At 39.7% G+C, this 236,055-nt stretch overlaps 1 protein-coding gene and 2 long non-coding RNA genes across 9 annotated transcripts; 1 reads left to right on the top strand and 2 right to left on the bottom strand.

Moving 5' to 3' along the window:
- Positions 1-54,396: 54,396 nt before the first annotated feature.
- LOC136882037 (uncharacterized) lies at positions 54,397-97,378 on the bottom strand. The gene is made up of 9 exons (XM_067154538.2): positions 97,299-97,378; positions 92,021-92,221; positions 87,248-87,360; positions 81,352-81,607; positions 78,838-79,063; positions 75,454-75,764; positions 68,002-68,829; positions 63,322-63,522; positions 54,397-58,162 (listed from the first exon to the last, which is right to left on the bottom strand). The coding sequence occupies exons 1-9, from the start codon at positions 97,302-97,304 to the stop codon at positions 58,055-58,057; spliced, it is 2,250 nt and encodes a 749-aa protein (XP_067010639.2). The 5' UTR covers positions 97,305-97,378; the 3' UTR covers positions 54,397-58,054.
- Positions 97,379-97,559: 181 nt separating this feature from the next.
- On the top strand, positions 97,560-140,303 carry LOC136882306 (uncharacterized). Of its 5 annotated transcripts, none has more exons than XR_010861136.2 (4): positions 97,560-97,706; positions 114,924-115,040; positions 115,202-115,317; positions 139,527-140,303. It is a non-coding gene; the product is annotated as an uncharacterized lncRNA (long non-coding RNA). The 5 variants fall into 5 exon arrangements; XR_010861140.2 differs by lacking the exon at positions 97,560-97,706 and adding an exon at positions 101,497-101,869; XR_010861138.1 differs by lacking the exon at positions 97,560-97,706 and adding an exon at positions 101,905-102,161.
- Positions 140,304-140,407: 104 nt separating this feature from the next.
- LOC136882079 (uncharacterized) lies at positions 140,408-181,260 on the bottom strand. 3 transcript variants are annotated; one of them, XR_010861083.2, is made up of 5 exons: positions 181,234-181,260; positions 178,794-178,882; positions 163,939-164,027; positions 148,570-148,655; positions 140,408-140,690 (listed from the first exon to the last, which is right to left on the bottom strand). It is a non-coding gene; the product is annotated as an uncharacterized lncRNA (long non-coding RNA). The 3 variants fall into 3 exon arrangements; XR_011018765.1 differs by having other exon boundaries at positions 180,992-181,248; XR_010861084.2 differs by lacking the exon at positions 181,234-181,260 and adding an exon at positions 179,326-179,535.
- Positions 181,261-236,055: the final 54,795 nt, after the last annotated feature.

Here is a 236,055-nt window from a genome sequence, read left to right as displayed (position 1 = left end):
TGCTCCTGGTATGAAGGGGTTTCCTGCCCCTTTGGACAAATGTGTGTCTTGGTAAAGTTGGGCTAGTAGCTCAGGGATTGTGGTATTGGGGCTCGAAGCCCAGAACTTGTTAAGACCCCGAAACTTGTGTTTTCGTTCATTAAATTATACCGTGTACCTGATTATTGGATAGTTGTTGACTTGTTGTACTTGTTAAGTTTTCATATTCTATTTAAAAAAATTGTTAACTCTGGCTATGTTCGAAAATATAACCTTTATTAAAATTTTAATTCATCTTTTGGCCTTGTAGTTAGATCCATTCCAGCCCGCACCTTCTTTCACCTCTGCCGTCCACGGGTATCTCCGTAACAATTATTATTATTATTATTATTATTATTATTATTATTATTATTATTATTATTATTAGTATTATTTATTTATTTATTTATTTATTTATTTATTTATTTATTTATTTATTTATTTATTTATTTATTTATTTTTCGTTTCAGCCACCTATGGGCTGCGATTACGCAGCTTCCATTGCTTTCTCAAGTTCTTTCTCCTTCCTCTTTCGCCAGTATTCCTTCATCCATTGGCTTGCTCGTGCCCGTTCTTCTGCCGAGAATACTCTATTCTTCCTTGTTTTCTCATCAGCTAAGTCCTTCACCTTCGCAAATATCTGCCTGAGGAATTTTCTGTTTGTTATATCTTCTGCCGTGATCCCACAGTTTTCTAAATCTCGGTGGACTTCTTTTACCCATGGGACTTGCGTCTTCCTGTTCCCCTGGAAGGTGAGGATCCTGTTGGCGAGTCTCTCCGATCCAATCCTTTTGATATGTCCGTAGAACGTCAATCTCCTCTTTTTCATTGTGGTGGTGATGTTTTCAAATTGTTGGTATAGCTCTCGATTTGGTCTCATGCGAAACGTAAACTTGTCTGATGATTTTCTGGATCCAAGAATCTTTCTAAGGAACCTCCTTTCTTTCTTTTCCAAATCCAAGAGTCCCTTCGTGGCTATTGTCTCAGCTGCGTATAAACATTCAGATTTGACTATCGTGCTGTAGTGTTTTGAATTTGGCCTGGTAGGAGAGTGACTTAGATTTGTAGGTATTCTGACATAATCTAAACGCAGTTTCCATCTTTCTAGCACGTTCTTGAATTGCTGCTGTCTCATTCATGTTTGGGGTCAAAATCTCTCCTAGGTGCTTGAATTTTGTAGCACTTTTGATATCACCGTACGTTGTCCTCATTGTCCAGGTTGGGTCAGTGGTATTTATGTTCATGTACTCCGTCTTCTCAAAAGATATTTGCAATCCTGTTTGGTCTGCTCTTTCTTTGAGGACTTCAGCCTGCTTAATTGCAATTTGTAAATTCTCTGCAAAAAAGACTATATCATCTGCAAATGCGAGGCATTCAAATTTAAGCCCAGTTCTCTTGTGACCTAATCTAATTCCATTTGGAAAGTTGAATTTGCTCATTTCTTTTCGCCATTCCCTGATAACTTTCTCTAAAACACAGTTGAACAAAATTGGAGATAGGCTATCTCCTTGTCTCAAACATGTTTTGATTTCAAAGGGCTCTGACAGTTCTCCTAAACAATTTACCTGCGATCGTGTGATTTTTAGTGTTTGATGAATCAAGGTTGTTGTCTTACTGTCTATTCCATATTCCTTAAGCACTTCCATTAGTGTGCCCCGGTCTATGGAGTCGTATGCTTTTTTGAAATCCACGAATGTCTTTATCACTTTCTTATCTGCTGCTAATGTCTTAGTTTTGATTAAGGTCGTAATGGTAAAAATCTGTTCTGCACAAGACCGCCCCTTTCGAAAGCCAGCTTGATATTCTCCTATTTGTTTATCTATATGTCCTTCTATCCTGTGCTTGAGTGCTATAGAAAGTATCTTGTAGGCTACTGGTAAAAGTGATGTGTGTCTATAGTTATTGACATTCGTTCTGTCTCCTTTCTTGTGCAGGGGGTGGATGATAGCCTCCCTCCATTCTTCTGGGATCTCTCCTATGGACCAGATCTGTTGAAAGAGTGTTTCAAGTTGTTCCAGGAAGTTATCCCCTGCATATTTCAGAAGTTCAACAACAATTGAGTCCTTGCCAGATTCTTTGTTATTTTTTCAAGCTCTTGATGATCTCCTTTATTTCGTTCTTATCTGGCGGGGTTGATTCATGCAGTGTGCTGTATGGTTTCTGGAACGTCAGTTTTTCTTGAGGTGGATCACAGTTGAGCAGTTCTTTGAAATTATTATTATTATTATTATTATTATTATTATTATTATTATTATTATTATTTACATTATTTCTTTTTTTCGAGTACACTAAAGATTTTGTCAGACAGGTGCATCCTTTACCCATACCGTATTAAGGCCTCTCCCGTTTCATTCACGGCGAGTGTATAGTTCGCATAGAGCTGGCACATACTGACAGATAAACGAACATACGTTTTCTCTCCCATAAATATGGCATGCAGCTTAGTTGATTTACATTTAGCTTGACTTCCCTTATCGCTTTGACTGCTTATTTAGATAACTGAGGCACTTCCCTAAAACTAAATTTTCAGCGTCTCTTTCCTATTAAACCAGAGTATTCTTTGTAGGACGGTCGACCTTCCACTGGAGATTTGGTTTTCCCTTGCAGTTTAAATTCTGCGCGAGCCGTGTACGTAGAAACGCCGGTCATTTTTAACATCTCTTCCGCCGTTCACTCCGGATTCTCATCGCACAAGCTACTGCACACTTTCCAAACGTTCGTATTTAATTTATCCAGTGGCGTGCGGTGCTATTTGTGAACGGGAAACAGGTCATTCGTTATAAGCGCAATAAGACGGTTTTTTTTTCCTAGACGGGGTCGCTGTCTCACCGTTAGATAGCTCCTCAATCGTAAAGATGTAGTCTGAGTGGAGCTCAAACCAACCTAAGGTACAGGTAAAAATCCCTTATCTGGCCAGAAATCGAATCTGGGACCTCCGGCTAAGAGGCAGGCCTGTTACCCCTACACCACGAAGCGGGCTCAAACTTCCTTTCACAGAGCGAAAAAAGTAGGCCTATAATGATTGTTTGACTTGCATCACTAATAGAAATAAATAACCATCCAGTAGTACCGTGGTCGACGAGCCGGCGCCATGGGTCGCAAGTTCGAAATGCTTCTTTAACGCGGTAAAAGTGGAATCATCTGGCAAGCCGTTGGAATTATAAACAAAATGCAAATGGACATTTTTATGCCAAATCAAATATTCTAAATCATGTTTGTATGTGTGTTCCATTTTGATAGGACTAACAGTTGAGTCGTTATTTTAGTTATTGGATAAAACGTACGCCAAAACAGGGAACAACGTTCTTTCTTGGTAAATTGCTAGGAAGGAAATGTATATGGACTTTTACGTAGATTATTAAATTGTACGAGGGTTGGGGCGAATGTCATGGCAACTATTTTTCCCCCCTCACATTTGCACGGTGCTATCATACAATGGCCAATTATACTGTGTGGCCAAAATTCACGGGAAGGAGTGTCCCATTAGAAAATGTGCCGTGTATGACCCTGAGCGTGGCGGCTAGCTGCGGTGTAGCTGAACAGTCTGTCACAGACACCAGTGTCGTGAAGATGCCAGCCAACACATTGCAAGTTAACCGACTTTCAACGTGGGATGATCATCGGCACACGGCGCATGGGTCATAGCATTGAGAAGATTACACGCGAATTCGTGTTTCCGAGGTCAACAGTGTTGAGGATGGATCTTCAATATCGCAGAGAGAATGTTACCACCTGCGTACGGGAAAACCACAGGTGTTTAACGAACGGACATCACGTCGTATCCGCAAAACCATACTGGGGAGCTCGACGGGCTACTGTGAGTGAGACCACCACCCAATTGAATGTTTGGAGTCAGGAACCTATTTATATGAGGACTGTAAAGGGGCAACTGCACCGCATAGGCTTCACCAGCCGACGACCAACTCGTGTACCTTTGCTGACACCTCGACACCGAGGTCAGCGACGTGCATGGGCACGCGAACATCGGCAATGCACCATGGAACAGTGGCGGCGTGTGGAGTAGTCCGATGAATCCCGGTTCCAGATGTATCGAGCTGATGGGTGCGTGAGAGTGTGACATATGTCCCATTAAGCTATGGATCCTGAGTGTTAACAAAGTTGTGTCTAGGCGGGAGGTGGTTCAGTTCTGGTCTGGGCCAGGTTCTCATGGTCGCAATTAGGCCCCATTGTCCGGCTGCAGGGAGCGCTGACAGGTGCACGTTATGTGGACATTCTTTCAGACCATCTGCATCCCCTTCTGGCCCTAGAGTACCGTGATGAAGATGCCATGTTTCAACAGGAAAATGCGCCATGTCACCACTCAGTGGTAGCACAGAGGTTGTTGGAGGAGCACTCCAGTGAAGTTACGACCATGGATTGGCCCTCCAAATCCCCCGGTCTAAATCCAATCGAGAATTCATGAGATGCTGTCGATGCTGGTGTACACTCCATGAACGCCACACCAAATACACAAGACCTACAGTATTGTGGGTAGCAGTGCAAGATGCCTGGGTCCTGATCTCTCCAGAACGATTCCAACATCCTGTAGAATCTATGCCTCGCCGTATTGCTGCCGTTTTGAGGGTTCGTGAAGGAGCAACTCGTTATTAACATCACATTCAGTGTCTTCCCATGACTTTTGGCCACTCAGGGTATACAGGCAATTGAATTAAATCTAGCTGCTATAGTGGGAAACTGTTCTGTGCTCGGCTCGGCGAATGTTATAGGAGGGCGTGGCATGTAACAGCGAGGATGACATACCTCGTGCGGGCTGTATGGGTAACAGTTGACTACAGAATGGGTAAGACAGGAGACATCAGCGCATTTGATCGGGGCCAGTTAGCCGGCGCCGGACGTATGAACCACTCCACCTCTAAGCAGGCAATGGATATTCCAAGGGCCACTGTATCAAGAATGTACCCTACCATGAGCATGTGGACTCGTGAAAATCGCCGCCGAATTTTTACAGGCGTAGTGTACGACGCGTTGATGACAGGGGTCACCATAGGCTAGCTAGGGTAGTAAGAGCCGATAGACGGTCCACAGTGCAGCAGATGACTTGTCAATTAAATTCTGGACAACGACATGTTGTAAGTAGCCATACCATCCTGAACAATCTCGTCGCCATGGGGGTACAGAAGCAAGCGTTTCACGCCCTCAACACCCGTCACAAGGCACAACGACTGACATGGGCAAAGAACACCGCCATTGGACGCTCGAAGGCATGGAAAAAGGTCGTCTGGAAAGATGAATCGAGGTAGCCACTTGGTACATGCCGATGACCGGGTACGAGTGCGTTGTCAACCACAATCCGGTGGTGGTGGATGTGGTGACGGTATCCTCGTATGGAGACTGTTCTGACAACGTTCCTCACCAGCGACCTTTACAGGAACCTGCTGATAGATCATGCTCACCCTCTTTGTTCGCCTCCAGCATCCCGCAAGCGACGTGTACGTACAGCCCATCGCTCCCGAGCTGAGGCTTACTGGTTCCATGAACACTCCCGACTGTTAAGTTGCTTGCCCGGCGCCTGAGGAGTCCCTGTCTCAATCCCATTGAACACATCTGTGATGCTGTCGAGAGGAATCCTGCTCCGACCAATCTTCGTGGATTATGGGAGGCTGTACAGCGATCAGAAATCAGTACGGCTCCCCAAATGTCTTGTGGAGTTCATGCCACGCCGCATTGCCACCGTCAAGGCGAAAGAGGTGCTACACGCTATTAAAATTAGGTATCTCTAATTCAATAGCTCTTGAGTGTGTTCTTAAACTTGAAGTTTGTAGAAAGGCCTTTTTTTTTTTTTTTTTTTTAAGCTACTGTAAATGAGTTTGAACAAGACTATACGTTGTTTTGCACGACACAGAAGAATAATAGTTCGAATTGAGGGGGTTGCGTGTCCGGTGTTGTCGAAGTACTATCCGCGAAACTTTCAGTGACACTTCGTTTTATGGGGGGTGAGGAACCAGGAGGGAACTCAACTCTTCCAGTAGAACTGCCAACTCAATGGAATTGAAATCTGAATGGTATCGATAGTGTGGTCGATATGAGTTTTCCTAACCTGTATTATCTAAAGACCACATTTGTGTCCCACGCGCATACATGTATATAGTCTTGTTGGGACGTTTTTCTTGATTATCCATACAATATCAATCATAATGAAATAGCTAGTGGCCTACCTCTTTTTACTAGGGGTGCGTGGATAGGCAGGAAATGTTTAAATTCTCTTAATTTTAGAAACAGATTTTCCCGTATATGCGGCAGATCGTTCAATCGACTTACTGTGGGCGAAGAACAACTATTTCTTTAATTTTTCCTGATTCACAGCAGTCTTCTACGTCCGCTATTATTTTTCTGTCCTCCCTGTGTATAGACCGTGATGTTCTTTTCCAAGTAGGAGTTCTTTTTTTTTTTTTTTTGCTTTACGTCGCACCGACACAGATAGGTCTTATGGCGACGATGGGACAGGAAAGGCCTAGGAATGGGAAGGAAGCGGCCGTGGCCTTAATTAAGGTACATCCCCAGCATTTGCCTGGTGTGAAAATGGGAAACAACGGAAAACCATCTTCAGGGCTACCGACACTGGGGTTCGAACCTACTATCTCCCGGGTTCGAGCTCACAGCTGCGCACTCCTAACCGCACGGCCAACTCGCCCAGTAGGAGTTCTAAGATACTCATGTGCTGTACTTGGATTTTCCTCATCCATTGCAATAGGTTTCAAAAGTTCATTTTTCATCTATATTTCTTTGCCTTGTTGTAAAAAGAGCAATAGTATTTGAAGTTTTGCGATTACACCACCAGATGTCTTAACGGCGATGCATAATCGATTCACTTTTGGTGTCATAGGTTGCTAATCCGTATCTCAAAGATAACCGAGGTCTACCGTCCGACTCGTTGGCTGAATGGTCAGCGTACTGGCCTTCGGTTCAGAGGGTCCCGGGTTCGATTCCCGGCCGGGTCGGGGATTTTAACCTTCATTGGTTAATTCCAATGGCTCGTGGGCTGGGTGTTTGTGATGTCCCCAACATACCTGCAACTCACACACCACACATAACACTATCCTCCACTACAATAACATGCAGTTACCTACACATGGCAGATGCCGCCCACCCTCATCGGAGGGTCTGCCTTACAAGGGCTGCACTCGGCTAGAAACAGTCATACGATATTATTATTATTATTATTATTATTATTATTATTATTATTATTATTATTATTATTATTATTATTATTATTATTATTATTACCGAGGTCTACCGATTAACACTGGGGAGCCGAAGTGTCACCAAAAGTTTCTCGGATAGTACATATACATATACTGTACACCCCTAATCTGATACGGGACATTTAAATGTTTGTCGGTCGCTGGCCCGTCGCTCGAGTGTTAGGCTACATCGATTAGTGCAGCAGCACGCGTAGGTTTGTTTTGCTAAACTCCATAGTTACTAAAGTCTGGTCTTCTCTACTCTGTCAAGATTGATTTCCGCGAATTATAATTCCCTCACCTCTTTACTGTGCTCATTACAATTTTTTTTTTTTTTTTTTTTTTTTAGAATCCTGAACGTACATAACAGAACTCTCTCTCCTAAACGGACCCAGCCCGTAAATATTGAGGCCCTAGCCTAAGAAATTACCTTCGGGAGATAGTGGGTTCGAACCCCACTGTCGGCAGCCTTGAAGATGGTTTTCCGTGGTTTCCCATTTTCACACCATGCAAATGCTGGGGCTGTACCTTAATTCAGGCCACGGCCGCTTCCTTCCCACTCCTAGCCCTTTCCTGTCCCATCATCGTGATAAGACCTATCTTTGTCGGTGCGACATAAAGCCAATAGCAAAAAAAAAAAAAAAAAAAAAATTACCATAGTAACAATGTATGCCATTTCACTACCTGTATTACCTCTAGAATTTCAATATGTGTGACCAACCCTTGTCCCGTCAATCTACGACGTTGGATGTGAAGTGAGATGAGTCCACAGCGGGTTTTTACGACCGGATGTCCTTCCTGACGTCAACCTCATAAAAAGAGGTAATGAGACGAAATGAACGATGTGATATATGATAGTAAGAAGTGAGAGGGTGAATCCCGGTGCTGCCACATAGCCTACTCCTGTCAAAGGCCTTAACGTCTCCATCCAATGGACTAATCACCATCAGCGTCCGGCTCCATGGCTAAATGGTTAGCGTGCTGGCCTTGGGTCACAGGGGTCCTGGGTTCGATTCCCGGCAGGGTCGGGAATTTTAATCATAATTGGTTAATTTTCACTGGCACGGGGGCTGGGTGTAAGTGTCTTCTTCATCATCATCATTTCATCCTCATCACAACGCGCAGGTCGCCTACGGTCGTCAAATCAAAAGACCTGCACCTGCCGAGCTGAACATGTCCTCGGACACTCCCGGTAGTAAAAACCATACGCCATTTCATTTCATCACCATCAGCAACATCATATGCCCTCAATCTATACGAACACTGCGGACAGGTTTTGGCACACACAATCTTTCCCTGCCAGGCAATATTCTGAAGAACATGTGTTCCACTAATGGGACTCGAATCAGCTTACCGCGGTGTTAGACCAAATAGACCTTACGCCTTAACGATCATGGCCGAGGGTTCGATTCCTGGACGGGTCAGTACCAAGATTGATCTATCCCTATTTATTCCCATTACGGGTTTTTCTGGATGTTTTTGCATTGGTTGAAATGGGTTAAGTAAAATAATAATAATAATAATAATAATAATAATAATAATAATAATAATAATAATAATAATAATAATAATAATAACCTATAAATATTTACAAAGGTAATGAACAATCTTGGAAGGAAAACTTTTATCATCGTTATCTCTTGCATCTTTCGCCGGAACTGAACAACTGTGTTATCAGTTTCCACATATTCATTCTCTGCAAACTAGTTTTCACTATCGTCTCGTCATATAAGCCCTGCATAACATCATTCCCGACGATGTCTAAAATATTATCTTCCATCTTGTCCGACTCCTTGGCTGAATGGTTAACGTTGAGGGCATCGGTTCAGAGGGTCATGAGTTCGATTCCCGGCTGGGACGAGGATTTTAATCGTATCTGATTAATTCTTCTGGCTCGAGGACTGAGTTCTGTCTTTGTCTCAACACTTTCCTCTTCATATTCAGACAGCACACTACCAAACACCATAGAAACACGGGATTGGGACTACATCCCTCCACATAGGGTTGGCGTCAAGAAGGGCATTCGGCCATAAAACAGGGTGAAATTCACATTTGCTCTACATTTCGTACCCGCGACCCTTCAGGTGTGGGGAACAAGCTGTAGAAGAAGAAGAAGAAAAAGAAGAAGAAGAAGAAAATTATCCTTGCCGAGCTGAGTGGCTCAGACAGTTGAGGCGATGGTCTTCTGACCCCAACTTGGCAGATTGGGTTCGACCCCTGGCTCAGTCCGGTGGTATTTGAAGGTGCTCAAATACGTCAGCCTCGTGTTGGTAGATTTACTAGCACTTAAAAGAAATCCTGCGTGACAAAATTCCGGCACCTCGCCGTCTCCGAAAACAGAAAAAGTAGTTGTTGGGACGTAAAGCCAATGACATTATTATTATTAAAAAGAGTATCCTCCATCATGCTTTCATTACTCTTGGATAGAAACATTTAGGAAGACAGAAGTCAGCTGCCAACGTTGAACACAAGGCATAGAGTTACGATACGAATATTGTAAAGTGGTGAATCTATTATTATTATTATTATTATTATTATTATTATTATTATTATTATTATTATTATTATTATTAGCCTATTATTATTCACAGGGTACCGTCAGACGATAGCACTTCGTGCTGAACAACGGAACTGCAGCGTTCTCATCCTCCGCTCCTTGCTTCTCGTAGCCCGCCCTAGTCCAGAAATTGAACATCTTGGAGAGAACCGAGTGTTGATTTCAAAATTGTCGCTACGTGAGTGAGTATACAGGCTCTTGATAAACCAGTTTACTAAGACTTATGCATTTCTAGGGGGTTCAATTAACATACAGAACGCGCCGCGCATGGCAGGCTTACAACTAGTGTTTTCCGTCCGGAATATTTAAAAATCATATTGACCTTAAAAATAAAATTCCGGTGTTCATATTTTAAGGGATTCCGTGAACCCATGTATACATAGGAGACCTGGCGTCTGCTTTTAATCTGTCAGCACCTCAGAGGAGTTGGGGGAGAACCACACTTGATCACCATATTGACTTGACCTCTGTAGATGAGTGACCGGGCGAGTTAGCCGTGCGGTTAGGGGCGCGCAGCTGTGAGATCGCATCCGGGAGATAGTGAGTTCGAACCCCACTGTCGGCAGCCCTGAAGATGGTTTTCCGTGGTTTCCCATTTTCACACCAGGAAAATGCTGGTATCCGTGGTTTCCCATTTTCACACCAGGAAAATGCTGGGGCTGTACCTTAATTAAGGCCACGGCCGCTTCCTTCCCATTCCTTGGCTTTTCCTGTCCCATCGTCGCCATAAGACCTACACCGACGTAATAGCAATATATATTGTCTGTGTGTGTGTGTGTGTGTGTGTGTGTGTGTGTGTGTAGATAAGTGAACGAGATTCTAAATTACTGTACTCACCAAGATCTGCTGGAGCCATCAGCATTGTGACGCGTTAAGTGTCTGAAAACAAAATTGCATTTCACATTAGGTACTAATTTACTAGCAACAACCCACAGCAGTAATAGATCGGCATCTCCAATTCCCCTCAAAGTACATCGGTTACTACACAAATATTTTGTAAGGAAGAAAGCCGTGTTTTTCAGTATCGACACAGTAATGAAATGAAATGGCGTATGGCTTTTAGTGCCGGGAGTGTCCGAGGACATGTTCGGCTCGCCAGGTGCAGGTATTTTGATTCGACTCCCGTAGGCGACCTGCGCGTCACGATGAGGATGAAATGATGATGAAGACGACACATACTGTACACCCAGCCCCCATGCGGGCGTAATTAACCAATTAAGGTTAAAATTCCCGACCCTGCCGGGAATCGAACCCGGGACCCCTGTGACCCAAGGCCAGCACGCTAACCATTTAGCCATGGAGCCGGACATCGACACAGTAAGTCTGTCGAAACACGAAATGCAATACTTAGAACCAGTGGCGCCGTATATGGAGGGGTGGGGGCAAGACGTTTTCTGCCCCCACCAAAAAATGGTGATCTTAGGGGGACAGAGTGCCATCCCCCCCCCCCCCCCCCATCCGGCCCCGCCCAAAAAAATTCTCCTTCTAGATGTTAAGACCCCTTAAAACATGGAGTTTGATAGTCTTCGGAGGCTGCTAAGCCGTTAAACCTGGAGAAGGTGGTAGATGGTGTTATATCAAGAAATGAGATTAGAAAGCGTGTATTCCTTCAGAGAACTACATTTCCCATTTCTGGTGGTAGAGCTTTTCACATTTCGTATCATGAAATGCATAATATGCAGTAATAAGCCATTTATTAAGAAAATGTATTTGTGCAGCAAGTTTTTTGTTTGTGATTATGTTTTATAGCTTCGTACATAAAACATTCCTTCAAAACATTTATTTACGAAAAGTTCCATTTTTCTGTTTACTTGTGAATATGATTGAAAACTCCGTTCATAAGATTCGTTCAAAAATGTATTTGAGAAACAAGCTCTATTATTGTTCTGTTTTTTTCTGTTTGTTCGTGAATATCTATATATATAAAATAAGAGTTTTGTCTGTACATTGCTCAGAATTTGAAAATAACGGTATTTCTGTATCGGTCATGTCCATAGTAACAAGAAAATGCACTTTTTACTTTTCCGTAATTTCTGTCTGTCTGTCTGTCTGTCTGTCTGTCTGTCTGTCTGTCTGTCTGTCTGTCTGTCTGTCTGTCTGTATGTATGTACACGCATCACGAGAAAACGGTTGAAGAGAATTTAATGAAAATCGGTATGTGAAGTCAGGGTATGAGCCTCTACAATCTAGGCTATAAATCATTTTACTCGCGCTGAGTGAAATGGTAGTTTAGGGGAAGGCCTAAAATTGAATTCTCAACTATTTATGCTATTAGTGGTCTAATGAAAATCGGTATGTGAAGTCGGGAGACGAGCCTCTACAATCTAGGCTATAAAACATTTTACTCACGCTGACTGAAATGGTAGTTTAGGGGAAGGCCTACAATTGAATTCTCAACTATTTATGCTATTAGTGGTCATATTTTAAAGAAAATGGGTATGCGAAGTTGGGGACTAAATTGCTACAATCTAGGCTGTCAATGATTGTATTCATGCTTAGAAAAATGGTAGTTTAGGGGAAGGCCTAAAATTTAATTCTCAATTATTGTTGTTATTAGTAGTCATATCGTGACGAAAATCGGTATGCAAAGTCAGGAAATAAGTCGCTATAGTCTAGGCTGTAAATTATTTTATTCACGCTGAGTGTAATGGTAGTTTAGGGGAAGGCCTAAAATGTAATTCTCAAATATTTCTTATTAGAGGTGTAATCGATGAATGCTACATAACTAAGGTTATACAGTATTAAATTTCCTATTATTCATGTCTCATACATTGTTACCGTGCTGGCTATGATCACAAAGATATTCATGAATTTGGAGTTTTGTTACTACAGTAAGTCCATATCAGCGTCGAGTAACGAGAAAATGGGTAAACCGTATTTAATGAAAATCGGTATGTAAAGTCGGAGAATAAGAAACTACAGTTTACGGTATAAAATATTTTACAAATCACAGAGTCGAAAGAAAACTAAATGTGTAGGCCTACAATATAGAAAGCTCATAACATTGATCAACAATAACATTACATTGATCATTGTTTGTCGTGATGTGCTTTGTGTCTTCTGTTGCCCCTCATCTCCGGTAGATAGGATTACTGCTGCGTACAGAGTATCTTTTATTTGATTTACGTCGCACCGACATAGATGGTTTTATGGCGACGATGGGATAGGAAAGGACTAGGAGTGCCTTAGGCCTTAATTAAGGTATAGGCCCAGCATTTGACTGGTGTGAAAGTGGGAAACCACTGAATACCATCTTCAGCGCTGCCGACAATGGGGTTCGAATGCACTATCTCTCGGATGCAAACTCACAGCTGCGCACCGCTAACCACACGGTCAACTCGCCCAGTCATACAGAGTGTAACAGCCTGCCTGAATATTGATGGAAAGTAACTGGGGAGTTAGATAACGTTCTTCTTTAGCATGCCATTCCCCTGGTTTATAAATTTTCTGATACTACTGGTACGTAACACACTGGATCATCATAGCATTTGGGCTATTCAATCCCTACTCTGAGGCACTGATTGGAATGAACAGTGTGCATATTTAGCGGAATAATGGCAGATAAGTGTTCATGGCAATCTGCGACCTGGTCATCCCAGCTCTGGAAATTTGGACTATTAGATTGGCACCGCAATCTAACCACAGCACTGTTCGTTAAAAGTGATAAAACGTGCGGCTTTCCATTTGATCGAGTATTTTATATGATAGCATTGCTTTTAATCGCTACATTCACACTTACGTTTTTGTAATGACCTATGTTGATTTCAGTTAGGAAAACCACAAAGTCAGTCTTTCTGAGAATCCCGTAGCGAAGCACGGGTACATCAGCTAGTTGTTATTATATAAGAATGTCTGCATTAATAGTTGTTCCCCATTTCACATGCCTGTGTTCATGTTAATCATGTCTCCCCCCCCACCAATAATTATCCGATGTCGGCGCGCCTACTTAGAACACCATAGCATAGGCCTAATTGTAATTATAATTGTCCATTTTTAAACATTTCTTCGACAGGTATGTTATAGATAGTGTATTAAGTACTGCAGTTTGTGTTTCGACAGTGGAAAGCTTATGAGTTCTACTACATAAATACACGCTGTCCCAGTGGCAAAGCATCGAGTATTATTTTTTAATCCACAAGTGACACACTCCGGTTTCGCACGGAGATCGTTTTGTGTTTATGCTGATAAGCACTTTATGAGATTTATATTTTTCTTAATATGCAATTTTTCTTTTTAAAGTCGCTCCGACACAGGTAGGTCTAATGGCGACGATATGACAGGAAAAGGTTAGGAGTGGAAAGGAAGCGACCGTGGCCTTATTTAAGGTAAAGCCCCAATATTTGCCTGGCGTGAAGATGGAAAACGACGGAAAACCATCTTCAGGGCTGCCGACAGTGGGGTTCGAACCCCAAGTAATTTAGTAAAAGTAATCGAATTACTGGTCACGATTAATTTTTCAGTAATTTTCACTTGTATAATCGTTATTTTTCACAAAATGTAATTTTTACTCGTAATTTACTCCTTGAAATAAAATAATTGTAATCGTTACATTCTAGTAATCGATACAGATAGCATCGGGAATTTGGCGACTTTGCACACACACAAAGCGTCGCGTCAAGAGTATACGACGCGGACTTGTTAATTTATTCGCATATTGTTAAGCTTACTGTTTGCAACTTTGTTCAATCGCGATCACAAGAATTGCGGGTGGAAAAGGAAGCAGGTAACATTTGGGCGAAGATTTTGGCCAACCCTGAGGGCGAAGGAGAAGTAACCAAGACAACGTCACATGTGTTCGTCTTCCAGGAGATGTGGCTTGCGACGTTGCGCACTCAGAGGCCACTCCCAACTCCATTTTTTCGGGAATTGATTAAGATGTTTCTATGGTTAAACATTCTGGCTATACTAGCTTTTCCTAATCAAGGAAAACAATTAATTAACTGTAATTGAATTGCGATGATGTGTGCACGATGTAATTCCACCCCAATATATGGCATTTAATTACTTGATCAGCGCTGAAAATAACTTCTTGAGAACGGTTTTCCAAACGCCCTTGCGTCTCTGATAATCATAATTATTTAATGCCAGGTTATTTTTACTTTTGTTTTTTTTGAGGATAAATATAATATTAATTAATAATAATTATTAGTAGTTCGTCGCCATAAGACCTATCTGTGTCGGTGCGACGTAAAGCCCCTAGCAAAAAAAAATTATTAGTAATAGTAGTAGTAGTATTTAATAGGGCCTATATTGACGAAAATAAGGGCCATGCTTTCTTACAGTGGTTGAGCGCGATGCCATTTGATAATTAAGTCATAGTCGAGACCGCTAACATTTCAGCCAGACCTCGCACACAAGAATTACAAAGAAACTGGAGAATTTGACCCTCAATGAATTGACATACACATTACGTCTTTTGCCTTGAAGGAGCCGTGTGGTTCCTCCCTTCATTGTCGAGCCAGTGGGACGTGTGGGCAGGCGGTGAAGCAAGTACCTTCCTCTCCGCGTGCGTTTCGTTCATGCTAGATATCCTCGTACTTCATTTTCTCCACCTCCCCTCACTCTTAAGATCTGTTAGCGCATCTAATGGTTGTGACCAATGAGAGAGAGAGTGTGTAAGATGTACTGGGTGGTTCTGAGGGCTGTACTGATTTCTTGCCTGAAATGAATGTTTCTGGCCACGAGATACCAAAGATTTCGAGTATACTTCCTCTATAGTGTATTTGGTACTACCTGGTCAAGAATGCAACCGGAATTAACATGTGATGGCGAAGCGGTTCCATTCCCCTATTTGAATAAAAATGAAAATAATTAAAACAAGAATGTGACCAAACTTTGCTTGGGAACAATCACTTTGAAAGATTTAGTCTCCCTTGGTGAATGTAGCCACTTAATGCCTCTTTGCTAAACAAGATACAAAATAGAGTTATGTATTTTCCTTGCAAGCAAACTTCGGTGATCATTGTAGCCCAATGTAAAAAAAAAAAGTTTGATTTCCTAACGACTGTCATTCTGTGAAGTAATTGTAATTATAGTCCGGCTCCATGGCTAAATGGTTAGCGTGCTGGCCTTTGGTCACATAGGTCTCGGGTTCGATTCCCGGCAGGGCCAGGAATTTTAACCATCTTTGGTTAATTTCGCTGGCACGGGGGCTCGATGTATGTGTCGTCTTCATTATAATTTCATCCTCATCACGACGTGCAGGTCGCCTACGGGAGTCAAATCGAAAGACCTGCATCTGGCGAGCCGAACATGTCCTCGGACACTCCCGGCATTAAAAGTCATACGCCATTTCATTTCATTGTAATTATAATTTTACTGATTACTTGTTGAAAAAGTAATTATTAGTAATTTTAACTGAGTGTAATATTTCTCGTGCCGCCTCTGTGGTGTAGTGGTTAGCGTGATTAGCCGCCACCCCCGGAGGTCCGGGTTCGATTCCCGGCTCTGCCACGAAATTTGAAAAGTGGTACGAGGGCTGGAACGGGGGTCCACTCAGCCTCGGGAGGTCAACTGAGTAGAGGTGGGTTCGTTTCCCACCTCAGCCATCCTCGAAGTGGTTTTCCGTGGTTTCCCACTTCACCTCCAGGCGAATGCCGGGATGGTACCTAACTTAAGGCCACGGCCGCTTCCTTCCCTCATACTTACCTATCCCTTCCAATCTTCCCATCCCCCTACAAGGCCCCTGTTCACCATAGCAGGTGAGGCCGCCTGGGCGAGGTACTGGTCATACTGCCCAGTTGTATCCCCCGACCAAGAGTCTGAAGCTCCAGGACACTGCCCTTGTGGCGGTAGAGGTGGGATCCCTCGCTGAGTTCGAGGGAAAAGCCGAACCTGGAGGGTAAACAGATGATGATGATGATAATATTTCTCAGGTAACTGTATGTCAGCAATAACTTTTATTCTGTACTTTTCCCATCACTGATTATTCGGAAGTTTATGTGATGCAAATCTTACCTGGAAATGCTTTCAAAGGAGAGATGCGTTCATGAGACAGCCAGGGACCCACCGACCCGCCCCCAGAGTACTTTCACTTTTATAACGCGCCACTGTCCATTAGTCCATATCACTATCATTAGCCATTAGCTGACATATAATGGGAAATAACGCCATTCCCAGTAGTCAACACACACAGATCCCGTTAATAAGCCACGCAGAATAAAAACACAAGTAAATAAAAGCTGTAAAGGAAACAATGTTGAATAAAGAAGTACGATATTTTCCTTTGAAACTTACCTTATTGCAGTAGACCAATGGCCTTGTTACTATTCCTGTGTTGTCACTACAAGATCAATGACTTTATCACTATCTGCCTTATGTTATTAATTCGCTTTTCCGACACTCTCAAACATAGAATGCGCTGCTGTCGCCCTAGGGAATGCTAGTGGCCCTAACCCGGTGGAGAAAAAAGCTTTTGCACTAATCGGACCTATACCCGTAATATTAAAATAAACTTTTTGACAGAGATGGCTGGAGGGAATAGCATCTGTAGTGCCATTGCATAATGTTGCCACATTCCTGCATTTCTTTCTCCTTCCCCTCACTTTCGACTTACTTGCTCGTTTGTTCAGACCGCTGTGTTCTGTTGTATATTACGCAGAAATGAGAGGTTTGGCAACTCCAAGCAACGATAGCCGGCATTAAGTTTATCTCCATGACAACCGTACGCCGTACTCCCTTCTCCCCCACTCAGGCAGGCAGTAAACTGACCTCCTTCTAAGAGCTGTCAGAACGTATCTTTCTATATTACGACCATATTGTAGAGCACGTACACTACGGCGTTGTTGTCCGAGAGAAACAAAAGACAGTCATACCGTGTGCCTAGATGCCGGTGCTGCAAAAAATGACTGCAGGCGGTAATGATGGGCACCGCATAGTAAACTTTTGCCATAATGTTGTTGGTTTTCCATCCTACTCACTTCTTTTAAGGTATTCGGAGATGCCAAGGTGCCGGAATTTCGTCACGCAGGAAATATTTCACGTGCCCGTAAATCCAGTGGCGGCTATAAAGACTTCGCAGATCCCACGGGGCGGCTGGGCCCATGGCTTGTGAGGGTCCATGACTGTTCCTTAATTCGGTAGCCGGGCCCTGTTTCATAAAACTAACATAATATTAGGTAATAATATTAGAACTCATAAACATAATTATTAGTTAACCAAATTCTGTTTCATAAAGATTTACACATGACTAATAAAATATCTTCACTAATAATATTAGTTCATTAGTCAGCTGATAAAAATGGAGGTTAGAATCAGTCTGTTGCATATGTTCTTGGTTTGGGTTTGTTCCTAGCAGTAGGCTAATTCTTGACTACAGCCGACTATTAATCCACATGTTCAAAAGGCTCACTTGATATTGTCGTTCTTGTGACTTCAATACATATGAAAATGGATAAACGAAGTGAAAATAATGTGAGAAGAAAATTTCTTTGCGGAAAGTGATTGAGTTAAAGAGTCAACTATTCGCAGCCTTTTGCACACTATAACTCTCCTTGTTCCTTTTACTTTTTTATATCATGTGCTCTTAAAAATCTCTGTTGAGATGGACTAGCAAAATCTTTGTATACTACACCTAGCAGACTACCAGACACCGAAACTGCAGCAGTCACTTGATTGAAAAACAGGCGGGTAAGCAGGTTTAGGCTGAGAGTATTCGAAGGGTTCTAAAAAGTGAGGGGCATATTGGGAGAGTTCTGAAGATATATCAGTGCGGTGAATAGAAAGGATTACAGTAAGAATGATGAAGAACAGTGTAGCTCAGTACGTTGTAGCACGGTAAGTTATGGTTTCTACTTGCTAGCTGTCCTACTTGGGAGACGGAAATCCACTTCGAGGGTGGCTGAGGAGGGAATCGAACCCACCTCTACTCAGTTGTTGACCGAGTAGGCTGACTGGAACCCGTTCCATCCCTCGTACCACTCTTCAAATTTCGTTGCAGAGCCGGGAATCGAACCCGGGCCTCCCGGGGTGGCAGCTAATCACGCTAAATACTACACCACAAAGGCGGACAGTGTTTTATATACAGTAGATTGTCTGGTGAAACAGTAGGCGTACACAGTAATGAGAATTAGGGTGTGAAGTCAAATAACTACTGAGTACTGGTACTACATTTTCTATTAATATTTTGTTCAATTTTTCTGGAATACTGATTATGAAACTTAACAATTCATTTAATATTCTAGTATACCGGTATATTGATCATTAATTGATGCAAGAAGCAGGTAGCTCCAATTGATTAAACCAGTACTTTATTTCACGTACCAGTGTTCTTAGTGTAGGCCTACTCTGTCCATCAAGTCCGCCTCAGTACCTAGGGGAATCATGTAAATAAAACCATATAAAACCAAAACAAATAGTAATATTATCTGCAATACTAAAAACGCTGCACGAGTTTTAAGACATAGAAATATAACACGAAGTTTTAAAACGTCTTTCTCGTTTCCGGTAAAATTTGTAAAAGTAGAGCTACCTGGTTATTGCATCGAAGACTTCTATTAACTCAATAACTACGGCGTTAAGCAAGGTCAATGTACTCACACACTTGAAGCTGACGGTCACATGCAACCGGGCTGATAAGCGGCGAGCGGAACTTTTAACCTGGTCATGGCAAGCAGCTGAATAAATGGCTAACATTATTGTTATTTTCCGAGCACTGGTGGCACCTTCATTCATAATCGATAAGAACATAGCAACAAATCCATATACGAGACATGACGCAAACAACACCTCGCGGAATTACTGTATCTGCCACGGAATATTTCATTTTACGTACCGTATATCGAGCGTAATGTCCATCTCAACCACTGCATTCAGGACAGCGTCATATGACTTACAACAAGTAAAGCAAAGCCCCCACTCCCTGCCATTCTCAAAAACATGCATTAAAATGCAAAACCAATCTTTGCTCTAAGGCAGTGGTTGTCAAACTGTGGTGCGCGTACCCCTAGGGATACGCCTGAGACTTTTGGTCGGGTACTACGCGAGCAGCCTTCAGGGGATGGGGGGGGGGGGGGGAGAAGAAACATTGAAATATGGAAATAAATAAAGAAGAAAGTTTCACCTCGACGACGACACAAATCACAAAACTCTGGCACACCATGCAGGCATACCAATTCCATTGAAATGTTGATAGTTCCCAATGTCTGAATTCCTGAATTAAGATACGAAATTTTTCATCCTTATTTATTCATTTGATATTGAAGCTAAAATCTAGCGTTTTGTGAAACTTTCATACTAACAGGGTATCATGTGTTACTTTATGATCATTGTATTATATTTAATAGACACAAACAGTGCCGGCGATAAGGACCCCGCAGACCCCATGGGGCGCGGGGATGGCTTCTGAGGGGCCCATGACTTTCTTCACAGTAGTATTTGTATTACAGAGGGTAAATCCAAACTTAGGCCGTCGTAGTGCAGAGCTCCTTTCATCAATAGGAGGTAAAGGTAAGGGTTATTCTGCCCGAAGGCAGGTCCGAACCTCCGCAGAGGTGTTCCTGAGCCAGAGTTTACGTGCGGTAGGGTGGCCATTTCCTTTCCGCTCCTCCATTCCCTTACCCCCCACCAACAGCGCGTGGCAACCCATCCAACTCCTGACCACGCCCAGTGTTGCTTAACTTCGGAGATCTCACGGGATCCGGTGTTTCGAAAACGGCTACGGCCGTTGGCCATCAATAGGAGTACGGTAATTATTTCTGAAAGAATGGGGTTTCCCAACTTGTTCCAATAATAACCATCCCTTGCTACCACTCACAACAATAAACAAGGCTTTTGAAAAATTAGCCAGTTCTGAAAACCCAGCACTCAGCGAAGATGCGATAACAAAGACATCCTCTTTATCTAAATTCTAAATACTGAAGTTTCGACCTTGTTTATAACTCTCGGCAGTCCGTGTAGCTAAGTAGGCTTACGATGGACGGTTGAGTTGTAAATAGTAGTACATTATTTCGCCCTAGGAACGAGATTATTTCTTAATATTGTGATGGCCAGCGTGTTTTGGTTACTGGAATATGCATTTGTGTGTGTGTGTGTGTGTGCGTACCATATAAGTGTATATTTTAATTCCTTCATATTTGAAATTTAAATTATGTAATTATTATTATTATCGTTGCGTCGTTGTTGTTCATTGTAATAATATACAACCCTGCACTACGAAATACATTTGTAACTTTCCTTATCAGGAAACGAGGGGCCCATTTTCAATTATTGCGGGGGGTGGGACCGAGCTTCTTAGCTCCGCTACAGGACACAAAATCTTAAATTTCGTGTGATGTGTTATAAAAATGTATTTAATTTCACATTTCATATTTAAAACAATGGTTTATAGTCAATTAAAATGCCTTAATAAATAGCCAGGTACTCATATTTTTTAAACCTATCATTTAGGGTTTTTTTCCTGTGGGTACATTGACCATTTAGCCATGAGTGAGGGGTACAATGTCATAATAGTTTCAGAACCTCTGCTCTCAGGCGTTCCTCGGACTTCACTAACCAAATCAGCGCTTGAGACAATGATTCCTTGCAGAATGGATCATACACGACTAACACTTGGACTGTCATACAGTGGCTCAAAAAAGTATTCGTCCTTCTACAGACTTCAAGTTTAACGATATGTACCTGAGAGAAAAGAGAAGAATAGGCGAGTACATTAACACTCAATTGTTCATTCGTACATAGAATCAAAACGTTGCGGGGTTACCATCCAATGTGTCGTGTAGAAAAGCGACCACGGTTGACATAAATATGTTTTATGCGTGGAGGGCATCTGGAAATTTGTGTCATGAAATTAGCGATACAAAATTTGTGACGCGATGTTACCTAGAAACCGTGCAGGCTGTGATGTGAAGTATTGGTGGATGGCCACGACTGAAAGACATTTTATCAAAGAGTACAGATAGTCGATGTGATCTTGCAGGCTGTGATGTGAAGTATTGCTGGATGGCCATGACTGAGAGACTTATAAAAGGCTCTTCTATCAAAAAAGCCTTATCTCCTCATACTCTAGAGCAGGGTTGGCAAACCTTTTCCAACAAGTGTGTCATTTTAAGTCTGGTTTATTATTCTCAACTGTTGACTGTGCCACTTGCTGTTTTCCAATATGGAATGTCTACAACCTACAACAACACCCCCTGTCCCCCTCCAGCGACTTCCTTTCTAAATTTCCGATTGTGTTTCATAACATGTTATTTTTTAATTCATTTATTTATTAGATATATCTCTTGTAAACGCATTTGATTGCATGTTCCGTTGTCGTATTTTGCAAATACTGCAAAAAATTACATTTTTATGTACCGGTAGCCTATGTAAGTTTCGAGAATACCTAATATTATGTGTAAAAAATAATAAGCTCCCATTGTAACACACTTCGTCATTAAATATTATCACCGGGCCAGTTGGCTGTGCGGTCAGGTGCACGCGGCTGTGAGTTTGCATCCGGAAGATAGTGGGTTCCAGCCCCACTGTCGGCAGCCCTGAAGATGGTTTTCCGTGGTTTCCCATTTTCACATCAGGTAAATGCTGAGGCTATACCTCAATTAAGGCCACGGCAGTTTCCTTCCCACTCGTAAGCCTTTCCTATCCCATCGTCGGTGCGACGTAAAACAAATTATTTAAAAAATGAGATATATATTATGTTCATGTGGCGTGCCACCGAAATCGTGTTCGCGTGTCACAGGTGACACGCGTGGCATAGGTTCGCCATCGCTGCTCTAGAGAAATGATTATTTCATTCGTGGTAATTTCATAGACCCCGAGTCCCCGATGCTCTGAATCCTATAGTTGTCGACTCCAAATTCCATACAGAGATCTCGCGAAAACGAGTCGTTAGATAAAAATAAATTAATTGTTTTCAAATTAAAATTTGACTCCCGGTCTTAACGACCATTTAGCCAGCTACAATTTTGTATGAATTTGATTATTAATTATGAATTGATAATTTATTGTATGTTTCTGATTATTAATTATGAATCGACCTTGATGAATTGAACCTATACGTTTAAGACGAACACAAACACCCAGCCCCGAGCCGGAGAAATTAACCAGACGAAGTTAAAATCCCCGACCCGACCGGGAATCGAACCCGGGACCCCAGTGACCACAGGCCAGCACGCTAACCATTTAGCCACGGTGCCGGGTTGTTTCTTTATTTTCGTGTTTTCGCCATCATATTTTCGCACCTGCGTGCACTGTCGCTTGGCACAGGCAGAGCAAAATACTATAGGTTCCACCTTAGTCCCAGTCTCATTTAATGGTTATGCCAGTATGGAAGCTTCCTGTGGAGGCGGTAGAATAACATCCACAGTATCCCCTGCCTATCGTAAGAGACCACTAAAAGGGGCCCCAGGTGTTCTTAACTTGGGAGCGTGGGTTGGCGACCGCAGGGCCATTAGCTGGGTCCTGGCATTGCTTCCGTTTAATTCCAGGCTCACTTTCATCTAGGGAGACCAGATGCAAATATATATATACAGTATATATATAAAGAGAACAAAACTATTCAAAAGGGAGGATAATGCCGGGAAAAAGAGGACACAAAATCCTCCATTGAGAGTCTGAATTTAGACGTATATACTGTAATTTTCGCATAAACAAAATTTACCCGTTTCCATATTATACCGTAAAATTTTACAAAATGTAAGCAATGAATTTACACGCCTTGCTGGTACTTTTCTAAAGATTCTGTTGCCGACAGGAGTTTTGGCGTGTCTAACATAATGGTGTAAAGCAAAGCAAAGCAAAGCAAAGTCACCTCCGTACAAGCCATAAAGGCCCTACTACTGTTAACCTCGGCACGTGATGGGGTAGAGTGGTTAGCTCTACGCCCGGCCGCGTTTACCCCCAGGAATTAACCTGGTACTCATTTTGGTGTAGGCTGAGTGAACCTCAGGGCCATATGCACCTCCGGAAGTGGAAATCTCGTTTCTTAAATTTTACGACTTCCTGGCGGGGATTCGAACCCACATTCCGGGCGAACCAAGCACGCCTTTACCGCCTCGGCCAGGCAGCCCCCAACATAATGGTGTACAATATAAAAAGATACACATGCGAATTCCTTTAGGTTATATTGAACCATTAAGAGGATTTTCACAGATTCTACATTTGCATTGTGCCCCAGTATAGAAAAAAATATTCTGCAAGTTTTAATAACTCTGAACTACAATCAACTGGCTTACGCGAATTGTCATTTTGTACATTTCTGACAACAAGGTAACTTGTTAAATTCAGGGTCATTAGTGCTCTCATTCAGGAATTGTTTAGATTTGCAGAACTGAACAAAAATTTGACATCATCAATTTGAAAGCATTTAGATTCGCGAACTTGCATATACAGAATACATTTTTCAACATCACAATAATCAGTACAACTTTTCAACGCCATCCATTTAAAACAGGCTTCCTTCAAATCCCGGTTATATCCTGTCGCTTGTCACGTTATCAGCTGTCACACATTAACATAGCAGTGTTCTGATGTGGTATTGCTGAGAGAGAAGCGTGCTGTATACAGAGTTGTAAATAGCGTCTGTTGTCACAACACAAGGCCTGCATAGAATAATCCATAATATCCATAATCACATTTCTATATATCGATTCGATATCGATGATGCCATGGCGTAATGAAGTACGAACGAAGTAGTAAAACAGATTACCCCAATTTAAGCAGATTCACTAAAAAAGGGAGGACATTTCAGTTTTTTTAAATAATTTACCCGGACCCCGGACAGTGGTCTAAAAAGGAGGACATGTCCGGATAAAAGAGAACGTCTGGTCACCATATTTTCATCTATCCTATCCGACCTACCTTGATCAACTCTTGCTTGTTTCTGATCCCGACGGAATTACGTGTCAAGGCCTAGGGAGTCTTTAATTTGCATGCCCTTCGTGCCCCCTTGCCTTTCTATAGTTGATACCTTCATTTTTGAGTTTTCCTGTTAACTGCATAACCATGATGGTCCAACGAGCCTTCAGGCTGATGATCAGACAGGCATGCACTTGTTTTTATATAACTGCATCATATATACTGTATATAAAGTGTTCTACATTATCCCAAGATATCTCCGACTGGGCAAAAATTAAAGGAGGCCCAGAAAACCTTTCACGAAAAAGAACAGTGCACTGAATCATCTTCAGTAATACATTTGACCAAAGACCGCATATTCAGCATCCGACATTTGGGAGACAGCGGACCAAGGAGTTTAAATTAAAAAAAAAACAAAAAAAACACAGTATATTTGATTTGTTTTATATTGATGCACTTTTATTACGATTACTTATTTAATTTTGTAGTTGTTTGCTAAATCAGAAGTGATCTATATTCTTTTGGATGAGGTGAAGAGCAGAATTGCAATGGCCAAGGAAGCATACACGAAACAAAGGGTACTGATTGAGTGGGCCACTGAATATGGACCTTATGAAGAGGTTACCCTAGCGAAGTGCTTTGTATAGAGCGTCGCTCTTTATGCGTCTGTGACTTGGACTTTGAGAAGGGAGGAAGAAAGAAGATTGAAATATTTGAAATGTGGGTATGGAGAAAAATGGAGAAGATCAACTGACAAGACAAATTAAGGAATGAACTAGTATTGGAAAGAGTAGGTGAAGAAAGGACGACAATACTGGAAACCATTCAAAAGAGAAATAAGAATTGGTTAGATCACTGTTTACGAAGGAAATGTTTATTAACATAGGCAATGGAAGAAAAATTGCAGAGTGAAGGTTGAGAGGAAGAAAGATATATCAGATGATGGACAGTGTGAAAATTAATGGAAGAGGCTGGAAGACTAAAACGATGGCAGAATAAAATGGAAAATGCATACGAAAACCTGATGATAGGCAGAAGACCGATGATGATGCTAAATAGTCAAAGTAAATATAACTCGAGCACCGGATTTTCTCTAGATTCAGTACATTCTGGAGTTCTTGTTACATTACTGCAGATAAATCGTACAACTATACTGATGCTGCCTGGCCGAGGCGGTAAAAGCGTGCTCGGTTCGCCCGGACAAGCGCCGAGGTTACGGGTAGTGGAAGCCTTTACCTTCCACCTCACCAAGGGCCTTTATGGCGTGGACTTTGCTTTTTTACTATAGGCCCTACTGATGGGAGTATGTTTAATATTGCCGCTATATCTTTTAAGGATTTCCCCTTTCGGAAACTCCTTACTAAAATTGACTTCTGGTTCACTTGTTTCCCTTTTTGGAGTATGTTTAATATTGCCGCTATATCTTTTAAGGATTTCCCCTTTCGGAAACTCCTTACTAAAATTGACTTCTGGTTCACTTGTTTCCCTTTTTCTTTTCGTCTTGGTTTTGTCTAAGTCCACCATGAAATGTTTTATTGATGAAAACATACCGACTGGTTCCCTCGTACTCCATACGAAAGGCATACGCGATGTCTACAGTGAGTAATTGTGCTGGCTGACGAAGACGAATACTTCTTTGACGTCTAAATCGACATACTGCTTGTAAACACCGGAACATATTAGCATACGTTAATGTCATTTTGACGACGGTTTATAAATAATTATGAACAGCATCAGAGTTGGGAAGAAATTCAGCAAAAGTAATCGAATTATTTGTAACGAATACTTTAATTTAGTGATTGTTACTTATGATCGTTAGATATTTTTACAAACTGTAATTTTTAAATGTAATTTTTACTTACTTGTAATTCTTGATTTTCTTTTTTTCAATTTGCTTTACGTCGCACCGACAAAGATATATCTTACGGCGATGATGGGGTAGGAAAGGTCTAGGGGTAAAGCGTTCGTGGCCTTAATTAAGGTACAGCTCCAGCATTTGCCTGGTGTGAAAATTAGAAACCACGGAAAACCATCCTCAGGGCTGCCGACAGTGGGGGGTTCAAACCCACTATCTCCCGAATGCAAGCTCACAGCTGCGCCCCTAACAGCACGGCCAACTAGCTCGGTACTTCTTGAAAAAATTGTAATCGTTAGATTCCAGTAATCGACATACATGGCATGGAAGCAGAAACGGGAAGCTGATTTACTTTTTTCAGTTCTACTACAGCTAAACCAGTATCTTTATGAGTGCTAGACGAGGAACATCCTTACCCCTCTAGTAAAATAAATTCCAAACACATCAAACTTACCCTACTGCTGGTGATGTTCTTAAAATTAAACAAAGGTATTTCTTCATGTGCTCCTGTAGAGCATCTTTTCAGCAAATAATAGTATTGTTGTTGGTTTTTAAGTCGAACTGCTTTTACGGTTTTCGGAGACGCCGAGATGCCGGAATTTAGTCCCACAGGCGTTCTTTTACGTGCCAGGAAAATCTACCTACACGAGGCTGACGTATTTGAACACCTTCAAATACCACCAGACTGAGCCAGGATCGAACCTGCCAAGTTGCGGTCAGAAGGCCAGCGCCTCAATCGTCTGAGCCACTCAGCGTACAGGCTTAACAATGGGAATTTTAAGAAGGAATTATTTTGCAAACAAATTATTTGAAGCGCGATTTAAGTCAAACATAAAGAAAAAAAAATGTTTTGAAAGTTGCAAGGTAGGTATCATGATAGCCATTTAATATCTTTATGGGGAAAAAACAAAACAAAAATGAAGTAGGCCTAATACCCTTCCCAAGCGAAAAATACTAATGATTTTCTTAGGACTGATGTTCTGTGAATTAAGTGGAATTTTACTGATTCTTCTTCTTCTAAGTGTTTATCCTACAGGTATAGCGTCCCCTTGGTGGATAAAGGAACGCAGTTTCCCGTGATCAGTCTTATGTCGGCGTAAATGGCATCCTGCCATTGTTGTTTTGGCCTTCCAATTAGTCGAGTTCCGCTGACTTTAAAATGGTAAGCAATATTGGCGGCTGTGTGAGGTGCTACACGCATCATGTGGCCATACCATTGGAGACGTCTCTGATGCATTTTCTCATTTACTGGGGCGATGCCAATTTTCCTCTGAAGAGAGTCGTTTGTAATGTGGTCAAAGTGCGAGATTCCCATCGACCAATGCAACATACGCATCTCCGTAACATGAAGTTGGTGCTCTACTCCTCTAGTAACTGGCCAGCACTCGTCTCATAGCAGGGGGGTGACACTTCATAGGGAGCGTCCGAAGCAGTTCTGAGATGGGCCAATCGATCTCCGCCAACTAATGAAAACTAAAATTCTCTTTTAGAGGGTTAATTTAGAAGGCAGAGGTTGGCATTACACATTCAGTTGCGTGGTACAGCAAATTCAAAACACAACACCGTTATCGAACAGTCACGCAGTGACAGTGGTACGGTACACTACTCTACTTGTGCGAGTTAGAGGTGCGCGGTAGTGGTAACCACTTGTGTTTTCGTTCGCGTGTGGTGCGGGAGTGCCAAGCAATGGAGACCGACAGTGGAGGAACGTCGGCGGTAACTGGGAATTCCTTACGAGTGGAGCGTGAAATCGTAGTACCTATGGAAGAAGAACCCATAACCAATTCATCCAGTAATTCGACACGACAGCAAGATTCTCAGTCCACTGAGTCTGACGTACAGAGAAGTAATACCGAAGTGGTAGACCGTTCTAATTCTGAACAATCTAACAATCAATCCGAGACGCCCCAAGTGGCTCCTACACCGGAATATTATAATCGATTTCATCATGGACCTTTCTTTGTCTTTGTTGAATCCCTAAACGAGCAAAACATCGGCAATTTGCATCCTATGGCACTTGGTCACCGTTTTTATGAAACCAAACTCAATGTCAAGTCGATTCAACGTAAAGGACGTAATCGACTACAAGTTACCTTTCATACGGCTTCTCAAGCAAACGCATTTCTGAGTAATCCCATGCTTGAAACCCTCAAAATTAAAGCGTACATCCCATCCTCACAAGTGTTAAGAGTTGGCATTATTCGCGGAGTTGAAAAGGGTTTATCGAATGATGACATATTACAGTACCTGGAATCCGAGGCACCAGTGAAAAGTGTGCAACGACTTAATCGCCGTGCCGTCCAAGATGGGGAAACCCAATACCTGCCTACGGGTTCAGTAAAAATTGTTTTCAGATCACAAACATTACCCTCCCATGTCGCCTTATATAAGGTGTACATGGAAGTGGAACCCTACATCTTTTCACCTATTCGCTGCCGCAAATGCCAGCGATATGGCCACACCATTCGACAATGTCAAGCGAAAAATGCTCGTTATGGGAAATGTGCTCAACAACATGAAACCCAAGCATGTACGGAGCAATTTACGCAATGTGCGTACTGTAAAAAAAACCATGTCACAGGTTCATCAATTTGTCCAGAACATAAATATCAGGTCACCATTAAAAAATTAATGAGTACTGAACACATATCTTTTCCCGAAGCCAAAGCCCGAATCGCCCTCCCCATTTATCATTCCGAGCAACAAGACCTTCAGTTCCCTCCTCTATCGTCAAATCCCCCATCCCCTTCGACTCCCAATCCGCGTAAGCGCAAGTTCATTCAAGTAATCATGCAATCTCCCCCTCCCACACCCGAACCCGGTTTCGATCGTCAAGGATACATGGCCATTCTGCGAAACGAACCGTCAGTTCCAGTACATTCGATTCCATCAACGAGTGCCATGCAACAACCTCTGTCAATAGCATATCCCTCAAGTGCGCCCACATCTGCTAGGCAGCCACCCTCTACAACCCCTCAAGATATACATTATCCTCCTTCCAAGGAACGCCTACAACAAGAAATCCAGCAATTGCTGGTAATGTTAATTCAAAGTATGGGTCACGAGCCTCAACTTCACCATGTCTTATATAAGCTACGAGACTCTATCATGAACATACTAGCATGATTACTTTACTTCAATGGAATTGTCGAAGTGCCGCCTCTAAAAGACATGAGTTACAAATTTTGCTGAATGAAACACGAGCTCATTTTATCTGTTTACAAGAAACGTGGTTTCAACCGCATATCATTTTTCGTTTACGAGGTTATCAAGTATTCCGACATGATGGTAACGGCTTTGATGGAGTTGCCACATGTGTACATACTTCCTTATCAGTTACACATTTCTCTTTACAATACATCATCCCGCACACTTATGCTGTAGGAATAGTGCACCATAACACCTGTTTCATCAACATCTATTGCCCTCCCCACATTTTCATTACTCAGAACCAATTTGACACATTTCCACATCTTTTTCTTCTCGGGGATTTTAATTGCCACCACACTGAATGGGGATGTATGGTAGATACAATCAAAGGTTCCAACTTACTTACTATTTCAACTCATCAGAATTTGTTTCTTTTAAATGACGGCTCCCCGACCCGTTTAACTCCGCCTGGATCTCCACCCAGCGCAGTAGATCTTACTTTCTGCCGCACCACTATAGCCCCTGTCACCACCTGGCATACATTATCTGATACGCACACTAGTGACCATTTCCCCATTCTCATCACATATGGTATTCACCCACCACATTCCCAGTTTCAGGCACCCTCCTGTATAAGTAACGTCCGATCTCATAAAAACTTCAATGCTTCTAATTACCAATCCTACCTCAATTATATCTTGCAGCAGAAACATAAGTCCCCTCTTTCCTTTTCCCTTTTACTCCCTTATTTAACCCAATATTTAAACATGTTTCATCCGTGCCGACCATTAAAAGTGACGACCCATCCACAGCAATACGAACTAAAATGGTGGGACAAAGAATGTCACGATCTTATTCATAAACGCAAACAATTATTCAAACAATATCGCCAATCGATGACGCAGCAGCATTATTTTCAATTGCGAAACCATATCGCGAAAACAAAACTCGTCTTTAATGCAAAAAAGCGAAAAGCTTGGCAATCTTTTCTTTCTCAATTAACTCCACAACTTCCAGCAACGAAATTTTGGAACGCGATCCGCATGAACACGAGAACTTTCCAATACCAAACTTCCTCTGCTTATCCGCGACAAGTTCTAGAAGATTTTTTATACACCCTTGCCCCTGTTACCGTAAATCCACTCTTTCTACCCAACTCACGGAATAACTCTTGTTCTTTTATTTCCCTTTTGAATCCAATTACATATAATGAATTACACTCTGTATTATGTACCGTCAATAGCTCATCACCAGGACCTGATGCAATTACTTATCAAATGCTCAAGGCCTTACCCCCCCATGTCCAAATTTATTTACTCAAATATTATAATAGTATTTTCGAGACATTACATGTACCAGCATCATGGAACGAGTTTTTCATCACACCCATCCTGAAACCAATAAAACGGCCTACTGAACCTGACAATTTCCGAGGCATAGTTCTGGGATCGTGTATACGCAAAGTTTTTTGTAAAATCCTTATGAAACGAATGGCGTGGGTATTGGAACATCACTCGTTATTACCCAAGTATCAGTTTGCCTTTCGACGGGGTAATAGTACACACGACCCTATCATTATTTTCTTACTCGACATCTTATTAGCAAAATGGCGGAAACAATCTACCGTAGCAGTGTTTTTGGATATTAAAGGTGCCTATGATGCTGTATTATTGCATATCCTCTGGGAGAAATTATTTAGTGCTGGAATCCCCTTCTAATTCATTTCTATTTTAAATCAACTATTTACTAACCGCCGGTTAACTATTAAATCTCCTCAACACACAATTGATAGCCGTCACACATCACAAGGTTTACCACAGGGATCGATACTCAGTGGAATTTTGTTTGCCCTTTACATGAAAGAGCTCGAATCTCTTGTGTTACCACACGCCTGTATTCTAGCTTACGCGGATGATTATGTTATTTATTGTGCTGAATCCCACATTGACCTTTGTAGAGACAAAATATCTCAGGTTTTAAGTTTAGTCTTTCAGTGGCTAACGGCCCATGGACTTTCCCTTTCTATACCTAAATGTGCAGCAATGATCTTTACACATAAACGAACCTTTGATAAAAGCCCTATTACCTTTGACACCTATAGCATTCCCTTGGTTTCACAACACTTATATTTAGGAATATATATCGATCAAAAACTCACATGGCAAACTCATATACGACACCTTATTAGGAAATCTGATCGTTATATCACCATTTTACGAACGGTAACGAAACGTGCATGGGGTGCTGACCCTTTGTCAGCACTACAGCTATATCATGCAACCATTCGGTCCATACTTGATTATAGCGCCCATATTATTGATTTAACCTCTAAACATAGTTTATTAGCGTTGGATCGTCTCCAATTTTCAGCACTACGAATCAGTGTGGGTGCCCTCCGCACAACACCAACTAACGCTTTATTAGTAGAAACTACGGAAGAACCACTATACATCCGCAGGATAAAACTTTCCAAAAAATTCCTACTTAAACATATTAGTAGAACGAACTCCCTTATTGTCCCTAAATTACAATTATTATATGAATATTATCAACAACGTCCTCCTCCCAATCATCGGTATCCCGCCATATACATGGCTTATGCTGAAATCCACCATCTTACTGAGACTATATTTCGTACACCACGTATTAATACGTATTCATACCACTATGATATTCAAACATTCCGTCCTTCTATTATCATTGCCCCTTCCGGTGCATCAATCCAATCAATGTCTGCACCTTATCCCACATTATACGCTCATAAGAAATTTAAAAGTTCCATAACTACCCCAGATTACCACCTATTTACCGATGGGTCAAAATCAAATACTGGAGTCGGAGCAGCATTTTACGATCCACAACTACTTATTAGCTTTAAATATCCGTTACCTAATAATTTAACTATTTTTACAGCAGAACTATATGCCATATACCAAGCCCTTGTATATGCTCAACAGTTGCAATCCAAAAAAATAAATATATTCAGCGATTCCCAAAGTGTTTTACAAGCTCTGCATTCACTCGCCCCTCATACAAATACATATGTCTACGAAGTCAAGTCTCTTCTATTTCGACTTGGAACATCCGGTTTTGTTATAACGCTAATATGGATTAAAGGGCATAATCGGCACGTAAGCAACGATATGGCCGATATAGCAGCGAAAGACGCCAGTGCAGATACCGCGAATATATTACAAATCAAAATTCCGATTCCCGACTTCTTTCCACAAATCAAAACTGCAGCTCAACACACATGGTGCACACAATGGCGATTATCTGCTCGTACGAAAGGTCAATATTACTATCAACTTCAACCGAGTATTCCCACACTGCCGTGGTTTGCAAATGGTACGTATACACGATGTCACATTACTAATATCATCCGACTACGGTTTAATCATGCCTTAACCCCAGTATATTTAACTCGATTTCACATGACAGCTTGTTCCTGTGGAGAATCTGAGGGCGATGGTGACCACCAGTTTTTTCATTGCCCCCAATATGCACATCACCAGACCATTTTAATGCAGAAATTACCCAAAGTTCAAGTATCCTTCCCTACACGACTTTCAGTTTTGTTGCACCAACCTTCGCCTACGATCATTACTATTTTAAACGAGTACCTTGATAACACTCACATCAAATTGTAATTATGATTTAGTTTTGCAGTTGTTTTTTGTTCCGACATGTTTGTGAGGTGGCACTTCTAAATGTCCCTGGTGAGTAGATATTGTCTCAAGGTTCTTATTACTTTTCGATCTTAGTTCCCTCTTAGCAGTGCTCGTGTGCAGTTGAGTTGACAGTTGCTGTGAGGAGGTAGCGTGGACGGTATAGAGTAGTGCTTTTGCGAGTGTAATACGTAAGTTATGGGGGAGCAAAGTGGTGGTGAGGAGTCTCCTGATCCTTCAACCCTCAAAGTTGCTCGGGAAGAGACAGTTCAAATGGAACAGGATGAGGATGATAGTCTAAGTGAGAATAGTAGTACAGTGAGTACACCTAATACACCCAATGAGGTAGTGAATAAAGAGACTGCTACTTCGAATTCGAAGACTGAGTCGCAGGAACTTTATCCTAGTACTCATTATGGACCTTTCATTATTTTTGTGGAGTCCACAGCATCAGGCAATGTCGGTAACATGCATCCTATGACCCTAGGTAGGACTTTCTATGAGAACAATATTCCAGGCATAAAATCAGTGGCCCGCAAGGGACGCAATAGGGTACAAATAGAATTTGTCTATGCTGTACAGGCAAATTCATTTTTGAAACACCCTATATTAGTTGAGCTGCAGTTACGGGCATACATACCTAGCTCTAATGTATTGCGGGTAGGAGTCATCAGGGGAGTAGAGAAGACCTTGACTGAGGATGCCATATTAAAGCACTTGAAGTCTCCTGCTACAATAAAATCTGTAAAACGTTTGAACCGTCGAGTTGTTAACGAAGAAGGCACACAGTATGTACCTACTGGATCTATCAAAGTGGTTTTTCGTGCACAGAAACTTCCACAGTACGTGTCTTTATATCAAGTGCATTTAGAGGTGGAGCCATATGTTTTTGCTCCCATCATCTGCAAAAAATGCCAGCGGTACGGGCACGTTGATAAGCATTGCAGAGCAACAAGTCCCAGGTGTGGGAAATGTGCATTGCACCATACTACGGCGAACTGTACTGAAACTTTCTTTCAATGTGTGCATTGTCGCGGTTCCCATTCAACTGGCAATGTGGATTGTCCAACGCACCAACAGCAGGTCCACATTAAAAAGATAATGAGCCACCAGAATTTATCTTTCAAGGACGCTGTTCAAAAAGTCCAACCTAGGGAATATAATCTAGTGGACACTTCTCAAAATTTTCCCCCTTTAAATGGGGAGGGGCAGACTCCTACACAGTCGAATCCCCGTAAGAGGAAATTCACTCAAGTAATTTTAAAATCCCCGAGACCAGCACCAGCCCCAGGATATGATAAGGAAGGTTACCAAAATTTGGTTCGCGAGCTTCCCCGCATGGAGATGGCGGCTTCAAGACTTACACCTGTTTACGGCGGCGCAAACCGTCGGATGGAGGCACCTTTTGACGAACCTGTTGCCACGAGTAGCGCATCCATGGCGCAGCCACTTTCGTCATTTCATAGGCAAAGAGAACATCTTCAAAGTGGTCTTTATCAATCTATTCAGCAATTAGTACAATTATTGGGTGATCACCCCGCGTTAGCGCATAATGTATTCCAGTTAAGGGACAGGATTTGTAATTTTATTCAATTCTATGATCAGAATCACTCAATGGAATGCTAGAAGTCTCATGAACAAGCGTCATGAGCTATATAAATTAATACAGGAAACAGTACCTCACTTCGTAGCTATACAAGAAACTTGGTTTCATCTAGAGACTCGCATCAAGTATCCAAATTACACAGTTTTACGTAATGATGGACCCGGTTACGGGGGGGTTGCCTTTTTGGTCCACTCATCCGTGACATATAGCATCCATTTGAACATTCAGGCCATACCCCATACATATGTTATAGGATTATATTATATGCATTTTTTACTTGTGAATATCTACTGTCCTCCTGAATTTTCCATTACTGAGAGACAATGGAACCAATTCTTTCAACAATTTAATACCGAACCATATGTTTTTATCTTTGGGGACTTTAATCTTCATCACACCCTGTGGGGAGGACATTTGGATACCCTTCAAGGTACACAGTTCCTTAATGAAGTAAATAACCATGCTTTCGCTATTTTGAATGATGGCTCTCCTACGCGTTTGACTGCGCCTTCTGCCCCTCCTAGCGCAGTAGATTTAACATTGTGTAAGCGAAATATGGTGTCTATCGCTACATGGCATACTTTGAGTGATACTTATTCCAGTGATCATTTCCCTATTGTTATTACTTATGGAGTAGGCAGACCTTTTTCTCCACCCCCCCACACTGTTTCACATAACATGATTCGATCTTTAAGGAGTTTTAAACCACAAATATATACTGCCTACATTGAGGACGCGTTACAAAAAATACCGGTAAATACTTTTTCATATCAAACTTTAATGCAGATTTTAACAGCTTATATTAACCTTCATCACCCCATCAGCGCTTCACCTCCTTTATCTTCTAGAAAACCTGTGCATGTTAAGTGGTGGGATGAAGAATGCCATTTGATGATTCAAACTCGTAAAGTACTGTTTCGACAATATAGGCAGCACGCAACACCTGAGCATTACTTCCGGCTCAAACGACACATGGCACAAACCCGCCGACTTTTCCATCAAAAACGGCGTGACGCTTGGAGGGAGTTTATATCGTCCTTCACGCGCCAGGTTCCGATTGCAGACTTGTGGAATGCCATCAGGGCAATCACAAGAGTGACGCAGCACTCCCCTGCCAAGACCATCCCAGGTCAAGTATTATCAGATTTTCTTGTTAGAGAAGCGCCAGATTTTGTAGTGCCACAGTATGTTCCTTACCAAGACCCACTAGACACACGTTTTTCCGTATTGCTACAACCCTGCGACTATCAGGAATTAGAAGCAGTACTCCGCTCATGCTCAAATTCTTCCCCAGGTCCAGATAATGTTTCCTATCAAATGCTCCAATTACTACCTATTCGCGCAAAGAAGGTATTACTAAATAGGTATAATGATATTTTTCGCAATCACAGTACACCTGTTAGTTGGAATGAATTTTTCCTAATCCCCATTCTTAAAAACAAGCAGTTACCCACAGAGGTAAGTAATTATCGCGGTATAGTCCTCGGTTCGTGCATCCGTAAAGTGTTTCTAAAGATCTTACTTCGAAGAATCCTATGGGTATTAGAATACTATAACTTGACGCCTCGATATCAATATGCCTTTTTTAAGGGACGCAGTACATCTGATGCATTTAATAGTTTTGTTATCGATTTACTTTTAGCTCGTCATAGAAAACATAGTACCATAGCGGTTTTTCTTGATATTCAACGGGCTTATGATTCCGTACCTTTGCACATCTTATGGGAAAAACTTGCAACTCATAAGATTCCTGAGGGATTTATTAGCATTCTCCGACAACTTCTGACTTATCGAACACTACGATTTAAATCGACGCCTTGTACACTCCAGCCCCGGCAGGTAAGTAATGGGTTGCCTCAGGGCGATATTCTGAGTGGTATTCTTTTCGCTCTTTTTATGAAAGATTTTGAAACGGTCATTTTACGTCATGCTCGCATACAGGCGTATGCTGATGATTTTTTGATTTATTGTACACACGAAGATTTACAGCTCTGTAGACAACATATTAGTCTCGCGCTTTATGAAGCTAGAACATGGTTAGAGGCCCATGGGTTAAATCTTTCCATAGCGAAATGTCGAGCAATGATATTTACACATCGCAGAACCTATGACCGATCGCCACTTGCCTTTGATCAGTATGAAATACCAGTGGTTAACCACCATAAATATCTTGGGTTATTTATCGATCAAAAACTTACATGGAAACATCATTTTTTATATTTGCGTTCGAAGAGTGAACGGTATATTCAGGTTATACAGGCCGTAACCCGTAGGCAATGGGGGGCAGATCCCGTTGTGGTGCTATCTCTGTACAAAACCACTATTCGGACGATATTGGATTACGGATCACATATTTTCGACGTAGCATCTTCTACTAACTTACATATTCTTAACACTTGTCAATATCAAGCAATACGATCCTGTATTGGAGCTTTAAAATCCACACCTACCAATGCCCTCCTCGTTGAAGCCTGCGAAGCTCCCTTACAAGTACGTAGAAAAATACTTGCAACGAAATATTTACTTAAAAAGTTTTCATTCACAAGTCATCCTCTAATTCCGAAGTTACAGTTACTCTCGGAGTATTATTCAGTTAGGCGCCAGGGTTTAAGCAGATTGCCTGCATTGTTTCATGCATTTAATACATTAAAGTCGAAGCAGTGTACCTTAATACACAGTGCTACTTTACTACCCTATACTTTACCCTATCCGGTTTCTCATTTTAAGCCTCAAATCATTTGGCCTATGCGTAATGGCTCTACTACATTTCCTTGTCTGCAGGGGATCGAGATATGTCCAGTTAAACGAGTGAAATTTTCTCATATTCCACGAAGCATAAACATTTTTACAGATGGAGCAAAGAACATTAATGGAGTCGGTTCCGCTTATTATATACCTTCTCTAAATTTTAGTGAACAATATGGTTTGCCTAGTGTCTGTTCGATTTTTACGGCGGAGCTATTTGCCATACAGCAAGCCTTACTTTTTGTTCAGCGAAAGGGATATACGCGAGCTACAATCTATACGGATTCGCTGAGTGCATTACAATCTTTGGTTTCTGATGAGTTATCCTATAATTGGTATATTTACAATGTCAAGAGTATCCTTTATATGCTTGACAATGTCGGTATTTCCATAACTTTAGTATGGGTACCAGGTCACGTGGGTATCGCCGGTAATGAAAAAGCAGACTGTTTTGCAAAACAAGCTTCTCGTCTTCCTGTTCCGAATACTAACAATATGGTTCCAGCTTCTGATTATGTAGTTATTTTTCGACAGGAGGGACGTTCAGACTGGCAGAATTTCTTCCGACAAACTGCACAAGTCAAAGGTAAATTTTATTATCATTTACAACCAAGCCTTTTAGTTAAACCTTGGTTTATACGAGGATCTTATACTAGACGACATATTATTAACATCATTCGGTTACGGTTTAATCATGCCCTCACACCACAATATCGATCACGGTTCCATTTAACGCAAGATACCAACTGTTTGTGTGGTACAGATATCCGTAATGGCGATTCTAATCACATCCTCTTTGAATGTTCTTTGTATGCTAACCAACGTAAAAAACTTATGGCTAACCTCCAGCGACTTAAGCAGGTTTTTCCTACCAGTGTTTCTTGTTTGCTCTGTAATCCTACAGAAGAGATTATTAGAGTGCTAAATTTGTTTCTAGATGAAGCCAAGATCGTGTTATAATTTTGTCTATAATATCCAGTGAGAATTACTCATGCTTTCTCAGGTTCCATTTGAGTGATTCCTCATATCATTAGTGTATTACTTGTGAGTGCTATTTTGGATTTTTCGTGTGGGTGACGCTTTAAACGCAGTGTGATTGCAAGATTGGAAGTTTCCCGTATGACAACAGTCTATACTAGCAAAATGGGGTAGTTATGTGATATAGTGAAGTTTCGTGTTTTGTGTTTTTCTACTTGCAAGTTCAGGCATCAATTATTGATTTGAAGTGTTTTCATTTAGACTAGTGTGTTTACATGCGTAAGCGAGTATTGACTGGGTGAAATGTCGTAGACACAGCCCAATAAGCATCAGCAAGCAAGCAAGCAAGCAAGCAAGCAAGCTATTCCAGCTTGCTAAGTTCTTTGTGTCCTTGCTCCGTACCGAATGTAATACCTCCATGAACCTCCTCATACCCGATATAATTTTTCTTCTTTAAGTGCATCTATCTACGTGTGATCATGCTAAAATCGGGCATTCGTGTTGTAAACGTGCGTTTTTGTGATATAAGTGTAATATATTAATGATCTTGTGACTGGGAAAGAGTCTTTTGAATCCCAAATAAATATCCGCAAGACAAGACAAGACACCGTTATCGTTGCGCGCGAATGGACCTTGGTCGTACGGTATGTAATAGTGCTTGTTAGACGAAAATTTGTTGAGATTCTTTCGCATTGAACGAGATTTATGATCCAGTTTTTTGAGAGTATGGTGTGAAATTATAATTATGCGCGTTCTTAGTGTGAAGAAATAGTATTATGATCATGAACGTACTTCACATTGAACTACCTAGCTGTTGCGAGTAAACGTCTGTGTGATTGTGCTTCTTACTTGTTGTTTGGAATAAATAAATTCAAAATATAAACTGTGTGCATTATGCTGTATTTTACTTTCATCCTTTCCTTCTCGTGTTTTCCATTCCCATACATAAAAGTCGTGGGAAGGGTTCAACGAACGAACGAAAGAATGAGGTTATGTTAGATCGTGATTTAGGCAAGTATGGGCGTTTTGGGGTTTTATATGAATTGCATTAACATTTTCAGTAATCAATGTTGCATTTATCACTTAATAGATGTAAATTTACATTAAAATGCGAACGGTGAAACAACGATACAAGCTAGCGTTATAATAGTATTGCCAACATACAAATACGGTAATTGCAATTTACTTTTCAAGTAAAAGACACGAGAGAAGCTTTAGACACAACTTTCCTACCGAAATACAATCATTATCTCTATCACAATTAAAATTTTAACAAAGTAACAACTATCATCATCGTGTTTACTACGAGGTACTATCGTGGGATTTATTTCCTTATGTTGGCAGAGAGAAAGTGGCCACTATAGCTTCCATGACCTGTTTTCTCAGCCAACTTTATTATACAGGAGTGACGGATCTATTTCTCTTATATGATCCTTGTCTCATAGATAGTGGCTGGATGAACAACTGTATGGATCCTTCGTCGTACAGTCTGACAAAACCCATACACCAAAATCCGACACGGCGTTTAATAGATGCTTGAAAACGTGTTCATGACAGGTGGACGGAGTGGTATACGTGGGGTTTCACCCCTGGACTTTGATCTCCTGCAGTGGTATCGAGTGGTGGCTCGGCGCTTTACAGTGTTTCTCTGGACTATCATACAGACAGACCAGTACTCGTTTTCTCCAGCTGAAAACCATCTTTATCTACGGGGCAATTTCAGCAGTACAGTGCATTGAACTTTTACCAACTCCATGTAGCGCACCGTATCCACCACAACTACAACACTGACTACCACCACTTCAGGAGACGTCCAACCAGCTGCAGAGCTAGCTACCATTGCATATCACATGGCTATCCTGTCTTCACATGCTGCTTCAAACTACCAGGCCCGGTTCCTACCTGTGAACCCGGCTCCGCAGTGGGATGACGTTCGAACACCATCTAAGCGCATAGCTTCATTACTCCCTGGTGAAGAGGAACCAGCACCCTGTCGTCGTGCTGTGGCTCCACCATCACAACCTCTTCACCCCATCACTGGGGCACAGCCAACTTCTATGAACAGTAAAAATAGACTTACTATCCAGGACCAACCTGCCCCATCCGACCTCCCCACCTCCAGAACTCGCCGACCTACCACCAACCTCTGCTCAATTCAGCCACCCCCTCCTGGCACTCGCATGTATCTTCTGCTCAATCTCACCCTAGATTTCAGTTCCCTAACCCACATATTCAAAATCTTACTCCGCTTCAACATGAGATGTGAAGAGATCGCCAACATTCGACCTACTTCTACAGGGATGCTCCTCAAACTCAATGGAGAAGCTGCCACTCAGAGACTCCCTCAAATGATAGGTGCCGCTCAACTAGGGTCATCAGTACCTTTTAAACCCCTCCCCACCCCAACCTTTAAAGCACCCCCCCCCCGCCACAGTTTAGTTAGCTGCGTGATCCGTGGGGTGGACCCGGCCATCTCCGATGACGATATTCTCAGTGAGCTTGATGCTGAAGGCATTCCACTTCGGAAGGCCTTTCATATCTTTACTTCCTCCGGGCCCACTTTCGTGGTCCGGATCCTCCTGCTCACTGTCGACCGAAGCTGCAGTCGCTTAAGTGCGGCCAGTATTCAGTATTCGGGAGATAGTAGATTCGAATCCCACTGTCGGCAGCCCTGAAAATGGTTTTCCGTGGTTTCCCATTTTCACACCAGGCAAATGTTGGAGCTGTACCTAAATAAAGGCCACTGCCGCTTTCTTCCCACTCCCAGCCATTTCCTGTCCCATCGTCGCCATAAGACCTGTCTGTGTCGGTGCGACGTAAAGCAACTTGCTAAAAAAAAAAAAAAAAAAAAAAAAATTACTCACTGTCGAGGACATAGATCGCATCATCGCCAGTGGAGTGTGTATTTTTCTTCGTCATCATAGGGTAGAATCCTCTAAAGCCCTCCTCCCTCAGCCCATCCATTGTGACAGGCGTCTCACTGACAATCAGCACCCCACGGCGCGATGCACCACTGAACAACCAGCCTGCGCTCACTGTTCCCAATCTCATCACATCTCTAAATGCCCTCATCTTCAACTTCCTCCCAAATGTCATACCTACGGGGACACTCACCCCACATATTCTCGCAAATGTAAGGCCCACCCATCGCCACCCGCCAACAGACTGGATCTCATAGCCCCATCCGTACGACTGATTCCCTCACTGGCTCCAACCGCTCTCTCTTTCCACCACCTATCTTAGAGGACCTAATCCGCTTAATTACCATATCCCTACTCAACATCCACCCCTTTCAACATTCCTTCATCTTTGAACAACTCCAAGCAGCTGCCAATCAAACTTTAAACTTGCATTACCAAACCTCCCACTCAGGTCTGAACACACACTTCACCTTTACCCCTCTCGAGACATTGGTTTAGTTCCCCGTAGTAGCCGGTTCCATTTACTATCCCGCCCCCACTCTAGGATTACGATCTCTTTAACTGGACGGGACATCCTTTCCTAACTGCTGTACCCACCTAGCTTAGCACTCACCCAAGATAACTCAAATACTGTGACACAATCTGTCCCTTGGATACATCCCTCCTACCAGCAGGAAACAAATTAATTTTAGGTTACATGACAACATTGTGGTGTTCAAATCTTATATATAGCAATGTACATTCAGTCCACCTTCACACTCCTCCCTTCAATACTCAATTACATACTGGTGTCAACTTAGGCGAAGGATCACCTGTATTATTCTAAGAAATTTGCAATATTATAACTATGTGACTATACTGATACAGAAGCTAGCAACTTCAGAAAAAATCAAATGCTGAATTAATGATATATATCAAAACCTCTGTTTCCATCGTACATAATAATGCCACCCCTGTATAAATGTATATATCTTATAGTGTCACAATGAAAATAAAGGTATGAACGAAACACACAAACCTTTTTTTAAAGTTCTATAAAATGTCAAAAAATAAGGGAAAACAAAGTTAAAGTGGTCAAGAAATTCCACTGTTGTAATCTTTTTTGTTTATATGTATTTACTATTGTAAACCAATTGATGCAATGAAGCAATTCGCCCATAGGCCGAAAACCCTCTTCCAATCTCCTTAGTTCACGTCCTTTACCCCTCTCCTCAATCGTTCACTTCCTCTTCAACCCGCCTGCATCTCTTGGCCAGAGAGAGGGCGTAACCCTCAATGTGGCCCGCCCCATCCCTTCAGGGTGGGGAATGAAAACATTTATAGATAGAGGGAACAACTGTACGGTATATTTTCGACTTCAGGCGTATCGGCATTCTCTTATCACAGAGCCGTCCTGTTACCTCCCTTCATCGCATCCATCCAGCATTTATCCTTGCTCATACTTCAGCGTCAGTGTTGGTGTTAGTACATAAAAGAGATCCTAAGTAACGGAAAATATCAGTCTTCGTTAGTTTTTGACTATTGGCTTCAATATTACCTCACTCTGGTTTGTAAGGTATTCTGTCTTCTTAGTGTTCAGATGAAGACCAAATCTGCTGAGGGCATCATGCCAGGCTTGGACCTGGTGTTGCAGATCATGCTTGGTGGTACTGACAAGCATGGCATCATCCGCATACTTGCTGAAAAAGTAATTTGTAATTGAGTAAAATCTTTCTCAAGTAACTGGAATTCAGCCCAATTACATTTTTTCTTCTTGTACTTTCCCATTACTGAACAACATACATTAGCCGTTAATTCTTCGTGTGACACATACTATTTACAATAATGCAGACCGGGCGAGTTGGCCGTGCGGTTAGGGGCACGCAGCTGAGAGCTTGCATCTGGGAGATAGTGGGTTCGAACCCCACTGTTGGCAGCCCTGAAGATGGTCTTCCGTGGTTTCTGATTTTCACACCAGGCAAATGCTGGGGCTGCATCTTGAGTAAGGCCGTGGTTGCTTCCTTGCCACTCCTAGCCATTTCCTATTCCATCGTCGCCATAAGACCTATCTGTGTCGGTGTGACGTAAAGCAAATTGAAAAAAAAAAAAAAACAATAATGCAGTGTGACTATAACTGGTCAAATACATTTTTGAGCCAGTGTATGTCCCTGCTTGCCTAATATTATAAACTAGGAGTACTGGTGCAATTCGCAACATGCACAAATATCAATGAGTTTTCAGAAAGAGAAAAGTCAGTTGATAACTTCGTAATGTTTGTTTCATCACGGGAAAACGACTCAATGGAAATTCTTGACACTTGGTATTTCAGTTCAGTTATCGCCAGGATGTGCACTAGGTTATACAGCAGTGGTGGCTGGTGGTTTGGAAATGTGGTGGTGCTCAGTGGAGGCTCCTTCCCCCTGCTGACCAGATAGTTCAAGCCTGCAAGAACAAATGTATACTGCTAAACTAATGTAACTCAAAAGTATTCAAGATATCGACCTCAAATTTGGAACATGTACTCAGCAGGTTGCTTATGATGTCTGTACACTGTGATATCATTCAAAGCAATATCTATGCCTACTACATAACCTATGTTTAAGTCTTCATGAGCTGTATCCCACAGTTTTATGTACAAGGACCAAGATCACGTTCCAAATCACTCCCATCATTAGAAATATCCAATTCACTGCCACCCAGTACATCACAAATACACTATGTAACCAAAGTATCCGGACACCTGGCTGAACATGACGTACAAGTTTGTGGTGCCCTCCATCGGTAATGCTGGAATTCAATATGGTGTTGGCTTCCACTCTCGCAGGCATACGTTCAATCAGGTGCTGGAAGGTTGCTTGGGGAATGGCAGCCCATTCTTCACAGAGCGCTGCACTGAGGAGAGTTAGCGATGTCGGTCAGTGAGGCCTGGCATGAAGTCGGCATTCCAAAACATGCCAAAGGTGTTCTATAGGATTCAGGTCGGGACTCTGTGCAGGCCAGTCCATTACAGGGATGTTATTGTTGTGTAACCACTCCGCCATAGGCTGTGCATTATGAACAGGTGCTCAATCGTGTTGAAAGATGCAATCGCCATCCCCGAAGTGCTCTTCGACAGTGGGAAGCAAGAAGGTGCTTAAAACATCAATGTAGGCCTGTGCTAAGATGGTGCCATCCAAAACAACAAGGGGTGCAAGCCCCCTCCATGAAAACCACGACCACACCATAACACCACCGCCTCCGAATTTTACTATTGGCACTACACACGCTGGCAGATGACGTTCACCAGGCATTCGCCATACCCACACCCTGCCATCGGATCGCCAAATTGTGTACTGTGATTCGTCATTCCACGCAACGTTTTTCCACTGTTCAATCGTCCAATGTTTACGCTCCTTACACCAAGCGAGGCATCGTTTGGCATTGACCTTCATGATCTGTGACTTATGGGCAGCCGCTCGACCATGAAATCCAAGTTTTCTCACCTCCCGCCGAACTGTCATAGTACTTGGAGTGAATCCTGATGCAGTTTGGAATTCCTGTGTGATGGTCTGGGTAGATGCCTGCCTATTACACGTGACGACCCTCTTCAACTGTCTGTGGTCTCTGTCAGTCAACAGACAAGGTTGGCCAGTGTGCTTTCGTGCTGTACGTGCCCCTTCACAATCACATCAGAAACAATGGACCTAGGGATGTTTAGGAGTGTGGAAATCTCGCGTACAGACTTCTGACACAAGTGACACCCAATCACCTGACCACGTTCGCTGTGAGTTCCGCGGAGTGCCCCATTCTGCTCTCTCACGATGTCGATTGACTATTGAGGTTGCTGCTATGGGGTACCTGACAGTAGATGGCAGCACAATGCACCTAAGATGAAAAACGTATGTTTTTCGGGGTGTCCAGATACTTTTGATCACATAGTGTATCTTTATCCATTAGCAACTCGTGCCCCGTGCCATGTAGACAGCTGTACGCTGCAATGAAGCTCTACACCTCCGATATAATTTTGTGAACTACATAAGGGATTAAAGAAAGATGCAGCAATAGTTACATTATATTCTATATTCCACAACTACACTGTTTAAAATCTTGCCATAAGATTGTGGTAATATCATGAAAACACGAGCGTAAAAACGAGAATTCTCGTAGCCTGTCACTTACTGTTGGCTTAGAAACTATGAGAATTGTTAGAGCCCAGCCACCGTGTGTTAATAAAGCCTGCAAATAGCGCACAGTGAAATATTCACATTTTAGATTTTTAGATTTTACAGATATGTCATTATCATCAACTGTCCCTATTGCCATAGTTCATGGGACCATTTGTACAATAAATATACTACAGTGCTTGGAAATGGGATTAAAAGAAAGTAGCAAGATGGTTTAATCTCTTTCAGCTGACACATAATATTCACTCAAACACACATACTCACACTCCTTTATATTCTAGAATTAATGAAATATTCATCATCATCACCATCATTATTTTCAAGGGTGTCTTGTAAAAGCGCTTGCCACTTCCTCCTGTCAAATATTGTTTCTTTATGTCCTCCTACTTGACATTCCTCTTGCTGACCTCTGATTTCACTGTGTCTATCAAATCCTTGGCCTCTCTTCTGGCTTCTCCCCTTTCACTTCTCTGTTGAAGTGAATGCTTGCTGTTCTTGTTCTGTCCATCTTCATAACACGTACAAACCATAGTAGCATGCATCTTCCAAAAGCTCAGTAACAGGTATTTTGATGCCAGCTGCCTCCTTGTCTTTTGGTTCATTGTTTTGATGAATTTCATTTCTGCAGGGTACATGTTTCGAGTCCATAGGTGACCCTGTAATAATTAAGAGGGGAATTCTTCAAGGCAGTATTATCGGACCTTTATGTTTTCTTATATATATAAATGATATGAGTAAAGGAGTGGAATCGGAGGTAAGGCTTTTTGCGGATGATGTTATTCTCTATAGAGTGATAAATAAGTTACAAGATTGTGAGCAACTGCAACGTGACCTCGAAAATGTTGTGAGATGGACAGCAGGCAATGGTATGTTGATAAACGGGGTTAAAAGTCAGGTTGTGAGTTTCTAGTCCTCTCAGTTTTAATTACTGCGTTGATGGGGTGAAAGTTCCTTTTGGGGATCATTGTAAGTATCTAGGTGTTAATATAAGGAACGATCTTCATTGGGGCAATCACATAAATATGATTGTAAATAAAGGGTACAGATCTCTGCACCTCGTTATGAGGGTGTTTAGGGGTTGTAGTAAGGATGTAAAGGAGAGGGCATATAAGTCTCTGGTAAGACCCCAACTAGAGTATGGTTCCAGTGTATGGGACCCTCACCAGGATTACCTGATTCAAGAACTGGAAAAAATCTAAAGAAAAGCAGCACGATTTATTCTGTGTGATTTCCGACAAAAGAGTAGCATTACAAAAATGTTGCAAAGTTTGGGTTGGGAAGAATTGAGAGAAAGAAGAAGAGCTGCTCGACTAAGTGGTATGTTCCGAGCTGTCAGCGGAGAGATGGCGTGGAATGACATTAGTAGACGAATAAGTTTGAATGGCGTTTATAAAAGTAGGAAAGATCACAATATGAAGATAAAGTTGGAATTCAAGAGGGCAAACTGGGGCAAATATTCATTTATAGGAAGGGGAGTTAGGGATTGGAATAACTTACCAAGGGAGACGTTCAATAAATTTCCAATTTCTTTGAAATCATTCAGGAAAAGGCTAGGAAAGCAACAGATAGGGAATCTGCCACCTGGGCGTCTGCCCTAAAGGCAGATCAGTATTGATTGATTGAACTGGAATGAAGTAGGTATGAAACATGGTCAGTTTTGCTTTCTGAGGTGTTTTATCATCCTAGAGTAGATTTCTTATTTGAAAATAAAATTGAGAAACTTTCTGAGTTCTACTTCTTAGTTTACTGTGTTATCTTTTGAAATTGTACTTCCAAGGTATTTGAAGTTAGAAACAGACTGTAACATAGTTCCCTCCAGGAAAATATTTCAATCTGTGCCTTTCCTGTTGATAATCATTTCAACAGTTTTTGTTTTACTTTCTCCTGTACTTCTGCTTCATTTTCTACTCAGATCAGAACATCATCTGCAAATATTACAGTGTTAGGCTGTTTGCAATGTTCTTTTATGGATGTTATGTTCTGATCCATGACAATGATGAACAGGAGTGGTGACAAGGCACTTCCCTGCTTGACTCCTCTTTTGGTTTCAAACCAATCTGATCTTCCATCGCCGGGCTGAGTGGTTCAGACAGTTGGGGTGCTGATCTTCTGACTCCAACTTGGCAGGTTCGATCCTGGCTCAATCCGGTGATATTTGAAGGTGCTCAAATACATCAGTGTCATGTTGGTAGATTTACCCGCACGTTAAAGAATTTTTGTGGGACTAAATTCCAGCACCTTGGCATCTCCAAAAACGGCAGAAGTAGTTAGTGGGACGTAAAGCCAATAACATTATTATTATTATTATTACTTCATCTTCCATCCCCTACTTGGACAGAGCTAAAGCATTTTTGATAGAGCATCTTTACTTTATCAATTAGGAAGTTTGACAAACCTAGACATTCCCAGATTATCTCCCTAGGCATACAGTTGTAGGCCTTCTTGATGTCCAAAAAAAAAAATTCATCACTAAGTTGCTACCATATTCCCAGTGCTTCTCTGTTAGCATTCTGACAACAAATACCAGGTCTGTAGTGCTTTGGCTCTTCCTGAATCCGTGTTGCTCCTCCTCCAATAACAGTTCTACTATATTCTTGATTCTTCTTTCAATTATCTTCTCCAAAAGTTTAAGTAAGTGAGAAAGTAGACTGATGCCCCTATAATTTTCACATTTCTTTCTGTTTCCCTTTTTATAAAGGGGGATAATGATACCTTTCATCCACCTCTCTAGTATCCTGTTTTCTATCCAGATGAAAGAGAGTACTCTGTTAACATATTAATAATATACACATACATGCAGCGTACCTTTAAAGTATTCTCCAGATGCTTTCCCTATTCATAGGTAAACGAAACAGAAAGGACAGTAGGCAGGCAGTCAGGTAGTGAGCCACATGACCCTCAGTCACCAATCAGCCCTAGAATGCTACACCGTCGCCAAGCAGCAGAGTGTCAGACATACACATGGTGACGGATTTATCACGGTTTGACATTTTGAAACAGATTTGCATGAGCTTGAAAAGCATTTTATTTATTTTTCAGCCGACTACTAAGCATTCATCAATACAAAAGAAATTTCTGTGTAAGCCTTAAACATTTATTTAGCACATGTGCCAAGTTGAATGAAAATGAAAATACACAGCCTGTTTCCAGTCATTCGACTGGGTCAGGAATGGAATGAATGAAGCCCCCATCTAGTGGCGAGGATAGGAATTGTTCCGGCTGCCGAAGCCAGTCACACTCTTCTGGGGCAATGATTAATGAATGACAGATGAAATAAAATTATATTGGAGAGTGTTGCTGGAATGAAATATGACAGGGAAAACTGGAGTACCCGGAGAAAAACCTGTCCTGCCTCCACTTTGTCCAGCAAAAATCTCACATGGAGTAACCGGGATTTGAACCACAGAACCCAGTGGTGAGAGGTCGGCGCGCTACCGCCTGAGCCACGGTGGGTGCCCAAGTTGAATACAGAAATAAAATTACAGTATATACATATTTACATAACAGGAAAACAATGAACACGAAAAGACTCCTTACAATTGAATGTTAAGATCATTGATCCAATGTATTGCTTCTGGAGTTGCCATCAGAAAATTCACTTTGCTGCCTGTGTATGCCCGCATTTCACACTCTCTGACAATATGGTGTATGGTTTGTCGTGCAGCTCCGCAGTTACACACGGGTGTCGGCAACTTGCTCCATTTGAACAACATGTATCTGCATCTGCCACGGCCTGTTCTTACCCTGTTCAGAGCAGTCCATGTTTTACGTGGTAGCTGGAATCCACTTGCAAGTTTGACATTCGAGAACATACTGTGCAAGTGCATTTCCGCTGCTGCTTCCCACCATCTTTTCCACTCTGTAGTTGGGTTGTAACCTCCAGCAACCATGTCTGAGGCGGTACATAAAGTTGGATGGTGTGAACATAATCTGTTTTGGTTGCTAGTTCATAGATCTTCATGTACAGGTAGATCGGGGTTCTTTAAAATTTTATTGAATCCTTGATGAGAGTGGTGGATCTGTGTAAATCAGATGGCATTATTCCAGATAAAAGCAGGAGCCAATGAGTTGGCGTAGATAGAATTGTGCCAGTTATTATGCGCGCAGTGGAATTCAGTTGAGTATCAATAAGTCTTGTGTGATGACTGTTCATCCATACTGGAGCACAGTACTCAGCACTTGAATACACCAAGCCTAAAGCTGAAGACCGTAAAACACTTTCCGAAGAACCCAGGTAGGTCCACAAAGCTTATGAATGATGATGTTACGAGTTTTCAGTTTTTGTGCAGAGTTCAGCAGATGTTGCTTGTAGGATAGTGTTCGATCTTAAACATATTGTTACATGCCAACGCTTTGGTAGCCCATCTTGGTACTTCCTGGAATGGACTAGTTGATCCAGCCTACTAGGAAGCTCCCAGCTGGCCTGGAGGGCATTGCTAGCCTTTCTATGTATTAAAATACAATCTTAATCTGGTTTCCCCGTGTGTTTCTGGAAGGTACATGTGTCTAGCCACATTGCAAATATTCCGATACGCATCACCCAAGCTATAAAAAGGAAGCTAGCCAGAAACAGTCAGTAAGCATGGGACTCAATGTTGAAGTCAGTGTGGTACTCGGTGTGCTGGAGTTTGGTGGCCGTGCTGAGGGCAACTGTGGTGTCGGCTGTTGCTAGTGTCCCATTGGAGTCTGAACGAGGAGTTGTGGTTTTTGTAGTGTTGAGTGATAGCTGGTCTGGGATGGTTGTTGGCTGCTGTTAGTGTCCTATGGGAGTCAGGGTACCGTACCTTAGTGTACGGAACGGAATACTGAGTGTACTGGCTTAGAGTACAGTGTGCGCGCGTTTGTACGTCTGTGGACTGAGGATCGTCATGGTGTCAGTGACTGGAGCAGCTATCGTGAGTGTAACTGGATCAGTTTTGATGGTCGTTTTGTGAGGAGTACTGTCCTGCTGTTTAGTTGTTCACTGTATGTGACTCTGTAAATCACTGGGGGCGAATCAAGGAACAGTGGTGTGGCCTGTAGCTAGTGATGGGCAACGCTCTCGCTCGAGACTCTCGAGACTGACGTCGCAGATCTCGAGATTCTCGCGAGAATCTCGAGACCGATCCTTCTGTAGTGCAAGCTGTGCGACGTACCAGTAATTACGACTGTAAAATTGATAGTATATCATTGGCAGTTATTGCGTGAAATAACGTTCTCATATGAAAATGTGTGAGCCAATACATTTGGTCAAAAGCCAGGAAAAGTACTGCATGTTCAACTACGAACCCCTTAATACTATTAACGAAAGTGAAAACAGAATGTCAGTATCTTAAACTGTTCACGACTTATTTGGAGTGGACATCTTAGCTGAATAACCATGCATAATTTGTGAATGAATTTAGATAAGATGTACACCTACTTGTATACTGGAGGCGTGCATTATTCGAACCTGAGACGGGGAAGATGTGCTTTGCTACATTACACCTACTTGTATACTGGAGGCGTGCATTATTCGAACCTGAGACGGGGAAGATGTGCTTTGCTACATATGCAACCCCCATTACACATGAGTGGAATGTGTAATCTAAAATGCCCGACTTTGCTCCAATTCTTTCAGCGGGGGTGATGCGCAACGCTCTCGAGACCGATTCTCGTGTGCTGCAAGCTGTACGACGTCCCAGTAACTAAGGGTGTAAGCTTGATAGTTATCAGCAGTTCTCATGTGGAAACGTGTGTGACGATAAATTTTGTCAAAAGCCTAGGAAAACACTGCATGTTGAACTATGAGCTCTTTAATGCCATTAACGAAAGTGAATACAGAATGCCAGTACCTTAAACTGTTCACGAGTTATGTCAGGTGGACTTCTTAGCTGAATAACCTGTATAATTTGTTAATTGTTATTAGGATGTAAACCTAAAATCGTTGTCGGCAGGGTAGCTTCTTGTGATTCAGACCGGGCAGGTGGTGTTCTGTGACGATTCCTTTTCATTGATAGGCCTATGCGTTTGTAAGTGACGGATCATCCCAGAAGTATTTCCGCCGATGTATTTTACTTCTTTTGAATAAGCAACACAGTGGGCTGTGCTATGTGACATCTCTTAAAAATAACCGACATCCACGACTTACGTTGCGTTTCGGACATCGTCTTCAAGTTGTCGCGTACAACTAGACAGAATTTCACATGGCACCGTCATATATCGAAGTACCGTACCCAATTATGACGCGAATACTCTATAACAGTATAAGGAATTATTTCCTTCGTCACCAAAATATCGGTAAACACAAGCAGTTGTCATAATACGGGGTCTGATAACGATGTACACGTACCTGTCGAAAGAATTGGAGCAAACTGAAGCATTTTAGATTACACACTCCACTCATGCGTAATGGTGGTTGCATATGCAACAAGGCGCATCTTGCCTCGTCTCGAGTTCGAATAATGCACGCCTCTAGTATTCAGGTACGTGTACCTACAGTAGGCGTCAGGTTCTGTACTTAAACCTCTCATTCGTGTACCTACCAGTGCATACAATGCCAGAATGCGTATCCTTTATAATTATGTTATACTGCTTCAAAATGGACCTCGGTAGAAGTGAACGCCCCAGTCGCTCGTTGACACGTATTTACGAATTGAGAAGGCCCGTGGTTAGTTATTTGCATACTCAGCACAAACAACATTCAGCTCCGACTACCTGTAGGCCTACAACACGCTGCTCGCCGCACAATGCGGGGACAACGCTCTCGAGATCTCTCGAAAAATAGTGCCTGCGCTAGTCTCGAGAAATCTCGAGACTTCGTCTCAGACTGCCCATCACTACCTGTAGCCCTGTGTTCAAACCTAGCTGTCTGCATGTGCCTGCGGTGTAGGGTGACTGGACAAGGAGAAGCGAAAGTAAGGCAGGCCTGTCAGTCAGGATTACCGCCTCCTACGTAATACGACTGAGCTGGACTCGCACTTGTGTGTAAAGAATGGAGACTTGTAAATAGACAGCAATTAATGAGTGTGATCATTCATGGCTGAATAGAATTTTGTGTGTGTGTGCATTTATCAGGTCATTCTTAGATAAATTAGAATGATATAACAGTGTTTTATTCATAACAATATTATGTCTAAAAGACCTGGGTGGTATTTTCCCTATCCAAAAGTAGCAGGGTGGATAGAATATATTTTAAGAAGTATGAAGGCTGTTTTTATTTCAACCTCTGGTGGGTCCTAGATAAAAGACAAGTGTACATAGCCAAATGAATTTATTACCAAGTGTTAGGGGTACAAATGTGGTTACTTTTCAACATAATCCGGTTGAGGCATATGTCATACCTGTGAACAAGCTTTTCGATCCCCTCTGCACAATATGTTGCCACCAGTGAGTTAATATAGGCACGAACGTTGGTTTGAAGATCTTCATCCTCATCAAACCTCCGCCTCCCAGCTACTTGTTCAGTCCTGGGAAGAGCTGGAAGTCACTCAGTGCTAAATCAGGGGCTGTACGGCAGGTGGTCAAAAATGTCCCATCCAAATCCCTCAAGAAGACCCCAGACATCAGCATGCCTCTTTGTTTGTTTTGTATGGCTCTCCGCAGTCATCGTAAAGTCTCACCATAGACAGGTGCATTGATCCTAGACCCCCATTCCATAAACTCAACAGGCAACGCACCTTTTTGGTCCCAAAAACCTGTAGCCATCATCTTCTTGTTGTTAAAGGTTTGCTTAAGCTTTTTGGTTTGTCTGATGAGTGTGTGTGCATCCACTGATGTGACTGTTGTTTTGTTTTGGGAGTGACACAACGAACCCAGGTGTCATCGCCAGTCACAATTTCATTCAACAAATTGCCACCTTCAGCCTCATAACGGGTGACGAACATCAACACTGCTGCCATTTGGCAACTTTTGTGGTCATCGGACAAGATCTTAGGAACACATCGAGCGCACAATTTCCTGTAGTGAAGGTGTTCTGTTGGGATCTTGTAAACAGATGACCTTGAAACTGTGGTCCTCTTGATTTGTGACAACGCTTGCCCTCATAGTGCTCATGTCACCCAACAACTTCTTGAGGAATTTGGATGGGACATTTTTGACCACCCGCCGTACAGCCCCGATTTAGTGCTGAGTGACTTCCACCTCTTCCCAGGACTGAAAAAGTGGCTGGGAAGGTGGAGGTTCGATGAGGATGATCTTCAAACCAATGTTCGTAAATCTTTGGTTCTTGCGAACCTCTTGTTCAATTTGTTTAACAGTGTCATCTGTAGCGACAGACTTGTGTTCTTGCCCCCCCCCCCCCCCCCCCAACTTCATCGTGAACATCGGTTCAGCCTTCTCATTCATCGGTTAATGTCAACTGCACTATTCCCTTCTGCGTGAAAGAAACAAATCACACTATGCAGCTCGTATTTGGCAGGAGCATCAATCGTAGCGGTCACGTCTCTGTGCCAATAACTCGGCTCACAATGGTGTTATGAAGTTGGCTGTGGCCGCAGGTCAAGTGGGGGACGTGTGCAGTCGTCCTCCATGTATAAAAAGTTCCCACCGCTTGAGTGGTTGTTTACCTGTGCAATCAGAGGTTGAAAAAAAAAAAAAAAACCAGCCCTCGTAAGAGGATGCAATCTTGCCCAACCTCACGCACTGAATCCACATGTACAGTGTTTTTCAGAATAAATATTTCTCATTATCTGATGTGATAAGAGGCCAAGTAACTAAACTTATTTTTTCACACAGGGCAGAAACTGAAAGTGTAATCAGCAGTTGTTATGCTTATGGATTATCAGAGTACCATGAGGTGTTATATCTTATACACAGGAATATTTTTATAATAAAAGAATAATGCTTTTATTTTTATTTACAACATCGTTATATTTTTGCATTTGAAATATACACTATCTGATCAAAAGTATCCAGAAATCTACAAGAAACTGTCCTCTAAGTGTTCCTGGGATATGCTGCTCCCCTATGGCCTTTATTATAACTCAAACTCAACCAGATTTCCAGGGGAATTGTAGACCATTCCAGGCTCTTGTATGGCCAGTTCATTTACAGAACTTGTCTTCATACTGTTCATGAAGAGACTGCTTTATAGCAGGGAGCATTAACATGTTGACCACACAGCAATACCCTCCAAGCTTCTACCATAGACAACACACAGCTGGTCAGAATGTCGTTATATATTTCCTCCTTAAACATGCTCTGTAGCATTACGAGAGGATTAAGTCCATTTCATGCAAAAGACACCGCCACCCCATCTCCATCAAATTTTACTGTACAGGCTGGCATGTATTGTTTGCAGTTCCAGTCATCCTCGTGCTAGTGGTGGTGCGCTTTACAGCACCAAATGCGATGCTTAGCAGTGTTCTTCCTACGATGTTTTTGATAGGCGCACTGTCCTGCTCATTTTACAGACCGCCTGGCTAACTTAACCTAGATTTGTGCTAACTCGTTACATAATATTACTATATATTTGATTCATTAGATGTTCCAAATTAAATGTAAATACTGTAAAACTGTTTATTTAAATGATAAATCTTCATTATTGTCAGCATAATTGCACCAATTGCATTCAATGTTTAGCTTGATTATCACGTAGTGTTGTGCACGAGCAGTGTCTTTATTAGCTTGGTATCCCTTGCGAGCTCTCAATTCTGCCCGACGTCTCAAACCGGTATGGCACCCCACAGCAACCAAACAGTAAGCCCCGGTGTTAGACAGTAGTGAACGAGCAGTATAACACTAGTTGTTCAAAATACTCCATTATATCTTGTTTGTGATAGCACTAAAATAGGTTTTTTTTTTTTTTTCCTATTTCCATCGTTATGTCCTACTCAGGAGCACGGTTGAACTTGCTTAGCTGATGTGTTGGCCTTCTTTTCCGCCCAAAATCTCTTCATCCTCTCACTGAGCTTCTTCCTTCGTTCTTCTGTCCAAGTTATAGTAGCTCTGGTGTTGGATTTGTCTTCAAAGTGGTGACTGTCGATTTTGGTTCTGAATTTACACCTGTCCTGTACAATGTCTTCTGAGATGTTGATTTCCTGGAGATCTGTTTCAGTTTCATGAAGCCAGCTGTTCTTGGTTTTTAATGAAAGGGCCAGGTTGAGAATTCTTTTAGTTAGCCTGTTAGTGTTCGTTCTGATAATGTGTCCATAAAATTTCAATCGTCTTTTCCGAAAAGTGTGAGATTTTTTTACAGAATGACAATATATTTCCAGGGATGATTTTTTTCTCCATATTCCATCTATACAAACTGGGCCAAAAAATTTTCGTAAAATTTTCCTTTCTTGTTTCTCAATGTCTTTGGTTAAATATCTGCCACCAATGATTAATGTTTCTGAGGCATATAACGTTTCAGGTTTGATCACTGACTAAAATAGTTTATTATTATTATTATTATTATTATTATTACTGCTCTAAATTGAAATTTTGTCTTATTCATTTTTTTTTTTTACGTAGTATTCCCTACCCGGCTACTCATTTGTGATGAAAATTTCTGAGAACACTGCTTAGCATTCACAGGCGAAATGTACGGTGTATGGACGGATGTCTGAGGCTCAGTCCTTGTATCTCCCAGCACAAAATCATGGTACCAAATGCACAACAGCACTGCAGAAATGACCAGTGATGAAATGAGATTTTAGTGTATTACATTCTTCAATGGTTCAAGGCCTACTCGTCTATCATTTTGCTGTAGTTGTGTCTTTCCATTTTCACTTCAACAAAAGGTCCCTGAGAGGGACTTGGGCAACTTGAGGAAGGTGGAAATGGCCCCGACTGACTGCTTATTGACATGGCAACCTGTAACCATTCCCTTGCTCCAACCATTCTACAGGTATCTTGTAGCACTGAACAACATCAAGCCCCCCGCCACTTTTTATAGTAGTAGAGGTGGTCGTAGTCACATATAGGTTCTAGTTTACTTGTACAGAGAGGTGTCCGGATGGTTTTGTTTAGATAGAGTATATCATATTATTCACTCATGTATTAGAACCGCATTTTTTCTTCCAATTTTACAGCCGGTAAACATAATCAGGGTCCAATTCATGACAACATCTTATTCCATGTATTGAACATAGGACTTTTAGGCCTACATAATGGAAAATGGTGAACACAAAACGTTTGGCCTGTTAGGAGGAGAGGAGGAGGAAAAAATGTTTGTTTTCTTCAATTATTTGTTAGAATTTTATGAGCCTGCAGTAAAGCAGACTCATGCTGAATATTTACAAATAAAATCTGGCACTGTTGAAATTACCTGGCAAAACATTATGCTGATGATGTAGATGTTCTAATTTATATGGGTATGATGGTTTTACCTGAAATTGATGATTTCTTCCTTGGAGAATTTTGTGCGTGCCGGTTAGTAAGGCAGGCATTGACACTGAAATGATTTTAGGAAACCCGGGCAATATTTAGATTCAAAATTAAGGTGAGTAGAAATATATATGCATTGATCATTTAGAAACGAAATACAAAAGGAATTACACTCATAGGTTTTGTTTCCTTTAAAGGGTGACATTTATCTTGCTGCGTCTCAGGATTTACACGCCCATCAGAAAATATAGAAATTCTGGCTGGGCAGCCGCCCATAAATGAGGATTAAATCAAAGTTGTATTGCACAATGGTCAGACTGGTTGCGAAGTGTGAAACAGAGAGTTTCCAAGATTCCCCTACACATCAAGGAGGTGCACGTTACACTGGTCTGTGAGTGTTTCACATATCCGAAACACAGTCTAGGAGAGGATGGGAGTTTGTTGCATTTAGGAGAAAATGCAGGCGTTGGTACGTCCATGTCCTACGAGAACAGCAACTGTTTTTTTTCTTTACAATTTGTTTTATGTTGCACCAACATAGACAGGTCTTATAGTGACGATGGAACAGGAAAGGGCTAGGAGTGGGAAGAAAGCAGCATTGGCCTTAATTAAGGTACAGCCCCAGCATTTGCCTGGTGTAAAAATGGGAAACCACAGAAAACGCATCTTCAGGGCTGCCGACAGTGGAGTTTGAACCCACTATCTCCCGAATGCAAGGTCACAGATGCGCACCCCTAACAGTACGGCCAACTCATTCAGCACAGCAACTGGTACCATCACTTACGATGCCTACAACTTCACTGGCAAGGGCAAGTGCTCCTGCAGAAGGTAAAAACAACAGTGTCAAAACACACTAATCACAACATGAAGATTACTCAGCTCGAAACGAATGTTGCTAATAATGACATAAAATGGTACTCATTGATCTGAAAAGTGAACCCTGATCCATGGGAAAACACAACGTTAAAGAAGAATGAAAGTAAAAAGAAACTAGAAACCCACAGGAAACATTTTTCTTCAACTTTGTCCAATGTACTGGGTGAGGATTCCGACCTACTGTCTAATGGATGTACATTGTTTACTGAATGACCCCACTTACACAGTTTTGGGATTGCTTTTCCACAACAATATATTCTATTTTTTTCTTTTTTTCACAGAGGAACACTTTCATTTATAAAATGTCTCCACTCTGTCCTAAATGTCTTCATGTCTTGAAGGCTGGGCATGGATTTCTTCACTCTAATAGTATCACGGATTTCCTAGAATGATACAAAATCTTATTAATTAACATTTCAGACTTATCAAAATATTCTAGCTAGTCCTGTATTAAACACAGGTTAAAACACAAAAACTAAAAGCTTCCTAACATTCTGCACAGAAGATATTGGATATCTCGAGTTTTTATTGTAAATGATTGCTGAAGTAAGTGAGCAATGTGCAGTAGACAGGATTTTAAAAACTAGATTACACAGACTGCTCTATTATACATACAAATAAGCAATCTCAATGAAGAAGGATTCTTAGGAAAATGCACTATCTGATTAAAAGTATCCACACATTCCTCTGTAAACATAAACTATAACTTAGATCACTATGATGGCTACTATTATGGATGACTCAGGGCTTAAAGTTCAATACTACTTTAGGTGGCCCACAAAATAATGTACAACAATTATTTTCTCAGCCCCCAACAATGGTACGAATGCAAAACTTTAGATAAGAAATCTTTGAAGTTTTTGGAGTGCATGCGCCAAGTTTCCATTCCTTCCAACAGATAGCATACTTGTAGCAATGGTTCAACATGGCGCCTGTAAGTGATGTACGTTACAAGCAATGTGTCATCATTGAATTTCTCACTGTGGAGCAAGAAACGGTTGGAAGCATTCACAAACGTTTATGTGCACTTTATGGAGCATCAGCAGTTGACAGAAGTACGGTTAGTCGCTGGGCACAGAGGGTGAGGCCATCTGAAAGCGGTTCAGCAGAGCTCCAAGATTTGCAGCGGTCGGGGAGACCACTCACGGCTGTCACACCTGACAAGATGCAGTGTGCTGATGTGCTCATTCGCGAGTACTGACGCAGAACAACTCGCCAGGTGGTGCGGGAGCTGTCAATCAACAAAGGATGTGTGGATGTAATCATCAGTGTTCTTGATTACACAAAAAAATGTTCACGATGGGTTCTGCGATGCTGCGCCATCTTATGGAGGAACACAAAACTCTTAGAAAAAACATTTCTTCTGAGTTGCTGCAATGTTTTGAAGCTGAGGGGGAAGCCTTCTTGTCCCAGACTGTGACAGGTGATGGAACCTGGGTTCACCATTTTGAGCCCGGAAAAAAAAAAAAACGGTAATCGATGGAATGGTGCCATCCTGACTCACCACAGAAGAAGAAATTCCAAGCAACTGCTTCCGCTGGTAAAGTCTCGATCACTGTGTTTGGGACTGTGATAGTGTCATACTTATTGATGTGATGCCGAGAGGCACCACCATTAATTCTAAGGTATATGTGAACACATTAACCAAACTCAAGAAGCACTTTCAGTGACTTGGATGCCATAACAACCCAGGTGATCATTTGCTTCAACATGATAACGCACGCCCTTACACAAGTTTGAGGATGTCAGAACACATCACAAAACAGTGTTACCCCATCCATCCTATAGCCCTGACCTACCTCCCTCAGGTTTTCACTTGTTTGGGCCATTGAAGAATGCCATTTGTGGGAGATATTTTTGGGATGACGAAGAGGTGATCTGCACAGTGAAGAAATGGCTTTGTTAATGGAACAAGGAGTGGTACTGACAGGACATTCACGCTCTTGTGTCTCATTGGAGGAAGGCCATATAATGAGAAGGAGATTACATGGAAAAATAGGTAGTGTAGAAGAGACATCACTCTTTCTTGTGTGTAAGTTTCAATGTGTTCAATAAATAATTGTTGAAGAAAAAAATGTGGTGCATTTGTTTCTGGGCTACCCTCATACAAGATACCTAAAGAATCGGTGGAGCCTGGGAGCTAAGCGAGTTCAAACATGGAATACTTATTGATTGCCATAACAGTAAGCAATCATTTCAAGTAATCATGCTCATGGTCCATACTGACTGATAACTTGAAAATATATGTATGTGTGTGTGTATATATATAGTTAAACCACCAAATCAATACACAAACTACAACCCAAAAAGATTATTAATGGAATAAATGTGAACAGGTTTCAGCTCTTCGAGCCATCATTTCAAGTATTAACGCTGTTTTCATTTCTTTCAAGTGCATTTATCTTGGGATTTTAATCTTATTTATGTGTGTGTGCTGATGATGGCTCCAAGTAAGCAATCAGTCGGAGCCATTTCTGCCCTTGTCAAATTGCCCAAGCCAACTGTCAGCGAAGCACTATTGAAGTGGGGATAGGATAACACAACTACAACTAAACCATAGCCAGGTAGGCCACACGTGTAGACTGACAGGGACCCGTCAAGTACTGGTGAATGTGGTATGGGAAAATCACATGATATTGTGAGATTTCTAGAGCCCGGATAATATGTAATATAAAAATGAGAAATATGTACATAAATATGTAGCTAAAATTGACAAAATATTTAGTTAAATATGTAATAAATAAAAAATATGTAACTTAAAATCTAAGCTTTATTTGATGTATTCTTGTACACAGACAAGGAAACAAAACCGAAAAAAGTTAAATGTGCAGATGTTATTCAACCTCTAAATTTCATTTGGAGGCACAATTAATAACTAAATAGTTTTCCAAATTTTCTACGGTCATCAAATGCCTTCTGTCTGTTAGGATGTTCTTATGTATAGAAAAAGACCTTTCAACTTCATCTGAAGTCGCTGGCGGGTATTTCAAATTGCCCGACAAAGAAATATTTAATTGTAGAACTGCTTAAGCGAGGAAGGTCCTTATTAAGAGAGAAGAAATTTAACTTCATCAAACACAGATATGCTTATTAGAAAAAATAAAAATAAAAATTAAATGTTATTTATTTGGGGGTGTCGACCTAAGAAGAACTTTTGCCCCTACTTTGCACCATATGTTGTGAACCTGCGTGTATTTTGGAAATGGTGGGAGTGTTAAATGTTGAATGTGAGGAAAGGAACATTAAGGACGACACAAACACCCAGTCCCCAGGCCAGGGATATTAATCATTTACAATTAAAAACCCCCTGCCAGGAATCGAACCCGGGGCCGCCGGGTGACAGGAGGATGCATTGCCCCCTCCACTGTGGGGCCGGACTAGAAAAATGTTCCTGGAGACTTTTGTTTGGACTGTAGCCTTTTATGGAAGTGAATGAAATAACCAAAGAAGGAAAGAAAGAGAAAATGCACTTTTGACATATGCCATTAAACCGAGGACTGTGAAGGGATCACAAAAGAAGAGTTACTAAATTTCAGAGGAAAACAGTGTGATGAATTTTCTGCAAGGGAAGACTGATAGCCACAGCTCGAGACATCCAAGACTTGCACCGTCAACATAGCTAAGGGATGCAATTCTTTGACAGAATACTTCACTTTAAATTACTAAATTATATTTAGATGTTAGAGACGTGCAGGTTTTTAAAAACTATTTTCAAGTGTTTAATTTTATCGATGTAAAATTAGTGAAAAAAATAATTGTGTTTTCTTTCAAATGCGCTATATCCTTCAAAACATTTAAAATATGCAACATTTTCAAAATATTTATTACGTGCCGAAATATGTAAAAATATGTAACTTTAACTTCTGGAATAATGGTCCTTTTAGTGTGATTTGCTGACATTTTATTTTTCTTATAGCCAGATATATGGGAACAGAATATGTAATTACATATAATTCGGGCTCTAGTGATTACTCTCACCTATGAATTCTGCAATTTCACTAATTGTGCAGCTAGTTCCACGAATGAAGGCCGGGAGGTAAAAGAAATGGAATTCAACACTCAGGCACCTCGCCATAAACCACAATTTTGCTGGTGAATGCTAAGTGTCATGTACAATGGTGTGAAGAGCACCACCACTGATCCGTGGATGACTAGAAATGAGTGATTTGGAGTGACAATCTGATGAATCATGCTATACCATAAGATAGTCAGATGGGAGGGTTTGGGTGTGTCAAATGATAACAGTGTAGAGTGGCCACAGTGAAATCAGAACTAGGATGGCAGTGTAGGGGTGTTTTTCATGAAAAGAACTTGGTCTTCTATTGAGGATGTTAAAGGCAGAAGAACACAAGGACATTTTGACCAGCTGTATATTGCCTACAGTAGAAGACCAGTTCAAAGATGATCATTATGTGCTTTAGCATGGTAATACTCCGTCATAAAGTGGAGTCGGTTCATGAGTGTTTCATGGACAATAAGTTTCTGAAAATGGCCTGGCTAGCCCAGAGCCCTGACCTCAATCCTACTGAACACTTCTGGGATGAACAAGAATGTTATGTGATTTTCTCAAACCACCTCCTTCAATGCTCGGCAGTTATTGTTAGCCAACACACATGGTCTCCTCAGCTGTGGTTTTGTTGAGGTCTCTCCCAATTTCCGCTTCACAATGATTTCCCCGACAATTGATATGGGAAACTTGAGAAGGGCAGAAATGCACCTGGCTGCTTACTGATATGGCAACCAATAACCATTCCACGTTTGAAGTGTGCCTCTTGTTTTACATGTATCTCGTACCAAAGAGCCCTCAGCTGCCTTTTACAGCAGCAGTGGTCATAGTGATATAGAGGCTCTACTTTGTACGTGTAAAACAGGCTGTTTGGATACTTTTCATCTATGGTGTAGATCTTGATTCACATAGGAAACCTCAAATATTTGTCCTGAATGAGAGAATGCATAATTCCAGTTTGCGTGAAATTATAAAACTTCCAGCTAACTCATTCTTGGTTGCCAACCTTTCACCCCAGTGGACCGATTTGGACTCGTCAGTGAGTAACTAGCACACTTATCAAGACACTCAGCTATTGCATAAAATGGAGGCCACTGCATAGGCTACTTGGAGCCACAGGCAGTACTAAAGCACAATGAGAGAGTTGGGTCCCTATGGGAATCAAGATCCACATAATTTGATGGCCTAGGAGGCATCAAAGAGACTAGGTCTCTCATAGTGTATTGGCACTTTCTGCAGCTCCAAGTAGTCTACGCAGTGGACTCCACTATACGCACTACCCATGAGTCTTGGTAGGTGTGCTAGTTACCAACTGATGAGCCCAAATTGGCACACTGGGACAACACGCTGGTAACCAAGAATGAGTTGGCTGGAAATTTTATACTTGCATTTAAATTGGAATTACTTTTGATCTGACAGTGTCCTGTGGGAATCAAACCTTAAATATTAGATTCCTTCAACACACAATTCTAACTGACATCAGTCTACCGTTCACAAATTTCATGAGTTGTAAAGCTGGTTGCCAAAACTACTCACCAGAGCTCTAGAAATGGTTGCATTATCAAGGACTGCAGGAGAAGGAGCAATCAAACGTGACGTTACAGCAGACTTCACACTATGCAACATCCTCAGATCTTCACCTTGTAATGTCAGGCGAGAGTTATGTAGAGAGAGTGTAACTTGGCTGTTCCCAATGTCCACAAAGATGCTTTGGTCTTCTTGGCAATGATCTTCAAACTAATGGTAGGAAAACAAGAATACTATTATAAATATGAAATCACCAATACCAAACATCAGATATGAAAGCTAACAGGAGCAAAATAAATGTGTGTACACACAGCAAAGCATACATGTATAGAGTACGCCTACATATGGGTCAAAACGTTTCTACTGCAGCATTTATTAGCAGAGAACCGAATAAGAATTGTAATAATGCGCGTTAAAAAGTAGATGCTGTCATCTAGTTTAAAGTTCAACTTCAAAAAAGGACTAACTGTAAAAATATGGTTTTATGGAGTCTGATGTGAATGGGGAAAGGATGATCCATGTTATGCAGTGTTCTCCCTAGGACCTTTTTAATGGGCGCACCGCCCTGCCGTTTTTATAGACCGTCTGGCTAATATAACCTAGATGTGTGCTAGTTACATAATATTAATACATACCGAGTCATTGTGTGCTCCAAATTAATATGTAAATATTGTAAAATTGTTAATTAAAATGATTAATCATTACTGACAGCATAATTGCATCAATTTCATCAGAGATCAAATGATTAGTGTGATCGGGGTCTGGATTAGCGTGGAATCACATGCAAGCCCTCTATTCTGCATGATGTCACAAACCCGTGTAGAAGAAAAACACAACATAGATCTTTCAGCCCCCATCTCCGCCAAATCACATTTAATAATTGTTTCATTGTCAAAGTCCACCCTCCTGCCCCAAGAGATTCCATAGTTGAACATCAACTGGTGTTCAGGTCCAGGGAAGTACCCATCTAACATTAGAAAATAATTAATGTTATGTGCTTTACATCCCACTAACTATTTTTACGGTTTTTGGAAACGCCGAGGTGCCGGAATTTAGTCTCGCAGGAGTTCTTTTACATGCCAGTAAATCTACTGACATGAGGCTGACGTATTTGAGAACCTTCAAATACCACCGGACTGAGCCAGGATTGAATTTGTCAAGTTGGGGTCAGAAGGCCAGAGTCTCAACCATCTGAGGCACACAGCCAGGCAGAAAATAATCATTTCTTTAATTGGAACGTTTTATATGTATATTATTTTGTTAGGATTGAAACATGTTCTAAAATAGTAATAATAATGTTACTGGCTTTATGTCCCACTAACTACTTTTACGGTTTTTGGAGACCCAAGGTGCCAGAATTTAGTCCCGCAGGAGTTATTTTACGTGCCAATAAATGTACCAACATGAGGCTGATGTATTTGAGCACTTCAAATACCACCAGACTGAGCCAGGATATCAAACCTGCCAATATATGTAGTATTTACAACTTACTAAGTAATGAATGGTGGAAATATAAAACCATTCCACTTAAAGGAACGTTTAGACTGATGCTTGCATGGCCCATAAGTGTAGACATTTTTTGGTGGCGTCCATGGAGGATAGAATAAGATGTGATAATTGTCGACAAGTAGACTCTTGTGAGGTAAAGGGACAGAATAGGATGTAGACAAGAGGATAGGATGGGGGGGAAAAAAAGTGTGCTTATCTAATGTTACTGTGGTACTGCAATTGATGAATACAGATGTGCAAACTTTCAAAAGTAAAAAAATCAGGAGTTTTCTTATTTTTTTTACGGCATATCCTGACATGTTACAACACCTCATTGATGATGTAGGCCTAACTTTGAAGAATATTTAATACATTATACTACTCAATTACGCAATTTCCCTTATTAATTAATTAATTCTGAAATACTGCATGTATCTGAGCTTTAGACGGGTTTTAAGGTTTAATTTTTTCCAGAATTCTTTTTCGGGAAGCTTTGATCTGAATTGAGATTTTGATCTTGCCAAAAAAAAAAAAAAAAAAAATTCTCACAGTCGGCATTGTTATGTGGAAATAAAATAAAAAGCATTATGTTACAGATTTTGTCATATTTAACCCCTTAACTGGGGAATAGTTTCATAAAGTCAACCAGCCAGTGGGTAATTATTCAGCGCTATGTGCACTTTTGGAATGGGTACTGTAGCGTGTGGCAGATGTAAATACTCAACAGAAAAATATCTTTTACTTGATTTATTAAAATTATTAGTGATATAATAGAAATTCAATAGCATTATTTTATTAAAGTTTTTCTTGTAAACCCGTAAATATATACATATATACACAGTGTGTTCATACAAAAGTGAATATAAAAAGTGTTCCTTTCATTATTATTATGACATTTTTCACGTTTTCAGATATGTATCAATAGGTTCTACATACTTTCTGGTTCATAGGTCATTCAGAAATTGCGCACAGTGTGTTAAATACGGAAGCGCGGGCAAGCACAAAGTGCCACGTCACATTCCTCACAGCAATAGACAGTTTCCCATCGCCTCTGGTTTGACAGGTACACAACACAACGTTTTCTTGAGTGATTCCTACTTCTAGCTGGCAGGTTCTCAGATAATTCAACGTCTTTCCTAACCAAGCCATGTTCACGTCACACGGAACAGTTTACCACCATATACAGACCAATTTGCAAAAAGTTATCAGAACATGGACAATAGAGTACACAGAACAACTGTATTGTAACAACAACAACTCGCAAATTTAGTAATTTCAATGTACATATACACAAATAAATTCTTTATGAAGAATTTGGCGTGGACCGTACGAGGCAACACGAGACAGCTGTCGGACTGCCACCTAGGCGCAAACTACCCGACTGGCGTGAAACTGGATAAAAATGAATAGGACAGCAATAATCACATCTAATATGAAAGGAATTAGTTTTAAATTATGATAATAGATGGCAGAAGTGATTAAGAATAGCCAGATGCCTATAGGCAGCTAACCCTATGTAAGAACACATTTAGAAGCACAAGAATGCCTAAAGGCATCAAACCCAATACTGGTGCGACAGCTGTTGACGCATTTAGGCGTCAAACCCAGTTAAGGGGTTAAGAACACCACCAGCTGATTACATCTGTCTTACCAGTGCCCACTAAACATCAATTCTCTCCAGCTACTTAAAGAATAAGGAAAACCCTGGGATTTTCAAAAATACAGGAATACAAAAGCTGTTTTCAAAATCCGGAGATCAGTCTGTGCAATCAGGAGAGGGAGGGAGGACCAAAAATAGGGAGTCTCCAGCTGAAATCGGGAGAGTTGGCAGGTCTGTGAATATCATGCATTTTCAGTGTTGACTTTAATTAATAAAATAATTGTAGACATGATAATAAGCTTCGCAGAGAACTTCGCTCCATTATTGGAAAAGTCTGCCTCATTGAACAGTCGAGATTTTCTTCTGAAAAGTTAGGTGCTCTATATCCGTTGCCCAAACACAGACAGTACTCGTATGTACGGTACAATGCCAAACTTTACTTGTTTTCAGAGCCATACTCTTAGGGTAACCAGCGACATACAAGAGGGCAGATTTAAATGCATCCCCTTTGTAAGAGGTAGTCAGTTTTTTGAAGGGCAGAAAAAAAAGTCCATTCGACACCCCACGTCGTATGATGTCGGCCACAAATGGCGTGGAAATGAAAGAATGCCTAGGCCTCGTGAACCTAATACAGTACCACCGAGGTCGGGAAAGAACAAGAGTTGACCAAGAGAGGTCAGACAGGATAGATGAAAGTGAGGAGCATGACACAAGTAAGTGGAAGCAATGCCAGGACTCAGCTTAGGTTATCGTGGTCATCATCTCACGCTCCCAAGTTAAAGATTCCCTTGGGGTTCTTTTAGTTGCCTCTTACAACAGACTGTGGATGTATTCTTCCACCCTCCACCCACATGGGGATGCGAAACCACAGAAAATCATCTTCAGGGCTACCAACCATCTCCCGAATTTGACCCAAACTGCATAGGCAATTCACTTGGTTCACCAAGCATTATTCACAGGTTTTGTGCCGATAATGTCAATGTCATTGTTAGATTGGGTCAGCATGTCCAGATTGAGCTAGTTTGGGCATGTAATGAGGATGGAGCCAAGAAGGACAGCTTATGTTAACTTGGAGAGACATGTGGCAGGAAAACGGATGGTGGGAAGACCAAGAATGGACATCGTAAAGATGGACATTGCAGATCAGGAAGGACACTGGAGGACGTCATTAACAACAGAACGTATCTCAATAAGACTGAATGGAAGAGGCTCGCCAACAGTCTCCAGGGAACTGTAACTGTAAAATGATGAAGATGAATGTCAAGAGATACTGTTTGTGTCAGTTAAGTATATATTTCTTTTCTTTAGAAATATTATGTCGCTAAATTATGTTTGAGGTAACAGGTTTTACAAGCAGTAGGTTGTCAAAATGGAAGAACAAAAAAATGTAGGAATGTGTCCAGTTTTTTTGGTGATCTTCTAAGCAAATTTAGGACAATATTCAATATCTTTTGAAACAAATTTTTATGTCATGAGTGCATGCATATTTCCTGAGTTTTCAGGTCAGAGAAATCTGAACCTTAATGATGAGGAACCTGAATAAAAGAAAGATTTTAGCTTTACGCTACTAAGTTATAAGGGAAAGATAGAAATGTACTCACCAACTGCTTTATTTCCTGGCTACATCGATGCAAACAATCTTTAAATATAGCAGACCATGCCTCATTTGCTTTCATTCCCTGAGGTAGTTTTACAATATATGTGTATTCCTCCTTTGGTTGTTTGGTACCCTCCTGACTGGATGTAGCTTTGAACTTGCGGTTATTTTGCTGTGCTGCCTGCAGCAGTGCCTCATAGGATATGGCGCTGCTACCTTGTCGACACACCAAATGTGGGCAGAAGAAATGGGCCACATCCAGTCGTGTTGATGTTATTGGTACAATAAGCCATGGACCATAACACGATGATGCCTCCTCTGGCATCCTGCACACAAATGTACACTTCACTTCGACACCACCCATCAAGTCTGGGATAGAAGCATGTATTACACTTTGAAATGCCACACCCTTCTTGAAAGTACTCTCCAGTTTCTTGGTGTTTTCACTGATTAAACCACTTTTACTAGAAACTGAAACATGTGCCATCCAAACTGAAGATAAAAATTCTACTTCACTAGTATTATTAATGGAGATCCTAAATAAAAACTGGTTCTTCAGACTGTCTCCAACCAACTTATCTTCGCTTTCATAGCCCACATAACTTGTTTGCTTGTCAAGGACTTCAACATTCATGTGAAAGAATCCTGAGAAGAGTTTTGCTCTCATTGCAATGTTAAGAGCAGTTAGTAGTTCCTCTTCCTGTATTAGCTCCTGGTTTAGTCTGTTCAGCTCCTGTAGCTGAGCGGACAACAGCGTGTGTTGAGGGAGAGAAGGAACTTTAGTATCACCACTACCTTTGTTAGGTTGTACCATATAGAGTGCTCCATGAACCTGAAACAAAAAAACACTTTATGAGGAAATTCAGCAAATGCTGCGGAAGAGTTCAGACCTTGGTTTCAATCAGTTAACACATTGACGAGGGGCCCCGGAGATCTCTGTATTACTGAAGCCGGTGGTGGGGTGGAAATTCAGTAAGTGCAGCCTAAGTTTTATAGCATTATAATGGATTTGAAATGGCATAAATCTTATGTGGACCTTGTAGAGGAGAGGTGTTCACTGCGACAGCCAGGGACCCATCTACCAGCCCCCAGAAGTAAGTTTACTCTTATAACCTAATTTAATTTATCACGTGTCATTCTCCAATGCTGAAACATGCACTAGCATTTCCATTGGCTGTGATGTAATCGGATATGACAACATTCCCAGCAATCAGGACAAATACATTCCGTTACCAACCTATGCAGAATAAAAACACAACTAAATGCAACCTTCAATCGCCCTACGGAATGCTAGAGGCCTAAAGCTGCTTTGCGGCCTAACCTGTGGAGCATACATCCCCGAGCCCCTTTGCTTGATCACAGTCCAATAGTTTTGTCACTAACCGGACCTAACCAATGCAGACCAATGGTTTTGTCACTAGCCGGACCTAACCAATCCAGACCAATGGTTTTGTCACTAACTGGGCTTAACCAATGCAGACCAATGGTTTTGTCACTAATCGGGCTTAACCAATGCAGACCAATGGTTTTGTCACTAACCGGACTTAACCAATCCAGACCAATGGTTTTATCACTAACTGGACCTAACCAATGCAGACCAATGGTTTTGTTACTAACTGGACCTAACCAATGCAGACCAATGGTTTTGTCACCAACCGGACCTAACGAAACCAGACTAATGGCTTTGTCACTAGCTGGACCAAATTAATGTAGGCTAATGCACCACTAGTTTGCAAGTTCAAAAGTTGGCAGCCTTGTATACCGCTCAATCACGTCGACTGTGAGAAGTCCGTGAGAAAGAAACAAACAACAGTTGAAATCATACTTACATGTCTATGCCGAAAATTGCTGCAGATACTGAACTTTTGCCAGCAGGGGTTGATGGACCCCGGAAATCTCAGTTTTTACACATGGGTTTCATTTGCAGCTTGTTGTGCTATCTGTTGGCTAAACTCTGACATACTTGTAAGCATGTCGTGGAGTAGCGGGGTCACAGGTATTAGTGCCAATATATTTTTTCAATTAAACTCTCTTTGTAGCGATGATAACTTACATATAAACATGGGTGTTCTTACATGCCAAGAGTCAATATACAAGATGTCAGGTGCCTTATAACAATAAAATATTTTTAGATTTATATGCAACAAAGATTCATTATCTGATGTGCCACGTGGATGAGGAGAGCCCTGAGAATTTTTGCAGTTTCTCAGCTGACAGTAGGTGACAGCCGACGTAAGTGATGAGCTACGAGCATTCTTGCTTTTTATGACCTTGTATTTCCTTGATCATTGCTACAATTTGGTTGTGAGATTATGAGTTTCAAATGGTGTGGTCATGGAATGTAGAGTTTATGGCACTGTATCTTTCTTTCTTTAAACCTCCATGTAGTTAACAAAATAATATTGGATATGCAGAACTATTCTCTGGCGGGCCAGTGCAGATATCAACATGGCGCAGCGCATTCAGTTGCTGACGGATACAAATATTTGTGATTAATTATGTGCAGACAGGGTATCATAGGTGTTGAGTGACAGTGAATTGGATATTTCTACTGATAAATGGCTAACACTAAACAGGGAGTAAAGAAAAATCCTTGCATACTCGATTACAATATATTATTATTATTATTATTATTATTATTATTATTATTATTATTATTATTATTATTATTATATATTTACATGATGAAAAATGTCCAAATACAGTACCCATATTTTATTATTTTGCTTTTCCCCTATTTTCTGTTACCCGCATTAATCATTTTTTCCACATCCGTCGTCATTTTCATCCTCCCCCTTGTATCAAGGTTTTACTGTATATAAATGATATAAGTATAGGACTGGAATCACAGATAAGGCTATTTACAGATGATGTTATACAGTATAGAGTAGTAGTAGTAGTAGTAGTAGTAGTTACAGGATTATAAGCGACTGCAGGGAGACTTAGACAATGTTGTGAGATGGACAGCGGATGATGGCAAATGGGATGAAAAGTCAAACCGTAAATTTCACCAAGAGGAAAAGTCCTCTCAGTTTTAATTACTGAGTTGATGGGGTGACAGTACCTCATGGGGGACACTGTAAGTACCTAGGTGTTAATTATAAAGAATGATCTTAAATGAGGTAATCATATTAATGCGGTTATTAAGGAAGTTTACAGATCTCTCACGGTAAAGGCATAAGTCTCTGGTAAGACCCCAATTAGAGTATGGTTCCAGTATACAGGACCCACTTGACTAACTGATACGAGAACTGGAAAAGATTCAACGTAAAGGAGCACGGCTTGTTCTGGGCGATTTTCAGCAAAGGAGTAGAGTTACAAAAATAATGTAAACTTTGGGCTGGAAAGACTTGGGAGTAAGGAGACAAGATGCTTGACTACATGGTATGTTACAAGTTATGAATCTCACTATTGGTCCGTATTGAGCGACAATATATATTTTACTAAAAACTTTTATTTTAAATACCGTATTTCACGGCATAATCGTCGCATCCTTTATTTTCAATACAAAAATCGGACTTTAAACCTTTAATTACATAATCGTCGCACGTCCAAATTTTGTTCACTAATCTGGTTAAAAGGTAAATGGAACTGCAACGTAAGTTGCACATGAATGCGCAGTTTAAATACGTGTATGGTTTACGGGCAATTTGGCAACACAGTCACGTTTGCGACATGTTGCACAACGTATAAATAAATAATACCGGTATATGTACGACGCATGGCTTACCGGTAGACTATCGGCAGTTTGACAACGTGGTCGCGAGACAGTGTACTATTTATTCACCACCTACATATTATGCTTACCGGTAGGCTATCGGCAGTTTGACAACGTGGTCGCGAGACAGTGTACTATTTATTCACCACCTACATATTATGAGTTCCCATTTGAAATACGTAAGGCTGTAAGTTATCGCTTATCGGCAACGTCGCCAGGAAATACTGGCTAGGTAGGTTGAATGGACCTCGAACCAGCCCTCAGATACAGGTAAAATTCCCTGACCCGGCCGTGAATTGAACCCGAGGCCTCCGTGTAAGAGGCAAGCACGCTACCCCTACACCATGGGGCCGGCTCCTGTGTTATTGCGCACGAAGTGAAATCCAAGACGATAACGCAGATTTCCACGGAATTATTCAGCCGAATTATTTACGATGTCTCAGTTGTCATCGCTAGACTCTTATCTTACCTACTACTACGTCATACGTGTCCGGGCATGGGATGAAAACTTTTATCCAAGCAGTCAAGATAATTATTAGCCAATGCTATTAAAGTTTTATTTTATAAACTCGTCAGTCTTGTAATGTAAAATCATCAATAACTGGGAAGAAATATTAACCTAATTACCGTATGTTTAAAAGAAATTGAAAAAAATTAATGTTTGTTACTGACGTCTCGAAATACAGTCAACTATACAGTAGATCTACACCGCGCTAGCTAGAGCTCCGGTTTGCAAGCTTTGCGCAAGCGCAGTAGTGTGTCGCAACCAATGAGCTAAACTGATAAATTGTTGCATGCTTCCTTGCTGCCTAACAGTATTGGCTGCTCTGGAATGGACAGATCACAGATGCATTTATTTGTTTCAGATTTACGTGCTTACTGTAGACATGTGTGCGTGAGAATTCAAGTTTTTAATTTGTGTTTTGGGTGTTTGCAGAAATAATTTGTTTTAATAGTGAACAATTACGGAAAGTCATTTATATCGCAAAACATTAACGTGTGAAGCATTTATAAGCGATTATGGGTAAATATAGAAACTATTCTGCGGGCTTCAAGCTAAGCGTAATTGCCTTCGCTGAACAGCACGGGAACAGAGCTGCAGAAAGAAAATTTTCTGTGAGTGAAAAGTTGGTGCGTGACTGGCGGAAAGTAAAAAACAAGCTAAAAAGCACAAACCCTTCTAGACGCGCGTTTAGAGGTCCTAAAACAGGGAAGTTTCCTATAATTGACGAAGAAGTGTTTAGGTACGTCAGTGAAATACGTAACAATGGCTGCAGTGTATCATATGAAATGTTACAAATTAAGGGACAGGAGGTAGCGCGCAAACACAACATACCGGTAACTCAGTTTAAGGCGACTCGTGGGTGGATTAAGGGGTTCATGCGACGACACAATCTGTCAGTGCGAAGGAGAACAACACTAAGCCAAAAGTTGCCTGCTGATTACACGGACAAGATTGTAAATTTTCACCGATTTGTCATACGTTTGCGCAAGGAAACTTCGTACTTGCTTTCTCAAATCGGTAATGCCGATCAGACTCCAATCTTTTTTGATATGCCTCGCAACAGCACTATTGCGCTAAAAGGATCACGGAGTGTATTAATGAAAACCAGCGGTAGTGAGAAGTTGCGATGCACGGCAATGCTAGCCATTACAGCTGACGGGAGAAAGTTGCCGCCTTACATCATTTTCAAGAGGAAAACGATGCCTAAGAATATACAGTTTCCCCGTGGAATTCATGTACGAGTGCAACCAAAGGGTTGGATGGACGTAGAACTCATGCTGGACTGGGTTAAAACTGTGTGGAATAGAAGACCTGGTGCACTACTAAAACAACCAGCTCTGCTTGTTTTAGATAGTTTCCGAGGTCATCTCGTGAACGAAGTGAAGCAAATTCTCACTACAAATAAGACACGACAGATAGTCATTCCTGGTGGCCTAACATCTGCTTTGCAGCCACTAGACGTATGTGTTAATAAACCCTTTAAAGACCACTTACGTCGATTTTACAACGAGTGGATGATGAGCGGCGATCAGCAATTGACGCCCGCCGGAAATATCAGGCGTCCACCCTTGGACTTGTTATGCTCGTGGGTGAAGAAGAGTTGGGATCTTATACCACCTGAACTAGTCTCCAAGAGCTTCAAAAGGACTGGGATTTCGAATGCACTAGACGGTTCCGAAGATGACGCAGTGTGGCAGGGAGACGAAGAATCTGATACTGGTATTAACAGAGGCGAGGACGGCGCATCAGATAGCGAAACCTGCGACAGCGACACAAAAGATTTGGAATAAATTGCGTACCGGTAAGTCCGCATTTCACAACAAAGCGATAATTTTTTGCAAGTGTAATATTTTAACTTTAATACTCAAATTAATGACAAATTAACTTAATACGTTCATTTTTATTTTCAGGTTGGAAAATCGTTCACCGAATTGTTGCGAAAAATTATGAATTTTGTTTTAGACTATTTTAATTATTTTGATGTATAAACGCGAGTATTACGTGCATCTTAAATTTGTATCAAATACAATTTAGTTATAAATACATTTTTTGAGTAATACAAATACTGGTATTAAATATTCATCGTATAATGGTCGCACCCTACAATTTTTTTCGAAAATTTTGGTATAAAAAGTGCGACGATTATGCTGTGAAATACGGTAACCACCTTTTCAACAGAGCATAGTTTTTATTCTACCGTACATTAAAAAACTTGATGAGCATTAAAGACTGCAGAATTAAACTAGTCTGTCTTTTAATAAGGTATCATCACCAAAACATAACAATTGGTTTTATTTAATTTTTATCAAGTGTAAACTTCCATTTTTAACAGAATAATTATAGGCATTATTCATTGTGACACCCAAGATCGACAAAATTCCTATGGGAGCACAAAAATTGAGAGTTCAAGATTACGTATTCAATCAACCAAGGAAAAACACACCAGTGGACAGTAGAGGCTGAGCAATTAAACCTGCCAAAGTTTTTCAACAAATTATAAACATAGCTATTTGGTTTTAATCAATGCTTACTTTTTAACAGAATAAGTGTACTTATTATCATTGTTTTGCATACTCCACCAGCCATCAAAAAATAGTCAGATGTCCACATAAACCATATAGTTATACAAAAACTTTTTTTTTTTAACAACTTCCAAGGTAGCATTCATTTTAAAGATACAAATACTCAGGAACCTGGATATTTTGATTCACTGAGTTAAGAAACATGGCTGATGATGCCCAAAATATGGGCAAAACATGTCCCATAAAAAAAAAGCAACAATGTAAAGTTTTTAATGTAGAATAAAAACTACATTGTATTGAAAAGGTGGTTATTTCAAATAAAAGTTTTACGTAAAAAAATATATGGTATGTTTCAAGCTGTCAGTGGAAATGGCATGAAATGACATTAGTAGATGAATAAGCTTGAGTGGAACTTTTAAAAGTAGGAAAGATGATGATATGAAGATGAAGTTGGAATTGAAGAGGACAAATAATCATTTATAGGACCAAGAGTAAGAACTGGAATAAATTATCCAGGGAAATATAAAATTCCAATTTCTCTGAAAACGTTTAAGAAAGAGTTAGGTAAACAACTGATAGGGAGTTTGCCACATTGGCAACAGCTCTAAATGCAGATCATTGAATTATTGATGGTAATATGTAATTCATGTATTTTTGTCATTTCACATCAGATTAAAAGCTAATTAGAGAAAAGATTTGAGTTTTACACACTGTAGCTGCAATAGCCTGAGCTGTCCCAGGTCCTGCAGAGAGCCACAGCGTGCCCTTAACGCCAAGCCGCAGATGGTCCAAGGAGAGATTACCCTCCTCGACATCTCTCTTCATTTGGCTTCGCCACAGATCCACTCCATCACTAGATAAGATGTCGGAAGTTACACTGCACACAGTCCGAGCTACTCCAGGCAGATACGCCATCTCATAAAGCAGAGTCTTTTTCACAGTATCACATGAGATAAACATGACTGGTCCAGAGCGTAACACAACAGCTAGATAGGAGATTGATGCCGACATACTACCAGCTTCTGCAACAAGGAGAAAGAAATTTAGTAGTTTGAGACAAAGAAAGGTTGGCTTCCTCATAGGGCATATCAAACAGGAATGGGAGGACTATTTCAAGTAATAAATACCTAGAATATACAATAACAATATCAGATCAAAAGCACCAGGACACTCATCACTAGATGTAAAGCTGACCCTAGATCTCACAATGACCACTTATGGTGCATGGCTTGAGGTTCAATTCACAAGCAACCTCCAGAATGCGTGGAGCATGGGAGTCTCATGTCTTTGAATGTGGAATGGTTTAAGCAATCACTTCTGAAGTTATCAAATCACATGATAAAAGATGTATTTGTTCCACCTTTCAATACAAATTGTGATATACATTAAATCACCAAGGATAACAAGTCATGTTAAAATGTAGGACACTACACCCATGGTATCCCCTGCCTGTCGTATGAGGCAACCAAGAGGGGCCCCAGATACTCTTAACTTGGGAGTGTGGATTGGGGACCATGGGGCGCTTAACTGGTTCCTGGCATTGCTTCCACTTACTTATACCAGGCTCCTCGCTTTCATCTATCCTACCTGACCTCCATCAGCCAACACTTGTTCTTTTCCGACCCCGACGGTATTAGAGCAATACCAATATAATGGTCCGTTATTGGACATTATAAATTTTCCAGCTAACCCATTCTTGGTTGCCTGCGTTTCACCCTCGTGTGCTAAGTTAGGCTCGTCAGTTGGGACTTAGCACACCACCCAAGACGCAAGGCTAGTGCATACCGTGGAGGCCACTGCATAGCCTACTTGAAGCCACCAGCAGTGCCAATGCACTATGAGAGCTATGTCTCATGTCTCATTAGAGCATTCGATACGTGGGGGAGTTTTCATTTTCATGCCCTCCATGGCCCGTGTCTTTTTTATAGCCAATCCCTTCCATTTTTCCCTCTGATTAGTGTTAATAGAGGATGGTTACCCAGTTGTACTTCCTCTTGAAAAAAATAATTGTGGCTGTGCAGTTTGGATCATGTAGCTATCAGTTTGCATTCGGGAAAAAGTGGGCTTGAACCCCACTGTAGGCAGCCCTAAGGATGGTTTCCCGTGGCTTCCCATTTTCACACCAAGCAAATGCTAGGGGCTGTTAATTAAGAACACACTATCTTCCTTCCCACTTCTAGCCCTTTAATATCCCATTGTTGCCATAAGATCTATCTGTGTCGCTGCAACGTAAAGCAAATTGAAAACAAAACATAATAATCAGCACCACCATCATTACCACTTACATCCCTCTTTTGGGACATCTTCAGCTAGATACATGTATTTCACTAATAAAAATATACACATATGAATTTAAAAAGTGCACTGCATTGCATTGAAACTGGATCTAAAAATTTGTCAAAAAACTCCATCCATTGTCTTAGGTGCACTAATAAATATGCATGAACTAAGATGCCAGTGGAAAATACAACAACATCACAAGACACATAAAATATTGAGAAATGCATTAAAGGCTTAAATATTCAACAGATATCTTGAACAAGTACAGGTGTTAAACCAATGTCACCTTGAGCAGCAGTGATTATTATACAAACTTGGAAGATATATGTGGTAAACAAGTCATGTTGATGGGGTCCAATGTAACGGAGAACCCTTCTCATAAAGTGATAGTGAATGATGGTGTTCTAGAAGAAACTTAATGTAGCTATGGATCGATGGAACTAAATTCTGAAGAGAACTTGACATTGGTAAATTGTAAAAGTGATGTTCCACCAGACATGAAAGAGGAGTATTGACTGGGTTTTAATGTAGCTATGGATTGATGGAACTAAATTCCGAAGAGAACTTGACATTGGTAACTTGTAAAAGTGATGTTCCACCAGACATGAAAGAGGAGTATTGACTGGGTTTTAGTATTTTTAAAAAATAAATTAAAAAATTAAAAAATATAATAATAATAATAATAATAATAATAATAATAATAATAATAATAATAATAACAATAATAATAACAATAATAATAATAATGTTATTGGCGTTACGTCCCACTAACTACTTTTACAGTTTTTGGAGACACCGAGGTGCCGGTATTTAGTCCCGCTCAGGAGTTCTTTTATGTGTCGGTAAATCTACCAACATGAGGCTGACGTATTTAAGCACCTTCAGATACCACCGGACTGAGCCAGGATTGAACCTGCCAAGTTGGGGTCAGAAGGCCAGCGCCTCAACCGTCTGAGCCACTCAGCCTGGCCACTGGGTTTCAGTTGCAATTCTCAACAGTCTAGTAAACCATATTCCACTTGTATCTCATTTCAACAAGACTTGTTATCCTTGATGTTATCCTTTCCAGGATGCAAGCTTACAACTATGCAACCTGTATCACACAGCAATCTCACTCAGTTTCCTAGAAGTTGACCACTATAACATCTCCAAAGAAATGGTCATGATTGTTGTTTTAAGGGAAAGACAATCACCCCCTCTTAACACTAAAAAAAATCCAAACCCCATGGCGCAACAGCCCCGAAGGGCCATGGCCTACCAAGCGACCGCTGTTCAGCCCAAAGGCCTACAAATTATGAGGTGTCGTATGGTCAGCACGACGGATCTGCCGTTATTCTTGGCTTTCTAGACAGGGGCTGCCATCTCACCATCAGATAGCTCCTCAATTGTAATCACGTAGGCTGAGTGGACTCAAATCAGCCTTCAGATGCAAGTAAAAATCCCTGACCTGGCCGGGAATCGAACCCAGGGCCTCCAGGTAAGAGGCAGGCACGCTACCCGTACACCGCGGGGCCGGCCTTTTAACACTAATTACATGAAAAAATGGAGGAGTTCCTACAATTCAAAGTATGAGGAAACCAATATGTGACACTTTGTATTGAAAGGTGGAACTAATCAGTCAACGTCATTATGGAATTTAATATGAATTTTATTACATGCAATGAAATTATCAGGTCAGCTGTCTTCTTTCTGTTGCTCCCTTTTCCCACACTGACCTGTCATTATGTTTATCCTATTATTCTCCTATCTTTCAGTATGTGGCATGATTCATCACATCCCCCCTCCACCATTCGATTACTAATTTTACTACCTTACCTGGTAGACAGAGGAGACCAGTTATATAATCCGGTGTTCTGTACAGGAGTTGTACAGGACTGGTTATTCTTCCTTCCAATGACACAGCTACATAGTACACCAGCCCCCTCCCCAGGGCAAGGAACAGTATCTCAACACTGTGGAGTGCAGCATCCTTCAGCAACTGGTTGACCAAGTCGAGAGAGAGATCCTTTTTTGACTTGGATATGATGATACAGGATGAAGCCTGTAAATTAAAGATCATGACAATATATTCCTACAAGCTGACCAACCACAATCACATCAAGATACCTGCTAGTAACCTAAATCTGTTTTCCCCAGGATATTCTTATTTTCCCTGCATTAAATTTGGTGGGACATGATATATAAAAGTGACGCCCCGAGCCATCAGTCAATCACTTTTCAAACTAACATCTGCGGTCATCAGGTACCTTATTCTTGGAATTGGCGTGAGTGAGCACGCCAGTTTCTAACCTGTAACAGAAATGTATGGGTCAGGAATAAGATCCCGCCACAGAAATGTATGGGTCAGGAATAAGATCCTGCCAGTTCCTGTAACAAATGGAAGTGTTTATACGAATACGTATGCCAGTTAAATAGTGTGAATAATAAAAATAAGCACCACTGACATATTTCTTTCTTTCTTTGCAGAATTTTTTTTCTGTGATAATTTCACTTTTCTGTAATAGTTTCTCCTTAATAGTGAGGTAAAATCCATTATAATCAATAAAAAACCAAACCCCATGGTGTAACAGCCCCGAAGGGCCTTGGCCTACCAAGCGACCGCTGCTCAGCCCGAAGGCCTGCAGATTATGAGGTGTCGTATGGTCAACAGGACGAATTCTCTCGGCCATTATTCTTGGCTTTCTTGACCATGGCCGCCATCTCACCATCAGATAGTTCCTCAATTGTAATCACCTAGGCTGAGAGGACCTTGAACCAGCCCTCAGATCCAGGTTAAAATCCCTGACCTGGTCGGGAATTGATCCCAGGGCCTCTGGGTAAGAGGCAGAAATGTTACCCCTATACCACGGGGCTGGCTCATAGTAGTTAGCACATATCACTTCCTATATAAATGGAAGAAAATTCCATCTCCCGAGTGTAGTTGTGGTGCTGAAAGACAAACTGTTCAGCATATTATCCAAGAATGCCCAATAACAGCCTTCTCAGCAGATCTAGCCGAGTTCCTGATGACTACTCGAAATGGTGTTAATTCTATAAGAGATACCAATCTGACATTGTGACTTAATGTGTTCACACGTGTAAATAGTTTTAAAATACTTTTATTGTGATGTGATTGTAAACCATACGATAAATAAGTAAATAGCACAATGTTCATCTATCGGATGCTTCAGTAAGACAGAGCATGTCTGACAGTTCTCATCTGAGCCGCCTGACATCTGCTAGAATACCATGGTTTCCAATGTTGTGAAATAAACAATTTGCTGAAATCCTGTGTGAAAACAAAAGATAATGGTAAGAGAGATGAACGTCAGATGCTAAGAAATGACCTTGGTCTGAGAGCACCTCATTGCAGCACTGGGCACTTCCTAACAACATAACTGAAGAAGCAGAGGCTGGTCAAATATTGAGCCCCATTTAAACAACATGTGCAAAATGGTCATTGGAAAATTCTCTTTACTGACAAAAAGTTTTTAGAATTATGTGCACTGTAACAGACAAAATGATCTTATCTATGCCCCAAATGCAGTCACAGAATGTCAGGTAGCTTTGAAAATCGAGAGAGTTCATCATCCAGCATCACTGAATTGTTTGGCGGGTTTGATATCCGCACTGGAGCTCCAGGGAATAGCTCTACAGATCCAATATTATTCTGTTAAATCCACGAAGCTTTAAAGAAAGAAAAGATGCAACAATAGTGATAGTTTATACTCCATGACTACACCATTTGGAACTCATAATTTCACCCACAATTGTATCAATGATCAAGGAAATACTAGGTGCATAAAAGCAAGAATTCTAGTAGCCTATCACCTACTGTCAGCTGAGAAACTACGAGAATTCTCAGGGGTTGTCACCCATGTGGCAGACCAGATAATGAATCTGCATAAGGATGTCAAAATACTTTATCGTTACACAAGATCACACATGTATATAGGTTGTTTTCATAGTTACAATGATCGTAAAAGTGGAAAAAAATCTCGGCACTAACATCAGTGGTCCTACTACTCCATGATATGATGGCAAATAGTTCAAACACTAGCTAACAGATAGCGTGACAAGTTGAAAACTAAGCCAGTACGTAAAAACAGAGATTTTCAGGGTCCGTCCACAACCGCTGGCCGCAGTAATACGGAGATCTCCGGGGCCGGTTTCAATGTATTAATAAGGCGTGAAACAAGTATGCAGCATAATGATTATGTAAGGAATTGGCTGATAATGTTACCTTAATTTAAGACAAAGCATTATTTTTGGTCTATTCTATTCACTGTAATCCTGGAGTAGAATAATTCTGTTTCAGTACATGAACACTTGTACAAACATACACCTTACCTCTAGAAAATCAAAACAGATTTGAACACTGTCCCTCTCCTCAAAAGATCCTTTGCTTTTGCTTTCTTTGTACACAATAAGAAACAGCTTCCCAAAGCATTTCCTCAGCACAACAAAGCCATTCCAGATCGGATGAACAGTAACTAAGTTTTTCAATTCCAGAAGAGGTTTAAAGCTATGACTTTTAAAGTGTGACAGCTGTTCTTCATCACTATCATGGTCAGATGATGAATGGAACATGTCCGAGGAACTCAACCTGCAACAAGAAACAGAAAATAATATTGCTGTACATGCAAACAAGAGTTGATATTAAAAAATGAGGGATAACTGAAATTTATTTCATAAACTGATTATTATGTATATCTGTGTATGATCATTCATCATATCCCACATCGTTCCATCTTAAGCAATGGGTCGGTGAACGAGGCTTCTCCACCAGTTCCGGTCTCTGAACTTCTCTCTTTCTTCAATGCTTTCCAAAGTATGTCCTCGCTGTTCAATGTCAGTCTTCACCATGTCCTTGTTTCTGAGTCTTGGTCGCCCTCTTGGTCTTTTGTCTTCAAGTTTTAGATCATACATTGGTTTCGGTAATCCGTTATCTTCCATGCGTCGCGTATGTCCATACCATCTCAGTCGCTGCGATGTTATTCTGTCCTGCAGTTTTGCAACTTGAACCTGCTTGTGGATTTCATCATTATGGACTCTGTCCCTCTGTGTCTTACCGATCATGCTACAGACAAATCTTATTTCTGCTGCCTGGATTCTACTGACATCTTTACTTCTCATGGTCCATGTTTCGCAACCATAGGTCCGGATTGGTACGTAATAGGTTTCATATGACTCTTTTACATTTTGTTGGTATTTTCTTGTTCCATATTATGTCTAACTATTTTGTAGAATTTTCTACCTGTCTGAATTCTGTGGGAAATTTCCTTGTCTATAGAACCAGTATCAGAGATAACACTTCCAAGATATTTGAATTGATGGTTCATCTGTAGCTGTTTCCCACACATTTCAGTGTGTCCCACTGGTTTTTCATATCTTTTCATGACCATAACCTCAATTTTCTCTTGGCTGAAGATGAGTTCATATTCTTTAGCAGCTTCTATCCAGGAGTTTATTTGTTCTTGAAAGTCTTCTCTAGAGTCTCCCAACAAGCATATATCATCAGCGAACAAGTTAACTAATTTTCTTACCTCCAGTGGTTTGGCGTACTTTTCTCTGAACCTCGTTCATCATAGTGATGAAGAGAGGAGGAGACAAAACAACACCCTGTCTTAATCCAGATTTTCTATCAAAGGTTTCAGTCATTCGTACAGGTGTTTTAACTTTACTGCAGGTATCTTCATACAAATTCTTGGTCATGTGTATCATGTCATCCTGTATTCCAATTTTCTTTAGTGTTTCCCACACCTTCTCTCTGTTCACAGCATGAAATGCTTTCTTGATATCCAGAAAGGCTAACCACAAATCTCGCCTGAGTTCGTAGTATTTTTCCATTAATTGATGGATGATAAAGATTAAATCAGTTGTTCCTGAATCCATACTGTTCTTCAAAGAGGTGCTCTTCAATAAGGGGTCTGATTTTTTGCTCTATTATTCTTTCCAAAAGTTTACCAACTTGAGATGTTAAAGTGTATGTGTATGAATAGAGAAAATTTATTTTCTTAAGGAAGGCCTTCCTTGCTTGTCTTGATCATGTGTGTCATGTCATCCTGTATTCCAATTTTCCTTAGTGTTTCCCACACCTTCTCTCTGTTCACGGCATATAGTCTGTAGTTTATATTCCCCTTACTTTTGTCATCGTTAGTTATCATCTCTTAGCCTATAAAGTTTGACTGTCACAGAACATTAAAAAAGTAGTTCAAATACAATACAAAATTAATGTAAAGGGAAATGAGAGTTTCTGTGAGAAGGAAATTGATAAAGGTGCTAAAGAACAAACAAGTGACAAGTCAAATCATATATGAGATATATGAACACATAACAGGACTGAGTGGTGACTGACTGCATGTTGCCTCAGGAGACGCCTGGTGTACGTCTTTCTATCTGACATCCTTGGGAAACCTGGATATCTGAGTGTGTGATGATTATGATAATGAGATTAAGAAAGGGTAAAACCCAGTGTCAGCACATAGCCTACGCCTGTCGAATAACACCCAGGGGTCTGCTCAAGACTTAATACGGGTATCTCAGACTCGGCCAGGAATCGAACCAAAGGCCCCTACGCTGACCATTCAGCCAAGCAGCAGGACTATTTTAGGTGTAGTCTGGCTACCTGCATGCTGGCCTTTGGTCACAGGGGTCCCGGGTTCGATTCCTGGCAGGGTCGGGAATTTAAATTAAAAAATGGTTAACTCTGCTGGCACAGCAGCTGAGCATGTGTGTCGTCTTCATCATCTTTTCATCCTCATCACGATGCACAGGTCGCCTACATACGTCAATTCAAAAGACCTGCACCTGGCAAGCCAAACTTGTCCTTGGACACCCAGCACTAAAAGCCATATGCCATCTCATTTAGATGTAGAATAATTTTTTTTTTTTTTTTTAAGAAAATAGAAATGAAAGAGGTGCAGTTTCTAAACAAAACAAAAATATGTATTTGTGGCAATATTGTCACAATTCCATTCTACGAGCTTTTATATATAATATATATATTACTACCAATTTCTTTGCTCTTTGTGAAATATAATCTGCGAACAACCCAGGTACAGAGATCAAGTATTGCTTTGATAGAGGACTCTTCAACTTGGCCAGACTTTCCTCGCAGCAATTAACTAATGTTACCAAGGTAACTCAAATGCAGAATGCCGATGACATTGCATCACCTGCTTTCACATCCGATGAGCTACAACTATCCAGTGAACTGCTCCAAGTGAGGTAGCAAACACTTTGGCCTCACCATCAGTCCTCAGAAAACCAAGGTACTTGTACAACCTGCCCCAGGAACAGCCATTGCAGAATTCAATATCACCATTTAAGATATGACAATAGAACAAGTTGACCACTTTTCATACCTTGGGAGCAATGCCTAAATGATTTACTTCAAACAGGATGTGGAAAAGAGACTTCATGCTGCTTGCTTGGCATTTGGACAACTGTTCCAGAGAAATCTTCAGAAACAAACATTTAACAGTCCAAACCAAACTTCTGGTCTACCAAGATGTAGTTATTTCAACATTACTTCACGGATATGAAGTCTGACATTATACCGCCTTGGCACAAAGAAACTTGAGCACTTTTACCAACAAAACTCTGCTCCATTCTGAATATCAAGTGGGAGAACATTATCACCAAAAAATTATATCTCTATACCTATAGGAGATATCTGCATGATTATTTTTCCTTTGTGCTTGTCTGAGCATCTAGTAATGAAAAATTTTGTTTGTTTCATGTCAGCTAGCACTTGAGATTTCAAAATAATATTCATTACCATATACAGTATATTATACCATATTTTGCAAATATAAAAAATCTGACAGTCTACTAAGTACAGTTTTCTGAAATACTATTATATTTACCCTATTTTGAACATGTAAAATGTACATTGCAATTACAAAACAACAATAATGAAAATGATATAAAAATAATGATTATTCAATAATAATATTAAGCAGTAGGAGCCTCCGTGGCTCAGACAGCGGCGCATCGGCCTCTCACCGCTGGATACCGTGGTTCAAATCCCGGTCACTCCATGTAAGATTTGTGCTGGACAAAGCGGAGGCGGGACAGGTTTTTCTCCGGGTACTGCGGTTTTCTCTGTTATCTTTCATTCCAGCAACATTCTCCATTCTCATTTCATAGCATCTATCAGTCATTAATAAATATATTTGGGAGTGGCGACCCCATCGTACTAATAGCCTATATCTGCTTCATTCATTCCATCCCTGACCCGGTCAATGACTGGAAAACAGGTTGTAGGTTTTCATTTTCAATATTAAGCAGTAATGAAAATGGAAGCTCTTATAAAATTTTATTTATATATTTTTATGTTACATAATATTAGCTTCATATCCGTATTGACAGTGCTGACTTATACAATAAATTATGAGTCTTTAACAAATCAGGAGATGTGACACTTCATGACCTCAATGACAGTACACGGCCACCATCAGAGGGCTTGCAAGTTAAAATTCTTCCACGACCCAGGCAATAAGTGCGAGTGTGAACGCTGTGATAATCTCTGCAAGCGGTACCACGCTGTTAAGTGCAAAAAAACTACCCAAGTCTATAATTGAGTTCTGTACGAACACCAAGTGAACCTCTCGATATCACACAGTGATTCTCTCTAATCAATGCACAATTTGCATACTCTATTAATACTATAACTGTATAATATTTATATGTGATGACAGTTATTCAGAAGGCGATGTTAGGAAAGATACTCAGAGTGAAGATGATATTGAAGGTATGTAATCATAATTTTATGCACAAATGGAAATATTGTTGATATGCAAATATGAATTCGAAACAACTTTTTGCATTTCATTATGACTGGAGTTCATTTTACAGCCTACAGAATGTTCGCCCGCATTTTGTACTTGCGTGAATGTGTAGGAATGTCCACATATTAGTAAAATTATATGTTTTTTTTTCTCTAGATATCAGCCAATGGCCGTAGCCATGTTGAAACACCTTGATACTGTGAGATCTCCGAAATTAAGCAGCATTGGGTGTCGTCGGGAGTTGGATAGGTTGCCACGCGCTGTTGGTGAGGGTAAGGGAATGGAGGAGCGGAAAGGAACTGGCCACCCTACCGTACGTAAACTCCGGCTCAGGAACACATCTGCGGAGGTACGGACCTGCCTTCGGACAGAATACACTCTTACCTTACTTCTAGATATCAGGGAGCACGATTACATAAACTATCAAAAATATGGTCACCAAGCACTCATTTGCCGCATGAAGCCATGCTCTAGAGCACACTGAGTGACAACATCTACTAATGCACACTCATCGAAAATATTGTAAATTCTCTGACTTAGACAGAAAATACTGCTATCCGTTGAAATACTCTCGTAAGAAACAAGATGTAGCCACCAGAATCATGCTCGCAGTAAGACTGGAATGAGTTAAAGTACAGTTCAGCATTTGCTTGTGTGAAAATGGGACACCACAGAAAACCATTGTAAAGTTCCCTATGGGAATCAATATCTACATCTATCTACTGTATATCATCTGATGGCCTAGCAGGCATAAATTTTTGTAAAGAGACAAAGTCTCTCATAGTGCATTGGCACTGCCAGTGGTTCCAAGTAGTCTATGCAGTGGCCTCCGCGGTATGCACTAGCCATGCGTCTTGGTAGGTGTGCCAGATACCAACTGATGAGCTCAAACTGGCACACATGGGCGAAACACTGGCAACCAAGAATGAATTAGCTGGAAAATTTATAATGTCCAATAATGGACCAATTATATTGAAATTATAGACCTGCCTATGTCGGTGCAATGTAAAACAAACAGAAGAAAAGAATAGGAAACCACTGAAATGTAATCCTAAGCAACTATGGTTTGGTATAAGATTTTGGTAGGATGATGTATTTTGAATCTTGGAATTACTGTGGGATGACAAAGATGAGCAAGTGTGCTAAGTCTATCACAGTATCTTTATAGCATAAATGAAACCTGTAACAATCCAGCACAGGCTGACTTATAATTCATGGTTTTTGATTCCATCATAAATTGTCCTTCCTCTCTCCTCCCTGACCCAGAAAGTTTGTTCCTCTGTGAATTGTCCCTCCTTCCCCTCCTGTTCTACTTGGTGGCATTAAGCCTCCCTACAAACTGTTGAGACATAAGTCAGCGATGTCAGAAAATTTGATTTGCTTACAATGGGTTTATTTTGCTAATTCCAACTACAGTTAAAGACGAGCAAATTATTGTAAATTACATTTACCTCCTTTCGGGTTCATCCTTCTTCAGCTTGTAAAGCATTTCGTCAGCAGCAAAGCAAAAAATATGTCTGCCCATTGAGAATACATCACGTACTTTGTTGTCCACTTTCAGAGCCTGTTAAACAACAATTCAACACATTACAAAAATTTAAAAGCACACAACAATAAAAATAATGATGATGTATTGCCTTGACTGGCAAGTCTTTTGAGTTGACATAATCTGAATCATTTGCAACTTTGAGGACAAAGATATTATTTTGATTTTTTCACATTGTGTAGATGTGACTGGCAGACACAATCTACACAGACAGGAGATTATTTTGAAAGTTAAACACTCACCCTGCTACACATAACCAACAGAATATGGATGATGGTACTGTGGAACTGCTGTTTATAGTTTTGAATATGTGTATACTTCATAGCATTTCTTGTTGTGTAACAGCTAGAGACAAAGTAGACACCAGTGTTTATTTCTTATGAACACATTAACTGCTACGTGACACAGTAGTAGTGTCTCAGACTGTGGGGTTTCTCAGGCCGCAAAACGTGCGCCACGACACATCGACTGCAACTTTACCTGGGTAGGCTTATCAGACAGGATTTTGTTGCATAATTTACTATGAATTTTGAAAGATAATGGCCCAGGAAACACAAAACAGATTTTACCCAGCATTTACATCATTCTAAATAAAAAACAATGGGGTATGATTTGAGCATTATATTATCTTTTTCCTTACAAATTAATACAATAAGAATGATATCAATCTACATCTGGAAATTGTTTTGTAAAAAGTAATAGGTTTAAATCAATGAAAATACACACAGAATTAATTTTGGTAAGTTATTTACATGAAGAAAGAAAATTTTAAAAAAGGTACAAATATGCCCGCCATCAGGTGGATCCTCTTTACTTTAACAAACACCAGAAGGCCCAGCAACCAGAGACAATATTTTTCCACATTCACATTCTTAGATTTTAATTCTCTCCATCTTTCTGGATAGTCTTTGTTCGAGGATTCAGAATTTCAATCCCCAGAAGAATCAGTGTCTGATATTTAAGTGTTACAGTCATCAGCTGTAGTGTAAGACAACTGACACCGAAACATGAGACATGTGGTGAGAACATCGTTCCCTTGAGCTATATGTTCTAGTCAGGCTATGTGAATCGTAAGCTAAGCCTCACCAAAAAAATGAGGAAGAAAATTATGATTTCACAATTTTGACACTATTTTGCTGTAAAAAATTAACAATATTTGGAAAATTATTTGAAAAAATTGTTAGGCACCAGGAACTAATTTCTACTTAGTATTACGGTGGTTGTTGGACCCGTGGTGTAGAGGTAGAGTGCCTGCCTCTTACCCGGGGCCCTGGGTTCAATTCCCAGCCAGGTCAGGGGATTTTACCAGTATCTGAGGGCTGGTTCGAGGTCCACTCAGCCTATGTGATTACAATCGAGCAGCTATCTGATAGTGAGATAGCGGTCCTGTTCTAGAAAGCCAAAAACAACAGCCGAGAGGATTCATTATGCTGACCACACGACACCTCATAATCTGCAGGTCTTCGGGCAGATAAGTTGGTAGGTCATGGCCCTTCGGTACTATTGCGCCATGGGATTTGGTTTAATTGGTTTATTACGGCAGTTAATGCATTAATAAATGTGTATTGCCAGAAAACAAACAAACACAAACAAACAAACAAACAAACAAAGCATGTTCACATGAAAAGGTTGAAACAAGAATTTTACACTGAAGATTAGATCTTATATTTATTGTAATTAATGAATGAATGAACAAACATTTAGGCCTACAGGAAATTCATGTTAAATGACCAGAATTCTCTACACATCAAAATTCTGTGCTAGGTAACAGATTCTGCCAGCATAGCTTACTTCATTGTATAAAGTATAAGCCTTTATTTTTTCGTCCTATTCAATACCTTATTCAACCTCCCTGAGGGGGTTACAAGTTCATGTCAAATTTACTTAAAAAACATACAGGTTTTGGCCCTTATTTATGGGCCATCTTCAGTGGACATTTTTAAGGTAAGGTACAGCTTGTACTGTACTGAGTTGAAAGCAATCTAGACATTGTACAAATATTCACAATTATGATACACTATATATACAAATTCACAAATAGTGGAATTAAAAGTTTTTGTACAAATCTTGCATTTGAAAAACAATAGTCAAATCTTGCCAAACTCTAATTCTAAATGGAGTCTTATAAAAGTGAGTTTGTAGTCTCATTAAAACAGGATGAAATCATATGATCATTCTTCATGCATTATGCCAAAATTTGTATTAGATTATTTTATGTTCTGAAAGTAGATTCTCGTCGCCATAAGACCTATCTGTGTCGGTGCAATGTAAAGCAAAAAAAAAGAAAAAGTAGATTCAATTTATTCTAAACGGTAGTTTGAGAAAATATATTCTCTTATCTTGCATGTATATTTGATTCTAGACAAACATTGTTTTTTGAGTGTGTGCAGACAATTCTTGATAATTGTTCTAAATGTATATTGGAGCAGGTCTCTTCAAAGTTTGTTTTAAAAAGTAAATTTGACATGAACGGATCATGAAATTTATACTATGTAATAGCTTACTCCAATCAGTGGTCTCTATTTGAAGAGGTCAAGGTGTGTTTCTTTTCCTTCTACTCACAAGAACAGCAGTTTATCAAAGCAGTTTCTTTATTCTTTCTGCTACGCTGTGGAATGAACTTGCACCACAGAAAAAATAACTTCCTAATGAAATATGTTTGTAAAGAGGAAGAAAGAATGTATATTTACTGAAACATTCTGAACATAACATTATTCCATGTAGGTGAATGTTTCTGAATCCGCGGGAGGGTGGGTAAAATTTTTTCAATTTGCTTTACGTTGCACCAACACAGATAGGTCTTACGGTGACGATGGGATAGAAATGGCATACGAGTGGAAAAAAAACAGCCATGGCCTTTTTAAGGTACAGCCTTATTGTGAAAATGGGAAACCATGGAAAACCATCTTCAGGGCTGCCAACAGTGGGATTCAAACCCGTTATCTCCCGGATGCAAGCTCACAGCTGCGTGCCCCTAACCACATGGTCAACTCCCAGTAAATGAATGTTTACATGATTCCAAGTGTAAGCGAATGTAGATGAGGATGAACAAGTCTGCTGAACTGGAGTATACGTGCAGATCCGCATGTGTGTAAGTAGAATTATTTGAACCTATACGACAAATCCCGTGACTATCAACAGGAAAGATACAGATTCAAACATTTTCCTAGAGGAAACTCTGTTACAATCTGTTTCTAACTTCAAATACCTTGGAAGTATAATTTCAAAAGATAATACAATAAACCAAGAAATAATAGGACTCAAAAAGCTTCTCAATTTTATTTTCATGTGAGAAATCTACTCTCAGATGATAAAATACCCCAGAAAGCAAAACTGACCATGTTTCAAACCTACTTCATTCCAATTCTCACCTATGGAGTCAAAACATGTACCCTACATAACAAGGCTAATAGTAAAATCCGGTCAACAGAAATGAAATTCATCAAAACAATGAACCAAAAGACCAGGAAAGACTAGATTAGAAATGAAGCATATAGGAATAGCAAGGAATTACTTTGACAGAGAAGGTGGTGGTGATTGTTGTTTTAAGAGGAAGTACAACTAGGCAACCATCCTCTATATAACACTAATCAGAGAGAAAAATGGGAGGGATTCGACACTTCAAAAAACGAAGGTATCAGCCAAAGAAAGACAAGGGTCACGAAGGACGTGAAAATGAAAGACTCCCTTAGGCCTCGAGTGCTCTAATACCGTCGGGGTCGGAAAAGAACAAGAGTGACCAAAGCATGTCGGATAGGAGTTGGTGGTGATTATTGTTTTAAGAGGAAGTACAACTAGGCAACAATCCTCTACATAGCACTACTCAGAGAGAAAAATGGAAGGGATCCAACACTTAGAAAATTGAAGTTATCGGCCAAAGGAGGACAAGGGTCATGAACAGCGTGATAATGAAAGGCTCCCTAGGCCTCGAGTGCTCTAATACTGTTGGGATCAGAAAAGAACAAGAGTTGACCAAGGGAGGTCGGATAGGATAGATGAAGGTGAGGAGCCTGGCACAAGTGAGTGGATGCAATGCCAGGTCTCAGCTCAGGGCCGCGTGTCGCTAACCCACATTCCCAAGTTAAAAGCCCCTGGGGCCCTAGTCGCCTCTTACAGCAGGCAGGGGATACCATGGGTGTTATTGTACTGCCCCCACCCACAGGGGGATTTGACAGAGAAGTGAAAGGGGAGAGGCCAGCAGAGACGCCAAGGAATTGATGGATAGACACAATGAAATCGGAGGTCAGCAAGAACAATGTCAAGTGGGAGGACATAAAGGAACAGAAACTATATTTTGACAGGAAGAAGTGGCGAGTGCTCGTACACCACACCCAGGAACCTGGAGCTGGAAAATGATGATGATGATGATGAAGATAATGATGATGATGAGGGTGAGATGGGTGTTGGAAAATGTGATGGTATTAGTTTGATATGGAATGACCTATATACATTTTATGAACAGTAGTTTCCAATTATTTAAATACGAAGACACTAATTATTTTAAAAGCTGTACTATGCGTTCAATACTTTGCTCACAATGGATTAGCACAGCTGACAGTTCAGCCTTAGACCAGTCCTATCAAGTATCACTCAAGGCAATACAGAACCACCTATTACCTTAAAAAGCTCATATTGCTGTGGTGCACAATATTACACAAATCTAGGAGTAAATACTTACTTCAAAATGAATACTCCTCTTCATCTCCTCAGATATGTTTGATAGTAAGACTAAGCTGCCATGCCATGCTGCCAGAACATCCACTGACTCACGTTTCAAAACACGAACACCATCAAAAGGACAGTCCTTAAGCTTTGGAGGAACATTTATCGCATCCAGAGTTTGGAAGCATTTCTCTGAAGTCATATGGTGTTCTATAGTCTGCAAGAATACACACAAAAAATAATAATAATTAATAATAATAATAATAATAATAATAATAATAATAATAATAATTAGGGCCCGGATGTTTATGACATGTCATTTTTTTATTGAGTGCTCAGGTGCAATGTTCCAATGTATACAAATACTGTTCATGGCACCTTGATTACAAATACATACTTTTTATTTTGATTTATTTGTATTTTTTTATTTATTTTAAGAGCATATTCTTTCATTTTGAAGAACTTTCCGATCATATTTTGGAGATTTTTGTCTCTTTAGGTCATTTTGTCCCTTTTGTCATGTTACCATATTATTTTATGAAATTACGTCTAAAAGCCTTAACTAGTAGTTATACAAATATTGAAATAAAATATTTCAGTATAATATTAAATAGTCTTATTCTTGTTCTTTCAAGTCTGTTCCTGAATCACATTTATATTTTAAATTTTGTAGAAATTATTTTTTTCAATTTGTTTCTTATAACTTTTTTTTTTTTTTTTTTTTTTTTTTTTTTTTGCTAAGGGCTTTACGTCGCACCGACACAGATAGGTCTTATGGCGACGATGGGATAGGAAAGGCCTAGGAGTTGGAAGGAAGCGGCCGTGGCCTTAATTAAGGTACAGCCCCAGCATTTGCCTGGTGTGAAAATGGGAAACCACGGAAAACCATCTTCAGGGCTGCCGATAGTGGGATTCGAACCTACTATCTCCCGGATGCAAGCTCACAGCCGCGCGCCTCTACGCGCACGGCCAACTCGCCCGGTATATAACTTTTTAAATGTTTTTTGTAGATTAATTTCACAAATCGTTTTATTATTTAAGAGTTCTTTTCAAACCATTTTTTTTTTTCAACTATTATTGATTGTATTGTGTATTATTTTTGTCTTCAAGCAGCTCCAAATAAAAGGCCTATAATATTTACTTTGTAAGTTTGTGTCTAACCTAGGTATTTTCTGAAGGGTTTTTAAACATTAATTTTTAACATTTTTTAGTGCATTTTTTAATATTCTTTATGTCATCAATATCCGGACCTTAATAATAATAATAATAATGAACAAACAAGTGATGAATCATATCCTATATAGATAGACATGAACATGACTGGAAATACATAATACTTACTTTACTTTCCGTGTCCGGGAGACACATTAAATTCTTCCTCTCCAGAACTCTGCAGCTCTTATCACTTGGTCTGTGGCAAGCATAAGATCTTCCTGGATACAGGAGTCATTAATCTCTCGACATATGAGTAGGTGTTGTGAAGTCTAGATATCTCCACAGTCACATCTTGGATCTTCCGCATAACCCCATTTCACAAGATTACTATGGCACTTGGACACACCTTTTCTCATCCGGTTTAATGACCTCCAGGTGATATATGACAAATGGCTTCCACCACTCCGTTCTTCTTTAGAAGTAAACCCCTCTGGCAGTGCTTGTTTCCAGGGTGATATACCTCGAACTTCTGGTTTGGTAGAGAAGGGTACTGTTCTCTTCATAAAGCTCTTCCTGGATCTTAGGCGAGATGTGGTCATCTAGTGGTTATACATTGGATGTCTGGGATCTGACTCAATCTTGTGTCTCTCTTTCTTAGCTGCCACCTCGCGTCGAATAGCTGGAGGCGCAATACCAGCGAGAGGGTAGATCTTCTGCACTGGAGCAGGCCTTAAACACCCAGTGACAATATGGGTGGACTCGTTGAGAGCTGTATCCACTAGCTTGGTATGGGCAGATGCTCCCCACGCTAATGATCCGTACTCTCCTCAAGCAAAGCACAGTCCCAAAGCAGTTGAACGCAGAACATGAGTGTTTGCTCCCCTATGTTGGACCAGTCAACTTCCACAGTATACTATTCCTCGAGCTGATCTTGCATTTCAGCTCTCCACAATGTTTCTTGAAGCTCAGGGAGAGATCAAGCTTGATTCCCAAATACCAAGGCATATCACAATTCTCAAGTGTCACTCCTTTCAGACAACATTCAGCTTTTGTCGGCCTCTCTGTTGCGAAGATGAAATGTGCAGATTTGTGTCTTTCCTGGATTAGGTTTACAGGTGATTCTGTGTGTAATAATTATCTACTCTCTCAAGAACACTGGTCAGTATTCTTTCCACCTCTTCAAAGCTCCTACCCGTGCAACAATAGCAGGTCATCAGCATAGATGAAGCGCCTTGCCTCTAGATATTCTAGCTGATCATTTGTATAGATGCCTTGAGGTAATCCGTTTCTCTGATTCCTTCATCAACTCTTTTTTCCTTGAAGTGTGACACAGAACCTTCTGTTCTGGAGCATTACTCGTATGACATTTGTTAGTTTCATATCCTTGGTGGTGGTGTATAGCTTGTCAATGAGCTTCCTATGGTTCACTGTATCGTATGCTGCATTGAGATCTATGAAGGCAACACCAGTGATCAGTTTATTCCCATATCCATACATAATAGGATAAATACAATGACAGGTCACAGTGGGAAGAGGGAGCTACAAGGATGACGATGAAAATTCAAAAGAACAAAGTCAATCTCCACAACTTGAGATAATTAGAACCAGCCGTTGACCCCAAATAAAACGAGTTTCTTATACGCAGATGATATAGCCCTTAGTGCATAAGACTCAGGCTTTCAATCCATGGAGAGAAATCCGACAACTGCCCTTAGAAAACTGTCAAGGTATTACAATCAGAACCAACTCAGACCCAATCCTTCTAAGACATAAGTATGAGGAACAGGGAAGCTCTTCACAAGTTACATCTAGAATGGTCAGGTATCCAATTGCAACACAGTCACACTCCAAAATACCTGGGAGTGACCTTGGATAGAGCTCTTACGTTCAAAACCCATATTTTTTTTTACAATTGGATTTACATCGCACCAACACAGATAGGTCTTATGGCGATGATGGGATAGGAAAGGGCTAGAAATGGGAAGGAATAAGCCATGGCCTTATTTAAGGTACAGCCCCAGCATTTGACAGGAAGAAGTGGCAAGCACTCATACACCACACCCAGGAAACTGGTGCTGTCATGACCATCTGGACAGTAAATGGAAAGAAAATTGAGCAAGTTGAATTCTTCTTCTACCTTGGAAGTATAGTTACAACAGATCGGGGAGCAGAGGAAGATGTTCAAAGCCATATTCGGAAGACAAATAGTTTGTTTGTCCAGCTCTACCCTCTGTGGAAGAATAGAAACATCTCCAGGAAGACTACGCTTCACCTCTTCAACAGCAATTTGATTCTTCTATACGACTATGAAACATGGAAAGTTACAAAACATATCAACCAGCTGGAGTTGTTCATTAATAGATGTCTGCTTCGCATAACAAATGTGAGGTGGCCAAACATAATCTCAAATGAAAATCTTTGGACCATACCAGTCAGTAGCCGATTGACATCCAGATCAAGGAGAGGAAATGGCACTGTGTACTTTAAAACCCACTAGAAGAGTAATAAGATGAAAATCACCAAACGGAACAATCTTCTTCGCAAATTGGCAGGGTTATCATCCTTAAACAATCTGCACTTCATCAGAAGTGGCACTGGGTTTTCCTGCTGATGAATATGCTTCCCCAGTCTGGTACAGTTCATCTCATGCCAGACAAGATAGGTACGGCTCTCAATGAAACCTGCAGGCGAGTTGGCCGTGCAGTTAGGGGCACGCGGCTGTGAGCTTGCATCCGGGAGAGAGTGGGTTCTAATCCCACTGTCGACAGCCCTGAAGATGGTTTCCGTGGTTTCCCATTTTCACGCCAGGCAAATGCTGGGGCTGTACCTTAATTAAGGTCACGGCCGCTTCGTTCCCACTACCAGGCCTCTCCTATCCCATTGTCGCCATAAAGACCTATCTGTGATGGTGCGACGTAAAGCCACTAGCAAAAAAAACAAAAAACAAACTGCAGGTTCATTACAGGTTGCTTAAAGCCTACTCAGACAAATAAGCTCTATTACCTAGCCAGAATAGCACTACCCTGTATACGTAGAGAAGTAGCTGCCAAAGGGAGATAAAGTCGAACAGAACAGCGCCCACCCGCTGCATGGACATAGTCCGCCTCAGCAATGGCTGAGCTTCCCGAGGACATCTGAGGTGCTTATTAGCTCACCAGAGAATGCAAGGCTGGAGCTGTGGAAGAAGAGAACCCCTCACCTCTGCAGACGGATACCAGCAGATGAGCAGTTAACTGCCTGGACGTTATGAAAGCTGGTTGGCGTGGAAGTCCCTGAACAGGCTACGATCAGGAGTGGGAAGGTCCAGGGATAACTTGAAGAAAAGGGGGTTCAGTACAAGTGGACAAGATGTGAACGACCGGGCGAGTTGGCCGTGCGGTTAGGGCCACGCAGTTGTGAGCTTGCATCCGCGAGATAGTGGGTTCGAACCCCACTGTCAGCAGCCCTGAAGATGGTTTTCCGTGGTTTCCCACTTTCACACCAGGCAAATGCTGGGGCTGTACCTTAATTAAGGCCACGGCCGCTTCCTTCCCTATCCCGTCGTCACCATAAGACCTACCTGTGTCGTGCGACGTAAAGCAAATAGCATTTTTAAGGCTTGCCCACGACCGGCAAGCATGGACAGATCACAGATTCACAGTGATTATTATTATTATTATTATTATTATTATTATTATTATTATTATTATTATTATTATTATTATTATTATTATTATTCAGTGTGAAACCGAAATTAGGAGTCATATAGCTAGGGCTAAACGGTAGTCAAGATTGACTGACTGATTGCGTGTGGCGTATTTCTGAACATTCAGTCCTGCGTTTGATGTACGGCACAAACTGAATGATACTAGCAAGCAAATGCCATAAACATGCGCGAAAATAACGATTACTGCCATGGGATGCTCACAATATTAGTCTTGTTATACCACAATATCATTATCAAGTATTACAGGATGAAATTCAGCTTTAAGTCACTTCGATGACACTTCTAACCTCTGTAGGCCTATGCTTTACAGAAGACGATGGATCTCAAATATATCGTGGCACTGCCTATTTCTCGGTAACAGATCTACTAGTAAGTTTCTCTATTTTCACATATAACCGTTAAAATACCAAACAACCTCTTTCTTGTTACTTACATTCATTATTCAAATTACCCGCAACAACACCATGACTTTGATGACCAAAGCAAAGAGTATGTGACAGGACAGGATCATAAACATCTGGCGCAAAGAGTATTTATATGGTTGAGTTCAAGTTCAGATCAGTTAAAATAGTTCGTTCATTCATTCATTCATTCATTCATTCTTGCACTTCGCAACCGGAGACTTCAGAAATCTTCGGGTTGCTCCGTACGCATTCGAATTTTTAAGCGGTAGTTCGCCGTCCGCGCCGTTCTACTCATTCTCTTTGCCGTGGACTTTTCACTCTGTGCACTCATGCTGATTCTCTGATTCTCTTTGCTCATGTTAACGTCAGATGTTCAAGTCTGCTGCCCACTTCTGTTTGTTCTTCGCTGCAAGAAGCATCGTCTCCGGAGCTTGCAGGTATGTGTAGGCTCCAGGCTATGTAATGTATTGTAGAGATTTCTGGTGCGTTAGTGGATCGTATAGCGACCGAAATACGTTGTTGACAATCGTTTCTTTTTAAACTTAATGGGTCCGTGCTGTTCAAATTTCTTGAACGGGAGCTTAAATGTCTAATCTTCGACGTCCTCCAATGCAATTTCCTGAAGTTGTGTTGAACTCCACACCTTAGGTTTAATGGGAGTACCGTACGGTATGTGAGGAAGTATAACTTCTTAATGATGTGAATAAATTAATACGGTATAGCTTATAGTAGTCCATTATTTCAAACGTTACTACCGGTAGCCGGTAATTTTATATCCGAGAAGGAGAGTGCTATGAAATTCCTTTGGATGTATAATTTCCTAAGCAGAGTCTTTATTAATTTTCAACTTACTAGCCAGCGTTACGCAATTCGAACTATGCGTGAATATCCGGATGCGTTTGACAGATTTTCAAGTAGGTAGCCTATTGTAGTAGGAACTCGTGCGGCATAGTAGGCTACCTGTTGAACGGTGAACGTTTATTTATAACTCTGACTTGTCATATATCATTCTGTTGTACTATCGCCTTGTCATCATTGAGAAAATCAAAGCAAGATGGGTCTGTCTGAAGAGAGCAGTGTCTACCAATAAATACAATCCAGATTAGTGTATGTACAGGCTAAGGAGTCTTTCTTCTTCGAAGACTTGAAATTTAAGCCTTTTCTCCCAACAAGAAAAAGTATACAGATTCATGAGGAAAGGAAGAAGAAAAGTGAAGAAATCGGCTTGAATTTTATTCAACTGATGCCATGATGGAGAGAAAATGGACGGGTCCAACCAAACCAGAAGCCTCGGACACGTGCAAACAAGAATGGCTGTACACGGGTTTCATCATAAAGTTCTTTCCAATACTCGAATTTATTGCCAGTACATGACTACATGGACTTATTCACTTATTGGTCTATACACATTCTCTGACCGTATTGTCAACTGGATTGATACACGATTGGGTTATTTTGGAATGGATTCTCTGATTATTTGTGGACTTTTGTAACAGTGTAGAAGACGTATTGAAAATTATCTATGGATCAGTTTCTACAACGTAAAACTCATAAAAACGTGATGGTAATTTTTCGTAAGTGTAAACTGCACAAAAGTGCTCTAAGTCCAAGCTGAAAAGACTGTATGGATTCTCGTTCATGGCATGAAAGTTTACCTTCTTTCTCCATGGAATCGGAGTAACATAGTCCAATGGAAACTAAAAAATGCAAGAGAAAGGATACAAAGTTTGCTTGATATTAGACCATCCATTCCCCCCCCCCCCCCTTCCCACAACCCCTCTTAAGCAATAACACTTTTACTTAAGGGCAGTTTGAAAGAATAAATGGTATTTATATTATCTCTGTGGGACTGCCAGAAGTATTTTATTTTTAATTTTATAACATTACTTGCATTTCCGTCAGACTGGTTGATTTTGGATATGCATCTCTTTATTTACGAATATCTCAAACTACTGCACGTAGAAGGCTGTGGTTTTCACCTATCAATAGAGCCGTTGATAGAGCCAAATACACAGAGCGCTCAATTTTCGTTCCTCTTCTGTTTCATTTCAAATGTCTGCCGCCAAGGTAGGTAGAGTATAATAGGTAGGCCATTCCCGCTCACAGCGCTCTCATTGGTTGATCACGCGTGACGTAGCCCGGAGGGCTCGAAGCGCGCGCCTGCATTGCCTGCATGCAGCATAGACCTCGATAATTTCCGATAAATAATTAAAAGTTTGGCGTTATTATAATAAAGTGGTACTTTACATACCACCTGCAATCAGCGATATAATACTGTTGATAGAAAATAGAAGAAACTCTGAGTAATTACATCTTAAAAGCCGGCTGTTAGAACAATACATACATAGAAACACTGGAATAATTATTGGTTTAATTGCATTTAAAACTCACGTTTTGATGACTTAGGAAGTTGTTGAAGAAGGTGAAACTGCCCACAGTCGACTCTTTTGCGCTGAATACTTCTTCATATCACTTATATGATGCTTTTTGTTGAGGTGACGTATTCTAATGAAAGTTCTGACGTACAACGATATAATATTGTCGTCAAGTTCTGGAAATTTTGATTTATTATAGAAGTCAAAGTCTGCATTACCGGTACTCTTTCACATTTAGAAATATAAAGCCCGTGAAAACTACCAAAGAGTACCTCAAACTCCATAATTTTTGATACCATTCTTCGGTTGGACGAGTAAGGCCTCCTTTTGAAATGATTAATAACCAGTCGTGAGGCACTTCCTTTGGCAAGGCAAACATTTCACCTTTATCACCCAAACTGTCATAAACAGAGTGACATTTGAATGCCAAGTAGTCTGCTAGGTACTTAATTGCATCCTGGTTTATGTTTTCAATTTCGAAGTCCTGACAAGTCTTCCATCCTTAACAACTCCAACGTTTCTTCTTGTTCATCTACGGGTAAAGGTGTTAACGGCCCCTCAAAAACACCTATACATAGTTCATCGCTTACGAAGCGCAAGAAATCTTCTTCATTATCAGTATCAGGATGAAAAATACCCGTATCACTCGGCGATGAATTATTTTCAGTAAAGTTTTCCGTTGACTAAATCTCACTTGTGTAGGCCTAATCAGGTAATCACCTCCAGAAAGCGCTCCTTAAGTTTAAGCCGTATCCACTCCTAAGGGGAATATTTTCATCTTTAGGCTCCCTGGAGGTCAACACGTCGAAAGTGTCATTGACTAGCTCGATAAAGTTGCTTTTAGCGTCCTTGTTTTAAGTATACCGCACTGCCAGAGCTGTGCTCCTGGAAAATAACTGCGCAGCCATTCTCACATTCTGACGGAATCTGTCTGTTAGACTCAAATGAGCCTCATTAATATGATGGGTAGTTGATAGGTCACCTGTTTGAGTTTGTAATAGGTGTTCTATTGTCTATTTCGGAAATTCTGAACCATCAGCTAACGTCAAACCTTCGTCTAAAAAGTGGTTTCTCAATAATTTCAAGATGTGGGGTACATCCAAGGCCAACTAGTGTAGCCTTGGTACATCACAGAACACCCACACCTTCCTTTTATCATCCACTGGATTGGCAAAAGAGCTCTTGTCCTTGTGCACGTCTATTTCCTTCCACACTTTGGTATTTTTGCCCCCCATGTCACAAGTTACTGCGACAATATGAATGTCACAAGCCTCAAGTTTACTAATTATGTTTATTAACAACTCCGACGCCATTGTCACGTCGAAATCATAAAAAATTGGGTTGCTTCTATGCAGCAAAGAGCCCTCGAATCATCGCTACCTAACGTTGCTGTGAGGCCCTAGTATGCGGTCATCAGATGAATCGTATGAAATACGTCCGTCTGTATTAATTTCATCAAATGTCAAAACCGCGATATTTTCAGACTCCTTGTAATTTACTGCGCTCCTCACGTTTTGGAAATCTGTGGTACAAGACACCAGTTATTTTCGATCTGTATTTAGTACATTGTGCCGTAGCACAATTAACTTTATATTTAGAAACCTTAATCATCTTTAACACAATAATCAACACAATACGGAAAATGTTACAAGACTGCGTACCGCAAAATAGACCTATACTGAAAGCGAGTTCCTTATCGTTCAATGCTACAGCTGCCGACATGAGACCTCCACGTGACGTCAGCATGAGGCGATGTTACGCTGGAAGCAAAGCGCGGGAGTCGGGAATGAGCCCCCCTGGTCTGCCGCTATGCTTGTTTTTGTGTGAAGAAAGTTTAATTCCGTGTGAATTAGTGTCTCTGGAAGTGCTTCCGTGTAGTTTGATCGTACTTATTTTAGTAAACAAAGTATAAATATGCCTGGGAGGTGTGTATTCATTAGGTACACACCAACAAGCAGAAAAATCGGTGTTCCCGGCGTTTTCGTTGAAATTGACAAAAGTTCGATAAGTCGAAATACCACAGAGGACGGCATACTGAGGGACAGTGGGTGCTTGGTGGTGTTGAACGGGGCAACTGTAAAAACTTTTTTGTTGTGCCTGTTCAAAGACGTGATAAGGATACGTTGCTGGTAGTCATTCAGGAATGGGTTTTGCCAGGAACAATCATCAGTGACTGTTGGAAGGCATACGATTGCCTGGAGGACGAACGTTTTCTGCATTTACAGGTCAACCATTCGGTTCAATTTATAGACAGTGGTCGCAACGGGCGTGTGAACAGGCGGAATAGGAGTGTTATGCCTAATGATAGGCCTCCTGTTCACATGCAAAACATCGAAAATAGGTGGTGCCATATGAAGCATGGGAGTTTCTCGGTTCCAGGATTTGGAAGGAAGAAGGCCCACTTTGTCGGGTATCTCGCAGAGTTCCTGTTTAAATCCAACTTCCCCTTAGATATTCGTGTGCACGAGTTTATTAAGGCCGCTGGTCAACTATACCCTCCTCTCCATTAAGTGAAGTGTATGTTTGTTTCAATTGTTTTTAAAATTATTAATAAATTTTGAAGTATTTTAGGAAAAGAGTGGTTATTGTGAAGTATTTATTGCATTTTAAATATTCATTCAGTAAAGCAAAGGTGGCCTGAGCCCCCAGGTAGGAGGATTTGAGGAAAAGAGAGGTTATTGTGAAATATTTCTTGCATTTTAAATATTTGTGCAGTAAAGCAAAGGTGGTTTGGGGGCTTAAGCCCCAGGCAGGAGGATTTGAGGTAAAGTGAGGTTACCATGAAGTATTCCTTGCATTTGAAATACTTTCTCAGTAAAGCAAAGGAGGATTTGAGGAAAAGTGAGGTTATTGTAAAGTATTTCTTGCATTTTAGAACCCCTAAATGACTTTTTTCTTGCCGTGCGAACAGTGTGCGCCGCAGCGATAGAAAAGAGCCTCTCGAAGGGAGTGTGGCTCCTCTGGGGCCACTGTTCTCATGACAGAGATTGGCCTAAAGGTGCAAAAATACCTTAAAGCTAATAAATGATCTTTATTTCGGCAAAAGTTCAGAACACCTTACATTTTTCCAGCGCTACGCATCCAGGCGTGATTGCACTGTCATTTGTTTCTCTCTCGCTCGCTTCTTGCGAAGGACTTGATCGTGCGGTGGACAGAGCTGCCAACTGTTCATAAAAAGAACTAGTCCTAGTGCAGCGGTGCTACTTTTATTTACGAATCTCATTAGTGCAGCGGTGCTACTTTTATTTACGAATCTCATGACAAAGCCATTGGTCTGGATTGGTTAGACCATTGGTGAGTGACAAAGCCATTGGTCTGGATTGGTTAGACCATTGGTCTGGATCAAGCAAAAGGGGTCTGGGGGCGTAAGCCCCCAGGTTAGAAGCGGCCTTAGGCCTCTAGTATCCCGCGTGACAAAGCCATTGGTCTGGATTGGTTAGACCATTGGCCAGTGACAAAGCCATTGGTCTGGATTGGTTAGACCGTTGGTCTGGACTGGTTAGACCATTGGTCTGGGGGCTTAAGCCCCCAGGTTAGAAGCGGCCCTAGGCCTGTAGTATCCCGCCTGACACCTCCATTGGTCTGGGCAGTTGTGTATTTCTTGTGCGCGGGTTGGTAACGGAATTCACTTACTTCATTGCTAGGAGTGACGTCATATCCCATAGCGTCTCACCCAATGGAAATGCTGGTACGTAGTTAGGCGATGGACTATGGCGCGTGATAACTTCTATTAGGTTATAAAAGCAAAAATATTTCTGGGGGACGGCGGGTGGGTTCTTAACTGTCGCAGTGAACACATCGCTCCTCCGCAAGGTATTCCACTTAAGATTTCCAACATATTACATCCTTATCATGCAATAAAAGTAATGTAAGTCTTACTGAATTTCTACCGTGTACTTTATTATAATTAGACTATACATTATAAATAAAACAGGTTATTCAATGCAAAAAAAAATACAATAATCTGGATCTTCTCTGTGGATACACTGACATAATTTTTGAGAGCATCTCTAATTCGTGATCCATTCAAATCGTCATAGTCCCTGGCGACTATGCGACGAGATTGAGGAAACTCCGATTCTGCTTATTCTACTGTTTCAAGCCATTTATGATTAGAACTGTCTTTTCTAGTTTTATTATATTATGCAATATTAAGCATGCCATAACAACATTAGGAACAAATTTATAATTCACGTCCACTCTCTTCGATAAGCACCTGAAGCTTGCTTTCAGTCTGCTAAATGCATTTTCGACGACGGCTCTAAGATTTAAGTATACATTGAAGGACTCTTCTTCTGGGGTTGCATTGCTTCTGTATCCTTTCATTAACCAAGGCAACAATGGATATGCTGGGTCACCTAATAGCATACAGGGTATTTCTGTTCCCTCAATCGTAATACTACTTTGAGGTAACAATGTATCTGCATGCTTGTATAAATTAGAATCTTTCAATACAGATGCATCATGACTACTTCCTGCATGTTGGCCGGTAGCATACATGAACCTGTAAAGTTAAAGAGAAGGTGCTGTTAGTTCAGTGCATAAAATAAAAATATATGAAATTATTTAACATTTTTAAACATTAAAATGCAGGATTGTTTTGGGAGTGAAACATGCACATAAAGGCATTTAGGCCTACAGTTTGCTTAATAACAAATAATATACTAAGCCAGTAAATATATTTACCTGTATAAATGATCAACAACTGCCATCATATTATAAGATGGCCAGCCCTTGCGATTAACAAAATCACAATAATCTTCTGTTGGGGTAAAATTGGAATGTGCATTCCATCTATGGCACCAATTACATTTGGAATACCACACATACTTTCAAAACCGAAAGTTATCTCCTGGACTTCTACTGCATTTGGTAAAGATAGGTACAGTTGAACCTGCCCTAACGGACACCCTTATTCAGCGGACACCTCCCTATACGGACGATTTTCCTCGGAACTGACTTTATTTTACGGAAGACAAGTGTTAAATTGGCCTCATTTTAGCGGACACTTCGAACTCCAGACAGCGGACATCGTAATTTGTCCCGTCCACTTGACTTAAGCGGACACTTCACACGTTGCCAGACAATTTATTATGCCGGACCACATGTCATCCTTTCTTTTAAAACCATTCTTCAGGCATAAGGAAATACCTTTTGAATGTTTGTACTATATCGCGAGCAAGGGGAGAGGAGGTACATCGGAATGCAGTTCTACCTAGTGGTGTACAGACCTATTCTGAGAATTCTAATTGCCCAGAAATGCTGCCAGAGACTGTTGACTCACAAGTTACCTGGGGATTTTCTTCCCTTCTTGCATCTTTCTATTCATAACTCGGATTGCCGCTGATAAGGTAGAGCTCAGGTAATCAACTTGAGAAGGAAAAGACAGTACAGGTGCTAATTCGTGAGACAGAAATACCATAGCATTTCAGTTGTCTGTTAAACATGAGTAACAATGGATTACTTCACGAAGCTGCAATGTTTGTAAATGATGTAAAATCGCTTACAATAACTCTCTATAAAATACTAACACAGAAATGACTTAGAATAAAAAATAAAGATATGTACGCTTATGTTTAAGGTGGATGTTCTTTGCCGTTAAAATGTCAGATTTTGACGAACTTGTTTTAGCGGACACCTCTCGTAACTGACATTTTCCCTTGGAACCGACGGTGTCCACAGAAGGGAGGTTTGACTAGTCGTCTTTAAATTCTAAGAATAACACTTCACATACATCATATACACATTTGTGTACATTTGACTTGTCCCAAACTGATTTGCAACCATGCTATACTCTGCACATGATGCAAGTTTGTATAAGGCAATGGCAACTTTCTTTTCAACAGAAATGGGTTGCCTTACACAAAATCCACTGGGTTTAAGGTACAGTTGTAGACTTTCAGATATATATTGAAATGTTCCATAACTCATCCTAAAATTTTCCAGCCAGTCCTGTTCTGTGAAGTTGTATTTCACAACTCGTTCCACCACTCGTGACTCCTCTTTAACCCAACAGCATTTCTTTCAGTGTTTTTTAGTTTTTAGAGTTGATTGCAAGTGAGCACAATTCTGAACTTGCAATTGCTGAAAGAAATTTATTCTCTTTGCCGTGCCCTTCTCTCTTCCCATTTTTTTATGAAACTTAAAATCATGAAATGACAAATTGTCATCCGCAGAAGTGCTTTTTTTACATCCATCCTTAATTTTTAACCTTTATTTTATACTTTACACTTCAGTACGTAGGAAAATATAAACATTACAATCGATCAGGTCGCGATTAGTTATATTGATTTAAGAATGTATGTAATATTGATTTTATTACAATTCTGCATCGTTCGTATACGTCGATGTTGCCTGGCGGATTCAATACAACATTCAAATACATGTAAACGGGGATTGTATTCAATATGGTAAGTGTACTCAAATCGATCTCAATCCCTGTGTAAAAATACTAAGTGTAGAAACAGATTGTCAAAATGTGACACCAGACAAGAGGATACACGCCCACTACCAGTGCAAGTGAATCTAAATTAGGTAAACATTTTGAAGAACGGGGAACATTAGATGAAATTTCAGAGAATAGTAGTTATGATTTAGGTCATGTTTTACTTGATATGAATATTTTTAGTGAAGTTTTGACTGATTTTTTTATGTTGTAACCTTTGTGATGGGCAAGTAACTGTAGAGGAAAATATTTCAGCAAGAAGTGGACTTGCAAGGATTGCAATTATTTGCACCAACTGTAAAGGCAGTAATTTTTTTACTTCAGAAGAATGCAAGAACAGGATGTATGAGGCTAATGTTAGACTCTTCTATGCCATGAGAGCTATTGGCAAAGGTCTCAGTGCAGCTCAACTTTTCTGCTCTCATGAATCTTCCAGCACCTCCTGCCAGAATGCAGAAGTACACTTAAGTTGTAGGAGGAGCTGTTGAATCTGTTTCTTATCAATGAAGGCTGCAGCAAAGGAGGCCATTGAAATGAAGGAAATAGTTATTTACCTCTTGCATCTGATGGGACATGGCAGAAACGAAGCCACACGTAAAATCTCAGTTGCCACAATTACAAGCATAGACACAGGCAAAGTAATTGATTATGAGGCACTTAAAAACATTGCTATAGGTTCTGTAGAAATAGTGAACATGAAAACTGTCAGAAAAACGATGAAGGAACTAATGGAGGAATGGAAGCTGATGCTGCAGTGAAAATATTGTCGCTCGCTCAAAGAAAGGGGTGTTCGTTATACACAGTTTCTAGGGGATGGTGATTTTAAAGCCTAAAAGTGTCGCTGAATCAAAGCCATATGGGGATACTGAGATAAAGTGGAGTGTGTTGGACATGTTCAGAGGAGGATGGGCACATGGCTTCGAAAATTGAAACAAACTGCGCACCACTGTATTGTCAGATGTGAAGCTACTGAGGGGTCGACTGACTGATAAAACAATAAATTTAACTTCAGCAGTATTATGGCATGGCACTCAGAAATAATGTAAACAATTCAGAAAATATGAAGAAAGCAGTCTAGGCCACATACTTCCACAAACTCTCAAGTGACAGGCAGTCATTACATTCACGTTACCCACCTGAACCTGAAATATGGTGCAAGTTCCAGAAGGCTGAAGTTTCAGAAGTGTGTTTTGAACACAAGAATTCTATACCTGAAGCAGTTATGGAAGCTTTCTCAGAAAGTGTCTACTTGGGTACACTCATAATCCCAATGAGTCAACAATATCTGGACTAGTGCCCAAAAATGTATTTGTGGGGTTAAGAACTTTGAAATGGAGAGTCAGTGATGCTGTGCCATCATTTAATGATGGGAACATGGGAAGAGTTTTATTGCATCTCAACATCAACCCTTGCTGTCATACTATGAAGGGACTGCAACATTTAAACAAATTGCCAAGGCACAGCAGTAAAGGCTGCAGCATTCACACAACACCAAAGCAACAAGGTCATCCTGAAGGAACAGGTTTTCAGACAAGGAGGGGTACCAGGAAGAGGATGCTGACTCTGCTGCTGGGTGCTTTTGAGCCTTAAGTAAAAAATCTGAGAGAGTTCTTATAATTTCAAGTTTTAAACCTGATTTTCTCAATGACTTTTTTTTTTTTTTTTACAATTAATGTTCCTGTATCTGAATAACTACTTCTGATACATACACAAAACTTTGTGAGATGCTTTATTATATTTTACTGTCCTTACTGAATCATAGCACAGGTTTCCATAGACATGAAGTAAGGGGTGCCCGTCTACAAATATTTTGTGTAAAAACAAAAAAGGCATCTTTAAAAAAATTATCTCGTTCTTTTGGTTTCTATATATTCTGCTTCAGTACACATAATGTAGACATGTCAGGTGTAAAAATTCAGTCGTACCTTCATTGGTTCCAAAAATATAGGAACATAATCTTCTTATTTTTAACATTGGCAGGATAGGCCTTTCACTCTCCCCTTAAAATATTAACTAACGCAGTATTTCCGTAATTATACAATTATAGTTTTGTAATCTAGACCCTATTAGCACGAAATATATATAGTGAGGCCTATAAACAAGTTTCCATCCAGCACTTTACCTACCGTATACTTTATCTCTGTATTTAAACACAAAATATGAAATGAAAATAAGAGAATGGGAAAACTTGTATACGTTTCAGAATTGTCCGAATTTCTCATATTCCACGTTTTCTTCCTTACCGCTTTGTTGCTCTCGTATTTGAAGTATATTTACAGTTTCTTCAGCATCTCCGCAGCTAATGTGGCAATACCAAAAAAAAGTCCTCATTACAGGTCATTATCCTCATGTTTGTTCCGTATTGAATAATGTTAATCACAGCAATATACAATAAGTATTTCTTATCCACCTATTCAATACAAATCACCTTTATTGGTATTTACATTTTCATACAATTAATTCTTCTAAGGGACATGTTTCGCTCTTATAAAGAGCATCTTCAGCCATTAATTTTAATCTTAAAATGATGTTTGTGAACAGTTGTAAACATTAAAAAGACTAGTCAAAATTAAAATTACAGTAGTCTAAAAATCTAATTACATCACATCTATAAAAAAAACTTTTAAAAAATTCAAAAACGTGATAACCTGAACATTTAAAATTATCGGTGTCCATTCAAAACCTTGTCTGAAACTATTATTGAATCTTCGTCTTAAAAACAGTAGTAAATGGTTTTCTATAAAAATAGCACCAAGCTGGACATCATTCTTGCGGAAAAACGAAAATTGAAATGCAACTTCTGTGACGTAGAATGTAAGTTAAAATAGTGCCCGCAAGCTGAATTGTGAAGAGACAATGATCCATTTTGCTCTTTATAAGTGCGAAACATGTCCCTTAGAAGAATTAAGTGTATGAAAATGTAAACACCAATAAAGGTGATTTGTATTGAATAGGTGGATAAGAAATACTTATTATATATTGCTGTGCAAGTCCTTTTCATCGTTCTGAGGGACAGTTTCTTCTGAAAAATGCATAGTTTTTCAGTTATATTGTGATAACCTTGTAGATTTTGGACCATGATATATAGTAGGTCTAACATAACACAATACATAAATAACTAAAAGATAAGACATTAATTACTGGTACCTAAATGATTAAAAAAATATATATTTGCAAAAAATAGCTCTTCTTGATATTCACTGGATGAAGATTGTAAAGCCATTTTCCATAATAACCTCAATAACCTAACATCCGATTAAGGTATCGCAAGTGTATATCAGGAGACAATGATTGTGTTTCTGCGCATGTCGCAAATATATGGATCAGTACTGTATATGCTTTAGGCTGCGGACTACTTCGGACAGTTGGGATCGATGCAGAGTGTTGGTTGGAAAGTCCAACTGTAGTCCATGGATGAATACGTGGACGCAATTTTGACTGTGCTGGAAAGGACTGTTCATGTTGCACGTGACCAAAGAGACTCTGTATTGGTACAGGGACTGTATTGGAAAGAACCTATAAATTTTGATCCCATGATACCGTATGGTGAAAGAAGATATCACGTCCAAAGTTGCAAGAAAGGAACTAAAACTTAGAATGAATACAGCAAAGAATAGTGGCTACTGTAGATTTTTTAAAATGTACTTCAATGGCTGAAATGCATATTTTGATAATCCTGTTGTATATGTAGCGTAACACTGAAGTCCAATTGGATTGCTCCTGTTGTTCCAATAAGAAAATGTTTAGTAGTCTACAAATCGGTAGTACGCAGTGATGGGAATAGTGCAAGAAAGAGTAACCGAGCTGAATTAGTTATCTTGGAAATATTTTACTAGATTACAAATTACTTTTGTAACAAGTAGGGCCTAATCGGTAAAATTACATTTACTCGCAGAATGACAATCTTAAAGAAATCTGGCATTATTTCTTACATGTCTCTGGAATGACACAAGTTTGCACAAAAAACTATATTTTTGTTTTGTAGCAGAGACGTTTTAGAGGCTGTCATATTTAGGGGAGATTGAATACAATACCTCGGAACTTTCAAAGTTCTTTTCCATCATTCTTTAGTTAGTGACTTAGCGTTTCAAATAACTTGCCATTTACTTTACAAAATAATCGGTTCTTGGTTCTCATCACTAAGGTTTGACCTCTTTTGGGGAAATTTTATGAACATCCTTAACAGTGATGGATATTGTAGGATACTGGTATGTTTCAGAAATATTGGAGAGGTAAGAAAGAACCTCATCCAGCACGGTAGTAAAACTGAAAAAGTAGCATAATGTGTCTCTTGTAGACTACATACCCTACAGCATGTACACGTAATTGTTGCGTTCTGTAAGTTAACAGATCATAACTTAAATCAAGACTGTATGGGCAATCTGATGGTTCAACTTCCATGTCCTAAGAGTTGTTAAAGTTCTGTTTCGGAAGAAAGTTTACATTGTTCTTTACACCTAATATTAGTCCTAGACACTGTAATTTCGGAAGTACAAACAAGACTAGATCTCTGGCAGGAAACATTTACAACCTTAGGTCTCAAAATCAGCAAAACGAAGACAGTTAGCTTGGTGATAAGATGGATATTGTAGACAACTTCCAGTATTTAGGTAGTGCTGTCATCAGACAATACCACACATCAAAAGATTAGCAACAGAATACAGAAGGCTCCCACATTCTATCACGCTGTACGCCAAATACGTAGGGATGAAACATTTCCGTTAGTTTCCAAGATCAGCTTGTACAAAATATATCTTAGTATTTTGACGTATGGCCTGGAAGCAGCAACACTTACTGGACCAACAGTCTTCTTCAAGCAACAGAAATGAAGTTCCTCCGTTCTTGTCTACAAAAAACAAAATGGATAAGATAAGGAATGTGGATATCCGGCAACAGCTTGGATTGGAAAGAAGCTTGCTGGAGACTCTAGAAGTGAAGAGATTGCAATGGTATGGTCACATGAAAAGAATGGACCTTCACAGGACTCCTCGAACATACTTTGACCACAGAGTTCCTGGGAAGAGACCAAGAGGAAGACCTCACGATGTTTGGGAAAAACAGATATTGAAGGACCTTGAAATTAGATGTGAACTGGCATCGCATATATGGGCAGCATCTGTGGATTGATAGGACAAACTGGAGGAGGCTCGTATACAACCGCACCCGGCTTGCTGGAGCAAAGAAATTATGATGAGACACTGTAATTTCAGGTGTGCGATTATTTCCATCTCACAAATAGTTTTCAAGAGTGTTGAATATCTTCAAACATACCGGTACTTCCTTCAACAGATGGTCACCTTATTTGAATGAATTGCTAACCAGACTACCAAGGAATGAGATATGTATATAAATACAGAGCCTGTCGACATAACCCTTAACTCCCTTCTGACAACTATATATTTACTCTAATGTTCACGTAGATATGACTTAAAATTTAGAATATTGTCATAAGTAACAAAGGAAGGACACGTGGATATGTGATGGCTTCTAAGTGACATTTTTCCTGACTTGTAATGTTAACATTGTCTGTTATTTTATACCTTCAGCATTATTTATTCATATAATAATAATAATAATAATAATAATAATAATAATAATATCCGGGCTGAGTAAGCCTAGTTCAGATGGAGCACAGGCCTTCTGAGCTCAAAATGGTGGGTCGATCCTAGCACAGTCCACTGCTGGAATTCGAAGGTGCTCAGAAAATGTCTGCCTTATGCGGGGCATTCTGGCGTCTCTGAAACCATAAAAGTAGCTGGGGGAAAATGATTGAGTGGTTTGATGTAGCTTCCATGCCACGCTATCCTGTGCTAAAGTTTTCATTTCTATGTAACTATTACATCCAACATCTGCTGTAATCTGCTTGTCATATTTGCACCTTGGTCTACCTGTACTGTTCTTACAGCCTACACTTACCTAAAAAAACTGAACATGTCCTGAGTGTTGAAGATGAGTCCTATTATTCTATCTCTTCTGGTCAAATTTAGCCAAATCAGTCCCCTCACACCAATTCATTTAGTGATTCGATCTACCCATCTCGCCTTCAGCATTCTTCTGTAACACCCCATTTCAAAAGTTTCTGTTCTTTCTTTCCGAGCTACTTATAGTCTTTCACTTCCATACAATCCAGGTGAAAGTCTTCAAAAACATCTAATTCCTATATCAGTGTTTGACGTATGCAAATTTATTTTACACAAGGCCCTCCTTGCTTGTTCTAGTCTGCATTTTGTCATCCTTCTGCCATCGTCGGTTATTTTGTTACCCAAGTAACAATGTTAATCTACTTTAAGACTTCATTATCTGCTCTAATATTTCCTGCATCACCTAACTTTGTTAGACTGCAATTGCCCACTGGTTTTTGTACAGATAGATTATTCTTCCTTCTCAGTTTCTGAGCCCGATCACCTTAAGAATTTGAAATAGCTTGGTCCAATCAACATTCAATGCCTTTTCTAGATCTACGAATGCCATGTATGTGGGCTTGTCCTTAATTTGATCGTTTAACCCATTAGCGCCTGAATTTTTTTTCTGAGATTTACTTATGCGTTGTGTTTTGCCGCATGTTTGAGACCAAAATTAATAAAACAAGTTTCAGAATTTTGGGACCGTTAGGTCATAAGATATTTGTTGTCATATGGCAACGCTAGGCTCTTGCGCTACCTATTTTTTAACAGGGAGTTTTGGAAGCTGAATTTCGGTTGTAAAGTGTTTTTTTTGTTTTCGTACAATAACGTTAAAATATCTTGGCATTATTTATCGTAAGAATATGCAGTATCAGTTTTTATTCACATCACAGCAAAAAACATTGAATTATTGAACAAAGCAGAAAATATTTGTTTGCAGTACAGACCCACATATGTACAGTTCGTTGCATGCCAGCTAGTGGATTGGTTATGTCTGGCTAGTGACAAAACCATTGGTCTGGATTTTTTAGATCCAGCTAGTGACAAATCCATTGGACTGTCATCAAGCAAAGGGGGCCTGAAAGTATAAACCACCAGGTTAGAGCTGCATAATAGCTGCTGGGTCTCTAGCATTCTGCAAGCAGTGCATTCTATGCTGGGCAGTGGTGAAAAGCTGACATTGACATAGCTGCTTTGTGTGCAGCTAATGACAAATGAAAAACTGTATTGTAGCCTACTTTGTTTCATTACATGCTGCATTTACTGGTTGTGTTTTTATTGTGCATGGGTTGGTAACTGAAGTATTTATCTTGATTGCTGGGAATTATGCCATCCGATTATATCTCAGCCAGTGGAAATGCATACTTGAGCAATGGAGAATGGCACATGCTAAATTGAATTAGGTTATAAAAGTAAATTTTACTTCTGGCGTCTGGTGGGTGGGTCTGAACACATCTTTCCTCTGCAAAGTATTCCACATAAGATTTGTATTATTTCAACTGCATCAAAAAGAAGGAAGTAAGCACCATTTTTAGGTTATGACTAATGTAAACTAGTGTCCTCATCCCGAGGTGGTACAGCTCTTTTCAGGTAGACCTCCAATAGAGGTGAGCTACATGTCATTTCAACCAAATACCAGCCCTTCTGCCATTTGTAAATTTCTGGTAGTACTGGGAATCGAACCCAGGCCCCCCGAGGACGGCAGCTAATAACGCTTTCCCTTCTCATTTAATGGTGGTATTCATAAATTGCTGCAATCGATACTTTTTTATTTATGCTAGTCGAAGGAAGCAACACACATAAAAAGAAAATTGCCCACTGATTCTTTCTGGGAGGAGGTAAGCTACACCTATATGTGAATGAATTGTAGGGAAAGGGAAGGAAGTCATTCTCCACAAATCCGAATTGTTCTCTTCACTCTATTCACAGCTCAGCACAGGTTTTTGAGACCTTTCGTTTTCAATACATGCATTGCGTGGATATAAAATTTCTTCGATGATAAATATTTATAAACCACAAGTTGTGAGAAAGTTGTTCAGCAATGGTAATGAAACTGGTTCAAGCCATTTCACAAACTGCAATGATGCCAAAGAAATTGATGTTTTGCACTCGAGGTTAGTGGTCAAAATAAAACAGCCATTAACACTGCTGATGCACATTTATACCTTCCTAATATTGATCTAATTTATTTAGATTTGCCAGTATCAAATATTGCTTCAAGGCCAATGACACAACAGCTCTTGTGTTCAAATAAGTTAGGTTAATACTAAAATAGAAACATTGTTAGAGAGAAATACAAAGCGAAAGCTAAATCATCCATTTTGTAATGCTACCTGTTATAATATATAGTTGTCCTTACAAATGTTATGATGTGCAGCTTTGCATCAAGGAATAGACTTATAATAGATTCTGGCACCTTGAAGATTTCAAGTGGTAGGTTAAAGATTAGTTCAGTTTTTTTATTTGGGATTTGTCCCAGTTTTATCTAAGGTGAGCATTGTGTAATTTTGAATTTATATAGCTTTCTTTCTATATAAACCTTTTTTTCATTTTTCACTGAAATTTTAATGGTTTTTCTTGTTTGAAGTCATATTTAGAACAGGATTTCTTTTGTAGTGATATTAAGAGTTCAGGGGCTAATTTATGATTAAGGCATTGTTTTAAAAAATAATTGTTCCTGCTGATTTTGGATTGACTGATCAAGTTTAAATAGGGGTTGGTTTGTTTGTATGCCTGGTTGGCTATATTATTGCATGTAATGAATTTCATTTTTGGGTTAGTTGACTGAGGGGGAAATAAGATAGGGAAGATCAAACACCACTGATCTGCATTTAGGGCATATTCCCCATATGCTGTTTCATATTCAAGACGTCCTTTAATCATCATACCTTGAGAAACAAGTTTTTAATCTTAAAATTTCTTTTGTTGCAGGAGTGTTTACCATGAATCACCATATGGTCACCATGCAAGTCGCTGACAACCACGAGAAATGGCACAAGTCTTCTCTGCGAGGGGAACAGGATGAATGAACTGAGGTATAAGATGCTGGTGAGTTTGCACATATGAATAAGTAGATGGATAAAAAGTTAAAATTTGCAGAACTGATCAGTCTTTTACTGTACTTTGAATTGGTTTAGTTAAGGTGGTGGCAATTAAAAATTGTACATGTCATGCGCAAATTGTAATTTGAAACTTGACATTTCTTTCAGTATAATGCAAGTATTCATCAGGAATAATCATGTGAGGCTCCAATGAAGAGGAAACAATTGGACAGTTCGACTGATGCCTGGGATGTTCATGGTGTGGATGAAGGCATAAAGCGCTGGTAAGGCAACATGTATGATTAATTTTAAAAACTGTTCTCTTTCAAGTACAGTAGACATCAGCTGTAGAGATTACTGCATAGTCAGAACCCTGATGTAAAGTCAGTTTTTTTTTTTTTTTTTCATGTCCCATGAAAATTCCTACATTAAATTGTGTATTATCCTTTGGTTACAGAAAGAACCCTATAGTTGATACATCAGTTATTGTGAGTGATTAGGTGCATGCTGTTATTTCATTTACCGATCTTATACACACCAGGGATTATATTGAATGTGACTGAATATCTTCGGTGTGTTATCGTTCTACGTTGCGATTTTATTAGACGTAAATAAATATCACACAAGAACACGTTCACTTCCTTATACAGATTACTTTATTTACACTGTATGTCACAACACACAATTTTACACAGTAGCAAATGACACTATATACAACATCCAATAGCGGAATACCCTGAAGTCGATTAAACAAGTACAGATATCAACAAACTGACGCGCGCAGTATAACATACTCTCTTGAATCTGCCGCCTGACTCACTTGAGTCCAGTACTGACTCCACCTCGGAGCCCAACAATCACTCCCAGTCCATCACTTGCCTGAGTCCCAAGAACCAAAATCTGCGAACTTAGAACTAAGAACTTCCTCACTGACTGACAGCTCAATATTTATACTTCTCGACCAACCATCTAGAATGATCGACTTCTGGACAAATTCTTACAACACTCCAATGAAACACACTCGAAACGTCCATCGACCAGCTAGTCGAATGGATACTCGAACGATCGTTTCCTATTTAATAACACACATGGAAATATCTACATTCGTAATGTCTCTACATGTATCTGGATAATAAAACCTTACTGGAAGTTTCTAGAACCCTTCAGATATACCAACTATAGTACAATAAGTCTAATATACGAACATTATGGAATTTTCTACACCGAGCTTGACAGCTGCAGTCGCTTAAGTGCATCCAGTATTCGGGAGATACTAGGTTCGAACCCCACTGTCGGCAGCCCTGATAATGGTTTTCTGTGGTTTCCCATTTTCACACCAGGCAAATGCTGGGGCTGTACCTTAAGGGCACGGCCGTTTCCTTCCCATTCCTAGCTCTTCCCTGTCCCATCGTCGCCATGAGACCTACCTGTGTCGGTGTGACGCAAAGCAACTAGAAAAAAAAATTTCTACAGCTTTCGACTCTATAGATTTTTAGGTTATACAATACGTATTTGAGGTTATAAAATTTTATACATATTTACAGAGAAACCATATACTAGTCATGTTTAGCACTTAATAAAAGATAATTTAGCATTAAATAAACTATAATTAAAATATACTAAACATAATTGAAGGTTTTTCGTCAGTTACGATGTCGTACCTACGACAGTGTACTAGTGAGCTCTCTATAGCCATTTGAAGACTGTCGCAGTCTATTGCTAATACCAGTAGACTAGTGTACTGTAAACAAAATTTGAAATGAAAGACGAGAGCATGTTTTCACAAGAAATGCATAAATAACTTAGCCAACACAGCTGTTTACTTCATCCTTTATTTCTATTGAGTTAATGATCACTTAATCTTTATGCTACGTACTGAAATTCAGTAAAAATCTAATACACCTCAAGATACGACAGTGCATCACTGATTTTAGAGGTTAGTTTATAAATTCTTACCTCTGGTTAAACTTCAGAAAAGCTTCAGTAGAACTTCGTTGATTCGAAGTCATTGGGATGCAAAAATCGGACTTCGAATTACGTGATTTCGAATTAACCGCCGCTAACTTGAAGTTCAGAAATGCCAAACCCTGCTGCATCACAAAATATTCTAAGATCCTTTATAGCATGCAATCACCTTGATTCACAGTTAACCTTTACCACTCGTCTGTTTGGTGAGGCCCGACATTACGATATTCCCGTTCCGGTCGCATGTCGGGGGAGACCCGACATGTGATTTTATCGCCCACCACTCGTCTGCCGACTCTTAGCCGACAAAATACACGATGATATACTCTACTGCCATCTTTTGGTTCCACGTGGAACTTTGTAGAATCCAGATACTATTCGACAGTCAGTCAAAAATCCATTATTTAGATGGCAGTGTAGCCGTCAGCTGTCAAATCACGCACATGAAAGCTCGAGCGATAGTAAACAAACATGGCTGCCATGTGCTCTTCTAGTCATATATATGTTGCATATGTCAGGCAACACACAAAACCTCAGTATTTTCGCACCTCTGCTCCTAATGAATATATCTAATAGCATTTCACGTTGCCTAAAAATGAACTGACGATGGTCGGTTTGTGTACCGTAACCGAACATGTACCTTATGCTGACGGCTGGCACAATTATAAATCAAAAGGTTCGGATTTCAAGAAATTGCCGTTTACAGTGGTTTCAGCCTACAAACTACCGCGAGGTATGAAAACAGAGACTGAATAGAGTTTTTAAATTGCTTTTTAGCGATAATTTGTACACTAAATTATTAACGAAACCAATCGGTATGCGATAACGGTAGTAATAATAATAATAATAATAAAAATGGAAAATAATTAGTCTTAAATTCCACATATTGCTTTTATTTGCTCCAGTATAGCTTGCTATAAACGTGTATAGCCTAACTACATCATTTAAAACCAAGTGCTATCTCCAAAATCGTGAAAGATTAATACAGGTCGTATAAGATAAAAATGTACATTTAAAATACGAGTAGTAGAGGCAACGCAGAGAACTTTAATTCGAGGGGTAAGGGTTAAACCTTTCAAATGTATCGTTCTACGTTGCGATTTTATTTGGCGTAAATAAATATCACACGAGAACACGTTCACTTCCTTGTATAAATGACTTTATTTACACTGTACGTCACAACACACAGTTATACACAGCAGCAAATGATACTATATACAACACTAAATAGAGGAGTACCCTGAAGTCAATTCTGACAAGTACAGATAACACTGACTCGCGCACTCTCTTGAATTCCCCGCCTCACTCACTCGAGTCCAATATTCTGACTGTCTCACTGACTTGACAGTTCGATATTTATACTATTGATCAACCATCTAGAATGATCGACTTCTGGAAGAGTTCTTACAACACTAATGAAACACACTCGAAACATCGATCGACCAGCTAGTCAAATGGATACTCGAACGTTCCTTCAATATTTAAAAATGTACAGGAAATATCCACAACATTCGTAATGTCTCTACATGTATCTGGATAATAAAAGCTTACAGTAAGTTTCCAGAACCTTTCATATATACCAAATTATAGTACAATAAGTCTAACATACAAACATTGTGGAATTTTCTACCGCTTTTGACTCTATAGATTTTGAGGTTATACACAATACGTATTGGAGGTTATACAATCTATACTACATATTTACAGGGAAATCATATATTGATCATATTTAACATTTAATAAAAGGTAATTCAGCCTTATATAAACTATAATTAAAATTTATTAAATATAATAATTGAAGGTTTTTACACCAGTTACGGCGTCGTACGTACGACAAATGCCATAGAGAAAAAATTCCTAAATGTATCCAACAAGGTGCATTTATTGAAATAATGCTCTTGCAAACTCCATACACTGTCAAACGTAACCTCACTCCCGGGAAAAATAAAACACGATTCAAAGACAAGGAGTACAGTAATCTACTGTATATGCACAACGCACTTTAAGCAAATAGGTTATAACCTACTTGATTTAAGTGCAGTATAAAGCACTTGCACAGGGGAGCCAACAAGGCTGTCCAAAATGGAAACATTACACCAACAAAACAAACTTTAAAAACCCAGACATATATTTAAAACAAATATCAAGAATAATAGATAACTTTGTACAGCACCTGAATAGTTCACAAATGTTTAATGATCCAGTAGGACTTTTTTTTGTCATTAGGCTTATTGCCTTTTAAAGTAAGAATGTATGAGAGGTTGCTTCATCTTTTTTTTATATATATATAAACACTAGCTACGAACTGCTCCATATGGGCCATAGCCTTAATTGTAGCGTCGTCAGCATCACTTGCACTCATCACTGAATCCAACACGGTGAGAGCGACAAGTACATCATTCTTTGACGGAATAGCTGCCACTTGCACCGTATCTTCATGTTCAACATCAGCTGTAGCTGCATCTCCCTTTGGCGTCACGTGATCACAGCTGATAATCACGGCGGGATCCCACTCTTCTGAATTAGTCTCCGCTTGGTCTATGGTGATGTATTTGGAGAAAGTTATACCGACATCAGTCTTGTGCCGTAACTCCTCCCATTCATCTTCATTGTCATCTTCTTCTACTTCATTTAACGAACTAAAACCACACTTGACGAAGCAGTTCTTGATTGTCGATGGAGGAACAGTCCCAGGCAACTGTCACACTCCGCATTGCATCAGTTACATTCCACTTGCGTATCTCTCCCGCCGGAATATTTCTAGCAACTTCCCGGAGAAAGTAACGCACCAGTCGCTTTCTGTAGGCACTTTTCACAGATGAAATTATGTCTTGGTCTAGGGGCTGCAAGCAGCACAGTGTTGGCCGGCAGAAAAAGACGCACATGTTTTTAAAATTAAATTAGGTTTGTGTGCAGCTCACTGATCCAACAGAAGTATTTTCCTGTCCTGGCCTGCCATTTTGCACTCAAGGTATACCAGCCACTCTTCAAATTTTGCCTGTCATCCAGGAATCGTTAGACGATTTATATTTGCATGGAAAGTGCCTGATGCCCTTAAAACATCGCGGCTTCTCGAACTTGCCTATGAGGAGGGGAGGAAGTTTCTCGCATTGCAACACAGGACTGTGACCCTATCCTTGTAAGATTTCCCACCATGGCACTTCTCCCCCTTACAACCATAAGTCCGTTTGGGCTCGGCATTAAACAATGCAGTCTCATCGGCATTGAAGATATTGTTCGGTGCATACGAATTGATTATGTGAGCCATGTTTTCTCGCCAACTGTCTACATCGCTAGTGTTCACTGATTCGGCTTCTCCGTACACTGCCTGCCACGTGATATTGTGCCGTTCCTTAAAACGCTGAATCCACGTGTTCAAACACTGAAACTCAAGATCCATCTTCAGTGCCTGTTCATTCGCCTTCCCTTTAATCTTGCCATCTACAGGGACATTGTTTGCCCGAACATGCCGAAACCACTTGATCAATTGTACTTCCAAATCAGTGTGTTTAGCTCCTTGAATGCGCATTCGCTTTGCTTTATTTACACCCTGCTTTTGCTGAGCTTCTATGCTCTCACAATTTTTAAAAAACGTTGAAATTGTGGACACTGGAATTCCAAAGTCTTTAGCTATTTCAGTTTTAGTTTTTTGTCCTTTGTCGACCTCCCGTATAATTTTCACTTTCTCGCTGAATGCCTTTGAAGAATACTGACTTAGCCATTGCAACCCACTCCCCCCCCAAAAAAAGACATGCCCTAAACTAAAATATCGTAACAATAAACTAAAACATAATATTAATAAAATATAACTTTTGAAGTTTATAACTGCACACTAAAACTTTAAGTTAAATGAGTAACTAGAATAATACAAAAGAACTACGATTTCACTAGAACTTGGCAACTCTGCAGCGCGCTGTAGACACACCAAACTCAAAAGTGAAAGTGCAGAAAAAACCGTTCCTTAAGACGCGTTCCATCGTGACGCGGAGAATTTTTAATACAAATTACGCTGTAAAGTATTATTTTTAATAAATTGAAGGACAGTTTTGAATTAAGTCTGAATTTCAATACTAGGACCGTTGTTGTTCTTCGAATTACGAATTATCCTTATTTCAAATTAAACCATTTAAATAACATACAAAACCATACCTTGTGTTTCGGGGAATGAGAGATTCTTCGAATTACGCTGCATTTTGAATTAACCAATTTCGAATTATCGAGGTTCTACTGTATTTCCATGTAAATTTATAGTGAAAGGTTATTACTCTATTTGCACTTGAAATATGTCTTCATGATTCATATACGGTTAAGGTAGGTTAGGTGATACTGTTTGAATAAGGAAACGAACATTTGCCACAGAAGCCTCTGTGTAACAGGATTTAGGAAAATAATTAATGGACAAGTCGTAGTATGGAAATCGTCCACGAAAAGGCAAATTTTAAACAAACCAATTGCCGTTTCATACAAATTTTAATGTGTGTGTGGATTTCTTTTGACTTAATTTGATATAACGAAAATTTGCTATAGACAACATTTTTTGCTGTTATGAATTCTTGCTATAATGTACTTCTACTATAGTTCTTCTATACCTTGTTTTGGGTAAATGGCCACTTTCCTCCAACACTTCCTTTCTTGGACCCTAGTAGAGTCAGGAATGGAATTTAGCAAGTCTTTTATAATCCTATCTCTCCATTTTGTTTCTGGTCATCCCTGAGCTGGTTCACCTTCTAATGCCGTCATCTCAACTCAATGATATATGCTCCCCTAGTCCTCTTTCAGTGTGACCAGACCATCGGAGTTGGTTTCCTTTTCATTTTTTCTGGGATTGGTGTCTCTCTGAGAGTGGAGAATATTGTTTCAGATTTTGTGCAATCCAGTTGTTCCACGAGCCCGTTGCAGCATCCTAACTATGGCAGTGTTAAGTTTGCGTTCATCCTTATTTCATTGTCCAACGTTCAGAGCCATATACCATGGCTGGAGAAACCATTATCCTGTACATATTGCCTTTTAGATGAATAGCGTCCTTTTTATTGCATATAAACCCTGTCGCTGCCTGCCACTGCTCAGCTGCTGTTACCCTATTAACGATGTCTTGATCAATATCTCCATTACCTTCACTGAGAAGGCATTTACTATATCACCTCTTGAACTTCGTTCACACATGCAAACATTGCAGTGAATCTCATTTTGGTAGTTATGATTGTTCATGTAAGGTGATGATCATTTAAGAAAGAAACATGATAAATTCTGAGTCAGAATTTTTTCTTTCCCTAGGGAATAATGGGATACACACACAAGAAATGTGTGTAAATTGTTCAGAATGTCAAAGAACTTCCAAACCTGCTTCTGTTGAAGAAAATGATAGTTAACCAGAGTGGTTAAAAATGGTCTGATTGAGGTGGGTCCCAATTATTGCTACGAATGTCTTGCAAGGTGGGAGCTTGAGGGATGTCCTGGAAGTTGAATAGTGTCATTCTGTGAAAGCTATAGTCAAGTTTCTTGCTGCAAAGTAAGCGTATATAAAACGCTGAGTTGACATGCAAGTTGCATATGCTGCAGGAAATCTTCGTGATTGGTAGGAGTGTATTGAGAAAGTGGTTCTATATTAATTCAAAACATTTCATATATTAGAATACCACTATTGAGCCTGAAGGAACATTATCAAGCTGAAGCTAAACGTAGACTTAAGTTAGCAAAATCTTAAGGAAATGGAACGTAGAATATTCTTTGTATAATAGTGAATATATTACATAGCAATCAGATCTGTATTATGCAGCTCACCTCCAATGGGGGTGTGCCTGAAAAGAGCTGCACCACCTCAGGATGAGGACACGAGTTTACTTTAGATCTGTATTATTCTAGCTGGGAATATACAAGTTATGTGCCTATTAAGAATTACATTACATGTAAACTAATAATGCCTAGGAAGAGAAAACATAACGGCAAGTGATGAGAAAAGAAATTGGTGATTTTTTAAATATGAAGACCGAACGTTTCCCCAGGTATTAAAATAAAGTGGTGTCTATAAGGTTAGAATGAGGGTATGGTGGGAATGGATTTTTCAGATAATGACTGATCAGGAGATAGAGAATAGGAAAAGGAAGTTTGTCTTTAAGAACAGATTGAGTTGGTACAGATGATTGGTCAGAGCTTCTTTTACCAAGAACCAATTTAGATCTGCGTGAAGTAGGTGGTATTTGGGGAAGTTGGAAAATGGGACAATTCCACGTCGCTTGCTTCAGACTTCAAAGTACCCTGCAGTAAAAATTCTGATGCAACAGCATCCGTTAAGACAATTAGCAGTTCAGCAGTAGTTTGACAGTAGTACTCTTAATGAGTAATTATTAAGCAGAAATGGAACATACTGTACAATTATACAAAAATGAATTCAAGAAATATTCAGAATAGCCTACAGTGGGTGGTTGGCACACGCCGTTGTGCTGGCAGTAGTGTCACACGTATAGGCAAGATCCTATCCAATTAAACAGAGGTTTACAAAAGCCACCATAGCTCAAATAAAATCCAAAGGCAGTTGGTGTCCATTTGGAGATTTTTTCTCTATACTTGACATGTTAGACATGTATTACATGTACTGTATTTGGTATGATTGTCTAAATGAAATGAAAGAAAGCTAGGAATTAATGTAGAAACAGGCACAAAAGATAATGAAATGACAGCAGCCCTATAGGTGCAAGAAAAAAGGCAAAATTGTAGAATTGTAAGGATAATCCCAAGGCCACACCTTGGATGAATGATAGAGGTCTTTCATAGTCTGAGTGGACTAACGGAATAGACATCATGCAATGAATCAGCAGTGAGAATGGTACCAGGGTGTTCAGTCTACCGTTCAATGTCACCACCCAAGTGAAAAACCTGGGCCATGTGTTTGGCTACCGCTGAAAGAGAAATTTACAGAGGAACATGTGCCATCCAAAAGGTCCATTCTTTCATGCAATGGCCCCACAGAAGGCAAAGTGCGAGGTTCACAAGGAAGTGTACTGCCTTTCAGAAGATTGATAGACTGGGCGGTCGAATATTACCATCAACCATAAGGAAAAGAAATGCCTCCTCTTGAACCCCACCATAAGCTTTGAAGTCAACCCAGAGCTGGCATTGGTGGTGTACAAGAGCAATCTACTGCCCATGCGTCCTTCATTTGAGTGAGGGCTATAACACAACTGGTTACAAATGGGAAGTAAGGGGACTTCTCTTCAGAGCCAGGAGGACTTGGTTTAAGGACAAGAGTTCCTATTTCAAGGAGTTGGGCATCTCTTTGACAGATAAAAATCTTTCATTAAATATTTTGAAGTATTCATTAACAGTATTAAAACTACCATATATATATATATATAGATAATAATGGCTCGTTATATTTACATTTCTATTATATATTAAAAATAAAAGTTATATTCTGGATCCTTGTGGTTACATGCAATTGTTCCTTTGAGCATAAATAAAAATCACACTTCAGTTACATTACACATTTGGTTCCTTTCTCCTTCTGCTCATTCTGCATACTTTTGTCTTGCATATTCCTACATAAATATGTAGTCGCTCCTTTTTCTCATTTATGCAGCACCCGCTGTGGGTGGGGGACGCAGAGGAATACACCAACAGTATCCCCTGCCTGTCGTAAGAGGTGACTAAATGGGGCAACGAAGGGATGTTTGTATTAGAACCATGAAACTATTGTGGTCAGTAACACCATGCAGGGAAAACTATGGGTCACTTTTACTTGCACGTAGTACCAGTATGTTAGGTACCAAATAGGTTCGTGATTAGTAACGGAGTGCGTTGCCGGCTTCTACAGTACCTGTGATTAGTACCACTTTAGGAGCGACACCATAGTTCTGGCTTGCCTACGATTAGTACCCACTATATTAGGAACACCACGGGATAGTGCAGGTCCCTGTGGTTCACGTGATGAACACCATAGGTTTGTGTTGCCTATAAATGGCACCGCAATGTGCAAAACACCATAGGTCTGTATTCCATGTGCAAATTTCATTACCTGTGAGTAGTACCATACTATGTGGAATGCCGCAAATCTACGCTACTTTTGATTAGTACCGCAACATGACAAATGCCATGGTTCTACTTTCCTAGTGATAAGTACCATTCTGAGGGACCGATGACTTGGATTTTGGACCCCTTTAGACTAAAAGCATCGATTCAGTATTATGCTATAGACGCAGTCCCTTGGTCAGTAATACTATTGTGCCACGTCAGTTTCTGTGAATGCGAGACATTGCGGGTCGGATCCACTGATTGTTTTAAATTTGTTTCCGTCCATTCATTCTTCGTCCTCGCGTTTTGAATTCTGGTCAGTGGAGGATTTTTGACTAAATTTGTCATTCCAGTTCGTCTCATTTTGTATCCTTAGAGGCCGATGACCTCTGTTAAGCCCCTTTAAACAAGCACCATCATTTATGCAGCATTCTCCTTATTTCCTTTAACACTGTAAGTGAATATGAATGTCTACATACCTGATGAAGCAGGGATGCAAAAATCTCATCCTGTTTTAGATCTAGAACTAGTATTGATGAGCCTATCTGCATAGGCAAGTCAATAAGTATCTGCAATTTTGCTCTAATTGTCTTTGGGTTGGCTCTATGGCGTTGTTTGCACATCAGCCACTGGATGGCACAGTTGTCTACATCTGTGGTAGGTTTCAGCGTTATCAGATCTGTACAGCTTGCGCTGTTGTGACGTGAAGATGGCCACGTCACTGTTTGCACCAAGGAAGAACATTCCGTAATCTTTTTTTCTGTGGTCTGAGGGTGCACCAGGAGTGGAAATTCATAGATGACTTTCAGCACAATATGGGGACGATGTTTTACCACAGCAAAGTGTTTGCCAGTGGATTGAACAGTTCAAGAGGGGTCGCACGAGCGTGAAGGATGAGGAAAGATCCGGGCATCCATCTGCAGCCGTAGCTGATGCCAATATTGAACAAGTGCGTGATATCATCCGAATAACAGACGAGTGACTGTTGATGACATGGCAAACCATATACACATTAACTGTGGTTCTGCATATGAAATTGTGCATAACAGGCTTAACTTTCACAAAGTCTATTGGAGATGGGTTCCAGAACAACTCAGTGTAGAGTAGAAGCGCATTTGTGTGAGAATCTGTCAGCACCTACTAGACCGTCATGCTAACAAACCAGAGAGCAAACATCAGAGCATGGAATGGAAGCATCCCGGATCCCCAGTCAAAAAGAAATTCAAGGAGTCAACCTTCTGCAGGCAAAGTGATGCTCATTGTTTTGGGACTCGAGCCAATCATGGAACATTACCAGGAAAAGGGGGAATCGGTAAACAGTGAACGTTATGATGATATGCTGGTAAACAAGCTGAAACCTGCAATTTGCAACAAACGCAGAGGTCGATTGTCGGAAGGAATTGGATTGTTGCGTGACAATGCATGTCAACGTACCACCGCCCACACCGCTCAAACGCTTCAGATGCTGCGTTTTGAGGTGTTGGAGCATCCTGCGTACAGTCCCAATCTCGCCCCATTGGATTACTATTTGTTTGGTCCACTTAAAAACAATCTAAGAGGCCATCGATACAGCTCCAATCATCTGGTAAAGGAAGCAGGGCATACATGGCTTGCTGCGCAACCAAAAGCCTTTCTTGCAGAGGGTATCAAAGCTTGTGAAACAGTGGACCATGTGCATTGAAGAGCACAATGTTCAAAAATATCAATAAAAAGTGTGTACTCTTTTTTTAAATAAATTATAAATAATAATTTCAAATACTTATTGACTACTTCAAATTTAAGCTTAAAAACATAATTGTCAAAAAATGTTCACTTGACCCAGCTTTGAAAACAATGTTCTTTTTGTGTGTGTGAAACTAAGACCTACATCGCTGAGTACATAAACTTGAATTGCGGTTCAGAATATAAAGCATCTATTAACGAGCGTTGGCTCATCTTCAGGGCAATGTCACGTGGAATGCTTCTATTGAGGCAAGAAGATAAGTCACTGTTTCGAAGCATCGATGTAGCTGACATGTACGGAACTGTCGTTTCTGTTCACGCTGCAATCTTACTGCTTTGAAACACTGAAGCGTTGTGTCGAGGCATCGAGACAGCTGATTGCTGAAATCCTACAACCTGTTTTCCAGTCATTGACCGGGTCAGAGATGGAATGAATGAAACACAGCTGATTGCTACATGTGATAAATATCATTTTTGATCGTTATTGATATCTGATTGAAAATAACAATAAGTTACTTTATTAATTTGACCACCTAATCAATACAATACCCGGTGTTAATGTGTGGTGTGGTCTGTCATCACTAGAGCCCGGATTTCCATGCAGTATCAAATCTCAAAATATGCATGCATTCATGCACTATCATATGGCCAAACATGCACAATAAACTGGAAAATATGCACTATCAAAATTCAGTTCCTTTTGAAACATGAACAAAAACTACCCTAATTTCTCCAAATTGTCTTGATTTAAGCTCATCCGTTTACCATTCAGCACATACTTAAGCACAGAAAATTATCTTTTTACGTCACGAGAAGTGATGGATGCATAATTCAATGAAGACATTTGGACAAAGTGAGGTCAAATTGTACGTCTTTTGCATTTTCACCACAATACATCTTTTATAAGCTTGACGAATTCAAAATCAGGATTTGAACGAATTAGTTTGTTCAACTTATCTCTATCTGCGGCAGCTGCTTCTCCATGCGATGATTGCAGACACATTTGAATGTCCTCAACGATTGCTTGCTGCGATAACACAGACGTGTGACGATTGAAAGTTCCGGGTAGGACATTCCAGGATAACAATGGTAGAGGGTTCAATGAAAAATCAGAATTTGTAAGCTGCTATAGCAGTAACGCAGCGCCACAGAAGTGCGATACAAGGTTTCTTTTGTTCGTCTAACAGACGAAAAATGAGCCGTCAATGATTAATGCACAATTCAGTTTATAGTAATGTACAACTGTAAAACTGACACACCTTATTCCTAAGAATTAGATTTCGACGTGGGGCCTTCCGACTTACGTCATTGTTTACTCAAGCAACAGATAAGAAAGTGTTTAGTTAATTGCATTATACTGTAGGACCTGTATCATATGTAGGCTACTAACTATGGTTGTCACATAGGATGCCAGGAATACATTCTCTCCGTCTCTCAGTAATAGACATACTGTAGCCTACAACGTGAAAAATTGTCCCAAATTCTGCAAACTAACATTCATAAAATGCACTATGATGCAAGTTAACAATATATATGCATCAGTCAGAATGCAAGTCATATTATGCAATATTAAACGTCTAAATATGCGCTATTAAATCCAAAATCTTCCAAATATGCATTATGCATGAATTTTCTCCAAAAAATGCCAAAACATGCAAACATGCACGGAAAAAGAACTGTTATTTGGAATTGTTAAGCCGTGAAATGAATATTTGCAAAGTTTGAGAAGTGTAGCTAGCTTATTTAAAAACATGCATTTGCATGGAAATCCGGGCTCTAGTCATCACGCAGTTTGATTGGCCCATTCTTCTTTGAAGGAACTGTAACTGCTGAGGTGCATCTTCATATGCTCTAAACATCCATTTCATCTGCCATCCAAGAGGTGTTTGCAATGAAAGATTTTACCTACAAGATGGCACTCTGCCTCACTATCACAATATTGTATTGATTAGGTGGTCAAATTAATAACTTATTGTTATTATTTTCAACAGCTGATTGCGCCGGCTCAAGGTTTTGAAGCATACACGCACTAGCCAACTCTATGGTGCACATGCTAATTTTGTAAAATGAAGTTTTGGCTCGCATACATCTGAGTGTCTTTCATCTAAATCACATTTCATAAAAATCTCTTTAGTGGGGGATTGCAGAAGACTTCGTGAGTTTTAAATATGTAATTATTATTACTGCAGAGGGGTCCAGAAAAATGTAGATACTCTTTGATAGTGGAACAATATGACATACAGTTACAATGCTTGCGCATGGGGGAGGTTATTTTATGTGTTCAAAGTGGCCCCTATTAGCAGCCAAACGACGTCAATGCCGCTGAACTGCTGACCGAACTACTGTTGCTGGTGTGATAGCCGCACAGAACGCCTCGATGGTTTCTCGTAGCTCGTTCAGTGTAGCTGGCTTCTGTTGATAAACTACATTTTTCAAGGTTCCCCATAGATCGAAGTCAAGAGATGCAAGGTCTGGAGACCTTGGTAGTTACTCAGCAGCTCCTCTTCGACTTCTCCATCGTCCAGGTAGATTTTCATCCAAGTAGGCTCTGACATCTCTGTGGTAGTGAGGCAGAGTACCATCTTGCAGGTAAAATCTTTCATTCCAAACATCTCTTGGATGGCAGGTGAAATGGATGTTTGCAGCATATGAAGATGCACCTCAGCAGTTACGGTTCCTTCAAAGAAGAGTGGGCCAATCAAACCACGCAATGAGAGACCACACCACACATTAACACCGGGTAGATTAAAGTATTTGTCCACGTGAACGTGACTATTTTCAGGAACCCAGTACACGCAGTTATATAGCGGTTTACAGTACTGTTCAGTTTGATTTGCGCCTCGTCAGACCCAGATAACCATCCCTGTAAACCGTTCATCCTCAAGAGGCATGCTTTCAAACCACTCGCAGTACTCCATCCTTCGATCCGGGTCGTCCTCGTTCATAGTGTGCGGCGATCTTGGAATCTACTTTTCTCCCTTTGACCTTTTTATAAATGGACAAATTTCCCACTTTGTGTATGTTTTTGTTAGAATTTACCATTTTTAGTGGTATCGTATTACCTTTGCTTCACTGCAGTCCTGTTAGGCAAAAGGTCCACAAATGTTTGAGCTTCATTGTCATACAGGAAGAATATCAGAAAGGTGGTCATATTGACCAGTTAGCAATCCCGTCAGTCTGTATCTGGAGTGGGGTAACGAATTTAAATAGTTGTAAATTTTTCTGTCCAGAGTACGCATGGCTAGTGTGTAGCATCTTTGTCATTCTTCTTTGTTGCCAATATTCAGCATATCGAAACCAGAAATGACCGCTGAAAAAATGTGTGATGTTACAAATGTTCTGCAGATATTCAAAGTGATGGATCTGTTCAGGTATATTGTATGTGATAACAGTAACAATTCATGAAAAACACCACAGAGTAATCACGTGTGGTAGCATATAGGTAAAGAATAAGGAAATATAATGTAGTGAAAGTGGACTGCGATATCAGTTTATTGGTGAAGCACTGGTCCCTTCAAATTCAAGAAACAAAAGTGAATTTCTTGCTAATACTGAAGACATTTGGGGTGTGTGGTGTTCCTCTTTTGAAGCTTACCAACCCTGTTAAGAAATCTTATATACACGAACCTACTACGCTGTCGTAACAGGAGAGGTGATACTCCCACATGGCGGATAGCGGTGGTCCTAACCGGCATGCCGGTGGACTTCAGGGAAATAAAATACCTCTCGCGGACCAAAGACACACACACACACACCCCATGGGTGGGGGAGGCAGACAAAGAATTCACCCACGATATCCCCTGCCTGTTGCGAGAGGCAACCAAGGGATGATTGTCTTAGAACCATGAAACTTCTTTTGATTAGTACCATCACACGGGGAAACACCATGGGTCGTCTTTACTTGCGAGTAGTACCACTATATTGGGTACACAATAGGTTCATGCTTAGTGGCAGCATAGAGTGGGTCATTGTGGGTTTCCAGTATCCATGATTAGTACCATTGTGAGAAACACTGGTCTGGGCGTTGCCTGCGATTAGTACCACTATGAGCGACACCGTGGGTCTGCGTTGCCTGTGATTAGTACCCACTACGTGAGGAACACCCTAGGAATACCGGCGCCCGTGATTAGTACACCTAAGTGGGGAACCCCATCGGTTTGTGTTGTCTGTGAGTGGCGCCATTGTGTGAGAAACACCATAGGTCTGCGTTACCTGTATGACGTACAATACTTGTGAGTAGTACGATCATGTGTGGAACACAGTGAGTCTTCACTACTTTTGATTAGTGCCCCAACATGACAAATACCATGGTTCTACTTTACTAGCGATAAGTACCATTATGAGGTGCCTTTGACATGGATTTTGGACCCCTTTAGACAACAAGCATCCTCCATTCAGGATTGTGCTTTAGAAGTGGTCCCTTGGCCAGTAATACTATTATTTATGATAGTTTTTGAGTCGGATCCACTGATTATTTTAAATTCTTATCCATCCATTCATTCTTCATAACGTTTTTTATTTTGGTCAGTAAATGTTTTTGAAATTTTAAATTTCTCATTTCATTTCATACAAACAATGCTCACCTGATTGAAGATCCTACAAAGAAGGTAGAGGGATTCCCAACTACCCTGCCAAACCTGGTCAAGGGAGGTGTGGTCACACCTTAAAGAATTGGGGTTTCCGTACATCTGCTGCCTGTGACTGTGGAGTGGAGGACCGAAGAAAACAACACATTGTTCAGGAGTGCCCACTTCTTGCATTTGACGGTTGTCTGAAGACTCTACACCAAGTGACACCATGTGCTGTGGAATGGTTGTCAAATTTGTATATTTCCATTTATTTGTAAACTTTTCTGTACTTGTACAACCATACGAGATATATATAGGGGCCGATGATCTCAATGTAGGCCCATTTAAACAACAATCATAATTTCTCTGCAGACAGCTCAGAACATACCACTTAGTCAAGCTGCTTGTCTTCTTTCTCCCAGTTCTTCCCAGCCCAAACTTGGCAACATTTTTGTAACGCTACTCTTTTGTCGGAAATCGCCCAGAACAAATCAAGCTGCTTTTCTTTGTATTTTTTCCAGTTCTTGAATCAATCCTGGTGAGGGTCCCATGCACTATAACCATACTCTAGTTGGGGTCTTAACAGAGACTTATATGCCCTCTCCTTTACATCCTTACTACAACCCCTAAAAACCGTCATAACCATGTGCAGAGATCTGTATCCTTGATGTACAATCTCATTTGTTATTACCCCAATGAAGATCTTTCCTTATATTAACACCCAGATACTTACAGTGATCCACAAAAGGAGCTTTCACCCCATCAACACAGTTATTAAATCTGAGAGGACTTTTCCTATTTGTGAAACTCACAACCTGACTTTTAACCCCGTTTATCATACCATTGCCTACTGTCGATCTCACAACATTGAGGTCTTTTGTAGTTGCTCACAATCTTGTAACTTATTTATTATTCTATACGGAATAACATCTGCAAATAGCCTTACCTCTGATTCCACTCCTTTACTCATATCATTTATATACATATAAGAAAACATAAAGGTCCAATAATACTGCCTTGAGTTCTCCTCTTAATTATTACAAGGTCAGATAAAGCTTTGCCTAATCTATTTTCTATAAATATAGCAACCCATTCCAGTCACTCTTTTTTCTAGTCCAGTTGCACTCATTTTTGCCAGTAGTCTCCCATGATCCAGCCTATCAAATGCTTTAGACAGGAGAGTTGGTGTAACATTATTTTCCCTAACATGCGACTTCAGTTGAGCCCAGATAATTTCTGTGAGGTTTAAAATACTGTGATATGGAGGGGAGTCACAACACTTCATGTTACAAACTATCCACCTAATCGATACTTTATTTTTGCCTTTGGCAATTTTATAAAATAATTAACAGTACGTTTCGACAAAAGTTCAGGTGTAAATAAGATAGAAGTAAGCACAGTATATTTTTATGTTCTTGTATTAATCTTAATAATTTACATGAGAAACTCAAAAAATTTCTATTGGAGAAGGATGGTGGATGGAGGGGTGGGGAGGAATGCTTAAAAAGTGATTAATTACTTGTCCTTAACTAAGATCTTGTTAAATCCTCTTCTTCCAATATGAAGAAAAAAGTCTTTTACATGTCTTTTGTAGCTCCTGTTCAGAAGCGTATTTGAAAAAACTGATACTTTTCACCAACTACCTACTTAAGATGTTGTGTAGTTCATGTTTGCATGAGGCTACTATCTCCTCTGCAACGTACCTTTTACTGATATTGGCCGATTTGATTTACTGTAACATAACTGTCTTGATGAGTAGGTTTTGGCACTGGAATATTATTGTCCTTAATATTGGTGTTCATGGAAGGAAACCGAATCACCTGCCCCGAATGATAGCTTGTGTTGTCCATCACGATACCACATTTTCAGTCACGGGATAGGTTCTCTTGAAGATAGGACTTACACCAGTTCTCAAAAACTTGAGCTGCCATTTCATCATGGCTATCAGCTTTGCAATCTCCGTTGTTTTTAGCTGACAAATAGACAATTCTCAACCCAGCCCTCACTGCCTCAAACATGCAATACCATAATACGTGTGCCTCGTGATGTTGGTGCTTCCAATATGCAATTACATGTTCCATCGTCTCGCCCTTTCTTCACAATCTCATGAGTGTCATACCAAGTTTCATCTAGATAGACAACTCTGCACCCCTTGGAACAAGATTTTCAGAGATGGTAGATGAATTAATATTGCCAAGCCACTATTCTAGCTCCTTTCCTCTCTCTCCCCTGCCCCTCCCTCAGAATATGGAAACAAAACCCAAGTTTTGTTAACTGTTGTAGAGTATTTTTTCATAATGAAGCCAAACACTTTAGAAATGTTATAACGGTTCCTGTACAATTGGCGACTTACCTTTTGGTAAAGAACGTACATACCTAGCGTCTCACAGCCATAGCATACATACATTATCATTATAGGCCGTTATGCCAGTCAGTGTTCAGTCTGCAAGCCTCTTTGAATATATAAACATTGTCAGAATCCTCTGTTTGCAACTAGTGCTGTGGCCTCATTTGTTCTATACCTCTTATCTTTAAATTGTTAGGTGCATTGGCATCAGAGCTGTAAGGATTTCTGTTCAGGAATGAAAACTTCAGTTTTAAAGCCTGTTGTAGTCATAAATCATGCTCTGCTGGGCAAGCCAATGGCCAGGAGATCAAATGTTCGCTGAAATGTTTGAATGCTATTGGGTATGCATTGCCAGTCTCAGCTGTACATAATTTTTGAATGTACTCATATGTTCATTTGTTTAAAGGGCATTCCGTCACAGATGAAACTTTCCCTTAAACACTTCAGTTCTTTATACTCCCTTATTTTTATGCAGTAAGAATTAATGGTTCAATGAGTTGTTGGTTCAAGGTACTTAACAGGGGTTAAACAAGGCTGTAATTTTTGCCTTTGTTATTCATAGTTTACATGGATCTACTGAAAGGTATAATAACTAAAAGGCATAAAGTTGTGTGTGTGTGTGTGTGTGTGTGTGTGTGTGTGTGTGTGTGTGTGTGTATGCATGAAAATATAAATTTAATAAGCAGTTTGATCGAACTTCAAAATTGGTGCAGTGATTATAATATAAATATGAGCCTTTCCAAGACGTAAGAGAATCGAATGTCAGATTGGGAATACAAAGCTGGAAGAGGTAGATCATTTTGAGTGGTTAGGATGTGTATTCTCCCATGATGGTAGTTTGGTAAGACATGAGATTGTATCAAAGTGCAGCAAAGCTAACGTGAGTTTGCAGTTGCGATAAACAGTACTGTATTCTGGGAGAAGGAAGTCTTCCAAACAAAACTATCTGTACATCAGTCTGTTTTCAGAACAACTTTGCTTTATGGGAGGGAAAGCGGGATGGAATCGAAATATGTTTGAAATCGGCGAGATGGAACACTGGTACACACGGTAGGAACAATGCCAGGAGGGTACTCGAATTAGGGGAGAAATGCTAAGTTAGGAATGAACTTGACTGAAGCTGTACACATATGGCTTTGGTGCTTGGTTCATGTGAGGTGAGGTGAATGGAGGTTAGGTTACTTAGGGGAATAATGGACATTGTTGTGGAGGGTAAGAGAAGTAGAGGGAGACAGACAATGATGGTTACTCAGATTCTAATGATTCAAAGATGAAGTATAGAACTAAACGAGGCCACAAAACTATTACATAAAATCAGCTTCATGGTCAGTATCGCACTTCAATAGATTCACAATTAAGTATGTTAATTTTAAGGACACTTCCTCTAAAGCATTACTTTGTCAATTTTATATATTTTTCATCTAAACAGTGTTATGTGGCTGAAGATGTTGATAATATACGAAACATGTACCACTTTTGACCATTAAAAATTGCCTTAAGCAATCATTGTATCGACTAGGTGGAAAATAAATAAATACTTAATTGTGAAGCCACAAAACTAGTTACAAATAGAGGATAGTGGCAGAGTTTAGTAAAAATCTCATTGAAGATTGAATGCTGAAAGGCATAACTGTCTAACGAAGAGGGATGTATTTACTGTCATTTTTATAATTTATAGGGACCTTCGCTATAGAGTAGGATATGGATTCTTCTCTAGCACTCACTGGAACTTTTGTTTGTTCGTGAAAAAGGTTCGATTGAACAGGTCACCAATCATTGAAATAGCTGTAATGAATTCTTCCATATTACAGAATTGTACATAGCTTGTTGCCTTATGAGAGCTCAAACGGCCGCAGAGCTGAATGTAACAATGTTATTTATTATACTTCTTCCTATACAGATGTTGGGGTGTCAGAATGTTATTCCACGAGTTCTTTTATGTGCCTGAAACAGATCACTTGGAATTGTTACCTTTGAAGCGCCCTTTAACTGTTTTGATGCGAAATTCTCTGGCACATACTATCTACTGGTTGCACAATGTAAGTAATGGTTCTTGCATAATATGCAGGAGAGAACCTACAAAAATGGTTTCTTGCACTGAGAAACCATTCTGTAGATGATATGATATTCCTATGATATTTTGAAAGATCTTTCTTGAGAAAGTAATTTTTCACAAGTAAAAGTTCATATAATCCCTAGTACTGTCGGGAGGCTACTAAAAGCGGTGTACTGCGGAAATGAGACACCCGCAGCAAGTGGAAGTATGAACCCACAATAATGCAACTTTTGCAGAGCAAGAAACTTGAAGGCTACTGACCTAAGCTGTATTTGATTTTGGAACTTGGGCTCAGAAAGACCACTAATCAACTGAGCCACTCAGGCTAGGAGTCATGTTGGATGAGATTTATCCTGTACTAATAAAAACCCAGAACGCCCTTTACAAGTTAAAAAACAGAATAGCACATCAGCAGCAGCCAGATTTAAACAGCTCTTATCTTCTCATTCCTGGTTGCCAGTGTTTTGTCCCCGTGTGCTGGGTTGGGCTGATCAGTTGGTACCTAGCATACCGACCAGGACGCATGGCTAGTGCACACCGTAGAGGCCACTGCTTAGGCTACTTGCAGCCACTATGAGAGAAGAAAATTAAATAACTCTGAGAAAAAAAATAATGCTTCTAAGGAAAAACTTTCAAATAATAAAATTTTAGGGACTACAGTAAAACCTCGTTAATTCGTAGTCGTTGGGACTCAAAAATCGTACTTCGAATTACGTGATTTTGAATTAACCGCCAATTCGGATTTCAGAAGTACCAACCCTTGCAGCGTTACAAAATATTCTATGGCCCGTTACTGCATGCAGTTAACTTTGATTCACAGTTTATACCCTTCAAATGACATGAAAAAAGAACTATTCCCAAAATGTATCCAAGAAGGTGCATTTATTCAAGTAATTCACTCGGCTATCTCACCGGCAAACAACCTCATGCAACGAAAGAAAAAAATCACACAATCAAAGACGAGGATAAATTATGCCGGTCCCCCTGTGCAAATGCATTATTTTTTGGATTTCTGTACTGTTTGAATTTTTATATGCTTTGTACTGGCATGAAAAGTGCCAGACGCCCTTGAAACATTGTGGTTTATCGAACTTTCCTATGACGAGGGGATAAAGTTTCTCGCTTCCATCCCATGTGTATTGCAACGTACTACTATGACCCATTTAAAACCATAAGACCGTTTGGGCTTGCATTAAAATAAAGCAATGCAGTTTCACCGGCAATGACTATTGTTCGGTGCCTACGAATTTATCTGAGCTACGCTTTTTCGTCAACTGTCGGCACCGCCAGTGTTCGCGTATTCTGTTTTTCGCACACTGCCTGTTGCGTGATATTACGGCGTTCCTTAAAAGGTTGAATACAAAAGAATTCAGATTTCATTCAATTTAGCAATCATGAAGCGCACTGTAGACCCACCGAAGTGAGTGTAAGTGCGGAAAGCTACCCTTCCACGTTCCGGAATGAGTGTTCTATTATGATGCGGAGCGGATAAATTTCAAGTAGAAATTACTCTGTAACATACTATTGTTTTAAACTGTAAAGGCAGATTCGAATTAAAAGTCTGAATTTCGGTAATGGGGCCGACATTGTACTTCGAATTACGAATGATGTGTATTTCGAATTAAACAATTTAAATAACATGCGAAACTGTATCTCATGTTTCCGGGAACGAGATCTTCGAATTAGGCGGGATTTTGAATTAACGGATTTTGAATTATCGAGGTTCTACTGTATAACAAATATTCATTAAATAATCTACATGTAAATAAGGTTAGTTCTGAAGTAAATAAAATTATTCTATCACCCAAACTATCCTAACATCACACATATTTGAAATGGAAAATAAGATAAGAACCAGACCCTGTATCTCTTGCACTAGGGCTGCCCAAGACCCTCTTAAAATGATCGACCTTACAATTACATTGTTGAAAAGATAATATTAATGGGGATTACACGAATAATAGAGTAAATATTACATTACACGCCTGCAATAGAAATGAAAATAAACCATTCCAACTCAAATAAAATATTCCCGAAGAGATATAAAATTTACAACCTTACAATAGTAGTAATAACAAATAAAATTTTAAAAAAATAGATACTAGTGTAAGCGCAGTATTAACTCGAAACACGGTCAAAAGAAGGCCGAAACACGAAAGGATTCAGGAATAATATGACATACCCAATGCAAAATACACAAAACATGCCTATGATAGCAATAATAAAAAAAATTAAATATATATATATTTTAAGATAGAAACTGCATACGCATCCAAGACACAGAAAAACACCTGCAAATGCACAGGAAAATAGAAATAATCTAAGGGGGAAAAAATTAGGTCAAAGCAACGGAGAATTTTGACGGTTACCTAAGCATGACACTGGCCCTTAGCACAGCACACAATACTCACTTCAGCAAGATGCCACACTGGAAAACTCAGATACAATTCACATTCAAATTAAAATACAAATGGAATCTACATGCTACACACCAATAAAATATTAACACAAATAATTTATAAGGCGTACTTACAGGAATAGCATTCATGCCTGGATAACTCACTTGTGTTTCGAATTAACTACTGCACTTACCGTAAGAAATTAAAATTAAATACTACATATTTACAGTTAAACAACTATTATACAAAAATAAAAAAGGTTAAAAGGACACAATTCCCCAGGTTGGGTGGTTTTTAGGGCATCACCCTATACCAGACGGTAGATGCATTGTTAGCAGCAGCAACACAAGCCATAGCTCCAAGTCAATGTCTGCTTCCGAACAGTTTCAAACGTAGACAGGCGCACTTCACTATCCACCGCTAGAAGCAACAGTCTAGTCTCTGTACACGCCCTGGTGGGCACTGTCAAAAAACCCACTGCAGTAGTAATACACGCACACAGGTAGCGTAAGAGTTTGTGTTGCAGTACACAGTGCAATTAAACCCACTAGATACAACTTGCAGGATATTTAGGTGCTGTCTTGTCCTAATAGCCATACATACAATGAGTAGTTTACAAGTAAATTAAATGTCAAGTGTGTCCATGCACTAAAATTATCAGAGTCCACCAGATACGCAGTTTAGTCATCCAATTCGTCAAATAGTGTTTGATTCCAATCACATATGATAACGGTAACATCACAGCTCAGTACACAGGCACCTGGCTGAGAATGCAGAGTTCAATAGCAGAAAAGATTACTTGTGCCGATAAGGCATACAATTTAAACATGTCGCGTAGACAGTTGATTGTCCAAATTATACCACGTTATCAATGTATTTTGCGTAATAACGCCTGAGTTGCAAGAAGAGCAATTTGTTTATGTAGGGATTGTCCAAGACTAGCAGTGGTATTCTAATCAGCTGACTGCCTTGCCTTGTTCCAAGCCCCAGTAGCTATAATACTTTTCCACTGCTGCCTGAAGACTTACAGTAAACCTAAAAAATTGACTTAACTTGATTTTAAATTTAGACACAATGTTATGGACACAGTTTGCTTAGAATAGTCTATCACCAGTTCATTTCAACTACCCCATGTATGTAGTCACAGAAATGTGTAATGAAATGTCAGTAAAAGGAAATATTGAGTTTTGTGAAATCTTTCCGTTTTAAATCCTTGTCTAGAAGTAAATATAGTGTTGTCTTCTGAATAGACAGTCATGTGGGGCTGTTCATTTCCCAAAAGTTATATTCCATCTGAGTTTTGTTAACTGTCCTAAATTTTTCCTGGTACTTAATTCCACCATTTGAATATTTTTATCTTCTGTGTAGACATGTGTAAGGGTTTTTTGAAACTAGGATTTATACCAAGTTCCTTTTGTCCTATTTTCAGTACATTTCTGGCTGGCTTAACTCTGAAGATTGGTATATTCTGATGACTGGAGTATTATTACTGGAAGACAGAGCTACAGATTTCTGGGAAGATCTGAAGAAAATGGTATGAAAATTCATTGAGGATTGTATACATTTTGCAGGGAACTGGAATTTTAGTAAACTGCTTGTTAAAAATAAATTTTTTACTAATATTTTTATGATCCAGCATGTTAGCATGAAATAAGAAACTTTAAAAAAAACATTGAAGAAGCTGAAGGCTTAACATTTCACCAGAGGTTGAAAAATTAGTTCTTTGTAAAAGTTATTTGGACAGAGGAGCAATACTGTCTTTCAAATTAACTATATCACAGCACCAGAACCAGATTTTGGGTGGTTAGGTTGTGTGTGTATGTAGTTTTGCCCAGACATGCTGTATGGGCTCATTAGTGGCAGACTGGTCCTGCTGTGTTAGCAAATGGAATTCTCAGTTTCCAAAAGCTATTTGCTAACATTGCAGAACTATGCAGTAGGTCTGTGTGCCAATCTAACAGTATTGTATGTCTAGGCAAAACTGCAAACTCAATGGCTGTCATATTCAGATCTGTGGCTGTGAAAGCCCTTTTCAACTTAATAGCATTAAATTACTCTGAAGTATTTCATGTAAAGTAAAACAAAATGAATTCAGAAGATTAGTTTTAACAAGTGATATTTTTTTGAATGTTTCTTAACAGAAATATAAATACTATGTAAATGTGAAATATTATACTGTTTGTATCTCTTATTCAGTAATAAAAGAGGAAAGATTTGAAAGTTGCTTTTATTCCTTTATATGAAAAACTCCCTTTCCTTGTATCAACTTTAGTAAAAGAAATTTGTTTTGAAAAATACTTCTGTTCACTCTTTTATTCAAAAACAATTTGGACTTAGTTTTTTTTTTTTTTTTTTTTCATGTTTGATACATTTCACTAATAAAACATGTATACATAAAGGAAAAATGTAGAATATTAACAAACTTTTACATTAAAAATGTAAATTTGAATTTAAAAAATTACATTTTAATTAAATTTACGTTTAAAATGCAAATTTTAGCTGAAAAAACACCTAAAAAAAACTACCCTAAGTCCAACACCTCATTTCAAGTGTCCAGCCCCTACGTTGAAACTTCTATGAATGCTTGAGGTTCCTGTTCAACAAAAAAGAAAAAAAAAGGCAAATATTAGTAACAGACTTCCACAGAAAAGCATTGCTAACACAGATTGTACCTAGTGTCCACACTTAAACGACAGTGTTCAGCAAAGCAAGGGCCGTAATTATCGTAGGAGGCTGAAACTTTGTAGATATGCCAACTAAGAAATGCGCTCACGAGTTATGCCACAAAAATTATTGGTTCAAAGTCATGCCACCAGACCAGAGCAGTTGGAATGTGTATTGGAACTTAAGAAAGCTGAACTTTTCCTTGTCAAACGTAATGCTATTGAGAAGAGAGACTGTGCACTGCTAGTGAAGTTGTTTTACACGAATGGTAGCAATTGCGGGAATATCACAAACAGCTGAGAAGAGGCCCAGTGTCAATTAATGGCTAAAAAAACATGATTGAGAAATTCGAGGAAAGAGATGAATTAGCTGTCGCACCAGGGAGAAGACGGCCCATCCCCATGGAGTTGGTCAAGTAGCTGACCATGCAGCGCATGCCTCCCAATTCTGCAACCAGTGTTCGATCAGTGTCACATGAATTGTCTCTCTCCTCTTCAACAGATCACACGATTTTGCTGTACATTTTACACTGGTATCCTTAAAAACTTAATACTGTTCACAAATTGGAACCATGTGATGTTCCACAACTGTTGCATATGGGTTTCGACTTCTTCATACATTGTGCAACAACCTTTGCATTTGGCTTATGTGACTGGTGTGATTTTACAAGCTCCTTCATTCTCTGTCCATTTTTCTTTTAGAAGATAACCCCTCGTGGGCCTGTTAGGTGTACAGCGACATATACATATTATAGGGACCTCCTTGTGCAACAACACATCTATGACCACACCGGTTTTCCTGCAAGATGTGCAAACACCACATGTCGCTCAACCGGAGAAAGATTTGCTGCAAGAAACCTTCAATAACGACTGCATCATCTCTAGGCATTTTCCGGACAGGTGGCCTTAAAGATTCCCTGACCTAAATCCATGTAATACCATTATATGAGAGAAAGTTTCTCATAGTGCATTGGCACAGCCGGTGACTCCAAGTAGCCTACACGGTATGCACTAGCCATGCGTCTTGGTAGGTGTGCTATTTACCAAATGATGAGCCCAAATTAGCACATTGGGCCGAAACGCTGGCAACCAGGAATGAGTTAGCTGGAAAATTTATAATGTCCAATAAAGGACCAACTATATCGGTATTATAAATTTAATCATTCGGGACAAATATTTTGTGAGTTCTGGTTGTGGGGATACAACATGTCAGTCTGATTTCATCCAATATGCTGTGGGCAACTGTAGACCACGCTGTGGTTTATCATGCGTTTCTTTTTTTTTTTCCGTCCCTACCCCCGCCTACAGCGCAAAATTTTACTTAAAGTGGCAATACTTGGAATTAATAATTTTTATGGCATAATTCATGAGCGCATTGCTTAGTTAGCATGTCTACGAAATTTCCGACTCCTACGATCATTACAGCCCCTACTGAGACACGCTGAACACTGCCATTTTAATTGTGGACACCCGGTACAAACAGCACTAGTCTTCTTGCTGTGTTAACAATACTCAACAGCGGTGTAGATAATGGAGGGGGATAAAATCCCCCTTCATGAGGTGCTGATTTAGCCTATTTTATTATTTTTATTAAGGTAAAAATTATAAAAATATCCATTTGCAAAAAACATCCACTTAAAATGTTTTTATTATTATTATTATATCCCCCTCCAAGGAAAAGTCATATCTACGCCACTGATACTCAAACATGACAATAAATAAATTCAAAACAAAACACTGAACTGGCTTTTGACTGAGACTTCAGAGTACCTTTCTCTTTATGAACATCTAAAACAGCACTGTTTTATGAGAAATCTTGATTGACCAGGTGTAAGAACCAAACAAACAACTGCAGATTTAGACAGACCAAAAGCCAGCTCTAAAAACCATGGACAAACTTCTTGACTACTACAATGTCAACCTCAACTAGACCACGTTACACAGATGTTGATATCCTAATTGTATTTGAATTCATGGACTTGAAAAGTCATCAAAAACTAACATGTTTGGTTTTTCTTTCCTTTGAATAGAGTAAGCTTTCCTGATTGCAAAACAAAAGTTTTTCCTGAAACAAAAATATAGTGGCAAAACTGCCACCTGCCCCCCCCCCAGCTGCCAGCCAACATTTGTTAATGTTTCAATGCACTTTTCTGAGATCATAAGAACTAGAGCAACTGAACTCAAGTCTTTCCCCAAGTAGTATGGCACTAACAATCTACTACCAAAGATAAATGTAAAAACACTCGAGGAGGAATGGATAGATCTGAAAGAAATCTAGTAACGATAACTAAGATGGTATGTGGACAAACCAGTAGCACGAGAAAATGGAAGGAAACTCCATAACGGAATGATAGACCAAGAATTGCTGTTCTGAACAATATGTTTAGAAAATATTTCAAAGACAGTCTGACCATCATGGAATTATACAGAGTTGCCAAAAGACAAAGTTGTTACAAAGAACAAGAAAAATGGCTGAACAAGTGAAGCGATGAATTAAAAAAGGATGTTAATGGCAAAAGAAAATGTTATATGGGATGGTGAAAAACAGAAAGAATAAATAATGAACTCTTCAAATACCTAAGAGATGACAATAAAAAATCTGATGATTTAATGATGATAAGATTCTTAAAAAACTCGGGACTTACTTTGATGAAGTGCTAAATGTGAATTATATACAACCTAAGCAAGAAGACAGTAATGTCTCATCCATTTGCCTCCGACAACAGGTCAGGCTCAACATGGACAGATGTGGAATATGCCTGGAAATACATCAAAACCAGAAAATCAGTTGGTACCGATGAAATTAACGGGTATATGATCAAAACTATCGGCGTTACTGGAAAACATTAGATCTACAGACTCTTTCATACGATCTGGAAAGAAGGGGAGATACCAGCTGATTGGAAAATAGGAATCAATACCAATTTTCAAGAAAGGAAATATATAGAAATGTTTTAACTATAGAGGTACCAATTTAACATCTCAAGGTGGTAAACTTTATGAAAATTATTGAGCATAAAATCAGACCCCTCATGGAAGAGTACGGTACCTCTTCGAAGAACAGTGTGGTTCAGGAAGGGGAGATCAACAACTGATTTGTTATTTACCCTCCGTCAACTAATGGAAAAATACTATGAACATAACAGAGACTTTGGTTAACCTTTCTGAAAAAAGCAGTTGATGTGGTGAACAGAGAGAGGATGTGGAAAACACTGAAAAAAAAAATTGGAATACAGGATGACATGATACACAGGATCAAGAATTTGTATGAAGATACCCACAGTAAAGTCAAAAAACCTGTAGGAATGACTGACTGAAACCTTTGACCTAAAATCTGAGTTCAGACAGGGTGGTGTTCTGTCTCCTTTTCTTTTCATCACTGTGATGAATGGGATTCAAAGAAAAGTACACCAAACCACTCGAGGTACAAAAATAAAAACAAAACTATCTTGTTTGCTGATGACATATACTTGTGGGAAGACTCTAAAGACGACCTTCAAATACAAATGAACCCTGGACAGAAGCTGCTAAAGGATATGGACTCACCTTCAGCCATGAGAAAAGTGAGGTTATGGTCATTAATAGATATGGACAACCACAAAATTACTCACAGAATTCAGACGGGTAGTAACTTCGACAGAATAGTTAAAAGACCTAACATGGAACAAGCAAATGTAAGAGAGTCATAATACCGTATTTATGCGAATAGTCCCTGCACCCTAACTTTAGGAAGGTTGATGTTGAAAAAATGCCAATATTGACACAAATAAAACCTGCACCCCAATTTTGTGCCTTTTTTTTTTTTAATTATGCGGGTATTATTCGCGTAAATACGGTAATATGAAACCTACTGCATACCAATCTTGACATATGGTTGCAAAACATGGACCATGAGAAGTAAAGATATCAGCATAATCCAGGCAGCAGAAATGACATTTGTATACAGCATGATCGGTAAGGCACGGAGGGATAGAGTCGGTAATGAGGAAATCCGAAAACAGGCTCAAGTTATAAGACAGACAGAATAACATCGCAGCAGTTGAGATGGTATGGACATATGCGACACACGGTTGCTAACAGATTACCAATGATCTAAAATTTGGAGACAAAAGAGTAAGAGGGCGATCGAGACTCAGGTACAAGGACGTGGTGAAAACCGACACTAAACAGTGAAGACACTTTGGAAAGCACTAAAGACGGGGAGAGGTTTAGAGGTCGGAACTGGTGGAGAAGCCTCATTCGCCTACCTATCACTTAAGACGGAACGATGTGGGGTATGTATGTACAAAGAAAAAGTAAGGTTTAAGTATATTAGATCTAGAAGATGACCTGATAGGACCAAAGATAAAAATATTGACTGTTCTTATGGATTATGGCATCGTCATAGGTGACATCATGCTGAAGAGAAAGTCAAAGGTACATTAACTTCTTGGTACAGAGACATTAAAGCTATAACAATTCACCATTATTTTCAGTGAATCATTTGCTGAGAGGCCTAAACTGATACAATTGGATTCAGTTGGGAAGAAATCAGGTGTAATCATCTACTGATGGCCTGGCTGTAAAGACAAAATTTGTGGACAATTTGCAGTGATAAATTGAAAGTTTCTGAACTAGCAGGGAATACGAGTATCGCACAGCATGTAATCATTTACAGAGCATTGCTGAATGAAGAGATAGCAGACAATTACATACTAATCCCAGAATATTATACACAGTGTGTTTGAAACTTAAAATGCCTATCCCACTTTCTGATCTAGTCAATCTGTTAATAATCATCAGTACTTAAATCTATACATTTGAATAATATAAAAAATGTGATTGTGAAAATGACAGATACATTTCCAACCTCAACAAAGACATTAAGAAAACTTTTAATACCAAGTTGGTCTGCAGACATTATTCTAAAATCATATCTCCATCAGGTGTAGTTCAAGAAGGTTGTCCGTGACTATCACATAGAATTACAATTCCCTTCAATTCCTTTCACTACAGTACAGACCATGATGTGCAATCATAAGCTTGTCATTATAATGAATGAATCAATCACTCAAGAAAATTTACGAAAGACTTGATGCAAATGAAATTAAAAAGTTATTTTTATTTTATTTTTAAATTTTCGTGCTAACAGCCAACAAGCACTTAACTCCAGAGTATTCCTTATGTTCATTCTTCTACATCTAAACTATGTGTAACAAAAGCTATAAAAACACCTAGAGTTGTAAATAAATATATTGTCCTCCTCTTCCGAGCTTCAAAGGCAACCTGTAACTATTTTTAGAGCTCTGAGCAGAAAAAAAGTTTAAACTGATACAATTATAATTCTATCAATAATGAAAATACAGCCCACTTCTGGTTTCAAATGGGTCAGGAATGGAATGAATGAAACCCGCATCTAGCTGTGCTGGCTGCCGAAGCCTGTCACACTTCTCTGGGGCAATGATTAACGACTGACAGATGAAATGAAATGATATTGGAGAGTGTTGCTGGAATGAAAGATAACAGGGAAAACTGGAGTACCCTGAGAAAAATATGTCTTGTCTCTGCACAAAATCTTGCATGGAGTGACCGGGATTTGAACCATGGAACCCAGTGGTGCGACGCCAGTGCACTGCTGCCTGAGCAACACTATTCTATCAATATTCATATAACTGGGATGCTTAATTCTGTCTACCTATAAATACAAGCACTGATACTTATAAATTAAATTTTTAGAAAAATTTGGTTATGATACTTCAGTTTTGGACTCCATGAGAAATTTCTGACAATCCTTTGCATGCTGTTTACAATTCTGATTCAAACACATGAGATGCTGCAGATGGGCATGACAGAAAATAACTGACTTCAAAACTATTGGAATTCATAATGTAAAGCTGAAATATTAGATGAGCATTCAATTCACTCAATATTATTTACGACAGAATGATACCAAGAACTAAACCTATAAAAGCACTTCATGGCTGCATCTTAAACATTACAATGCATAATAAAAATCTGCATCAAATACAATAGCACTGAAACAGTCCTATAATCAATTACAACCTCTCCAATAAAGAGATAATCAAAAAATGTTTCCCTTGCTAACAAAACACTTCAACATTCTGGTAATCAACACTGTAAATAAATTTCTGCTTTCATTAAATCAAGTCAAATATACAATAGTTATTTCATCCCCCATATCGGGTTGACTACAGGAAGGACATCCATCTGTAAAATAGGGCCAAATCCAGATGTGCGACACAGTTCACACCCGCAATTCCACATATGTGGGAAAAACGGTGGTAGAAGAAGATTAAATCAAGTCAAATTGTTATATGCTACTCGAACTTCTCAGAAACAACATGGCCATCTTGCGAACGCTCTCTATACGTGAATCTCCTTGGATTCATGTCAGCAATGTACTGCTTGTTTCTTTGCCCCCCATCTTTTACACTGTCAACTATTATGAAAATGGGGGACAAGAGAAGCATCCACATAGGATTCATTTCAGCGTGATAGAGCTGTATGTGAGCATCCGCTGGGCAATGGACTAGGACTGTTCTTAGATGGCTGATTTTCTTACTACCAAAGGGGAACATCTTTAAAAAGATGCCTGTTTTCAAACATGAAGCAGAAAGTGACTAAGACTACAAATAATACTGCGCTGAAGTTGACAGGAACAACTTGGAGTACACATTCACATACAGTGAAGAAATCTGCTGTGCAATTTTACACCTGACACATGCCCAGTGTAGTATATATCTTGCAATGCGAAAACTGTGGATGTGGCGCTCAGCAAGACACTCAGAATTATCACTGGCTGTCTACATCCCACACTTTCGGAAAAGCTCCACTGTCTTGCCAGTATAGCAACTCCAGACATTCATAGAGAAAACAGCTACCAGGAAAGGGAAGAAAAACACAGATCGATAGAGATACATTGGAATGATAATGTCAAAGAGACAGTATGCCAGACGAAAAGATTGTATCATGAGTTTCTTGCCGATAAAACACCCGTCTCACTGGAGTTGCGTAGAGACCAGCCCCAGGTGAAACGAAGAAGATCGTAGCCATAACAAAATCACCATGATTTACAGATCTCTATACATAAAGGACCAGTGTATAAACTGCCTCGTCCCTTTGATGTGGAGGAACTCAAGCACAGAATTTAATACGGGGCTGCCATGGTCCAAAAAAAAAAAGACATTGGATAGAGTGTATCAGGCGCTGGATTACCGTATGGACATCTGATTCACACGCGGTTCCTATACTGAATCTCTATGACGTGCAATAAATTTGGTGAGTTTCTCTTTAGAATGATATACATATAAGTAACTATGAGCCTGCATTGGGGAGATTATGGGTTCGAATTTCACCATCGGCAGTCCTGAAGATGGCATTCCGTACTTCCCATTTTCGTTCCAAGCAAACGCTGGGGCTGTACCTTAATTAAGGCCATGCCCACTACCTCCCCAATCCTAGCTCTTTCCCATCCTTCCATCGGCGAAAACCTTTGATGAGTTAGTGCGACGTTAAACAAGTAGGAAAAAAACCTTCCTGATGCCAATCCTATGTGGAGGGATATACTCAGTACTGCATGTTTCTGCAGTGGTTGGTAGACTGTTTACCAGTGGGACTGATACAAACTTCCAGTCCTGAATTAACTAGACACGGTTAAAATCCCCGCCCTAGCTGGCACTGAACCCAGGACCTCTGAACCATAGACCATTCAACTAAGGACCTGGATAAAATATCATTTCCACACAAGGTAGGAAAAAGTTTTATAGGACTGCTCCAGGGATGAATATAATTAAGGATATGTCAACTCACCAAACTTCACTCCGTCCAGCCATGTGAGAAATGAATCCTTTGGCGTCCTTTCTGCGGACATCCAGGCAAGTAAGTCCTTCTGATATCTGGAAAAAAAATTAAAGTTGTTTAATTCAGGGACTACACACACAACGGGCATCGGCCATATACAATATACAGTATATGTAAAATTTGTTAGAATTGTTTTACAACTTGTAAAGGGATTACTACATAATTTATTCAGATTATCATTGGTAAAGATGCTGATGATCATTATCTCTCTGTCACAGTCTATCATTAAGAAGACAATTACCGTGTGGCAGTCCTCTTTCTGCCTTCACGGAGAGAGGCCATAGTATTGTGTAGGCTGAGGATAGATTATGGTTGATATACGCACTCTTATCTCCTAAAGAAGGAAGACCCCCCCCACAAGTGTGTTCTTGTAGCGCTGACTTCACCGTGGCCCACAACCTCACAGAGTGTGCCGATCTCTCTAGCCTAAGACGGAGCCTCGGTCTGCAGTAAACATATGAACGCATATTAGCCGATGACGCGACTACTGTTGATCTCGTCATCCGCTTTATGTGCGATAGTGGATTAATCAACCGTATGTAAATTGCAAGTGTCCTGTTACTCAGAAAACGCACGTTCCCTTTTGATTCATTAGAGATTTTTTGGCTTAATTCATTACTTTTTTGTTTTATTTTGTACTTTGTTTCATACCTTCGTTGAATAAATAATTTTGTTTTATTTTAAATTTCTTTTCCACTTAATTTGTTCAGAGAGGATGGTTGGGTAAACGAGTTGTACTTCCTCTTTAAAAAAAAAATCATCACCACTCCCACCACCACCAGGCTGAGTGGCTCAGGTGGTTGGGGAGCTGGCCTTCAGATCCCAACTTGGCAGGTTCAATCCTGGCTCAGTCCGGTAGTATTTGAAGGTGCTCCTTGTGTTGGTATATTTACTGGCACGTGAAAGAACTCCTGCGGGAGGAACATGAGACTGACAAGGTCGTGCCATTTGAGAGGACAGCCACCTAACAAATTAGATGTACTCACAATCCCCTAATTGAACTTTCACTACTTTGAGCAACACGATTGTGAAACCCTCAGATATCGCTACTAGTTGCTTTACGTCGCACCGACACAGATAGGTCTTATGGCGACGATGGGATAGGAAAGGCCTAGGGGTTGGAAGGAAACGACCGTGGCCTTAATTAAGGTACAGCCCCAGCATTTGCCTGGTGTGAAAATGGGAAACCACAGAAAACCATCTTCAGGGTTGCCAACAGTGGGATTCAAAGCCACTATCTCCCGGATGCAAGCTCACAGCCGCATGCCCCTGACCGTACGGCCAACTCGCCCGGTCCGCAGATATCGCACAACCAATTGATTCCAGGTGCTTCAGCAACAGAATATCGGCACCCTAGAAGATACATTTTCCATTTTAAAAAGGACTAAAAAATGTTTGTACTTTAACCTCAACATCAACACATGTCTTGTAAGTGTCAATCATGATCACTGTTCTTTTTATTTATTTATTTCGTATGGCAAAACAAGGATACATTATAAATACATATTTCTTAAATAAGTATGTAATTCTACAAAATTCTGAGTGTTTTACTTGTTAGTGTATATATGTAACATTTTAGCTTTCTACTGAAGATGGCTCTTAGTTAAGAAGAAACATGTCTACTTAGACATTGTCCCATCTAACACAGATGGACACTTCTGTATTGAAAAGGAGGATAGAAGAAAGATAGCCGTCAATACGGAATAAGACTTATAACATGCAAAATAAAAGAACTCCTGAAACTAAACCAAAACCCCATAGCGCAACAGCCCCGAAAGGCCTTGGCCTATCAAGCGACCGCTGTTCAGTCCAAAGGCCTGCAGATTATGAGGTGTTGTGTGGTCAGCATGACAAATCCTCTTGACCGTTATTCTTGGTTTTCTAGACCAGGGCTGCCATCTCACCACCAGATGGCTCCTCAATTCTAATCACGTAGGCTGAGTGGACCTCGAACCAGCCCTCGGATCCAGGTAAAAATCCCTGACCTGGCCGGGAATCAAACCCGGGGCCTCCGAGTAAGAGCTACACAAGAACCTCGTTTATCCGGCCCTCATTAATCCGGATGGAAAATAATAAAAATGTATTATTTACTTGTACAGTATTTCTTTTGCGGGGTCGACTCTTATTGAATGTCTTTTCCGCCAAGGATAGTTAAGGACAGGAATTGGAAGTAATTCAGCCACGGTCTATCAAAGGTGCCGTCCCGGCATTCACCTGGAATTGAACATGGGAAACCGTGGAAAACCATTCCTAGGACGGCCAGGGTGTGATTCGAACCCACACTCTTCTGAATGCAACGTACTAGTAATTCAATGATGGTAAATTCGAAAATGAAACAGGTGCTCCATCAGAAGAAACAATGACTCATAGAGAGGCAACAATGCAGCTGGACAAACGGATAGCCTATTTAGAATCCTAGACTGAAACCACACCGGCAGAAGTGCAGTTAGTAAAATTTCTTTGTGATCGTGTTGCGGGCAAACGCTATACAAATGTAAAACAGAAAAAACTCGCACATTATTTTAGTGCACAAAACAGAGTCGTAAATGTAAGAAAAGTGTTCTTATATTTTTTTGTACAATTGAAAAAAGGTATTACCGTACAACTTATGTTAACAGATTATATAACATCTACTGTATTTATTTTTTAGTTTTTCCGGATTATCCGGATTCTCAATAATCTGGATCAGTTCCGGCCCCACTTAATCCGGATAAACGAGTTTCTTGTGTATAGTGATAACACAAAGATTTTTCTTTTGTAAAGTGATAGCCATCAATATGGAATGAGACTTATAATATGCGGGGCTGGGAAAAGAACTCCTGCATGACTCCCCTAAAACCGTAAAATAAAAAAAACATTAAAAAACCTTAGTGGTATGTAAAGCCAATAACATTATTATTCTGTCATACATCCAAGTTTCCCTGCCTTCCCTTCCCTCCTCTGAAGATCAGCAGCGGGCAGCAATTTGCACTCTGGCAGAGCAAATACGGCAAGTAACAAACTATCCTTGTTTTCTCTCCGCCAATCTGACTGTGCCAACGTTCTTTATATAGCACGAAGATCATCCCTGACTTTTTCGTCAGTATCATTTAGATACATCCTTATTTGATTACTGTTTACATAGTCCGGCTCCATGGATAAATGGTTAGTGTGCTGGCCTTTGGTCACAGGGGTCCCGGGTTCGATTCCTGGCAGGATAGGGAAATTTAACCATCATTGTTTAATTTCTCTGACACGGGGGCTGGGTGTATGTGTCATCTTCAGCATCATTTCATCCTCATCACGATGCTCAGGTCACCCATGAGAGTCAAATCAAAAAGACCTGCACCTGGCGAGCCGAACATGTCCTCAAACACTCTCGGCACTAAAAGCCATACGCCATTTCTTTTTTTTTTTTTTTTACATAAAGGAGTAATACTAAATGAATGGAGAGTTGCAATAGTAGCCCCAGTGTACAAAGGAAAGGGTGACAAACATAAAGCAGATAATTATAGACCAGTCAGCTTGACATGTATTCTTTGTACACTCTGGGAAAGCATTCTTTCTGATTATATTAGACATAACATACAAAATATTTTCAATAATCATCCTTAATAGGATAAGTTTACAACTTGGGAAAGAACTAGGAGAATATCAAGGACGTTTCAGACCCTGGAGAAGCTGTCCTGATCAGATCATGAGTCTTAAGTTGATAAATGGACTATAACAGGAGAAGAAATAGAGATATGCTGATAACATTCGTAGATTTCAAGAAAGCTTATGACTGCATCCATAGAGAATCTCTGTTCAAAATTTTAAGACACATTGGACTACACCCCAAATTAATAAACATGATAAAATTGACTCTCACTAATACCAAATCAAAAGTGGATTTTAGGGGTGAAACATCAGAGACATTTGTGATTAAAACTGGACTACGGCAGGGAGATGGGCTCTCACCACTATTATTTAATTGTCCTCTAGAAATGGTGATGAGGGAATGGTTTAGGAAATGTCCCCCCAAAATAAAGATTGGCCGAAAAATCAACACAAATTGCTGGGTTTCGCTGATGATTTAACATTACTAGCAGTGGACATAACAGAAACAAAAACCCAAATATCAGAACTTCAAAACATTGCAAATAAAATTGGCCTCAAAATATCATTTGAAAAAACAGAAATTATGCCCCAAAAACCAACACAATTAAAAAAAGTTACCATAAATGGTAATAAAATCAAAATAGTAACTCAATTTAAATATCTTGGAGAAATAATAACACATAACCTAAATGAAAAAATCTCAATCCAAACAAGAACAAATAGATTAGCTAAAGCACAAAAATTAACAGGGGATATCTACAGAAACAAAATGTCTATCAATAAGTGCAAAAATAAAACACTACAACACATTTATAAAACCAGAAGCTACATATGCACCAGAAACACTTTTTCACCTGAATAAACAATCAAAGACTGACAGACTTCAGAAAATTGAAAGGAGGACTGGAAGAACCTGCATCAACAAAAAATACCAGAAAGATAGACAGTGGCGGTTAATACGTAACAAAGTCGTGTACAAAGAACTAGAACCCATTACAGATACTATGCGTAAGAGGAGACTAGGATTCTTTGGACATATCATAAGGATGCAGGATTCGAGACTTCTGAAACAACTAGTACAACACAATCTCGTCTCAAAAAATACCACAACAGGATGAAAATGGATCAGAGAAGTAAGAGAGGATCTGAAGGAAATAGGCCTTACAACAGAAGACACCACAAATAAGATAAAATTGAATACAAAACTCAAGAATACAAACCTGAGCTTTACCCTTACACAAAACAAACCAACAACACGCATATTTTCAACTGAGGAAAGGGCAAAAAGATCGGAGCGTCTGAAGAAGTACTGGGAGGACCGCAAAGCCCAAACAATCCCTTCAAAGAGACCTGAACAACGGACTGACTAAAGTGATCCTATGTGGTCATAAAAGAAGAAGAAGAGACATATTTGTAAAATTACTAACTGGCTTGATAGAAGGCAGTTCAGGTTTAGGAAAGGTTATTCCCATGAAGCTCAAATTGTAGGATTCCAGCAAGATATAGCAGATACATGCCTTTGCTGGTGAGGCCTAGTGTTTACAATGCACTATGTCTTCTGGTATGGGATAGAGCAATTTTGTTACTTTCACTGATCTGTCTCAGTCTTACCTTTGGCTTTAACACTGAAAGCGACTGGGGTATGAACAATGTTAGTAATGCCATTCCTTACGCAGCCCATCCCTGCTATGAATGGTATGAAAATGTTGCTCATAGGGTTAGTTGATGCATGCATTTGGCAGACTGATATGCAAGAACTTCTAACTCAACGAGGAAAGCAATGGGAGGCTACCTCACTTCTAATTTCCCTCATCCCCCTCTTCAGTGATGCTTAGGCCATCTATGACAGTTAATGGTGGAGCTGTTGAGGATCCAACCAGCCTTCAGGCTCAGGACTGAACAAACAAACAAACAAACATACATACATACAGTACTTAGCAAATATTTTAGATTCTGGAGGTCAAATGGACTGTAGCGCTATTGACCTGTCCAAGGCTTTTGATAGGGTACATCACGGGAGATTACTTAGCCCACCTGGTGGCCATAATAGATAAGGAGTAGAAGTCTAAACGGTCTGACATTGTGGTCAGCTGGTTTTAGTCCCGTCGGTCAAAAAAAATTTCACCATCAGAATGTTGGCTGGCAGGGTAGGAGAGGTGGTGGTATACAATTTGTAATTACTAAATTGCGTGCCAAACCTCTCTGCAATGTTCATATGGAGCGAGGGCATATGACGCTGTTGACAGTAATTCATCCGTCGGATGGAGAGATAAAGCCTTGAGCAGACCCCTTGGTGTTATTCGACAGGAGCAGGCTACGTGCCAACACCTAGTTTCACTCTCTCCCTACCTCATTAGCATCATCATTATTCCATATCCAGATGTGCAGGTCGCCTATGAGCGTCAAATAGACAGACCTGCATCAGGTGAGCCAAACATGTCCTCGGACACTCCCGGCACTAAAAGCCACACGATAAATAAATATATAAATAAATAAGTGGGAATTACTGATGAAAATGAGGGCTACTGGACTAGAGACTAGACAAAAGAGTGGTTGAGTGAGTGGCTAAATATCTAGAAAATTGAACTCAGAGAATTAGAGTAGCTGAAGTATTATCTGATCCTGAAATGATTCATCATCTACGTGTTCTGCCTTATGGCAGGTCTTGTCATGGGATGAACCTCTTCCACTGTAGCCTGTCCTGCGCCAAGTTTTTCATGCAAGTAATCAGCTTCATTTTCCGTATCAAAATCTAATCACTAAATTTTACACTATTGAGATTCTTCCACCGTTTTGATACTTTATTTTGCCTTTTGGAAAATTTTTATTTATATGTCAACAGTACATGTTTCGTTCCTTATTTAGGAACATCCTCGGCTGTTATAGTGGCTTAGGTGAATGGTTGAGATTTTAAACACATAGATTTACAAATACATTGATTCACTTAAAAACTAAATACGAATTAAGATAGATGATATTAAAAACAATGTGAGGTTAGTGTGTTACTGGTATGAGAGCAGATGATTACATGGTTGATTGACTTAAAACTATGTCTATTCATTAGAATAGTTGTTCAAAAAAATTTTCACTTTGTTACTGTTCCGAGGTATCTGTGGAACAGCAGAGGTGAAAGAAGGTGCGGGGGTGAACGGGTCTCAAACAACGAAATTAAAGTTAAGGTAAAATTTGATGATGATGATGCTTGTTGTTTAAAGGGGCCTAACATCGAAGGTCATCGGCCCCTAAGGTAAAATTTAACAAGGTTATATTTTCTTTTCAAAATCAAGAATAAGAAATAACAAATTGAACAGGTACACAGTAGCCGAAACACAATTCGAAAAGGTACAATAACAGTGATTACAGGATTTGGGCTCCGAGAGCCAGACACCCAATTCTTGAGCTATAAGCCCAACCTTATGATATACACAAGTCAACAAAGGGGCAGAAGACCCCAATCATGCCCAGGAGCACTTGCTCCCAATTACACAGTAAAGCCTCCTCGAGGCGCGCAGAAAACACAATTTTCAAGAAAGAGCAACGTGCTCTCAAAATTTAAGCCTATCAAAGGCCACACCAAACTCCACGTTCAAGCTGTCCTCCAAGGACCTATACACAGGGGTAAAAATACCCAACCTACTGAGGCCTATTAAGTAAAGAAACAGGTTAATTAACTGGCCTCTAAAATACCAATTTGAGAGGAGGCGGTCTTGCACTCCTAATACATTTTGTTTAACACCTAATCTGGCTCTAGGCCGCTAATGCAAGGGCTAATCCCATACTAAAGAGGTGACTTATAGAAGGAACAATTTACATTACGTTAAGGAAGAAATGTTGTGAAAATAAGTTCACCTCAATGCAATATGAGTGGGAGCTCGAGAGGGTTAAGCACTCTCTATCCCAATATGTAGTTAAAACAGAAAGAATTGCCACCGAGTGTCTTTACATTTTTAAAGGAAAGTTACATGGAAAAGGCTTCGGACCTGCCCCGAGAGTTAAACTGCTGAGCTAGCAAGAAAAGAAGTTATTAAAAGGCCATTACCTTGTGGATGAACTGCTGCCCGAAGAAAGAGGCGCTTCCCGCCCCCTGCTACGTACTTTACACACAGAAAGATGTTACTGAAGCCGCCCGGAGACCCGAAAATCAGCAGTTTATATACTCTCGCGGAAAGTTCGAGGCGTTTCAGGAATGAGAACACCCTCTCACAAAGACTTTATTGGCTAGGGTAAAGCAACATATCCCCTTTGGAGAAGATACACCTGATTGGTCATAAATTAATTAAAGAAATTCGGGATTGGCTAGATTCAAAACAAGGGGAAGAAAAGTGTTATACAGCCAACTTAAACAATAACAGAAAGAAATTTAACAAGCAACAAACTTTTGAAATAAAAATTTCTCCAAAAAACAGTTCTTTCACTTCACACTAGGGTGCACCATAGTAGTTCTCCGGTAGTGTCCTCTAGAAGAGAAAGTTCACACTTCTTACTACAGGTAAAACAAAAATACATCGAAAACGACCCAGTTCAGAAACTTCAAAATTTCCAAGTAGTGACATCTTCTGAGAAACTTGAAAATTAACACATTAGATAAAGTTCAGACTTCCTCCAGTAGGGGAGTTTCAACTGGCGCAAGGTTTGAATTAGCGACGTGGAGGTGTACCACCCGGTACAGTTACATTAAAAATCTGTATGCAATTAAAATTTTTTTAAAATGTTCAACTTCATAACATTGTTCGAATTGTTGAAAGCACACAACATACAACAACTTACCTGGAAGGAAAGGAAGAAAAACTTGAAGTTAAACATTTTTTAAAAATTTGAATTGCATACAGACTTTTAATGTAACAAAGTGAAAAATTTTTTGAACAACTATTCTAATGAATAGACATAGTTTTAAGTCAATCAACCATGTAATCATCTGTTCTCATACCAGTAACACACTAACCTCACATTGTTTTTAATATCATCTATATTAATTCGTATTTAGTTTTTAAGTGAATCAATGTATTTGTAAATCTATGTGTTTAAAATCTCAACCATTCACCTAAGCCACTATAACAGCTGAGGATGTTCCTAAATAAGGAACGAAACATGTACTGTTGACATATAAATAAAAATTTGCCAAAAGGCAAAATAAAGTATCAAAACGGTGGAAGAATCTCAATAGTGAAAAAATTTAGTAAGTTTTTCATGTCCGGATATTTATTTCCTTTGTGATTGTCCAACATTTGATATTTTTTCCTTCCTCTTCCTCATTTGCCCTTCACCATTCCTTCTATTCCTTCTTTCATAAACAGTCCCTCCTCAAACGATGTCCGATCCAGTTCATTTTTCTCCTTCTAATGATCTGCAACATACTTCTTTCTTTTCCAACTCTTCGTAATACCTCCTCATTCCTTACATGGTCTTCCTTTTCACTTATTCTATTCTCCTCCATACCCACATCTCTAGTGCCTCCAATCTTCTCTCATCTTCCTTTCGCAATGTCCACATCTCTGCGCCATACAGCGCTATGCTCCAAATATAACACTTAGCAAGTCTTTTCCACATTATCTTCATATTGTGATCTCTCCTACTTTTAAAGACACCACTCAGACTTATTCATCTACTAATATCATTCCACACCATCTCTCCACTGACAGCTCAGAACATACCACTTAGTCAAGCAGCTCATCTCCTTTCTCCCAAGTCTTCCCAGCCCAAACTTTGCAACATTTTCGTAATGCTACTCTTTTGTCAGAAATCACCCAGAACAAATCGAGCTGCTTTTCTTCGGATTTTTTCCTGTTCTTGAATCAAGTAATCCTGGTGAGGGTCCCATACACTGGAACCATACTCTAGTTGGAGTCTTACCAGAGACTTATATGCCCTCTCCCTTACATCCTTACTACAAACCCTAAATACTCTCATAACCATCTGCAGAGTTCTGTACCCTTTATTTACAATCATATTTATGTGATTTCCCCAATGAAGATCTTTCCTTGTATTAACACCTAAGTTTTTACAATGATGATCAAAGGGAACTTTCACCCCATCAACACAGTAATTAAAACTGAGAGGACTTTTCCTATTTGTGAAACTCACAACCTGACTTTTAACCCCGTTTATCATCATACCATTGCCTACTGTCCATCTCACAACATTATCGAGGTCGTTTTGCAGTTGCTCACAATCTTGTAACTTATTTATTACTCTGTACAGAATAACATCACCTGCAAAAAGCCTTACCTCTGATTCCACTTCTGTACACATATCATTGATATATATATAAGAAAGCATAAAGGTCTAATAATACTGCCTTGAGGAATTCTCCTCTTGATTATTATAGGGACAGATAAAGCTTCGCCTACTCTAATTCCCTCAGTTCTATTTTCTAGAAACATAGCCACCCATTCAGTCACTCTTTTGTCAAGTCCAATTGCACTCATTTTTGCCGGTAGTCTCCCATGATCTACCCTATCAAATGCCTGAGATAGGTTAATCGCGATACAGTCCAATTTACCTGCTGAATCCAGGATATCTGCAATATCTTGCTGGAATCCTACAAGTTGAGCTTCAGTGGAATAACCTTTCCTAAACCCAAACTGCCTTCTATCAAACCAGTTATTAATTTTGCAAACATGTCGTATATAATTAGAAAGAATGCTTTCCCAAAGCTTACATGCAATGCATGTCAAAAGTGACTGGCCTGTAATTTTCAGCTTTATGTCTATCACCCTTTACTTTATACACAGGGGCTACTATAGCAACTCTCCATTCATTTGGTATAGCTCCTTCATGCAAACAATGATCAAATAAGTACTTCAGATATGGTATTATAACCCAACCCATTGTCTTTAGTATGTCCCCAGAAACCTTATCAATACCAGCTGCTTTTCTAGTTTTCAACTTTTATATCTTACTGTAAATGTCACTTGTCATAGGTAAATTCTAATACTTCTTTAGTATTAGTCACCTCCTCTATCTGGACATTATCCTTGTAACCAACAATGGAGAGGAAGAGGGGAAAGAAAACTGAAGGAAGGATATAGGCTGTTTTACACTGGAGGACAGGATGCAGTAAAATCATTACAAAGCAGTGTTCTCCCAAGAAATTTTCGTCAGCCAGGCGGGGAATACGTAAAAAATTAATATGATAACATTTGAATACATTCCGCACAGGGCATTAACAATAATATCAGACAGGTAAACATTATCTGCAAAACTGTACTATTTCAGTGTTATTATCACAAACAAGACATAACAGAGTAGTGTTCTTCTGCTCGTTCATAATCATGTAACACCGGTGCTTAGCACTCGGTTGCTGTAGAGTGCCCTGCAGGTTTGTGATGTCACAGGGAATCAGTGCTCACATGCAATTTCTTGCCAATCCAGACACTATTAAATTGAAATGACAAATAACGTACTTCAACCTATTCAATACAAGTAAATAAGAAATGTGGTGTAACATTCCTATTTAATTATAAGCGGAAGCGGTACCGGTTTCGACCCCAATCTGGGTCATCATCAGCCGAATAAAATGCAAAAACAATGCATAGGTAAATAAGAAATTAAAGAATGAGTCACAAAAACAGTTGAACAAGCAATATAAGATAATGGGGATAGGCACTGCGCGATTTTAAATCGTAAAATCTAGAAGTAGAAGGTTAGTCAACATGAGGCAGATAAGCTGGGCGCACATGCCGATCAAGCGATAAGAGAAACTCACCGTATAAAATGTATTATACGCCCAAATTGACCTATGTGTCTGAGACCTGGACAATGACAGGTAGGAAGGAGAGTAGAATTCAAGCCAGGGAAATGAAATACCTAAGAAGTATGATAGGAAAGACAAAGAAAAACAGACTGGGAGAGAAAGATGTGAGAAAGGAGGTCAGAATGAAAACCTAAATGAAAGAGTTTATTGTGGAGTAAACTAAGATGATTTGGACATGTAAAGAGGGTGGAGAAGGAAAGAATACCAAAACAGATAATGGAGATGAAGTTTGAGGGAAAGAGAGTGACAGGGAGACCTAGAACAACGTGGATCAATTCAATAAAGAGAGTGCAAGAAGAAGAAACTTGGACTAGGACAAAATGAAGGAGGAGGTATGATAGAAGGAGAGAGGAAGGTGGAGAAGTGCCATAAATGCCCCGACCTGGTAAAAGCTGGATAAGGGGAAAGGATGATGATGATGATGATGATGATGACATAAGAAACTGTAGGAATGAAACGGCGAACACAGGATTTGTGAAGAACAAAGGAGTAATTCTGACAAAACTAGAAGAGATAATGAACAGACGGAAAGAATATTTCATTGAACTGCTGAACGCGAGAAATCAGACATGCGAAGAAGGTATCCAGGCAGCAGGAATAAAATAATAGAGAAGGAATTGGACATTACAATGACAGAGGTGGAATGAGCAGTTAAAAAGACGAAGATAGGAAAAGCTGTGGGAATAGATGAAGTAGCCGTAGAAATGATCAAGACTGCAGGATCAGCGAGACTCCAGTGGACTTAGATAGAGAAAGAGAAAAGTGCCTGAGGATTGGGAAAAGGGGGCTTATAATACCAATATTCAAGAAAGAAAACAAGATGATGTGCAGTAATTACTGATGATCACCATCCTCCCCCATGATGCTAAGATAATGGAAATAATACTGGAAAGGAGAATTAGAGAAAAGGTGGGAAGAGGAATAATTTTAATTCAGAAGTGCAGGTCAACGGTAGAACAACCCATTTTCATTCTGAGATAGATCGTGGAAAAGGGCTGGGAATATGGGAAGGATATAGTAATGGCTTTCATAGACTTACCCAACGGCCATAGCCGTGTTGACACACCGGATCCCTGACATCTCCGAAGTTAAGCAACATTAGGCGTGGTCAAGATGTGGATGGGTTACCACGCGCTGTAGGTGGGAGGTAAGGGAATGGAGGAGCGGAAAGGAAATGGCCACACTACTGCACGTAAACTCCGGCTCAGGCACACCTCTGCGGAGGTTCGGACCTGCCTTTGGGCAAGACACATCCTTACTTTTATAGACTTAGAAGGGCATATGACAGCATCCCCAGATCAAAAGTTTGGGAAGGACATTGACAAGAAATTAATAATCGTCGCCATAAGGCCTATCCGTGTCGGTGCAACATAAAGCACATTGTAAATGGAACTAATTACAATGATAAAACGAATATATGATACCTCTTACAGCTACATGAAGACAACAGTGGGTAGAACAGAATGGTTTGGATAGCTGCAGTCGCTTAAGTGTGGCCAGTATCCAGTATTCGGGAGATAGTAGGTTCGAACCCCACTGTCGGCAGGACTGAAGATGGTTTTCCCTGGTTTTCCATTTTCGCACCAGGCAAATGCTGGGGCTGTACCTTAATTAAGGTCACGGGCGCTTCCTTCCCACTCCTAGCCCTTCCCTGTCTCATCGTCGCCATAAGAGCTATCTGTGTCGGTGCGACGGAAAGCAACTAGCAAAAAAAATTTTTTTTAAATTTGACAATGAGCTAAAACAAGGCAGTGTGTTGTCACCTTTGCTCTTCATAGTAGTGATGGATGACATCGTAAAGGCAGTAAAGGAAGATCATGGAGGGGAAAGAATGACTGTAATGATGTCTGCAGATGATGTTGTGATCTAGGGAGATGAGGAGGGGGAACAGCTGAATGTACTGAACAAAAGGATTGAACAATAGGGATTGAGGATCAACGTGGAGAAGAACAAGACAATGACAATGAGCAGAGGAAGTAAAGAAGGAAAAGGAGCTAACAAAATTGGAGACAAGGAACTTGAAATAGAAAATGAAGTACAATCCCACCATGGAAGTTAAGTGACAGAATATGGAAGACTGGATATGGAAATTAGTAGAAGGATAAAACTAGAGAGTGCCTTTTACCGCAAGGTAAGGAGATTAATATGGAATAAACATGTACCAATGAAGGCTAAAGATGTAATGTACAAGAAAAGGGGACTCTATAGAGAAACTGAAGTAATAGGTGGTACTAGTGATCATGAAGCTGTTTTAGTAGAAATTAAAAATAAATATGATGGAAAGATAATAAGCTTAATAATGCAGTACAGGACCCCCTGGTGGGGTATCCGATGCAAACTATGTCACATGCGTGGACTTGGGTCTGTTTTACAGCCGGTTTCCATTTCTGATGCCAACCCTCTGTGGAGGGAAGTATTCGGTATTGTGCGTCTTTGTGGTGGATTGTTTGTACAACTTGTGTCTAAAAAGTTCAGTGAATGGTTGCCTAGTTTGTACACCATGCTAGTTCAGACGACGCGCTCGCACATACGCATTGCGAGACATGACACCAAGTGCCCCCTATCGGTCAACTCAACACAGTTCAATGAAGTTGAATGCTGCAACACATCGCACAGAGTCAGTGTGAGGACTCGTGTCATTGCACAATGGAGTGCAAAACGGAGCAACGCGTTAACATGAAGTTTTGCTTCCAACTAGGCAAAATGGAAACGGAAACACACGCAATGTTAGTGCAAGTTTACCACGCTCAAGCAGTGAGTAAAAAGTGCGTTTTTGACTGGTTTAAACGCTTTCGAGATGGAAAGGAAGGTGTTGAGGATGAGGTGCATTCGGGTCGACCAACCACCACAAGCACATCTCCAGACAACATCGAACGAATGCGACAGATGCTTGCGAATGATCGGCGACTGCCCTTACGAATGATAGCAGATGAAGTGGGTGTAGGCAAGGACAGTGTAAGGACCATTATTCACAAACATTTGAAAAAGCGGAAGATTTGTGCCCAGTTTGCACCGCACAACCTGACAGACGAGCAGAAGCAAACTCGGATGGAAATGTCGGGAGATTTCATTGACGTTTGTGACCAAAATCCGGAGGTGTTGGAAACCATCATTACAGGAAACGAGTCGTGGTGCTACCAGTATGATCCGGAGACCAAGACACAGTCAATGGCATGGTGTTCAGTGTCTTCTCCGTCTCCCAAGAAAAGTCGGCGCACAAAGTCATTCATCATGAATTTGTACCCCAGGGTACACCTGTCAACGCGGAATTCTATGAGAGAGTTTTGAAATGGCTACTGCAATGCATCAGACGAGTTCGGCCGAACTGTTCCGGAGTGGACAGTGGAAGCTCCTCCACGACAATGCCGGTCCGCACACCGCGATCCGCGTGACCCAGTATCTCGCTGAATGCCAGGAGACTGTTCTTCAACAACCTCCGTATTCTCCGGATTTGGCGCCGGCATATTTTTTTTTTTTTTGTTCCTTCATCTAAAATTAGCCCTGAAAGGCCACTGGTTCTACAGTGCAGCAGGTATCCAACAACGCGTGACAAGGGTTCTCCGGAAGATTCCAAAAGAAGCATTTACTGCCAGCTTCCAGCAGCTTTACAGTTGATATCAAAAGTGTGTTGTAGCTAAAGGAGATTACTTTAAAGGCCAGTAAAAGAGTTTTGTGTGTAACTTACATTGTCTTTATTTCAAGAGACCATTCACCGAACTTTTCAGACACAGGTTGTATATCAAGAGCAGTGTATTGGGACTAACACTAACATCCAGTCTGTGTCAGGGAAATGAACTAGACACGGTTAAAATCCCTGTCCTGGCCGGCATCGAATCCAGGACCCTCTGAGCCAAAGGCCTCGATCTTGACCATTCAGCTGAAGAGCTAGATAAAATATAATTTCTACACAAAGTAGGAAATTTTTTTATACAATTGCTCCAGGGATGAATATAAATAAAGATTTCTATAATGACAGGCCAACTCACCAAGCTTCACTCCCTCCAGCAATGTGAGAAATGAATGATTCAGCATCCTTTCTGCTGACATCCAGGCAAGTATGTCACAACCTTCAGATCTGGCAAAAAGTATGAAAAGAATAAAAATTAGTTATTTAACTTAAGGACTACTGACACAAGGGCCTTACACAATATACTGTATATGTGAAATCTGTTAGAAATGTTTCACAACCTCTGATGAGATTACTACATAATTTATTCTGACTGTGACTGCAGAACAGAAAATGAAGCACAATCCCAGCATTTTGTATGTAGGAGAAGGCTTGACTTCATTGAAGACTTCCATTAAAAACTACTTGACTTCTCTGTCTTTACATAGTAGTCCATGTATGTTTCTTTGTGTAACTATGGAGGTACACTGAATATAAATTGATTTTAACTTCCCATTCTACAAGTTTTACCAATACATGGAAAATTCACTAATTTCAAACAATCTGGAATGATAAGATATGCTGAAGATGATTTCAATGTGATATTTTGAAAGTATTCTCTAGACAGAGAATTCATCTCAAAGGGACTGGATATATATATATAAGATTAATAAATGATTTACCTTAAAAGAAATAAAATAATTCAACAAATGCTGAAAACATAAGTAACAAGCATTTTTTAATACTATGAAAACGTGATTGCTGAATACAGGCTCTAATATATTTCTTCCCAAAGACAGAAACAAACAATCAAAGTAAATAATTAATATCCCTCTACATCTCCCAGGTATGACGTTAAACTGCCTTCACTGAGAGACCAGCACAGTACGTGGTCTCCATCCAACAAACCCAGAACGCCAGGGATAGCTGCTGAAAAGGTGAACAATGACATCAAATATGCTTGCAGGAAAGACAAAAATGAACGCATTAAGAAACTGTGTTCTGAGTTAGTGAACCATGCAACAGAGAATCACTCCAAAGAACTCCAAAGAGAATTCAAGCCTAGGACACAGATCATCCAGGAAAGCAAAAAAATATCATCAATGACAGGTAAGGCATAGCCAAAGTGTGGCAGAATTATTGCATCCAACTGTTTCAGAATGAACCAGAACACAGGCCTTAAGGAAATGAAGAAGACCTAGTACCATTAATTCTTAGATAAGGGTTAGAAAGTGCAGTGAAAAAGCTACAAAATGGGAGAGCCCCTGGCTCTGATGGAATCCCTGCCAAAGTGCTGAAGAACGTAGGTGAGCTCGGCATTGACGTTCTTCACAGGCTGTGTCAGAAGATCTGAACAGCTGGGACCTGGCCAGAACAATGGGGCCACTCCGTCTTTATAACACTATTCAAAATGGCTCCCCTCTTGTCTATGAATAATACAGAACAATAGCTCCCATTTCCCGTGCCAGCAAAGTAATGCACACGATAATGACCAAGAGGCTAAAGACCTTCCTTCTCCCACAAACACCAGACGAGCAGACTCGGTTCATTCCACGCAAAGAAACTTGTGAGTAATTAACGTCTGGCAGCTCGTGGAGAAGACAAGAGAATTCAATGTCACGATGTACCTGTGTTTTGTGGGCTATAAAAGAGCTTTCGACAAGGTAAAATGGTCAAAACTGTGGATCATTCTCATCGAAATGGCGACACCGAGACACCTAGATTCACAATTAAGTATTTATTTATTTTCCACCTAGTCGATACAATGATTGCTTAAGGCAATTTTTAATGGTCAAAAGTGGTACATGTTTCGTATATTATCAACATCTTCAGCCACATAACACTGTTTAGATGAAAAATATATAAAATTGACAAAGTAATGCTTTAGAGGAAGTGTCCTTAAAATTAACATAAGATTGACAAGATTAAAACAAACAAATAACTCAAGAGAAAATATATAAATTATTTCTACAATAGAAAGCAGTCGTCAAGGAAACACTTGTACAATATTCCATAGAGAAATTGTCCTAATAAATATTCTTTTCTTAATAATTCATGAAAAAAGATCAATTTATAAATTAAAAATTATACAATTTATAACTAATTATCGAAATGAAGAAATCCTGATATCACAGTGCGGCTCTTATTATTAATGTAGATGAAAATATAACTAATTCCTAGTTGTCAAATCTTATTAAGCCTGCTTTCCTTTGGAACAGTAACTCCTGTCATTCTTTTACAGTTTTGCGCCGGGTGTAATATTGATGATGCGTTCTTCCTTGCTCTTGTACCTGAGGAGGTGGAGGAGCGGGAGATATAGGTGTGTCAAGAACTTCCTTGCTGTCACCTATAGCTTCAACTGAGGAGGAATAAGTTGTAGCGCTATCTGTAGGTGGAGAAATTCCAATTCTTTTTTCGTGATCCTTCTCAAGCACTTGATCCAGAAACTGTACTCTTCAAACACGGCAACGATACGAGTCAACGATACCTTCTCAAATGTCTTCTCGCCTCTTACTAAAGCAAGAGAGGGGTGCATTCTTTCCCCTCTCTAATTTAAAATCTACACTGAGTACATCATGAGGGAGGTATTTGAAGACAGGAATGGTGGCAATGTAGTTTATGCAGACAACTAATTCATCTTCGATTTGCAGACGACACCTTGACTGTTTCCAAAGATAAGCATGATCTAGAGACTATCAGGCAGAGCATAGAAGAACAAAGAAGAGTGTATGGATTTCAAATCAACACCCAGAAGACCAAAGTGATGATTATAGATCGGCCTAAAAACAACCTGCCTGATATCGTGAGGGTTGCTAACTATGAAGCGGTTAGGTGCTTTGAGTACCTTGAATTTGTTGTCTCTAACACTGGGACTATGAACCTGAGGTCTACACGCACACTGCAATGCAGAAGAGTTCAACAGCAAAGCTTACTCGCATTTGGAAAGACACCTCCATTACAGCAACGACAAAACTTTTGCTTTTGCAGACACTCATTTTTCCCGTTGCCACCTATGCAGCAGAAACCTGGACATTAAAGATGACAGAATGCAGCAGGATTGCCTCTTTGGAAATGTGGAGCTACAGAGGAATATTGTGAATATCTAGGATGGCACATCAAACGAACAAGTCAATTCTAAAGACTATCGACAATTATCAAACAACAACAACTCAGGTTCTTCAGTTACATGGTTAGAAAGCCCAGTGGACTGAAGAAGATGATCGCTGAAGGGAAAGTTGCTGGACAAAGGCCCAGAGGACGTGCTCCTTTGAAATGAGTAGATCAACTCAAGAGCCTAATTGGAGAGAACTTGCAACAAGCCACTCCTAGGACAGAGACTCACGGAGACAGGTCGTCAAGAGGCTAGCTACATGATGCCACTACACACTCATGGAGAGTTAGAATAAGACACAAATGTGTAACGCTATTGATGTTATGTCCCTACAAAGCTTATGCTATTGAAACACAAAGGTAAATGAGGTTGATACTTGGTCATTTTTAGCGTAGTGTTTCCCGTGACCACATATTGCATGTATCATATGTAGTATATAGAAAGATGTCATAAACACAGTGGCAGCGAGAGGGAGCAACATAAGTGCAAAGTTTGCATGTTTCCTTCTTTTATCACTAGTCGTTTAACGTAGCACTAACACATCAAAGATTTTTGGCAATGGCGTGATGGGAAAGGGCAAGGTACGGTAGCAGCCATGGCCAGAATTAAGGTACGGTCCCAGAATTCACCTGGTGTGAAAATGGGAAACCACAGAGAAGCTTCTTCAGGGCTGCCAACGGTGGGGTTCGAACGCATTATCTCCCGAATGCAACTTCACAGCTACGCAACCCTACCCATGCGACCAACTCGCTCAGTACGGAGACTGTCATTGTCCTATTGTGTTAGTCATACTTGTTCCTTCTCTTTCTCACTCTCCCCAAAGTGGCCTGTCACTGAGTTTATCCTAGTATGTGTTCCTTTCATGTTCTCATCACTATATACGTGACATGATTTATAATTTGTTTGATTTTTTTTTTCCATTACTTATATACTCACTTTAATCACCATCATTATCGTTGACCAACACCAGTTACCCGGGTGTGGTGTTTGAGTTCCCCTCATCTCTCTCTATCCATGAATCATTCTTCTTTCATAGCCCTCTCCCAACTTTCTCCTCTCTTTTACATCTAAATTAGGCCATTTTTCTCTAGGCCTACCCATTGGCCTTCTCCCTTCTATTCTCTTCCATATCCCCTTCTTGGTGGAACTCATTCCTTTTACAGTACATCAACAAATCACTTCAGTCTTGCCTTCTGGATCATCTGTAGTAGGGTGTCTCCTACTCGTGCTTCTCAGACTTTATTGTTCATATCATCATCATCATCATCATCATGATCATTGTCTCACTCCAGTCGCCCAGGTATGGTTAACAAGCCTCCTCCACTCCTTTCTGCCCTTCCACTTTTCCTGCTCCATTACTTCTGCCACATCCAATCCAGCTTCTCTAATGTCCTTCCAAATCTGATCCATCCACCTTCTTCTCGGTCTTCCAACTGGTCTCTTTCCCTTAACTTCTCTTTCCAATTCCATTCTTGCTACCCGTTCCTTTCCCATTCTTTTTACATGTCCAAACCATCTCAGTCTTGCTTTCTGTATGTTCTGTACGGTACTAACAGTTCTATACTTAGCTCTTCTCTGATTTCAATATTCTGAATTCTACCCTTGTCTTTTTAACCGATGTTCTTAAAAATTTAATTTCTACTGCTTGGATCTTACTATCCTGTCTCTTATTAGTTATCAGCATTTCTAGTCCGTATGTTACAATTGATATAAAATACTGTTTATATAATATTAATTTCGTTCTCTTGGGTACTTTGTCATCCCATAAAAGCTCTCTGACTTGATGATAAAATGTTGTACCTTTACTTAGTCTGTTATTAATTTCAGGGTTGATTTGATTACTTCCATTAATAATGCTACCCAGATATGTAAACTGTTCTACATTCTCTAACCGTTCTCCGTCTATGTTCACTTGGCTTCTCTTTCTCTTTATCACAATGCATGACTACAGTTTTCTTTTTACTAATTACCATTCCAAACTCCTTCAGATTTTCATTCCAAATGTCCAGTCTCCTTTGTACTTCCCTTTCTTCCTTTCCCTAAATCACCACATCATCTCCAAATACCAAAGCATTCACTTCATCACTACTGATACTCTGTTTTACATGTTTTATGATTTCATCCATCAATATAATAAACAATAATGGCGACAGCGCACTTCTTTGCTTGAGACTTTATTTTTTTTGTAAAAAATGTTTCAGAGTCACAATTCCCCACTTGTACACTGCTTTTACTCTCATGATACAACATTTTTTATCTTGTTAATTAATGATTTTGGTACATTCCTTTACAGTAGGCATTCCCATACATGTTTTCTCTTAACTGTATCATAAGTTTTTTCCAGATCCAAAAATACGAAGATGATTTCCTTGTTACTTTCCAGATGTTTTCCCATTATCATTCGCACTGTAAATATCAAGTCTATTTGTGATCTATTCAGTCTAAAGCCATATTGTTCTTCCTCTAACTGTGTTTCTATTATATCCCTCCGTCTTTTGTCTATGACTTTCTCCATTATTTTTAGCCCATGTGATAACAGGGTTATACCTCTCTAATTTTCACATTTCTACCTATTTCCTTTTTTGAACAATGGTACAATGCTTTCTGTTGCCAATCTTCAGGTATCCTTTCATCCTTCCATTTGGCATTGAGGGCTCGGTATAGCCACTGTAGTCCAATGCTTCCTGCTGCCTTAATCATATCAGCATTGAATTAGACTTTTCCACTTGCTTTACCTTTGGTGATTGCCGTTTCAAGTTCCAACCATATTATTGGGTTCTCTTCTTTTTCTCCATCTGTTATTTCCATTTTCTTATCTACTTCTTCCTCCAAGCAGTCATCCTCCTTATAAAGTTTTTCAAAATACTTTGCCATCACCTTCTGAAGACCCTTTTCGTCATGTACTATGGATCCATCTTCTCTTTCTAATGCCTTGATTTTTCCTTGATTTATTCGTTCCGATCTTATTACTCTGTATAGTAGTTTCTGATTTTGTCAACTATCTTGCTCAATTTTGTAGGTAAACTCCCCCCAAGATTTCTCCTTTTCTTTCTTGATACCCCTCTTTACTTGTAGCTCCAATCTTTTGTATTCCACATGTAACCATTCTATCTTATTCTGATTCCGCTGATAAGTTTTTTGCTTTTCCTTATCCATTTCTTTCTTCGCCTTGTTCCTTTCTTTTATTTCTGTTTTTATTTTGTCTGTCCACCACTGTGTCTCCTTTCCCTTAACTTTTGCTTTTGTTTTCCCGCATATCTCAATTGCTGCTTCCAAAAATGTCTGTCTTAAATTGTCCCACTCTTCTTCTCAACTTCGTATTTCCGTGTTAGGCAATTTCCTTTTTATCCAATCTTAGAATGTCATTCTTTTATCCTCCTCCTCCAATTCCCAAATCCTGATCTTTGGTTTCTTCTTCAGTACAATTTTAGGGATTTTTACTTGTTTTAATTCCACAATTAACAATCTATGATCACCTTCCATACTTTCACTGGGGATTATCTTTGTATTCATTCCCCATTCTCAGTCTGTTATTATAAAATCGATGAGTGTTCCATACTGTCCATCCCAACTATATCGGCTGATCTTATGGCTATTCCTCTTCATAAACCATGTGTTCTTTATTAACAGGTTATTTCTGATACAAAAGTCCAACAGTTTCTCTCCATCTTCATTTCTATCACCATACCCATGTGGGCCCAGAACATTCTCATATCCCATTCTATCAGTTCCCACATGAGCATTCAGATCTCCCATTATCATGATCCCATCTCCAAAAATATGTGTTTCCAGTTCATTGAGGAAATCATCTTCTTTCTCGCTACATACACATGTACTATCTTCAATAGTTCCTTGTTTACATGTATGTGCATTGTTATAATTCTTTCATTTACATACTCAAATTCAGCTATTGGTTCATGTACCCCTTTCTTAGTTTCTTCATTCCTTTCCCTTTCCATTTTACTTCACTTAATCTTAGGATGTAGAGTTTTCGTCTCTCCATTATATCAATCAATTCACTTTCCTTCCCATTCATTGTTAAAATATTTATCGTTCCAAATCGGGTTTTGTTCTCTGATCTAACACTTGCACGAACATCAGCATTACCATCATACTGTGCAACTGTAGTCAGAGACTTGTCAGTTCCATTTCCATTTTTAAACTTCCATCCGAGGCTTGTATTATAGTCGAAAGCAAGTACAAATTTACTCGTCTGCCAACCTGCTAAGCCTAATGCATCTGAGGATTTTCTTTCGAGGTTTACTTCCTTAGCCTTTGAAGATCCCTTTTCTCCACAAAGCAGTGGTTTCCTCTTCTAATTTTCCTCAGGGAGAATGGGTTGCAATGAGGGTTATAAATTTCATGTTGTTGGTCCGTATTGAACTGTTGTTGTTACTCATATGCAGGGGTCGAAAAATACCGGGCGCCCAGTCGCCATGGCGCCTGAAAATTTTTACCTGGCGCCTAAATTTTCAAATTCGGTTTTGAAAATTTATTTTTTGAAATCCGGAGTTCCCTTACATGTACGTTCCCATCACTTTACAAAGTAACAAGGCGTGTGGTGTTTCACGTTGTTTTCTGTAGCTCATATATTCTAATATGTGCAATAAACATTTTCTGTGCTTCTGGCAGTCTTGAATTCTGTAATTGCTCTTCGTACCTTGGAACTGGACGTTTCAGTTCTGCGCGGGAGCTGCCTAGCGGTCATGGGAGATATCGGTGTAACTCGTCCAACAAGTATCCTTACATGTGGACATATCGTAACACATCGACTTCCATTACAGATGATCGGCTATCGGTAGCCGAGTACAAAGATCAGACCAGAGTTGTGGAGAAATGCAGAGAACTACTACGAGAAATAATTCCACAAACACTACATTACCACCATCCTTCCCGTGACTAGCCGTTCCTCAACTATTGCCGCCTAAGCAGTGCTGATAAATTCCCGTGGAATTCATTCTTTGCATTTAGAACATACGGAATGACGTGTTTATCAATTCTTGTATTTTCACCGAACAATATTTATGCTTTTAATTTAATTACAGCATCACGGTATTGAACGGTTTGCACTTTATAAATACGGTTGTGTTTATTCCTGTGCGTTTACGGAAAATTTGCAACGTAGCATCAGACATCGAAGCTCGCGAACTCGGAAGCATTTAACGCTGGTGTATTTTACGTTTCTGTGCTATACTTGAGAAAATCGGCAAAATGAAACGAACAAAACCGCACAAATTGACTGATGTGAGTAACAGTGTCTTCTTTCAGATTTCTTCATAAGTAGGGCCCATAAATGTAACACAAAGTGATACAAAAGGGCGTGAATGTGAGAAAACACTTGATGGAAGTGCCGACTGTAGAGTTCAGGACGACAATGACCAGCGTGAAATTTATGGTGTTCAAGACAATGATAGGTCAAACATCAAAAATACGTCAAAATTTCAATTTTCAGGCAAACGGAAATTTCAGCACTTTCAGCGAAGTGCGTAAAGAAAATGAATGCTAATGTTACAGCATATGAATGCATTGTTCATGGCATCTTATTATATTGCAAAAAATAACAGACCCTACACTGATATTGAAGGTTTGGTTACATTGTTAAGCAAGCTGAATGTTACTGATTCAGAGAAGTATGAGAATGATACACAATGCAGAGAATCGTAGCTGGAATGACTACCATGGCTGTGCTATGAAGAAGGAATTGCGAAGTGCAAATTATGCATTAACTTTCGTAGTATTGCCGACAAACATTCTAAAGGTGTATCCGGATTTTCAGGACCATTTAAACTGGAAATGTTTAAAACAAACGAAAAATTCTATCCTCACTCGAAGTGTTAGGAGGCTGAAAAAATGGCGTAACAGCCCCTAAGTGCCTTGGCCTACCAAGCGACCGCTGCTCAGCCCGGAGGCCTGGAGATTATGAGGTGTCGTGGGGTCAGCACGACGAATCCTCTCGGCCGTTATCCTTGGTTTTCTTGACCGGGGTCGCCATCTCACCTTCAGATAGCTCCTCAACTGTAATCATGTAGGCTGAGTGGACCTCGAACCAGCCCTCAGATCCAGGTCAAAATCCGTAACCTGGCCGGAAATCGAACCCGGGGCCTCCGGGTAAGAGGCAGGCACACTACCACTACACCGCGGGGCCAGCAGGAGACTGAAAGTTTCATGAAAAATCCTGAATGTGCACTTTTAGCGAGGTGCGTCAAGGAAATGAATGCTAAAAAAAACAGACCCTACACTGATTTTGAAGGTTTGTTTGCATTGTTAAGCATGTTGAATGTTACTGGTGGGAAATCAAACAGGCACATGTAGTGTAATTTTAAAAGATGCTGCCCTTGAAGGTGACTGGTGATTATTTGGGTTAGTATATCTTAAAATATAAATTTACATTCTTATATGAAATGAGACTATACTACTTAAGGTCACATTTCAAAAATAATACGTAGCTTTATCCTAGTCTAACCTGTGGTATTCATAATGTATATTTGTGAAAAATGTGCTGGCTCCTGATGAAAAGGGGCTGGCTACTGAATTATTTCTATTTTCTTCTACCCCTGCTCATATGTTAGAATGGGTTGCCTCATCCACCATCTTCGCCATTCCGATGGTCTCCTTCTCTGCCTAAGATGCTGTTAAGGTCTTCACCCGTAACCCTGGGCATGGGTCCACGTTATACCCTGTGAGACTGGGTCCCTGCCTGAACTTAGCTCTGCTTCACACCGGCCTACTGATGTGGAGGAAATACACCCCTGCAACATGGATGCACCAGACAAGAATTACTCAAGTGAAGGAGCTGGGTTAATGGTTGTGTATGATGCCACAACCAATTATGTCTTTTCTGGTCTTCTGGATCATGATGCATAGGAACTTAATTTCTGCTACTTGGATTTTGAGTTGTACTTCCTCGTTTATGTGGTGGTCTCCAGGATATATGCAAGGTTGGGGATATAATAGGTTTTATACAGTGTCCTCTTTGTTTTCAGCAGTTCTTGCTTATAGCACAGCACCCATATTGGTAAAAGTGTGTTGCCTTGCTGACTCAATTTGTCACCTCAGGACGGCAAAGCTTTTAGCAATAAACTGTAGAAGTATAATAAAGAGAGGAACAGAATTAATTAATATATATATATTTAGCAGATACTGCCATAAGTAGAGCCCGGATTTCCATGCACTATCAAATCTCAAAATATGCATGCATTCATGCACTATAATATGGCAAAACATGCACAATAAACCGGAAAATATGCACTATCAAAATTCAGTTTCTTTTGAAACTTTGTACAACTACCGTAATCTCTGCCAATCGTCTTTTATCGGTCAGCATATTCGTAAACACAGAAAATGATCTTTCTACGTCAGCAGAAGTGACAGGTGCACACTTAAATGAAGACATTTGGGACAAATTGTGGTAAAATTGTACGTCTTTTGCATTTTTACCACAATCCGTCTTATATAAGCTTGACGAATTCAAAGCTAGGATTTGTACGGATCACTTTGTTCGACCTACAGTATCTCCAGCTGCCGCAGCTACTTCTCCGCGCGATGACTGCAGACACGTTTGAATGTCATCAATAACTGGTATCGTTTGCATGCTGCGATAACAAAGACGTGTGACAAGTAAGAGTTCTGGGTAGGATATTCCATGATAACAGAAGAGGGTTCAGTGCAAAATCAAGGTTTGTAAGCTGCCATCTCAGTAACGCGGAGTCACAGAAGTGCGATACAAGAGATACAACAAATGAGCCGCCAAATGAGCCGTCAATGAGTAATGCACAATTTAAGGTTCAATTTATAGCAGTGTATAACTGGGACACATTATTCCTAAGAATTACAGAAATCGACTTGGGGACTTCCAGCTTACATCAATGTTTACTCAAGCAACAGATAAGAAAGTGTTTTGTTAATTGGATTATAGGACTTCTGCCGTATGTACTAACTTTGGTCGTTAGATAGGATGCCAGGAATACATTCTCCCCATCTCTCAGTAATAGACATACTGTATAACATAGAAAAATGGTCCCAAATTCTGCAAACGAAAATTCATAAAAGGCATTATCATCCAAGTTAACATTATATATGCGCCAAAGTTAGAAAAAAACGTCCAAATATTCGCTATTACATCCAAAATCTTCAAAATATGCATTATGCATGAATTTTCTTCTAAAAAGGCCAAAACATGCAAACATGCACGGAAAAAGAACGGTTATTTGGAATCGTTAAGCCATAAAACGAATATTTGCAAAGTTTGAGAAGTGTAACTAGCTTATTTAAAAACATGCATTTGCATGGAAATCCGGGCTCTAGTCATAAGACTTGAATCACGACTGAGAAGTAGCATTATGAATGCAGAAAAATGTACTCCCAGAACTGGAGTATTGATCATAGAGACAGGATTGAATCGAAATACTGGTGCAAGAAAAGTTTCTAAACTATAAAAAAGTTAAAAAGTTAAAGATAAGAAATGTGGAATACTAGGTGTAAAGTTAATTTCTAAAGATAATAATAGGCAGCTTTATGTTCTTAGCGTGTACAGAGCTGGAAAAGGTAACACTGACACAGAATTATTTGATGAGAAAGATGACAATGATTATGATGATTTTTTAAAGGGGCCAAACAGCTAGGTGATCAACTATGTGGAAAACTATACTGAAAGGAACATGATTTAAGCAGGTAATCTCAATTTACTGCATGCTAACTGGGAAGGTATTGTGAATCACAGAAAACAGGACAAACAAATGGTAAATAAGTCAATCTGGGAAGAACAGCTCGATCAGAAAGCAATGGAATCAACTAGAGGGAGAATATTCCATTCTGATGTCATCGAGAGAACCGAAACTGATGTAAACAAAGAACATCCGCGGTCTTCATGTTGAATGGAGAATGACCGGGCTCCTTCCGAACACATTGCAAGAGCCACGTGTGGTTGTCTAGGAACTGTCATTACCTCGCCTGATTACCGCGATTACATCAGACATGTCAGCTACCACTGGTGTCAAAATGTAGATGAATTACAATGATAATATGGATTATAAAGAAAATTATATTCACTGTCCATGAGGAATAAACAAGCAAATGACATATGACCCCTGTGTATAAAGGAAAGGGTGATAGACATAAAGCTGAAAATTACAGGCCAGTAAGTTTGACATGCGTTGTATGTAAGCTTTAGAAAGGCATTCTTTCTGATTATATTAGACATGTTTGTGAAATTAATAACTGGTTCGATAGAAGGCAGTTCAGTTTTAGGAAAGGTTATTCCACTGAAGCTCAACTTGTAGGATTCCAGCAAGATATAGCAGGTATCATGGATTCTGGAGGTCAAATGGACTGTATCACGATTGACCTGTCTAAAGCATTTGATAGGGTGGATCATGGGAGACTACTGGCAAAAATGAGTGCAATTGGACTAGACAAAAGAGTAACTGAATGGGTTGCTATATTTCTAGAAAATAGATCTCAGAGAATTAGAGTAGGTGAAGCTTTATCTAACCCTGTAATAATTAAGATGGGAATTCCTCAAGGCAGTATTATCGGACCTTTATGTTTTCTTATATATATAAATGATATGAGTAAAGGTGTGGAATCAGAGGTAAGGCCTTTTGCGGATGATGTTACTCTGTATAGAGTAATAAATAATTTACAAGATTCTGAGCAACTGTAACGTGACCTCGATAATGTTGTGAGATTGACAGCAGGCAATGGTCTGTTGATAAACGGGGTTAAAAGTCAGGTTGTGAGTTTCACAAATAGAAAAAGTCCTCTCAGTTTTAATTACTGCGTTGATGGGGTGAAAGTTCCTTTTGGGGATCATTGTAAGTATCTAGGTGTTAATATAAGGAAAGACCTTCATTGGGGTAATCACATAAATGGGATTGTAAATAAAGGGTACAGATCTCTGCACATGGTTATGAGGGTGTTAAGGGGTTGTAGTAAGGATGTAAAGGAGAGGGCATATAAATCTCTGGTAAGACACCAACTAGAGTATGGTTCCAGTGTATGGGACCCTCACTAGGATTACCTGATTCAAGAATTGGAAAAAATCCAAAGAAAAGCAGCTCGATTTGTTCTGGGCGATTTCCGACAAAAGAGTAGCGTTACAAAAATGTTGCAAAGTTTGGGTTGGGAAGAATTGAGAGAAAGAAGAAGAGCTGCTCGACTAAGTGGTATGTGATTGAAATAATAACATTAAGTTATGGTATGTTCTGATCTGTCAGTGGAGAGATGGCGTGGAATGACATTAGTAGACGAATACGTTTGAGTGGCGTTTATAAAAGTAGGAAAGATCACAATATGAAGATAAAGTTGGAATTCAAAAGGACAAACTGGGGCAAATATTCATTTATAGGAAGGGGAGTTAGGGATTGGAATAACTTACCAAGGGAGACGTTTAATAACTTTCCAATTTCTTTGAAATCATTTAGGAAAAGGCTAGGAAAACAACAGATAGGGAATCTGCCACCTGGGTGACTGCCCTAAATGCAGATCAGTATTGATTGATTGATTGATTGATTGATTGATTGATTGATTGATTGATTGATTGATTGATTGATTGATTGATTGATTGGTGGATGTGAGGTTATGCCCAAAATGTAAATACGTAATAAATAATTTACAGTGGCACATATAAGGCAAAAATTCACACTATTAATATTTAATATTTCAATAAAACTGAATATTTCAATACAGTTTTGAAAAGGCAATATTAAAGAAAATTGAAAAAAAAAAGTACTTCACATATTTAGAATCTGATAGAGGACGACTCCTTACAAGTCAGATTCCTCTCTCTCCTCTTTCTCACTGCTGCTCGTATCATTCGGATTAATGACAAGGCGGTCAGCAGTTATATCGCATGGATCACCTGCATCACAGAATCTCAGCTCTCCCATCACCATGTGATAAAAGGCATGCCACATTTCAGCTGTGAAACTCACCGGAGCCTCGTTATGTCCTGACTTCGAGTTTTATTATTACGCACAACATATCCATTTACTACGATCCACACCAACTCAGTGGAGGGAATGGAGGTAAAGCTCAAGCCATTGTGAACGATGTTATTGAGATTAAAGGTCCAATACGGTGTGAACGGACAAAGTCATAGAAGCTAGAGATACAACATGACGGTTCAAGCATGAAGGCATGGGTCCCCGGCATTCTTCGGTTTGAATTAATTATATTACTGACAAATAATCGGTTCTTGCTTATTATTCTGACTGATATTATTTGAGAAATTATATTTTGGACACTGTGCATGTAGGATCGGATTATGCTATAACCTCGCTAACAAACTACTTTGATGTCTCCGCGCAGGCGTTCTGCGGTAGCATCAACAAATAAATGTCAATATGAGCATGTGCTTATGTTTACAGCATGACTGGTTTTCTCGGTGATGGCGGTATAGATACGGTATTGATAAAACAAGATGATTTCTATAGAGAAACTGAAGTGATAGATGGCTCAAGTACTCATGAAGCTAATTTAGTCAATAATAATTTGATGGAAAGGAAGGTAGTAAGTTTAATAAGGCAGTACAAGACCCATGGTGGGGTCTCGGGTTCAAGCTATGATGCATGTGTGGACTTGGCTCCGTTTTACAGTCAGATTCCGCATCTGATTCTATCCCTATCTGGAGGGATGTATTCATTATTGAGTGTTGCTTGGTAGAGTGGTGGCTTGTTTGTATATCAAGATGAGTGTATTGGGACTAACACTAACATCCCGTGCTGGAATGAGAGGAACTGACACGGTTAAAATGTCCATCCTGGCCGGTCAATCATTTTTACACAATGTAGGAAAAAGTTTTATAGGGCTGCTCCAGGGATGAATATAAAGGTAAGTTTACTCACCAAACTTTACTCCCTCCAGCAATGTGAGAAATAACTGATTCAGCATCCTTTCTGCTGACATCCATGCAGGTAAGTCACATCCTTCAGATCTGGGGAAAAATACAACAGAATTAAAATATGTTGTTTAATTTCGGGACTACAGACACAAAGGCCATCAGCATTATACAATATACTGTATATGAGAAATTTGTTAGAAGTGTTTCACAATCCTGTGATGGTATTACTACATAATTTTATAAGGCTGTGATTGGTAAAGATACTGCACAACAGAAAATGACGCACAATCCTAGCATTTTGTATGTGGGAGAAAAGCTTGGCATCATTCAAGACATCCATTAAAAACTGCTTAACCTCTCTGTCTTTCCTTAGTTGTCTATGTATGTTTATTTACACAAATACAGGGTCTCTCTCATACACCCAGACCGAGCGCACGGTGTTTGTACTCTGCGCTACAGCAGCTGCCTCAGCCCAACTTACGTTGCACGCGGCCACCCTGCTTTAAGCGTGTACACAATATTACACGAAAACTTACCTTATAAAGAGGGGCTTCATAAACACCATTAGGATTTTCTGCACACCAATAGCAAGAGTTATGACTGTTCACTGGCCGCACTTAAGCGACTGCAGCTATCGAGCTCGGTGCTCTATATTTTTGCTTCTCTTTACTATCTCCCTCTCTCCTTCTACCTCCATTCCATAATACTTTGACATTTTAATATGCTCTTTCCTTTCCTTTTCTTCCATACCTTTATTTTTCTTACCCCACAGGTCCTTGAGACTCCTACTTCTTCCTTTCATCATCTCATCCTTCCTTTTCACCCCTCGAACCATCAAACTCTATATCTGATTTTTCTTGAGAAACACTCTCCAACACCACTTCTTGTTCATGTGTCCTCATATTTGATCCCTCACTGCACTGACCGCTTGACCCTTCGTTGGTTACAGTTCTTACCTCGTCACCTTGCTCCTCTTGATCAGCAACCTGCCTTCCATCTTGCCGTGATGCCAGGTCCTCTTCCTGTTTAAGCTTCTCTTTCATGAATTTCAATTTTGCCACCGTCCAGACACGCCACCATTTACCGTTAGATACAGCCAACTGTTGGTCCCTTATATACGATCTAAGATCCTGATATGTGGCTCTCCCTAGATGTTTCTTCAGAATTCTCAAGTTCTCGCTCCCTTCCCTTCCCTTCCCTTCCCATGTCCCTCTTGACCCAAGTAACTTACAAGTTACTCGCATTTCTTAGCACTATTTCCACCATTAGGGTAGATAATAACTTAACTTTAATTGGTCTATATGGCCTTTCACTTTACGTACCCTCTCAGCATCATCTATGTCAACTTTGTTGAAATTAATTTTCATTTTGTTTTGGATAACGTCTACCACTTTGGATATAATTTCTACTTTCTTCTCTCTCCCTTCTTCCTGCAGCCCGTATATCCATATACATTTCTTCATCCTTTCCTGACTGATGTCTTCCATCTCCTTCTTCAATATAGACACCTCCTTTTTCCAGGTTTTTAACTTTCTCTCTTAATGTCTCAATTTCTTTCTCATTACTTCCTACCGTACCTTTTTCACTGTATCTCCCATTTTGTTTTGAAGTCATTCCTTCATATTTCCGTATTCGTTACTTGGTCTTGCATCATTTCTTTATCTGCTCAAAATAGCCATTATGTTTATTTACTTCTCTCACCACCTCCCTAATCTTCTCCACGTCTTCCCAGCTCATGCTGCCACTAGCACTTGGGCCGGGGTTCAACTCCACGCCCCCGATAACTAGTAGCATGGTAATCACCGCAGCCAAAAATAGCCCTTCGCTGCCAGTTCCTGATGGTCGCTCGGTACTGCTCGACTCCCACCATGCCTCTCCGCACTCGCCACTCTACACGTCCATACCTGTTGCTTGCTTAAGGCCCTATGTATTTAAAAAGAACCTAACATGCAAGTTTTTGAGGTTATGTTAGGAATTATTACATCTATCGGCAGGCAAATTATTGGTGTGTCTGTCTAACGGGAGAACAGTTGTATTACTCCGTTCTCACATATTTTAAATGATGAAAATTAAACCCCATTTCATAATATTCCTAACAAGAAACTGAGGAGTTCGTAATATCCCTTAAGTCCCGTTACTGTTTATATTATGAATGCAGTACTTAATTATATTTAATAATTAATGTAGGAACATTCAACTTACGTGAAGTTTTTTTTTTTTTTTTTTTTTCAAATAATAGAAAAATCGACTTCGGTCCTGCGAGAATTTCTTCGTGCTCCTTTTACTGACATCTCAGCTTGATAGAAAAAAAACCCGTCTGATTACTAACACAGAGCTAAAGAGCACTCCACACTTATAACTGAACGTTCCTGTTAACGTTACCATCACATTTTTAGTAAACAAACATCTAAAAAACACAAAAATATTTAATTATGCAAACCCACGTGCAAAAACACACCACCAAAACATCAAACCATCACAACAACTGGTGAATTTTTAAGCATCGTAATCAATGTCGCCAACGTTTCCATTCATTTCTTTTCGTAAGTGGGAAATTGTTGTTTTACTGCAACCTAAAGACTAGCTTAGGAGCTACAACTTGTATTTTATCACAAATAAAGTGAACCTAACTATCTTATTTGCTGCTCGCATTCAAAGTATTGACAAGCACTACCATGTTTTTTTAATATAGTTCTTTTCAATTTTTCAAAGACCCTCAACCTGTTATCACAGTCTATAATATAGGCACCGTGCGTGTCGCTCTAGCGGCCGGGCGGAGAACAAGAAGTGAGGCAGACTCCAGACTCGCAGTAGCTGTTCTGTTATGAGTGAGCGTGTAGTTACTCCGATGAAAATGGCAGAGAAAAGGAGATCAAGTAAACGCAATCGTTGTGTTGCCGGATGTTCCAATACTTACGCAAATACAGGAAGTGAAGTACAATTTTATTGTTTTCCAAAACGAGCGATAGAAGTGGACCGAAGGAGGCGATGGATACAAGTAGTTAACCGAACGAAGTAAGTAGGTCTACACATACGTACTGCACATGTTTGCAATAAGTTCAATTGATCCGATTTAATTTCATTTTGGTTTTAATGTTTAGCACTGATGGATCACTTTGGCAACCTACGACTTATTCAAGAATATGTAGTGTACATTTCATCGGAAACAGAAGATCTGGACACCCACTAAGTCCTGCCTATGTTCTGACAATATTTCCGGATGAATACAAGAAGAGGAATGTGTCGCTGCGACCCAGCTTACAGCGCTTTCACAGACAACTCAAGCGATTAAAAAAGGAAGAATCAGACGGAAAATTTTCGAGAACAGTTTGCCCAAGTAACATAACCAAGGACGCATCCGTGGGAACAGAGGCATCTGATTTTCATTGTTCAGACTTCATGTTTTCTTGTTCAATAAATGAAAACGACGTAAATACACTGTATTCAAAGAATTAAAATATACAATATATTACAGAAATTGCCAACAGAACTTTTTCCACACGTGGATGACATCGTGTATATGTGTTTCGTGTTAACGAATTTGCAACCTCCAATAATTAAAGAATAGTTTAAGAATTGTTCTACCATCAGTTTGTTTTATATATTCCTTGTTTACATTTTGATCTGTTCAACGTTCAAAAAACAAAAATTGACAAATAAATACTTTATTATTATTATTAGGAATACCGCTAATGTTTGGCAAGTAATTATTGAAATAGAACTTTGTCATTTTGGTGAGACATTCCTCGACATACTTATTGTCCTAATAAATAGGTATTGTCAACTGTTGTGCTTTGCTATATACATATAGATCACATTTTTCCAAGCCAGTCATGTACATCAGTATTTGCATTTGTATGTAATACATATGACTTGTCTTTAACTGTATGTTATTTTGCTCGTCAAAGTAAAGATAACGTACTCGCACATTTCCTGACTCATCTACTATTGGTTTATCTTTACACGAAGATGGACACTTAACTTCTAACACTCTGTCAGCTACATTTCCTCTGAGAACTATGCCATCTGGAGATCCACAAATCCAAGGTTGTTTCTTGTGGATTATTAACCCACATCGAATAACACGAACACCAAATGAACTTCCATAGCATTCTATTGCTTCACATTCCATTTCACTTCCGTAAGAAAGATTGTTCAAAGCAGCTCCCCCAATTGGAGATTCAGTTACAAATGCGAGAGCTAAAGTATCAAAGTTATGTCGCCTAGTTTTGATCCGATGTGCTTTCGTGCTAGCAGATATTCTTATCTTTCTTTCTTGAAACCACCGAGGGCTTCCTGATTGAGATAGAGTTTCCAGGGAGATTTTAATTATATGATCTGTATCAACCTGCACTCTGCTGGTAAAAAACATTTCGTCACTCATAGTGCGAAAGGTGTATTTGTCTGGCAAGCGCACGTCGTTAGAGACTTGTAAATGTAATAGCTGTGTCACAATTTCCTCACATTCTTCTCTCTCCACATCATTCACTACCCTGTCTATCAATGTGATGACTACGGCCCTGCACGATTGTTCGATTTCAGTACTTGCTTCTGCTCGAAGCATTGTACGAAGACTGCAAGGGATGTATTTTAAAATATTCTCAGTTAATTCGAAGGGGGGAAGAGATGTCCTCAAAGTCTTTTTACCGAACAGTTCTTCTACGCGTTTGGCTCTTCTATATTTTTCTGTCGACATTGTTTTCGGGCTCGGTTTTCCCCATTGTAGCGGACGGTCTGTTTTGGAGACAACACTTTCATTATTTATATAATACACTACCGCAGTCACGTGTTTGCAAGTTCCTCTGGCGCCGGCAGGACATGAACATTCGCTGGTAGAGACATTACGATTCTGGTCAATCTGAACACAAAATAAAAATGCGTACAACTTAGCAAACATGCATTAAGTAATCCTTACTAAATAAACTTAATAAATTGTTACCTAACTACACCTTGCCTACCTCAAGTTTCACGATATAAGGCGGCAAACTGACAGACGTTTGTCGGGTGACTTTTCCTGTGATGTATCCGAAACCATTCGAAATTAACTCTTCAACGCCGTTCACGTGGCCACTGACAACAAGGTTTCTTCCTTTATTGCATGATGATTCACTTAGATCCCCGAATTGAATCGCTTTAAACCCGCAACTTGTTCGAATGTCACACATGTTGTACTGCGACTCTCGCACTACACCTCACCTCTTGTTTCAGAACGGGCCACTATGTAGCGCTAGTAGTAGCATTTCGATCTATCTGCACGGTGCCTATATACAGTCGCGAAGCTCCAATAAGAGGAAGGTTCATCCACTTGACAACAGCAAGGTCTGTCTAGGGAGGTCTGGTCTAGGGATGGGCACTATGTCCCTGTTTCGGCACAAGGTGCCGGTGCACAGTTATGTTCCGCTGTTCCAGAACACCGAGTGTCAATTGTTCTGAAACATTCTCAAGCGAGCCGGAGACACTGACTCGCTGTCCCATCAGAAGCGCCACTATGCACTGCCCTTCGCCTACTAGCTGAACTGTGCAGCGGGCGCACGGGACGCGGGACTGTAACTGCGCAGTGTAGAGAGAACTTCAAGAGGCAGCATTACATGCTCCGCGCCAGTGGGAACTGGGAGTGTGCCTGTACGGAACGTGCTGTGTGGTGTGTGCCTGTGTGTAGTTATGGCCATGTCCAGCATAAAGCTGCAGGGAACGTGAACGAACAGTCGGAACAATGACATTCGCGCCCAATAATCACGTTAAAGGCTGCTTTTAGGTTAAGATATTTCCGGTCAATATAAAATACACATAGCACGGTTACAATGCAGTGCAGGTGTTTAAAAGTAACCAATTCAAGAATATTTTTACCAGTTGAATGTATTGGCATGTATTGTGAGTAATTAGTGAGTAATTAATATCTCGAAAATATCCCTCAACACTTTCTCGGGGATTGACGTTAAACATTAATTTGGACTTTAAGGAAACTTTCAGCCCAAGAAAAATATGGGTCGTCGCTTTGGAATTAAAAATATAACTGGATGAATACATTGTTGTACTTTCGTGCTGTTAGGCCGGGCGGACATTGAGAAGCAGTTGGCCGCAGTGCAGGGAAGAGCAGAGCAGAACAGCGCAAAGCTTACGAAATTGCAAAGTGGATGTGAGCGCACATTGCCACGCAGGGTCTCGTCGGTTTTCAGAAATAACATGTTTTCTTTAGACTCTGTGATACTGGGGCATCCAGTATAAAGAGGCTCTTTTTTTCTTTTTCTTCAAGCATTCGCGATTTTTCTCATTTTGTTAGTCATCTTCACAATTTCCCTTGTGCTCATGGCAACGCGGTTATTCAGCTTAAGACAATCGCAATAAAAACAACCACCTTCGCCACTTTACAAGACTGAACAATATTTCTATGTTACCGATGCTCGGCGTTCATATGGACTAAGCAAAGAATTTAATTCATGATTATTTTTTATATTTTTTACGTCGCACCGACACAGATAGGTCTTATGGCAACGATGGAATAGGAATGGGAAGGAAGCGACCGAGGCCTTAATTAAGGTAACCCCCCCCCAGCATTAGCCTGGTGTGAAAATGGGAAACCACGGAAAACTATCTTCACGGTTGCCGACAGTGGGGTTCGAACCCCCTATCTCCTGAATGCAAGCTCATAGCAAGGCGATCCTAACCGCACGACCAACTTGCATGGTAAATTCATTAATAGGATCACAGTGGGGGAGAGGGAAAAATATGTATTTACAAATGTACTGCTAGATGTTCATCTAGTTGTCACAAGACACAAGATACTAAAATCAATCAACATTGACAATCTGTTGTGAACGCGTTTGCATTTATATTTGACAAGACATGATAAATGATTTTCCGTATTTATCTCTTCACATAAATGTGATGATGGATGACGGCGACGGAGTCGGCGATGATGCTCTCCATAATCAGCATTAGATCTTTGTCTTAAATTCTATATGTTGCGAGAACTTGGGTCACGGATTGTTTCATAGATATATGAGGATTACATTATTTTGTTTGCTGTTTGTTTAACGTCGCACTAACATATCGAAGGTTTTCGGCGACGGAAGAAGGGTGGAAGATTGGGAAGGTAGCGGGCGTGGCCTTAATTAAGGTACAGCCCCAGCATTGGCCTAGTGTGAAAATAGGAAACCACGGAAAACCATCTTCAGGGCTGCCGACAGTGGGGTTAGAACCCACTATCTCCCGAATGCAAGCTCACAGAGGCGCGACCCTAACCGCACGGCCACTTGCTCGGTGGATTACATTTTAGGCCTCTCTCTAAACTACCTTGTTACGCAGCGTGAATAAAATTATTTATAGCCTAGACTGTAGTGCCTTATTCCCCGAATTTACATACCAATTTTCATTAAATTCTGTTCAGCCATTTTCTCACGAACATACGAACATACATACATACGTACATACTGCATTGCAGTCCACATGATTCACATAGTACCTACAGAACATGGTGAGACTGAATGGCTGTGGTAATTTTCTCCTCCATTTCTTAACTAACTGCATGACACGTGCGCAGGAAACTGATTTCGAAGACTGCGCGTGGTAGGCGGAAGTAGGTGCAGAACCGGCCTGCTCTGCTCTGTCCTGCCCTGTCTGCAACTTGCGATGGTGCAATGATTTGTGTGGATTACAAAAATCTGCTCTGCGCTGCACTGCTTTAGCTGCTTCGCCTGCGTCCCAATGTGCGCCCCGCCTTATGCTCTCTGCACTTCGAATTCCTTCCCTCTCAACTTCCATTTATTTTCTTCAATATCTCGAAAATTTCCCTCAACACTTTCTCGGGGATTGATGTTAAAAATTAATTTGGACTTTAAGGAAACTTTTAAGCCCAAGAAAAACACAGGTCATCGCTTTGGAATTAAAGATATAACTGGATGAAAAAATGTTGACACTCCAACACAGGGCGGCACACAGCCGGTATCGACAGGCAGACAGCCAAGGCCAACTAATCTATCTAGTGCGGCCTTGGCACAGCACGTTCGGTTCAGGCACATTCCAGCTGAAGCGGAGCATGTCCTGTTGCCTCTCGAAGTTCTCTCTAGGACGCAGTTACAGTCCTGTGTCCTGTGTCCCGTGTCTCGGCACTCTGTACCGAAACACTCCGCCTCAAGTTCCTAATGTTGCGGAACAAGTGAATGTTCCGGTCTGCCCAACCCTAGTCTGGTCACGCTACCACAATCCTTTGCGGTGGCGGCCATATTGGGTATCAAATATCGTTATGTGGGCGTGCCCGATGTAATGATGCGAGTTATTACGTGTATTTTGAAGGAAAACGGGAAACTGCACTGCACCAAATTTCTAAATAAGACAACTGACGGAATTAGTGTGTCGCTTCCGGAGGAATAAGCAGAGGAGAGCTCAGTGGGTACAAAACTGTAGGCGTGACAAATGTCAACCTACAGATAATTTGTCTTGTGCTAGGTTAGTGAAGTTATACATTCATATTATTCCTGAATAATAGTATGTTTATATGAACGATGTTTTATATTTATAGGTCTTATGTATTTTCTTTTACCATCATTTTGAAGAATCGCATTTTGAACTAAAGAGGGCAGATGGACGGAAACTACCCAAGTGGAATTCCATCCCAACAATTTTCAACGTCCTTAATCCACCTAAGTCTTTGACATATAATAGGAAACCTTCCAAAGAAAGAGAATTGTCTTTCAAAACAAGCAAGAAAAGTAACAGGAAGTGTGTAATAGTAGTATTGATGTTTATGAAAATGTCCTTCTCATGTATCCGGCTCCATGGATAAATGGTTAATGTGCTGGCCTTTGGTCACAGGGGTCTCAGGCTCTATTCCCCGCAGGTTCAGGAATTTTAACCATAATTGGTCAATTTCGCTGGCACAGGGGCTGGGTGTATGTGTCGTCTTCATCTTCATTTCATCCTCATTACGACGCGCAGATTGCCTACGGGAGTCAGATCAAAAGACCTGCACCTGGCGAGCCGAACTTGTCCTCAAACGCTTCTGGCACTAAAAGCCAAACGCCATTTCATTCCATTCCTTTTCATGTAAACTACAGACAGTATCATTCTAACCCTACATGCAACGTAGAAATGTTTCACAGATATTTGTAATGCTTGTTCCTGTTAGAATAAGCCTATCACTTTAAACCAACAATTTATGTCCAGCTGGCCATCATTACAACAATTTTATTGATAATAGCAGTCTTATACTTTATTGTAGTTATTATTTACAGCTAAATTTCATTAATCTTAAATGCTCTATAGAGTACATTATATGGCTGGACAAATATAGTACGCGCACCTTTTCTTGAGCCCTGGTTCCCATTCGTTACTATGGAGATCCGGGCTCAAGAAAAGGTGCGCGTACTACTTAAAGATCGCAACACTCGCTTCACTCGCACTAACCAACTACTATAATTTAATGTATCGTAGCCTAACATAATATCCTAATGTAATCCCTAAAATAGCCTAACCTAGGTTAACTCAACTTAATATCAATTAAATTTCTATTTCTGATGGAATCGTGTCTACCAATGGCTTTAATTTTCTTAACCATTATTATTATTATTATTATTATTATTCTTTCGAATGGGCCACCAGAGGACCACGTGCCAATTTCAATTCCTTCTTCTTTGTTCTTTCCTTTTCTTCCAGTACGCTTTCATCTGTTCACTATGTTTCTTCTTCTTCTTCTTCTTCTTATTATTATTATTATTATTATTATTATTATTATTATTATTATTATTATTATTATTATATTCATGAATATTAGTACCCGGCTAAGAGCCCCATGGTCGACAACCCACGCTCCCTAGTTAGGAGCGCCTGACGTCCCTTTCAATTGCCTCTTATGACAGGCAGGGGAGACCGTGGGTGTTGTTCTATTGCCCCACCTAAGGGGGAAAATATATTTTGGGTTGTGACTACGAGGCCCTTAGGTGAGTCTTGATATGGCTTTCACTATTCTAGCCCATCCGACCTCCCCTGGTCAACACTTGTTATTTTCCGACCGCGACGGCATTAGCGCATTCGAAGCCTAGGAAGGGTTTCATTTCCACGGACTTTGTGGCCATCATCTTTCTTTTACCGATACCTTCACTTTTCGAAGTGTTGGTCCCGTTCCATTTGTTTTCTTCTGATTAGTGTTTTTTTGCTAGTTGTTTTACGTCGCACCGACACAGATAGGTCTTATGGCGACGATGGGACAGGGAAGGGCTAGGAGTGGGAAGGAAGTGGCCGTGGCCTTAATTAAGGTACAGCCCCAGCATTTGCCTGGTGTGAAAATGGGAAACCACGGAAAACCATTTTCAGGTCTGCCGACAGTGGGGTTCGAACCTACTATCTCCCGAATACTGGATACTGGCCGCACTTAAGCGACTGCAGCTATCGAGCTCGGTGATTAGTGTTTATGGAGGATGGTTGTCCAGTTGTAGTTCCCCTTAAAACAATAATCACCACCACTTTGTACTATATAGCTGCATGGGTTATCGATAAACTAGTTAAGAGTAGCTAAGAACATCACTCTTGTTGCATCTGTGCAGAATACTTTTGCCTTAGAACCCAAAGAAATACCGTATAAAATGGATAACAACAGTTACCATACATAATTTAATGCACTCAACTCAAGAGGCATTCGGTGTTTGTCAACATACTGGGGCAACCTTTTAGAAACGCAGTAGATATCGGAAATTACTTTCTTAATAAAGAAAACGCTGAAGGTAATTTATTAAAACTGTCGTTTAGTACTTTAAATACAGTACTTCAAGTTCAGTATTTCTTGTACCGGTAATCATAATATGACACAGGTACTGTACAGATTTCTATGTTTCTGTCAATAAGATTACGTATTTGACAGTTGATATTAATAAGAAACACAGTAAGACCAAATTGTAAGGAAGTAAAAGAGAGGAACATGACCTTTTCTGTTGATTCTTGTTTCTCAGAAAAGAATTTCATGCTCTGTTAATTATCTTCCTATTCAAATAGCTGTGAATATATTAATATCATTTAAGTATTATACAGTTATATATATACATGACCAGTAGATGTCCAATTAATTTTTTTATGAAAAACAGTTGGTATTTTGTTTTTATTTCAATGTATGGTACCGAAATCTTCTAAATTCGAATACACTTGCCTTTGGTTACGTTCGCTTAAAGACCCAATATGGCGGCTCCATAAGTAGCATTCTTGACTTGACCTCCCTAGACAGACCTTGGACAACAGGAGCGACACTAGCACCTCTAGCGGCGAAATAGAGGCAACTTGCTAGCAGACAACAGGGAACAGGGAACGAATTACCACTACAGTCTAAAATGGTCATAAGTTCTGAACCATTCATGCAAATAATGTCCTGACAAGGTTATTGTAATCCTTATGAAATAATGGAGGAGTTCAAATAATTTATTTTGATGAGGAATTCGAGGACAATAACGAAATATTTATTTAATCTTAAGGAGTTACGTTTTTTACCGCGGACTATAACATAAAATCGCTTCTAGGGGGCAACCGGTTCGAAATAGGTGTATACCATCCCGGACTTTATTGTAGAGGTTTTTATGCTCTACAATTCGTACGCCTACACTTGGGGTCTATCGTTGACGGTTCAGGCAGCGTAAGCCAAGAAAACAAGTGACCGACCATGGTAGAGCGCTGGACTTCTTAGCCCAACTTGGCAGGTTCGAAGTCGGTCAGTCAAGACACCTTGCTTTATATATAGATATTGGCACAAATGTCAGCTGACTGTAGTCATTTTATGAACTGTTAGCATTGATGTCATTCTCAGGGTACAGTATCTCTTTTCAATTTCCGTTTTAATGGCAAGCCCAGCAGTTAATTTTGAAGTCCTGTTCGTAGTCATGACGGAGGAAATGTGTGGAACAAATTCCAACTGTGTTACGGTTGATTTTATCAGGTATTTGACACTGTAACATACAATTAGGCTGTAAATAATAATTTTTTGGGAAGCCAAGATGAATAATATTCTCAGTTTTAAAGGCCATATTTTTACACTCTGCGTCAGCGCAGTTATTCCCTGTATTAAATAACAACACATATTCTAAACTTCACTCATGCATTGTACCAATTCACTTAATAAACCCTTAAATAGCTGACCAGAGACTGCTTACTAATGTTACCGGTTGGAACAAGGTAAAGAAGTGTCCTCACATTGATGTCATAAGTAGGGCACGGATGTTTAGGAAAAGTCATATTTCTTTCTTTGTCTCTATTTTCTTGCCTGATTGGATTTTGGTGCAAATCAGGCGATTATCGTCACAATTATGTGAATTTTATTGGTCAGATAAATGCATGTTGTGGCTATTTTTGTCATAAAGTCATGTTTTGAGCTATTTTTATAGAAACGTCATATTTCGGTGGTTTGACGACAGCTGTAGCTCTGCAAAATCATGAATAACTTACCGAATGCGAACTAATGTTCACAAAACTGCTTCTCGGTATCACATCTACAGTTAATACAAGTGGAATACTCTGCCTCTTCTATCAAGATTGCGCAGGAATTGTTTTCCAACAGTTGTCAGAAATTCTGGCATATATTAAATTGAACTTTGGAATTATAACGAGCGCAATTACTCGTTTCATGCAAATGAAATTGCTAGAAGTGTTGAACTTTCAGCACAACAATTACATGGAATATCTGGCGACAGTGTGAAACGGGAACTTCAAACGGTGCTTAATCGAAATAACGATTTTTGCTGTGCGTACAAAATAAATGATGTTGTTAGAGAAGATACCAGTACAGTCAGTGATTTAGTTGGAAAAAAATATTTACAGGAACTCACCTTATTAATTCAGCAATTTCCAGATAGACTCGTATTGGGTGTCAAAATCAGCGGCCTCATGTTTCCGACAAGTCGTTTCATCAGATGAACGTCTCCCCTTTCGTAGCCATATGGTTGTGGCTTAAATATATGCACACGAGGTCAAACGCTGCTTGATCTTGCAACCAGCAGCCTATTTCTCTTTTCGCTGTAGATCTCATTCATGGTACTGAAAGCTCTTTCAGCTTCTGCTGAAAAGATGGGAATAGTCTGTACATTCTTGATTAAAGGCATCAGCTCCACTGGAATTTCCTTGGTCTCGACATACTTTCTAAAAGCATTAATGTACCTGCTCTTGTCTGACATGTGGGAAAAGGTTGCCAGCACTCTCATCACCATAGCAGATATACAAAGTAGAAGTAGAGGGCCAATTATTTTTGTATAGTACCTTTGAATCACTAATAATTATGAACATAAAACCGTAAGGTTCAATATTAGTCCGCTAGAGTACACCCATGACGTTTCAGCGCTATGTATGGATTATAAGATTTTCTTACTGAATGTAAAAGTGTTACGTCATTCTAAAGCGGGAAAATTTTTTTCCGGAACGGCGTTCCGGCCCGTTCCGGTCCAACTAAACCACTAACAGTTTAAGATGACTCCATACTTGACAGCAGTGATGTAACATTGTTGGGTATGATGCGCAAAGGTATCACCCAAATATCACTATAAAATTTGTCATAAATGGAACATAATAATTACTTTTACACATATCAAGTGAAAAATCCCTGGCAAATTAAGAAATACCGTCGTTATTTGAGAAATATGAAAACACACTTAAGGCTTGTAGACAGGACTGGTTTATGTCGTACTACGCTGCTGGTGCCGTCTTTTGTTACTTTCTTCAGGTCCAGGGCTAGCACCGTAGAATGGGAGTGCTATGTCTGTAGATTCTCATTATCTTTGGCCAGTACAAACAGCAAAATGGAGGTCAAAAGAAAAATAGCATGATCCCTAGACCAATAAATATTTTTATTTCTGTTCGAACGAAAGTAGCTCGATCCCTGGACCAATAAATCACTAGTCCACTGAATTTTTCTTATGTACATTGGCCATACCATTTTGTCGCCTATTAAATATTGCATATCGCGATACAATTCATGAAAAGATGTCATTGACAAGTGAAGAATGAAACGAAAGCAAAGATCTTCAGTGAACACAGATATCACACACGAAATTGTTCAAAGTGTAAGACAAAAGACATACGTGTGTCACTGTGAGCGCAACACCAAATGTACTTGTAAAGTGGTAAAGTACGTATTAATATTCTCCCCAAAACATATATTTCTTAATTTGCCAGGGATTTTTCACTTGATATGTGTAAAAGTAATTATTACGTTCCATTTGTGACAAATTTTATAGTGATATTTAGGTGATACCAATGCGCACTATACCCAACATTGTTCAAATATGCACCAATAACGTATTGTGACGTAAAAAGGAGCCTCTTCTTAAGAGAATGTGTTAAGTGATAATCGGAGGTCTTTCGCCTGATGCTTTGAAGATGAATCTTGTCATACACTTCAGTTCCACCCGCGGAGAAGAACGAAAAAGACATGTGAGTTTGCACTATTTTCCCTGCTGCCCAACCATAATGTATTGAAAGATGTCTACTTAATTCGTTTCGTGGTGCTCAATTTCAACGCTAACGCATTTAAGTATAATGGAATATAGGCTTAAGCGTTCCAAAATATTTTTTAAAAAATAGATTGATTTCTAGTTTTATTATCTTTCAAACCACCACATGTTTTGACTTTTAAAATGGTGTGTGATCTGATAATCTTAGCAAAATTAGTACTTTATAAGTATCTATTCACAAATGTTTAATAAGTGAATCAAGGACAATTGACTGTGAATAATCGCTAAACATGTACATTCAGAAAATTAATATGAAAGTAAGACTCAAGAATTTAGTTAATAAATATGAATCAAAGGGATTGCCGTTTCAATATAAAATTTATTTTAAAATAGACATATTCAGATTAATCACTTTCGGGTCATATTTTGTAATTTTTAAGTCATATTTCGTCACTTTTCAGGTCATATTTGCTTGCTTATTTGGGCTATTTTTAGGTCTTAAACATCCGAGCCCTAGTCATAAGTTACGAGAACAGTTAGTGCGGGAAAGCGAACGTCGCACCTCCTGGTCCCTACCATTGTAGCTGAGGCTGTATCATGATGATGACAGTGGTGTAACATTAGAGCATACAAAGCCTGCAAAGTAGGCAGGCCCACAGACTTTACAAAAAATAAATAAATAATTTTACCTAAATGCCAATCTGCACGAGAGAGGTAATACGCTGATATACAATGGTCCAAAAAATGTAAAACAATTTTTACATAGAGTAATTGCCAGGTGGTTGCACTGTGTCGAATCTACCATAGCCGTCTCGTAATGCAAGCTAGTTATTATAAGAAACTCCAATAAAAATTGGTTACAAAATATATTTTAGACCTAATTATTCCTATTATTGTTTCTTATGATCATTTTCAAAATTGAGACGTATAAAGAACTACCTAAAAATGGTATGACCCCAGATAGACTCAGCGAACTCAGGCTCCACAGTATCGAATGCGACATCCACTGATGTCATGAAATCATCAATGGCTTTGCATCTCAGAAAATACACAATGTGGTAGACTTTCTTTAGCCTCTAACATCAGTACAGTAGGGTTTTTAAAAAAGCTTAAAAAAGAAACACATTTATTTATATTTTTATTTAAATTCCTACAAATATATCATTTTTGAAATAAAATCTGGTAATAAATTATACAGTTTTGTAATAGTAAGTACCTCGCATATTTTAAGTGGGTATAGATTGCACTAAAGTATCTGCTGTAATTAGTTTTATGTATTATTGACATATTTCTTTTTTAATTATTTTTGAGGGGCACAATTTTGTTTCCTGCATGCCCGTTCGCATTCATTACGCCTCTGGATGATGAGGTATTAATAATAATAATAATAATAATAATAATAATAATAATAATAATAATAATAATAATAATAATAATAATAATAATAATAATAATAATAGTAATAATAATAATAATAATATTTGCTTTACGTCTCACTAACTACTTTTACGGTTTTCTGACATGCCGAGGTGCCGGAATTTTGTCCCACAGGAGTTATTTTACATGCCAGTAAATCTACAGACACGGCACTGATGTATTTGAGCACCTTCAAATACCACCGGACTGAGCCAGGATCGAACCTGCCAAGTTGGGGTCAGAAGGCCAGCGCCTCAACCGTCTGAGCCACTAGCTCGACGATGAGGTATTATTTCTTCGAGTTTAGCCATCTTTCTTTCCTACATCCAGATAGACTTCCTTTGGTGCTTCTTTTTCTCACCGAGCTCGATAGTTGCAGTCGCTTAAGTGCGGCTAGTATCCAGTATTCGGGAGATAATAGGTTCGAACGCCACTGTCGGTAGCCCTGAAAATGGTTTTCCGTGGTTTCCCATTTTCACACCAGGCAAATGCTGGGGCTGTACCTTAATTAAGGCCACGGCCGCTTCCTTCCCACTCCTAGCCATTTCCTGTCCCATCGTCGCCGTAAGACCTATCTGTGTCGGCGCGACGTAAAACAACTAGGAACCTTCTTTTTCTCCTGGACACAAAACCTCCTTAATGTTTAATCATTCATCAACGATCAGCATTTAGGGCTGCCGTCCAAGTGGCAGATTCCCTATCAATTGTTTACCTAGCCTTTTTTTAAAACGATTTCAAAGAACTTGGAAATTTATTGAACATTTCCCTTGATAAATTATTCCATTCCCTTACTCCTCGTCCTATAAATGAATATTTGCCCCAATCTGTCGTCTTGAATTCCAACTTTAAAAGCTCTGCTCAAGCTTATTCGTCTACCAATATCATCAGGTAAAGGAGAGGGCATATAAGTCTCTGGTAAGACCCCAACTTGAGCATGGTTCCAGTGTATGGGACCCTCACCAGGATTACTCGATTCAAGAACTGGAAAAAATCCAAAGAAAAGCAGCTCAATTTGTTCTGGGTGATTTCCGACAAAAGAGTAGCGTTACAAAAATGTTGCAAAGTGTGGGTTGGGAAGACTTGGGAGAAAGGAGACGAGCTGCTCGACTAAGTGGTATGTTACATGTGATAAATATCATTTTTGATCCGTATTGATGATATTTGATTGAAATAATAACGGTAAGTTATTTTATTAATTTGACCACCTAATCAATACAATAAATCTTGTCTTTGTTGAATTACATTGACATGTTCATTAAAATGGTACATGTTTCGCTTTAAATATAGGCATCACCAGCCATGGGTTTAACCTTGAAATAAAACCAGGCACCTGATTTACATATAAATAAAATATAAATAATTTATAAAAAGCTTTGAAGAGACTTGAGAGAAAATACTATGCTATGAGTGAGAAGTTTACATTTGGTGAAAGTATTTGCAATAGTGACATTGGAAGATTACTGTGTGCTTAATAGAAAAAATTGTTAGCCTAAATTGTATAATATTGTATTCTAGAAAAAGTTTCTTTTTCTCTTGTTAATTTACAATTTAGTGCTTGACGATAATGTATTTTAGTGTACCATTTGCCACCAAGGTAGACACTTCATTTGCAAATAAAGAGATTTTGATTTGACTACTAGTATAAGTAAAATGAATAAAGCAACAGTTTGTTATAGACAAGTGGTAAATATTACTATAAAATGATGTTGACCGACTAGCGGTTAGAACTAGATAACAATGAGAATGACGATCAAAATCATGTTTTTTAAAACATGATGTTGAATAAAATAATGGTGAAAGATAGTCACATGACCTGTAATTATTTGTTTACGTAATATAAAAGTAAGTCAATAGCATATGGTGATGTTGTGGCCGATGATGCCTACATGTAAGGCGAAACGTGTACCATTTTAATGAACGTGTCAATGTAATTCAACAAAGATAAGATTTATTGTATTGATTAGGTGGTCAAATTAATAAAATAACTTACTGTCATCATTTCAATCAATAAGTGGTATGTTCCGAGCTGTCAGTGGAGAGATGGCATGGAATGACACAGTGGACGAATATAAGTTTGAGTGGTGTCTTTAAAAGTAGAAAAGACCACAATATGAATATAAAATTGGAATACAAGAGGACAAATTGGGGGCAAATATTCGTTTGTAGGAAGGGAAGTTAGGGATTGGGATAACTTATCAAGGGAGATGTTCAATAAATTTTCAAATTCTTTGAAATCATTTAAGAAAAGGCTAGGAAAACAACAGATAGGGAATCTGCCACCTAGGCAACTGTCCTAAATGCAGAACAGCAGTGATTGATTGATCCCTTGCCATCTCTCTACTGACAGTTCGGAACATACCATTTACAATTAGTCGAGCATCTCATCTCCTTATTCCCAAATTTGCAAGATTCTCCTAACACTACTCCCCTGTCGGAAATCATGCTGCCTTCCTTTGGATCTTTCCCAGTTCCTGTATCAGGTAATCCTGGTGTGGGTCCAAACACTGGAACCTTAGGCCGCTATTAGCCGTGGGCGACTAGTAGCGTCACTAGTTGCCAGAGGATTTAAGTACTGGGCGATCAGTGGCGCAACTTGTGAATAATTGCTCGGTTCATACCGGGGATGCGGGGAATAGTCAGTTGAGAGAATGGCGTCCTACGAAGAACTTCTTCTTCTTGCTCTTCTATTAAAAAGGAAAAACCGAAGGGTTAGGAAAATGCGGAAACATCCTATATTTGTTCTCGACTGACTAGAGGATTATATTATACATTGTTTGACGATCTAAATGAGGATGACAGTAAATTTTTCAATTACCTGCGCATGTCAGAGTCGTCATTTTAGGAATTGCTCGGCTACATAAAAGAAGAAATAATGGGAAACGACACAGGACTAAACAAGTGTTTCCCAGCTGAGCTGTAATTCACTAATATAGCCATATAATGGATCAATGGTATTTGTAAATGTAAACGGTGATAGAATTTTATGGGTATTACATATTTCCATACAAGAGTAGTAAACGTTTTATAATACTCACATACCGAGAGAGTTGGCCGTGCGGTTAGGAGCGCGCAGCTGTGAGCTTGCATCCGGGAGATAGTGGGTTCGAATCCCACTGTCGGAAGCCCCGAAGATGATTTTCTGAGATTTTCCATTTTCACACCAGGCAAATGCTGCGGCTGTACCTTAATTAACGCCTCGGCCGCTTCCTTCCAACTCCTAGTCCTTTCCTATGCCATCGTCGCCATAAGACCTATCTGTGTTGGTGTGACGTAAAGCCACTAGCAAAGAATTACTATAGTATTCTTCTCGCCTACGGGTTTTGCTTTGAATTCTGGAATAAAGTTCTTTAAAATGCTGTTTCAAGAATTCAGTGTTTCTATTTTGTCAGTGTAAGCTTAAGTTCTGGAATCCCAAGTGACCGGTTTTCATTCTACCTCAAAAATGGTCTTCAGTATTTATTTGACTTTCAAATGATTTTGCCACCTCATCCATTTGCTGCTGTAGTTTATTTCATGTTTCCATATTCAATAAATAAACTATCACAATAAGTAAAATATTGACTCTACCACAGTACGAGACCAAACAAGGTAATGAAGAAAGGTAATAGTAGTTAGGTGCATCGCTGACACAATTGCGTTCCATCGTCCGCATTACGTCAAGCTGGTGTGAGAACATGAACTCGGGTGGCGTTTCCGAATGCGCGGGGAGGTACATCGTGCGACTAGTTGCGCCACTAGTCGCCCACGACTAATAGGCTAACATTTACTGCAATGCCCCATCACGCATTTGAGCAACTAAAAGTCGCCAGAGCAGTTGCCGGCTCAGATGACGGCCGGCAACTAGTTGCTCAGTTGCGCCACTAGTCGCCCACGGCTAATAGGCTCCACTTGATCCAATGGTCCGTGACTCGCGAGAGCAACTAGTCGCCCAAGGCTAATAGTGGCTTTACTGTAATTGGGGCCTTACCAAACTTATATATGCCCTCTCCTTTACATCCTTACTTTGATTTTTCTGAAAATATCTGTCTTCCCTGTGATCAGTGATACCTAGCTCAGCCATCTTCAATGTTTTGGTATTTTATGATCATCATAATCAGTGGTAGATTGCTCATAATTTCCGGACATCCACTGGACACAGAATAATTGAATTCATTTAGTGATATTCCTAATACAAAATGCACCATCTCTCAGGTCTTTTCATAGTTGATATTTGAAATTGCCGGAATTTTCAGACATCAGAACACTGCAAAACTAAAACGTGAAAGAGATCTTAAGTTAGTGTTGTAATATCTTGCTGTGTGTACAATTGCTTGAATCGGTAAAACAAAAATATTTCTGGACTAGCCTAACATTCCACAGACAAGATTATATTACCTCTATTGTTAGTGTGCTACTATTTTGGAGTGTAGTACACCGTCCACATTTGGTAAGAATTTTAGGTTAGACTTACGTTTCATATTGTCAATTTTTGCTCATGTTTCCTGTTAATGAAGAAAGGAGAGCAGAGTGAATTAAGGCTATTAGAAGGGAAAATTGGATACTAACTCCCTACACCAGAATATGTTCAGCATATTTGTTTTGAAGGAAAATGCATTTCCTACTATTTTTGATACATTTCTTTCTTACCTACAGAATGAAAGTGGGATAAAACAGTAAAAATTGTAATATAAATTTAATATAGTAGTACTATTTAATTAAGTAATTATTTTGCAAGTATTCCTTTGATTTAAGAAAACAAATGCTCGCGCTCCTCCCAAGGAAAGACCTGAGACAGTTGCTGCCAATGGATACGAGTCCTCAGTTCTTTCACCAACCAAAAATGAATGTAAAAGAAAGAAGACTAAGGGAGCACACCAGTTGACGAACATTTATAGTCCATCAACAAACTATTGGAGAAGCAAGAAGAAAGTTGAAGAAATGAGAAAAAACCTGCCAGACCGAGGAGCTCAGTCTGGTGATATTTGAAGGTGCTGAAATACGTCAGCCTTGTGTTAGTATATTTACTGGCACGTAAAAGGACTCCTACGGGACAAACTTCCGGCACCTCAGTGTCTCCAAAAAACAGTAATCTACGTAGGTCGAGCCATAAGTCATAGCAACTATTTTTTCTCGTAGTTAGTGGGGTGTAAAAGAAATATTATTACTAATGACTCAGTTCTGGATATTCTTGCTAAGGTTTCTGCTCCCAATGAAGATTTTTCTAAATACATTAGACAACAGACTAAAACTCAGAGTAAAAGTTAAAAGCATTTGCCCTAGTACTGCACTTTGACTCAACCAGAGCTTACAGCACTTTAAGGCTGATGACACACGGAGCGGTTTTCGCCGAGTCGGCGCATGTTTCTATTGTATCAGATGGGATGAAACAGACACAGCGGTGCTCGCCGACAGGCGGCAGATTTGCCGACTCGGCCTGTCGTTTAGCTGGCGGTGCAGCGAGCGGTTTGAAGACTTTAGGCGCGCTCTAGCGCCATTGATTTAATACATTCAGCTGAATCACGGCCGACTTGATGCGTCGCTCTAGCGATAGATCCAGTCGGCCGTGGCTGAATTTACGCGGCGATTGCATCATTGGTAGGTACCGGTATTCCTGTATTAGATATGAAGTATCTTTGAAATTCAATAATATACACGTAAAAGGACATATAGAGTAAGGAGACTGTTGGAATAAGAACAATAATTTATTTTTATATAATGTTAGCTAACTTCCTCACCTAACGTCGCGCTCGCTAATGTGTTTTGTCCACTGCCAGCTCGATACGCTCCCCATGACTGCTTATAAGCAGTCATTTTAGGTGCAGATCGAGCAGGCAGTGGTTTCGTCACAGTCGGCAAAAACCGCTCTGTGTATCAATCACAGGCGGCGGCCGACGCGTCTGCCGACTCGGCAAAAACCGCTCCGTGTGTCATCAGCTTAAGAGAGCAGTTTAATTTACGTCTTTCACAGCCAAGAACTGCCTCGAAGTGGCCATACGAACAAACCGAGGGTGTTCTTCAGTTAACAGCAGGAGGCATAAAAAGCAAAGTCACCTCCGTACAGGCCATGAAGGCACTTGGAGGAGTGGATGGTAAAGACTTCCACCATTGTTAACCTCGCCACGTGATGGGGTAGAGTGGTTAGCTCTACGCCCGCCCGCCTTTACCCCCAGGAATTAACCTGGTAGTCACTTTTGTTGTAGGCTGAGTGAACCTCAGGGCCATATGCACCTCCGGAAGTGGAAATTTCGTTTCTTAAATTTTACGACTTCCTACGGGGATTCGAACCCACGTCCTTCCGGGCGAACCGAGCACGCCTTTACCGCCTCGGCTAGGCAGCCCCTATAAAAACTTATAAGAGAAAGTAAATCACAACGATTATGAACTACTATTTGCATTATCTAGGAATGAGATGGCTACTGGGCAGCAAGTGATTTGACGGCAAAACATTTCACAATTGTGTTCATGTCTTTTATCAAAAAGACGAATTACCTATAGCAAAGGATGCTTTGGTATATATGTTGACTTGTATCAATGATAAATGGAAAATTCCAGCGTAGATGCAATTGTCGCTCCTCAGAGGGCAAATTTAGTTATACATTACCCCGCTGCATACTGCTAAGGTAACAGTAGTTTCTCTCACTTTTGATGGGAATATCAAGATAGCTTGGCCGTAATTTCTAATCAGCAAGTTCCTATACCACATTTAAGCATCCTACATCAGAAGAAACTGCAATTCTATTGGATCCTCCTCCTCCTCCTCCTCCTCATCTTCATCTGTTTACCCTCCAGGTTCGGCTTTTTCCTCGGACTCAGCGAGGGATCTCACCTCTACCGCCTCAAGGGCAGTGTCCTGGAGCTTCAGACTCTGGGCCGGGGGATAAAACTGCGGAGAATGACCAGTACCTCGTCCAGGCGGCCTCACTTGCTATGCTGAACAGGGGCCTTGTGGAGGGATGGGAAGATTGGAAGGGATAGACAGGGAAGAGGGAAGGAAGCGGCCGTGGCCTTAAGTTAGGTACCATTCCGGAATTCGCCTGGAGGAGAAGTGGGAAACCACGGAAAACCACTTCGAGGATGGCTGAGGTGTGAATTGAACCCACCTCTACTCAGTTGACCTCCCGAAGCTGAGTGGACCCCGTTCCAGCCCTCGTACCACTTTTCAAATTTTCGTGGCAGAGCCGGGAATCGAACCCGGACCTCCGAGGGTGGCAGCTAATCACGCTAACTACTACACCACAGAGGCGGACTGGATCCTCCTCACATTCTTAAACTTGTCAGAAATGCCCTGGGTGACAAATTAACGATTGTTAATTGTATGATTTATGGAAGTACAGTATGTGAAAGAGTTAGTTGAGTTGCAAGATAAAGAAGGCCTCCATTTTTCTTTTGCTAGTGGCTTTACGTCGCACCGACACAGATAGATCGATGATGGGATAGAAGAGGCCTAGGGGAGGGAAGCGGCCGTGGCCTTAATTAAGGTACAGCCCCAGCCTTTGCCAGGTGTGAAAATGGGAAACCACGGAAAACGATCTTCAGGGCTGCCGACAGTGTGATTTGAACCCACTATCTCCCGGATGCAAGCTCACAGCCGCGCACCCCTAACCGCACGGCCAACTCGCCCGGTAAAAGCCTCCATTTAGGCAACAAACTAAAGTCAATTCATGCCAGTTTTGGCCAGAACAAAATTAAGGTAACTTTGGCTGCTCAAGATTTAAGTAAATCTTGTGCAAATTCCACCATTTTTACACTAAAAAACCCGGGTTAAGTTTATCATATTATTCAATGACCTTTATTCTAAATGTAAGAAAACTGAAGCAGCTTGGCAAGAAAAAAAAACAGCATGTACTGAGCAATGCATTTTCATATATAGGTAAACTCAGATGCAGCACAAAAGATGATCCGGTTATTCAGTCAAATAGGAAAGTTGGAGTTTGAGGATTTCAGATAAGTATAACGAACACAATAGTAGGTATTAGTGGAAAAATATATTCTGTCACGCAGTGCCCCTCTGAAGTATTTGCCTATGCAAAATCGAGCGAAAATCACACTGAATTGTTCTTTAGTTGCATCAATCTTCATTCATTCATTCATTTATTTATTTCAATTAATTCCAACGAGCCTGCAGGCTCATACATAGGAATTGTACAGGACATTACATACTGGCGGGCACTTACACATCAAAATATAGTTTGTGTATATAAGATAATTAGTAAATGGTTGAACATATAAACACATACAATATATAAAATATGTACATCATCAATATGAGGATTACAGAGAATTATTTCTGACTGTATTTACGTTTACGTAACATGAAAGTTGCAAAGGTACACGAATGGATTATGGAGTATTTTCATTTACATAAGAGTTGCTGAAGTACAAGAATAGATTTCATATTATTTATAATTACATAACACAAAAGTTGCAGACGTACAGGAATTGATTACAGAGTATTTACAGTATATATACATAACACAGAGTTGCAGAGGTACAAGAACAGATTACAGAGTACTTACATTTACATAACATAAAAGTTGTAGTAAAAGTTGTAGTTAAAGGAAGTTGGAACAATCCTACTGCCCATCAGTTTTCATCAGCATACAAGAAATTGCTGGTAAATGGTAACTGTTTACCTCTTTCAGCAATTTGTTTTTTCTTCTGTACTGGTACCAAAACCTGTGGAGTTTATCATTGTGACTACATGGGTTAATTAGCTTACCCTTCTTGATTATTTGTTGACAACTTGTTTCTTCTTCATGCATTATTACTTTGTGCTGAAGATGATTATTACATTTCCAGGCTTGTTGCTAGAAAGTTAATGTTGAATTTAAGGTGTGTAAAATGTGTCAGTTATATATATGTGCTTTATCCAGATAGGCAGAAAGCATCCCTGATATGTTATATTAATAAAGATTTTACTGCAGCCAATGGCCATTAAAATATGTTTACATGACTAATTACATCAAACAGAATTTGGTTAGTCCCATCTGTCTTTTAGTACACGTCATCACATGATATAAGTCGCAAGTTTTCTCGCACAGAACACATATACATTCCTTTCTCGGGGTGCACACACACGATGATGAAAACCGTGTGTTGCTAATCTAGTCACTATGCGCCTGAGTTCATAGTTTGCCTTCATCCAATCCGTACTGGTCATAGCCTCTGTGGTGTAAAATGTTTCCCATATATCTCCCTTCTTGGTTCGCAGCTCTGTTTGTAACTGGTTGAATGCATCTGTAGACGGCAATATTAGTTTGTGACGTAGTTCTTCTGTATAGAAGAGTTCTCTTGTCAGCTCGTAACATAGTCTTGAAGGAGTGAATTTGGACAAACATAATACCTTTTTCATGTAGATTGCTTTTACACTTTCAATGTCTCGAATATTTCCTTTAGTGAGATGTTTCCATATCAATTCTAGTCCATACGTCATAATCGGAGATATTTTTGCATGGAAAAATTTCATAGCGACTTCAACCGAAAGTTTGCGTAAGATCAAGATGTCATTCATTGCTATTACGGCCGCAGCCACTCTATCCTTAATGTGTCTGGTATAAGTAGTTCCTGACGTCTGTAATGTAATGCCCAAATATTTAAAGTTGTTTACTATTGGTATAGTTTCTCCTCCATTTTCATACTGAATTTTCTCTTTTAATGCTGTTCTGCCTCCCTTTCGGAAGAACATCTGTACCGTCTTTTGTCGATTAATTCTGAATTTATTGTCCTCTGCCCAAATGTTCAGCTTGTTGAAAGCAGCCTGTAGTTTTTCGTGTGTTTTTGATACGAGTACCATGTCATCTGCATACATGTATATGTGTACTTCGTCGCCTTCGACCTTTATAGTGGGTATTTGTGCTAGGGGCTTTACGTCGCGCCGACACAGATAGGTCTTATGGCGACGATGGGATAGGAAAAGCCTAGGAGTTGGAAGGAAGCGGCCGTGGCCTTAAGTAAGGTACAGCCCCAGCATTTGCCTGGTGTGAAAATGGGAAACCACGGAAAACCATTTTCAGGGCTGCCGATAGTGGGATTCGAACCTACTATCTCCCGGATGCAAGCTCACAGCCGCGCGCCTCTACGCGCACGGCCAACTCGCTATAGTGGGTATTAGGTCTGAGACCGCTATATTGAAGAGTATGGGGCTCATTGGATCACCCTGTAGTACTCCGTTCATCTGCGTTATGGGATTCGAGATAGAGACGTTATCGTTTACAGAGATCTAATTATAAGCAAGAATGGTCCTAATGATGTTCGTTAAAGGATTCATATATCCTATTATGTTTCCCAGTTTCTTCAGTAGCTTTTCCCTGTCCACTAGGTCGAACGCTTTGTTGTAGTCTACGAAGATCGCGAAAAGTTTCCCTTTTGGATGTCTGAGGGTATCCGTTATGTCGTCAATCAGATTCTTTATCGCATTCATTGTAGATCTCCCTCGTCGAAAGCCGAATTGCTCTTCCGGTAAGGCGTGATCTACCTCTTCTATCAGTCTCGTTGTTAGTAACCTGGTAAAGAGTTTAAAGATATTGCTTTCTAAGGCAATTCCACGGTACGAATCTAGGCAACTCGTGTTTCCCTTTCCTTTATATAAGGTCTTCATCATTGAGTGTCGCCAGGTGTCGGGAATTTCGTTCATTTCCACGCACTTATTGAAGAGCGATGTCCACGTTGTTAGTAGTATATTTTCTGTAGTTTGTATCTGTTCGTTGAAAATGCCATCAATTCCTGCAGCTTTCTTAGCCTTCAAGTCCCTTATGGAATTTTTTACTTCTTCTTCGGTGAAGTCCTGAAAGAGTTTTTGTTCTCTATGTACGATATTATCTACTGTAGTTACAGATAAGTTGTCCGTGTTCAGCACTTTCCTAAAATGTTCTTCCCAGTCTTCTATGGCAATATCATGAGGGAAGTGCGGCTTTCTTGGTTTTAGAGCTATAAACGGATTTACTTTTGCCTCTTCGACGAGTTTCTCTCCTTCTTCATCTATATGATTTTCTCTTTTTTCTTTTAATAAAGCCTTATATATTCTTCTCTTCATCGCGTAGATATGTAATTCGCTTTCTTCGTGTGAGCGCCTTGCTTTGTGGAGAGCTATAAGAGTATCTTTCCGAAGAATATAGCATTCTCGATCAAACCATGATTTTGCTTTCCTCGTCCTGTCCTCAATCTTTACCATTCCCATTCGTATTACCTTTTCTATCTCCTGGGTTGCCTCATTTATGTTGCCTTTGGTTATGTCGTTTTGAATAATTTCCAATGTTGGAGCGATTCCCTGGAAGGCTGTTAGATTGGTTACTCTTTTGTATTTAGTCTTCACCTGTTGGCTCTTCGGTTCAAAGTGTTTCACTGTTACAGTTATCTTGATAGGTAGATGTTTTCTGATAGGGATCGTTGGTGAATCATCTATAACTTGGAGAGATTTCACAGTAATTTTATGGTTTACGAAGACAAGATCTATGATACTGTGTCCGTTGTGACAGATGTACGTTGGTTCCGTTGGATTGTTTACTAGCACGAGTCCTTCAGATTCTAGGTATTCTTTCACCAGTTGTGTTTTCTGATTTGGCACGTCTATGCGACAGTTTAGACCACCTGCTACGATGAGAGGTTCGTTCTTTCCTATAATGTTTACTGCTTCTTTTAGTGAGTCTATTATGATGTCTTCTTGGGTATCTGGCTGAAAGTATGCACATATCAATGATGTAAACGTGGTTTTGACCAGCAATAGGTGCGGTGTTCTGTATATAGTTCTCATTGGAGTTAGTTCCGGTTTTACGAAGTAAGATATTCCTCCACTGGGTCGTCCTTTTGCCCCTTGCAGTGCCAGACTGTGTGTTGTGTAGTATCCTTGTATTGATAATGGATCTGTTAAGAACGTCTCAACTAGTATTACTATGTCCGTGTCTACAATATTCACTGGCATTTGATTTAGGGCGCTTCTTAGGCCCTCTACGTTCCATAACATTAAGCTTATGGGATCATCTGATGCGTCATTGGGCTATTATTGGAGTATCGCTCCTGCGTCCCTATTATATTTGGCAATGTCGTCAAACCTTCTACATTCCCTGTTAAGAGCTTAATTGTGTCACTCTCATCCTTTGCGCTATGCTCTACTTCTTTCCCATCTCCATTTCCGAAAAATATAACGTCTTACTATGATACCCTTTGGCCAAGCGTCGGATTTTTCTTTTCTTTTTTTTGCTAGGGGCTTTACGTCGCGCCGACACAGATAGGTCTTATGGCGACGATGGGATAGGAAAGGCCTAGGAGTTGGAAGGAAGCGGCCGTGGCCTTAATTAAGGTACAGCCCCAGCATTTGCCTGGTGTGAAAATGGGAAACCACGGATTTTTCTATCAACTCTTTTTTGTCAAAAGGAATACCAATTTTGTATGCTTTGTTGAAGCTCACTGATTCAAGTTGCTCACATTCTATTTGCCCTGTGATACCACACTGATTTATGTGGGCTATCAGGTCTTCCCTCTTCACCGAATGATGTATGCGCCCGACATACAGCCAGGCTCTTCGTTCTCCAGCTCGAAGACTATTTGGTTCCGGTTCCTTGGTTCCAGTAATTGTCTCGGTGTTCCTGCGTTTCCTTCGGTATGTGACTTTGGTAGACGGTCTCTGTTCATCCTCTCTTGTAATTATGGTACCGTGTATTTCCTCCTCTTCCGTTGGAGCGAGAGTAGTAACGTGTACTTCCCCTTGGTCTTTATCTGTTTCTTGAGATAAGTATATTTTCTCGTTTCCATGATATGTTATAAAGACAGGATTTCTTATGTATCTTTCAGAAGGTATACCGGTATTCAAAATTAGCAAAATATGTAAGACCCACTTCAGGAGAAGTATTGTTGGAGATCTTTCAGTGAACAGCAACAAGATTCTGATTGGCATTCTTCAAGATTTGTTAGCTGTGGTACTTTTCAGGAGCCCAAATGATCAATATATGGAAGTGCAGCATTTTGACAATCGTCTGTCTACCTGATTCGTGCTATAGTTGCAACTTACCTTAACAGAATAATTAAGCATTTTGCCAAATAATTTGTCAGTTATTTCACCTAAGAAAGACAGTTGTGTAACAAACTTGTTCTTCTTCAAGGCCAGTAGGATAAAATGTACACCGGTTAGGATTATGATACAAAATATGTAGCAAACAATATTGGCAATTTATTGCACTTTCCCCTCAAACTTTTAGACTGTGGTATGCCCTTATTAATAGTCTACTCCTTGTCTTCGCCAATATCTTAGTGAAAATTTACGTTTCCTATTTTCAAAATACTCTATTTATACTACCAATACCGGTAGTCAACTAGTGAGAGAGTGGATTTAAGGCTGCAAGTCGTGAGAAACGCTTCTATAAAGCGTGGTAATAAATAATAGATCTGTTGGCCAGAACACATTGTTACAGATAACTGTGGTGTAATTTTGAAAACGATTATACATCACTATGTAATTCAATGTTCCCCTACACCCGAGAAAATTAACAACACCATAATATAGGAGCTGCTATATTTTAAAGGACAGGGGAAAGGTGGGGGAGGGGCCAAGGATTCAAGCAAAGACAGGTCTTGCTGCGAATTTGTTGTTTGAGTCATCAATCCACAGACTGGTTTGACACTATTCTCCATGCTACCCTATACTGTGCTGTTTCATTTCTATGTAACTGCTGCATCCTACATTGCTTTAATCTGCTTGTCATATTCATACCTTGGTCTACCCCTAATGTTCTTACACCCTACGCTTCCTATAAAAACCAACTGAACAAGTCCTGGGTGTCTTAAGATGTGTGCCATCGTTCTATCTCTTCTTCTCGTCAAATTTAGCCAAATCGACCTCCTCTCACCAATAGGTTCAGTATCTCTTCATTCGTGATTCGATCTGTTCCATCTCACCTTCAGCATTCTTCTGTAACACCAAATTTCAAAAGCTTCTATTCTGTTCCTTTCTGAACTAATAATCATCCATGTTTCACTTCCATACAATACTACATTCCGTACAAAAGTCTTCAAAACATCTTTCTAATTCCTATATCAATGTTTGAAGTGAGCAAATTTCTTTTCTTAAGAAAGCTCTTCCTTGCTTGTGCTAGTCTGCATCTTATGTCCTGCTTGCTTCTGTCATCGTCAGTTATTTTACTGCCCAAATAACAATATTCATCTACTTCCTTTAAGACTTCATTTCGTAATCTAAAATAACCCGCATCACCTGACTTCGTTTTACTGCACTCCATTACTTTTGTTTTGGACTTTTTTCATATTCATCTTGTACTCCTTACCCAAGACTTTGTCCATACCATTCAGCAACTTCGAGATCTTCTGCAGTCTCAGATAAAATAACAATATCATCGGCAAATCTTATGGTTTTGATTTCCTTTACTGCCTGTTCTATGTAAACACTGAAAAGGAGTGGGGACAGACTGCAGCCTTGCCTCACTCCTTTCTGGATTGCTGCTTCTTTTTCAAAGCCCCTGATTCTTATCAGTGCAGACTGATTTTTATATAGATTGTAGATAATTCTCCGTTCTCGGTATCTGATCTCTATCACCTTCAGAATCTCAAATAGCTTGGTCCAATCAACATTATCAAATGCTTTTTCTACATATACGGATGCCAGGTACGTGGACTTGCCCTTCTTAATTCGATCCTCTAAGATCAGACGTAAAGTCAGGATTGCTTCACGTGTTCCTACATTCCTTCCGAAGCCAAACTGATCTTCTCTCAACTCAGTTTTAACCTGTCTTTCCATTCTTCTGTAAATAGTACATGTTAACATTTTGCAGGCGTGAGATACTAAACTAATGGTGCGGTAATTTTCACACTTGTCAGCACCGGCTTTCTTGGGATTAGGTATATCGACATTCTGCCGAAAATCGGACAGCATTTCTCCTGTCTCATACATTTTACACACTAAATGAAATAACATCGCCATGCTGGTTTCTCCTAACGCAGTCAGTAATTCAGAGGGATTGTCATCAATTCCAGGTGCTTTGTTCCTATTTAGGTCTCTCAAAGCCCCCCTGTGGGTGAGGGCGGTAGAATAACACCCACGGTATCCCCTGCCTGTCGTAAGAGGCGACTAAAAGGGGCCCAAGGGGCTGTGAATTTTGGAGCGTGGGTTGGCGACCACGGGGCCCTTAGCTGAGTCCTAGCATTGCTTCCACTTACTTGTGCCAGGCTCCTCACTTTAATGTATCCGACCTCTCTTGGTCAACTCTTGTTCTTTTCCGACCCCGACGCTATTAGGTTTGCGACGGCTAGGGAGTCTTTCATTTTCACGCCCTTCGTGGCTCTTGTCTTTCTTTGACCGATATCTTCATTTTTCGAAGTGTCGGATCTCTTGCACTTTTTCCTCTGATTAGTTTTATATAGAGGATGGTTGCCTAGTTGTGCTTCCTCTTAAAACAATAATCACCACCACCACCTCTCTCAAAGCTCTGTCGAATTGACCTCAAAATTTGGTCTCCCATGTCGTCAGCATCAACGGACTCTTCTTGTTCCAAACCCAGATCTACGTCTTTATCTTAATACAACTGCTGAATATGTTCCTGCCATCTTTCTGCCTTGCCCTCTTTGCATAGAAGTGGTTTACCATCTGAGTTCTTAATATTCATACACCTAGTTTTCCTTTCTCTAAAGGATTCCTTGATTTTCCTGTATGCAGCATTTACCTTTCCAAGCACCATACGACCTTCAACATCCTTGCATTTCTCCTTCAGCCATTCTTCCTTAACTGTCCTACACTTCCTATCCACTTCATTCTTTAATCACCGGTATTATTTTTGGCCCTCTTCATTGTTGGTATTCTCGTCATTCATCGATCAGGTCCAGTATCTACTACGTAATCCATTCTTCGTCGATCTTTCCTTTTTTCCAACATTCCGTCAACAGTCCTACTTGACCTCATTCTTCAAGACTGTCCATTCTTCTACTGTTTCCTTCAGCCTTTTCATTTTTGTCCCTGTGCAATATGTTCTTTGAAACAATCCTTCACACTCTTTTCTTTCAACATGTCTAGAGCCCATCTCCTTGCATTCCTTCCTTTCTTCAATTTCTTCAACCTGAGATGGCATTTCATTATGAACAAGTTGTGATCAGAGTCCACGTCTGCTCCTGGGAAAGTGTTGCAATCCAACACCTGGTTTCTGAATCTCTGCTTATTCAAGTCTATTTGCTATCTTCCAGTGTCTCCAGGTCTCGTCCATGTATACAGCCGTTGTTTGTGTTTTTTTGAACCAGTGTTAGCAAGGACAGAATTCAACAAGCTGACTTCTTTTTCCATTCCTTTGCCCCAATCCTAATTCTCCTACTGTATTACCTTCTCTTCCTTGGGCTACCAGTGTTTTCTGGTCTCTCATCACAATTAAATTATCATCACCTTTTATATACTGTATTAAATCTTCTCTCTCTTCATACATTCTTTCGATTTCCTCATCCGCTGAACTAGTAAGCATATAGACCTGCATTGGGCATTGGTTAGTTGTCTATCTTGACAATGATCATCCTTTTAGTATGCTGGTCATAGTAGCTTACCTGCTGCCCTATTTTCTTATTCATTATTAAACCAAATTCTGCACTTCCCCCATTTGATTTTGTGTTGATAATTCTGTAATCGCCTGACCAAAAAATATGTTCTTCCTGCCAACGTACTTCACTTACACCAACTACATATAACTTTAGTCTATCCATCTTTCTTTTCAGATTCTCTAACCTACCACAACGATTCAAACTTCTAACGTTCCACACTCCAACTCACAGAATGTCAGTATCAATCTTCCTGATGGTTGTCCCTTTCATGTGGTCCCCACCCGGAGATTCAAATGGGGGACTATTTTACCCAGGAAGAAGCCATCATCAGTACATCATTCATACAGAGGGAGCTGTATGTCTTTGGGAGTTAGTTACAGCTGAAGTTTCCCGTTGCTTTCAGCCATGTAGCAGTATCAACACAGCTAAGCCATGCTGGGTATTATTATAAGGCCACATCCGTCAATCATCCAGACTGCTGCCCTTTCAACTTCCGAAAGGCTGCTACCCCCTTTCGATGAACCATTCGTTAGTCTAGTATCTCAACAAATACCCATCCGATATGGTTGTACCTGCGGCTCTGCTATCTGCTTCATTGGGACGCGCAAGCCTCCCCACAGTGGCAAAGTCACAGGAGAGGCCTGCTGCGAGATTATCACTGATCATATTGGTCCTTGGTTTGGCTGGCACTATAATGTAGAACCTAGTTGTCTTGTTCACATCTGCTGCCTTAAGATTATATACTTTCGTGTTTAAGCATAGTTTTGCTTACGTCTGATGAGTAATTTTATTTGAAGAAAGTTATCTTCATATTTCGTTATCTTTGGAGTGTGAGACTAAACATTTCAGCACCGAATGCAAGATTTTGAGCTTGAAAGGTTTGTTAAATGGGATACAAGTTGGGGTTTTCTGATCAGATATTTATTCATGCAATACTGATAGCCTTAGGAGAAACTCGCATGGCAGGCTGTTTCATTTACTGTGCAAGATGTATGACATGTGAGAAGTGCCGTCTGATATTAGAACGTTTTTACACCTATTCCCACAAAGAATGTGCAGATGGTGTAAGTCCAGGATCCGCCGGCACGGGCGAGCACGAGCTCCGCGGCTGCTGCTCGTGCGTCTATATGACGTCATGTATGACGTGTTTTGCAAGTTGATGTTTGCAAAAATGGCGGATAATTCGAAGGAAAGTGTAGCGGCCGCTAAATGTATGAATTAATGGTCTGGTATATTTAGCTGTTTTAAGACCGCGTAACACAATTCACAGGCACTACGTTGGGTTACAACTTGACTAGTTGGTTCGTGAAATAGATATTAATGGTGCGATATGATGGGGCTGACTTGATTTCGCGAAAACTTGACGAATATTAAGTATGTCCGGCTAGTGGCAAAATTATTGGTCTGAAGACAAGGAAAGGGGGCGTAAGCCCCCAGGTTAGGGCTGCAAAGTGGCCAACAGCCTCTAGCATCCCTTACGAAACCAATTGTGATTCACGGAAAACCACTGATAGTGACAGTTTAGGGTGTGATCCACCGAAAACCACTGATAGTGACAGGTTAGGTTGTGATCCAAATCCACTGTCAAGTTCTCCCCACCCGAAACTCCTCCTACCCAGGAGGTCCCGTAAGTATGTCGTCATAGCTGTGCCGGCGAATTCAGGCCTTGTTCTGTGCGGACAAGTGTGGAAACTCGTAAAATTTTAACACATTACAGTATATACAATAATAATAATAATAATCATGCTGTTTTTATGCCCCACTAACTACACAGTTTTTGGAGACACCGAGGTGCTAGAATTTAGTCTCACAGTTTCAATACTAGTTCAGTCCGGTAGTATCGAAGGGGCTCAAATAAGTCAGCCTCATGTCGGTAGATTTACTGGCACATACAAGAACTCCCTCAGGACTCAATTCCGGCACCTCGGCGTCTCCGAAAACCATAAAAGTAGTTAGTGGGACATTAAGCCAGTAACATTATTTATCAATGATATTCCTCCAGCAAAGCACTTTTTATTCAACTGGAGTTTTAATTTTAGTCAAATCAACACCAATATTAATCACAGCAAAATTTGAAGCACCTAATAGGTAGGATCACTGAAAATTTCTTCAATCTTGTCTAAGTTTTAAGAAGACGAATATTTTTGCTTGGGTGGTAGAGTACCTAACAAAGGCAGGAGGAGGACGTAAAATGCAGACTAGCAAAAGCAAGGATGGACTTTCCTAAGAGAAGAAATTTGCTCACTTCGAACAATGATGCAGGAATTATATATTTTTGAAAACTTTTGACCGGAGCATGGTATTTTATGGAAGTGATACATGGACAATACTATTGAAATATAGTGTTACAGAAGAATGCTGAAGGTGAGATGGATAGATCAAATCACAAATGAAGATATACTGAACTGAATTGGTGAGATGAGAATGATTTGACAAAATCTGACCAGAAGAAGGGAGAATGATAGGACACAGGACAAGGGAGAATGATAGAAGTGTAGGCAGTAAAACTGGTAGGAGTAGGTCAAGGCATGAATATGACAAACACATTAGGGTAGATGTAATAGTTATGTAGGAAAAAAGTTTTAACACAGGATAACGTGGCATGGAGGGCTGCATGAAACCAGTCTATGGACTGATGACCCAAATAACATGCCAGTAAATTCAACGTGTTACTGTTTCAGAAAAGCTTGAGATTTTGTGACCTAACCTGCAATGCAGGATACCTCGTCATTGCAGCATGAAAGGATGCAGGTCAAATTACAGCACTGGAGAGAAGACTGTTTCTACATTTGCTCTTTCCAAAGACGAAAAATTGAAGGCTCAGTGGCTAAGGAAAATTCCAACCGATTTCAACTGTCTGCAACAAACTTTTTCATAAAGTGATATTATTAGAGTAGACAAAGACTGAAAATGAATGAAAAGAATTTCCTTGTAAAATTCCAAAGCTTAAAGAAAGTGCAATCCCTTATTTTTCGAAAATGCGCCAAAGTATATCAAGAAGACTATCAAATGTGGAGGAACAACAACTCTATCTGACAACTGCAGTAAGCCTCAAGTCTAACCAAGAATTTATTAGAGGTAAGTTGATTTCTAGTACCAATGTCATCATTTCTCATTAATACTAAAATCTGGCAGGAAAGGGATGGACACTGCAAGTTCATGATGGAACAGTTTATTTGTTATTGATATATTTAATTCCAGGTCCACTTCTATAGGTCAAGTTATTAATAGCACCTTTTGGGGATTGAAGATACGATTAGAAAAGGTTTTTATTTTTTGAATACAATTCTTAGAAAAAAACCCAACTTATTGTAGCCCTCCTGTTCAATAGAAATCTGACATGCACCACTTAAACTAAATGGTTTATACAATTATAACATTCACAGGACATGTTTGAACCATGTGTGGGTCATCTTCAGCTAATAAGCATAGGGAACAAGACAATGACACTGTTCATAATACAAACATGTGGATAAAAATATGATAGAAAAGTTCAGTTTTACATATCAAAATTTTAAAACATCATCTGCTGTTTCAGTTTTATAAACACTCCGGTGGTCGCGCGAAGAAAAGTCATGTCAGTGGTCGTGCGGATCACAAATTGTGATCCGTACTTTCTTTGTGATATACGGCTATTCTATGCTATTTATTCAATGAATATTATTATGAATTGTGAAAAGAACTTTATTTTCTGTACAATATAATTATGCATGCATTTATAAGAAATGTCTGAAAAATTGTCTCACTTACTCCCTCCATAATGTTTTTGAGGTACCTCACTGTCTGGTTCATTCAGCCATCAATTTATATTTTCATAGGCATGCATTTTGTACTTATACTCCAGTAATTAATATAAACTCATAAAACGGAGTAGATATATGCACATGAAGAACTGAGATTAGACACCGTAATAAGAAAACAAAGTTAAAAGAAGTCACACAGTTGGTCGCACCACTGATCTCTATACATGGATGGCTGGTAGCTTGGGTAGCAGTAAGCCGAATAGAAGGTGACTGGCGTAGTAAGATGGCAGCGAGCGCACGGTGCAGTAGACCACGAGGAGCGCGCTTGCTTTGTTTATGCTTAGTTCAGTGACGCCAGAACTTCTGATTGTAGTTCCGAGGGTGTTCTGTGTTTTGTTATTGCAATACATATTTACAAAGGAATTAAGATGAAATACATCAATGAAAAATCACTAGTTTAGATATTTCACTCGCTGAATTGAAACCACATGTTACTTCCGCATGTTAGTAAAATATAAACAAACAAGGGAGCCATGCTTGTACTACTACGATTAACACAAATACGAATTCCTAAATGTAAATAATACAAATACATAATATATTTAAACTATCAAAGTATACATGTGTGGCAGATATAAATTGAATATTATTTGGAAGAGGTACAACATTATCTCCGTCAGTTCAAATTACAATATTTCCTAACATAACGTAATTGTATTGAATACGTAGTAAACAAGTGACTCTCAGCATGCCGAAGTGTACTTTTACCTTCGATCATATATCCAATAGATGGCTGATGACGTCACATTCTTGAAGCAAGAATCTCAATCAGCTGACTGGTGGGTAGTGCGAGAGTTTTGAACATTGTGTTATAGGCGAGAATAGTGATCAGCGTACTTAAAAGTGACTTTTAGCCAGGGGCGTATATAAGGGGGGGCCCAGGGGGCCTGGCCCCCCCCAAAAATGTATAAGCCTTGAAGAACCGGACCAAAATGATGGGAATTTTTGATCGTTGTTGAGATTCCGAGCCAACAGTTAGCAGTTTATGTGCCATACCTGGACGATTTTTGTAACTCACTAAAATAACGCTTTGAATCTCACAAGGAAATAGTTGCATCCTTACAAAACATCCTTCCACAATTGTGTATCGTAACAGATTTCGGTTCATTGGAGGCTGCTTTTAGTTTCTACGAAGGAAATCTGTCACATAAAGAGATTGTGCAAAGTGAGTTTATGTTGTGGAAAGCAAAGTGGAGTCAGGAAAATCCTTCAAATCTTCCCAAAATGGCTGTAAGTTCTCTAGAAAAATGTGACAAGACTTTCTTCCCCAACATTTATACCCTTCTCAAATTACTCGCCGTTCTTCCTGTTTCTATCGCAACCGTAGAAAGAACTTACTCTAGCCTAAGGAGTCTGAAGACTTACTTAAGGAACAGCACATCTGAAAGTAGGCTTAACAGGCTTGCTTTACTCTCTATCCACAGAGACATTATAGTTAGTTATGAATGTAACCATTGGTGTACTGTATGTATGTATGTATGTATGTATGTATCAGCCCAAATCAATGTTTCCTTTTTTCTTTCTAAAGTGTTTAAAATCGTCTGACCTCTTAAAAATTACTTAATCTAACCTTACATCAATCTTGGCCCCCCCCCCAAAATATATTATATATTCGCCACTGCTTTTAGCTACTGTTAATGAAGCGATTGTGCACTATTGCGTAGCGTATGGATGCAAGGAGACCTTCAAAAAAGGATCTGGCATTTCCTTTCACGGGTAAGTAAATATTTACGTAAATATGATGATGATGTAAGAGGTTTCATACAATTGTTGTCAGGTGTCTGTAGAATACGTACAATTACATGTAATTTATTTTATTGGTTACAGTTCCAGTTTCCCGGTTACAGCAATTTTGAATACTGTGCTTTTATTGATTTTAGTTTTCCTGCTGATGAGACAAGAAAAAAGCAATGGGTAGTTGCATTAAGAAGAGAGAATTTCTTGCTCTAAGCATTTTTCACCGGAATGTTTTGATAATGATGCATTTGGTGTAGGAGTTAAACTGAAGCCAAATGCAGTACCAACAATTTTTAATTTTCTACCCCACCTTTTACCAGCTGAGAAGAGGAGAAATCCTCCTGTGAAGAGGAAACTTCAAGTGGATCCTGTTGCATCAACACGTTGTGTGTAAGCAGATTTTCTTATTTTTTAAAATTATTTGCCATAGTTTTATGCAGGAATGTGTCCTGTCATCCTTATGTGAAATATTTGTGTTTAAGACATTTAACATACTGTTCAACTGCAACATCTATTGCAGCATATCAGGTTACTATATTACACATAGGTAAGACATTTTTGTTGTTGACCCTTATAATTTTCATATTTTTTCAGTGTTCCTCAGGAAGAGGAGAATGAGTCTCTTCCCAAAACAAAGGTGTTCAGAAAATCTTATCTTGGTGATTACACTGAGGAAATGGTAAAGTCACCAAGGAAAGCCCAGACCTTCAAGCAGGTTGCCAGGGAAGTTATTCATAAATCCCATAAGAAGCTAAAATTGGAAAGGCAGAAGTATCGGCGAGCTATTAATCAGTTGCAGAATGGAAAAGCCTTAGTAAACCATCTGAAGGAGAAAATGATGATAACTGAAGATGCCGCTTGCATGCTTGAGCTAAGAAAACAACAGCTTAAATATTTTTTTTCGGTTTCCCTATATCTGCTAGCCTTTGGTGGTGCTATTTGAGGATCCAACCAGTCTCTGGGTTGATGACCTAACAGACAGACATACATACATACATACATACATACATACATACATACATACATACATACATACATAAAATCTGGAGCCTTTAGAAGTTTGTAATTTGTTTTTATTGTATCACAATCTCTGTTAAACAAATATTTCAAAAATAATGTAATACCATAAATTAACTCGTGAAAAAGCATAATGCACCTTTCAACTTCCATTGTTCCAGAAATGTTTTTCACCTGCTGCTGCCAACTTCTGATGTAACAAAGGATGGTGATACAAGAGCAGAGTATCCTGAACTACGCTGCTTTGCACTTACATTGAATTTCTATTCAAGTCGTGCATACAGCTACTTGAGGGATGTATTTCCTCATGGTTCGCCCCATCCAAGTACACTGCGGAGGTGGTATCAGTTGGTGGATGGTAAGCCAGGATTCAGTTCAGAGGCTGCAACTGCTCTCATTTCGAACGGGAAGGAGATGGCTATCAATGGAAAGCCCCTAGTGTGTGCCCTGATGATGGATGAAATGTGCATCCGGAAGCACATTGAATTTGATGGAAAACAATTTCTTGTTTATGTGAATTGTGGTACTGAAATCGAGGATCAGGATTTACCAGAAGCCAAGGAGGCTTTAGTGTTTATGGCGGTCTCACTAAATGGACACTGGAAAATTCCAGTGGGTTATTTTTTGGTTAACGGTTTAAGTGGCTCGGAGAGAGCAAACCTAGTGACTGAGTGCCTTAAATTTTTAAATTACCTAAATGTAATTGTAATGTCACTTACTTTTGATGGCGCTGCTTCTAATTTATCCATGGCCCGTTGTCTGGGAGCTTCTTTTGATGAAAATAATATGGTGAACTGCTTTGAAAATCCCTCAAATGATTCTAAAGTGTTTATTCTTCTAGATGCTTGCCATGCTATGAAATTAGTGAGGAATACTTTAGGAGCTAAGAGACTTTTGCCAGTGGTAATAATGTCATAGATTGGAGGTACATAGAAGAGTTAGAGAAACTTCAGAGTATCGAGGGCCTTCATCTAGGAACAAAACTTACCAAGAGGCACATTCACTGGGAGAAGGAACCCATGAAAGTAAAGCTCGCCACACAAACATTCAGTGAAAGTGTTGCAAGTGCAATGACATATTGTGGCAGAGACTTAAATCTTCCTCAGTTTCAAGGGTGTGAGGAGACTGTAAAATTTGTTAGGCTCATGAACAACATATTTGATATCTTGAACAGCCGTAATCTTTGTTCAAAGGGATGGCAGTAACCATTGAAAGCAGAGAATATCCACAGTATGAGGGCTTTATAATATAATTACTGCATTTGCTATATAAACGTGTTAGAGTGTGTAGGCCTATATGAGGATTTCTATGCTTCCTGTGACTGGAATATTTATATAGACTCAAGTTGCTTATGTAAGAGGATGCTGGTGTGGTATGCTAGTTTCACTGATTTATATTAGTGTTCTTCTTTTAGGCATATTCCCTCTAATCATTCTGTCTATGAGTCAGGTTGATTTTTATAGAAATTCATTCTTAAATCACTTTTATATTGCCATGTCTTGTTTCTGTACTTTGGGAACAACATTACTGAATGCTGCAGGATGTTTTCTTTTCTTCAGATATGACCTCCTATTTTTAGGCCTAGGACTTCAAATGTGGCATGTACATTAGTTTATGTTGGGCTTTGAACTAAGCTTAATTTAGTAGGTGGCAGTGGAGTGAAATTTTACCTGTGTAGCATTTTATGTATCCCTTTATTATTATTATTATTATTTTGTTGAAGCAGCATACTATAACAGATCACTGCTTCATGGGCATAAATAGGTACTACAACCAGTGCCAATTGATATGCAGTTGACCCTACTGTACTGTGAATTTTTATAACTTATGATAAGTGAATATTTCTTGTCATGGTGCCTGTTTATCCTTTACCCTGGAGAGTTCATTTTTGTTGTCATCTGTTGGTGGTGTATGGTTCACTGAAGTATGATACTTGTGTTCTTTTCTTTCCATTATGGTCCTGTAGGCTATGTGTCACTCTTTGCATCTTGTGTTGTTGGGCATTGGTTTGAAGTAGGCCTATTTGAGTCAAACGTACGCCAAGCACGGTAAATACAGTATTTTAAAGTTGTTTGTGGAAGTTATGAAGTGTTTATTGTAGATGTCAGTCGCATTAATATTTAAAATTAGGCTACAATTCCTTACGGACAACTTTCAGAGGTTACCTTTCAGCTATTAATCCCAATATGATGCGGTAATTGGAAAAAATACTTGTCTCTTACATTATAATAAATAATTAACATTAAACAATTAGTGTTACTCACGGCGATGTAATACTTGCAAAAAATACGATCATAATGAGGGTGTATCATATCGTAGGTCTCTTTTGGTTTTAAACATTTTCGTCGTAATTACGCATTTATGACCACGGTTTTTATTGTAAATCACGCTTAACCACATCAGCTAAGCAGGGTACATCTCATATTCCGATTTCGCTGCCTTTTCGAATGTCACTGTTTGACAATTTCCTTATATCCTCTCGGACTCTGCTTCGAACTACCCCCCAGTCAGCTGATCGAGATGTCGGCTTCAAGCCGCAACATGGACGAGGTGGCGCTAAGCGCACTCTATAGTATTAATGCTCTAAGACTTCTACGGAAAATACGCCGCGAAATACTTGAGTATCCAGGGAAAAAAACACAAGCCGGAATTACTAAAATAAAAACATTTTCTGAAAGAGGAAGAACAGGGTTATTTTTGTATGAATAAAAAGAAAAACCGAGTTTTTGGCTCAAAATACGAAAAATTCAATTCATATTTTCGTGGCATACATGTATAAAATTTACAGCAATGTTTCCAGAATCTGTTTTTCACCCGTATTGTATTACCGATCACTATTTGCATGTATTCAGCACCTAAGTTAATATTTATCGGCCGTTATTATACACACAATTTTATTGCTATCCCGGAGATTTACTGACCTCGGAATGACGTGTCGGTGTTCCCAATGTCCTTATGCTTTGAGTGAACATGTCCCTATATTTTTAATTATTCCAGTGTTCCATTAATTGCGATTTAAATTTGATTATATTATCAATGCTTCCCCATAACGAGAGCCCTAGGATGGGTACACCAACATGGTGGACCGCGCGCTCTACTAGGCGTACTTTCTCCTGCAGCGGAGAGCTGCCATCAGCGATCCATGTATAGAGATCAGTGGGTCGCACGGATCATAGTTGCGATGCACAAGAATAAATTGCTTTATAACACAACAACCATCAGTCAAGGTTAGCAGACTACTGCGTTATCAGAGAGGGGATGGGGCGCGAGGTGGGTTCACATTTTCCATTCCTTTACTTTTAGACAACTGAAAAATGTTGGCAAATTGTGGTTCTGATATGGTTATACCCGTTTAATTTTACATATTCTTAGTGATATTACATATTTTTACATATTATGCAAATAATGTTAACATTTTGGTGTATATCTAGGCAATTATTTAAAAAACTGTGGCAGTTTATTTATTTTCCATACTATAGTAAAATAATTGGAGATTTTTATCTCATATAGAATATGTTCCACTTACTAAAGTTGGCTTTAAAATTATTTTAAAATCAAAATTTCTAACCTTTCCTGTGAAATACAGTAGGTCTAAGTGCCTGAAGTGCATACAATAACGCTAATCCTTTCTCAGAATCTGGGACGGCTACGTGCTTTTCCTTGGCCAGCGTTTCTTACAAACTATGCTGTCTTGAAACAAAATCTAGGTTATTCAAGTTCTGTATCTATTTGAGGCGCAAAGAAGATCCCGTGGAAGATATTTCACTCAGCTAGATTTATCTTTTAAAATATGCACTGGTGACTTCTTGCGATGTTGAATGGTCCGTCACAGCCTATAGAATTTTGTTATCGGAACCGTGCCAAAATATCACAATGGAAAACGTGAAGTACTTGGCAACACACTGCACATCACGATAAAAAGGTTACTGTACTATTTGTGTTACTTAATAAAGGTTTAAGGGCAGATTCTATATTAACGTTATTTAATAACATTTACTTGTATCATTTTCAGGGCGTGAGGGCAACAGAAATTAGCTACAATACGTAGTGTAATATACTTCGTGTTTTATAGTCTATAACACTATTTTAAATATTGGAAGTATTTTGATTATGCCTTCAATTATTTAATAGTGTCAAAAAATACAAAACAGTAGACTATAACAATTATCTATAGCAATGATGACTTTGTTAAAATATGGTGGTATTTAAAAGTTTTTTATTGCCATAATAAAAAGGACCATGCAATCATTTTTTGTAAATTTATGAATATTACATATTTCACTGATACTTACCAAATGTTTAAGTACATATTTTGCACTTTGATATTACATAAAAATTTGGGTCCTATTTTTTAAAATTAAAACCAGTAACAGTCTTACCAGATGGTTGCAATCCCACGTTGATTAAAATAAATAAAATATGCAATGATGTATCCACGCAGATGCACACACAATGCTGTCTGTTGGTATACTTACCTACTTAGAACTATTTATTTACAGATTACACATTGAACACACACATAACCTACTTAACTGCCATCACAAACAAAACATGATTACAGAAACATCAACAAACCATCATTTTTAACAACTGCCTATCATTAAGCACATGGAGACTGCAACCTTGAAACAGATGTCTGCTTACATTAGTAGGTATGTTAGACTCAACACCGCAACTCAATAAGTCAGCTGAAGGTGTACTTTTTATAGTGTTCATGGACTATTTTCAAATAGGCTGCCAATATTGAAACAGGGTACGAATTTACGCACCCCGATCTTATTCCTCTTCTATAAAATGGAACGAATGGACGTATTATCTGAAGAATAAAAATAAACGTTTTTTCAATCTCATTCTTTTTCACCATCAGGTCTAATAGAATCTATTTTTTACTGCTATAGAATATACTTTCTATACCGGTAGGTACACCTGGCCCGTTCATTCAAATGAAGTGCCTTGAAGAATGCCATCTTAAATCTAAAACTTGCAACAACGAATACAAGAAGTTTGGATTTTCTCTACAGATGTCTCTATTAAAAACTTATGTTATGCCCTCTGGTGAGAAGAGGAACTATTAAAATTCTAAAGTATTTTATTCTCTATTTTAAGGTTTACTGCACTGAGTTTTCTTTGGTGTGTTAAAGTTTATAACACTTCCTGTTAACTTAAGATGTTGGCCAACAGAAAATTTTGTATATTTATTTTTATGCCAATCAACAATGTCTTATATTTATTTACTTACCTAATCAAAATTGGGGTTGTGTCGGGCCTTAGCCCAGAGTTTTCTGTAACATTTCTCTCAAGTATAAAAGCCGGCACATTTTCGACCATCACTCCAGTCTAGTGTGTGTTTATAAAGGAGGCAGGTTGTCCATCAGCTCAAGGTAATGGCAGTCCTGATGATAGTTTTTTGACAGCTAACTCAAGGGGAAGGTTTCCAATCTTTAATACTTTACCTTCAATTTTCTAAAATGTAAATTTCAAACTTCTAACGTAAATGTCAAACAAACCAAAGGAACTTAAATGTAATCAGGGAATAGAGAGTGCGCTACCCTTTCAACTTAATTTTGAGGCGACTTTGACTTTGTAGCTATTGTAACCTTTGTAACTTAAATATTTTCTCCATCTAGTCACCTCACTAGCATAGGAATAGCCTTTGTAACTTTGGGCCATAAGCTCAAATAGGGTTTTAAAGCTTTTCATTGCAAATTTCAAGGAGCGCATGTCTGCCTCCACATCATTTTGATTTTTTTTTTTTTGGCCAGTTACTTTAACCTATTGTTTTTCACAAAGGCCCGATAGAATGAGTATTCAATACCCCTGTGAAATTCGATTTCAGTCCTTTTATGTTAAGACGTTAGGTAGTTGAGCATACTAGACAGTGAATACTGCTCGAATTTGTAAAATGTAGGTTGTGCCTTTGAAAGGCCTGGAAGTTAAAGGTAAATTTTATAGAGCATGGATGCTCTTTCTACTAATGTAGAGATGTTAATGTAAATACTGAATGGTGCCTTTGGAAGACTGGAAAGGTGTAATGTTTGGAGAGTAGTCTCCTAGATAAATTGGTGGTGCAATGGTGCTCTTTTAAGAGTGTATATTTGAATACTATGTTCCTACTACTGGTGTAAAATAAATTGGGAGATCCATCTCCTTGACTGTTTGTTGAAAGGAGCTGCAGAGCTCATGGTGAATGTGTAATTAGGGAGCTTCAAGCTCAAAGATATTAATTAACAACTATCTAAATTGTTATTCCATCTTATGGATTTTTGTACCTCAATTGTTAAAATTCAACATACCAAAGAAACCAAGAATAGCAGAGAAAAAAAATATAGCTATAATTTTTAAATTTTAAAATTAATCTTCTGATTGTCTTATATCGACCCATTCATGCCTGCACTTTCTTTCACCTCTCTAATCCACAAAAACACGGTAACACTTACCATTCATTCCACTTCTGCAACAACGATTCTATGTCCATCCACATTCTTATTGCATTCAATTCTGAGATAATAGATAGTTGGTACTCTGTGATGTGCTAATGCAAATGGAAATACAACATATCCATTGAACACTAGGGATTTCTAGTTAAATATTTTAATGAAATCAAATATTAAGGATAATGTGTTTGTTATACATGGTTTCAGTGTAGTTCAGTATGTGCCCCATTTGTGGCATGGCATACATCCAAACAGTAACTGATCTCTTGCCATTTCCTAGCCAGCATGTCTGGGGTGATGGCTGCCACAAAAGGGATGCTCATATCGGGCAGGCGGTATTATTTAATTCAGATAAGATCATATTAACAATTAAATCCGTATTTTAAAAAGTTTTATGTACACCGTGAGAGCTGCGGATCGTTGACCTTGAAGTGATCAAGCAGAGGTCTGTTCCTGTCCGTGCAGAGCAATGGCAACACCACAATAGAAGGCTTAATGTGTTAAATGGCTCACAGAAACTAGACGAGTTGTTACTGTGCAGCAGAACATTTTGATGCAAAATGGTGGTGATGCGTCTATGGACAAAACAACTGTCAATGGCTTCATGCTTTTCAAGTAACTGGGAGTGTTTTGAAACGTAAGTTCGCAGGTAGTCTGCGTGTATGAAGTGAACACGGAAAGAATCTGCACTTCATGTCTACAAATCCCTAAAAAATCATTGTCACGATCCAATCTTCAGCTGTGGATACCAAAAGACTGTTCATAAGGTGGTGTACAAAAGGCTTCATCTAACTGCACACAAGTCACAACTTTTGCATGCAATTAAACCAGCATACAAGAATAAGAGATCTCAATTTGCTGAGTATATGTTGGACACGAATAATGAGAGTAATGATTTTCTAAGAAAATATGGTTAAATAAAAAAAATAAAAAAAAATAAAAAAAACCCCTTTACAATACTACCTTTCAAACCACTATAACATTAACACATAAACCTTAATTTTTCATTTCATTAAAACATTTTATTTTGAAACTCCTGAGTTCTTTTTTGAAAACTCTGTATATATAAAAATAACCAACAATTTAGCAGTATCAAGCTGTTGCTCTAATACAAAGTGTCTGCTAGTACAGACTCTCACAACTCTGTCCTAAGCCAAATCATTCTCGATCAAAAAGTCATCAATAGTGGAAAACATGTCCAAATCATTGGATGTAGTTTCTAGATTTTTACAAAAGAATATCTTCCATTACATTACCTTTTTCTCGCCCACAGATCAGCAATATACAGTACTATCAGCTGACACTGTTGAGGCACATCTATGGAACCATCACAATGCAAGACAAGAAATATTTAGTTTTTTTAACTAGCAGATCTTTCACATTTATGTTCATTTTGTACGTAATGTTAAACACTTTATTTGAAAGAGATAATTTGTTCATTTTTCTCAGACTTTCTTCTCCAAGGATAATTCTGGTTACTTTAGGAATGGAAGCTTTGATTAGCATGGGTTTCTTGTCTTTCACTATTAAGAGAAATAGACTATTTCATACAATGTTTCAATAAACTTTTCATTCCTCTGCAGGAAATCTCCACTACAGTTTATCATGATTTAATGAGTTTTACTAATAAAAAAGAAAACACTTTGGGTTTTTCTTCTTCTCAAGAACTGAATGACGCTCCAGATGAACGGGATGCAGAACATAGTTACTGAAGACATTGTGGCAATTGAACACCATCATTTTCCACACTTAATAGTCTTTTTGTAAACATTTTCACACAAAATACAAATGCTTCCTTTTTCAATTTACTTTACATTGCCTAACACAGATAGGTCTTATGGAAACAATGAGATAGGAAATGGCTAGGAGTGGGAAGGAGGCAATCATGACCTTAAGCTCCAGCATTTGCCTGGGTGAAATTGGGAAACCACAGTAAACCATCTTCACAGCTGCTAATAGTGAAGTTCGAACTTACTATCTTGCTAATGCAAGCTGATAGCTAAGTAACCCAAACTGCGTAGCCACTTGCTCGGTCAAAACTAAGCTACTAGAGCAGCATCAAACACCCCAACTTCGGGCAAACACATTGTGCAAGTTGACAGCAATAAGACTGCCCCAAAGCAAGGTCAATGTAGTCGCTGTCCAAAAATCACACACAACCACCCTCACAAGTGTTAAAGGCGTTAAGGAATGAGTGCATGGTATTGTACGTTTCAACCACCCTCACAAGTGTTAATGGCATTAAAATAATGAGTGTATGGTATTGTACATTCCTTGCATTTGATATTTTATCAGACTGAATTTTAATTTTTATCAAAATATAATTCACTTCAAATTACCAGTATACCTACAGGTTCAATTGTTTCTGACAAAAGTACACCTGTGAGGAACTTATACAATACAATGCACTCGTTTATTCTTCAGCGACTGCACGTATTGTACATTAATTTCTCTAGTACATCTCGCTTTGGCACCACAATTTGTTTTTGTGGTTTCCAACTGCATAGCATTTGGTGGTGGTACACAAGGTCAAAACTAAGATCCTGTGTGATCAGCATCCAAGCCGATCACCTAACAAAGAGACAAGTCATATGTTTCTCCCAAGTTTGTGCTTTCCCCAGTAGCGAACCACTGATGTAAACCCTAACTGCCATATTTCATCAGTTTCTACAATACAGTCCAGAAATGTTTTGTTTTACGCAATGTTTACAACGTGCTCCTTAAAATTACCATTTCAATTCTAGAATAATTATTTGCTCAGCTCCAATACTTTTGTGTTTGTGATGCTCCCTATTCACAGCATTTCCTGTCTGAAGCCATATCTACACAGCCTACTTTTGTAAGCCCAGAGTATTACTATTTTTTGTTCTATTTCTAGTAATACAGCCCAGTAATCCAGATGTGGGTTACCGTTTTAAGGGGCAAAACAAGATTATCAACATGTAAGGGTACCAAAGCAGCAACAGACTATCCTCACTCCATTGTGTACTTGGGAAACAGTTTTGTTTTCGTTTCCTGTTCACTGCTATTTATAATTGTTTTTATTTTTTATTGGTAGGTAATATCTTGAGTTATTGCAACATCACTTAAGTCTAATGATTACTTGTGAAAGAGTGCAACACTGCGATAGTGGTTCCAACAGGATCTCTTAATTCACATCGATATGGCTTATTAAGTTTCAAGTAACCAGAAATGATCAAGATTCACATCATGAAATTCTCATCTTATTATAAGGTCCTTCCGGTCAGTACTACTATTATAGTCCAATTCAACTAAAAATTGAACATTCACGAAAACATATTTACATAGGACAATTTTCAATCCATCAGGAACATCTTCAGTAACATAATAATAACATGTACAAATCATTTCAATTATGACAAAAATAAACAAGTACGTCCTGAAAAGCAAAACATGTTTAAAATACAAATATGAGAATTCATTTCCTATTTTTCTGTGAAAACATAATAATTTGTATATTTTATTAATATATTAATATGTAGTTGAAGATGATCATAATGGATTGGAAACAAATTCTATGTAAATATGTTTTTGTGAATATTCAATTTTTAGTTGAATTGGACTGCCTGTTAGGTCATCAGCCCAGAAGCTGGTTGGATCCTCAAATAGCACCACCAAAGGTTATGCGGTTATAAAGAAACCGCCAAAACCAATGGCAGCACCAAAATGAGGCGTACTAGGCAAAACGAGGAGTGAGGTAGTTTGCCATTGCTTTCCTCACTGGGTCAGAAAGTGCTATTGCAGCACGACTGACCCTATGAGCAACACCTTTCATAACACTCATGCACTAGTCGTGCTCTGAATGTCATTACTCAGCACCATCCATACCCCAGCAGCTTCCATATTGTCACAGCCATGGATGAGACTGGGACTTCAGTGGAAGCTACACTTTACTCTGGCCTGTGCCAAGAAATGGATACAAAAGTACTGTATCCATCAAGAAATGGCAGCAGGCCTTGAATTGGATTATATACTAGTATTGACTGGGTGGACCTTATGATAAAATAAAATAATAATAAGTGTATGAGTTTGTAAGTCAATACAGAATAAACATGAAATTACTTGCAAGATCCATGTCTACGAAATGCAAATTTTAACAATGACCATTTTATTTATTAGCGTGAATTATACCCAATATAATAGAAAGTAAGGTAAGGTAAGGGTTATTCTGCCCGAAGGCAGGTCCGAACCTCCGCAGAGGTGTTCCTGAGCCGGAGTTTACATGCGGTAGGGTGGCCAGTTCCTTTCCGCTCCTCCATTCCCTTACCCCCCCCACCAACAGCGCGTGGCAACCCATCCAACTCCTGACCACGCCCAATGTTGCTTAACTTCGGAGATCTCACGGGATCCGGTGTTTCAACACGGCTACGGCTAATACCAGACAATTCCTACTTCTACCATATTGAACTGGGGGTATAAAGGTACACAATGCAAGTGGTCGTTCTTGTGGCAGAATGTGGATACTTGATGCCAAATTAAATTTTACAGTAAGTTTTATGAATTACAAGGTAAGGACAGTTCAGTATAAAGTACATTTACTTCAACCTTAACTGAAGAGTACAGATTTTTGGAACACCTAACTAGGAAATGATCTGAACAGATTGTCTTAAAAAGTGTGATGTTAGCTTTTCCTTCTTCAGAAGTTTGTCCAGATCACTCAATTCGTATTTTACCCACAAGGTCACACATGAAAGAATCATGAATAAATTAACATTGCCTTAAATTGTCATATGATTAAGGGTTAAAGGAACAACTGTGCTGTTCCTTCATATCCACTAAACATTAATCTTTACAGGCACTTGGGAATACAAGGGTGAAATGTGAATTATTCTGAATTTCATATTGTAGAAATCAAATACTGCACAAATTTTACATCATTTTTTTTAATGCAACGAGCACTACTATTGACAATCGTTTCTGGAACTCAACAATTTCTTACCTTGTAAAAGATAAAATTAGTAAATAGTGTCTACAAAAACACTAGCAAGTCCAAATGTTTCTCAGCATGATGATTTTTTTTTTTACACAATTTACTTTACACTGCACCGACACAGACAGGTCTTATGGCGACAAAGGGATAGGCCTAGGAATGGGAAAGCAACTGTAACCCTAATTAAGTTACATCCCCAGCATTTACCTGGTGTGCAATTGGGAAACCACAGAAAACCATCTTCAGGGCCGCTGATGGTGGGGTTTGAACCCACTATCTCCCGGATGCAAGCTCACCACTGCGCACCCCTAACTGCACAGCCAACTCGCCTGGTCATAATAGTTTCACCAGGTTCTAACGTTACATGAAATTTACAATGTCTTGTAGAAATAGTAAAACCACAGTGTCTCATATTCTCTTCAAACATATTTGATTACACTCAATTGCGTATTACATTACAGAGCAGTAACTTGTTATTCTCTTAAACTCGGAACAATTGGCAATAGCAAGACAATGTGCCAAGGCTACATGAATAAACATGGCACAGATGGAGCCACCAGAATACATTCGAAATTAAGTTTTAATTTTTTTCAAGGGGTTTGATGTCACAATAAAACTTATACAAATTCTCAGCGACAAGATAGGAAAGGCCTGTTGTATGAGTCATCAGGCCGTAGCCTGGTTTGATGCAGCCTCCATGCCACCCTATCCTAACCTTATTTCTACGTAACTATTGCATCCTACATCTGCTCGTCATATTCATACCTTGGCCTGCCCCTACTGTTCTTACTGCCTACCTTCAAAAACCAACTGAACAAGTCCTGGGTGTCTCATCGTTCTATCTCTTCTCATCAAATTAGCCAAATAGATCTCCCCTCTCACCAATTCAATTCAGGATCTCTTCATTCGTGATTCGATCTATCCATCTCACCTTCAGCATTCTTCTGTAACACCATATTTCCAAAGCTTCTATTCTCTTTCAGAGCTAGTTATCATGTTTCACTTCCATACAATGCCATGCTCCAAATGTAAGTCTTCAGAAATATCTTTCTAATTCCTATATCCACGTATGAAGTGAGCAAATTTCTTTTCTTAAGAAAGCTCTTCCTTGCTTGTGCTAGTCTGCATTTTATGTCCTGCTTACTTCTGCCATCATTAGTTATTATACTACCCAAGTAACAATAATTATCTACTTCCTTTAAGACTTCATTTCCTAATCTAATAATACCTGCATCACCTGCCTTCGTTCGACTGCACTCCATTACTTTTGGTCTCATTTATTTTCATCTTGAACTCCTTACCCATGACTTTGTGCAAACCATTCAGCAACTTCGAGATCTGCAGTCTCAGATAAAATAACAATATCAGCAAATCTCTCCCTGGATTCAGATTCCCTTTCCAAATTCCTCTTTGATTTCCTTTATTGCCTGTTCTATGTAAACATTGAAAAGGAGTGGGGACAGACTGCAACCTTGCCTCACTCCTTTCTGGATTGCTGCTTCTTTTTCAAAGCCCTCGATTCTTATCACTGCAGACTGATTTCTACGCAGATTGTAGATAATTCTTTGTTCTTGGTATCTTACCCCGATCACCTTCAGAATCTTATATAGCTTGGTCTAATCAACATTATCGAATGCCTTTTCTAGGTCTACGAACGCCATGTACGTGGGCTTGTCCTTCTAGATTCGATCCTCCATACAAGTCATACACGTCTATGCTCCAACCAGTGCTTCTGACGAAGAGGAAGTGGAACAGCTGTATGAAGATATCACCAAAGCGAAAGATTCAGAAAAGACACTACACTGTATCATCATTGGAGACTTCAATGCAAAAGTGGGTCATAAGGAAATCTGAGACCCAGAGAATATTGGTACATATGGACTAGGCGATTGAAACGAGAGAGGAGAAAGATTGCTAGAATATCTCACAGCCGAAAATCTCTATTGCATGAATACTTTCTTTAAAAAGCCCATCCAACGAAAATGGACATGGAAGAGCCCCGATGGACAAACCAAGAATGAGATAGATTTTATCCTGACCAACAAGAAGAAATATTGTACAGATGTTACTGTTCTCAACAGATTTAATACAGGAACTGACAATAGGCTAGTTTGAGCAACCTTCACATTTGACCTCAAACTTGAATGGTCCAAAATGACAAGGGGGTACACTTTTCCAAGAGTAGAGGACTTAGAAAAACATCAATCATCATTTCAACAAGCTCTTACCAAAAAACTTAACCCAACAGAAGATTTGAAGTACTTGGACGTGAATGAACTTAATGAGAAAATTACAGTCAGTATTCAAAATGCAGCAAAGGAGATCCCATTGAAGAAAACTAATAAGAGGAGCCGACTTTCACTTAATACCATACAGCTCATTAAGGACAGGAAGACAATGGACAGGGATACAGCAGAATACAAAATTCTTAACAAGACCATTCACAAGGAAATAAGAAAAGATCTAAGGAAATTTAATAACAACATTATCATGCAGACAGTTGAAGAAAATAAAAACATGAAGATTTTAAAGAACATGTCTACAGGAAGACCAAAAATTACAAAACTTGAGAACCAAAATGGAGAAATAGTCACAGATAGGCAAAACATTACTGAAGTTGTTAGAGATTTCTACTACAAGCTGTATACATCAACCCTTAATAAACCACCCAGTGATGAACAACTACACATGAAGTAAACACTGGAAGTAACCACTGCTGAAATTGAAAATGCACTTAAACAACCAAGGAATAAAAATTTCCCTGGGGAGGATAAAATAACGAATGAAATGCTGAAATTAGGTGGAAGAGATCTGCTAGAAGCCGTGAGAATACTCATCAACAAGTGTATTAACTCTGGAAGAATACCAGAAAATTGGAAAAATGCTGAAGTGATACTTCTCTTCAAGAAAGGTGATAAGGAAAATTTAGAGAACTATCGTCCTGTGAGTTTGTTATAACACCTTTACAAGCTTCTGACTAAAATTGTAACCAACCGCCTCACAAGAGAACTGGATTTTTATCAACCTGCCGAGCAAGCAGGATTTCGTAAAGGTTTCTCAACTGTTGAACACATCCAGACTATTCGCCTTCTTCTTGGGAAAACCACTGAGTACAACATCAAGATTCATCTGGCCTTCACTGATTATAAAAAAAAGCTTTTGACTCAGTGGAGATTTGGGCAATCATGAAGGCACTTCAAAATGCCATGATAAACTCAAGGTATATAAAGCTCCTGGAAAACATTTATGATGAAGCAACAATGGTAGTCAGGGTGGACGAAGACCTCATCACCAATAAAATCCCAGTTGGCAAAGGAGTTCGACTAGGTAACACAATCTCTCCAAAGCTGTTTACTCTTGCCTTGGAAGATGTATTCAAAACCCTTCATTGGGATAATATAGGAATAAAAATCAACGGGTTATATTTGAACCATCTGTGTTTTGCAGATGACATTGTGCTCATAAGTGAAAATCTAGATGAGCTAGAAAGCATGATCCAAGAATTAAAAACTGCCTCTGCTAAGATTGGTTTGGAAATGAACATTAATAAAACAAAAATACTAAGCCCAGACAGTCAACCACTTAAAATGGGAAACCAATATATAGAAGCTGTCGATGAGTACATCTATCTTGGGCACAAGATAAAACTTGGAAAAGACAACCAACGTGCAGAAATTCCTTGCAGAATAGGTATGAGTTGGACAGCATTCCAAAAACTAAGATTCATCCTCACCAGCAAGGATGTTCCAATTAACCTGAAGACCAAGGTTTATAATACGTGTGTGCTGCCAGTTGTTACTTACGGTCTGGAAACGATGACTCTGGCGAAGGAAAGTGCTCGCAAGCTTCAGCGAACACAACGAGGCATAGAGCGACAGATGCTAGGGATCAGCCTTAGAGATAAGATCCGTTCAGAGGACATCAGGAGAAGAACTAATGTAACAGACATCCTAGAAAGAGTAGCAAGACCAAAATGGCAATGGGTAGGACATGTAGCTCGACAAGAATACAACAGGTGGACCTCTAGGATTGTTCACTGGAGACCATGGGAACATAAGAGAGGCATTGGAAGACCCCAGATGGCTCTATGACAAAGCTGTTGGCTGGAACACGCTTGTTCCAAATTTGTCTTCCCATTCTTCTGTAAATAATATGTGTTAAAATTTTGCAGGCATGAGATACTAAACTAACGGTGCAGTAGTTTTCACACTAGTCAGCACTGGCTTTCTTGGGAATAGGTGTAACAACATTCTGCCGAAAATCAGATGGCACTTCTCCTGTCCCATACATCTTACACCCTAGATGAAATAACCTTGCCATGCTGGTTTCACCTACGGCAGTTAGTAATTCAGAGGGAATGTCATCAATTCCAGGCGCCTTGTTACTATTTGGGTCTCTCGCGGCTCTGTCAAACTATGACCTCAAAATTGGGTCTCCCATTTCATGAGCATCAACAGCCTCTTCTTGTTCCAGAACCAAATCATCTAGCCTTTACCTTCAAACAACTGTTGGATATGTTCCTGCCATCTTTCTGCTTTGTCTTCTTTCCCTAGAAATGGCTTTCGATCTGAGCTCTTAATATTCATACACCTACGTTTCCTTTCTCCAAAGGTTTCCTTGATTTTTCTGTACGCAGTATCTACTTTTCCTAGGATCATACACCTTCAACATCCTTGCACTTCTCCTTCAGCCATTCTTCCTTAGCTACTTTGCACTTTCTATCCACTTCATTCTTTAATCGCCTGTGTTCTTTTCCGTCGTCTTCATTTTTTTGCATTCTTGTATTTTCGTCGTTCATCAATCCGGACTAGTATCTCATGAGTTATCCACTGATTCTTAGTTATTCTTTTCTTCCTTCTTAACATTTCTTCAGCAGCCCTTCTGACTTCATTTTTCATGACTATCCACTCTTCCTCTATTGTTTCCTTCAGCCTTTTCATTTAGTCTTTGTGCTACACGTTCCTTGAAACAATCCCTCACACTCTCTTGTTTCCTTCCTTTCCTCAATTTCTTGAACTTCAGATGACATTTCATGACCAACAAGTTGTGGTCACAGTCCAATCTGCTCCTGGGAAAGTTTTGCAATCCAACACCTGGTTTCTGAATCTCTGCCTAATCATAATGAAGTCTATTCGATACCTTCCAATGTCTACAGGTCTCGTCCACGTATACGGCTGTCGGAAGGCCTAGGATTGAAAATAAACCATACACCAGTTATGGTCTTAAGACATCCCTAGCATTTGCCTGGTGAGAAAATGGAAACCATCTTTAGGGTTTTAAAGGTGAGGTTTGAATCTATTTTCTCCTGAATGAAAGCTTACAGTTACTTGGGCAGTACTGTGCTGCCAACCTACTTCACACACACACAAATAAAAGGGGCAAACTATTAAAAATGAAGATACCAAACTATGAAAATTTGCACCATGGTTCATTGTTTAAAGCCTTAATAAAAAAGCACATGGAGCAGTGTCTCCAATATATACTGTTGCGAAAACCGTTCTTATTAAATAAAATAGCTGGAAATTCATATCACATGGAAGATTTTGTACACGCATGCTCAGAAATGGCGTCCCGATCATAAACAAAGCATGGCATGGCGTCCCTCCAGCCCCTAGTTTAACACATTGCTGCAGGTAGGCAGTCCGCTACAAGACCGTTGTGATTATAATGGGCTGTAATGTGGATGTATAGCAATACACACACTGTGCCTTCAGCACTATATCTTCACTCCCTGCCCTCCTTTTCAGTACTGGAGCGGGGCAGTGCTGATTGCTTATGTCGCGACACCATTTCTGTGCATGCGTGTACATAATACCACACATTACAATGCAGGTTGATAATCTTATGAACTTCCATCTGTTCAGGGCTCACATCCTTAGCTGTGTCAGTTGAACTACCTTTCCTTTACTCACCTTCACTGTACAGTACATACTTCAACTGAGTTACACAATTATTTTGCAGAAGCATAAATCAGTGCTTTATTGCTGTTGCCATTTCTTGGTGGATGCAGTATTTTTCCATCTGTCTTCTGGCACAGGCCAGAGTAAAATGTAGCTTCCACCAAGGTCTCAGTCTAATAACGGCAGTGACAATAGGAAAGCTGCTAAAGTACGGTTGGTGCCGAGATGTTATTAAAGATACATAACCAAAGGGCTGGTTGTACTGCAGTAGTAATTTCTGGCCTAGTGTGGAAAGCAATGGGAAACTACATCACATATCATGCCTTGTATGTCTCATTATGGCACTGCCATAAGTTCTGGCCTTTTCCAGCATCCACGTAATTTTTGGTGGTACTATTTGAGGATCCAAACAGCCTTTGAGCTGATGACTTAACATAATTCAATGTACATGAACTTCGAGTAATTTTTCCACTGACACCTGCTCTTTGCCTCAATATTTGTATGAATTGCTTCCATAATACTGTGGTGTCTTTAAAGTCTGAAATTGTATGTTCAGATGGCTTTATTGTAAATTAATCACCTTGCAACAGGATTATGTTCTGTAAATATTTCCCAGAAAACAGTAGGTATTAATGATGTGCTCTTCACACATTTGTGTGTTTCTTATTCTCTCTGCCTGATGCGCTCCACTGTTGAGATTTTGAAACAAAGGTGACATATTGTTTGGTCTGACATAAATTTGCCTGGCTGGCTTAGCTGCCACTACATGATCTCATCACAGATTGCCAAAGTATGGTGAAGATACTGTCAAATGTTTTCAGAGGGATCTGAATCTAGAAAACACATATGTCAATACTAGGGGAAAAGGAATTATGAGTATTTTTATGACAGGCAAACAAAACATCTATTTGAAATTCAGTGACAATGGTAGAATGAGTTCTTGGTTCAAAGTAGTTAGAGGGATTAAACAAGGCTGTAATGTCTCATCCTTGAAGTTAATAGCTCACATGTATCATTTACCGAAAGTTATCAAATTGCAGGCAGCGGTTCAGCTGGGTGGAAATGTAAGTTTGGTTTCAGGCAATATGTTCACAAAT

This window comes from Anabrus simplex, chromosome 10, assembly GCF_040414725.1.
Source record: "Anabrus simplex isolate iqAnaSimp1 chromosome 10, ASM4041472v1, whole genome shotgun sequence".
NCBI classification, from domain to species: domain Eukaryota; kingdom Metazoa; phylum Arthropoda; class Insecta; order Orthoptera; family Tettigoniidae; genus Anabrus; species Anabrus simplex.
This window is presented reverse-complemented; position numbering and strand designations above follow the sequence as displayed.

Coding starts and splice junctions, on each gene's coding strand:
- LOC136882037 (XM_067154538.2), bottom strand. Junction 63,523..68,001: donor GCCAGGAAATAAAGCAGTTG/GTGAGTACATTT, acceptor TCCTACCATTAG/TTTGAAGATCATTGCCAAGA. Junction 58,163..63,321: donor CAACCATTTCTAGAGCTCTG/GTGAGTAGTTTT, acceptor GTATCATTCTAG/GAAATCCGTGATACTATTAG.